Below are 288,358 nucleotides of genomic sequence, written 5' to 3'. Positions count from 1 at the left end.
CCTCCAAAGCCCTTTCGGGCTGAGAACGCTCCCTTTTTAATTTTGAGAGATACGCCACCTTTTACAGAGCTTGTATCTCCTGTGCAACCCTATGAAGGGTTGCATGGATTTTTTTATGCTGCAGGGAGGTTTTGGCAGGGCTGAAACCTACTTTGGAGGCAGCAAAGCTGTGTGGCCTCCTATGACTGGTGCAGGCATTCCTCTCAGGAATGCACTGTTAATGTATAGGAATTAGATCAAGGAAACCCAGAAATCGTGGACTTTAACATGGAAGGGACCTTACATGCCAGATATGTGGAAGTAGTTGAGAACACAGCTCTTATCCAGATATGGGATCAGGGTATGGCTACTCAGGGCCTAAGTAGGCATACCTCATCCTCAAGTCTGCCATGAGGTCGCAGTGCCATTTTTGAGCCTAGTTACTTTTATAATTGCCACATGGTTCCAATCCTGCTGGGGACCATGGTGCAGGGGATGAGGATCTCCTGTCTCCTCCCTGTAGACTCTAATCTGGAGAACTGGGTTTGATTTCCCACTCCTCCACATGAAGCCTACCGGGTATCCTTGGGCAGGTCACAGTTCTCTCAGAACTTTCTCAGCCCATGCAGAGGCAGGCAAAGGAGAAGAAGAGGAGTAGGAGTTGGTTTTTATATGCCAACTTTCTCTACCACTTAAGGGAGAATCAAACTGGCTTACAATCACATCCCCCCTCCCCACAACAGACACCTTGTGAGGTAGGTGGGGGTGGAAGAGAACTGTGACTAGCTCAAGGTCCCCCAGCAGGCTTCAGGTGGTGGAGTGGGGAAACCAAGCCGGTTCACCAGATTAGAGTCTGCCACTCATGTGGAGGAGTAGAGAAACAAACCCGGTTCTCCAGATTAGAATCCACCACTCTTAATCACTACACCACGCTGTCTCAAACCACCTCTGAATGTCTCTTGCATTGAAAATCCTATGGGGTTGCCTTAAGTGAGCTGCGACTTGATGGCAAAATCATGCGCACACATCTAAACATTAATAGAAGATGCAGAGTGGAGAAGCAGGTCTGTCAAGGCCATGCATTTAAAGTAATTAGTAGTTTAATCTTCCGCTTGCCCTACCCTACAGGGCTGTTGTGAAAATCCAGCGGAGCCACCCCATCTCCTTGGAGGAAAAAAAAGGGATCTTCTGCAGCAACCTGTCAAACAAATAGTTTAGCTCTGCGTCAGGCCTTCCGACTGTTCTTACACTCTGTTCCAAAAGCAACATAGCTGCCGTGGTCACTGAACAGTACATACAACCCTAAACAAACTAGAACCAACGTAAGAAAGCTCTCCTTTTTTTTTAGTAGAAAATGGCAGTCTTGATTGTTTGGAGCCAGTTTCCCTGTCCAAAGAGTGACCCTGACCCAAATCCAGCCCTGGATCCAGGCGTCCTTTTTTGGGGGGGAGTTTTTGCACCTGGACTGTTTGGTTTCCAACCTGACCTCCTCGCCTGCCACAAAGCCCGCCTCCCCTTCGACTGCCAAAAGAGAAAGGGGCTTAAGTGGGCCCATATGGCTCCCAACAATTGGCAGCGAAGCCCCCCCCCCCCCCCGCCAGCTTGGTATGGCAACACCCGTTGTATTTCAATGTGCCGCGGAATTGCTTTGCTATTCACAGAAGAGCAAAGTCCTGCCAGGAGCAGCTTAATCTATGAATTTATCTAATTATGTCCTGAAAGCATTGGAGGACTGCAGTGTAATTTCAGATGTTGGGGGAGGCCGAGCCAAAATCAATTTCACCCAAACTGGGGCAGGCGGTGACGGGCATCCAGCAGGAATCAAGATTCGCCCGCCTCTCGGTGTACCGAATATGTCATTGACAAATCATCGAATAGGCCTCCGTGGTTGGCTCTTTCAGAACGACGGCGAAAATGGCAGAAATATTACATCAAAGCAGGACGGCTCGCAAACTTGAACAGGGCTTTTTTTTTTTTATCGTCACTGCTTTCTGTCCCTGATTTTGTAATATGGTTTATTTTGAAGCTGTGATCGATGGCCAAAAAAAGGCCCTTCGCAATAATGGCCGTGAAGCTCGAAAATCAAATGATATCCCTGTAAAATCCATGGAACGGTCCAGAAAATAACTTGGCAGTATTGGCTTTCTACAGCTCAGTTTGTTCAGTAGTTGTTTCATTATGTATTTTTATTGGCTATCTTTCCCTCCTTTTATCCCCTGTTGATAAAGGGTACTTAGCTATTTATGAGCCTCTCGGAGGGTGAGGTGTGCTATTTCCTGCTTGGAATTGTAAGCGAAGGGGTTGATAATGGTGGTAGCTGGTGTAATTGTGATATCTCTGGCACAATCTTGCATGAGGGAAGGAGGCGTGCTTGCTCGACTGGTTCTCTCCAGGAAAACAGAGCGGGCTGTTTGCACAAAAGGGCATGGGCAAGGGGGCATATTTTTCCTGAGTGGGTGGAAATGGCCATTTCAGTAATAGGGTTGCTAGGTCCCTCTTTGCCACCGGGGGGAGGTTTTTGGGGCACAGCCTGAGGAGGGGAGGGCTTGGGGAGGGGAGGGACTTCAATGCCATAGAGTCTAATTGCCAAAACGGCCATTTTCTCCAGGTGAATTATTCTCAGAATCATAGAGTTGGAAGGGACCACCAGGGTCATCTAGTCCAACCCCCTGTACAACTACCTCCCCCACACACCCCAGTGACCCCAGAAGATGGCCAAGATGCCCTCCCTCTCATGATCTGCCTAAGGTCATAGAGTCAGCATTGTTGACAGATGGCCATCTAGGCTCTGCTTAAAAACCTCCAGGGAAGGAGAGCTCACCACCTGTTCCACTGAGGAACCACTCTAACTGTTAGAAAAGTCTTCCTAATGTCTAGACGGAAACTCTTTTGATTTAATTTCAACCCGTTGGTTCTGGTCCAACCGTCTGGGGCAACAGAAAACAATTCGGCACCATCCTCTATATGACAGCCCTTCAAGTACTTGAAGATGGTGGTTATCATATCCCCTCTCAGTCTTCTCCTCTTCAGGCTAAACATACCCAGCTCCTTCAATCTTTCCTCATAGGACTTGGTCTCCAGATTGGAGAAAATGGTTGCTTTGGCAATTGGACTCTATGTCATTGGTCCCTCCCCTTTCCAAACCCCACCTTCCTCAGGCTCCACCCAAAAAAACTCCCGCTGGTGGCAAAGAGGGACCTGGCAACCCTAGTTGGCCTTCCTTGGGGAGGGAGTTCCAAAACTGGGTATGGGGCAGTAGAAGATAGAAACTTGGCTCTTTTTAGGTTTAATCTCCAGGCCAGACGGTTTATGGAGAAAGGCAATGCTAGCTGATCTTAAAATGTCCAGAGGTTCATACGGATTAGTTACTTGTCTGTGGGAGAGAGAAGGAAAGAACCACAGCCTGATTTTCATTTCATTGTACCCCACCGAAACATTTCATTGTACCATGGATACCCCTTTCTATTGAACTCCGAATGCTAGGTGGTAACCAAGCAGGATTCTATCCAAATATTTTCACTCGGTTCAACAGCATTGGATCATGGATATGGTTTGGGGACCAGCAGACAAACCAAACCCTCACATCAAGAAAATGAAGTTAGTGCAAAAAGGATATATCTGGGTCCAAACAAATTAAAAATGTAATTGCGCTCTCAAAATTAGGTGGGGAAAAAGACTCTAATCATGTCAAGCTGGATTGGCTGCTAATTAGCATCCCTTCAAAAGTAAGATTAAAATGCGCCCATGAATAAAGATGTACCATATATAATTAAAACATTCAAAGCATGTAAAGGATATGTATACTCTCATGTGACACAGCCAAAAAAAAAAAAAAAAAACCCCAAACAAACCCTATTCAGATTCTTAGGCAATAAGTCAAGTAACAAGGTGTTTGAAATAAGCCCCAGAGCCCAAAGTCAACTTCTGATCTAAAATGGTAGCATAACGGTCCATTTGATAATGATGTAAAGAGAAATGATTTTTAAAAGCTGTAATATCGTGTGTTTCCTGTTTAGCGATTTTAATTTGGTACTCGCTTTTGACTGAATTTTGTTGCTTGCATTTCAGGGTTTCTTATTTTCACTGGGGGGGGGGGCTCAGTCTACATTTCCCTTTCAATTAGGGTTGCCAGTCATTGCCAGTCATTGGCTGGCAACCGGCCGGAGAAGGAGGGGGCAGGGACAGGGAGAATGACATCATGCCTATGGTTTCCATAGAGTTTTTTGAAGGGGTGTGCTACAGCATCCCCATTGCTTCTGGGTTGTCCTCCCCTTTAGCTGGCCTGTTTCCCCTGCCAGCCCGCTGTGGGTGGTGGGCAGGCCTATTAAGTGGCAGGCAATTGCTCGCCATTAACAGGCCCCTGGCAACCTTAAACAGGAGTTGCACTAGGGTAGGTAGTTAATATGGTTGCTAGGTGCCCCCTGGCTACTGGCGGGGGATGGAGAAGAAGGGTTGCTAGATCCAGGCTAGGAAACTCCTGGTGATTTGGGGATGGAGCCTGGGGAGGACAAGGACCTCAGTGGAGTACAATGCCATAGAGAGATTCCAAACAGGTAAAAGGAAGTATTTTTTCACACAACGCATAGTTAAATTGTGGAACTCCCTGCCCCAAAATGTGGTGAAGTTGGCCCCAAATGTGGCCAACTTGGAAGGCTTTAAGAGGGGAGTGGACATGTTCATGGAGGAAAGGGGTATTCATGGCTACTAGTTAAAATGGATACTAGTCATGATGCATACCTGTTCTCTCCAGGATCAAAGTAGCATGCTGAATATATTAGGTGCTTTGGAACATAGGCAGGATGGTGCTGCTGCGGTCGTCTTGTTTGTGGGCTTCCTAGAGGCATCTGGTTGGCCACTGTGTGAACAGACTGCTGGACTTGGTGGGCCTTGGTCTGATCTAGCAGGGCTATCCTTACGTTCTTATGTCCACCCTCCAAAGTATCCATTTTCTCCAGGGGAACTGATCTCTGTAGTCTAATGATGAGGTGTAATTCCAGAGGTTTCCCAGGTCCCACCTGGAGGCTGGCATCCCTAGGGTGGTACCAAAGGAAGCTGTTGTGGGAATAGCTTGGCAGAGAAAATAGGCTTGAAGCAACCCCCTGTTTACAGGCACTAGCTGCCCCTGGTATAGTATATTAAGGGAGGAAAGGAATTTAAAAATATGCATGTCCTGGACTATGTATAGTTTTAATGCATCAGCTTTCGGCTGGAGATCAGTTGTAATCGTAGGAGATCTCCAGCTAGTTCCTGGAGGTTGGCAACCCTATTAGCAACACTGAGCATGTCACTTGTCCACACTTCAGCAGCCTCAGTGTTGTGCAACACAGCCCCAAAAATCACTTCTCTTCATGCAGTGGATGCAGCATCTGAATTTGTAGACTCCTGTAATGTTTTATTCAACATTCAAAAAAGAAAAAAAGAAAAAAGAACTTCATCAATACTACACATGTACATATTGAGTTGCACACAAAGCACCCCCAACAAACCAACCCTAGACAAGAACATTTCTAATTTTGGGATTTTCTTTTTCTTTTTTTGTTTAGCTTCATAGCAATATCTTTGGGTGCATCTATGACTTCCCATTGCCATGGCTACCGAAACTCATTTATTGTTATTATGTAACTGAGCAGATGTGCTCGTTTTTTAATATGAAAACCGGCACTCTTTCATCTCTTTCTGTTTCATAGTTACTGAACTAATAATGTGTCTCTTGGAGAAAAAAAACAACCTCAAAATTGATTCTGTTCTGTGCCTGTTCATGAAAGTATTATTGATTAGAATTTGACTAAAGCATTCATAATAAAAGGCTACATTAAATCTTCCTTGTTCCAGCGCAGGAAAAATAGGAAGATGAATGTTACTGTGTGCTGATTTATATACATAGATATATATATATATGTATGTATGTATGTGCTTGCAAACCTATACTTAATTTGCATTTATTCACATGCAAGCAAGAGTTCAGCTTATGTAAAATTGAAATTATGCCATTGCTTCATGAGCAGGGAGCATTTCTCATGATGCATCTTTGCAGAGAGGATGGAAATATATAGAATAAGTGATCATAAAAATGAATCAATTGCAGAGTTTATACCTATCATGCTAAGTATATTAAAATGCATTTAGAGGTATCTGTCAGAGAACTGCTAGACAGGCACAGTTATGAGTTCTTGAATGTGAAAGCTGGTTTGATCCCTCTCTGTCTCTGTATATATCTTTTGCCTGGCACCCGTTTCCTTTTGCAGCATTGCATCTTGGTCTAGGGGGAATACAGCTCCACACTCTCAAGTTACCTGTTTGCTTGATTGCAGGAGAAGTTGGATTTGTTTTCTCCCTTGCAACTGACGAGCAAGATGATGGAGAGAAAATCTGCCTGCAGTAACATTTGTTGTTCATGGAAACAATGGGCTAATGGTCGTCTATAATATTAAAATCAGGTGTCTTCTATTTCAATGGTTGTCTATAATGGGGAAGGCACTGGCAAACCACCCCGTAAACAAAGTCTGCCTTGGAAACGTCGGGATGTGACATCACCCCATGGGTTAGGAATGACCCAGTGCTTGCACAGGGGACCTTTACCTTTACCTATAATATTAAAATCAGGGGTCTTCTATTTCAATGGACTTCAACCACTCTATACCCAGGATCCCATAAGCATATAAGTCACTGAACCGCAAGCATGTGACAGGAAGTCATGTGATATCATATGGCAGGAAGAGGGGAGTCAGAATTATGACCTCAGTGGTATCAAGGCAAGGAGCATGGGTGGCAGAACAAGACAGCTGTGGACGGGACGTGCAAGCCAAATACCGGGAGGTATGCCATACCCAAGAATAAGTCAATGGTCAAAACTATGAAGGGGTTCTCCATCACTGATTGACCTCAGAAGAAGAGTTGGTTTTTATATGCCGACTTTCTCTACCACTTAAGGAAGAATCAAACCAGCTAACAATCACCTTCCCCTCCCCTCCCCACAACAGACACCCTGTGAGGTCGGTGGGGCTGAGAGAGTGTGACTAGCCCAAGGTCACCCAGTTGGCTTCATGTGTAGGCGTGGGGAAACAAACCCAGTTCACCAGATTAGCCTCTGCTGCTCATGTGGAGGAGTGGGGAATCAAATCCGTTCTCCAGATCAGACTCCACTGCTCCAAATAGGGTTGCCAACCTCCAGGTACTAGCTGGCGATCTCCTGCTATTACAACTGATCTCTCGCCGATAGAGATCAGTTAACCTGGAGAAAATGGCCACTTTGGCCATTGGACTCTGTGGCATTGAAGTCCCTCCCCTCCCTAAACCCCGCCCTCCTCAGGCTCCACCCCAAAAACCTCCCGCTGGTGGCGAAGAGGGACCTGGCAACCCTAGCTCCAAATCACAGCTCTTAACCGCTGCACCACGCTGGCTGTCCCAGCAGGTTCTTCCAAAATGGCAGCTTTGTAGGGGTTTGCCACCTAGAAGAGGAACTCTTTCCCCCTTTCCCCCTTCCCCCTTGAAGCTAAGCTGGGCAGCTGTTAGCTACTCAATGGACACCATCCCAAAATGGGGAAGGGACCCGGAAATTGTGATCTTTTTGTGATCTTTTTGTGTCCTTTCCCCCAGACTGCTCAGAAACAGGCAAGATAAAAGATTTGCGCTGTTGATGAAACTCACACCCAGCTATGTTCTGTGTTCTACCAGAATTTGCAAGAAGTTGAAGGAATCCAGAGACTAGACGTGTAATTGAGTCTATATTTACACTTAAATAAGTTGATTGCTTTGCAATTGCCTGAGAAAAAGGTCACCTCGAAATACACAAACATGCAAATATATTCAGTCATTAATAACACACAATTATATATAGATTACAAAATATGTACTTACTATGGCAACAAGCTGGTTATCTGCACAATGGGCAAAATTACCATCAGCACCATTGCCAGTCTCTTCTTTCACTTGAATTTAATATAGAAGGAAGGTGTGGAATAAAATTTCCAAAAGTTAAGCAAAGAAAGTTTCTTGCATCATATCATCATTTTGCACAATACATGATGGCTATTAAGAACCATTTGGCTTTGTTGTGTAAAGTCCCATTTTTTAGCATGAAGGAGAGTTGGTGGTTTGGTGGCAGAGAATATGTTTTTGCATGGAGAAGAACACTCCCAGCGTGGTGTAGTGGTTAAGAGCAGTGGTTTGGAATGGTGGACTCTGATCTGGAGAACTGGGTTTGATTCCCTCACTCCTCCACATGAGCGGCGGATGGAGGCTAATCTGGTGAACTGGATTTGTTTCCCCGCTCCTACACATGAAGCCAGCTGGGGGACCTTGGGCTAGTCACATTCTCTCAGCTCCACCCACCTCACAGGGTGTCTGTTGTGGGGAGGGGAAGGGAAGGTGATTGTATGCTGGTTTGAGTCTCCCTTAATTGGTAGAGAGAGTTGGCATATAAAAACTAACTCTTCTTCTTCTTCTTTGAATCTTCAGGTAAAAGATCTCAGGTGACAGGTGCTGAGGAAGTCCTTTACCTGAGGCTCTGAAGAGCATCTGACAATCAGCATAGACAATACTGAGCTGGATGGATCAATGGACTTACTCAGTATAAGGCAACTGGATATGCTCATCTGACAGGGTGGACCCAAGATTTTTTGGCACCCCAAGTGAACAATGAATTTTGTGCCCCCCCTCCCATTCAATGATAAGAACCGTGAGATATCTAGAACAAATGTTTTACTTACTGGGCATTCAAGATGAACAATGTAAAAATAAAGACAGATGAGCTCTTCATAAGCCCTCCATGTACCTGCATGGCAGCTATAGAAGACCAGAGTCGTGCCATGCAGCAGGAATTTCAGCATCATCCAGTCCGGGCACTATTTCCCCTTCAGTGGCAGGGGTTGTGGGTCATTGGTAGATCATCTGCTTTTCATGCAGAAGGTAGCAGGGTCAACCTTCAGCATCTCCATTGAAAAGGATCGGGGAGGGGCTGTGGCTCAGTGGTAGAGCATCTGCTTGGCATGCAGAAGGTCCCAGGTTCAATCCCCGGCATCTCCAGTTAAAGGGACTAGGCAGGTAGGTGATGTGAAAGACCCCTGCCTGAGACCCTGGAGAGCTACTGCCAGCCTGAATAGACAATACTGACTTTGATGGACCAAGGGTCTGATTCAGTATAAGGCAGCTTCATGTGTTCATGTGTTCATGTGAGTAGGTGATGATGCCGGAGAGCTGCTGCTGGTCAGTGTAGGCAAGGCTGACCTTGCTAGACTGACGGTCTTGTTAGGTAGAAGACAGCTTCGTATGTTCATGTGGGTCAGACAAGAGGGGATGAGGCTCAGTGACAGAGCATCTGCTTTCCACATGCAAGGTTTCAGCTTCAATCCCCAGCATCTTAGATCTGAGACCACTGCCAGTCAGAGTAGACAATACAGAACTGGATAGACCAATGGTCTGATTGAGTGGAAGACAGCATTGTATGTTCATGTAGGTCAAAGAGGAGGGGGGAGCCAAGGCCCAGTTACAGAGCATCTGCTTTCCATGCACAAGGTCCCAGGTTCAATCCCCAGTATCTTAGATCTGCCACTGCCAGTCAGAGTAGACATTACAGAACTGGGTAGCCCAATGGTCTGATTGGGTAGAAGACAGCATAGTATGTTCATGTGGGTCAAAGGGGAGGGAGGAGCTGAGGTCCAGTTACACAGTATCTGCTTTCCACGCACAAGGTCCCAGGTTCAATCCCCAACATCAAGTTGTGGGTTGAAAGACCTACACCGGAGACTACTGCCAGATACAGTAGACAACACAGACTTTGATAGACTAGGGGTATGGTTCAGTAGAAAGCTCCTTCCTTCCTTCCTTCCTTCCTTCCTTCCTTCCTTCCTTCCTTCCTTCCTTCCTTCCTTCCTTCCTTCCTTCCTTCCTTCCTTCCTTCCTTCCTTCCTTCCTTCCTTCCTTCCTGTAACATGTCTCTATTGTGTTGCTTTAACCCTATCTATGTCTGCTGATAGGATAGACTCTCTAACAAGGTATATAAGTGAACCATATCCTTCTTTAGCCTCAGCAAGTGTCCTCAGTGAGAAAGCAAAAAAAAAAAAAAGTCGATCATCTTCTAGGAAGTATTAATAAAAGCAACCTGCTGTGGAAGCCATATTGGAGATGCTTGCACTGCCATACAAATAAGATGCTCTCAGCACCTATCACTTTGCTACAATTAGAGGCGAGCATAATCACTTTTAATTAGCCCTAGGCATAATCTTCATAATCTTTCCTCTCCAATTTGCGTCGAACGTTCGCTCTTCCCCACTTGTTCTTGCGAGGACTCAACGCGATTCCCTTTCTCTCTTGCCGCTTCATTTCTCCATCTCCCATTTGTCATGATAAGCGGTGGAGAATGTGTTCCTTTTTGAAACCCAAATTATTATTCATATATTAATTGTGCGCTAATCCCTCCTCTCCCGCTAATCTTACAACACAAGCCTGCGTATTTTTTGGCTCCAGGTTTTGTTACACACTAGACAGAGCTGTTACAAAACTCCTCGGTAACAGTAACGGTGCCGTCAAAAATGACGGGCTGTCAAGAACAACTTCTAATGATATTGTAGAGTTTGTGTTTTCCAAAGATGCTTAATGAGTGTAACGTTCTAAGATGGCAGCGGCACACTTTTAATGAATCCCAGTGTAATAAATCTATCATAGCTCTCTTGGCAAAGGTTGGATTCCCTGAACTTCAAAAGCCAAAGTAGCTCCACTTAACTTGGTGTGACTCTCGTGGTAAGTACTTTGAGGATTATAACTCTTGAGACATTAAACTCATAATAGAGGCACTTAAGCTTTTTAAACAAAACAACAACAACAATGAAGAAAATCTGAAGAAGTGAGCTGTGGCTCACGAAAGCTCATACCCTACCAGAAAATATTTTTGTTAGTCTTTAAGGTGCTACTGGACTCTTGCCCTTTTCTACTACTGAAAAAAACCTGTGTTATTGATGCTTTCCCTCATGACATGTATATTTTCAAGATGGCCAACGCCGGTGTCAAAACACTTGGCTTTGTGCTGAAGAGCTATACAAGAGCCATCCTTCCTCGCGAGGGTAGCCTCCAAGTGAGGTTGCATACTGCAATATCTTTGCAGAAGATCTCAACTTGTGTCTTCAGAAATGGTAGCCTGCCTTTACCATGTCAATGTCTGAAATCAGCGTTCTGGCCAAGAAAATCCCAAAGATCTGCAATAATGAAATGGCTATGAGGACCCCGGCCACGATGTATATGTTCCTGGGCAGCCAGGCTTCCAGAGCAGGGCTGCAGCCCTTGGTGAAGACTCCTTCATCCCAAACAGATCTGTCATAGCCATACTGCGTGTTCACAACTTTTTTCACAGGGTCGGGAATGCAGCAGGAAAAAGGAACCCCGCACCACTCCCGGCTTTTGCTGCTGTTGCTGCTGCAGTTGAAGTAGATGTTCAGGTCCCATTCGTTTGGATCCTGGGCGCTTCAGCATTGGTTCATTTTCGGCAAAGAATTGATGAGGTTCTGCAAGTGGATGCCATCTTGGTATGACTTAATATTGTTCTTGAAGAAGGTCTCGACCTGGTCCCTCACCCAATTCTGGAACAAGAAAGCCAACACGGCCACAACTAACTCCAGGTTAAAAAGCATCACAACGGTGCCGCAGAAGAATCTCAGAAGACAGATATTCTCCCATAAGGCTCCTATGCATCCAGCAGATGCAAGGATGAAAATCACCCCTCCAACCAATGACCTGAGGACAATGGGATCGAGGCTCTTGAGACGAGTCATTTCGATATGTCAGATAATATACCCTTTTCGCTCCAGGCCCAGAGACCAACTCCAAGAAAGGCAACTCCAGCTAACCAAAAGATTATATTGTAACCGAAGAGCAGATACTTGTACCAACAGCTGACTTCAGCAGAAGAATACCGGTAATAGTGCATCTTTTATAGAGCGGTCATCGTGCAGAACAACTTGCTGGTAAAAGTTTGCACAATTTGGGGAGGTGGGAGAAAGTCCATCAGCTTGGCTTTTCCTGCCCCCCCCAGGAGTCAATCTGCCCCCTCCCCCGGGAGTCAGTCGCAGCTTTCTGACTTCCAAGGCTCTTCCACCTACCCAGGACAGGAAATCTACTGATGTGCAAAGCAGCCACACCTACTTTTCTCCAACCCACCATATCATTGTTTTATAGCAATCTGGGTTTGTGTAGAGAATCCCATTGTAAATTATTACTATAGTGCAGTAGTTCCCAAACGTTTTGGGCCACCTCCCCCTTGGTTCCACGAACTCAACCCCAGCACCCCTACCCTATTCTATAAAAAGCATTATTCAAAATAGGGGTTTGCATAGCTCACTAAAGAATCATAGAGTTAGAAGGGACCACCAAGGTCATCTAGTCCAACCCCCTGCACAATGCAGGAAATTTACAACTACCCTCCCCCCACCCCCCAGTGACCCCAACTACATGCCCAGAGATGACCAAGACGCGTTCCCTCTCATCATCTGCTTAAGGTCATAGAATCAGCTTTGCTGACAGATGGCCATCTAACCTCTTCTTAAAAACCTCCAGGGAAGGAGAGCTTACCACCTCCCGAGGAAGCCTGTTCCACTGAAGAACCTCTCTGTTAGAAAATTCTTCCTAATGTCTAGATGGAAACCCTTTTGATTTAATTTCAACCCGTTGGTTCTGGTCCGACCGTCTGGGGCAACAGAAAACAATCGGCACCTCCTCTATGTGACAGCCCTTCAAGTACTTGAAGATGGTTATCATATCCCCTCTCAGTCGTCTCCTCTTCAGGCTAAACATACCCAGCTTCTTCAACCTTTCCTCCACAATAAAATTTCAAAACAGTAGCAATTAATTGCACATCTATTCAAAATCAAATTTATTCAACAAAACTGATGATCCAGTGGTACCAGCTCTTCAAAAAAAAATCCTGATAGTTTCCACCAAATTTGCCAGCATAGTGCCATAGCTTGATCGATTGTAAATTAGTGAACAACACAGTTGAAGGGGCCCACCACTAGTGCCCCCCTGCTGCCCTCTTGCCTCTTAGTGCCCCCCTAGGTAATCCCACCACCCCCCGGGGGTGGTACTTCCCACTTTGGGAACCACTGCTATGTTGCAATATCCCTTGACTAAGGAGAGTTGTGAAACAGATAGAACTTGGGGAGGGTGAGGTTTGGGACCTGAGCAGCGTATAATGCGATAGATTCTACTCTTCAGAGAAGCCATTTTCTCCAGGGGAACTGATTTCTGTCATCTGGAGATAAGGTTGCCAAGACCCCCTTGACCACCGGCAGGGGGTGGGGTTGCCAGATCCAGGTTGGGAAACCCCTGTAGATTTGGGGATGGAGCCTGAGGATAACAGGGACCCGAGTGGGATACAATGCCATAGAGTCCACCCTCCAAAGCATTCATTTTCTCCAGGGAACTGATGTCTATAGTCTGGAGAGGAGGTTTAATTCTGGGAGATTCCCAGACACCAACTAGGGATTTGCAGCCCTTTTTGTTCCAGACTCACTAAAGCGTTAGAGTGATATGTCTTAAATCAAGTAAACACAGCTCTGCTGACTTTGAAGTAGGGTTGCCAACCTCCAGGTACTATCTGGAGATCTCCTGCTATTACAACTGATCTCCAGTCGATAGAGATCAGTTCCCCTGGAAAAAAAGGGCCGCTTTGGCAATTGAACTCTATGGCATTGAAGTCCCTCCCCTCCCCAAACCCCGCCCTCCCCAGGCTCCGCCCCCACACCTCCCGCCGGTGGCAAAGAGGGACCTGGCAACCCTAATTTATTCATAGGCATGTTTTATTTAAATACATATTTTGTCTGTTTTCTTTTTAAAATACCCATCTAATTACCCCAAATAAATCAAATATCATACACAGTAATACATCAAAATTAACTGAAGGTTATTAGACTAATTGAAGTCAATGAGACCATTCCAGAGTAAATGATTTTGAGGTCTGAAGCCTACAGCAGTAAAGGGAACAAAGGAAAGATTTAATAGTCTTTTTCACTGCCTGACTTATGGATCTTTTACATTTTAATTTACATTAAACACATTATTAAACAAAGCATTAATCCTGCGATTAATTCTGATTAATAATATGAAATGTCTCATAGTGAATGAACAGGGAGGGGGGAGTGACAGCTATTGTTTCTGCCTTTCATTTGTTCTGACATTTCACATTTACCTCCCGTCACTGAATCACCTATATGTGTTTTTTTAAAAGACATATTGTTTCTGTCTACAAAGATTCCCAAGCTTAAAATCCTGTTCAGAAGTTTTTGAGTCCTTTTCCAGCCCTGATCTGGATGGCCCAGGCTAGCCCGGACATGTCAGTTCTCAAAAGCTAAGCAAGATTAGCCCTGGTTAATATTTGGATGGGTAACCACCCGGGTCATTACGCAGAGCCAGACAATGGCAAACCACCTCTGCTCATCGGGTTGCCAGCCTCCAGGTACTAGCTGGAGATCTCCTGCTGTTACAACTGATCTCCAGCCGATAGAGATCAGTTCCCCTGGAGAAAATGGCCACGTTAGCAATAGGACTCTATGGCATTGAAGTCCCGCCCCTCCCCAAACCCTGCCCTCCTCAGGCTCTGCCTAAGGTTGCCAACTGCCAGGTAGTAGCTGGAGATCTCCTGCTAATTCAACTGATCTCCAGCCGATAGAGATCAGATCACCTGGAGAAAAATGGCCGCTTTGGCAATTGAACTCTATGGCATTGAAGTCCCCCCATCCCCAAACCCTACCCTCCTCAGGCTCCGCCCCAAAAATCTCCCGCCGGTGGCGAAGAGGGACCTGGCAACCCTATCTCTGCCCCAAAAACCTCCTGCCGGTGGCGAAGAGGGATCTGGCAACCCTATCTGTTCATCTGTTGAAAACCCTATGGGGTCATCGAAGGGAGATTTGGATTTTTCAGGGAAATTAGGTCTGTCAGAAATTTGATGGCCCACAGAGGCTTGTGGTAAAAGTTTGAAACAGCAGGAATTTATTTATAACAGGAAGGCAGGATGAGGGCTTAGGCAGGTAAACTTGGATTTCCGAAAGGTATTCGGATATTCCAAAAACAAACAGAGAATAGGCATTTCACAATTATATATATATACACAAGAGGCTCCTCTAGATGGTATGGCTAAATTCATTTCAGGATGCTAGATCTTTGTTTTCACAGAGAGGCTTGTTTTTGTTTTGTCAGTTTCTTGTTTAGTGGTAGAGCATCTGCTTGGCATGCAGAAGGTTTCAGGTTCAATCCCTGGCGTCTCCAGTTAAAGGGACTAGACAAGTAGGTGATGTGAAAGACCTCTGCCTGAGACCCTGGAGAGCCGCTGCCAGTCAGAATAGACAATACTTTGATGGACCAAGGGTCTGATTCAGGATAAGGCAGCTTCATGTGTGTTCATGTGGATTGGCATAGGGTTGCCAACTCTGGGTTGGGAAATTCCTTGATACTTGGGGGTGGAGCCTGGGGAAGGGAGGGAGCTCAAGCAGAGTATAATGCCATAGAGTGCACTTCATAAAGCTTACTGAGCGACTTCAGGCCAGTCACGCTATCTCAACCTAACCTAATGCTCTATCTTGACCTAACCTACCTTTCAGGGTTGTTCTGAGGAAATAATGGGAGGGGGAGAACCATATATGGCCCCCTAAAAAAACTGATTGGAGGAATGGTGGGATAAAAATGTGGTAGGTAGGTACAGCAACAACAACCGCACCTTTATTGGCATATGTTCGCAATAAGTACGAAGCCTACAGAGTGCAAAACTATGTCTAAACAAAGTCAACATTTAAATTCTCGGAGCCTCATAGCTAGTTGTATAAATTTTCCTACCCTGTCTATTGTGTCCGTGAATGTTCCTAAGTGAAAGCAGCTGATCAAAACGAATAACCGCGGCTTAAGCAGGAACGCGGCTGGAAATAAACGGTCCCTAAGCCGAATATTGCTCAAGGTGTGATAATGCCACGCTGAAGGATCCAACGAAAAAAGGGACGGACTCCACAAAATGAAGAAGAGACCAGGAACATGTGTTCTAGATAACGCAACACGTTTCGTCAAAGGCTTTGTCAGCCTAAAGGAACAAAAAGAAATGTGCTACATGGGCTGCTAAGTACAATGATTTAAGAAACAATTTTACATATACAGTTACTATAAGAATGCCGTATGGGTATAGATAAAATGATGAACTTTTTAACACTTTTAACAATCTTTAACAATTTTTAACAATGAATGCTACTAATAAATTACATTCAATATGAATTTAATTATTGTAAATAATAAATTAATAAATTAAGAGCAGGTTAAGGAGTTTGGCTCGAATGTCTGCATAAAAAGGGCAATACGGAAAAACACGCTGTAATGATTCTACACATCTCTGTCTGCAAGGACAGAGTCTTTTTATGTATCTGGTTTTTTTTTTAAACCTCCCTAATAGCACAGCTGAGGGTAGAACATTAAACCTTGCAAGCACATTGAATATAATGGGATTTACTTCCAAGTAGACCTGATTAGGGTTGCTCCCATAGCCTAGCTTTCCATCGCACGTATTAAAACCTCCTGAGTCCCACAGCTACTTTGGGGGTCTATTTATCCCTCTCTATCTCTGTCTAAGAACAGTTGGTACTTATCTTTCAGTTACAACAAAAACTGACCAATAAATAGCTAAACTTCCCTTCATGAATAAAACCATGAATAAAATCAGACTCCACTGCGAGTTTAGAGAATCTGTGCATTAAAGATTAATTTTCATATTATGAAAAAAAATGTACACTATATCTACATCGTCGCTGGAAAATGAATTAGATCAACTTCACTTGCGGCTTAGAGGCATTCTGTTTGAAATACTGGGAATCTAATTCAAGAACGCTGCACTCTGGTATTGTAATCATTTATATTCACCTCAATAAGCTCTTCTTTTCACATGGCATTAAATTGTTGAGCCATTTGTGGATTCAAACAATATCATGAGGACTAGACAGTCCTGATACCTTAATTGCTATTATAACCTTAAATATCAAGCTGCAATTTTTGCAACTGTTCTATTGACATTTTTGGAAAGAAGACGCATTTGGAGAATTTGGGATGGGCTGTGGTTTTAAAATTTTAAAATGAGGCTAACTCTCCCCCCCACCCCGCGAATATCTGCTGTGGATTAAAACCCAAACAGAAAGAACTGCCAGGGTGAAAACAAAAGAATTTATCTCCACTGATGTAGCTTGACATATGAACAAGAGACTGAAGTGTTACCATGGCAATAAATGTGTTGGACTTATGCATGCATTTTCTGCTATAGGATTTTGATTAATGGCATCGACTAAGTAGCCAAAGGAAGAAGGGGAAAAGGACAGAGAATAGAGATGGCCTGGAATGAATGGACTTGCTCCACTTGGTATTATGGTATTACAACAAACACTCCAAGAGGGGCAATCTCTATTTCCTGGTACCTGCCCCTCAAACATCACAGGCTCTATTTGGTCTCTGTTTTTGACTTTGGGATTCGCCTTGTTAGCATTAGGGCGAGTTGTTAGTATTGTCTAGCTCCTTCCCCAGGGCGTCTAGAAGCTAATGGTGCAATCTTAAACAGAATTATACCCTTCAAAAATCCATTGCAGTCAATAGGATTAGAAGGGTGTGACTCTGCATCAGATTGCACAGACAATCTCAGGGTGGGTAGAAGACGAAGACGACGAAGAAGAAGAGTTAATTTTTATATGCCAACTTTCTCTACCACTTAAGGAAGAATCAAACCAGTTTACAATCACCTTCCCTTCCCCTCCCCACAACAGACACCTTAAGAGGTAGGAGGGACTGAGAGAGCTCTAAGAGAGCTGTGACTAGCTCAAGGTTACCCAGCTGGCTTAGTGTGTAGGATTTGGGAAACCTACCCAGTTCACCAGATTAGAGTTTGCCACTCATGTATCCTTTTTATTGCCATCTGGCTAGCGCACCCCCAGATTGCATTGCACAAGATTGTTCAGCTTCCAGAAGGTACAACCAATGCACGTGTCTCTGTCCTTTGAAGGCACCATGCCTATCCAGGGTTCCCAACAATGCCTAGGCAAATGCTGGGAGATTTATGGGGGGAGGTGACTGGGTAGGGTGGAGCTGGAGGAGGCTGTGATGTCACTTCCAAGTGACAGTGTAAGAATTTTCCCTAATCTCTATGGTGAATACCATAGAGACTAGAGGGGATTCCTAGACCATCACCCAGAGGCCATTTTTCCCTGTCAGGTCCAGGCAATTGGCAATTCTATGCATACCACAAGGGGAGATGTAGCATGACTTGGACTCTGTGTTAGAGACAAGACATATCCATCTACCAGCATAGTGTAGTGGTTAAGAATGGTGGTTAGAGTGGTGGACTCTAATCTGGAGAACCTGTGCCTGTTGTGGGGAGGGGAAGGTGATTGTAAGCCGGTTTGAGTCTCCCTTAAGTGATAGAGAAAGTTGGCATATAAAAACCAACTCTTCTTCTTCTTCATTTTTTTCTGAGTGGAAGACAAAAAAAATAGGGAATACCGTATTTAGGAAAGGCAGAAACTGAGCTCATTTGTTATTGTTTAGGATTAAAATTTAAAATACATTTCAGTATGTTGGGTCCATTTGAAAACAACCAGTGACATTACAAATACATTATTGTCTGTAAGGAAACTTCCTTTGTTCTGGTCTTTCCAAACAAAATGGTATGCCTTTCTCTTTTTCTTTCCATTTTTTTTGTTACACACACAAAAAAAACCCCTTCGTTTCATCTTATATTGGAAAAATACAATGTGACATCTGGAGAATAAATTGTTCAGTCAGCCAGAAATACGCCTTGTAAAAATTGCTTAGGTTTCTGTAACAAGATTATTTACTGCAACTGTTCACCTAAAATGCAGCGCACTTTTGAAATGGACCTTTTATGAAACACATCAAGCTCTGTGAAAATGTATTCAGTGCATTAATCTACAACACTGCACACTTTACAACACTTTTGGAATGGATTTTGAAACTCAACGCCATCTAATGAGACTCAGAGATTGTACACATGCATACACAGAGTGGTCACGTTTTATGTTAAATCCCAAGAATATTTAGCATAATGCAATGGGATTGGAGGGGGGGGAAATAAAGAAACAAAAAGGTACCGATCCCCTGTTGAGCACTGCACACTGACTTTGGTGGGCTACAATTTTCTTCCTGCACATGGAAAAGAAATTGTGGGCCCCATGTGGGTAAAGTGCTGTCAAGTCGCACACAACTTATGGCAAGCCGGTAGGGTTTTCAAAGCAAGAGACTAAGAGGTGGTTTTCCATTGCCTTCCTCTGCTTAGCGACCCTGGTCTTACTTGGTGGTCTCCCATCCAAGTACTAACCAGGGCCGTGCCCTAAAGTAGCACTTGTCAAACTTGTCAAAGAGAAGATGAAGACCCATCTGCAAAGTCCTACTAAATTGGTGGGAAGTTGTGAGGTGGAGAGAAAGGGAGGGAATCACATTTTGGAACACTTCCATGCATTAGTTTCAGAGGGCAAGCCATGTTGCTCTGCAGTACAACAGCTAGATTTAAGTCCAGTAGAACCTTAGATACCAACAAGATTTTCGGGGTATATGCTTTCAAGGGTCAAAGCTCCCTTTGTCAGATACCTAATGAAGGGAGCTTTGACTCTTGAAAACTTATACCCTGAAAATCTTGTTGGCCTCTAAGGTCCTACTGGACTCAAATCTAGCTGCTTGCTGCTTTGAAAATTCTCTGCAACATAGAACTGAGGGTTGGATCTTCATGCTATATGTTCTTGAAGAATGCAGATATGCCAATTGCCAAGTAATCCACAGCTGCTTGGCTTCTCAGAATTTCTAAACAGACCTCTCGCTCCATAACATAATATTCCATCTGTTGTCACGTTTTGGAGTAAATTCAGGGAAGTTTGGTCCAGGGTAAACATTTCTCATACAACATGCTTAGAACATGAGAAACATAAGAAAAGCCATGCTGCATCAGATCAGGACCCATCAACTCCAGCAGTCTGTTCCCGCAGTGGCCAACCAGGTGCCTCTAGGAAGCCCACAAACAAGATGACTGCAGCAGCACCATCCTGCCTGTGTTCCACAGCACCTAATGTAATAGGCATGTTCCCCTGGTCCTGGAGAGAATAGGGATGCATCATGAGTAGTATTCATTTTGACTAGTAGCCATGGATAGTGGCTATCCTCTGTGAACATGTCCACTCCCCTCTTAAAGCCTTCCAAGTTGGCAGCCATCAGTATATCCTGGGGGACGGAGTTCCACAATTTAATTTGGGAAGGGGCCATGGCTCAGTGGTAGAGCATCTGCTTGGCATGCAGAAGGTCCCAGGTTCAATCCCCGGCATCTCCAGTTAAAGGGACTAGGCAAGGAGGTGATGTGAAAGACCTCAGCCTGAGACCCTGGAGAGCTGCTGCTGATTTGAGTAGACAATACTGACTTTGATGGACCAAGGGTCTGATTCAGTATAAGGCAGCTTCATGTGTACAACTATGCGTTTGCCAGCTTATTCGTTCTTTGACTCCTATGAAGTCAGTTCTCTGGAGACTAAACTTCTGAAAGTACTTGGTAATCAGCTGCCGCCTTGCAAGAGAGTCAGCATCTTACATCACCTGTTAAAATCCAGGTTCCAAGTCCACTATCTAAACTGTGTGTCTTGTAACATTTGTTTATTCTGAGTTGTTAATGGCCTCCAGGAATTCTGCACTGTCACTGTGAAATGCCCTTGAAATGAAGGAACTCCTGTCAGAGAGGAAGAAACTAAAGAATACAACAGAGATCATGCATTGGAGATACATGATTCAGAATGACAAACTCTTATCCTGGAAGTGTCTTAGCTATGACAGAGATGCACTACTTGACATAGGTGGACACCAAGTTCAGCAACCTGAAAAGGTGTTTGCAGACCGGGAGGGTTTTGATGACCTTTCTATTAAACCAACGGAGAAGTGTGTTGTCTTGAATGATCATAACAAGAGTAACAGTTGAAATAAATTGTCTCTGTGATGTTCACAATGATGGAAAAGAAAGAACTGGGGAATAAGTGCAAAATTTGCTTAAAAGACAGTACTTTTCCTGGCATGGAGATGTAAAGGGAAATGCACAAGTCTCAGATAGGGGCTGTGGTTCAGTGGCAGAGCATCTGCTTGGCATGCCGAAGGTCCCAGGTTCAATCCCCGTCATCTCCAGTTTGTAGGTGGTGAAAAACACTTCTATCTGACAACCTGGAGAGCTGCTGCCAGTCTGAGTGGACAATGCTGACTTTGATGGACCAGTGGTCAGATTCAGTATAAGACAGATTCATGTGTGTATGTATAAGTAAAAGTTTCTAAACTTCTGTGTACTGGCCAGCAAAAAGACGAAGACTTAGCTGTATGAGCACATACAGCGTGGCGTAGTGGTTAAGAGTGGTGGACTCTAGCCTGGAGAGCCGGGTTTGATTCCCCACTCCTCCACATGAGTGGCAGACTCTGATCTGGTGAACCGGGTTGGTTTCCCCACTCCTACACATGAAGCCTGCTGGGTGACTTTGGCTAGTCACAGTTCTCTCTGAACTCTCTCAGCCCCATCTACCTCACAAGGTGCCTGTTGTAGGGAGAGGATTGGAAGGAGATTGTAAGGCAGTTTGATTCTCCTTAAAAGATGGAGAAAGTCAGCAAATAAAAACCAACTCTTCTTCTTCATCATCTTCCTTCTCCAGCACCTCCATATAAATGGCATCCAGTAGTTGATGGACCAGTGGTTAGACTTGATATTAGACAGCTTCATATGTTCAATCTGGGACAATCAATAAAGTTGTCTTCTGTTCCAATAACCAGCAGAATGACTGAACCACAAGAGCCTTTTAAGTTATGCTCCTGACCTGCTGCTTCTGCTCCAACCACACTTGATGGCATCTATCACAGGCAGTCTTTAAGCAGAGGCTGGACAATAACTTGTCAGGGATGCTCTAGGCTGATACTACACTGAGCAGGGCGTTGGACTAGACAGCCTGTATGACCCCTTCCAACTCTATGATTCTGATTCATCCCTATTCACAGAGGCACACACCCCCCTTGATTCATAGAGGCACATCCCTCCTTGATTCATCCCTATCCACAGAGGCACATCCCCGCTTCCAGCATGATGTAGTGGTTAAGAGCAGTGGTTTGGAGCTGTGGAGTCAGATGTGGAGAACTGGGTTCGATTCCCCACTCCTCCACATGAACAGCGCTGGGTAATCTGGTGAACTTGATTTGTTTCCTCGCTCCTACACATGAAGCCAGCGGGGTGACCTTGGGCTAGTCATACTCTCTCAGCCCCACCTACTTCACAGAGGGAGGGGAAGGTAAGGTGATTGAAAGCCAGTTTGATTCTCCCTTAAGTGGTAGAGAAAGTCGGCATATAAAAACCAACTCCTCCTCCTCCTCCTCTCCTCTTGAATCTGATGCTATCCCATGCTGGAGAAAAATGCACCAACTGAGAGCTAGCAGAGCTACCCAAATACAACAGCACGATTGTGTTTACTTTTGATGTGTGTGTGTGTATGTGTTTAAGTTGACTCCTGTGGTTGCCAGTTTATTTTAAGATTCAGCACTTAATAGAGCTAAACCAGCTGGTCAATTTTAACAAGAGAGGGACCTACTAGATACTACTGTATTCTAAAATGGTACTAATAAACTTTAATAGATTCCCTCTAACAATTGGGTACAAATTAGACACGGTGCTAGTGCAGAGGTAATAACTCCTGGCACTGAGTGATAGCGGGATCAGCCTCTGCGCTGGGTTTCAAAAGCACTTTCATCAAAGTACTGAGATACAGGCAGATATTACTATTGATTACCACTTACTCTTCCCTGAGTATTAAAGAAAGCAGCAAACGGCTCCAGCATGAAGCGGAGAACGAAAAGAAAAAAGGAACACAGCAATTTTCTTCCTCGGTTCTTTAACCGGGAAAAAGAGTCTTCTCTCTGGGTTTCTGTCGCAACTCACACAAAAGGAAAAAGGACTCAGCAAGCAATTGGCAGAGGTATCAGGGAAGACTACAACCATGTCTCTTCTTGGTGTAGCTGCTAGAATGTCAGATTAAGAAGGAGACGATCTAGAGTCGAACCCTCCACTCTGAAGTGAACTGGATGTCCTTAGGACAGTCACTGGCTTGGATCCAACCCACTGTTCTGCTGGTGAGAAGAGGGCCCCTTGACCACCAAATTGGGATGCCAACCTCCAGGTACTAGCTGCAGATCTCCTGCCAATTCAACTGATCTCCAGCCGATAGAGATCAGTTCACCTGAAGAAAACAACCGCTTGGACTCTATGGCATCGAAGTCCCTCCCCAAACCCCACCCAACTCAGGCTCCACCCCAAAAACCTCCCTCTGGTGATGAAGAGAGACCTGGCAACCCTACCACCAACAAGGCTTTGCTGGGGACCTGCTCAGGCCAAAGCCATGCGGGTGGGGCTACAGTAAGGAGGGGAAGTGTGGGAGATTCAATGAAAAGCTGGCTGGCTCCAAACCACCATGGTACAGAATGGAACACTATGGAAACTCCAGCTGGTACAGAATGTTGCAGCGAGGGTCCTCACGGGGACCCCGCTGAGGGCCCATATTCAGCCAGTGCTCTGACAATTGCACTGGCTCCAGGTGGAGCACCGGATCAGGTTCAAGGTGCTAGTTTTAACTTTTAAAGCCTTACACGGTCTTGGACCATCGGATCTGGGGGGCCGTCTCTCCTGGAACGCCCCACCCCCCGAGAGCTTTACGCTCCGCTAACAACAATTTACTGGTGGTCTCCAGCTAGGGTTGCCAACCTCCAGGTACTACCTGGCAATCTCCTGCTATTACAACTGATCTCCAGGCGACAGAGATCAGTTCACCTGGAGAAAACGGCCGCTTTGGCAATTGGACTCTATGGCACTGACGTCCCTCCCCTCCCCAAACCGCGCCTTCCTCAGGCTCTGCCCCAAAAACCTCCCGCTGGTGGCAAAGAGGGACCTGGCAACCCTACCCCCAGCCCAAAGAGTGTCCAGCTGTCCTCAACTAGGGCAATTTTGCTCTACAGAAAACGAAGAAAGGGTACGAGTGAGGGAGCTGGGAAGGACTGGGGGCAGGAGTAACAGCAGAGGCAACATCTCCCACTACGTGAAGGCCCCGAAACTCATGATCTCTGGGTTGCAACCTGGCACCGCTGCCTGATCTCTGAGCGGGGAGATGAGTTGAAATTTGTTGGCTCAGCTCCGATGTCACACTCAGCTTTATTACCATCTAGTGATTATGCTCTTAAAACGTAGGAAGCCCCTGGCTCCAATATCACTGTGAAATCACCAGGTAGCCAAAAGGTCAAACGCGATGATCTGTGATTAGGGTCTCTGGCTGTTTTGTTTAAACTAATTAACGGACCCACGTTGCTGCTTTGAAGAGTGAGGAAGGGGGTGGGGAGGGCACTGTTGAACAGTTCCCTCCAACAACTTTCCTCCCACTTAAATACCTCCTTCCCTGCCAAAAATCCCAATTACCTCCATGGGGGGCAGAAGGGAAACACAGCATCCGCTATATCACTGACAGTGCTGATAATCGGTGTAAAAAAACAACACCACCCAGCAACAGTGGGAAATCCTAATCATGGATCTTCTATGACATGTCCACGTTTCCCACCCACCCCTTTCACAAATAACTGTGTCTCGCCCTTGATTCATGAACACACGAAGCTGCCTTACAGTGAATGAGACCCGTGGTCCATCAAGGTCGATATCGTCTACTCAGACTGGCAACAGCTCTCCTGGGTCTCTGGTCTGTCTGTCACATCATCTACTACCTGGACTTTTTAGGTGGAGATGCTGAGAATTGACCCTGGATCTTCTGCATGCCAAATTCCATTTAGGCTTTCTTTCACACAAACAACTCATTCTCAGGCATCACTTTCCCATGCAGGCCCAAACTTGAAGCCTGAAATCTTCACCTGGAGTTTAAATCAATGCTGCAGTTTGTCAATATCTATATTGAAAACCATAAATGTATTGAAAACTACAACATTGCTCTACCATTGAGCCATGGCCCCTCTTCATGTATAACTTAAGGTTACCATTACCTACCTTACAGGGTAAACTGCAGAGGATTATTGAGACAATGTAGTACTTCAGGGACTTTAGAAAAGGCTGGAAGGACAATATTCTCTTGGAGAATGTGTTGTGTGTTATGACATTTCTGCAGGTTCCAGAAGTTGGGATAGAAGCACAGCACAGCTGGATTCATAGGTCATACTCTTATTTCATATTCAGCACCAGCTCCTTTACCCCCGCTCCCAAAACATAGGTGTACTTGATCTTTGGAAGCACAAATTAACATAGCCCATTTGAAATGGGATTGCCAACGACGCTCTGTCGCACATAAAGAAGGACGCACGCCGAACTGCCAACCACAAATGATTAGCATCAGTTATCAAATATTTATCATGTCAGGGACTTGGCGTCTGGTCCGATGGTGCAGCAAGCAAAGCGTTATCTGCCAATTTTGTAAAAAATAAAAAAAATGTGTGGCATCCTCATATGGGATAATGTTCCATGCCCCAATGGTAGCTGCCAGAGGAAACGGCGAGAATGTGCAAGATTCGCACCAGACGTGAAGATCCAATCCTCCATAATCCCTTTCCCTTAAACCGATGTTGAACAATGTCTGATTCAAGCACACGCACCAGAATATCCAGCATCTGCTGTCAGCTGTCACAGCTCCTTAATTATAGGTATAGGGAGTATAGACGGAATTACCATTAAAAAAAAATTGGACGTTCTTCACTGGGAAGCATGCCTCCAGACAAGATTCTCACCAAGCCCCTTTGCCAACCTTATGCTAGTTTTGGAGGCAGTTGATTATTTTTTTTTCTAAAGTCTAATCTGCTGTCTTCTTTTCTTAACCGTTTTGATTTGAGTGGGAAATCTAGGGTCATTTTTATGCTGTTTTTATTATTTGGTCTCTTGCAAACCGCTTTGAAAGCCTTATGATGGTGAAAGCGGGCTAGGAATTGAGATTTTAAAAGAAAAACGTGTAAAGCGCACACCCACGTGGTCAGTCCTCTCAGATCATTATTTATTGGTTTCCAGTCCATCAGCCATCTGTCAGGATGGCATCAGGCCTGCACTAGAGATGGCATGCCAGTGTGTGTGTGTGGTTGTGTACATGTGAGTGTGTGTAAGGGGGAATGGTGGCAGTCACTGGATACGCTTACAGATACCCCTTCCACTACAAGTCATGTTTTCTGTGTGGAAGGGAAGAACATAACTTTCCCAGTCAACTGAACCACCATCTAATAAGGCTTGCAGAAAGATAGTGGAAATGAAGGAAAGAAGGAGTACCACATTTAACCACCATACCAAATGCTGAACCTTTAGTGCACCAGGCTGTGCCAGTGAGGTAGATGGGGTAAGGGCCATGGTTTAAAGGAGAAACCATGGCTCAGTGTAAGAGCCTTTGCTTTGCATGCAGAAGATCCCAAGTTCAATCCCCATCATTTCCATGTAAAAGAACCAGGTAGCAGGTAATGTGAAATACCACTACCTGAAACCCCGGAGAGCCGCTGCCAGTCCAAGTAGGCAATACTGACCTTGATGGACACATGAAACTGCCGTATATTGAATCAGACCCTTGGTCCATCAAAGTCAGTATTGTCTACTCAGACCGGCAGCGGCTCTCCAGGGTCTCAGGCAAAGGTCTTTCACATCACCTACTTGCCTGGTCCCTGTAACTGGAGATGACGGGGATTGAACCAGAGACCTTCTGCATGCCAAGCAGATGCTCTACCACTGAGCCACAGTGGCCTAATGTCAGTATAAAGTACCTCCTGTGTTCATGTGATGTAGTGGTTGAAGAGTCCAGCTAGGATCTCAAGACGCCTGGATTCAAATCCTTAGCCTGATGTGAAGCTCACTGGGCGATCTTGGGCCAATCATACATTTACCGGGTTGACCTACATCCCAGAGTGGCTGTGAGAATTGTTGAAGAATGAAAAACTATACATGTTGGCCAAAGCTGCTTGAAGAAAGGAAAGGGTAAAATTGTGCTAGATGAACACAGGAAGCTGTCTTATACTGAGCCCGACCATTGGTCTATCAAAGTCAACATTGTCTGCTCTGACTTGCAGTCACTCTTCAGGGTCTCATGACCTCCTATCTGATCCTCTAACTGGAGATGTCAGGGGTGGAACCTGGGACCTCGAACATGCAATGTGAATGCTCTACCCATGTCCACCTTAATTAGTTTATATTGTCTACTCAGACTGGCAGCAGTTAGCCAGAACCTCAGGCTGAGGTCTTTTACATCACCTGCTGCCTTATCTTCTCAACTGGAGATGCTGGGGATTGAACCTGGGACTGTCTTCATGCCAAGGAGACGCTCTACCACTGAGCTGCAGCCAACATATCTGACAAATGACTATTCAGCCTCTGTCTAAATTCCTCCAGCAAAAGAGAGATGCCTTCACCACCTCCTGGGGAAATATGTTCCACTGTCAAACTCATTCAAATATTCTTCCTAGTAGCCAAACAAAACTTGCTTTCCTGTAATTTGAACCCATTATTCCTAGCCTGAAGCTCAGAAGCAGCAGAAAATGAGTCTCTACCAACTTTTGAGTGACAGCCCTGGCAATATCTGAAGACTGCTATTATATCTGCCCTTAATGATCTGAGCATGCCAAGTACTTTCAACCTTCCCTCATAGGACTTAATTTCCTCCTCATTGCCTTCCCGTTCCAATTGGTCAATGGATTTCTTAAAGTGTGGTGCCCAAAATGGAACTGATTATCTCTAACCAGCACAGAAATATATTGCTTCTCATGATGTAGAAACTACACTTCTGAAACAACACTGAGAAACAACATATCCCCAAACTGGATTAGCCTTTTCAGCAGCTGCATCACACAGCTGACTCACAGTAGTGTGTCTGTGGTCTACCACAATCCCTAGAGCCTTTTTGTATATAGTGATGCCCAATCAGGTATCTCTCATCTTATGTTTATGCAGGTGATTTTGTTCTCTACCCAAATGCAAAGCCTTAACATTGATCACTGGCATTGTGTAGTTAAGAGTGGTGGACTCTAATCTGGAGAACCGGGTTTGATTCCTCACTCCTACACATGAAGCCAGTTCTCTTCGAGCTCTCTCAGCCTCACCTACTTCACAAGGTGTCTATTGTGGGGAGAAGAAGGGAAGGTTATTGTAAGCTGTTATGAAAGCCAACTCTTCTTCTTCTTCTCCTTCTCCCCTATTCATTTGATTCAGTCACAGCTCAGTTTTCTACACAATCTTGTTGAATTTTATATCCCTCCTCTAAGATAATTTTTTTTGCCACCAAGTCAGAGCTGAAAAACCCTGTTGGTTTTTCAAGGAAAGACATTCAGACTTGGTTTGCCATTGCCTACCACTGTGTGATAACTCTGGACTTCCGTGGTGGTCTCCCATCCAAGTAAAACCAGGGCTGACCCTGCTTAGCATCCAATATCTGAGACCAGGCTATGCTGGGCTATCCAGCTCAGGACAAGGGGTTAATTACTCTTCCAAATTTTGTGTCCTCTACAAACTCAACATCAAGACAGGCCATAAGCCCACTGAAAACATCATTGTCTGGCTAAAAGCAGCTGCTGTCTGCAATCCATCAACAGATATCTTTCAACAGGAGATCAACCTGGTTCCTTTTGCATTCAAACCATGTGCTCTACTGTTGTGTCATGGCTTCTCACTGTAAGAATTACAATAGCTGTGGATCCAATCACAAAAAGGGAAGAGGCATTTAGGGGGTTAATTCAGTTCTGAAGTTCTCCAAAAGACAGAATGTGTGTCACGTAGCAACTAATTGGTCCTAGAAGTTTCTCTTCTAGTTTCTTTTTTTATTTACTCACCTTGCCATGTCAGCCACAGACCGGGAGAGAGCTCTGCAGTGTTCCTTCTTCAAATGTGACCTACAAAGTTCTCTGTGTTTAAAAACTAAGTGAAGTCTTTTACTTTTTAACAAAAGTCTGGATGGGTTGCCACATCTCCCGCTACTGCGGGAGACCTCCTGCCTAGGGTTTTCAGCTCCAGGTTGGGAAACTGGCTTACAAACTCCTTTCCTTCCTCTCCCCACAACACCTCCGCCATCACCTAGCAAATGTGGCCAAGTTATTGTGATGTTTGGTTTCTTTTATGATTGGTAGACTCTATGACCTAATAAGGAAGAAGAGCTGGTTTTTATATGCCGACTTTCTCTACCACTTAAGGGAGACTCAAATCAGCTTACAATCACCTTCCCTTCCCCTCCCCACAACAGATACCCTGTGAGGTAGGTGGGGCTGAGAGAGCTCTAACCCAGCTGTAACTTAACCAAGGTCACCCAGCCGGCTTCGTGTGTAGGAGTGGGGAAACAAATCCAGTTCACCAGATTAGCCTCTGCTGCTCATGTGGAGGAGTGGGGAATCAAACCTGGTTCTCCAAATCAGACTCCACCACTCCAAACCACTGCTCTTAACCATTACACCATGCTGGCTCTCCCAGATTAAAAATCTATGTATCAAGTCAGCCTGTTATTGTGCGGCAAGAACATTTGCCCACTGAACCTAGAGGCTACCGTCCTTGCATCTTTTTGTTTATGTAATGCAAAATGTTTGTATGAGTACTGCTGGATACAAGGAAACTTAGTAAACATAGATGTGCCGCAGCCGCATTGAAGCCCAAAATTATGTCCATTAACATCTAACCTACCCAAATTAATAATAATAATACAATGAGGTGCCATCAAGTCACGACTACTGACTGCTGAACAGAGATGAATAGAGGTAATTTGCTATTGCCTGCCTCCGCCTAGCAACCCCGGACATCCTTGGCGCTCTTCCCATCCAAATGCTGACCATGGCTGAGGCAGTTTAGCTTCCAAGTTCTGACAAGCTTGGAGCTAGTCTGGGGTATCCAAGATGCTACCTGAATTAGATGCCAAGCTGTGAAACCTAACTTTACAGATGGAACTGGTAGCTGCTTCATTGGGGGCAAGTCCAGGAGTTGCTGACCGTCCTCCAACATAGATTTTAAGCATTGATGTTAGGCTGGTAAATATATTGTTCACCCACGTGGTGGTTCATCTGATGCATTGGGAGTCATGAGCACTGGCTATTTCTTTAACACATGAATACATGAAGCTGCCTTATTCTGAATCAGACCCTTGGTCCATCAAAGTCAGTATTGTCTACTCAGACTGGCAGCGGCTCTCCAGGGTCTCAGGCAGAGGTGTTTTACATCACCTACTTGCCTAGTCCCTTTAACTGGAGATGCTGGGGATCTGGGACCTTCTGCATGCCAAGCAGATGTTCTACTACTGAGCCACAGCCCCTCCCCAAATACTCACTGTCCTACATGCTTTTCTAGAAGACCACTTGGATGGCTTATAACTTTGTCACCTATTTCAATATCTCGAGGTCTGGGTTTTACTGTGCATAACTGTGGATTCTTTAATGTCTTTATTTGGCAACATGTCTCTTCAGCTGCTGCAAATGTGGTAGTCTGAAGTGAATGTCTACCACCACTGTCTGGATCACAGCAACAGTTGGGCGCATTCCATTATTTTGTTGCCTTTATTCCTTTTCATGTGAAGAAGATTTTTTTCTTCTGAGTTAGAACCAATTCCATTTCATACAAACTCTGTTTTGGGCACAGCATTAATGCTCTGTAAACAAAGAATTATCTTATCAGACCCATACAAAAGACGTGTGTTGTGTTACTGTAAATTGTCACGACACTTTCTCCTTAAGTCATCTCGCATTAGCAGGTATTCATTTTCTTCCAGGCTCCTTGAGTCATGCTTGCAGATTATTCAAGGGGTAGAGTTTTGAGGGGGAAATGTGATGTTTCGAATCATCAAGACCACTGTTGCCTGCCTGTGCTGAAAACAAAGCATTCCACCTCACCTGACTCTTCTCTAAGTGTTAACACAATATTGGGTGGAGAGGCGGAGAGCTTCAAAGTAGGCTTTATATCTGTCCTTTTGGTCTCATCGTGGCTTTTGAGAACCTCAAGCAAGAACAGCACTGATTCAATCGACGCCATCAAAACTGCGTTCCATTTTCTCCCTTTCAGCAAATATTTGTAACAGAAGGAGGAGGAGGAGGAGAAGAGTAGTTTTTCATACCCTGATTTTCTCTACCTGGTCCTCGGTCTAAGAATTTAGGTCTCCACTCCTAAGGGAAGGTTGACAGTCAATCTCATTGAATTCAGTGGTGCTTACTTCCAAGTAAACCTGTTTAGGATTGCTCAGCAGGTTCTATGGATAGGAACAAGACAGTTGGAATCTCAGCTTCTGAAGGGTGGCCTAACTAAAAATATGTCGCCAAGCATGAAGGAGAAACACGCAACTCGATTTTTGAGGTTTGCTTTGCGAATGCTGCAGTTGAACAGTTGCCCTACTGGAACAGAACCCATGGAAAACAGCAGTGTCTGCCTTTGCTACATGCGCTTCAAAGTCAAATCGATGGGGCTTCCTTCCAAAGAAATGTCTTTAGGATATCTGAACATAAGTGTGATTCATTCAGTCATGCAAATTTTATAACTCGTAAACGCTTGCAGTGACCATCCCTGCTTCTTCTCCAAATATATCCTAGGCGACTGTGGCATATAACGGAGTCGTTTTCGTATCATTAAACGTTCGACAAGATGTGCCGTGCAGCAAGTGGTACCCATCTCGGGATTCTGAGAGCGGCCAGATTCCGGAGAGCCCCACGCCAGTGCCATACGGTGTGATGCGAGCCACCGGAGGCAAAGAATAGCTGCCGATTTGAATCACAAGCAGGCCAAAGAAAAGAAAAAGCCGCCTGAGGTGGCACGGCGAGCCAAGGTTTCAGATGTCTTTTTCGGCCTTCCCATAGCACAATCCAACCCTATGTTGGTGCTTCAGTGTCTGGACAGTCTTCAAGGGATGCTGCCATAAGGTTGCCAACCTCCAGGTGCTAGCTGGAGGTGCTAGCTGGAGATCGCCTGCTCTTACAACTGATCGCCAGCTGATAGAGATCAGTTCCCCTGGAGAAAATGGCCACTTTGGTCATTGGACTCTATGGCATTGAAGTCCCTCCCCTCCCCAAACCCAGCCCACCTCAGGCGCCACCCCAAAAACCTCCTGCTGGTGGCAAACAGGGACCTGGCAACCCTATGCTGCCAGTTCAGCATGTCACCCTGATCTATTTGGTACATCATGCACCCCTAATTGGATATTACAATATTGTTGCACTATAGGAATCATTTGCAGCCGGACTTTCCTGTGGGGGCAAGCCAGTCCAGCTGGGAGAACCAGTGTGGTGGAGTGGTTAGGAGCGGTGGTTTGGAGCGGTGGACTCTGATCTGGAGAACCCGGTTCGATTCCCCCCCTCCTCCACATGAGCAGCAGAGGCTAATCTGGTGAACTGGAGTTGTTTCCCCACTCCTACATATGAAGTCAGCTGGGTGACCTTGGGCTAATCACAGTTCTATTAAGAGCTCTCTCAGCCCCACCTACCTCACAGGGTGTCTGTTGTGGGGCGGGGAAGGGAAGGTGATTGTAAGCCAGTTTGATTCTGCCTTAAGTGGTAGAGAAAGTCAGCATATATATAAAAAACAACCAACAACAACAGTCACTACAGTGGAACAATTGCCCTGGGTCATGGATCGGGCTTGCCTATGGCTGACGTCAAGTTCCAGTCATGAGCTCCAGTCATGGATTCTCAACATAGCACCAAGTTTGGCTCTTCCCAAAGGAGTCCATGTTCTCTTAGCAGCCCGGCCTAACAGTGCATTTTGGAGGAGGAAGTTTAGGTGGGAGGGGGCATGTTATAGCCTGATCTCATCAGCCTGATCTCATCAGAGAGCCAGCGTGGTATAACGGTTAAGAGCGGTGGTTTGGAGTGGTGGACACTGATCTGGAGAACCGGGTTTGATTCCCCACTCCTCCACACGAGCGGCGGAGGCTAATCTGGTGAACTGGATTTGTTTTCCCACTCCTACACACGAAGCCAGCTGGGTGATTTTGGGCTAGTCACACTCTCTCAGCCCCACCTACCTCACAGGGTGTCTGTCATGGGGAGAGGAAGGGAAGGTGATTGTAAGCTGGTTTGATTCTTCCTTAAGTGGTAGAGAAAGTCGGCATATAAAAACCAACTGTTCCTTTTCCTCTTCTTCATCTCGGAAGCTAAGCAGGGTTAGTACTTGGATGTGAGAACACAAAGGAAGGCTCTGCAGAGGACGACAATGACAAACCACCTCTGCTTGTCAGTTGTCCCTTGCCTTGACAACCCCTTGCTGGCTTACTATAAGTCAGTTCCGACTTGAGGGCACTTATATACATAGTTTTGATGGAACACATTTTTTGGAGACTCACATGAACACATGAAGCTGCCTTTTCCTAAATCAGATCCTTGGTCCATCAAGGTCAGTATTGTCTATTTGGACTTGCAGTGGCTCTCCAGGGTCTCAGGCAGCGGTCTTTCACATCACCTACTTGCCTAGCCCCTTTAACTGGAGATGCCGGAGATTGAACCTGGGAACTTCTGCAGGCCAAGCAGATGCTCTACCACTGAGCCATGGCCCCTCCCCAAGCAAAGTAGACTCAGCAAGATGGAAACTAAATTCAGCTAAACTCCCAGGTCGGCCATGTTCACCTGTTGTTAAAGAAGGGAGGGAATTCTTTGTCTGTTTTTAGTATTTCAGTCCTGCGAACACTAAAGTATGCAGGCTTTCAAGGAGGCTATGAGCAGGAGAGTGAAACAACACAACAGTTTATCAATAAAACACTTGACTCAGTAACAACGCAATAAACAGCATCCTAAATTAAACATTACTTCCCCCCATCCTTTTCGGAAGGCAATGTTTTCACCAGAATGCACTTCCATATTGTAAAATCAATGATTATAATGTGTTAGGAAAATGATGGTCTACGTATGATTTGTTGGATCTATTAATTACCGCTTTCACCACACGAGGGTGCGTTTAGAAGACAGCCTTGTCACTAACAAATTGCCACTGGGAAATGATGAAGTTGTCTTGGGATGTTGATTCTAAATGAACAGTAGCGGTGCGAATTGGCTATCAGGTTTTACGTAATTGGCTTGCCTGGTCAGAGCAAACGTCTACGTAGCCTGACATTAGGCTTCCAACACAGAGTGGGATCCAAACCACGATTATATCCAAAGGTACCTTTCTGCTGGAAGCCCAGGCAAGCCCGATCTCATCAGATCTCAGAAGCTAAGCAGGGCCAGCCCTCATTAGTACTTGGATGGTAGACCATCAAGGTAATCCAAGGTTGCTACGCAGAGGCAGGCAATGGCAAGCCACCTCGGTTGGTCCTTTGCCTGGAAAACCCTACAACATCACCATTAGTTGGATGCAACTTGAGGACAAAAGAAGGAGAAGGAGAAGGAGAAGAAGAAGAGTTGGTTTTTATATGCCGACTTTCTCTACCACTTCAGGCAGAATCAAACCGGCTTACAATCACCTTCCCTCCCCCCCCCCACAACAGACACCCTGTGAGGTAGGTGGGGCTGAGAGAGCTCTAAGAGAACTGTGAGTAGCCCAAGGTCACCCAGCTGGCTTCATGTATAGGAGTGGGGAAACAAATCCAGTTCACCAGATTAGCCTCTGCCGCTTATGTGGAGGAGTGGGGAATTAAAAACAACCCTCCTTCTTCTCATAAAAAAGGAAGGAGAAGAAGTCTTGGCTTTTATACCCCAGTTTTCTCTACCTTTCAGGAGTCTCAAAGCGGCTTACAATCACCTTCCCTTCCTCTCCCCACAACAGACACCTTGTGAAGTAGGTGGGGCTGAGAGAGTGTGACTAGTCCAAGGTCACCCAGCAGGCTTCATGTGGAGGAGTTAGGAAACCAACCCGGTTCACCAGATTAGAATCTGCTGCTCATGTGGAGGAGTGGGGAATCCAACCTGGCTCTCCAGATTAGAGTCCCAAAAGGTCCAGGAGAGTCTCAACCCATCAGAGTAGATGATACAGGGATGGCTGGACCATCATGCCAGCTCTATATAATCAGCATGATATGACCTTCTCTGACCAATTGACATCCTTGCTTGTTGGTTGAAGTTCCCTTCTCTGGCTAGAGGCTGTTACCAGGATACTTCCTTGCCTGCGATCTCCTTAGTTCTATATCGGCGTTATGAATAGATGGAGGTTTTTGCCCTGTCCTTTTTATTGTCTGCTGTTTTAGCTTCTCGGGAAGCAATGCTTTCAGTTCTGAAAAAGCTAGGTCAAAACTGCGTCAGGATGTAAAAATAAATGGATGGAGTGGGAATTTGCCTGCAATTAGATTGATAGAAAGCCCAAAATCTGTTGTTTCATTATAAGCAGATGTCATGTTGAAAAGGGTTCTTTTCCCTCTCCTGTATGTTGTCTTTGCTGGTTGTGTCTTCTGATCTAATGCCAAAGAAGAAATCTGCTTGTTATTTTGGATTTGGGAATTTTCTTTAAATAAACATATTAGTTAAGTATGTAAATCTGCTTATCGTTGCTTAAGGAGTGCTGCCAGGGTGTGAAGCATCTGGGACTCATGATCAACTGATGAACTAATTTACAAATTTAGTATGTTGAGCCCTGGCTCTTGTCGAGTTATTGTGTTTGCTTAATTCAGCTGTTATCTGCATAGCAATTTGTTACGAGTTTTGCTTAAAAAAAAAAAATTTCCAAGCTGTGCAAAATCCATGGCCCTCTGTTCTTCTCAGGCCAATAACGTAGCCTCCCGATTCCCTGGAAGGATTGATTTTGAACATTAATTGTTAGTGCTTCAGGTAAAGACTGGCAGAGTCCTGGTTAATTTCTCTGACCTAAACACCGCGTAATTCTAAGGAGGGATTATTTGACCCTTTGCAGATAAAACACATAAAAACGGTTGTTAATTGGGGCTTTTTTGACACCATGTTCCCTCGTTTTTATGAACCTTCCCCTGCCAAGATTAGGAATGATTCTCTGTTTGCTTCACCTTTAAAACTGTTGTGAGTCATTTGCATAATGCTTTCTATTTGGGCTACTCCAAGCCATGGAAGTACATATCACTCTCCAATCACTTGGGTCTGAGCTGGAAGGATCGCCTTCCCTGCCTGTCCCCACAACAGACACCCTGTGAGGTAGGTGGTGCTGAGAAAGCTCTGACAGAGCTGTGACTAGCCCAAGGTCACCCAGCAGGCTTCATGTGGAGGAGTGGGGAAACAAACCTGGTTCACCAGAGTAGAGGCCATTGCTCATGTGGAGGAGTGGGGAAACAAACCCGGTTCACCAGAGTAGAGTCTGCCACTCATGTGGAGGAGTGGGAAATCAAACCCGGTTCTCTAGATTTGAGTCCACTACTCTTAACCACTACACCATGCTGGTCCCAAGCCATATATAATATCCTCAGCCATCCTCAGACGTTACACACCTTGTGAACACCCCCTTAGTCCAATTCCCCTTGTCCTACCTGAGTCTCATTCATTACTCATGCTACCACAATGGCTATGCTCTCCAACTTCTTTTGACCGGAACTGGAGCTGCAGGGAGTTGCCTCACCCTTTGGCTATTTCCTGTCAGCCACTGAGCCTCCCAGATATGGCTTCCCCTTGCATTCCCTCCCTAAGATAACCCTCAGCCCACTCTGTCGATGCTCGCGTGAGACGGAGGCAGCGCAGACGTTACTGTGCAATTCATCTGACCTTGTCCCTTCCAATTTGTGTTGCTGCGGCTACAAAAGACATAAAGGGAAGTGAACGAAAGGATGACGAAGACAAAAGCAGAAGCATCTGGGAATGCCAAGTGTCACCGGCAATCAACGTGTCACTTAGGGCAATTATCCCTAGATGAGCGATGGCAAGGTCAGGTGATGTAATGATGAGGCTTCAAACTGGTGATGGCTCTTTGTGGTAGATGGTCATAGAGATGTCTGCGTGGAATGCCTCATATCCCTGAAAATTTGTCAGATCCCCAGGGTATCAGCCGTTTCTGGAAAGTCATATCCTGTGGCTGTGATCTCGGAACTATCCATTCATTCATTTATTGATCGTCAGCGTAGTGTAGTGGTTAAGAGTGGAGGACTCTAATCTCCTCCACTCCTCCACATGAGCAATGGACTCTAATCTGGTGAACCAGGTTTCCCCACTCCTCCACATCAAGGCTGCTGGGTGACCTTGGGCTAGTCACGGTTCTCTCTGTGGCTCGGTGGTAGAGTACCTACTTGGCATGCAAAAGGTCCCAGGTTCAATCCCCAGGATCTCCAGTTAAAGGGGCTAGGCAAGTAGTTGATGTGAAAGACCTCTGCCTGAGACCCTTGAGAGCCACTGCCAGTCTGAGTAGACAATACTGACTTTGATGGACCAAGGGTCTGATTCAGTATAAGGCAGGCAGCTTCATGTGTTCATGTGAACTCTCTCAGCCACACCTACCTCACAAGGTGTCTGTTGTGGGGAGAGGAATGGAAGGTGATTGTAAGCCGGTTTGAGACTCCTTAAAGGTAGAGAAAACTGGGGTATAAAAACCAGCTCTTCTTCTTCTTCTGCTTCTGCTTCTTCTTCTGCTTCTTCTGCTTCTTTTTGCTTCTTCTTCTGCTTCTGCTTCTTCTTCTTCTGCTTCTTCTTCTTCTGCTTCTTCTTCTTTCCAATCTCCCCCCCCCACTGGGTAGTTCAGCATTGGAATCGGCTGCCTAGGGAGGTGGTGAGCTCCCCCATCACTGTCAGTCTTCAAGCAGCAGCCAGACCAATACTTGGCAGGGATGCTTGAGACTGATCCTGCATTGAGCAGGGGGTTGGACTAGATGGCCTGTATGGCCCCTTCCAACTCTATCATTCTCCGATTCCAGGGGCAGGACGCAAACCACAGTAAATTAATAAATAAAAACTGCAGAAAGTGGAAGTCACCATAGAGACAGTACAGTTAAGTGAGCCGGGGAATTCAAGTGGTCCAGGGAACAACTAGACGATGACAACCATTGTAATTTCTACAGCTGGAGCATCTAAAATGCCCTGGGAACGGAGAGAGCTTAGATTCCTTATAGCCAAATGAGACCTTTCTAAGCGGACTTAACGTCTAACAGAAGGCCGTCTCCTATAACAGACTGAATATTCTGAAATTATTATAATCTGCCGCTTGACATCCGGTCGCTTGTCATGTTTCCTGATTGGCAGGCTGACACGGGGTCGCCGCCCCCTTCTCGTTTCTACAGTATGATCTCATCGACGGGCTTTTTGTTGCAATGATGGGGTGTTAGCCCCACACAAATAGCCAGTTACTATAATAGCGGTAACTGAGCAGCAAGTGTGAAGAATGAGAGGGAACTCAAGAGACACACAAAGAGGAGATTGACTGCGAGGAAGGGTCGGAATAAGATTTCCCGCTAATGCTGTTCACAATAACAGATTGTCAGATCAGAAATGAACTTAACTTGGGGAGGGGGAGAGAAGTTTACTGTCATGTGTGAAAGGGAACGCCGCGTCAGACTTCCTTTCAACTGCGTGAAGCCGCTGAATTGCACTTCCAGAGAAAGAGTTTGGGGAGGTCTGTCAGGAAACCGATTAATAACTCTTTAAAAGGCTAAAGCATCCCTTTGGTAACTGAGTTTCATTCCGTTATTTTCAAATAACGTTTCCCCCTAATCTGCAACATCATCTTTAATATCTAAGTGGCGCCTAAGCAGAGTTTTATGCACGTACAAACTCATGTTGACATACTGTGTTTTACAAGATAAAATGAATGAAGGTATCATATCACTGATGCTGATCTGTTCTTTTGGTTTTAAGTGAAAGGGAGAGGGATCTGACATTTGTTTTATAGCTATGAGTCCAATACCCATGATTATTATTGTAGTTATCTAAACAGAAGATGGGTTTTACTATATATATATTTTTTTAAAATGGCGAAGCTTCTGAAATTCTCCACATCTAAATTTCTCCCTGGATTTTAGACAGTGTATACTAAACTGAAGAACCCCGTGGCGCAGTGTGGTAAGCTGCAGTCCTGCGGTCCAAGCTCTGCTCACGAACTGAGTTCGATCCCGACAGAAGTCGGTTTCAGGTAGCCGGCTCAAGGTTGACTCAGCCATCCATCCTTCCGAGGTCGGTAAAATGAGTACCCAGCTTGCTGGGGGTAAAGGGAAGATGACTGGGGAAGGCACTGATAAACCACCCCATAAACAAAGTCTGCCTAGTAAACATCGGCATGTGACGTCACCCCATGGGTCATGAATGACCCGATGCTTGCACAGGGGACCTTCACCTTTTTAAAATACTAAACTGAGTTTTTGTGTGTGTTTGTGTAAAGTGCTGTCAAGTCGCAGCTGAGTTATGGCGACCCAGTAGGGTTTTCAGAGCAAGAGGCTAATGGAGGTGGTGGGCCATTGCCTTCCTCTGCATAATGACTCTGATATTTGTTGGTGGTCTCCCATCCAAATGCTAACCAGTGCTGACCCTGCTTAGCTTTTGGGCTACGGTATCCAGTTAAATGTGGATAAGTCCTCTTTGCCACTGGTAGGAGGTTTTTGGGGTGAAGCCTGAGGAGGGCGGGGTTTTGGGAGGGACTTCAATGCCATAGAGTCCAATGGCCAAAGCGGCCATTTTCTCCAGGTGAACTGATCTCTGTCGGCTGGAGATCAGTTGTAATAGCAGGATATCTCCAGCTAGTACCTGGAGGTTGGCAACCCTATATGGCGGGCAATTGCCCACCAATTAAGGGGGCTGCCCACTGCCCCTCAGCTGGCCGGCGGGGGGATGCAGGACAGATGAAAGGGGGGATTAACATCACTTCTGGGTAGGGTTGCCATCTTCGGGTTGGGAAATACCTGGAGATTTTGGGGGCGGAGCCTGAGGAGTGCAGTATTTGGGGAGGGACTTCAATGCCACAGAGTCCAATTGCCAAAGCGGCCATTTTCTCCAGGTCAACTGATCTCTGTTGGCTGGAGATCAGTTGTAATAGCGGGAGATCTCTAGCTAGTACCTGGAGGCTGGCAACCCTACTTCTGGTTTCCCCCCCGAAGTGATGGGGACGCTCCAGCACATTCCTCCGAGGGTTTGGAGGAATGTGCTAGAGCTTCTCTGTCACTTCTGGGTTTACCCAGGAAGTGATGTTAATGCACCAATCACAGCCCCCACCCCGTCCCACCACCACAAAGCTCCTGCCAGTGGTGAACAGGGACCTGGCAACCCTAGCCTTATACCATTTACATCCCTAGCCTAACATTAGGGTGACATTGAATCCCTCAGTACTATATAAAATACACATAAATGCATTTTTGAAAAAATCACCGGCAAACATATTTTTGAAATTCACCCTACTTTGCCCTTCATATATTAAAATCTGAGTGTTTCTTTTCCTTCCCCCCCACCAAGCACAGAGAAATCAAGCCATTCTAGGGAACTTTGCTCAGTGAATCTTAAACAGCCTTCTTGGGAAAGATGGTGTTTTATTGTCAGACCCCTTCAGTTTAGAAAGATTAGAAAGTGATAGCTATGTCAAGTCCTCTTAAAAATAATATGCTTTCATCCTATGTCTTAATGTAACACTATCTTACACAGCAGATGTTCGGGGAGTGCTTTTCCCCCTTATGCAGCGATGAAGGCATACCAATGTTCCGAGAGCGATTTACCTTTTAGAACTGACAAGTGTCAGGGAGAGAAAAGGGGGCGCGAGAACAGGTTTTCTAATCTACATCACAGGGACACGTTGGAAATGAGTTGAAAATGAACTCTGTAAAGGGAGAAGGTACAAAAAAAAAATCGAGGCCTTAAATCAAATATATATAAATAGCAACGGTGGAAGTTACACAACGATCTTTAGCGCGGTAAGACCTCATGAGCTGCAGGGGGGAAGAAACACCCCGCCATTTCTTATGGGATGCGGTGATAAAGAAATTACATACTTATTTGAGAGGAACATAAATAAAGATTAATAGGTTAATGAGTTATTTTCCTTTCATTACTACACCATTGTACTTTATTATAATTGCATTGCACTCGTTTAATTAAATTTGAACCGGGGCCAACACAAGATAATTTGTTTTCCCTGTACTAAACAATGAGTATGCAGATTGGAAGTAGTGAAGCAGTAATCAGCCCTGTGTTTTGCAACACTTTTCTACTCAGAGTAGACATTATAATTGATAATTTGATTGTTGCGGCACTCCGCACAATATATTTTAAAGCAACATTAACATAATGGAAATTATGTTGTGTGCCTAATCTGAGCTGTTCGTTGTGCCAGCGGGTGAGAGAATCCCCTGTTGAGGAGGGGAACTCAAGTCCTACCTGCCTCCATTTGGTGATTCTTTGTACTTAGGCTAGGGTTGCCAACCCCCAGGTACAAGCTGGAGATCTCCTGCTATCACAACTCATCTCCAGCCGATAGAGATCAGTTCCCCTGGAGAAAATGGCCGCTTTGGCCATTGGAGTCTATGGCATTGAACTCCTTCTCTTCCCCAACCCCCACCCTCCTCATGCTCTGCCCCTAAAACCTCCAGCCGATGGCGAAGAGGGATCTGGCAACCCTAAATTAGGCAGTTCATGAGAGGGAGGGCATCTTGGCCATCTTCTGGGCACTGGGTGTGTGTGGGGGAGGTAGTTGTGAATTTCCTGCATTGTGCAAGGGGTTGGACTAGATGACCCTGGTGGTCCTTTCCAATGCTATGATTCTATGATTCTATGTTTGGTCTATTTGTTTATGTCTTTAAAGTCTTTTAAGCGAAGGGATTTTTTTTAGGCCACTCACGTTAGGGCGATGAGTAGCTAACAAGAAAGTGGCTAACAAGAAAGAAGAATCATTTGTCAGACTCCCAGATCAAATTTTACCTCTTCTACGTAGGGCTGCCAGGTGCCCCCTGGTCACTTGTGGTGGTAGGGTTGCCAGATCCAGCTTAGGAAACTCCTGGAGATTTGGGGATGGATAGGGTTGCCAACCTGCAGGTACTAGCTGGAGATCTCCTGCTATTACAACTGATCTCCAGCTGATAGAGATCAGTTCACCTGGAGAAAATGGCCATTGGACTCTGTGGCATTGAAGTCCCTCCCCTCCACAAACCCCTCCCTTTTAAGGCTCCACCCAAAAATCCTCCTGCCGGTAGCAAAGTGGGACCTGGCAACCCTAGGGGTGGACAGGGATAGGCTAAAAAGCCGTAGAGTCCGCCCTCCAAAGTAACCATTTTCTCCTGGGAAGTGATCTCTGTAGTCTGGAGATGAGGTGTAATTCCAGGGGATCCCCAGGTCCTACCTGGAGGCTGGCATCCCTAGGTGGCATTAAGGCAGGTCACTCACACACACCCCATATGCAATATGAGATAAGAATTCTGGCCTACCTTACAAGCCTGTTGTAAGGATTACACGATAATGGGTTGGATCCAACCAGTTTTTTTGCTGGTCGATTCTGATCAATAAAAGGGCTATACAGGGAACCATGAGACCTGGATTGCCACAGTCCACATGGAATAAAGGCTGTAGTAAGGAGGGGCACTAGGAGAGACTGAGTGGAAAAGATGACTGGATCCAACCCAATGGATATAAAGTGTTTTTAATCTTGGGAGTATTAAACTGTTCTTAAAAAATTGCACTGTGAACCTTGCTGCAAATATCCTCTTGGAACCTCAGGGCAACTCCAGTAAAGGGGCTTGGTTGGACCCAGTGATCTCCCACAGAGGACAAACGGAAACCGTCACTGTGTTAGATTAGGGTTGGCAACCTCCAGGTACTAGCTGGAGATCTCCAGGTATTACAACTGATCTCCAGCTGACAGAGATCAGTTCACCTGGAGAAAATGGCCGCTTTGGCAATTGGTCCCTATGGCATTGAAGTCCCTCCCCTCCCCAAACCCCACCCTCCTCAGGCTCTGCCCCAAAACCCTCCCACCGGTGGTGAAGAGTGACTTGGCAACCCTAGGTTAGATCCTGTTTGACTAGTGGTTTGCTTTAGAATGCTAATAACAGGACAGGGAGCTCAGTTTAAGTTAGCAAAACCAAGCTAAATTTGAAAGATTCATCGCCTTCTCCGCTTCTAAGGTTACCAGCTCTGGATTGGGAAATACCTGGAGATTTTGGGGGTGGAACCTGAGGAGGGCAGGGTTTGGGGAGGGGAGGGATTTCGGTGGGGTAGAATGCCATAGAGTCCGCCTTCCAAAGCAGCCATTTTCTCCAGGGGAACTGATATCTGCCATCTGGAGTTCAGTTGTAATAGGGAGAGATCTCCAGCCACCACCTGGAGTTTGGCAACCCTATCCGCTTCCCACGTGACCCCTAGCCAAATCGCAGCAGCTCGTATGCGCAATTCACCTTCTACAGACTGGTGGTCTGGTGTATATATATTTTTAAAAGCACACAAGTGTCTTCCAGAAAGTGCCTTGTGTTTTCGGCTGGCCCCAGATTCATGTTCGAGAGCAGCTCTCCAGATCAATCCCATAAGAGTCGCAGAGAGTTAGAGTCATGTAAAGCGAGAGAGTTTCTGAGCTGAGCAAACATTCAACTGGTGTTTGTCCTCTGGCAGGGAACAAGTGGCTCCGCTTGCGCAGGTGTCTGACTCATCCCATTATTTACCTACTCACATTTACCGAGTGAAGTGTTTTTGCTCTGGCTGAAAATGAAGATTGATAGTCCATTGCAACAGTTGCATTGGTAGGGTTGCCAACCTCCAGGTACTAGCTGGAGATCTCCTGCGATTAAACCGATCTCCAGCCGATAGAGATCAGTTCGTCTGGAGAAAATGGCTGCTTTGGCAATTGGACTCTATGGCATTGAAGTCATAGAGTCCGCCCCCAAAATCTCCAGGTATTTCCCAATCCGGAGCTGGCCACCCAATTGGCACATAGGGTTGCCAACCTCCAGGTACTAGCTGGCGATCTCTTGCTATTACAAACGATCTCCAGCCAATAGAGATCAGTTCACCTGGAGAAATTGGCCACTTTGCCAATTGGACTCTATGGCATTGAAGTCCCTCCCCTCCTCAAAACCCACCCTCCTCAGGCCCCACCCTAAAAACCTCCCGCCGGTGGCAAAGAGAGACCTGACAACCCTAGATTGGGGGTCTCTGCAGTAGAGGCCCTACCAAAAATCCTGGGCCCAGGCAGCTGCCCCACCTGAGGGTATGCTGACGGCAACCATGGTGGTGGTCCTTCATGTTGTTGTGAGTGAAGGAAGCTGTGTTGTGTGCCCCAAATGAAGCAAAGGCCACCTGGTAGACAGGCCAATGCATAGGGTTGCCAGGTCCCTCTTTGCCATCGGCGGGAGGCTTTTGGGGCGGGGCCTGAGGAGGGTGGGGTTTGGGGAGGGGACGGTCTTCAATGCCATAGAGTCCAATTGCCAAAGTGGCCATTTTCTCCAGGTGAACTGATCTCTGTCGGCTGGAGGTCAGTAGAAGACAAAGAAGAAAAGTTGGTTTTTATATGCCGACTTTCTCTACCACTTAAGGGAGACTCAGACCAGCTTACAATCACCTTCCCTTCCCCTCCCCACAATAGACACCCTGTGAGGTGGGTGAGGCTGACTGGCCCAAAGTCACCCAGCTGGCTTCATGTGTAGGAGTGGGGAAACCAATCTAGTTCACCAGATTAGCCTCCACTGCTCATATGGAGGAGTGCGGGAATCAAACCTTGTTCTCCAGATCAGAGTCCACCTCTTCAAACCAGTAATAGCAGGAGATCTCCAGCTAGTACCTGGACGTTGGCAACCCTACCCCAACAACACACTGCAAGAAAAAGATGTGCAGGGGTCGTAAAATGGTGGCACTCCTGACAGGTATGACGGTGGTGTTGCAGAAGGTCCCAGGTTCAATCCCCGGCATCTCCAGTTAAAGGGATTAGGCAAGTAGGTGATGTGAAAGACCTCTGCCTGAGACCCTGGAGAGCTGCTGCCGGTCTGAGTAGACAATACTGACTTTGATGGACCAAGAGTTTGATTCAATAGAAGGCAGCTTCATGTGTTCATGTGTTCCCACCTGCACACGCCACCCAGCCCCATTGGAAGAAAGTAGGGTTGCCAGGTCCCTCTTCGCCACTGGCGGGAGGTTTTTGGGGTGGAGCCTGAGGGGGGTGGGGTTTGGAGAGGGGAGGGACTTCAATGCCATAGAGTCCAAAGCCCAAAGCGGCCATTTTCTTCAGGTGAACTGATCTCTATCAGCTGGAGATCAGTTGTAATAGTAGGAGATCTCCAGCTATTTCCTGGAGGTTGGCAACCCTAGAGGAAGGACATACAGTCAGTGCAATGACTCGTAATTGGGCTGGGGAAAGAAGGACACACAGGCAGGTGGAGATGTGGGTAGGCTGAAAGGAAAATCATGGGGGTCCTGGTGGTGGTCAGAGGAGAAGACGGGGTTAGGGTTGTCAACCTCTAGGTGGCACCTGGAGGTCTCCTGCTACTACTACTGATCTTCAGGTGACCAAGATCAGTTCCTCTGGAGAAAATGGTTGCTTTGGAGGGTGGGTTCTACGGTATTATACCTTGCTGAAGTCCCTCTTCTCCCCACACCCCACCCTCTCCAGGCTATACTCCCCAAATCTCCAGGTATTTCCCAATCCAGAGCTGCAACCCTAGAGGGGACCCCCATGCTCTCTCTGCCCAGGGGCCTCCTATACCTGAAACTGGTCCTCCTGACCACCACATTTGGATCTCAGCACATAAAGGGCTTGTATCTCCAAAATCTGAACTAAGAGATTAGCGAAGTCCACGGATACTGAGAAGGTGATGGTAGAAGGACAAAATTCCAAGGGCCCATGTCAATTTAGGGCTAAACTTCCCTGAACCCAACTCAGATTCCGTGCAGCCACACAGTGGTTCCTGCCTTCCCTCCCCCCCCCCAAAGCCATTTTCCCATGTAAAAACTCCTGCCTTTCCCCACAAGCCATTTTCTCATGTAAAAACAGTGCCGGAGGAGAGTTATTTGCCTGTTTTGCTGCTCTACCTGGAATATTCTGTGCATGCAGAGCAGCAATATAGTTGGTTAAATATATATATAAGTTGAATCAGCATCTCTCTCTTTTTAAAGCCTTTGGCTAGGCCAAAAATCATTAAAAGTAAGCAATGTAAGTATATCATTCCACAATTTATAAAAGAAGGGGGGAACAAAATAGTGTGATCAACCCAACTGATACAGCTGCAAATAGTCCAACCATATGTCCTTACATCTGGAAAACAGTATACGTTCTTTTATAGCTAAGTCCAACAAACCCTTCTTTCCAAAATTCTATATGTGATGTGGAATTGGACGTCCACCACTGCAGTATTAGTCTTCTGGCTTTTACTGTTGGCCAACAAGATCCATTAGGGGAAGGGGCTATGGCTCAGTGGTAGAGCCTCTGCTCGGCATGCAGAAGGTCCCAGGTTCAATCCCCGGCATCTCCAGTTAAAGGGGCTAGGCAAGTAGGTGATGTGAAAGACCTCTGCCTGAGACCCTGGAGAGCTGCTCCCGGTCAGAGTAGACAATACTGACTTTGATGGACCAAAGGTCTGATTCAGTATCAGGCAGCTTCATGTGTTCATGTATTCATGTGCCGAAGAACATGTTGTTTCTCCCATCCTGGATATAGGATCAGACCTGTCTATTAGCTACAGTGTTCGGTTGGATGTTGGGGAACCCAGGCCCATGGACTGGGATCCTTGATCAAGGATACCAGTAGCCCAGTAATTAAGTGTACTGGGTAGGCTTTGGTAAGATGCTGATTCAAATGCAGTAAGGAAAGAAGGAACCTACTGCAGATGATGTGGCTCTGCCCAGTAAAAGCCAAAAGACTGGTGCTGGGACCTTCTGCATGCCAAGCAGGTGTTCTAGCACTGAGCCATAGCCCCTCCCCTCACACACACACTGGAATTAGGGTTGCCAACTGCCACGAGAGAGAAGGAGTGCACGAACAGTACACATAGTCTGTGTATGGGACACACAAATCGGGCTTGAAGGTCATATACCAGCTACATATAACACAATTTGTCTTTAATTGTTACTGGAGTTAAAAAAATATACAATGAGCTGATGAAGCCAGTCGAAACAGGTCACGAATAGTCTCACGTCCTCCTTTGGATTTCACTTGCCTTCGGGCCTCTCCTGGACTTTGTACACCCTCAGCAACTTAGTGCCAGACGGCATCTACGAGGTCCTCTCGGTCCTTAATTGGGTGTTCGTGCAACCTAACTATGAGGCTTACGCCCTAGTCCTTTGGTTGCATTGTTGCAGAATTGCAATTCCTATGTTTCAGGCTGTCATGCACTCAATGTTTTGTATGTTTGTGTGTTGCGAGTTAGTTTATGATGTTAGTAAGTCTCAATAATTGGCATGATGTAAATGCCTAACATTGTCATTAAATTTTGTTTGATATTCTATAGTTTTGTTATTGTACACGATAGATTGAATACTGTATGAGCCTCCGTTCTGCCTATTGATTTAAGTTCACTTATTTCTGGCACAGGTTACCTTTGCTTGTATAACCTCCAGGTAATAGCTGGAGATCTCCTGCTATTACAACTGATCTCCAGCCTATAGATGCCAGATCACCTGGAAAAAATGGCCGCTTTGGTCATTGGACGTTATGGCATTGAAGTCCCTCCCCTCCCCAAACCACGCCCTCCTCAGGCTCTGCCCCCAAAACCTCCTACTGGTGGCAAAGAGGGACCTGGCAACCCTAACTGGAATGTATCCAGTTGTAGGCGACAGGAACTTGGTTTCAATGGAGGAGGGGTTGGAGGAAGTCTCCTTAGGCTGGAAAAGTGCTTCCAACTTTGCTCAGTAGAGTGATAGGATAAGTGCAACTTTGTTCTAAGAATGAAATGAAATGAAATCCAGGTTCTTTTTTTCTTTCTCTTACCCCGGTGATGAATGTCAACTGGACAAACAGGTAGGGCGTTTTCTGGTGGGCTGCAGAGTTAGCCTGGTTTAAACCTCTTACTTTAATAGCTTTTTATCATTCTGTGTGCGTTCCAGTACGGTGGCTGTGCTTAACCCTTTTGGAAAGCACAACAGAAAACACAGACTGACAATAACCTCTATTTAAGAATAGACAGGAGGCATATTTGAAACACTGTAGACCTGTAATCTTGACTTTGGCACTGGAAAAGCTACTGTAAACATTAATCAGGGAGAAAATAGTGCAACCAGCAGGAATGCCCTGCTTAGCAGAAAGAAAGAAAAAACCCTGGGTAAAATGAAATAGGTCCTTCCGAGGTATACAACCAATGTGGCTTCAAAAAGAAATGGGTAGGATTGGGGGAGAGTTGATGATACGGAATAAAAAAGAATTAATGTTGGTCTGAATGGTGTAAAACCAAACTGTTCTGGGCACAGAATGGCAACATAGAGGCATAACACAATATTGTTCTGTCAATGCACGCAGGGGCATTGTGAGGGTTTTCTTCCTTGATTATGGAGGAGATCCAGAACAAACAGAAAAGGTGCACCGGGTGTGTATGCATTCATGCAGCGAGAAGTGGTCGGGTCAAGAAGATCTTGGTTATTTACAAAAGGTTACAGAAATGGAATTGGTACCGTTCTGAAAAGAGGAAATGAGGAGGGTGAATTTCAGGGTTACAGAGAACACCAAAGGGAATTGGGAATATAAATGCTGCAAGGCTAGCTGAAGTTACTCTGCAATAAAGAACAAAGGATCGTGACCCATGGAGACCTGGACAATATAAGGAAGAAAAGAAATATATACGGAACAAGTCAGGGAAAGTAGTGAGAAGTACGGTTTGTAAATAAGGGATCCAGTTTAATGGGGTGTGGGAAAAGGAACTTTTGACCATATTAATGATAAGTGCCACTTGGGTATAAGAGTAAAAGGAAATGAAATCCTTGCCTATTTCCTAAAAAATCGCGGTGGCACTGGAAAATATTTATGTATACTAAATACTGGTTCTTTAAAAATGTATTTCCCTGCTCAAAAAGTTCATGAGGAAATACAGTTCAGTCCAAGAAATTGATGATGAAGACATAGAAGAAATCAGGGCACAGGAGAGAGAGGTCAAAGGGAAGGGTGGCCAGTAATGAGTTCAAGAAGATGAGTTGGTTTTTATACCCTGCTTTTCTCTGCCTTTAAGGAGTATTAAAGCGGCTTGCAATCGCCTTCCCTTCCCCTCCCTGCAATAGGCACCTTGTGAGATAGATGGGGCTGAGAGAGTTCGGAGATAACTGTGACTGGCCCAAGGTCACCCAGCAGGCTTCATGTGGACGAGTGGAGAATCAACCCCAGGTCTCCAGATTGAGTCCGCCACTCTTAACCACTACACCACGCTGGCTCTCTCTCAAGTAGTATGTGCCATCAGTACTCAAACACATGATCATATCATTAGCCAAATCCCATCTTTAGAGGAAAACGTGGTATTCAATGACACAAATTAAAGTGGCTATGGGTTGTATCATCCCACTCAGCACATCTAAGTGTGGACCTTTCCTTTGGCCCAAGGAGTCTGACTAGGGTTGCCAACCTCCAGGTACTAGCTGGAGATCTCCTGCTATTACAACTGATCTCTAGCCGAGAGAGATCAGTTCCCCTGGAGAAAATGGCCACTTTGGCCATTGGACTCTATGGCAGGGAAGTCCCTCCCTTCCCCAAACCCCACCCTCCTCAGGCTCCGCCCCAAAACCTCCTGCCGATAGCTCTGAGATCAGTTCACCTGCAGAAAATGGCCGCTTTGGCAATTGGACTCTATGGCATTGAAGTCCCTCCCCTCCCCAAACTCCGCCCTCCTCAGGCTTCACCCCAAAAACCTCCTGCTGGTGGCGAAGAGGGACCTGGCAGCTCTAGAGAGGGGGGGACCTGGCAACCCTTCAAACCTAGTACTTAAAACACCAAAACATAACAGACCAGGAAGATAGTGGGACCAGAATGCCCACCATAGGCAAAGACGGGTCCATCAGACTGTCCTTGTACTATGTGTAGAAAAAACAAACAACTCTATGTCTGCCTGCAAAGAATCTATTTAGTTACTTTAATCACTCCTAAAAGAGCTCTTCCATCAGCGGTAGGGTTGCCAGGTCTCTCTTTGCCACCGGCAGGAGGTTTTTAGTATGGAGCCTGAGGAGGGTGGGGTTTGGGGAGGGACTTCAATGCCATAGAGCCCAATGGCCAAAGCGGCCCTTTTCTCCAGGGGAACTGATCTTTATCAGCTGGAGATCAGTTGTAATAGCAGGAGATCTCCAGCTATTACCAGGAGGATTGCTTTCCATTACATACATGGCTACACTTTTGAATCTTACCCCTTGTGGGAAGCAACATGTATCCAGCACTTTGAAATATTATCAAGATGTGCAATATAAGAGGAACTTTATTGAAGGACTGATGAAGAATTCATATTCAAAGAATTTGAAATGGCCGTATCCTCCATGAATTTTTTCCTCATTGAATAATGATATTCTCCTACTTACCTGCATTGAGAAGAGCGCAGAAGAATGATGTTTGTACTCTCCGAGACACGTCGTATATGAACTGTTCCATTTCTTCTTTCACCTTTGAGGTGGTTGCTTGTATGTTTGTTTTACTGTTGTATTTGTGTGTTGTATACATTTCATAGGTGACTTAGAATATTGATGTATAAGGTTAGACACAGTAGCATATATTTTTGCACTTCAAATTTGATTTCGCTCCTGTACTGATTTCCTAATTACCAGGAGGTTGGCAGCCCTAATCGCCGTAGGGCCGAATTTATTTTTGGAGCTTCTTCCAGGCTTGACTATGGTTTCTCTTAGTGTGTATGCTGTAATAAAGTTAATAAACAGAATTAAAGGCCCAAACAGGGCATCTGATTCCTCCGTTTTCTAGGCCTCCAAATCGTCTCTGTTGCAGTTCGCTTGACTTTGAGCAGGCCTTTTTTCATGTAAGCAGGCCTTTTTTCATGTAAATTCTCTAATCTGACTCGGAAAGCATTAAATATTTTGCATATACTCCTTAAACGTCCATCATAAATAGGCAGAGCTACTCGACAATGGTTGGCGACATGAGCATTGTGGGGCTGCTACAAAAGAACAAGGGATTTATTTATTTTTTGCTTTCTTTCGGGTCGCAAGGTCAAGCCTTGGTGGATTAATTTTGCAGAGTCCCTTTGTTATAAATAACAAACAAGGTCATTTATTTTCATTTCCTTGTTTCTAATTGCATGCGTCTCCTTTGGAGTATGAACTCACTAAAACAGGTGGCTGAAATGCTAAAAAGGGGGAAGGGGGGACTTGAAATCAGTCCAGAAAGCTGGATATACACTTGCCAAGAAGCAGAGAGATTTTGCCCCGCCGTCCATGGATCCACGCAAATAGACAACAGAGAGAAAGAGTGAGAATTGTTCATTATTGAATGCTGCACTGAAGTTTAGCGTTGCACATTTTGAAGAAAGGACAGGGGCGCAATCCATCTCTTCAGTGTTTGTGGTATTATTGTACTGCCAAGATTGTGTTACTGGGAAATAATGTGATTTATCTTGGCTGCAATGCGTTAGGATTTTTAAAAAATAAAGTTGGAATTCTTAGGCAGGGACTAGGTGGCTGCTCCCCAAACCAGCAGCCGTGTTCCTCTCTCTGCTTTCTGCAATTTAAAATAGGTTTCCTTGCCATCCCAGCGAATCAATAGGGTTGCCAACCTCCAGGTAACCAGCTGGAGATCTCTTGCTATCACAACTGATCTCCAGCTGATAGAGATCAGTTCACCGGGAGAAAATGTCCACTTTGACCATTGGACTCTATGGTGTCGAAGTTCCTCCCCTTTGCAAACCCCGCCCTCCTCAGGCTCCGCCCCCAAAACCTCCCGCTGGTAGCGAAGAGGGGCCTGGCAACCCTACGAATCGAGGATTGTGTGACAAGCGATGACGTCGTGACATTAGGCAGCCAATGAGAAGTGCATACACAGTGATGTCACAAAGCTGACTCCGAATAAGAGCAATGCTTCCTAGATCCACGTTATCCTCATTCTTCAAGGGCAATTCTTAAAACGTTTATTCCAGAAATGTTTCTACAGCACATTAGCTTTTAAACAAAAATAAGAGAATGTTAAAACACGAAGGAACAGAGTATTATTCCTGAATTAATATTCCATTCAGTTGATTATCATATACTCCCATCTCCTGTCTGGGAATGAAATTTGCATGACTCTGGCTGTTGCCAAATATATTTTAGCGGCTCTTAAAATCTGAACCATCATCATTAATCAAGATTTAGGATAACCAAGAACCAAGCCTTTTGATTTTTCAGTGCATGTTAATTTTATGTTATTTTCTCCGTTTAAGTTCAGGAATAACAATCTGTTCCTTGATATCTAAACTTTTTATTGCATTTATTAATTATTTTTTGTCTAAATCCAATGCGCTATGTAGACTTTTTCTGGAATAAAAGTTACCTGAGAATACTTTTTTTTTTTTTTTTTAAGGAAAGTTACCAAGGGCAAACATCTTTGGGCTTCTTTGGAGTTTTTTTTTGGGGGGGAGGGGGATTGCAAATCATTCGATGAAAGCTTTCACAAAAGTATCCCTGTTCTTCTCAGCCGCAGCAAATGCAACCTTCCCTGCTTGCACAGTATGATTATAGGCATGTGCATCGCATACCATCCCCTTTATTGGATATACAGGGCAACAAACACATGCCTTGGTGAGCACTGAACATATTTTGCTTCATCAAAGGTTCAAGTTCAGAGGACTATAATTTAGGTGGAGAGGAATCCTAAGCAGCGTGGGCAGATTCACAGATCCTACCATGCAAAAGCTGTCCCTGGCCTTCTCCTAGGGTTGCCAGGTCCCAATTCACCACCGGCAGGAGGTTTTTGGGGCAGAGCCTGAGGAGGGTGGGGTTTAGGGAGGGACTTCAATGCCATACAGTCCAATTGCCAAAGTGGCCATTTTCTCCAGGTGAACTGATTGCTATCGGTTGGAGATCAGTTGTAATAGCAGATCTCCAGCTATTACTTACCTTCTCCCCTTGTATAAGGTTCCTAACCTCCCAGGTGGAGTTCTTCCAGAATTACAATCAACTAATATAAGACTCCATAGAATGGTCCCCCTTGAGAAAATGGCAGCTTCAGAGGGTATTCTCTAGAGCATCTCATCACTGCTGAGCTCCCTCCCCTCCCACAACTATGCCCTTCCTGGGGTCCACCCCTAAAACTCCAGGAATTTCTCAAGCCAGATTTGGCAATTCTACCTCCATCCAACACTGGTACAGGTAGGGTTGCCAGGTCCCTTTTCGCCACTGGTGGGAGGTTTTTGGGATGGAGCCTGAGGAGGCCGGGGTTTGGGAAGGAGGAGGGTCTTCAATGCTATAGAGTCCAATGGCCAAAGCAGCCATTTTCTCCAGGTGAACTGATCTCTTTTTTTTTAATATAAATTTTATTGGATTTTATACTAAAAAATTTTCATTGCATTATACAACATCTATGACAATATAAAATTTCAATTCTAACCTAAAGTTGTTATATTTCCATAACATATAATAAAGAAAAAAAAGAAGAAAAAAAAGAAATGGAAAATTTTGACTTCCCCTTCACCTCTATCTTCCTCTTAATAAAAAGTTCATCTCGTCGTAGTTAATCTAATCTTAATAAACTATCAATATCCTGTATAAAAAAAACCATAATCTGTTAGTAAATATAATTATGCTTATTCATTATAAAAAAAACCAAAAATAATCCTCTGGATCAGATTAGAAAATATTCTTCCATTCTTCCCAATTTTAACTCATATTCACAATAATGCATCCACGCCTCCCATTCCCCCAGAAACCGAACGTCATTTTCTTCATTTAGAATAGCTGTGAGTTTTGCCATTTCTGCCACTTCAAACATTTTAACAATCCAGTCTTTTTTCTCAAGAATTTCTAGCCCTTTATTCCCAAAATGATGTCTTAATCTTAATTCCACTACATCATTAATAGCCATGCCACCCGTCCACACTATCAAAGCCTTTGGATCCAGCAATCATGTTTAAATCAATCCTTTAACCATGGTCTAATACTTCCTTCTGTAACTGAAATAGGCCAGTCAGGTATGGGAACAGGATTTCTTTATTCTCTCTCATTTCCTCAGACAGGATACGTATCCAAAAATAACTCTTTCTGGGCTTCATCTCCATCGTGGCTTCAATCTGTATTCCTTGACCTGCTCTCTTCTTCCTTATATCCACACGTCGTTCCATGACTTTTTTAGATGAAAAGTCTATTTCTTGTATGTCTGATCTCTTTATCGCCGGCTGGTTGATTTCTTGAACTTCTGTCTTCTTCTTTGTATCCTTGTATTCTTCCATGACTTTTTGGGCAGAAGAGTCCATTGCTTGTATGTCTGTATTTGTGGTCATCGTTTGAATTTTCAAGACTTTTATGTCTTCTATAACCAGATCCAACTTCTGATTGCCTATCTGTGATGATTGGTCAAGAGTCGTCATCATTGAAATCAGTTGAGCCATCTGTGTTGAAATCTGTTTTAATTGTTTAATTGTCGCCTCAGAATGTTTAGCAAGCATGTCCTGTATTTTTTTTTCCATGTTTGAATTCTGTAAAATTCCCTTTGATTTCATAGGAGCAGGGCTATGTATTAAGCCAAAAGAAGCTGGTAAAATACATGTGCACAGACAGGGCCTTTAAAGTTCTAATTAAAAGATAATAATTCAAACATCAGCCTTATAATTTTTTCGGGTTGAAAAGAGTCGAAATTGGCTCTAGAATTGCGTTTTAAAGTTTTGAAATACCAGTGAGTTTTTTTCGGTCGCTCTAGGTCGGGCTGATCAGGAAGTATACAGGAAGTTGCTAGTGCCGTGGACCTTCTACCGCCTCTTCTCGATGGTCGTTCCTTCAGGAATGATTTCCAAGTAACTCGAGTGCGACGCGTAATCGGTCCTACAACTACTTCCTGTTATTTTAGTTCCGATGATAGATAAGTTGTTATAGAGGGTCTTCCGTTCCAGGCGCTCCCTTACTGCAAACGTGGCAGGATATTCTTCGCCGGAAAATCAGGAAGAAAAATCACCCTCCCCTTCCCTTGGACCCATTGGTGATAGTTCTTGTCAATCAAAAGGTATCCTTCCGACTCTTTATTATGGTTTAGGCTGATCGGATTGATAAGGCTCCTGTCGCTAATCCCGATGGCTAACTCAGATCAAACTTTTTCAGTTCAGATTAAGGAGGAATGGGGGTCCCAGAAATATTCTTATCAGCCCCCCGTCTGTTCAAGTTTCCAGTAAGTAGACGAAGAGTTCTTTTGTACTCACTTGGGTGTCAAGAGGTGAGGTTCTTTTCTTTATGTAGTCCTTATGTTGGTATTAAGGTGGTGGAGGGTAGAGCTTGATGCCTAAGTTGCGTTTTGGCGATGTCCTTCCCTAGTGCCCTCGCAGGACCGGCGTCCAGGACTCCGAGGGGCTTAAAAAGCCCCCTCAGAGTACCTAGGAGGTCAAACCGCGTTTGCGGGCTGCAGGGAATTCCTGCTTTCCAACCCACTTGCAAGGGTCGGATTGGGGTATCTATGTACCCCAGAAATAACGCAAACTTGGATTTCTCCCAGGACAGCCTGGGGAAATGGAGTGCTCTCCCCAGCAGCACCACCGGAAGTCACTCCAGGTGAACTGATCTCAATCGACTGGAGATCAGTTGTAATAGCAGATCTCCACCTAGTACCTGGAGGTTGGCAACACTAGAAACAGGGTTCCATCCCTACAGTTGGTCCTCCAATGTTCTGTGCATATGTGTGAAATAGGGTTGCCAGCTCCAGGTGGGGAAATACCTGGAGATTTGAGGGGGGGGGGGAAGCTTGAGGAGAGCAGGATTTGGAGTATAATGCCATTTGGAAAGTCCACTTTCCAAGGCAACCATTTTCTCCACGTGAACAGATCTCTGTCGTCTGGAGATCAGTTGTAATCCCAGGAGATCTCCAGCCACCACCTGCAGGTTACAACAAATGCAATACACCTGTACCAGAATTAAAGTGACTTGAAGAAATTGGCAGCACGAGGGCTCAGATACAATAAGCAAAAATGGTACTCTAACCAATTAAGTATAAAGAAAAGAGAAGAACATTCAATGATAAATATCATGCTGTATTTCTAAAGCATTAACTTCATGCCTGATAAATATCATGCTGTATTTCTAAAGCATTAACTTCATGCCAAATAAGGACTGATAGATATAATGTAGAGAGTCCATACAACAGATGATGTACAATAACACAGGAAAACTCAAACTCAAAAGTAAAGTAAAGCACAACGCAAAAATGAATGAAGGCACACTGCCTTAAACATACAGCAGCACCCCACAGGTTTCAGAAGGAAATCGAGTGGGTATGGGAGGTCTAAGAAAGCTCAAAGGCTGGCTAGTCACACATCCACGTTTCACGTAGGCTTCTTCAGCTCAATATGGTTTAATGAGAACCAGCAACATCTAAAGACGAATTGTGTCCGAAATAGCCGATATCAGATCGTCATGCTGTAAAAAACAACATACTTAAAAATACATCTATACAACACAAAATAAGTGTTCCTATATAATTCCTGTGTGTGTGTGTGTGTGTGTGTGTGTGTGTGTGTGTGTGTGTATTAAGTGCCGTCAAGTCGCTTCCGACTCATGGCGACCCTATGAATGAAAGTCCTCCAAAATGTCCTATCTTTGACAGCCTTGCTCAGATCTTGCAAATTGAGTGCTGTGGCTTCCTTTATAGAGTCAATCCATCTCTTGTTGGGTCTTCCTCTTTTCCTGCTGCCCTCAACTTTTCCTAGCATATCATTCCTAGTGGATAAGAAATGTAATAAGATCTCACCCGGGGAAATGTGTCCTAAGTGTAAGCTATCTATCGCGCATTGTTTCCTCCGAGAGCGGGGTAGTGTTCGGCTCTATTCTATCTCAAATAGAAAAATCAGCCAATCAGAATCAAGGGGGTGGAACTCAATCAGTTGTAATCCCAGGAGATCTTCAGCCACCACCTGACGGTTGGCAACCCTAGTGTGAAAGCTCTCCTTTATTTTCTCTTATTCCAGTTGCCATACCCACTCTGCCAGCCAGACCTCCAATGATCCTCAAAAAAAGTTCATTGCACCCCTACCCTCCTTCTTTTTCCTGTATCCCTAAATTTTTATAATAATAATGATAATAATAATAAGTGAAGTGCAGAGCTCCCCACTGGCGAGACCATATGTTCAGCTCCTCCTCTTCCTGTCATGTGACTCCGATGTCACACAACTTCCTATCATACTCTTGCAGGTTGGTGGGTCCCTTGCTGCCACTTGGTCATTGTCAGTGGGTCCCTGGTCCGGAAAGGTTGAAGAACACTGATTTAAAGGGAACTTTGGAATAATATGGAACCTTGTACCTCCGGTCCAAAGTGATAGCCCCCGTTCTTCCACTTCTACACTCTACTGCCTCATCACCACATGATTCCGCTGCATGACCATTCTGGATGAGAACGAGATCACGGCTATTCTTCTTTTTGCGCAAGACAAACGGTAGAGCTGAGTGGCTGCAAGTGGAAACGTCTTTTTCCCCAGGGTTGTACGCATGCATTTCAAGAGTATATTCGATATCAGTCCTCAGTGGATTTTCTGTTCCTGCGTTCCGTTCCTCTGACAGAAAACTCTTGTTGTTATCTGCAAAGAAAATTAGCGTAGTTGAAGCCTTCGAAAGATCAAATATTTGTCTGGTCTATGAGAAAATGCCCTTATTGACCTCCATCTTTCTACAGCTTTTCACAGAAAATGTGAACTTTTAATTAAAACTCCATGAGAAGTTAACTATGTTTGGAAGAGTGGACTCACACATAACTACAGATTCTTCTTTCTTTCTCCTTCCTCCTCCTCTTTCTTCCTCTTCTCCTTGCTCTTTCTTCCTCTTCTTCCTTCTTCTTCTATGCACTCATGGCTCCACAAAAACCAGCTGCACCAGCTATGGATTAATCAACCCTTTTCTCAAGGAAAAAAATTAAGGCTGAGAAATCACCAGACCACATGATGTATAATTTCTGATCGTCTTTCATTGGATTGCACAATCAAACACATACAGAGAACTTGGAGAATGCACAAGGGTCCTTTTCACTCCTTAAATCATTTTAGAAGGTAGCCATGTTGGTCTGCTGTAAAACAGTCACATTCGAATCTGGTAGCACCTTGTGTGCGTGTGTGCATTAAGTGCTGTGTGTGTGTGTGTTTGTGTGTGTGTTAAGTGCCGATTCATAGCGACCCTATGAATCAATGTCCTCCAAATGCCCTACCTTTGACAGCCTTGCTCAGATCTTGCAAATTGAGGGCTGTGGCTTCCTTTATCGAGTCAATCCATTTCTTGCTGGGTCTTCCTCTTTTCCTGCTGCACTCAACTTTTGCTATCATGATTGTCTTCTCCAGTGACTCTTGTCTTCTCATAATGTGACCAAAATACGATAGCCTCAGTTTAGTCATTTTAGCTTCTAAGGTAGCACCTTAGAGACCAATAAGATTTCTGGGATGTGAGCTTTCGAAGTATCTGATGAAGGGAACTTTAACCCTTGAAAGCTCATACCCTGAAAATCTTAAAGGTTTCTAAGATGCTACTGGACTTGAATCTAGATAAATAGACCTCAGATTTGGTTGCACCATCTCCAATATTGCAAAAGAAGAAGAAGAGTTGGTTTTTATATACCGACTTTCTCTACCACTTAAGGGAGACTCAAATGGGCTTACAATCACCTTCCCCTCCCCACAACAGACACCCTGGGAGGTAGGTGGGGCTGAGAGAGCTCCAACAGAGCTGTAACTTGCCCAAGGTCAGCCAGCTGGCTTCATGTGTAGGAGTGGGGAAACAAATCCAGTTCACCAGATTAGCCTCCGCCACTCATGTGGAGGAGTGGGGGAATCAAACCCAGTTCTCCAGATCAGAGTCCACCGCTCTTAACCACTACACCACGCTGGCTCTCAAGTTGGGTCAGATGGACTTCTGCTCTGACATTCTTAAGGAGATTCACCAATCATCACTGTGTCGTGGTGAGAGAAGAGACCTACTTAGTCCTCAACTGTTTTTACTTTAAACACATGTTCACACAATCAGTTTCACCACTCATATTCAATCTGGGCTCGGGAGAAAAAAGAACCCTGCATTGGCCGTTGTATGAATCTACTCACAGTTTGCTTGTCTAAGCGGGAAATGAGTGTATTCCTTCCTAATATGTTCTCAAAAAACACTGATAATTCAAATGAAACATTGTTGGGGTTGTTTTTCCTGATCATGGAACGAAATCTCTTCTTACAGTGCCAACGATTGATTCTAGAGGTTTATATACCACTGCCTAAAGGGTGCTTTACACTAAAAAAAAAAAAAAAACAAAAAAAAAAATTCTACAAAAGGTTACCTATTATAAAAGAAATCCTTGGCTGAAGTGATCCACTCACTGTACAAAACCAGGCTGTTTTAATTACACTCTTTGCAAAGAGCGGGCTACTTACAGAACATGAAAAACACAGTAAATGTAAATGTTCTGGAGGATCTGTCTAGTTATAAATAAGATTCTAGAAGCTTTGATTAATTTCAAGATGCAAAAGGCTGCACATTTTATGAACCTCTAAAGTATAAATACAGGAAATATGTTGCCTGTGCCAAATACTCTCCACTTTTACTGCTTTGGACCCCAAACAAGTGCTTTGTATGGGGTGGAAATGTATAAGAAAAATACTTAAGATGGTGGAGTGATCCACTTCCATAAACACAAAAATCATTTATTTGCCACTGTTTCCCCACAACACCCTGAACCCTTTCCCTCCTCCTTGGATATAGCAAGTATTATGATGTTACAATACTGAGTAAGAACATAAGAAAGTCCATGCTGGATCAGACCAAGGCCCATCAAGTCCAGCAGTCTGTTCAAATAGTGGCCAACCAGGTGCCTCTAGGAAGCCCACAAGCAAGACAACTGCAGCATCAGCATCCTGCCTGTGTTCCACAGCATCTAATATAATAGGCATGCTCCTCTGATCCTGGAGAGAATAGGTATGCATCATGACTAGTATCCATTTTTCCTAGTAGCCATGAATAGCTTTATTCTCCATGAACATGTCTACTCCCCTCTTCAAGCCTTCCAAGTTGGCAACCATCACCACATCCTGGGGCAGGGAGTTCCACAATTTAACTATGCGTTGTGTAAAGAAATACTTCCTTTTACCTGTTTTGAATCTCTCACCCTCCAGCTTCAAGTGAGAGTGGTTAGGAGCAGTGGACTCTGAGCTGGAGAACTGGGTGGACTCTGATCTGGAGAACCAGGCTTGATTCCCCACTCCTCCACATGAGCGGCGGAGGCTAATCTGGTGAACTGGATTTGTTTCCCCACTCCTCCACATGAATCCAGCTGGGTGACCTTGGGCTAGTCACACTCTCTCAGCCCCACCCACCACACAGGGTGTCTGTTGTGGGGAGGGGAAGGGAAGGTGATTGTAAGCCGGTTTGATTCTGCCTTAAGTGGTAGAGAAAGTCTGCATATAAAAACCAACTCTTCTTCTTCTAACAATTCATACATGTGGTCTGGTTTGGCCTTTCCGCATTGGTCATTGCATGGGATTATTTTTTGTCTCCCATAGCATGAAACTCTTGCGCATAGTATCAAGCACTACTCAAACCCATGTCTGAATCACTGTATTCACATCATTCTCTGCTTGTTTTTCTCAATCTGGACAACCTACATGCAAGATTCATGTTCTTTTCCACACCAAACGGTTTAGTTCCCCCCCTCCTTTTGAGCAGGAAATTCATAATGTATGAAGAGACCCTATGTAACATACACAATGCAATCCTAAACAAAGTCACACACTTGTAAATCCAATGGATTTAGAAGAGCGTAACTCTGTTTAGGATTGCACAGGCAATATCATCTGGACATTCAATATGTGTTAAATCTGGGCTTTTTATGTGCATCATTTGTTTATGGCCCTTTGGTTACTCCCAACAGAATCTGTAGACTGACTCTGATTCACAAATGCAAGCTCATCATTTAAGATGAAGATATGCATGTCTGAATAAGCACCACACTTTCCTATCTAATCTCACTTGGGCCATAGTGCCATTCAGCAGTGTCCACGTTCCATGTTTACCTGCAAGTTGTTCACTGGTCAAGTAGCCCTGTTCACATGTCAGAGTGAACACATGTCCATCTTGCATGTATGTCTGTACATCTGTTTGTATGAAAAAACCAAGGCATATTCATGAAACCGGGGACCAGTGCCATGTGGCATTTCAATCACACAAGCATTGAACGCAATGTGAGAATTACTCAGTACGTGAACAAAGAAAAAAAAATCAAGCGTATGCTGAACATGGATTGTTTGTGCGTTCACTGTAACTTGTGAACAGGGCTCAGTTCATGGGAAACCAAGTGACCATTCTGTACGCACGAGATAACCAATTGCATTGGAGGGAAGAGACCATGCAAAATGTGTCAGTGGCATCTCATGCTCACATGCGCAACAAGTGACCAAAACGCAACCATGTGCGGGTCAGTCCTTTCTCTCCCTCTCTGCATCCACAGGGCTCGTTCACAGAAGCATTCATAAAATCAGAGTTGGAAGGGACCAACAGGGTCATCTAGTCCAACCCCCAAGCATGCACGTTACTCAATTAAACTTCTGGGCATTTGCTCAGTTCCTGATAATGACGACAAAATCCCATCATCAGCTGTGCGAGCCAATGTAACATGTCAAGCGGGCTGCTAAAACCCCACTTTCATGTCAGTTAGTGCTGCTTTTGGGGTGGAATCAGCTGATTCACACTTGAACAGTCACCCTACATGATCAGTACACCCTCTTTGACTGGCGGCTGAACATGTGGACTAGACTCAACTACTAAGGTTGCCAACCTCCAGGCACTTGCTGGAGACCTCCTGCTATTACATCTGATCTCCAGCCGATAGAGATCAGTTCACCTGGAGAAAATGGCCGCTTTTGGCCGTTGGGCTCCATGGTATCAAAGTCCCTCCCCTCCCCAAACCCCACCCTCCTCAGGCTTCGCCCCCATAATGCCTGGAATCCATCCCCAAAGCTCCAGGAAATTTCCCATCCCAGAACTGGCAACCCTAGGGGATGCTACCTATCCCATTTTCCCCCCATCCCATTTTTCCTTCCAAGGAACCGAGGTTTACAGACACGATTCTCCCCTCCATTTTTTCCCCTTCACAAACACCCTGTCAAGTAGATCAGGTGAGTCCAAGATCCCAGTCCAAGATCCCAAGGGGGCGGCATGGACACCTGAACTCAGTTCTAGTCTGTTCCTGTAAGTACTACAAGAGTGTACAGTGTGGACAGTGTAGTGGTCGAATGTTGGACTTGGATATGGGAGACCCAGGTTCGAATCCGCACTCTGGGTGACCTCGGGCAAGTTGCTCGTCTTTTAATGCATAGCTGTTTCATTCGTCGTCATCCAACGATTTTGGGTCTTTGTTTGGTTTGTGCGTGCTGTTTCCGACGGTCAGAGGTTGCCTCATTCTCCCCCCTTGCGTTTCCCCCGCGTTTTACACATGTTTTGAGGGGCCTGTTTTATCTCGAATTTGAAAACACGGTCAAAATGCGAGGAAACGCAGGAGGAGAGAAAGGTGACCTCTGACAGTCGGAAATGGAACGCATAATCCAAACAAAGACCCGAAGCCATCGGAAGGGTGACGGCGAGTGAAACAGCCATGCATTAAAAGACCGCTGTTTCTCAGCCTGACCTACATCACAGGATGATTGTTAAGAAAAAAAACGGACCCAGGGAGAAGAACCTTATGTAGGGTTGCCAGGTCCCTCTTCACCACTGGTAGGAGATTTTGGGGGCGGAGCCTGAGGAGGGTGGGGTTTGTGGAGGGGAGGGACTTCAACGCCGGAGAGTCCAATCGCCAAGGTGGCCATTTCCTCCAGGCGAACTGATCTCTATTGGCTGGAGATCAGGGAGAGAGATCAGCAGGAGATCTCCAGCTAGTACCTGGAGGCTGGCAACCCTAGCCTTATGCTCTTGGGGTCCTCACTGAGGACAAAAGCAGGGTGCGAATGAAGCATCTTATCTATCTATACACATAGATTGATCTATATCTATATCTATATCTATGTGTAAGTGTATAGATACACACACACACACACACACACACACACACACACACACACACACACACACATATATATAAATATAAAACAGAGGTATCATGAAAGCTCATATCCTGCCAGAAAATATTTTTGTTAAGTCTTTAAGGTGCTACTGGACTCTTACTCTTTTCTACTAATCTATTTTTATACACACACACACATATATTATGTGTATATATTATATAGTATACATTGTGTGTGTGTGTGTGTGTGTGTGTATATATATATATATATATAAAATAGTGTGTGTATGTGTATATACATGTATGGACTCTTTCTCTTTTCTACTTTTCTACTAATATATATATAATATATATATTTCTACTTTTCTACACACACACACACACACACACATATAATTTTATACACACACGTATATTATATAGTATACATATATATTATATATATAGTGTGTGTGTATACACGTATACATATACACATACATACATGCATACATACACAAACACACACATATAAATTATTTTTGAATTTATATGCCGCTCCATCCCAACCAAAGCAGGGCTGATTTAAACAAACAAACAAACAATCAATCAAACAAACAAACAAACAAACAAACACCACAGGGTCTCCCACTGTAGACTGCTCCACCTGTCGCTTCGTACACGCGTCCAGCCCGAACGTCTGAACGGGCACCGACGCCGCCCGAACGTCCGAACAGGCACGGGTCCCCGGCCAGCCCCGCCCGCAGTTCCGGAGCGGTCCGCTGGGGCGGCGGCGGCGAGGGCGCGGGTTGCGCCCCCAGCCGCGGCGGACCCCTCCCGGACCCCCTCTCCCCCAGCCCGCCCCCCCCAGCCGTCCAGCCCGCCCGCGGCCCCCCACCCAGCCGCTCCCGTCGGAGGAGCCCGTCTGGCGCGGGGAGGGGCGCGGCCGCCCAGCGCGCGCTCCCGCCGCCGCCCCCCCTCTCCCGGGGCGGGTTGTGGGGGGTGGGGAGCGCGGCTCGCGCGTGGCTCCTTTGTGCGGCTGCAGGCAGGAGAGCCCGGCGAAGGCGGCGGGTCCCCCCCCTCGCCCCTCTCCCCTCGCCACGCCGGACGCGCCTCCCTCTCCATCCCCCCCCCCTGCGGGCCCGGCCCCCTTCACCTGCGCCTCTCCCCCTCCCTCCGCTCACCTGCCGCTCGGCCCTCCCCCCCCGGCCCTCGCATCCCCCTCCCTCCCCCCCCCTCTCCGGGCAGCCGGGCTCCGCTCCCTCGCTCCACTTCGCGCCGCCCGGCCACTTGCTCGACTCGGGGACGGCGCAGCTCCGTCGGGAGGGGGGGAGGGACGGGCAGGCCCCTCTCCGGACTTCAGGCTGACCCCCCCTCCCCGTTTGGGACCCCCCCTGCCTCCCCCGGCGCTCTTCCTTCGCTCCCCCACCCCCCCAAGGCACCCTTCGCCATGGATGTACGGTTTTATCCCGCTGCCTCGGGGAGCGCTTTGCCCGGAGATCCGTCCAGTGTGGACTTTGCCCAGTGTTTGGGTTACTACGGCTACAATAAGGTGATTCTCTCTCCTCTCCCCCCCCCCCAATGCGTGCAATTTTGGGTTTTTTTTGGGGGGTCGGGTTTGGGTTTTGGGGGTGTGCTTGAAGAGGGGGGGGGGAGAAAGGGGGCATGGAATTACTGCGACTCCAAACTTTGTTGCTCGGTGGGACTGCATTAGGGTGGGGGGGGGGGAAACTTTCACAAGCCTGCAGTCTCCCCTTTTCCTCTCCCCCCTCCCCGATGCCTTTTCCCCCTGCCAGGTACAAACCATCTCCGATTCCATCCCCTCTCCTCTCTTGGGGGGTGGGGGTGGTCATCTTTTAATTAGGTCCTTCTGAAAGCGCCGCACCGTTCGCACATGGAGCTTTATTGGAAAAGGAAAAAACACAAACAAGCACCCCACGCCGACGCAGAAAATGCGTTTGGATGCAGAAGGTCCCGGGTTTCGTTGGTCATCGGCAAATTGCTGAGAAAGGAGAAATGGGCTGTTTTGTATCTGGGCAAAATAGGCTTGTGCGGGTTTCTTTCTCTCTCTTTTTAAACAAGCAGTTTTCTTACTTTCTTTCTGCCTTGGAACAATGGACAGTTTTGCTGAGCCCGGGAGAAGTATATTGGGAGTCAGCAGCTGCTCACTCTCTCTGTGTGTGTCTCTGTCTCTCTCTCTCTCTGGCTTTTTGTTTGGTTGAACCGATCTCAAAACTGCCTCTTTTGCTTTCGGGCGTTAGGATTACGATGAACTTCGTGCTTGCCGGAGATTGCCCATCTTGGCTGACCCTCCCTTCCTTTTTTTTCACTTTCCGCCAGTTAACGCTGAGACGTTAGTTAATGCCCTGCTTCCAGCTGAGCTGGCTTCCATGGAAGTTTTATGGACCTCCATGCTGTTTGCACCCTGCTAGATGTGTTCAAGGATGGCAGCTCTGCGGGCCGTTCCAAACCGGCGCGGCTTAAGTGGGGTGCGCGCGAGTCTTAACATCCTAAAAGTCGCGAGCCTTTTCTCGTTTGACTCGCCTGTCTGTCGGAGAAGTTTCGGGGGGCTGCTTAGCTAGCTACATCTTTCTTGTGGGGGCGGTTGTAGGTGACAAGAGTCGATGTGGCGGCCAAAAGGGGACGGGCATTCCCTGCGGCGCAATGCATTTGCGAGAATATGTTTCAACCAGAGCTGGTCTGTTTTTCCGCCAACAGCCGGGGAGAGAACAGGGAAATGCAAACGGCGCGGTGACACCGTGACTCATGCTATTCAGAAAGGGACTTCTCTGTTTGCACTGGGCTGTGTCAATAGCAGACAAAGTTAATAGCAAGGGAGCCTTCATATGTGCATATAAAGATCCCTTTCAGAGCGAGTCTCCCCCCTACCCCCCCAGACCATGTTGTGTTTGCCCAGCCTCTGGGGCCTCTTGTGAGATACTGCCTGAGATTCTGAGAAATAGAAAAGATGCTACACAAACTGTTCACTGTTTGGGGGGAGATTTGTTTTTTTACAAATGCCAGTCTCTTGATAAAAGTTGGAAGGGGTGTAACCCTCTTCTGAAGAAGGCATGTGTGTGTCAGGGGGTGGGGAGGACATTTCCAAAACAGTTATCTGAGCACGGGGCCAGAACTTTGTTGCTGGAGAATCGCCGTGCACAAAGATGTCGCGGAGACAAACTTTATTGGAAGGTGGCTGCCGTTTCAAATATTCCTAGGGTTGTTGAAAGCCGATCGGATATTTGTCTTGTCCTGTCCAGCCAAAAATGTGCAGATCTCTTTTCAGCGGGTAATACTGAACCAATCCTGGAGTGGGTACGCATGCGCAGGCTCTTGGGAAATACTACCCAGGGATAAGCATGCCGTTGTGTTGATAGCACTTCAAAAACAACAACGGAGGGATTGTAACACAAATTTAGGGTCCGGAGAATCACCCTTGAGTTTGAAGTCTTTTAATAAGCTCTGCACACTCTTGCTAACCTTTGTATGCTCCTCCGGGAGCACAGCCCAATGTAAAAAAAGAACATTTAAAAGTTGCTGGCAATTTAAGCATTGGCTTTCTGCAGTTTGCGTGAACGTATAGAACTTTGGTATTGTGCAGTGCGTGCTGCATGCCTTTTGGTGTGGGCGCTTACAAGCGCAGAACATTTCCGTCTTCCTTTGGTTTGCTGTTGTGCTGCTTCGGTGGAGTCCCAAATAGATCCCAGATTAGAAGTTTGCGAAGGCAGGTCCATTGTAGCGCGTTCTGAATGCGTTTCTGATCCGTCTTTGTGGTGTCGAGGAAGAAAAATGAGGGCTTGGATATGCCAGCTCCCGATGCTCTGATTGTGTTTGAATGCTGTTTCGTACCTGTGGCAGGAATTGGGTGCTTTGGGTTTTGATCCAAAGCGTGGTTGGAAATGAGAACCGATGACATCGGTAAAATGCACTCGAAAATGAGTTTTCCGGTTCTGGATGTTAAGGCTGAGGTCTTGGTGTGCATTGCAGGATAATGATGTATATTGTTAGATGCCACTAGTCACAAGAACCTGTGTGTCTGTCCATTGCCATAAGATTGTTGGACACACTTAGTACTTGAACAATTTGGGTTGGATCATTGTTTCGGGCAACAGCACGGCACTCACAGAACAGGCCGATAACCTGGAAACTGGTGTCCTCTTAGAGAAAATCTGTTTCCGTATAAGGTTGGATGAAAAGGCTAACCCCCAAATACCTAATCCGTGCCTTTCTGCTGTTGATGGTATGCTAAAATCCTCTAGCACTTTCGTGGAATGAACGGGATTTCTTTAGAGCATATGGGTTGAGCAGCGATAATCAACCGTTGAACCGTCGAGTCATTGTTTGTAAAGTTTCTGTGCAACATTGTGCGGCTGTAACTTGCAAATTCAGCATTCTTCTAGGAGGGCAAGCTGTCCACGGCTTGTGGGATTGCGCCAAGGAGTTCACAGGCCGGTAAGACTCGCATCTGAACCAGCTGGTGTCCAAGAAGATGTACTTGTCCCAATCAAGCAGTTCTGGGGTTATTGCTTCGTTCTTACCTGGACAAGGATCCCGCAAGACAGAAAAACAACAACACACACACAAAAAAAACAAAAAACATGCCATCCAATGTCTGAGCAGGTGCTCTCTTGCAAAGGTGTCTTAGGATGCATGTACCGCCAAGCAGATGATGATGGGGGAGTGGAGTGGCAAAATTGGCCCCGTGCTCCCAAGAGCCAGTTCTCCTCCCCGCCACCCACAGGTCATCCGCGTGGTCAGCTGTACCGTTCAAGGATAGGAGGGAAGAGTGTAAGCACAGGACCGGCATCTGTACTCTGCTGAGTCACAGAATTGTGGACCATGTCGCTGTACTCTTTGGCACCAAGCAGACCTTTGTTGCCGCACCCGCCTGGACTGATATGGAAAAAGACTGTGTGTGTGATATTATAAGCTAAATTATTACATGCCGGAGCATGTCGCTTCCATAAATAGATCTGTTTTGGAGAGGGGGGAAAGATAACCCCAGTGATGTTTCACAAGACAAACGCAGCTGCTGGATCCAAATTCCGGGCAAACACTACAGTTGAGTAAATAGGTGGGCGAGATAAAAGGAGGGACAGATGGCCGACGGGTTCCCGTGCGCGTCTTGCAGCAGAAAGCTCGGCTGTCTTTCTCCACCGTGGGGCCTCTTCACCTGCAAGTTTGCTTGAACCAGGACGAACCATTTAATTCCCCCCCCCCACTGTGCCTGTCTGTGTGGTTTTGCTACCACTGGATCAGATTCGAGATGGGGAGCAACAGTTGTCGTTTCTGTAGGGCATCGCCACTCGGGTGTCGGTGGTGGGCTTTCTGCGTTGGGATCTGGCCTGTACTCCTAGGCCATCTCTGGTGTGTCCTTCGGCATTCCCACTGTGTTAACAATGGGCTTACCAACCTCCAGGCGGAGCCTGGAGCTCTCCCGGAATTACGACTGGTTTCCAGACGACAGGGGTCAGTTCCCTTGGAGAAAACGGCAGCTTCAGATGGCAAACTCCATGGTAAATCATAAATTGTGGGTGAAAGCCTTCTCCAGATTCACCCCTCCGCAGGCACGACCCCCAAATCTCCAGGAATTTCCCAGGCCGGAGATGGCAATCCTGCTGCCTATTGATAATATAAAGACCCAGGGCTGCAGATTGTCACCTTTTCTGTTTTCTTTCCCTGTTTTTAACTTCTGTGTTTCATAGCTGATTTTTTTAAAAAATCTCTGCAGATGTTTTTTTTTGCGGGGTAGCGTTTCCCCCCAATTTTGTCTTTAATGGTAACAGGGACATGAGCCAGGTGTTTTTATGTACTAGAATTTTAAGCAATTATATTCCAGGTAGGGCCTGGAGATCTCCCGGAATGACAACTGTTTTCCAGACTACAGAGATCAGTTCCTCTGGAGAAAAGGGCTGCTTTGGAGGGTGGACTCTGTGGCATTGTACCCTGCTGAGGTCCCTCCCCTACCATACCCCGCCTTCCCCAGTTCCCGATCCCAAATTTCCATGAATTTCCCAATCCAGAGTTGCCAATTGTGGTGAACAACCAGGGCTGAGTTGGGTGGGTTTGGGTGGGAGCAGGCTGCCTCTAGTGGTCAGGAGGAGAAGCAACGAAGGAAGTGTTGTGGGTTATAATCTTGCAGTTTGCATCTTGGCTTGGGCAGAATCAGATGCTGCCGCAGCACGTTTCTCTCCACTGAGCAGAAACCGATTTTTAACGAGGGCATACATTCCCCCGAATAGCAGCAAAATGTACGCACAGTGATTTCGGTCTTCTGGATAATACAGAAGAGTAGCAGTGTGGTGTAGTGGTTAAGAGAGAGCTAGCGTAGTGGTTAAGAGTGGTGGTTTGGAGCGGTGGACTCTAATCTGGAGAACCGGGTTCGATTCCCCCACTCCTCCACGAGTGGCGGACGCTAATCTGGAGAACCGGGTTTGATTTCACACTCCTCCACATGAGCGGCAGACTCTAATCTGGAGAACCGGATTTGTTTCCTCACTCCTCCACATGAGCAGGGGACTCTAATCTGGAGAACTGGGTTTGTTTCCTCACTCCTACACATGAAGCCAGCTGGGCGACCTTGGGCTAGTCACAGCTCTCTTAGAGCTCTCTCTGCATCACCTACCTCACAGGGTGTCTATTGTGGGGAGGAGAAGGGAAGGTGATTGTAAGCCAGTTTGATTTTTCCTTAAGTAGTAGAGAAAGTCAGCATATGCAAACCAACTCCTCCTCCTCCTCCTCCTCCTCCTCCTCTTTCTTCTTCTTCTTCTTCTTCTTCTTCTTCTTCTTCTTCTTCTTCCTCTTCTTCTTCCTCCTCCTCCTCCTCCTCCTCCTCCTCCTCCTCCTCCTCCAATATTGGTATGCCATTTTTCAGTGTGAACAGTTTTCATAATCTGGTGCAGATTTACCAAAGTGTGTTTTGGCCATACTGTATCAGGTTCGGCCTTTCGGTTTGTTTGTACAGCCACACCTACACCTGAGTGCGAAGTTCTCTACCCTGGTGAGCTCACACTCCACATTTTAAGCAGGTGAGGATAAATGGGAGGAGCTTATACACTCATTTCAATTCCCGGTGAGCATGCATTCAAGAACGTGCCTTCAGTTCAGTTACACTTCAGTTTATGTAAATAGTAAGTAAGTTTATGTAAATAGTAAGTAAATATTTTTATTTGTAGATAGGCAAAGGCCATTACACTTAGGTTTATGTTTCACGAGGAATTGTATCTGTAAAGTCGCGGCAGTAAGATAGGATCGAGTTGGTAGCTTTTAAGCTTTCCATGAAGATTGTTTCAGGTGGGTAGCCGTGTTAGTCTGTAATAGCAGAACAAAATTCTTGTCCAGCAGCACCTTAGATCACTGGTTCCCAACCGGGGGTCCATGGACCCCCAGGGGTCCACGAGAACTAAATTAAGGTCCGCGAAACAAAGTTATAAACCCATAATAAATTAATATTTTCAATTAAAAGTTCTCTATTATAGAATATATATATTCAAATATAATTCTAAGTTTAATGTTTAACTAACAGTTATGATTAAAGTTTATTTTCAAATTCCCAGAATTTTATTTTGAACCTTGGGGTCCCTGCACCGAACAAAAAAGTCCTAGTGGTCCCTGGTCAAAAAAAGGTTGGGAAAGGTTAGATACTAACAATTTTCAGGGTGCAAGCTTTCAAGAGTCAGAGCTTACCTCTTCAGTTATGAGTGAGAATGAAGGTCTATCCCAGGGGTCCCCAACATGGTGCCTCTGGGTGCCATGACACCTGTGGACACCTTTTCTGGGGCTGTCCAAGAAAGAAAGTGGGTGGGGCCAGGTGGGGCTTTTGCCGCTGGAGATTTGATTGGCTATGTGGCTTTAAAAAACATTGCTATGGCAACATCGCAACACAAGAATCCTCATTGTGTGACTGGATGTAATCTGCGACAGCCATTTTTTTTACCTGGCTCCGCCTCCTGCAGCAGCCATTTTATAGCAGCCATTTTGTGCCTGCTCCCGCCATGCTATGTCAGAATTCCAGTGGTGCCCACAGGCTCAAAAGGGTTGGGAAACCCAGGTGTATCAGTCCTTATACCCAGGATTGGGGAGAGGCTGTGGCTTAGCAGAAGAGCATCTGTTTTGCATGTAGAAGGTCCCACGTTCGATCCCCGGCATCTCCAGTTCAATGGACCAGGCAGTGGGTCACGTGCAAGACCTCTGCCTGAAAACCTGGAGAGCTGCTGCCAGTCTCAGTTGACAATACTGACATTGTGGAAACATTTATGTGGACTTCTTTATAACATTGTGCATACCTTATTTCATTATCACTGTATATACCTTTCACTTGTTGTTTCACTTTCACTTGTTACAACTGAACTCCAGCCGATAGAGATCAATTTACCTGGAGAAAATGGCCGCTTTGGCAATTGGACTCTATGGCAACCCTAGTAGCCATGTTGGTCTGCAGTAGAAGTGCTAGATTCAAGCCCAGTAGCACCTTAGAGACCAACAAGATTTTGGGGGTATGAACTTTCGAGGGTCAAAGTTCCCTTTCGTCAGATCGTGAGACAGTTTATAAGTGTTTTTCACAGTGACTACTGAGACACAAGCTGTTCTGCCCGCTGCTACTCATTGAGAGCCCAGTGTGGTGTAGTGGCTATGAGCGGTGGACTCTAATCTGGAGGACCGGGTTCGATTCCCCGCTCCTCCACGTGAACGGCAGACTCTAATCTGGAGAACCGATGGACTCTAATCTGGAGAACCGAGGTTGATTCCCCACTCCTCCACGAGTGGCGGACGCTAATCTGGAGAACCGGGTTGATTTCACACTCCTCCACATGAGTGCCAGGCTCTAATCTGGACAACTGGGTTCGATTCCTCACTCCTCCACATGAGCAGGGGACTCTAATCTGGAGAACCAGGTTTGATTTCACACTTCTCCACATGAGCGGCAGACTCTAATCTGGACAACCGGGTTTGATTCCCCACTCCTCCACATGCAGCCTGCTGGGTGACCTTGGGCTAGTCACAGTTCGCTCCAAACTCTCTCAGCCCCACCTACCTCACAAGGTGCCTGTTGCAGGCAGAGGAAGGGAAGGAGATTGTAAGCCAGTTTGATTCTCCATAAAAGGCACAGAAAGTTGGCATATAAAATCCAATGCTGCTGCTGCTTCTTCATCTGTTCCTGTGCTGTTTACAGTGCAGGGTGGAACGGCATGCCTTCTTTGCTGTGCTCAGGGTTCTCAGGGCTTCGCTGTGAGGTCTAACGGGCCTGGCCATCCCCGATACACACCCCGCTGCTGGAATAACCAAGGAGGTCGCCCCGCGTTCCTCTGCAGCCGAATATGCACAGCATCAGCCTCTATTCTTGGGCGAGCTAATTTACCCCCAGGGAAAATGTCACAAATACTTACGATGCAAACAAGCCACCGGGGACCATGGCAGACTGCTGTGCATTTGGTAACTAGGTGTTGGTTACTAGGGATTGCTAATGTCTCGGAGCAGAGAAAGCATCTGCTGCTGGCGGTTGACTTTGCTAAATCAATGCGAAGCGGTGTGAACACACACACACACACGCAGAAGGGCCAGTGTTGCATGCTTGGTGCAGTATGGGCTTTTAAAGTTTACCGTGTGTGTGTGCGTGTGTGTGTGTGTGTGTGTGTGTGTGTGTGTGAAGTGCCGTCAAGTCGCTTCCAACTCATGGCAACCCTATGAATCAATGTCCTCCAAAACGTCCTATCTTTAATAGTCTTCCTCAGGTCTTGCAAACAGAGGGCCGTGGCTTCCTTTATATAGGGTTGCCAGGTCCCTCTTCACCACTGGCGGGAGATTTTGGGGGTGGAGCCTGAGGAGGGCCGGGACTTCAACGCCATAGACTCCAATTGGCAAAGTGGCCATTTTCTCCAGCTGAACTGATCTCTATTGCTGCTATTACAACTGAGAGCAGTTGTAATAGCAGGAGATTACCAGCTGTTGCCTGGAGGTTGGCCACCCTACTTTTATAGAGTCAATCCCTCTCTTGTTGGGTCTTTCTCTTTTCCTGCTGCCTTCAACTTTTCCTAGCATAATTGTCTTTTCCAAAGACTCTTGTCTTCAAAGTTTAGCATACGGGGATTAGATTAGGGAGGGGCCGTGGCTCAGTGGCAGAGCATCTGCTTAGTACGCAGAAGGTCTCAGGTTCAATCCTCGGCATCATCAGTTAAAAGCACCAGGTAGTAGGTGATGTGAAAGACCTCAGCCTGAGACCCTGGAGAGTCGCTGCCAGTCTGAGTAGGCAATACTGACCTTGCTAGACCGGTGGTCCCAATCAGTATGAGGCAGCTTTATATGTTCATGTGTAGAGATAGAATCAAGCACCATCAGTGGGCAAATGGCAGTTCTGAACTGATAGGGGACTGCAAGGGCATATTGTGACTGTATTACATAACAAGGAGCCCCATGGCACAGAGTGGTAAGCTGCAGTACTGCAGTCCAGGCTCTGCTCACGACCTGAGTTCGATCCCGCCGGAAGTCGGTTTCAGGTAGCCGGCTCAAGGTTGACTCAGCCTTCCATCCTTCCGAGGTCGGTCGAATGAGTACCCAGCTTGCTGGGGGTAAAGTGTAGATAACTGGGGAAGGCACTTGCAAACCACCCCGTAAACAAAGTCTGCCTAGTAAACGTCGAGATGTGGCGTCATCCCATGGGTCCAGAATGACCCGGTGCTTGCACAGGGGACCTTTACCTTTTTTTTATTACATAACAACGATCTAGCTGTAGTCGCAACTGTCAGGTTGCGCATCCACACATCCTCAAATGAGTCTTTGCAGTGCGATTATGTCGTCCAGGCTTTGATAGTGAAACCGCAAATTTTTGGACCAAGCACCCAAACGAGTTTACACACAACAACGATGTCAACAAAATCATCCATGTTGACAAAACCGCTCCATGCTAATTTCACACCGCTTGTTTTGACAGAGGGCTAATTTGATGAAGCCAACATAGAAGCAGAAGCGTGGGAGATATTATGATGTTGCTCTTCTGGCAACACGTGGCTTCTCTTTATAGCCTTTTGGTCCTGAAAAAAAGTTATCTTGAAGTTAACTGGTTTTTTTTTTTTAATTGCATAGGATTTGAATTGAAATTAAAAAGAACATAACATAAGAAAGGCCGTGCTGGATCAGACCAAGGCCCATCAAGTCCAGCAGTCTGTTCACACAGTGGCCAACCAGGTGTCTCTAGGAAGCCCACAAGCAAGACGACTGCAGCAGCATTGTCCTGCCTGTGTTCCACCGCACCCAAAATAATAGGCGTGCTCCTCTGATACTAGAGAGTATAGATATGCAGCATGACTAGTATCCATTCTAACTAATAGCCATGAATACCCCTCTCCACCATGAATATGTCCACTCCCCTCTTAAAGCCCTCCAAGCTGGCAGCCATCACCACATCCTGGGGCAGGGAGTTCCACAATTTAACTATGCGTTGTATGAAAAAATACTTCCTTTTATTTTTTTTTGAATCTCTCACCCTCCAGCTTTAGCAGATGACCCCGTGTTCTAGTATTATGGGAGAGGGAGAAAAACATCTCCCTGTCCACTCTCTCCAAACCATGCATAATTTTATAGACCTCTTTCATGTCTCCTCTTAGCCGCCTTCTTTCCAAGTTAAACAGCCCTAAGCGTCTTAACCGCTCCCCATAGGACAGTTGCTCTAGTCCCCTAATCATTTTGGTTGCTCTTTTCTGCACCTTCTCAAGCTCAAGTCACCAAGCGTTGGTTACTTACAGGAAGTTCTGCCCATAGAGTTCCTGGTAACAAGGGTGAGAACGGTGGCTCTAGCAATCTTTGGGGGGGGGGGGGGAAGGAATCACACTTTTTCTCAGATTTATTTTCTTTATGAACTTTCTCAGTGTTTTTGTCATACCGAAATGGTAGTGTTCTGGCTTTCTGAAACCAATACAAGCTGAATTTTTTTTATTTTGGCTTCCCAACAAACAGTGCAATCCTAAACAGAGTTATGCCTTTTAAGCTCATTGAAGATGGGAGACCGCCAGGGAAGGCTGGTTTTTGGCCCTATGGGGCAGATAGTTGCGCTCCGTTGTTTTAAATAGTTAAATTGTTTTAAATTGGAATTCAACATTTTAATTAGAATTAGACTGTTCTGCATATTGTGTAAACGTTGTTTTACCTGATGTGAACCTTCCTGAGCCCGGCCTTGGCTGGGGATAGAATAGGGATGCCAACCTCCAGGTAATAGCTGGAGATCTCCTGCTATTACAACTGATCTCCAGCTGATCGAGATCAGTTCCCATGGAGAAAATGGCCGCTTTGGCAATTGGACTCTATGGCATTGAAGTCCCACCCCCTCCCCAAACCCCATCCTCCTCAGGCTTTGCCCCAAAAATCTCCAGGTATTTCCCAACACAGAGCTGTGGACCCTACTGGTGGGGGTTACACTGCCTGACAAGGTCTTGAGTGGCTGCTATCTCCCTATTATGAGAACGCCATCTTGTTATTTTATTCCTGGTTTAGATTTGTGTTAGGATATTGTGGTTTTAGCTGATGTTCTATGGTGTTAAATGTTGTTACGCGCTCTGAGCCTGGCTTGGCCGGGAATGACGGAGGGTTATACATTTAATAAATAAACAAATAAATAACAAACCAGAGCTAGAAAGGAGATTTGTGGCACCCTTACCATATCACATTGTGTGTGTGTGTGTGTAATGTGCCGTCAAGTCGCAGTCGACTTATGGCGACCCCTTTTTGGGGTTTTCATGGCAAGAGACTAACAGAGGTGGTTTGCCAGTGCCTTCCTCTGCACAGCAACCCTGGACTTCCTTGGTGGTCTCCCATCCAAATACTAACCAGGGCTGACCTTGCTTAGCTTCTGAGATCTGTTGAGATCAGGCTAGCCTGGGCCATCCAGGTCAGGGCTACTATATCACTACTCTATCCAAATATGCTGTAGGAAAAATCTTGCAGATGGCAGAGGGAAATTTGGCTCCCACCTGTTGGTTGTGAGCGGCTCTACTGTCCAACGTGGCTTCCAAGCCCCCAGTCATAATGCTGAGAATTGAGAGCCAGTGTGGTGCAGTGGTTAGACTGGGTCTGGGGAGACCTGGGTTCCAATTCCCATCTGCCCTGAAACAGATTATCTCTCTGCCTTACCTACCTCATAGGGCTGCTGTGATGATAAAATGGAAGGGAGAATTATGTGTGCATGCTGTCCCAAAGAAGGGTGGGATGAAAATGGGAGCCAGAGTGGTGTAGTGCTTAAGAGTGGTGATTTGGAGTGGTGGACTCTGATCTAGAGAACCGGGTTTGATTCCCCACTCCTCCACATGAGCTGTGGAGGCTAATCTGGTGAACTGGATTTGTTTCCCCACTGCTCCACATGAAGCCAGAAGGGTGAGGTTGGGCTAGTCACAGCTCTCTTAGAGCTCTCTCAGCCCCACCAACCTCACAGGGTATCTCTTGTGGGTAGGGGAGGGATAGGTGATTGTAAGCTGGTTTGATTCTTCCTTAAGTGGTAGAGAAAGTCAGCACATAAAAACCAACTCTTCTTCTTCTTCTTCTTCCTCTTCCTCTAAAAGATAGGTGATAAATGGAGTTGCTTAGATGGATGGTAGGGGTGTGGAATCATTCTAAATATTAGGCCAAATTTTGGGCAAGGGGTGAAGCGGGTCGTGCTGTTCAGATGACAGGCTCTTAGAATGTATCACTTACTGAGAAGTGAACTTATCTTATTCAGCCAGTCATCGAGTAAGCAGGACTCAACAACTTTACTTACTTTTAAAAAGCAAGTCTTTTTATTGATATACTTCTAGTAAAATATATGTAAATGCAGATTATCAAGTCTTTAACACTTCTATAAAAACTCTTTGTCAAAGTACAATGTATGTATTTACAATGTATGAAGTAAAGCAAGCAAGTCTTATATAATATTCAGTTTCAAAATCCAACTTCTAAAATATAACAGTCAAATTATTCTGATTCAGTTCAAAGTATCTAATTAATAAAGTCTAGAGTAATGTATTTAATCCATACATACCAGTCAGCCTTTTCTTGAGAGCCTTTTGAAGGTTCTGATTCTCTGGGCTTACTGTGGCTGTATTTATACTGTTTCAGACTCATTAAGAGTGTTGATTTTGCCATCAGGAGGGATATCTTCCTCCCCACTTCCAGATAACATGAGCAGTGCAATAATGTACAGTTGCAACTGTTCAGGTTATTAACTTCTCTCCATGACCAAATATGGGCTTCCTTTCCTTTCAGTCTATTTTGCTTAAAGTATAAACAATCATTTCTGAGCTCCATGATCACTCCATATACTCAATTTTCATACCAATCTCATCTTCAGTACAATACACATTAAATGAGACTATTTAGAAATCTACAATACAATGTATAACTATATAAATCATAAAACACAATTATTGCTCACATTGTAACATGTAACCATCTGGTCAGTAGGAAACATAGCCTTCAGCAAGGTTATAGAAAGCAAGAAGCTTACTGCACTTATAGCCTTGAGGTCTTTGAGTAGACCTTCTCAAGGTTTGAGAATAGCAGGACTTTTCTGCTCTTGAGATATGAGCAGCTGACAGCTGGCAGCTGAATCAGGAAGGGTAATTTCAGATACACCTTTCTGGCAGATAGTGAAGAATGACTCTGTTCTTCTCCCTTCAAGGACAAGACCAGGGTAAGTTAGTTAGCTCTTGAAAGAATTCAGACCTTGAGAGAATTTAGTCAGCCTGTTCTAAGGACATTTGCATTTTGCAAGCTGTTGCCAGGCTTTTCATTACACAAACCTCTGCAGTTTGTGGTTCAGTTTGTATGTTGTGTTCAAGCTCTACATGGAATTAATTCTGCACATGTACACAAAATACCATAATTATGTCAGAGACAGTGACAGGGGGAATTCATTATGGAGATCTTGTTTCTAGGATCACCCTTGTGCCAAAAGTAAAATTCACTTGGGCCTTGACTGGAAATAGATTCTAATATCTCTGACCAATTTAGGCTTAGATTTAATTTTCTAAATGATATAGAAGGCTGGAACCACAGAACATTTCTGTCTCGTTGGCCTCTAATTTTAAAGACCTCTTTGGAAGGGGGAATATTACCACATCAGAAATGTTGCAAAAATAAAGTATGCTCCTTTGAAAGATGCCAGCTGCTGGGCATTCTGCTTCTATCTTGAGTCCTTTTATGGTTCGGCTGACGGAGAAGTAATTTGGGGCACTGCCTGTTAGTTCAGTAGCTTTTTAAAATAAACCTTTCTCTTCTCCCCTAGTGCCTTTGCTGAAAATATTCAGCAAGCTGCCAGCAGCCAAAGTCTGCTGAAGACACTCTCCTTTCTTATGCTGCTACTAAGAAAAGGGAAAAGAAGAAACTATCCCAAACACAGTTTGTTGCTTGAATGGCACACAGGGTTATGTTCTTATGAAAGACCTCTGCCTGAGACCTTGCAGAGCCAGTGCCAGTCTAAGTAGACAATACTGATCTTGGTGGACCAACAGCCTGATTCAGTATAAGGCAGATTCATGTGTTTGTGGGTTTTACAGTGGCTTTTGGTAAGAATGATTTTGGTTAGGCTGTTCAAAAAAAAATAAAAAAAGCAAGCTAGTAGTTGACACATTGCCTGTAAATGGAAGCCCTGATTGATTAAGTGGACAGGAACAGAGCTCAGTGGTAGAACATTTCCTTGGCATTCAAAAGGGCCCAAGTATTCCCAATGAAAGGATCTTGGGTAGCAGGCATGACCAGTCAGAACTATTAGATGGTCCAGTGACCTGCCTTGGTTTAAGGCAGCTCCATATGTTTCTGATTTTAAGACTCCATTTTTTTTACCATCAAGTCACAACTGACTTATAGTTACCCCAGAGGGTGTTCAAGGCAAGAGACATACTGACATGCTCTTCATAGCAACCCTGGAGTTCCTTGTTGGTCTCCGATCCAAGTGGAAGAAGAAGAAGAAGAGTTGGTTTTTATACCCTGCTTTTCTGTACCTTTAAGGAGTCTCAAAGCAGCTTACAATCACCTTCCCTTCCCCACAACAGACATCTTGTGAAGTAGGTGGGGCTGAGAGAGTTCAGAGAATGTGACTCGTCCAAGGTCACCCAGCAGGCTTCATGTGTAGGAGTGGGGAAACTGACCTGGCTCACCAGATTAGAGTGGGGAAACCAAACCTGATTCACCAGATTGGAGTCTGCTGCTCATCTGGAGGAGTAGGGAATCAAACTCAGTTCTCCAGATTAGAGTCCACCGCTCGTAACCACTACACCACGCTGGCTCTCTCTACTAACCAGGGCAGACTCTGCTTAGCATCCAAAATCTGACAAGATCAGGCTAGCCTGGGCTACTGCCCTAAGCCTTATCACCTTGGTTTGATTTTTTTGGAGACTTTAATAAACTCTCTCACTCTGTGAGTGAGTGCATGTGGGAGCCAGCATGGTGTTGTGGTTGAGAGCGGTGGTTTGGAGCGGTGGTCGCTGATCTGGAGAACCGGGTTTGATTCCCCACTCCTCCACATGAGCGGCGGCACTAATCTGGCGAACCGGGTTGGTTTCCCCACTCCTCCACATGAAGCCAGCTGGGTGACCTTGGGCTAGTCACAGCTCTCTCAGCCCCACCTACCTCACAGGGTGACTGTTGTGGGGAGGGGATGGGAAGGCGATTGTAAGCCGGTTTGATTCTTCCTGACGCGGTAGAAAAAGTCAGCATATAAAAACCAACTCTTCTACTTCTTCTGTATGGAGGTTCATATCCTTTCAATACCTCCAGGCATGTGCTTCTGCCTAAGGCGTGTACAATATGCTTGTCTGCTGTCTTTTTGCCCAGGGGGCACCTCCTCTTGATTTCATGCCAGTGTGGGAGTCGCTGTTGATCTCATGCATTTGATAATTGTGATTGACTGCCCACCAGAACTAACCAGAGGGCTGGTTTATGTATTACTGCTGCCACATGCGTCCCTCTTCAGATTGTTTTCTATGGCAGCTGCTAAGCCATTTGTTGGCACTCAGAATGATTAGCCCAGCTAAAATCTTCCTTTTTGGTTGCACATTCTTGTTATGGGGAAAGTCGGGCCCAGTACATTGGATGCATGCAAATGGCTTCGTAATCTGTGACATGGGCTTTCCTGCGGAAGAAAAAAAAAAAAAAAACAGCCTCCTAGTGAGCAGGCCCAACTGTGAAACTGGGCTGAAGACTAGGGTTGCCAACCTCCAGGTGCTGCTTGGAGGTCTGGAATGACCCCTGATATCCAGTCTGCAGAGATCAGTTTCCCTGGAGAAAATGGCTCCTTTGAGGAAGAAGACCGTTGGTTTTTATACCCCGCTTATGTCTACTTGGAGGAATCTCAAAGTGGCTTACAATCGCTTCCCTTCCCCTGCCCACAACAGACTCCTTGTGAGGTAGGTGGGGGCTGAGAATAGGGTTGCCACTGAACTCAATAGGGTTGAGTGGGGATTGGGGAGGGGAGGGACTTCAATGTCATAGAGTCCAATGTCCAAAGCGGCCATTTTCTCCAGGTGAACTGATCTCTATTGGCTGGAGATCAGTTGTAATAGCAGGAGATCTCCTGCCACCACCTGGAGGTTGGCAACCCTAGGGCTGAGAATAGGGATGCCAGGTCCCACCTCGCAACCAGCGGGAGATTTAGGGAGGCAAGGTTGGGGGTGGTGACCAGCTTCATCTACGCGACGATGTCACTCACCATTGAAGCTGAAGTGCCGGGGTGAGGCTTTTCCTGCCCCCTCCTGTTCCTCAGTCTCCAGGCAGCCAGTTTCGTGCCCCCCCCGCCGCTCAGCTGTTTGGCGGAGGTGCGGGCTTTCTCTTTCGTTCTGCCGCATCTCCGCGGCATCCCTGGGCGCCCAGCGGTGCCAGCCTCCTCTGCCTTTCCTCCTGGGGAAAGCTGCTTGGGAAGCAGGGACGTTGGGCAGAGTGGCAGAGAAGGCTTGTACAGTACTGCGGGGGCGCCCAGGGAAGCCGCAGAGATGAGGCAGAGTTAAAGAGAAAGCCCCTGCCAAACAGCTGAGCGGCGGTGTGGGGGGTGGGGGTGGAGAAGCATCTCTGCTGCTCTGCCCGACCTCCCTAGTTTCCCAGGCATGCTTACCATCTTGGCCTGCAGATTGCCAGCTCTTCCTTCTACCTGCAGACCTGCAACTCCACCCCCTGGTGGAGTTTTACAGCTTCCAGGTGTAGCCTGGAGATCTCCTGGAATTACAACAGATCCCTAAACGACAGAGCTCAGTTCCCTTGGAGAAAATGGCAGCCTCAGTGGGCAAACTCTATGGTAAATCATAGATTCTAGGTGAAAACCTTCTCCAGAGTAGGGTTGCCAACCTCCAGGTACTAAGCAAAAATAATCAACACTAGGCTCGGTCCTACACATATATTCTAAGTGAGAAGTAAATGCAAAAAGTAGTGCAAGCAATATCTACAAGTGAGCGATAGTCAAACAAGAGAACATAGAATTACTCAGAAAGCACTAGTGGCCATTACACAGACAAGAACCAACTTCTAGACTACTATGTTGCATTAAGAAAATAACAAGGCTGAAGAAGCCATCTTTGATGAAAGCGTCTATTACCTGGAAGACGTTTCCTTTTGATATTAAGTGTCAGCTTGGTCCTCGTTTGAATTACCCGCAGCACATGGCCAGTGGATTATAGAGTCTGATTCCATATACGGACCTCATCAAAAATCTACAGGAATCCTCTTCACCATTTGGACCAGCTCTTACAAAGACCGATATTATAACTGGAAAGTCTTTAGACTCAGAGAGAAACATTAGACATAGATTTTTTGTATATATGTCCCTTGACCTTGTTCATTGATATTTGTTGTACTATGTTCACTTGTTTGACTATCGCTCTCTTGTAGATATTGCTTGCACTACTTTTTGTATTTACTTCTCACTTAGAATATATGTGTAGAACCGAGCCTAGTGTTGATTATTTTTGCTTAGCCAACTTGTATCGCACTGTGAACTGTTTTGCTATAACCTCCAGGTGCCAGCTGGAGATCTCCTGCTATTACAACTGATCTCCAGCCGATAGAGATCAGTTCCCCTGGAGAAAATGGCCGCTTGGGCAATTGGATTCTATGGCATTGAAGTCCCTCCCCTCCCCAAACCCCACCCTCCTCAGGCTCCATCCCAAAAACCTCCCACAAGGTGGCAAAGAGGGACCTGACAACCCTACTCCCGAGTCACCCTTCCACTGGCACCACCCCCAAATCTCCAGGAATTTCCAAGGCCAGAGTTGGCAATCCTACTGTCTATTGATGATATAAAGACCTGGGACTGCAGATTGTAACCTTTTCTGTTTTCTTTGCCTGTTTTTAAACGTCTGTGTTTCATAGCTGATTTTTTTTTTTTTAATCTCTGTGGATGTTTTTTTGGTGGGGTGGTGTTTTTCTCCAGTTTTGTCTTTTGTGGCAACAGGGGCACGAGCCAGATGTTTTGACGTGCTAGAATTTTAAGCAATTATATCCCTCCTAGACTTTCTATGCCTGTGACCTTTGTAAGGCGCTTTGAATCGTTTCTAGCAGGAGAGGGGAAACAGAGTTGTACAAATATGCCAAATAAATAATAAAAGATTAATCGGCGCAATAGCTTGGAATTTTCTGTGTGAATGACACCAAATATCCTTATCTGTGGTAATGTGATACTCGAATGGGGCCTCGGTGTGTGTGTGTTGCTTTGTTCTGGGCGTCCCAATTGTCAGCCTTCTTAAAATAAATTTTTTTTAAAAAAACCCACAGTGAAATGAACAGGGCAGGGGAAGCCAAAGCAAGCAACTGGCTCGTTTTCACCCAGCCTCATGCTGCATAATGGGGTGATGCTAATTAAATTGTGTCGCATACAATGCTTCCCCCCCCCCCCTTGATCAAGTTAAGCAACTTCTTCTGTATTGAATAAACGCACAGAGAAGCTGTTTTAAGAAAGCAATTAATGTCGCAGAAACCGATACATCCTGATTTCCCTGCAATTTTCTTTAAACAAAAAAACAAAACCATCAACAGAGATATAAAACAAAGGTTCGACAAGTGAATGCGGCATTGGTTCAGTATCAGTTGGCAAGCCTGTGGCTGAGCTCCAGTGGGCTAGTGTCCCGCTAGGGGCGACAGGAAATCAATTTTGGTCCTGCCTCCCCGGATAGGGTGTGGACAATAACCCACAGCTCCAAGATGCCCTTCGCCTCAGAAGAGAAGGAGCCCTCACAGTAAGTAGTCAAGGCTCCGTTCTTTTTTTCAAAATTAACAGTAGCCCGTTCTCCCACCCCCAGATGACTCTTCATGCCGTAAGATACTAGCGTGGTATAGTGGGTAAGAGAGGTGCGCTTTAATCTGGTGAACTGGGTTTGTTTCCCCACTCCTCCACATGAGCTACGGACTCTGATCTGGAGAACCGGGTTCAATTCCCCACTCCTCCACATGAGCGGCATATTCTGATCTGGCGAACAGGGTTTGATTCCCCCACACCTCCACATGAAGCCTGCTGGGTGACCTTGGGCCAGTCACCGTTCTCGAATACGGTAACTCTCAGGCAATGGCAAACCACTTCCGAATTTCTCTTGCCTTGAAAAGCCTACGGGATCATCGTAAGTCAGCTGTGACTTGGCAGCACTTCCCACCACCTTTAGGAGGGTGTTGTACCCAGAGGACAATTTGATGGACATCTTCTGCCTACCAAGTTGGGTATCACTACCCCCCTTGGAGGAGAATCCTTTCTTGGCCTATCAGTGTGGTGTAGTGGTGTAATGGTCAGCATTGGGCTATGACTTGGGGGTAGGGTTGCCAGGTCCCTCTTCACAACCGGCAGGGGGTGGAGCCTGAGGAGGGCGGGGTTTGAAGAGGGGAGGGACTTCAATGCCATCGAGTCCGATTGCCAAAGCGGCCATTTCTCCAGGTGAACTGATCTCTATCGGCTGGAGATCAGCTGTAATAGCAGGAGATCTTCTGCCACTACCTGGAGGTTATATTTAAAGCAAACACCTCGTGCTTAAGTAGGAAGTTAAACAAACAAAGTGAAGCACTGAAAGAACCCGCTTCTGTTACTTGGGTACTGTTGGCAATGTGTTATGTGCTATTTGTATCTTTTGATGTTAGGGCCCACGGCTTACCCAGTTAACAGATCGGTTCATTCAACATGGCAGTTGCAGACAGGGGTTGCCTATTTGCAAACATGGATTGGGCTACAGATTGAAGAAGAAGAGTTGGTTTTTATGTGCCGACTTTCTCTACCACTTAAGGGAGAATAAAACCGGCTTACAATCCCCTTCCCTTCCCATCCCCACAACAGACACCCTGTGAGGTAGGTGAGGCTGAGAGAGCTGTGACTAGCTCAAGGTCACCCAGCTGGCTTCGTGTGGAGAAGCTGGGAAACAAATCCAGTTCACCAGATTAGCCTCCCCAGCTCATGTGGAGGAGTGGGGAATCAAACCTGGTTCTCCATATCAGACTCCACTTCTCCAAACCACCGCTCTTAACCACTACAGCACACTGAGAAAAATATTGCTTGGGGCACAGGAATCAACCACATTTTTCATTATCTTTTCAGCATCAATGATACATTTATTTATTTTGTTTATTTTAAAAAATATATTGCCTTTCCACTTAGTCAGGGTCTGCAAGGCAGCAAATATAAAAATATATATAAAATTATAAAAGAATTCAATTAAAAACACTGAAACAGACAATACTAGAAGGAGGGCCAGTAACCGTTATTGGGGGTAGGCCAAACAAAATGAAGAAGTTGTCACCTGCTGGCAAAAGACAGCGATAGCGGAAGACAGATGAATTTCCTTGGGGAAGGAGTACCAAAGTTTTGGTGCCATGACCAAGAAGGCCCTTTTTTGGGTCACTACACATCTGGCTTCAGGTTTACAATCTCCTTCCCTTCCTCTCCCCACAACAGACACCTTGTGAGGTACACATGAAGCTGCCTTATACTGAATCAGACCCTTAGTCCATCAGAGTCAGTATTGTCTACTCAGACTGGCAGTGGCACTCCAGGGTCTCAGGCAGAGGTCTTTCATATGGCCTACTTGCCTAGTCCCTTAACTGGAGATGCTGGGGATTGAACCTGGGACCTTCTGCATGCGAAGCAGATGCTCTACCACTGGGCCATGGCCCCTCCCCAAGACAGGCTGAGAGCTCTAAGAAAACTGTGAGTAGCGCAAGGTCACCCAGCTGGCTTCATGTGTTGGAGTGGGGAAACCAACCCGGTTCACCAGATTAGAGTCCACCGCTCATGTGGAGTAGTGGGGAATCGAACCCAGTTCTCCAGATTAGAGTCCACCTCTCTTAACCACTATACCACGCTGGTTCTCCATATACTTGTAACTCTCCATATATTTGTAACTTATCCCCCTAGTTGCTGTTTATTATATGGTTATCTTTGCAGCCATTTTTCAAAATTCACAGCTCAGGCCTGAAGCAGTCTGCTAATATAGTCCCACTTAAAGGAACATGGGATTTGCCCAAAGAAGTGATTTGAGGTTCCAGCTGCCAGGATATATATATAGCTTCTAATTACATGCAATAATGCAAATAAAAACAAAAATTAGTCACTCTTAGATTGCAACAAGAAATTATAACCACAAAGGAACTGGATGGGGGAAGAAACACGCCAGCTATGAAACTAAGATCTTAGTCGTGTTGTACAGTTGCAATCAGTCTTCAGGCATTGCTTCCGAAGAGAAGAAAGAGGGTTGTGTTGCCCCAGTACTTAAGGCCTTATTAGAATTAACACTTTGGTATGAAAACCATTCCAGTCAAATATCAATAAAACACCATTTAGCAAACGGAACCCTGCAGGTTATCTTCATCTGGCAGGCAAATTCTCTAAAGTCGTTCCAGAGGAAGGCATATTTCAGCAACATGATGACTGTAAAAGAGAGCAATTTACAAAACAACAGCACATTGACATGAAATATTTGCAGTTCTCAAAATAAGCAGCATCAGAAGTCTGCAGAGCAGGTATTTTAAATGTAGCAGTATTCTGGGAGGGAGTTCCAAGCAGAAGAAGCAGCACAGAGCCAGCGTGGTGTAGTTGCTAGGATCTGGGAAGACACACATGAACACACATGAAGCTGCCTTATACTGAATCAGCCCTTGGTCCATCAGAGTCGGTCAGTATTGTCTACTGTGACCGGCAGCGGCTCTCCAGGGTCTCAGGCAAAGGTCTTTCACATCACCTACTTGCCTAGTCCCTTTAACTGGAGATGCTGGGGATTTAACCTGGGATCTTCTGCATGCCAAGCAGATGCTCTACCACTGAGCCATGGCCCTGCCACATCTGGAATTCATAGGTTCTCATGATAGTTCACCTATCATTGCATGTAGTATTTGCTCCCCAGGGTCATTGGGTTAAGGCATACATCTCAAGATACTTCTTTGTGTCAGAATTGTAGACAAGTGCGAACGTTGAGACTTGTCCATATTTGTTTTGAAATCAGTGCTGATTTGTTATTTTCTTGGAACTGGTATATTTAACTTTTTGTGTGTGTGCCATCAAGTCACAGCTGACTCACGATGACTCCGTAGGGTTTTCAAGGCAAGCAATGTTTAGAGGTGGTTTGTCCCTGCCTGCCTCTGCATCATGACCCAGGTATTCCTTGGAGGTTGCCCATCTAAATATTAACCAGGGCAACCCTGCTTAGCATCTGAGATCTGATGAGATCTGGCTAGCCTGGGGCTATCCAGGTCAGGAATGCATAAATATTCTAGTTTCTGGTAACTTCAGAGGACTGCTTTGAATAGCCCTTTCCCCCCTCTTGCTGTCAAGTCACAACCGATTTACAGTGACCCCATAGGATTTTCAAGGCAAGAGGCATTCAGAGGTGGTTTGCCATTGCCTGCCTCTGCACAGCAACTCTTGACCTTGGTGGTCTCCCATCTCAATACTAACTGGGGCCGACCCTGCTTAGCTTCCAAGATTGATGAGATCGGGCTAGCCTGGGCTATTCAGGCCAAGGCACAGATAAATCTGTGTGCAGGGAAATGCATATTTACTCAAATTTATGGAATAAATTTTTAATTGGCCAGATTGCCAGAACATTGTTATTTATTGTCAACTACATGCATAAGTGTATTCTTTTGCTTCTGATATGCTGGCTGGTCCTAGAGCGGCGGACTCTAATCTGGAGAACCGGGTTCAATCCCCCACACCTCCACATGAGTGGCAGACTCTAATCTGGAGGACCGGGTTGGTTTCCCCACTCCTCCACATGAAGCCTGCTGGGTGACCTTGGGCCAGTCACAATTCTCTCTGAACTCTCTCAGACCCACCTACCTCACAAAGTGTCTGTTGTGGGGAGAGGAAGGGAAGGTGATTGTAAGCCGGTTTAAGACCCCTTAAAGGATGAGAAAAGCAGGGTATAAAAAACAACTCTTTTTCTTTCCTCCATTTTATTCTCACAACAACCCTGTGAAGTAGGTTAGGTTAAGAGTGCATGATTGGCCTAAGAGCAACCGGCAAGCTTCCATGGCTGAGTGGAGATTTGAACCTGGGTCTCCCAGATCCTAGTCTGACACTGTGATCACTACACTACACAGGCAGTGACCAATAGGTTGTGAGCAGTTGCAGAGTTACTAAGAAGAGGTTTTCCAGCCCTGGCTCTGTAACCATTATTCAACACTGCCCTAGAGCTGCCATCTTCCAGGTGGGGCCTGGAAATGTCCCCGAATTACAACCCCACACAACAGTCAAGTCAAATTTTATTTCGATACAATATCAGCTCTAGGTAAAAATCAAAGTTAGGTTAAAATAATAAAATAATAGAAGTTGATGATTCTGGAAGGATGGTTTGAAGAAGAGGAGGAAAGATCTTCTACTAGGAAACGTTTTCAGTCAGCCGTTTACGAATCCCACTAGACCGGAGGCAGAATTTGGCTACTTGAATGGTTATCTCCCGAGAGGAGTCTGCTAAGAGAAGGGAAACTTTAGCTTCTTCCGTTCTTCCAGGAAAGGATGACAATATGGGGAGAATGCCCTCACAACAGAGATCACTTCCCTTGGAGGAAACGGCTGCTTTGCAGGGTGGACTCTAGGCGTTATACCCTGCTGAGGTCCCTCACTTCACCGATCCCCATCCTCCCCAGGCTCCACCCCCAAAATCACCAGGCATCCTACTGCATACGGGAATTATTTACTGTTAAGATGTACCTTCTGTAAGGGAAACGTGATCGGTCACTGCCGTGACAGTTTACCTGTTTTGGGGACAGAGCACCAGATGGTTACTTTTTCATTTGACTCTGACTTCTGGCAATCTCCTTTCTGTAGACTTTAGCATTGAAGAAGCCTCTCCAAGAATAATAGGTTGGCTGCCCTGCTCCTGGAAGATATTTACACAACAAATATCTTGAGCTTGTTTGTATAGTCACAGATAATTGCTACTCTACGGGTTTTCCCTCTTCATTGTTCCGCAGTCTCAGTGTGTCATTCTGAAACACTGAACGCCGCGCAGCCGTGTTTTCTAACTGCTGTGCCAACAGAAGACTTTGAATGGGATTCTGGTCAACTGAGTGCATTTTAATGCCTGCCATATTTTAGAGGCATTGATGTACATAGAGCAAACTTGTATAGGTTGCTACCCATATGCAGTCCAGCCGGGATGTGTCGAGGTCTATCAACCAAGTGTCTCGTTCCCTAGTCTCAGAATCTGTTGAGTTAGATCATTTCTATCCTGCCTTTCTGTGTTCAAGCAGGCCCACTCAAGGGTCAAGAGTAGGGTTGCTAGGTCCCTCTTAGCCGCTGGCGGGAGGTTTTGGGGGCAGAGCCTGAGGAAGGAGGGGTTTGGGGAGGGGAGGGACTTCAATGCTGTAGAACCCAATTGCCAAAGCGGCCATTTTCTCCAGGTGAACTGATCTCTATCGGCTGGAGATCAGTTGTAATAGCAGGGATCTCCAGCTAGTACCTGGAGGTTGGCAACCCTAGTCAAGAGTGGCCTGAGCCACTGTCTAGTTTTTTTGAGGCTCCTGGTATATTTTTTTAAAAAATAAATGCCTAGTTGCATGATGAACGCCTTCTTCTTTCAATCCTGACAGTGTCTCTCTGCAACAGTGTCTATCTTTCTCCCTCTTTCATAATACCAAAACGCAGGGTCATCTGCTGAAGCTGGAGGGTGAGAGATTCAAAACAGATAAAAATAAGTATTTCTTCACACAAAGCATAGTTAAACTGTGGAACTCCCTGCCCCAGGATGTGGTGATAGCTGCCAACTTGGATGGCTTTAAGAGGGGAGTGGACATGTTCATGGAGGATAGGGCCAAGGCTACTAGTCAAAATCAATACTAGCCATGATGCATACCCTTTCTTTCTAGTATCAGAGGATTATTATATTAGGTGCTGTGGAACACAGGCAGAATGCTGATGCAGTCATCTTGTTTGAGGGCTTCCTAGAGGCACCTGGTTGACCACTGTGTGAACAGACTGCTGGACTTGATGGGCCTTGGTCTGATCCAGCATGCCTTTCTTATGTTCTTAAGGCTTTAAGAGGGGAGTGAATATGTTCATGGAGGATAGGGCTATCCATGGGTACTTGACAAAATTAATACTAGTCATGATGCATACCCATTATCTCTAGTATCAGAAGAGCATGCCTATTATATTAGGTGCTGTGGAACACAGGCAGGATGCTCATGCAGTTGTCTTGTTTGAAGGCTTCCTAGAGGCACCTGGTTGACCAGTGTGTGAACAGACTGCTGGACTTGATGGTCCTTAGTCTGATCCAGCATGGTCTTTCTTATGTTCTTAAGGCTTTAAGAGGGGAGTGGACACGTTCATCAAGGATACTAGTTAAAATGAATACTAGTAATGATGCATACCCATTCTCTAGGATCAGAGGAGCATGCCTATTATATTAGGTGCTGTGAAACACAGGCAGGATGCTGCTGCAGCAGTTGTCTTGTTTGAGGGCTTCCTAGAGGCACCTATTTGGCCCTTGTATGAACAGTCTGTTGGACTTGATGGGCTTTGGTACAAAGAAAGGCTATAAGACTGGAAGGTGTGTCATCACACATAAACACAGATGAAGCAGCCTTCTACCAAATCAGACCATTGGTCTATCAAGGTGAGTATTGTCTACTCTGACTGGCAGCAGCTCTCCAGGGTCTCGGGTGGAGGTCTTGCACATCTCCTTCTACCTAGTCCTTTCAACTGGAGGTGCTGGGAAGTGAACCTGGGACCTTCTGCTTGCAAAGCGGATGCTCTTCCGCTGAACCACAGCCACTCAAGGTATACTTTTACTGATTAAAAAGAGGGAAGGCAAGTGACTGGCACTTTGTTCCCTAAAGCCTCCTTTTTTATCCCTGTTCTCATTAAGAATAATGCAGAAAACTATTCACCTACCACAGGGATAGGCTGTTGCTCATTTTGCTAATCCGATAGTGGTTTTAAATTTCTGCCATCAGGAATCCCTGAATGCACATCCGTATGTGTTCTAAGGACCATGTTCCATTCACAGCTTATTGGACCTCTTAATTCCTCCTTGGGGATGGAATGCAGTCCCTTAGAACAGACCCAAACTCTCTTGTGACTGTTGGTTACCAAGGAAGATCACTAGCTGTGGATAAGCAATTTTAAGGGACTCTGTATTGCTATTATTGATCCTTTTGATGATCTCCTGATTAGCTTCCAGGGAAATTAAGGGTTCCATTGAATGCAGTTTGAAAGTCACCAGCTTATTAAACAGGTGCTGACGTAGCCAGTTGTGAGCCATTTTGATAGAATTCCTTAGTGGTATCAGCAGTGCTGGATTTACGCATAAGCTAAACAAGCTGTAGCTTAGGGCCCCACTCTCTTGGGGCCCCCCAAAAAATTTAAAGGAAAAAAACCTGGATGTACATTTCCAAAATCAACAATTTGATAACATACATATTTTGTTATGTGCAAATGGCTTTAGATACCTATTAGGCCCATAAATTACCATAAAGCATATATTCAACATAAAAAACAGCGACAATTTGTTGTTGACAAAGGACAGCTGGACATATAAATGGCCCCATTACCTTCAATAGCTTAGGGCCTCATCAAACCTAAATCCGGCCCTGGTATCAGTAGGGTTGCCAGGTCCCTCCCCAAACCCTGACCTCCTCAGGCTCCGCCCCAAAAACCTACCAGTGGCGAAGATAGGGTTGCCAACCTCCAGGTAATAGCAGAAGATCTCCTGCTATTACAACTGATCTCCAGCCGATAGAGATCAGTTTGCCTGGAGAAAATGGCCACTTTGGCCATTGGACTCTATGGGATTGAAGTCCCTCCCCTCCCCCAAACCCCGCCCTCCTCAGGCTCCACCCCCAAAATCTCCCGCCGATGGCAAAGAGGGACCTGGCAACCCTAGGCGAAGAGGCAACCCTACCATTCTGACAGGAAGTCCTCTGCGTGACCTTGGGGCAGTCACTCTTAACAGAATTTGTTGCTGGATAATATGAACATAATATGAACATGCCCTATACTGAATCAAACCCTTGGTCCATCAAAGTCAGTATTGTCTACTCTGACCGGCAGTGGCTCTCCAGGGTCTCAGGCAGAGGTCTTTCACATCACCTACTCGCCTAGTCCCTTTAACTAAAAAAATAAAATTGGGAAGGGAGGTCCTGAGCTGCTTGGAGGCAGGGTGAGATAAAGTGTAATGTGTTGTTATATTTACATAGCACCGTCAACGTTCTTGGCTTATAAGATTTAGAAGCTCAGTCCCGTGGTTGTTTACTTAAGGTGTTGGGTTGTCACCAAGGGCAGCATCTGTATTCCATTTTAGCTTGGATGTTTGCTTTGGACTAGGGAGAACCCAGCCCGTGTATAACAGCTCTGCCCTATGACTCGCTAAACCCATGCTCGTTGATAAAATGTAGAGATATATCAATAGCTGCAGCATCACAGTGGTAGGAAATGCAACATTAAGGCAACAATAACAAGAAGGCAACAATAACAACCTTAGGGCAACAATAACTCTTGCAAAAGCTGTCGTTCAGTCCGAAAGAAGAAGTGGTAGAGCCTCTGCTTGGCATGCAGAAGGTCCCAGGTTCAATCCCTGGCATCTCCAGTTAAAGGGACTAGGCAAGTAGGTGATGTGAAAGACCTCTGCCTGAGACCCCGGAAAGCCACTGCCCGTCTGAGCAGACAATATTGACTTTGATGGACCAAGGGTCTGGTTCAGTTTAAGGCAGCTTTATGTGTTCAAGACATTTTAGTGGTGTCACACTTTTTTTTTTTTGCACAACTGCCTTACAATGCACTGTCAGTGTGTTTACCCAGAAGTAAGTCCCACTGAATTAAATGGGAGTTGCTTCCATTGTAAGTATGCTTAAGCTTGCAAGCTCCTTTGTATGGAAGTTAAGGGAGCTTTGGAGTTGTTTCTAGTGGGATTTTTTGCTTAAGGGAAGAATGCAGTTTTGTTCTGGCTCAGCAGGGTTATGTAACAGACATGTTTAGTTTAGCTTTCTTGTAGGGTTCCTTATCTGGTTAGGTAGGCTTGAGTCAAAGGCAGCGGATGCCGTGGCTCTTTCCCAGATTTGATCTGAAGACTGGCAACTCTTGGTTGCCCTGTTCTTCTTGTGAAATTCTCATATAATGAGCATAGGTGGATAGGAAAATTCTGCCTTGCGTAGCAGAACCAGTCGATTCTTTGTGGTTACTGTCCATTTTTTCTAAGTTAACACATGACATACAGATGATTGTACTTAATATTTACATTTTCTGCCTTTCTCAAACTACACCTCTTCTGGCGTAGCTCATGGAAGATGTTTCATCTCACTGTCCAGAATTGTTACACTGATATTATTTCACAAGAAGATTTTTAGTGACACCCTGTTAAACCTTTTATATCAATATTCTCCCTCTCCCCTCCTCTCTCTCCTTACCATAAAATCAGATTGTAGAACAATTTAAAAATTTCCAATTCTATTTTAGGCTAAGCTTATGTAGATTTCTTTGTGGGCTTTTTTGGTTTATGTTTCCTCATCAAATGCAAGAGTGTTTGATATGAAATGGGCAAAAAACCCTCTCATAAGTCACATTTTCCCCATCCCACAGTCCACTTTTTAAAGAATCCCTTCAATCATTGAGAGGGCCTTAAGTGACAAAGAAGCAAATCTCAAAAGACTAGATTGTGAGACTAGTTTCTGATTGAAAGACAAATAATTCCCAATGTTGTAACTGTTTGAGATTTCACAAATGGACTGTGGAATTAATCCAGACAGCTATTAAAGATCTATAGTGTGTATTTTTGTATTTACTGGGATACACTTCTATTATGTCTCCAGCATACTTAATAAATGAACCTCAGGTAGAGTTGCCTGCTCTGGGTTGGGAAATACCTGGAGATTATGGGAGTGGAGCCTAAGGAGGACCGGGCTTGGGACTTCAATGCCGTATAATACCATCGAGTCCACCTTCCAAAGCAAGCGTTTTCTCCAGGTGAGCCAATCTCTGTCGCCTGGAGATCAGTTGTAATAGTGGGAGATCGCCAGACACCACCTGGAGGTTGGCAACCCTAACCCCAGCACCCAAGAGTACAAATAATCCTCCTTCACAGGGATGCTTGTCTTTCTCTTTGTTTTTACTGAGTAACCAGTAGGAATACTTTTGGAGTGCATTTGAAATATTTAATCTTAACCACTTTTGGACTTGCTTCTGCTCTGGTTTTGGCATTCTATGATTTGGACAACTTTCCCCATTTCCCCCATGTTTACTCCTAGTTTTTCCACTATTTGGTAATGTCTTTGCTGTTATCATTCTGAGTTTTCTGCGTTGCCACTTTGGGGATTCAAAGACAGCTATTGAGTGTGTGTTTTGCTACCATGCTGGGAAGAAAATTATATTAGATACTATGTTTCTCCTTGCATTGAGGATCTTAGAAAAAAAAGGTCCTCTGCCCAGTCATTTCTGCCTAGGAGGACAGAAGTAATGACACCCTACCTAAGAACGGTCTTTCCCCAGGAACTATCCGTGAATCTCTCCTGAAGTTCCCTGCAGTAATTTGACCCAAATGTCTGCTACTTAGGCCTTTGGTGAGTCTTACCCATTACTTTCTACTCAGCCTGGGAGCAGCTCTCTATGAACTCAGGTAGAGAGCAGGTGTTTTTAACCAACACCCCCTTCCTGAGATCGTTTAGCTGGAGATGCTGGGACTTGAACTTTGTGCACACAAAGCAGACAGTCTACTACTAAGGGCACAGCACTTCCCTGTTTATATGTAAAACAAGTACATTAGTAGGGTTGCCTCAGGAGCCCCATGGCGCAGAGTGGTAAGCTGCAGTACTGCAGTCCAAGCTCTGCTCACGACCTGAGTTCGATCCCGACGGAAGTCAGTTTCGGGTATCTCAAGGTTGACTCAGCCTTCCATCCTTCCCAGGTCGGTAAAATGAGTACCCAGCTTACTGGGGGTAAAGGGAAGATGACTGGGGAAGGCAAACCACCCCATAAACAAAGTCTGCCTAGAAAACGTTGGGATGTGACGTCACCCCATAGGTCAGGAATGATCCGGTGCTTGCACAGGGGACCTTTACCTTAGTTGGGTTGCCAGGTCCCTCTTCGCAACTGGCGGGAGGTTTTTGGGGCAGAGATGGGGCCAACCACTGAATGGCTTTTTCACAAGGCGGAGCAAACCGCAAAATGTCAGGGAGTGAGGTTACGCATAAATCTAACAGAACTCTTCTGCAAAAGCTCTGATTAACAAGATCGCCTTTTAAAATGAACACATTGTTTTAAAACATTTTCTTGAGTACACACAGCTTTCCTCCAGTCACACAGTGAAGATCCTTGTCCTGTGGTGGCAGCTGCTGCTAAAGCAATTAAAAAAAAAAATCTGCCCAGCCCCGTAGAAGCCCTGCTAGTAGGGTTGCCAGGTCCCTCTTTGCCACCGGTGGGAGGTTTTTGGGGTGGAGCCTGAGGAGGGAGGGGTTTGAGGAGGGGAGGGACTTCAATGCCATAGAGTCCAATTGCCAAAGCAGCCATTTTCTCCAGGTGAACTGATTATCGGCTGGAGATCAGTTGTAATAGCAGGAGATCTTCAGCTAGTACCTGGAGGTTGGCAACCCTACCTGCTAGGCAGAAGGCCTGCTGGCCACCCCCACTTCTACGATCACTTGGATGGTGTCAGGAAAAGTCTTCTTGGGGGCATTGGTACCCACAGGCACCACGTTGGGGACCCTCATTTTAAGAAAACCATAATTATAATCTGAAAGTGCTTTTTCTAAAACTAAGAACAAATATTGCACGATCGTCATTCCCAAGGAACGTCTTTGTGGAAAAGCACAATTATTTTTTAGTATTAAAAACCTGCATTAGAAAAGCATTGAAGGTTTTAACTCGGTTTCCTTGTTTCCCCAAATATGTCTAGCAACAGTAATATTATTTCAGTGCGGTACTTTGTGTTTATTAAGGTAACACTCTGCTATGATATTGCACTTATATTTTCTCACTTCATGAAATTTTCAATAGGAGGGAAAGAGTTCTTAGATCGCTATTTTGTAAACCATGGTGCCATTTATATCCAGGCCTGTATTTTAATATAGCATCAATATTTAACTACATCATGAAATGAAGTGTGACTTTTATAGTGAAAATGTCAGTCTTTGCAGTTCATTAAATTCATTTAAAGCATAGCTGTCTAAATTCTTTTTCTACCTTCCTGGAGAAACAGAGAACTCTTAATGGAGACATACATTTAAAATCCAGCTTGTATTTTTAGTTCATCCTCCAATTTAACGTTCAAGATTTGCAAATCTTTACAAATGTAAACTAAAGTGTCCCCCCCCCCCGCCCAATACCCTTAAGCTTAATAGGTGTCACTTAGCATAACATATGCAACTGTTTATCACAGTTGGATGTGACCTATAGGATGGGGACAAAGGATATTAAGATGTCACATGCTTTTATGAATCTGTGGAATTCTCCGTGTAGTATTAAAAATGCATTATTTGAAACTCTGGCACTGGGAGAAATAAACCATATCTGAGTTGAAATTTAATAACTCACAGATTCCAGCAGGGTTTTTGAGTGGCAAACTTTTGTTTCATAAAATCCACTGTCCTTTGGTAAAGAGGAATTACATGCTTGGCTCTAGTGATGGGTGAATGGAAAGGAAAGTGTACTTAGCGCAGGTCTGCTTGCGCAAGTAGTGGCGCTTGGGTGCAATTTTAAGGAAAGAAAAATGTGCATTATACCCTGCTGAAGTCCTTCCCCAAACCCTGCCCTCCCCAGGTTCTGCCCCCTTTCATTGACCCCCCCCCCCGAATTATGCAACAAAATCAAATTTTACAAGAACTGCATGAAGAAGGGTTGGCCACAATTCACTGGAGATTAGGGTTGCCAGATCCCTCTTTGCCACTGGCGGGAGGATTTTGGGGTGGAGCCAGAGGTGGGCGGGGTTTGGGGAGGGAGGGACTTCAATGCCATAGAGTCCAATGGCCAAAGCCGCCATTTTCTCCTGCTGATCTGATCTCTATCGGCTGGAGATCAGTTGTAATAGCAGGAGATCTCCAGCTATTACCCGGAGGTTGGCAACCCTACTGGAGATGCCTCAGGCATCCCTGCCCCAGGATGTGGTGATGGCTGCCAACTTGGAATGCTTGAAAAGGAGGAGTGGACATGTTCATGGAGGAGAGGGCTATTCATGGCTACTAGTCAAAATGGATACTAGTCATGATGCATCCCTATTATCTCCAGGATCAGAGGAGCATGCCTATTAGGTGCTTTGGAACACAGGCAAGATGGCGCTGCTGCAGTCGTCTTGTTTGTGGGCTTCCTAGAGGCACCTGGTTGGCCACTGTGTGAACAGACTGCTGGACTTGATGGACCTTGGTCTGATCCAGCAGGGCTTTTCTTGTGTTCTTATGCCTCCTATCCCATCAACATTACCAAGAGAACAGCTGTTTGCTTTCTTTTGCCCAACAAAGTGTTTGAGAAATGGAGCTATCAGTGTTGTGATCAGAAGCCACTTAAACTCAAGTTATCTGGTACACTATTGATGTCTCCGTGGTCAGCTTTGCTTGGCTGAGATCCTAGGTTTTGTGGTGGAAAGTGCCGTCATGTTGCAGCCGACTTATGGCGACCATGTAGGGTTTTCAAGGCAAGAGAGGTTCAGAGGTAGTTTGCCATTGCGTAGCAACCCTGGACTGCCTTGGTGGTCTCTCATCTAAAAACTAACCAGGGCCAATCCTGCTTAGCTTCTGAGATCTGATGAGATCAGGCTAGCCTGGGCCATCCAAGTCAGGGCGTCCTAGGTTTAGTCCTTGGTGGTCGTTTATGCACGGGTACTTTCACTCACGTTCACCCCTGGTCTGAATCGGTTGTTCCTTGGAGTTCTGCATGAGTTTTCCATCCATTAGAGATGACCTCATGCCCAGCCCTTGCAATGTCAGGGTCTTCCCATTCTTCTATTAACCCAACTCTTCCGTCTTCCCTTAGCAAAACCCAGGTGAAATCCCCATGCATAAGTCAAAGTGTGGGACACAGAAACTTGCTTTCTCTCAAAGCCAATTACAAAGCAGCATGTCCAGAGGTGGGGATTGAAATACTTCCAGCTTCCTGTTTCCTCAGAGATCTTTCTAAGCAAAAGAAAAGCTTTTTAAAACCGCTTGGATTTCTTCCGCCCCTTTCCTTTCAGATTTCTCTGTTTTTGCCGTTGTCCTTAAAATGCTGTTTTATATAGCATTTGGGTTTGGGGTGGATGTTCTCTCACAATAAACACTACAAGTAAGCCCATTACAAAGCAGCATCTAAAGGGACGGGGACTTGATTTGAGCTGGGAGACTACTGATGCATAGGTTCCCAACAGGAAAGTATGGGTCCACCGCACAATGAACCTCAGGTAAAACTCCCATGCATAAATGACCTTTATCTCCAGTAACAATGATTCCAGAGCTGGGAAAGACCCATGTTTTAATCCCTCACAGAGCGACTTTAGTGTAGGCAACAAAAGCTGTGTGGTACAGTGGTTCGAGCACTTGTCTAGGAAACCTGTGTTCAAATCCCCACTCTGCCATGAAGCTCACTGGGTGACCTTGGGTCGATCATTTTCTCTCTGCCTCCCTCACAGGGTGGTGGTCGTGAAGATAAAATGGGGGAAGCATTAGGGTTGCCAGCTCCAGGTTGGGAAATACCTGGAGAATTTGGGGTTGGAACCTGGGAAGGGCGGGGCTTGGGAAGGGGAGGGACTTCAGTGGGGTATAATGCCATGGAATCCACCTTCCAAAGAGGCCATTTTCTCCAGGGGAGAAATGTTGCTTGGAGATCAGTTGTAATAGTGGGAGATCTCCAGCCACCACCTGGAGGATGGCAATCCTAGGAAGCATGTGGTTTTTTGTGATCTCCTCGAAGGTAGGGCACGATCGCAATACAATCAGAAGGAGAGAGTGCTCCCCTATGCCTTTCTGATGAGAAAGACATAGCCTGAAGAGGAGAAGACTGAGAGGGGCTATGATAACCATCTTCAAGTACTTGAAGGGCTGTCATAGAGAGGATGGTGCCGAGTTGTTTTCTGTTGCCCCAGAAAGTCGGACCAGAACCAACGGGTTGAAATTAAATCCAAAGAGTTTCCGTCTAGACATTAGGAAGAATTTTCTAACAGTTAGAGCAGTTCCTCAGTGGAATAGGCTTCCTCGGGAGGTGGTAAGAGCTCCTTCCCTGGAGGTTTTTAAGCAAAGGCTAGATGGCCATCTGTCAGCAATGCTGATTCTATGATCTTGGGCAGTTCATGGGAGGGAGGGCATCTTGGCCATCTTCTGGGCATGGAGTAGGGGTCACTGGCTGTGTGTGGGGGAGGTAGTTGTGAATGTCCTGCATTGTGCAGGGGGTTGGACTAGGAAGACCCTGGTGGTCCCTTCCAACTCTATGATTCTATTGTATGACAAGACTCACCAGAAAAGACAATAATGGTAAGAAAAGTTGAAGGCAATAGGAAAAGTGGAAGACCCAACATGAGATGGATTAACTCAACAAAGGAAGCCACAGCCTTCACTTTGCAAGACCTGAGCAAGGTAGTTAAGGAAAGGCAGTTTTGGAGGTCATTAATTCATGAAGTTGCCATAAATCAGAAATGACTTGAGGATACATAATCACACAAACATACCACAAAGCATCATTGTACATTATTTTCTGGCAACTGTCCTCTACGTTCTTCTGGTAGAAGACTTAGGTAATACTATATACCATTTTGAAAGTTCAAGGTGCTACAAGTTACTATAATATACCAGTCCTCTAAGGCTGGCCAGTATTATTTCCCCAATATTACAGATGGGGAGCTGAGGCTGAGAGTGATTAGCCTTCAGCCCCCTAATGAGTTCATGGTACAGGCAAGACTTGAACCTGCAACTTCCCAAATTACAGCTCAAGGCAAGCAAATTCGTTGTGTCTTGCCAAACACACATTGTGATAACTGGAAAAGCGTTTTAATGAATTAGAATTATTACTGCTTGCTCGCCATTTGAACTACAGGGTTCACACCTTAAAGCATTGGTACGGTGAAAAATATTTTATTAAGTACTAATTTCAGTGGTGATTTAAGATGTAGATCGCTTTCAAGGCGTTAATCTTTTCTTCCCCTTCTTTTTAATTCATGGTTGCTGGTTTGGGTTTTACACAATCCGTCTCTGAATAGGGCACTCAATAACTATGCAAAATATCTATTTTCCCCTTGGGTATTTGTGCTTTGATATATTCTGATCCTTATTAAATTTAAAAAGGATCAAATTTATACAGTTTGGGCAGAGATTTATTAGAACACGTCGAATGGACAGCCCGTGGGAGTGTGGTGCTCTTCAATAACGTGGGCCTTTTACCCAAAGAATAGTAATTATTGAGCATCAAGTAAATATACAAGAGTTGAAGTATAAAGGGAAACACGATGCTATTGTCTCAAAGTAAATAACAATAGATGCAACCATAGTAGCTATTCCTGTATCATGTTCTGAATTTCATCCTGATTCTTTGGGTGGGGGAGGGAGGAACCCCTCATCCACTGGAACGGTTCAGACATAGTGGCATATTGTGCTTGGATGCTGTGTGAATGAGCCCCGATGGATCTTCTAGCTCACTTATGCAAACCTGGCTTCCTATTCTACATTTAGTGAGAGAACCAGTTATTTCCATATTTCCATGAAGTTGCCTTATACTGAATCAGACCATCAAGGTCCATCAAGTCAGTATTGTCTACTCAGACCAGCAGCGGCTCTCCAGGGTCTCAGGCAGAGGCCTTTTGCATCACCTACTTGCCTAGTCCCTTTAACGGGACATGCCGGGGATTGAACCTGGGACCTTCTGCATGCCAAACAGAGGCTCTGCCGCTGAGCCACATAATGTTATTGCATATTATAGTTTACTGTGGTTGTGTTTGAACTGGCAAATCAGGTTCCCAGCAATGCCTAGGAAAAAATGGGAGATTTTGTGAGTGATTCTTGGGGAGTATGGAGTTTGGGGGAGGTGTGATGTCACATCCAGGTGATTCTCTAGGAATTTCCCCTAATCTCTGTGGTAAATACTATAGAGACTAGGGGAAATTCCTAGAATGTCACTATGGAGACCATTTTCTCCCCATTGCTCATCAATTTCTTGAGGGCGAAAGATTGGGACTGGGGGCAGGGAACTCCAGACTGGCCCCAGGCAATTGGGAAGCCTGGCAAACTATGGTTTGGCCTTTCCTTGTATTTTTAAATTCCTTTTTAACATCACTATGCTACTTTTATCACTAAAAGGAACTGAAGGCAGGTTATAATACACATGTACAACATATCAGTAATTAAAAAAAGCCAACACCCACCTTCCAAAGACCCATTATTGCTTTCCAGAAAGCATGAATGATCCCTCAATATAATACATGCCCATTTGTGATGTTGTCAGCAAAAATCCTGTGTATGTGTGTGTGTGTGTGTGGGGGGGGGAGTTGCTAGCCAAGAATATGCCCAAGTCACCTGGTCTTTGGGGGCCATTTAGAAGGGACAGAGCCACAAGTGAGAGGTCCACACCCAAACTAAGGATGATCTTAGTGAACCCATGTACCAGCTTTGCTCCCCCCCTGGGTTGGCTCAGTGGCAGTGCCAGTCGGCTTGTGGGTGGTCTCCCTAGGGTTGCCAACCTGCAGGTGGCGGCTGGAGATCTCCTGCTATTACAACGGATCTCCAGCCGATAGAGATCAGTTCACCTGGAGAAAATGGCTGCTTTGGCGATTGGACTTTATGGCCTTGAAGTCCCTCCCCTCCCCAAACCCCACCCTCCTCAGGCTCCTCCCCAAATACCAGTGGCGAAGAGGGACCCGGCATCCCTAGGTCTCCCGAGTCAGCATGGCAACCCGCTCGAGGGTGACTGTCTCAGCCCACCCTTACCTGCCAGCGGGTTCGGCAATGCCCCGTGAATCAGAACCCCCCCTTGCAGCCGTCTCCTTACATCACCCTGAGGTGGCCCCAATAGAGGGCAGCGGGGTGTGGGTGAGTGCAGGGATTCCGGGGGCCCATCCCAGACTTTCCCCCGGGCCTTAGGATCACTAAGCCCGCCCCCGTGTCTTTCTACAGAGATCTGTTTCATTAGATGCGGGCTGCTGTGGGTGCGGTGCTCCCCATGCCTGGGCGAACGTTTCTCTTCCCAAGACTCCGCTCAAGTGGCAAAGAAGTTAGGGAAAACTAATTTGCCTCAATCTTTTAGTGATGTTATCATCTGGATAGTGTTTGCTCAGATCGAGCCAAAGACGTCTCGGATTACAAATCGCATTTCGTACCAGGCCTCGCTTGTGTCTGAATAAATCCTGGGCGCTTGGGAAGTTGTCGTTCAGAAGAGGAGATGCGTATCGAGAAAGTTTAAAACAATATCTTTTGCCTTTGGAGAAAAAAAAAATCCCCGAAAATTACAGCACAATCTTGCTGGGTGTAATAACTTTTCCACCGGAAGCAGTGGACCAAGAATAAAGTACAGATATCTGTGCTGGGGTATCATGGGAGTATCTTTTTTTGTGTGTGTGTGTGTAGCTACTGTACCTCCTACAGCCTTTTTTGACAGACTCTTTTGAGTTCGAAATACTTGTATAGCCCTTCTGTTTGACTATGTGCCTCACGCTTTCCTTATGTACCTCTGGCGTCTGCACTTGTGGAAAATGGATTACCTTCAGACATACTCCTCAGGGTGGTGAGAAATGTATTTGTATCTGGCCATAGGCCTTGGCAAAACATCATCCACAAAGTAATACAACATTTAAAAAAGACATGTACATGAAAATAAAATCTAATAGGGTTAACATGGATATGAAGCACTAAAAACAACATCATCTGTGGGATTCTGCTCTAGAGCTAACTATCTTAGCTCTTATTTTCCTTGCTGCCAGAGCAAACAATGATGTTCTATGAGAAATATACTCATTGGAGGCAGACAGCAAGAATATGATTTTCTCCTTTTCTGAGTGGAGGTTTGTACCCACGAGTAGCCCATCCAGAAACTTAGTCCTGGGCTGTGCATAGAGTGGCCAATGGAGTAAATAAAGGGGTAAATCCTCCTGCACACGGGTATTGCAGATACACAAGTGTTGATCCTTGGGGATTTGTTTGTACCGCCCAACTGAAACAGCCGTTGGCATGGTTTCAAAGCGTAGAGCAGAAAACGCTGCTCTAAGGTTATAATTTGAAATCTTAGCTAGATACTGGGTTCTAAGGTGGTCACTTTTAAGTAATTTGAACCATGGTGCAGACTGTACATACTCCTCAGAAATACTTTTATTTGTTAAAGCTTTAAGAATGCTGTGGGAATCTCAGCTGAGACGGGGGGAGAGGAGCAGGCTATTCGCGCAACCTCTCGGAAGCAAATATTAGTGAAGTGTTATGTAAATGCTAAGAATTACTCTAATGCAGTGGTTCTCAATCTTTTTTGCTCCATTCCCACCTTTCACCATTGTTCAGAATATAATTCTCTCCTTCCCAAGATAGTCTAACTCAAAAAAACAAACTACAATTTTACAGATTGTATATAATCTACAGGACAACACACTTTGCTAAATAGTGGTCCCAATTCCGCCCCCCCCTGGAACCCTAAAATTCCCCCCAGGGGGCAATTCCCCCCTTGTTGAAAACCCCTGCTCTACTGGATACTAAATGGGGCGGTTCGTGCCGGTCACATGCAGGCTAGACCCATAGAAGGAAGGGGATTTTACATACGTGGTGGATTCCCCAAGTATGCAGAAAAATATGGCTTTGTAAATTAACCCACATAGGGTTCTCATGGTCTTCATGGGGAGGGGCTGCGGCTCAGTGGCAGAGCATTTCTTGGCATGCAGAAGGTCCCAGGTTCAATCCCTGGCATCTCCAGTGAAAGGGACTTGGCAAGTAGGTGACCTGAAAGACCTTTGCCTAAGTCCCTGGAGAGCCGCTGCCAATCTGAGTAGACAATACTGACTTTGATGGACCAAGGGTCTGATTCAGTATATGGCAGCTTCATGTGTTCATATGTTCACGTAAGGAAGAATCAAACCGGCTTACAATCACCTTCCCTTCCCCTCCCCATAACAGACTCCCTGAGAGGTAGGTGGGGCTGAGACAGCTGTAACTGGCCCAAGGTCACCCAGCTGGCTTCATGCGTAGGAGTGGGGAAACCAACCCGGTTCACCAGATTAGAGTCCGCCGCTCATGTGGAGGAGTGGGGGATCAAACCTGGTTCTCCAGATTAGAGTCGCCGCGCTTAACCACTACGCCATGCCGGCTCTCTGTCTTACACGAATGGTGTCCAAGCTTCTGTTAGCTTGTGAAGATGATTCTATACAATGCATCGGATGTAAACGCGAGCTAGAAAAGAGACGAGCGGTTCGATATTAGTCTTGTGAATGGGTTTGAGGAATAAGCCACATGAGTTACTTATAAAACAGGACTTTTCAGCGGCTAGCCATGTCGGTCTGCAGTAGAACCGCTAGAACCTCAGAGATCGACAAGATTTTTGGCGGTATAAGCTTTCAAGAGTCAAAGCTCCCTTCGTCAGATAAAACAGAAGCGGTCTTTGTTCGTTGCTGTTGCCTTGACTTCCGCAAGCGTAATATGTAATTGCATATGCTTGCTGTCTGGGGCCTATAATCATCACATGGCTGTTGTAAATGAGCTCGGGGAGTCATTTAAATGACTATATCAGTGACAAGATTCTAAAGTGTTTACTGAACTGAACTGAAGTGTGCTTAGTATTCGTATTTTAACTCAGAAAGTGGCATAGGCTGTGCCAGATTTCTCATGGAAACAGTAAGCCAGGGTTTGGGCTTTGCCACTTCAGGGAGCAGGGGGTTCTCATGCATGGACACAAAAATATCCATGCCCACAGAGAGCTGGCACTGCTGGGAAAAAACCTTTAAACACACGAAGCTGCTTTATACCGGACCAGACCGTTGGTCCTTCATGGTCAGTATTGTCGGGGAGGGGCTGTGGCTCCATGGTAGAGCATCTGCTTGGCATGCAGAAGGTCCCAGGTTCAATCCCCGGCATCTCCAGTTAAAGGGACTAGGCAAGTATGTGATGTGAAAGACCTCTGCCTGAGACCCTGGAGAGCCGCTGCTGGTCTGAGTAGACAATACTGACTTTGATGGACCAAGGGTCTGGTTCAATATAAGGCAGCTTCATGTGTTCATGTATGTGTACTCAGACTGGCAGGGGCTCTCCAGGATTTTCAGTAGAGGTCTTTCACTTCACCTACTTCCTCGTACTTTTATCTGGAAATGCCGGGGATTGAACCTGAGGTTTTCTGCATGCCAAGCAGATGCTCTACCACCAAGCCACGGCCCCTCCCCTGCTTCGGGTTACTTCAGCATGGCAGCTGCTTCTCCTGGTGATGGGATTCTGGACTTGCCGCATCAGCCATTTTCTTTCCATTGAGCGGCCTGTTGATGATATCTCATGGTATTGCTGTCATCAGGAATATTTGCCAGTGCTTTGGAAACAAAACACATGGTGGGGGGCCAGTTTGCATGGCAGGATCCAGCCTGTTGAAACAACTTGCCAAGTAGAACAGCCGCAAAACAGTGGGTTGAATTCAGCCAGCTTTTCCACTCAGTATCACCGAATCCCCCTCTTTACTACAGCCCTCGTCCCACATGACTTTTGTCCAGGCAAGTCTCACAATCCTCTGTGTAGTCTTTTTGAGGATCCAAGGAGATCCCCTCCACCAGCATGGTGTAGTGGTTAAAGACGGTGGTTTGGAGCGGTGGAGTCTGATTTGGAGAACCAGCTCCTCCACATGAGTAGTGGTAGCTAATCTCATGAACTGGATTTGTTTCCCCACTCCTACACACGAAGCCAGCTGGGTGATCTTGGGCTAGTCACACTCTCTAAGCCCCACCTACCTCACAGGGTGTCTGTTGTGGGGAGGGGAAGGGAAGGTGATTGTAAGCCGGCTTGAGTCTCCCTTAAGTGGTAGAGAAAGTCGGTATATAAAAACCAACTCTTCTTCTTCTTCTTCTTCTTCTTCTTCTTCTTCTTCTTCTTCTTCTTCTTCTTCTTCTTCTTCTTCTTCTTCTTCTTCTTCTTCTTCTTCTTCTTCTTCTCTTTTTCACCAGTGGCTGGATCTAACTCCGTGACCTTTTCCTTTGTTGTAAAGATATTTTTCCTTTATAGCCAGATTGCTGGTTTGTCATACTCTTCATTAAGAGTGTTCTCTTAAATGCCTTCTATTTTCTTCTCTCACAGCTCATTCACAGTGGGCGGGGACGGCGTGGCCGTGGTGGTGCCGCGGCACCTCCAAAGAGGTTGGGCCACCGCAGCAGGGGGAAAAAGGTGTTTTTTTAAAAAAAAAGACAAATTTAAAAAGTGGGGGAACCCCATTGAAAACAGTGATGCTGCACCAACAAAAAGCTAGCGCAGCACTGCTGTTGCAGGGCGTCCCCTGGCTGAAAGGGGTTAGGAAGCTGCCTACTGGCAGCTGAGCCCCCCTGAATGCCCCAGGAATGCCTCTGGGGATGCCGGCGTGAGGACTTGCACCAGTAGGACGCTGGCAGGAGGCCAAGCTGGCATCCAAAGGCCGCTTTGCTGCAGCAGTCCCGGGGAGGGGGGCACTACGCCAGCATCCTTGCCAGTTTGCACGGCGCAAGTGGCACGAACGCCAGTGTTCGGGTCATGGCACCTCCAAAGCCCATTCGGCCCCCAAGCTCAAGAATGAACTGTCAGGGTCTTAAGGACAGAATTACTGAGTGATAAACATGTTAATTATCATAGTAACCTTACTTTTAAAAAAGTCTGGCTTTCTAACTGGGCTTTTGAATAATTTCTACTGCTCTTTGGCATTTCTGCTAGCTGCTAAGGTGTAAAATGCATGCGAAACATTTTACCTTTTTAGCGTCAAAAGCCTTTTGCCAAAGGCTTTTTGCTACATGCTCGGTTTTCTCAGCAAACAGAACTAACCAAAGAGCTTATAAGAGATCATTTATTATATTGTTACCTGCTGGCTCTTTGTTTGGTTTGAAGTTGGTGTGATCATTTTGTTATGTTTCATTTTCTTGCAAGATTTTCACTTAGTACACATGAAAGTGCCTTATACATAGGGTTTCCAGGTCCCCCCTCTTGATTGGCGGGAGGTTTTAGGGGGCGGGTTTGAGTGAAAAAGCAGCGGCAGCAATGCGGCGATTTCGGAAGTAAAACCGGAAGTGACGTCGTCATATGCACACGATCGCCCCTCTGGAGCGGCTGGGTGGATTGGTGGGCCCTGCTTATACAAGGCCCTGGCTGGTGGAACCCTCTTTCTGAGGAGACCTGGGCTCTGCAGGACCTTGTCCAGTTCTGCAGGGCCTGCCGGCATGGTGTAGTGGTTAAGAGCGGTGGTTTGGAGTGGTGGAGTCTAATCTGGAGACCGGGTTCGATTCCCCACTCCTCCACATGAACGGTGGTGGCTAATCTGGTGAACTGGATTGGTTTCCCCGCTCCTACTCATGAAGCCAGCTGGGTGACCTTGGGCTAGTCACAGCTCTCTTAGAGTTCTCTCAGCCCCACCTACCTCACAGGGTGTCCGTTGTGGGGAGGGGGAGGCAAGGCGATTGTAAGCTGGTTTGAGTCTCCCTTAAGTGGTAGAGAAAGTCAGCATTTAAAAACCAACTCTTCATCATCATCATCATCATCATCTTTTTCACCTTCTAAAATTCTGGGACTTATTCTATTTTACACTCTATTGCACTATGGGAAAGACGAGATTGTGTGTTAGCCTCGTCATTATGTATATAATTCAAAGACGAGATTGTGTGTTAGCCTCGCCATTATGTATATAATTCAAATTCAAATGTGTGAATTTGAAACTCAAGTCTAAATTTTTGCAGGCGCGGCCTGGCTATTTTCTGTGGGGCAAAACGCCCCATTTAAAAATTTGAAAACACGGCAAAAGGCTTTTTAAAGCCTTTCGGCGGTCGGGAAATGGGCTTGGAGGCACCACAGCGGCGCTTCAGCCACACCGTCCCTGGCCGCCGAAAGGTTAGGAATGGGATGCCCATGTCCCCTGGCAAACTGGGGCATTCCCATGTTCTGATCCAGGGTCTTTTCCAGTGTTTCTATACTAGAACCCTTTTAACTGGCAATGTCAGGGGATTGACCCTCCTCCCCAAAAAATTGAAGGAAGTTTCCTAATTGTAGCTTCCCATTGTAGCTTCCTAATTCAAATCAGCCCTGAATTTTCTGTGTTTCTTAAGGCAAGCTGCCTTTGCTATGGATCTGCCTTTGCTATAGATCTGGAATATAGGGTTAATAAAAAAGGGGTGGCATGCTTCACCGAACCGTATACTTGGTATGAGGTGAATTAAGGCCAAAAAGCAGTTTAAGGGCTTTCGAAAAGAAATGACCTGCGTGGTAATTCCAAATCCCGGATTTCATAGATTACACATTCCTTGTATAAAAAAGTGACTGTACTTCTCTTGAATTGCCGATTGCTCTTTTAGAGCTTGTTGGTTAATTAATGCAGCTTAGATAGTAAAACTTTTTTTTAATTTGAAGATAACATATGAGCGACAAGGTATTAATTGCACCAAAGATAACATGCTAATTAAAAGGTTTTGACACAGTTGTCTAAGGTTAACAGTGCCTTGAAATTCTTGAAATGAAACCCTAATTATATTATTCTCTCTGAATGCTATTTCTCCAACTACCCACCCCAAGCAAATTTGAAGCTGTGCGTCTTCTTGAAGTTTCCTATATTTTTTTCTCCAGGAAAGAAATATTTTTGTGCCGGTTGCTTCTTTTGTAGCAAAGCTGTGCAAATAAGGAATAAGTGGAAATACAAACCAGTGAAACTGGTGGTATTATTCAGTCCCATCTGCCATTCCCATACAAAATGTATCCATTATTACAGGAGAGCAGGTAGAACACAAGCCTATTACTGTATTATAATTCATAAAGCACCAACCGCATGCATGGTAATTTAAAGAGTAACCTAAGGAGCAGGGTGCCTTGAATAACTTGCAAGGTTTATTTATTTAGACAATGTATATGCCATCTCTCCAGAGCAGGGTTCCCAGCTCTGGGTTTGGAAATTCCTGGAGATTTTGAGGGTGGAGCCTGGGAAGGGTGGGTTTGTGAAGGGGAGAGATCTCAGCAGGGTGTAATGCCATAGAGTCTACCCTCCAAAGCAGTCATTTTCTGTCACCTGGAGATCAGTTGTAATTCCAGGAGACCACCAGGCCCTAAATAAAGGTTGGCCACCCTACTTCAGAGACCTGCTTAAGTATGGCAAACAATAAAATAAAACCATGAAAACAATAACTTACAAATCACTGATATTAAAATGAGCCATAAAAATCACCATGAGGCTAAAGAGAGAGAGAGAGAGAGGGAGAGGGAGAGGGAAAGCATAAAGCCTGTTTGCACAGTGGCCAACCAGTTGCTGTTCGCCAAGTGGCCAACCAGGAAGCCCACAAGAAAATTGCAGCAGCATTATCCTGCCAGTGTTCCACAGCACCCAATATATTAGGTGTGCTCCTCTGATCCAGGAGAGAATAGGTATGCATCATGACTAGTACCCATTTTGACTAGTAGCCATGGATAGCCCTCTCCTCCATGAACATGTCCACTCCCCTCTTAAAGCCTTCCATGTTGGCAGCCATCACCACATCCTGGAGCAGGGAGTTCCACAATTTAACAATTCAATTTCAACTTCACTGGCTAATGTGTGTGTTGCTCTTTCTTACTTAAACAGCCCTCATCTGAACAACTGAGTTTTTGAATTATTTGAATTTCAAGAATTCACTGTTGTCCCCCCCACCAGTATTGAGGCTCAGTGGCCACTAATGCTACTTGAAAGTCTTGTTTTACCCATGGTCTGTGACTCCATAATTACATGTACCCAATTGACTTCCCAACTGTACTAACGTCAGTTTCAGATTCATAGTTTAAAAGGGAAGTAATTGATTTCCTTTAGTTTATTATGACTTCTTCGGGATGCCATCGATTCCTGTCCCTCCTTACTGATACCTGCAGTTTCTCCCATTGCCCCCTGAAGCCAAAGCAGCGGTTTCCATATCCGATTAGAGGGTTACAGAGGTTAACTCTGTGTCTGGTTCTATGAGACGATACTAGCACCCGCTCATAATTGGCTATTGCGCTATAATGTATTCACGTAGTCATTTGCCACTGGATTTTCCTGTGTGGGCAAAGACCATCCACTTGCACATCATTACTGTCATGCTGCGATAGTCCAGTGTTCAGCAATGTGTGGATGCAGTGAGTGTGTGATCTCTGGCCCTCTTTCCTGAGGGCCCTTGCATGTATCATCCCTGGTGCCCCAAGGCTATGCCAAGCAGGCTTAAAGCAAACCTAGGCAGATCATGAGAGGGAGGGCAGGAAGGGTGGCATTGGTTTTGGCTCTCGTGGCCCTTTCTTACATGCCCAGGGTAATGCTGATTGCCACTTTGGGGTCAGGAATCAGTTTTCCTCCAGGCCAGATTGGCCAGGGATCCTGGAGGGGTTTCCCCCTATTTTTTGGGCATGGAGTAGGGGTCACTGGGGGGGGGGGAGGATTTCCTGCATTGCGCAGGGGGCTGGACTAGTTGACCCTGGTGGTCCTTTCCAATTCTATGATTTTATGATAGGAAGAAAGTAGATTCCTTTGAAATGTGGTGTTGGAGGAGGGTGTTACAGATACTGTGGACTAACAAAAAAAAATCAGTGGGTTATAGATCAAGTGAACCCTGAACTGATCTTAGAAACTAAAATGACTAAACTAAGGCTGTCGTACTTTGGTCACATTATGAGAAGAGTCACTGGAAAAGACAATCATGCTAGGAAAAGTTGAAGGCAGCAGGAAAAGAAGAAGACCCAACAAGAAATGGATTGACTTTATAAAGGAAGCCACAGCCTTCAATTTGCAAGATCTGAGCTAGGCTGTTAAGGATAGGACGTTTCGAAGGACACAATAAAACCTCGTTTTATTGCGCCTCGGTTTAACGCGCCTTGCAGATATTGCATTTTTTACAATCAGAAGCCATCAACAACGAGGCAAAATCCTCTATCAGCAAAAAGATTACAACTTGCTGAAGGCTCAAATGATGACTAGCATTTTTTTTTTTTAGCAATGAAGTACTTTTTATAGTGTAAACATAACTTTTATATGCACTGCGAAACCAAAAAATTCACGCGACTCGCTTTATTGCAGTGGTCTGGAACCGAATCCGCAATATCTCCAAGGTATGCATTTTCTGCCGATAGTTGGTAACAATCAGGCTGTTACATTTTTCACCGTATAATGCAGAGTACAGGTCACTGTAGGTAACCCTATTCTGATCATGTCTTTTTCCAACATAAACCCATTAACCTGTGGTGATAACCTCACCTCAGAGTTCTGAGATAAATGATTCTGCATTATCATTGAAAGTGTCTTCATGGCTAAACTGCCTTTGGAAGAACGCTGTAAATGAAGTAAACAATGTTGGAGAAGGCGGAAGAATTTGCTGCTGTGTCTTTGGCTGTACATACTACATACGTTCTCCTTATTTCCTCATAAATGAAGCAGTTAATCAAGAGAAGTTTCTTGAATTAGGGATGCCAGCCTCCAGGTGGGACTGGGGATCTTTCGGAATTACAGTTCATCTCCAGACTACAGAGATCAGTTCTTCTGGAGAAAATGGCTGCTTTGGAGGGTGGATTGTGTGCCATTGTACCACGCTGAGGTCCCTGTCCTCCCCAGGCTCCATCTCCAAATCTCCAGGAGTTTCCCAACCTGAATTTGGCAACCCTACCCCCTACCCCCATCTCTCGCTGGTGGCCAGGGGGGACCTGCCAACCCTATCTTGAATGGCCACCCATGTGATGTTAAGTTTGAACAGAAAGGGTTACGGGCAGAGGTAGACTGCCTGATTATCTTGTGTGTGTGTGTGTGTTATGTGAAGTTGCTTCTGACTTATGGCAACTCTTATGAATTGATGACCTCCAAAAAGTCCAATCATTGACAGTTTTGCTCAGGTCTTTAGAGGGGAGTGGACATGTTCATGGAGGATAGGGCTATCCATGGTTACTGGTCAAAATGAATATTAGTCATGATGCTTACCTATTCTTTCCAGGATCAGAGGAGCATGCATATTAACTTAGGTTCTGTAGAACACAGGCAGGATGCTGCTGCAGTTGTCTTGTTTGTGGGCTTCCTAGAGGCACCTGGTTGGCCACTGTGTGAACAGACTGCTGGACTTGATGGGCCTTGGTCTGATCCAGCAGGGTTTTTCTTATGTTCTTAAGGCTTTAAGAGGGGAGTGAACATGTTCATGGAGGATAGGGCTATCCATGGCTACTTGACAAAATTAATACTAGTCATGATGCATACCCATTATCTCTAGTATCAGAAGAGCATGCCTATTATATTAGGTGCTGTGGAACACAGGCAGGATGCTCATGCAGTTGTCTTGTTTGTGGGCTTCCTAGAGGCACCTGGTTGGCCACTGTGTGAACAGACTGCTGGACTTGATGGGCCTTGGTCTGATCCAGCAGGGTTTTTCTTATGTTCTTAAGGCTTTAAGAGGGGAGTGAACATGTTCATGGAGGATAGGGCTATCCATGGCTACTTGACAAAATTAATACTAGTCATGATGCATACCCATTATCTCTAGTATCAGAAGAGCATGCCTATTATATTAGGTGCTGTGGAACACAGGCAGGATGCTCATGCAGTTGTCTTGTTTGTGGGCTTCCTAGAGGCACCTGGTTGGCCACTGTGTGAACAGACTGCTGGACTTGATGGGCCTTGGCCTGATCCAGCAGGGTTTTTCTTATGTTCTTATGTCTTGCCAGCTGATGGCCTTGGCTTCCCTTATTGAATCAGACCATCTCATTTTGGGTCTTCTTTTCCTACTACCTTCAACATTTCCCTTGTGTTATTGTCTTTTTTCAATGAGCCTTGTCTTCTCAAAGTACAATAGTCTCAGCTTCATTATTTTAGCTTCTAGGGAAAATCCAAGCTCAATTAGATGTAGAACCCACTTATTTGTTATTTGGGTGGTATTCTGACAATTGTGGAACTCTCTTCCACTTGCAGTCCATCAAAAACGGAGGTTGGGTACTTTGCAGAAGAGATCTTCAGCTCTTTGGGCTGGCATTCAACTGGCATAAAGAAATTTAATTCAATGAAACCGAACCATCAAATTAAGGAACGAAGTGTAACCTTTTCTCCTCAGGAACAATTTTCTCTGTGTAGAATAGTCATGTTGGTTATGTCATTGTGTGTGAATTGTGTCTCATGATTTTTGTTTCAAATGCACCAGAGAACTGTTATGGAACCATGTAATTCACCCAACCCATGTTACCAGAAATTATTGAAGCAGCATAGAATCTGGCAGCATGGAACTGGTTAATTGTTTAGCTTTTGTAATTGGGCCTTGAGGTTCAAAAGAAATGGATAGTGGCAAGCTTTGGGCATTTTTACAAGTGTTTATTCTTGTGATGTTGTGACAGGCAAGCCAAACAAACAGTGGCAGCCATCTTTAGCGCACCAAACTATAAGATGATTCAGATTTATTGTTTTCTTCTCCATAAGTGACTTGGGAATTACCGTACTTCCACAGATATTAATCCAAGGGAATTTTCCCCCAAACACTGGATTCGGAAAAAAAATTGATCGAATGTTCTAAGAGAAGAAAACTCTCAAGCGTGATAACGTGATTCATGCCAGCTTCTGTTCTTGGGGTCTTTCCTGAATAATCCAACTTCGGACGCAACCGACCTCCAGGTAATAGCAGAAGATCTCCTGCTATTACAACTGATCTCCAGCCGATAGAGATCAGTTCCCCTGGAGAAAATGGCCGCTTTAGCAATTGGACTTTATGGCATCCCTCCCCTCCTCAAACCCCACCCTCCTCAGGCTCCACCCCAAACACCTCCCACCGATGGCAAAGAGGGACCTGGCAACCCTATTTCCAAGAGAATCACTCCTAAAAGGAATTCACTTGGGAAACAAGGTGACCAACTCTGGAAATTATTTTTTAAGGGTACCTGGTCAGGGCCTGGAGGTCGTACAGTTGTTTGAGAGAGGTAGGTAATGCAAAAGCTTGGAAAAAGCAGAAGCCATCAATCTTGTATTAAAGAGAGGACACGTGTGGGTGTTTGGGCTTCAAAACAGGTTCCTCTCGATACAGTAAGCATCTCCCAGAAACCACACAAATCATGTAGCGCTGGAGTATCGAAAGTGGCAAGGGCTTTGACTACACCATGAGTAATTATCCTTCTTTTGAGCAGCTGTCTGCCTCCAGACTACTCAGAGTCAGTTTCTGAAACATCAATATCTTCTGATGCTGAACTTTCCCATTTAAAAACAAAAAAAAATCTCAATGGAATTCAGAGAAATGAAGATTTGCTTGGATTGAGCTCCTCCGTTCTTTCATTCATCAGCTTGTTTCTTAATTTGGTGGGTACCATTCCAAACGTAGATTGGCGTTTGACAGGCGCTGCGGAGGACTGAAACGCCGGCTGCAGAAAAGGATTCGAGGGCGTCATAAATAGGAATTGTAATGATCTAATGCTGCAAATTGTCTTATTAGGACGCTTCTGAGGGAGTCAAGGGGAGCTGAAGCAACATTTTAAAAACCTTGCCATAGAATGGATTTCTTTCCTTCTTCTAAAAGATTATATATTCCATAAGAGGGCTTCCCCAAACAATCCCCCCCCACAATTTCCAGATTTGATCATCAGAAATAAAAATTAGAATAAAGGTCCATTAGTTAGGGTTGCCAGGTCCCTCTTCGCCACCGGTAGGAGATTTTTGGGTGGAGCCTGAAGAGGGTGGGGTTTGGGGAGGGGAGGGACTTTAATGCCATAGAGTTCAGTTGCCAAAGCGGCCATTTTTCTCCAGGTGATCTGGTCTCTGGAGATCAGTTGAATTAGCAGGAGATCTCCTGCTACTACCTGGCAGTTGGCAACCCTATCCATTAGGGAGGCCATTTTTCACCAGCCTTGCCTTGCCTTGATCTTTACATTACTTCCCCAGAATTCAAAATAAAGCATATTGTGACTCAGATATACACAGATCATCTTTAAGTGGAAAACACATAGATAAGCCCTAACACAATGTCGGGGGAGCGTGGATTCACATATTGGTAACATGTAATCACTGCGAATAATGGTTTAAAGAACTGACTTCTGAAAGAGAGACTTATCTGGAAATTTAATCAATATGTTATTAGGATTGTACATTTTGAAAGATAAACGAGGTAGTTGGGGAGTGCACTCCAGGTAGATAAGATCATATTTTGTTTAAAAAATATATGTTTGGGGGGTTTCCTTTGCTTGATGTCTGTTTGTGGCTTCCCGGGTTTGTTTGCTTGTTTTCTTTCTTTCTTTCTTTCTTTCTTTCTTTCTTTCTTTCTTTCTTTCTTTCTTTCTTTCTTTCTTTCTTTCTTTCTTTCTTTCTTTCTGTCATGATTAGAGATGGTTCTCCTCTTGGAGGCCCCTGTGAATTCCCTTAGCAATTCCTTCTCCCCTCCTCCTACTCAAACATAATGGCTGTTTTATATGGAATTGGTATTCATTTTAGTTAATACAGAATAATCAAATCACCCACCATTATGACTGGGGCATTGAAAAGGAAAATAATGGGGACGTAACATAAATCTCTTAATGTAATGAAACTCACATTGTATTTGATTAAGAATGCTAAAACCGCTGGTTCCAGCTCTCTAGGAACAGTGACTGAATAAGGAAAATAGAAGGTATTTCCATTGAGCCCTCTATGTACTAATTTGAATGCATAGTTGCCCTTTTCTGAGCCAGAAAAAAAGGATGAATGGATCTACACTCTCTATTGGCCTGAGCAGTGGTTTAAAAAAGGGCAGCTGGGTTGCCAACCTACAGGTGGGACCTGGAGAACTGGAATTACCACTCATCTCCAGACTACGGAGATCAGTTCCCCTGGAGAAAATGGCAGCTTTGGAGGGCAGGGTCTATGGCATCATAATCTCCTGAGGTCCCTCCCTTTCCCAAACCAGGCCTTTCCCAGGCTCCACCCCCAAATCTTCAGGAATTTTCCAACCCAGAGTTGGCAACCCTTGGGGCATTAGGCAAGTAGCAAATTTATGGGTTGGATTGACAACCTCCAGGTACTAAATGGAGATCTCCTGTTATTACAACTGATCTCCAGTTCACCTGGAGAAAATGGCTGCTTTGGCAATTGGACTCTATGGCATTGGAGTCCCTCCCCAAACCCCACCCTCCTTCCAAGTTGGCAGCCATCACCACATCCTGGGGCAGGGATGCCTGAGGCATCTCCAGTAGGGTTGCCAACCTCTGGGTAACAGCTGGAGATCTCCTGCTATTACAACTGATCTCCAGCCGACAGAGATCAGATCAGCTGGAGAAACTGGCGGCTTTGGCCATTGGACTCTATGGCATTGAAGTCCCTCCCTCCCCAAACCCCGCCCTCCTCAGGCTCCACCCCAAAAACCTCCCACCGATGGCAAAGAGGGTCCTGGCAACCCTATTTTTGGGGTAGCATTAAAAGGTAAAGATTCATCAGTTATTTAGTTTATTATATTTTCCCTCTTATGGCTGTTTTGGTTTTGCTGCCAGAAGCAACAGTTGTCTGATCCTAATGGTCGGCATGCTGGTGTAACTTGCTTTATTTACTGATGCCTCGCTTTGCCCCCCAGTGAGGACCCAAAGCGGCTTGCACCAATCTCCTCCCTTTTATCTGCACAACAACCCTGTAAAGTAGTTTCAGAGGGCAGCCATGTTGGTCTGCAGCACGACAGCTAGATTCGGACCCAGTTATCGCTTTTTGAGACCACCTGGACTTTCGGGCTATGAACTTTCGAGAGCCAAAGCTTCCTTCATCAGACACCTGTGAGGTAGATTCAAGTCGAGGGTGTGCGGCTGGCCCATGGTCACCCAACAAGCTTCCAGGGCAGAGCTTGTCTGCCAGGTCCTAATCCAATGCGCTAACCACTGTACCACACTTCCTAATTTCAGAGCAGCAGCCATGTTATTCCGCTACAGTAGAAATAGCAGAGTGTTGCAGCATCTTAAAGGTGAATGGATTTATTATGGCGTGAGATTTCCTGACCCAGAGGTCTTGAAAGCTGCCTGCCCCAATTTATTAATCTTTGAAATGCCATATAATTTACTGTGTGTGTGAGAGAGTTTTTATATATAAGACAATATCTGTGAATGTTTGTGATGTCAGTCATTTCTCCGCAGAAGACAAAACCATCCTCTGTGTGTTTGTTTGTTTTCAAATTTTTTAAATTAAAGTAAGAAATAAAACACATACATGCCCATACATACAAAATATATCTTCCAAAGGGAACATATATTTAGAGCCATTCATGATGCTTCAAATATCAGATTAATATCCTTACTGCCCATTGTCATTATTGCCTATATACTATTCATTGTTATTTTATCAATATTTAAATTCAATTTAAAATCAATCCAACTTCTGCTTACACACATCTGCTTTATACTACCCCTCTTATTATTGCATTCGCTATAAGCTACTGATATTAACATTCTAATTATCTTTCACCCTATAACCATAGTGCGGTTACACGTAGTCGGTATACGGTTTCCATTTTCTCCGCAACTACTCCTCAGGTTTTCTGTCCACCAAAGACGTCGATTTTTGCCATCGCCATGTACTCTGCCATTTTCTCTCTCCACATTCAGTCTCAGCTGTTTGTGTGTTTAAGTCGGTTTTTTCACAAGAAACCAAGAACTTGAGAGTGTAACTGTTAAGTATGTACACACCTTCTCTCCCCACTCCCTTTCCCTCCCCCTTCACAAAAACGTCTTGAGTCTGACGGGGATGTTCAGAAGCGAGCCTAATGAAGATGAATGAAGAAAATTGCTCGTATAAGAATCGCACGTTGGGCACGCGGCCCAGGTTGCCAAAAGTACGTGATGGAACCTCACGGCTCCATTTATCAGTGTCATATTTGGGGGGGTAAAAGTGAACGGCATTGTTCGCATTCCTCCTCGATGGATAGGTCAACTTTAATATATATGGTTCTTGTAGAACATTTGTTTGATGTATTTCCATTAGCGAGGCAATAATGGAAAAGCAGTGGAGAGAAACACAGAACACCTTCCCCCCCTCCCTGATTTTTTTTTTTTGAAAAGTTGAAATACGGCATCTGCTAATGCCCAATATTGCTAGGCTTACCGTTGATTTTTTTTTCTTGCAATGTTTCATGACATGATCTTATATATATTACATTCCTGCATGAAAGAAGTATAAAATATACGACTCCGTGTGTGTAAATTTTTATCCCTGAATACTTTCCTTGAGTCTCGTTCATATTTCATGTTTCTGTGCTGAAAGAGTTGACAGGGAGAGAACTGTTTAAATATTTCAGGGGGGAAAGCAAGTCAAAAACTTTAAGATCAGGAGGAGAAAAGGGCAGGGGAAAAATCCCAGCTAGCTCATTTAAAATGCACACGCAATTTGGGATTTGTCCATTGAAGCATACAGAATTTTTCTTTCTTCTCCTTTTCCCAGATCCCAATTATGCAAATTAAGCATTTTCATCTTATTTGGTGGAAAGAAACCAAAGTAATCATGAGTTATTTGATTTTCCCTCCCAGGGTTTTGTTTTTTTTCTAAGGCATTCCATTCTTATCTTTCCAAAATGGCAGCTTTTGGCTTACTTGGTATAACACCAACGCTGTGAGTACCAAGTAAATTATTCGTTAGCCAATTTTATTTGCAGACATTTATGCAGGCAAATTCAGCAATGAACTGAACGTTTTCATGCATTATATGATCCAGCTAAGACAACTTCACTCGGTGTGTGTGTGTCCCCCCCAACCCCCCAAAAAAACATACCCAAACCAGGTGTTTTTAAGTGCAATGCAAACATTCTAGCCATATGTTTCTATAATTTAAATTAATTTGGTACAGTCGTACTGTTAATCTTTGGTGACTTGTTGATTGGCATTTTGCAGACATGTTTCTGGAGGGCACCCAATACTATTTTCTGCAGGCTTTCTGGCAGTAGCAGAGAGCAACCTTTCCACAAATTGGAGTCTTGTACAGCGACTGGGAAGCGAGCCAAAATTTAAATTAGACAATAACCTCTGCACCGTATATAGCTTGTATTCCTCAACAGTAGGGAGAGTGATTTGTTTAATACAGTCAGCCCTGTAGTGAATAATAGACTGATAGATGAGTCATTCTTTGGCAGTTTTTTTTTTTTTAATGTATAGGTTGAACAACTGGTTGGTAATGTAGTTACTTACAGTTGTCCAAACTAACTATTAGCAGAACGAGAAAAGGTCTGCAAAAACTCTCCATTGGCTTGGGGTATTAAATGTTTTGTAGAAACGATTGTTCTGTTTCCCCTTTCATCTTCTTTGCATGTGGGAGAATTTTAAAAAAATATAAACATGACTCTTGATTTTGCATGTAGGCGTGGAGAGAGGCGACGGTAAACATGTTATATCATAGTTGCTGGGTTTCTCATACTTTTGCATCTGCAGATATTGACTTTGGCACGTTCCGTTTCGGTGTAATTAAATGTAGTATCCTCTGTATTTGTGGCTTCGTAATTAGAGCTCGGGTCTTCCTTTTGGTTGCCTCGCCTCAGCCTGGCGCATTGTTTCCTTTGCATGTTAAAAATGTGTCACTGACAATTGATATCCATGGAAGCAAGGGGATCGTTTCTGTTCAAACAACAAAGGTCTTTTTTCTTGAAAGGAGAGGGGGAGGGCGGGGGAACCTCTTCATACCAGTCCGGTTCATGTTTATTTAAAAGCTTAAAATCGTTAGACCAAATCTTACTTTTTGTCCCACAGAAAATTGATTTTGCTCACAGAAATGTCGGGGTCTGAAAGGGAATATTTAGAAATATGCAAATCTCGCGGAGATAGAAATCGCCTTCAGCAGCTGCACAAAAGCAGGGAATGGGGTTTTTCTCCCTCCCCCTAACCCCAAGAGCTCATTTAACTGTGGTGTGAACATTGCTGAACAAAATTGTCACCTGCCTCTATTAAAACAGTGTTTGGGGGGAGGGGGGGAGATGTGTGTCATGAGTGATGGTGGAAACCCTTTCTGAGTCAAACGGCTTATAATGCTTTTCCCCTTTTCTGCCGGCTCCCGCATTTATAAAATAAAACGTGCACTGTGTAAATATTGAACAATACAAAGACGTCTTTCATAACAGTTTGTGGTGCGCCCCACTCTTTGGAGCCTGGCCAAACAGTAGTTAGGAGGAACGAGATGCCAATCAAAAATTATTATTATTGCAAGTGGATAAGCTGTTATAAGGCACTATCTTATCGGGAGGTGTCAACTTGATAGAAGCCAGATGCTTTTCTTTAAAACTTAAACTCTTACGTATATAATTCTGCTTGTTACACACTAATCCTCCCTCTGACAGGATCTCTTGAAGTACTCCATATTAAGATCTGTCTGGTAGCGTTTTTTAAAAATAATAATAAATTCTAGCTAGCAGTGATGTTGAATGTGTGACGCTTTGTCACAGGGCTTCTGTTGGGAAGCCATAAGAAATCACAGTCCCTCTCAGGAAAACTCTTTATTGTCATCCTGCCTGCTGGGCTCACTGGGAGAACCAGCGAGGGGTAGTGGTTAAGACGGGTGGTTAGGAGCGGCGGACTCTAATATGGTGAATGGGGTTGGTTTCCCCACTCCTCCACATGAAGCCAGCTGGGTGACCTTGGGCTAGTCACAGCTCTCTTTGAGCTCTCTCAGCCTCACCGACCTCACAGGGTGTCTGTTGTAGGGAGGGGAATGGAAGGTGATTGTAAGCCGGTTAGATTCTTCCCTAAGTGGTAGAAAAAGTCTGCATATAAAAACCAACTCTTCTTCTTCTTCTTCTTCTTCTTCCTTCTTCTTCTTCTTCTTCTTCTTCTTCTTCTTCTTCTTCTTCTTCTTCTTCTTCTTCTTCGTCATCATCATGTCCAGCTCACTGTACTCTTTCATCCAGCTGTATTCCACATATGTTGACCTAGTTTCATATACAGAACCCCTACATCTAGGGTTGCCAGGTTCCCGTTGATGGCGGGCAAACCCCCGGCAATTGACCCCTCTGCCAGCCGACCACCTGAGGGTCGGCGGGAAAACATGTATGCATGCATCACTTCCGGTTTAGAACTGGAAGTTCCGCCTCGCGAGGGGCCTTATACCTCTTAGTTTGAGTGGTAAAGGGCCGCTTTAACCACTCAAACTAAGAGGTACAAGGCCCCTTCGAGGTGGCACTTCCAGTTCTAAACCAGAAGTGATGCGCGTGTGTTGGTGTGTATGTGCGTGCATGCACGCGTGCCTACACGCAAAAGCCTCCTGCTGGAGGAGAAGAGGGACCTGGCAACCCTACCAACATCTGCACAAGCTTGATATAATCCTTATAGACAAGTTGTGATACATTTTGGAAATAAAAAGTTTTCTCTTGGCCCTTGATAGTGATGAAATCATTCCAATTTCTAAAGAAATGGCCCACTTTCTTTGAATGCAGGGCAGGTAGAGTCAACAACCTCCAGGTTGACCTGTTTATATAAACAGGCTTCCTGTTTAGTGTGTATATACATGAAACTGCCTTATACTGAATACCTCCTGAAATTAAAACTGATCTCCAGAGTTCCCCTGAATGAAACAGCACACACTCCATGGCATTACAACTCCACGGAGCTCCTTCCCTCCCCTAAACTCCACCTTCTCCAGGCACCTGGGGTGGGGAATCTCTGGCCCCCACACCCAATTTCCTGTCCCTGAATAATTGAGGAGCAGGATTAAAAATGTCCTCCACATAATGATGCTCTAGGAATTTCCTGGAGCAGAGGAAGGGAGCTTAGAGCATCACCCAGAATGAGCATCGCGTCCTCCCCAAACTCCACCCTACCCCACCCATCTTGCCCCCGTAATCTTCTGGTATTTGCCGAGGCAATGCTGGGAACCCTAGTCTGGACATAGGTAAAGTCTTCTGGCAGAGTAGTTCTGCCCCAACCCATGTTTACCCAAGAGATTGGATGTTGCTTTTGTACTGTGTAAACATGGCGTGAGGACGAACCATTTGGGTGGAACCCTGTACACTAACTAGGTCTACTGCAAGAGTACCATGCATAGGGTTGCCAACCTCCAGGTACTGGCTGGAGATCTGCTATTACAACTGGTCTCCAGCCAATAGAGATCTGTTCACCTGGAGAAAATGGCCCCTGTGGCAACTGGACTCTATGGCATTGAAGTCCCTCCCCATCCCAAACCCCACCCTCCTCAGGCTCCCCCCCCAAAAAAATCTCCAGGTATTTCCCAACCCGGAGTTGGCAACCCTAACCATGCAAGCAGTGACAGTAATCATACACAGGAGGTTATGCTTTAACTCTTGAAGGACTTCTGTGGGTAGTAGAGTAATAATGTTGTAAATACTGGTGCTAAAGAGGAATTAGAAGGTTTTCTACTTTCCTGTTACTTCAGTTGTGTTGACAATTTTGGTATCTGGCTAAATTTCACATCCCCTCTCTATACTATGAGAGTCTCCTGCTCGTGGTTGTTATCTTCCAGTGTGGATTTATTTTTTTGCTTATGCAAAATTAGACTTCAAACAATACTGTGCTTATTTGCCAGATGCCAGCTTCTCTTGCAGTTTTGGAATTTTCCAAGCACCCAAACATTGCTTGTAAAATAGCGGGACTGAGGACTCGACAGAAAGAAGTCTGTTACGGAATCTGAATCACTGTTTTTGTTGCTACAGGCTGGGCTCAGAAGGAAAGTGCTCACAGAGGGACACTAAGGAGAAAAAGAACAGCATGGAGAAATAGCTCTTAATGTTATTGATATGACTCTGATTTCCAGGGTTCATGACTGCAGAGGGCCCACCTTCCCCCAAGCCAGACATTAGTAGGGAGGAGATATGTGAGGGATAAAATAAGAGACAGTTAGTAGTTAATAAATACTGAAAGTCGTCTTCTCAAACAAACATAAAAGTTGGAATGCAGGAATGCTTAAACTGTCCTGCTAGTGTGCTATTGTATCTTGGGCTTCCCGTTCAGTGAGTAAATACATGAAACTGCCTTATACTGAATCAGACCCTTGGTCCATCGAGATCCGTACTGTCGCTCAGACTGGCAGTAGCTCTCTAGTATATCAGGCAGAGGTCCTTCACATGACCTACTACCTATTTCTTTTAACTGGAGATGCTGGGGATTGAACTGGGATCTTCTGCATGCCAAGCAGATGCTCTACCGCTGAGCCACAGCCCTTTCCCATTTATTAGTGCTTGTGACCAATAAATGGCCCACATCTTGCAACCCAACACTTGTGGTATATTGATGCTGATTAGGGTTGCCAGCCTCCAGGTACTAGCTGGAGATCTCCTGCTATTACAACTGATCTCCAGCTGAGAGAGATCACTTCACTGGAGAAAATGGCCACTTTGGCAATTGGACTCTATGGCACTGAAGTTCCTTCCCTCCACAAACCCAGCCCTCCTCAGGCTCCGCCCCCCCCCCCAAACCTCCCGCTGGTGGTGAAGAGGGATCTGGCAATCCCAATGCTGATGCTTACGTGCCCTACTTCGGTAAAATAAGGACATGAGCTTTAAAGAGACTTGAGAAGGGCATTTTGACAGCTACCAAGTAGCCAATGGATTGAAGTACATCTCTGATTCTTTTCACTAGGAAGGAATGGAGTAAAAAAGTTGCATGTGAGAACACTCCATGTTCCTCCTTCCTCGAGCCTTGTGTGTTCCTTTAAACTAAAATTGCAAACTGCATTTTGAAGCTGGTTAGCAAACCGGATTTCGGGGGGGGGGGGAGTATATCAATTCAGATGATCTGCATATGTTTGGCCTGGAGAAGAACAAGTGGAGATAGGATGCAATTGCACACTTCATATACCCGAATAGCAATGACTTGTTCTCTGCTGCTCCAGAAAGAGAAACTTGGTCTAGTAGGCTTAAGTTACAGGAAGGCAGTTTTTTTTTTTTTTGGTTCTTGTAGGTTATCCGGGCTGTGTGACCGTGGTCTTGGTATTTTCTTTCCTGACGTTTCACCAGCAGCTGTGGCAGGTATCTTCAGAGGAGTAACACTGAAGGACAATGTCTCTCAGTGTTACTGTCCTTCAGTGTTACTCCTCTGAAGATGCCTGCCACAGCTGCTGACGAAACGTCAGGAAAGAAAATACCAAGACCACAGTCATACAGTCCGGATAACCTATAAGAACCAATGAACTTTGACCGTGAAAGCCTTCGACAAGATTTTTTTATTTGTTTGTTTCTTTTTTTACAAGCATACCTCAGAGATATTGTGGGCAATAAAACAAATATTGCAATAAAGCTAGTCACACATTTTTTTTAGTTTCCTATTTCTTCAGATACCCTGGTCCCAAGGCTTGGAGGGCTTTCAAGGTCAAAACCAACACCTTGAACTGGGCTTGGGATTGGATTGGTAGCCAGTAATTGCTGGAGTATCAGGGCCAAAGGCTCCTGATTTTCTTCACACAACGCATAGTTAAATTGTGGAACTCCCTGCCCCAGGATGTGATGATGGCTGCCAACTTGGAAGGCTTGAAGAGGGAAGTGGACATGTTCATGGAGGAGAGGTCTATTCATGGCTACTAGTAAAAATGGTTACTAGTCATGATGCATACCTATTCTCTCAAGGATCAGAGGAGCATGCCGAATATATTAGGTGCTGTGGAATACAGGCAGGACAATGCTGCTGCAGTCGTCTTGTTTGTGGGCTTCCTAGAGGCACCTGGTTGGCCACTGTGTGAACAGACTGCTGGACTTGATGGGCCTTGGTCTGATCCAGCAGGGCCTTTCTTATGTTCTTATGATAGCTGCCCGGACCAGCAGTCTAGCCACAGCATTCTGCACTAGCTGCAGCTTCCAAACACCCTTCAAGGGTAGCCCAAAGTAAAGTTCATTGCAGTGGTCCAGTATAGATGTAACTAACGCATGGATCACTGTGGCTAGATCTGACTGATCCAGGAACAGATGTCGCTGACAGAAATTTTTTAAGGGTTAAGAGTGGTTCAGCAATTTAATGAGCTTTCTCTTGCTGGAGATCATCGATCAGAGGCTGGACAACTATCAGTATGAGATGATCTTTTAGCATTCGTTTTCCTGCACTGAGCATGGGAGGTAGGATTGTCTCCTGGGATTAAAACTGATCTCCAGGCGACAGAGATCAGTTCACCTGAAGAAAATAACTGCTTTGGAAGGTGGAAACTGTGGCATTATACCCCATTGAAGCCCCTCCTAAAACCTTAGCCTCCTCAGGCTCCACTCCCGAAATCTCCAGGTATTTCCCAACTTGAAGCTAGCTACCCGAAGAGCCAGCATGGTGTAGTGGTTAAGAGCGGTGAACTCTAATCTGAAGAACCGAGTTTGTTCCCCCACTCCTCCACGTAAGCGGCAGACTGATCTCGTAAATTGGGTTGGTTCCCCCACTCCTCCACTGGGTGAACTTGGGACAGTCACTGCTCTCTCCGAACTCTCTCAGCCCCTCCTACCTCACAAGGTGTCTGTTGTAGGGAAGGTAAGGTGATTGTAAGTGGTTTTGAGGCTCCTTAAAGGTCGAGAAAAGCAGGATATAAAAACCAACTCTTCTAACTGGCAGGTCACTATATGGCCTCTAAAGACCCTTCCAACTCTATTGCTCCAGCAAATTGTGGTTTGCGTTGAAGAAGAATGAGTTAATTGAATTGGCCTTTGTGGAGCCAGAGTGAAAAAGGCCTCAGGCTCAGTTATATAACTCCAAACGGAGGTTTTAGCATTACCTATGAACAGACCCAGAGACCGTTCTGATTTCTGTATAAGTAGAGCAAGGGAACTTGGGAATATCCTCCTGTGACTTCAATTAACACATGAAAAGAAAATCCATAAGCTTTTGTCACCTACCACAGCAGGTACTGGTTTTTCCAAGAGGAAGCTAGCAAGGGTTTGCATAGAAGGAAGCAATCACCATAACTTAACCAAGGCGAGGTTACAGAACCAACACTTCTAACATTATAAAATTTTGAGAGACCTTGTATTGGTTTTATTGCCCATCTACAGGAAGGGAATGTTCCGAACCATCTGCAAAATCATATAGGCCATTTGGGTCATTGTGTACATTTTAATAAATCTTAAAATGCTTGTCAGAGTATCCCAGTGGCTTTGTAAGGGCTCCAGTAAATGTTTTGCTACTTTAGAAAGTAGATTGCTTATGATGCTTGTTAGCTAAACTCCAGAGAGAACATTTGAAGCAGCTTAGGCCCTGACCTGGATGGCCCAGGCTAGCCTGATCTCGTCAGATCTCCGAAGCTAAGCAGGGTCAGCCCTGGTTAGTATTTGGATGGGAGACCACCAAGGAATACCAGGGTTGCTGTGCAGAGGAAGGCACTGGCAAACCTCCTCTGTTAGTCTCTTGCCATGAAAACCCCAAAAGGGGTCTCCATAAGTCGACTGCGACTTGACGGCACTTTACACACACACACAGGGTAAGGTTGCAATGAAGCATAAACATACATTTAACATCCACAAAATCACTGCTGCTACTACTACTACTACTACTAATAATAATAGTAGTAGTGGTAATAGTAGTACAATAGATACCAGTAACAGCAGACAAAATTCAGTGGTAAAAATTATTCTGTGAACAAGAAGTCAAAATAAGCAAAACAGCAACAAGCCACACCAGTAAAACTACACAGTTACCAAAAATCCCAGCAACTGATTATCTGGTACCTGAAACTTAAAAGATTTGATGCAAGGTGAACTATTCTGGGGAATGTTGTGGTACTACCACAGACAAAGACCCCGTCTCTGATTATTTTCCATCTAAATTCAGAAGGTGAGGGTACACCAGGGTTGTCAACCTCCAGATGGTGGCTGGAGATCTTCTGGGATTACAACTGATTTCCATACAAGATCAGTTCGCCTGGAGAAAATGGCCATTTTGGAAGGTGAACTCTATGGCATTATACCCTATCGAAGTCCCTCCCCTCCCCAAACTTCGCCCTACTCAGGCTCCACCCCCAAAATTTCCAGATGTTTCCCAAGCTGGAGTTGGCAACTCAAGGGTGCACACAACAGGTCACAAACAAGTTCATAGAAATGACACGGGAGGCTAAAGAATGAATTTTGGTGTCAAGTAATTTTCAGTTGTATATAGAGGTATCATGGAAGGAAGTGTTCTTATACCATTGTGTTGGTAGAAGGAAGTCTCCATCAAAATTGCTGGCGACTCACACTGGAAAGCCATTATCTAGGGTTGCCAGATCCCTCTTTGCCACCTGTGGGAGGTTTTTGGGCGGAGCCTGAGAAGGGTGTGGTTTGGGGAGGGAAGGGGCTTCAATGCCATAGTGTCCAATCGCCAAAGCAGCCATTTTCTCCAGATGAACAGTTCACTACCTGCAGGTTGGCAACCCTACCGTTATCCCATAGAGAAAACTTTATCAGCTCTTTGTTAAGGAATGCTGGGTCTCCTCTAAGCTTGCCAACTCTACTTGGGAAAATTCGTAGTGATTTGGAGGCAGTGCCTGGGAGGGAAGGAGGATCTCAGGGGAGGGGAGGGATTTCAGGGATTTTGAGTGGGTTTGAATGGCAGGCATCTTTTAAGAAGAAGAAAAAGAGTTGCTTTTTATATGCCGACTTTCTCTACCACTTAAGGGAGACTCAAACCGGCTTACAATCACCTTCCCTTCCCCTCCCCACAACAGACACTCTGTGAGGTAAACGGGGCTGAGAGAGCTCTAACAGAGCTGTAACATGCCCAAGGTCACCCAGCTGGCTTCGAGTGTAGGAGCGGGGAGACAAATCCAGTTCACCAGATTAGCCTGTGCCGCTCATGTGGAGGAGTGGGGAATCAAACCTGGTTCTCCAGATCGAAGCCCACTGCTCCAAACCACTGCTCTTAACCACTACACCATGCTGAGGATGGAAGAAAGATTTGAAGCTTGCTATTTTATTTTTGGTTTTATCTGGGCATGTTTATAGTATTATTGTAAACCTCCTTGTACCATGAGGAAAGGTGGGATATAAATGTTTTGATTTTTAAAAATGGCTGTGATGCCATAGAGTCCATCTTCCAGAGCTACCAGGGGACGTAATCTGTGTAGTCTGGAGTAGGGCTGTTAAAAAAAAAATCAGTAAAATTCGGATTCGGCAAAATTTGGCCCGTTTTTATTTGGGAAATGCCGAAGTCCAAACTCCCCCTATTCAGATTTGTGGAATTCCAGTTGAAATTCGGCGTTCCCGAATAAATTTGGCCGAATAAAGCCATTTAAAGCATATTTGCGGCTTTCCGCAGCTCCGGGAGGGCATTTTTGGAGGTAGAGTTCCCAAACTTTCAGTGTAGCTTGAGGGTGCCCTCCTTGCAAGAACTCCCATGTTTGGTGCAGATTGGGCCAGGGGGTCCCGAGTTATGGGGTCTGGAAGGGGTCCCCCATCCGCCCATTGGAATGAAGAGGAGCTGGCAATCCTTAATGTGCATCTAGAGAGCGGCAAATCCAAGGCAAAACCTCCCAATGTTTCTCGTTGGCTATTTATACATGGGAGGTTTTGCCTTGGATTTGCCGCTCTCTAGATGCACATTTCCCCCATCTGAATTCTCAAAACTCTGCAGGGGGGCTTATTGTTGATATTTGGAAATTTGGATGGGGGAAATGTGCATCTAGAGAGCGGCAAATCCAAGGCAAAACCTCCCATTGTTTCTGGGGCAGCCAGAGAGAGACTCACCGACCCACACTGACATCCAGGCGAAGGTGGCAACCAGTGAAAACATCAACAATCACACTCGCAAAGAGGAGATCAACCCCCCCCAGGACAGGTCATCCCCCCCTTTGACTCCCCCCCACACACACACAGTAGAAGCCAGTCCGTGGCTTCTAAGAGCTGATGTAACTACGCCGAAAGTGCATCCAACAATGCTCAAAGCGTAAGTAAACAGCGTAACTAGCATGGGTAGCGTATCTTTTCATTTCAACACTTCCAAAGTGCATCTTATAAGGCTACTAGCGTAAGTGCGACCTGTGCAAATTGCGTAACTTCAGTATTGATAGATTTCATGCTGCTAGATTCAAATCTTCCACAGCAACAATCACACTCGCAAAGAGGAGATCAAGCCCCCCCACCAGGACAGGTCACCCCCCTTTGGCTCCCCCTACACACAGTAGAAGCCAATCCGTGGCTTCTAAGAGCCGATGTAACCTGAAGACACACACCTGAAGACCTCCCCTTAAATCAGGCAGAGACTCACGCACAGCCGCACTCAACACCAGGTGAGGGTGGCAATGGGCAAAAAAAGGCAGAACTCACACTCCCGCAGAGGCGAGCGGGGGCCCCCGGCAGGACAGGAAACCCCCCTCAAACCAGTACAACTCGGCTCAACCCCAAACAAACAAACCAGGGAGGAGGAGCAGGTGCCGAGCGGAGGGAGACTCACGCACCGCCGCACTCAACTCCAGGCGAGGGTGGCCACGGGCAGAAAAAGCAGAATGCACACTCCCACAGAGGCGAGCGGGCACCCCCTGGCAGAACAGGCAACAGCCCCCCTTTGGCTTCCCCTCCCCAACCACAGAATCTGTCCCCCCCCACAGAATCTGCTTTCCCCCCACACAGAAGAAGTGGTATAGAGAAAATTCCCAAAAATCAAGCTGTGTGGATGTCTTCCAGCAGAAGCAGGGACGAGAAGTAAATCCAATCCAATCCTATTCCAGTAAGCAGGATCTCTCAGGAACAGCACCACCAAAATGGAAGGAAATGAATACAGACTCGGGATGGGACAGGACGGGAGTTTTTATACTCTTCTCCTGGCTAATTCAAAAGGGAGAATCCCTGCTCTGATTGGCCAGAAGAAGACCCAGCTTGGCCACCATTGGCCGCGGGAAAATGCCGATTCGAGGATGCTGAATTTGCCTGAATTTATTCGGCGTCCACCCGAACTCACCGATTTCGGCTCGTCGTTTTCCTGCCTTTTTTGACTTTGGTTCCATCTGAACTGGGAACTGCTGAATCGGGGGAAATTCGGCTGTTTTTCAGTTCGGATTGAACCGAATTGATAAGCCCTAGTCTGGAGATCAGTTGTAATTCTGGGAGAACTCCAGCCCAGAACTCCAATGTGGTTTAGTGGTTAAGAAAAGTGGACTCTAATCTGGATAACCGGGTTTGATTCCCCACTGCTTCACATGACCAGCAGACTCTAATAAACTGGGTTGGTTTCTTCACTCCTACACATGAAGCCTGCTGGATGACCTTGGGCTAGTCACAGTTCTCTCTGAACTCTCTCAGCCCCACCTACCTCACAAGGTGTCTGTTGTGGGGAGGGGAAGAATAATTGAATCATAGAGTTGGAAGGGACCACCAGGGTCATTTAGTCCATCCCACTGCACAATGCAGGAAATTCACAACTACCTCCCCCCACACTCCAGTGAAGAGGTGATTGTAAGCTGGTCTGAGACTCCTTAAAGGTAGAGAAAATCAGGGGGTAAAAACCCTCTTCTTCATCTGGAAGCTGGCAATGGTAGACTCTCCTCTTTTCTAGGTTGCAGGAGATCCTGTTGAATAGCAGGGAAAACTCTCTTGTACTGCGTGCAAATAATGAGCCATTCTTACATGTGAAGGCTCTGCTTCTTACTAAAGGCCCATTTTGCCAAAGGTCTATCCCCATTCTACCTGTCTGTGTAGGGAATACCCTGGCCAGGCAGCTGCAGAGAATATGTGATCATTTTGAAATGTTCATTGTATAGCTGGCAGCTAAGCTTGCAAAGTCTTCTGCAGATACTATCCTCTTCAAGATGAGTGGAATGGTATGGATATATCGGAGAACTAAGGCACTTGTAAGTACATTCATCTGTTATGTTTAGCCTAAAAATGTCTTGACTAATCTTTCATTATGATTATTATAAAATACCTACACAAGCTTCAGCCTTTCTACATTAATTTTTCCTTACATTTATAACTCAGAATAATTTGATACTGTGTAATTGAGCCAAATAATGTTCCCGATTGAAATTCACAATTTTCGCTTAAGTGAGTGAAATTTGATATGAGAGTCTAAGAAAAGCTACTTATAGACCAATTGCAGTATAATCATATTGCTTGAAATTCATGGGAGAAAATATTACAGTAATCTCAGATATAGTGGAATAAAAACTGTTCCTTGCAATTGCAAGAATATGGTGTAATATAGGCTGAGAAAAATTCAGCTCTTTGGCTGTCGAGCTATATCTAATAAGATGTGTGTGCATTTTATATATCTGTGTAATATGAGATCTGATTAATATCCTTACTGGAAAGAAGGTTTTGAAGATGGTGGGCAAGAGTATAAATAAGGAAACTGTTCTTGATCTTGGTAACAGTAGCCTTTGCAGCAGTGTGTGTATGTCTGACGGAGAAATGAAGAAATTCAAATTATAATCCTCACCAGGAGTTGGTTTCAGGTAGCCTGCTCAAGGTTGACTCAGCCTTCCATCCTTCCGAGGTCGGTAAAATGAGTAACCACCTCGTAAAACAAAGTCTGCCTAGTAAACGTCAGGATATGATGTCACCCCATGGGTCAGGAATGACCTGGTGCTTGCACAGGGGACCTTTACCTTTTTTTTTTATACCAAGAAGCCATACGCCTCTCCTTTAAGTCTTCTGTCATAAGCAGAAAATTCACTGGAGCTGTCAGGCCTTCAGTTTGCATCAGAATTTTGAGAAGGGGGAAGCAACTGATCCTGCACCATACTTAGGTTTGCCAACCTCCAGGTACTAGCTGGAGATCTCCTGCTATTACAACTGATCTCCAGCCAACAGAGATCAGTTCACCTGGAGAAAACGGCCGCTTTGGCAATTAGACTCTGTGGCATTGAAGTCCCTTCCCTCCCCAAACCCCGCCCTCAGGCTCTGCCCCAAAAACCTCTCGCCGGTGGCAAAGAGGGACCTGGCAGCCCTAACCATATTGCTTCTGCAGTTGGTGTAGACCAGCTCTGTGCTAAGCTACTGGCAACAACCCAGTCTGAGAAATGAACAGATCTTGGTGACATCATCTTTAAAAATATGTGTGTGTACTTGTTAAGGATTTGATGCCCTGACCTGAACTGCTGGTAAATCTTGTCGACACACAGTTCAGTTCTGAATAGAGTTGTGTATGTGTGTGTAAATACCAAATAGCATCCCTGGTATTCCTTGGTGGTCTCCCATCCAAATATTAACCAGGGCTGACCCTGCTTAGCTTCTTAGATCTGATGAGATCAGGCTAGCCTGGGCCATCCAGGTCAGGGCCTGAATAGAGTTACACCTTTCTAAATCCGTTGAAGTCGATGGGTTTAGAAGAATGTCTTGTTTAGAGTTGCTCTGTAAAACTTGTTATGTGTACATAAACAAGGTGAATGTAATTTTTGGTAGTGGTATCCTTTTGAAACCGGATGATTTTGAAACTGCCTTGATTTGACAATCACTGTTCAATCTGAGGTTGTGTTGTAGTTACCAGCGCTGAAATATAACTTGATTTGCCCAAATTTTGTGGATTTGGCAGAGAAGTTGCAAAAGGCCTTAAAATTATTGTTGAAGCTAATCCTGCTGTGTGTTATATCATATATGAATCCTACCCACCTTCCAGAAGTACTCAAGATGTTGGTATCCATTCATTTCTCCCATCTTACCCTTGTAACAATCATGCCAGATATTAAATATTACTGAGGAAATGTGCAAACAATAGTGGAAAAACTGGACCTTCTCATGTTGGGTGGTGGTGGTGGAGTGAAAGTCGATCATTTCAAAGCTCAGTCTTGTTGGTGGAAACTAAGAAAAGATGTGAACCCCAATCCAGTTAATGTTAGTTATGACAAAGGCCAATTAGAACACATGAACACATGAAGCTGCCTTATACTGAATCATCACAGTCCGTATTGTCCTTGGTCCATCAAAGTCAGTATTGTTTACTCAGGCCGGCAGCGGCTCTCCAGGGTCTCAGGCAGAGATCTTTCACATCACCTATTTGCCTAGCCCCTTTAACTGGAGTTGCTGGGGATTGAACTTGGGACCTTCTGCATGCCAAACACATGCTCTACCACTGAGCCACAGCCCCTCATGGAACATGTCAGCCATAACTAGAGTTGCCAGGTCCCCCCGGGTGGGGACTTACCTGCAGTGAGGTTACCTACGCCAACACTGCCAGTAACCCAACATCATTTCTGGTGCACACCGGAAGTGATGTCATTGTGTTGCTGGTGATGTGGGATGCTCTGGTATTTGGGCAAAAACTCTACAGTGGAAGCTGTTTTTACCATAGAGCTTTTGCCCAAACACCAGAGTGTCCCGCATCACTTCTGGTACATCTCGGAAGTGATGTTGACTCATTGCAGGTGGCAGTAAATCCTCCCACTGGCCAGTTGATGGCAGTGGGGTGGGGCCTGGGGGCGAGGGATCTCCTGCCCCAGTGGGGGCCAGGTAGCTGTGGTTATAACTAACGTCAGTGGATTGTAGGTCTATTTAGCTTGCCGGAGCCTTTTAGTCTAGCAAATATACTTTTGTAGGATAGTTTACATCAGATATAGAACTGGCAAGCTGAATCCCTTAGCTCATAAATTGGAAACTGAGTTTAATCTGGAAAAACTGAGGTATTAAAATCGCATTGCCCTAAATCCTTGAATTCTAAGGGGTGTGTGGATTCGCAGTTGGCTCCAGTCACTAACAATGGACTCTTGTGCAGAGCTATTCCAGTTGAAACCCATTGAAATAATGGGCTTAAACTCAAGTAACTCCGCGTAGTAAATCTCTCTATTTCTGCTATTTCAATAGCGCCTATAAGAAATATATGGCTCCTATTTCACCCACTGCTGTGTCCCACCTCTTGGGCATCACACTGAGAGAGATGATCCCAGTTTCCTTCTTTCAAAGGGAGGCCTCTGCATTTGGAAACGACTCTCTAGTCAATGATTTATGATCCAGAGGTCTAAAGCAGCTATTCCAAACCCTGGAGCTCTTCTCATAGATCCTTACTTGGCAGTGTGTGTGTGTGTGTGTGTGTGTGTGTGTGTGATTAGTGAACATCATCTGCAGTATATAGTTGGAATGACAGTAGCCGTTGGCAAATGGATCTATTGCAAAGAAAAGCATGAATAGAATTATCTTGCAATTTTTTTTTTTGCATGGCCGCTGCATATTCGAGGATGTTCGGTTGACCCGCGGACTCTACCCCTCTCATCGCTGATGTTTGCTTTCTTGTTTTGGCGTCAGGGAACACTCTAGCGTATGTTGTGGTTCTTTCAGAGTAATCTTGTTGAAGTCACAACAGTCCAGGCGTCTCATTCTTAATTACAGACCGTTTATTGTCCGGGCTGTCCCAGTTTCCCCACGACTCCCCACCAGCAAGCTAGACTTAGCCCTCTCCGTTAATTTAATTTGGCGTTTCATTCAGCCAGAGATGCTGGGAGCATGATGGATTTCAAAACCAAACAAAAAAACACACACCCCACACAACCACTTGATTCATGCCCTTATCAGGCATTGTATTTGCTGGAGAATTGTCATTATCGGTCAGGCTGCATAATCGGACTTCCCCAAGTATAGTTGAGATGTTCTCTGGTGGAATTATTAAAATACGGTAGTAAAAAGCCTGTAAAGCAATTTAACGGTGGTCTTTAATTATACCTTTTGGGATTGTGGCATCTCCTTTACCCATAAGGATTGTGCAGCCACTCGTGAATTAGACAGAACAAAAATTGAGTCCGATCCCAGCTTTTCACCAGCATGACATGGCAGCTTTTCTAAGGAGCCATTTTACAACACACAAAGGGCAAGGAAAATTTTGCGCACATACAAGCTTTAAAGCTTCCCTAAAAGTGTATTGTAGCTTCCAATTCGAGAATAGGCTTTATTTATTTGTTTGTTTGTTTTTGGATTTGTGTTCTGCCCTCTCTCCAGGCTGAAGGCAGGCTCAGAGTGGCTAAGAACAATTAAACATTATAAAACAACAACAAAAACCACAGAAGATTGAGTCCTAATTTAAACCCCATAGTTGCCGGGGGGAGCCTGAAGTTCTCCCCAAATTTCAACTGATCCCCAGACTACAGAGGTCAGTTCCCCTGGAGAAAATTGCTGCTTTGAAGGGTGGGCTCTATGGCGTCAAACCTCACTGATGCGCCCCTCTTCCTAGGCTTACCAGGTCCTGTAGCTCCATCGGCGGGAGCTTTTCAGTAGCTTTGCTGCAGCGCGCATGCCTGGCGTGATGCACATGCACATCCCACGCAACGCTCCTATGTCACTTCCGGGTTTACTCAAAAGTGACGCGGATGCTCTGTCAATCTCTGCCGAAACTCTATGGTTTCCATAGAGTTTCTGCGGAGGTTGCTAGAGCGTCTACATTGCTTCCGGATAAACCGTATGTGTGTGCGCGTGTGCATGCGTTGCCCGCCAGCCCTCAGCTGGTCGGCGCACAGCCTGGTGGATTGGCAGGATTTTATCCGCCACCACCGGGCCCTTGGCAACCCTACCTCTTCCCAAACCCCACCTTCATCAGGGTCCACCTCCAGATCTCCAGGAATTTGCCAACCTGGAGTTGGCCTCCCAATCATCAAAAGAATGAAACAGATGACATTACAGTTGAATCCTAAAAATGTTTTCCTGGGAGTAAGCCACACTGAACAGACCTGAGCAGGATCCTGAGATCTGTTTAGGATGGCAGTTTTAGCCAGTGGAGTAACGGGAAGTGTATATGCTAACGTTTCCAGTGATATCTGCCCAAATTGACATGGTTTGTTTTGATTTGACTTTTTGGTATTGCTGTATTGTTTATTGATAAGACTGCTTGTGCGGGTTCTGAAAAGGTGGCATGCACATTTTCTAAATAAAATAGAGGAGTCCGGCTTCACAATGAAACAACATATAGAAGGTATAATGGGGGGGGGGTGAGACTCAAGGAATAAGATCAATAGTGTGTCTATGTGATATAATTTAGAAGAAGAAGAAGAAGAGTTGGTTTTTATATGCTGACTTTCTCTACCACTTAAGGGAGACTCAAACTGGCTTACAATCACCGTCTCCTCCCTACAACAGACACCCTGCGAGGTAGGTGGGGCTGAGAGAGTGCGACTAGCCCAAGGTCACCCAGCTGGCTTCGTGTGTTGGAGTGGGGAAACAAATCCAGTTCACCAGATTAGCCTCCCCCGCTTATGTGGAGGAGTGGGGAATCAAACCCGGCTCTCCAGATCAGACTCCTCCGCTCCAAACCACCACTCTTAACCACTACATCCCGCTTACAAGAACGTAAATAAATAACTGTGTCAGTAAGCTCTCTGTGAGTTTTTCCTTAAAAATAGAAAACTTGCCAAATGTAACCATCTATTGGTCTGGAGATACTTATTTATATATATCCCGCCTTTCCTCATTACTCGAAGAGGCTTGCAAGTCATCATCGACAGATGTCAATTTAATGACACACAATAACTAGCACAATGGCACCTCCAGAGCATTAACTTTAGAAACAGGGACCTTTTTTGTAGTCACTGGCTGTTACCGCACTAGGTATTCCCAGCGATGTATTAAGAGTTTGAAACTGTTGTAAAAAATACTGTTTGCACTTTGTTTGGCCCCTTTAGCTGTGAAGATGTTTTCCAACCATTTTTTAGCCGTGGCATCCAAAATCCCTTTTAAAGCGATGTTTTTTATAACATTTCCAAACTCTTGATACATCGCTGGGAATATCTAGTGCGGTAACAGCCACTCTCATGAGTTGTGCCGCCAACTGTAGCATTACCTTGAAATACCTATTCAGATATAAGTAATTGTGGCTGGTGCTGGCCCTTTTCCCATTCTTTGCCCAAGATATTGTACCCCTCACTCATAATTTTGACACCTAGAGTTGTTGGGACCAGATGGGGTTAATAAAATATACCCTCCTTTCATCCTGTTGTCCTTTTCAAATGAGGCGATATTCTTTTACATAATACCTGCACCGGTTCTTTTAGTCTTCTTTTGCAGTGGTATAAATGTGCAGGAGCTGAACTGCAATCTCACAAATAGAAGAAAATATACAGCGCATAGTGAGAATCCATTTGTCCGGCACAGAGCTCCACATGCGCTTTAATGCACATGGAGAATTGGCTCTCTCCTTCTTTAGAGCAGCTCTACATTTGATGACACTGCCTTATTCTGAGGCCAGACTGTCCGTCTAGCTATCACACTATTGTCTTCTCTGACTTCTCTGGTGGTAGCTCTCCAGGGCTTCAGATAGAGAAAGGTGTCAGGTGCTACCAGGAGAAACAATACAGATGTTCCTACACCACAATTGGAGGCATGTGTAGATCTTTTCTGCTCTGCTGAAATGAGTGGGGAAGCCCAAAACTTCATGCTATGTGCTTCCCTTGTGTAAGATGATTGAAGTATACATATAGGCTGGTCTACTACTATAGGAGAGTAGAGCAGTAGAATCTTATGGTGGTAGGTTGGAATACTTTAAATAATTTGAAGGCCTAGGCAGAACAAAAATGGTGTTAAAGTATTTAGCACATTTGTTTGGCGTAGATAAAAAGTAAAGGAATAATAAAGGAATAAATAATAAACAATAAACAATAAACAGCCCTCAACTTGCAATATCTGAGCAAGACTGTTAAAGATCAGACACTTTGGAGGACATTGATTCATAGGATCACCATGAGTTGGAAGTGACTTGACGGCACTTAACACACACACAGATAAAAAGTAGTCATTTGGCTTCACCAGCGTGATATAGTGGTTAAGAGCGGTGGTTTGGAGCTGTGGACTCTGATCTGGAAATCTGGGTTTCCCACTCCTCCACAGCGCCGGACGCTAATCTGGTGAACTGGATTAGTTTCCCTACTCCTACGCATGAAGCCAGTTGGGTGACCTTGGGTTAGTCACAGCTCTCTCAGTCCCACCTACCTCACAGGGAGTCTGTTGTGGGGAGGGGAAGGGAAGGTGATTGTAAGTCAGTTTGATTCTTCCTTAAACAGTAGAGAAAGTGGGCATATAAAAATCAACCTTCTTCTTTGGGATCATGACAACTGTTGTTCACTGTGGTGCTGACATCACCTTCCTTCCAAAGCTGACCATGATGCTTAAATAACATGCTGCCTCTTCCATGGGTATAATGCCATAGAATCCAGTGTGGTATAGGGGTTAAGAGCTGTGGTTTGGAGCGGTGGAGTCTGATCTGGAGAACTGGGTTTGATTCCCCACTCCTCCACATGAGCGGCGAAGGCTAATCTGGTGAATTGGGTTGGTTTCCCCACTCCTACACATGAAGCCAGCTGGGTGACCTCGGGCTAGTCACAGCTGTGTTAGAACTCTCTCAGCCCCACCTACCTCACAGGGTGTCTGTTGTGGGGAAGGGAAGGTGATTGTAAGCTGATTTGAGTCTCCCTTAAGTGGTAGAGAAAGTCGGCATATAAAAACCAACTCTTCTTCTTCTCCTTCTCCTCCTCTAAAGCACCAATCTTCTCCAGGGGAACTGTATCCATAGTCTGGAGAGCCAATGTAATTCTGGGAGACTGTCAGGCATCACCGGAAAGTTGGCAACTGTAGGTGCGGTGCAAGGCTTTTTGAACTGTCCCAAATTAAATATTTTGCTCGATTCAAGTGTGTGTGTGTGTGTGTGTGTGTGGGGTGGAACCCTTTGTTCTACTTAGAACGATTTATCACAGTTCCCAGCTGATCAGCAAGAATTCACCAGATTAAAAGCCATTAATAATAATCCTGATATAGATACTAAAGAGCTGCGAGAGAAGTACTTTGTAATGCTTGCTCCTTCCTTCAGGTGAGAGCTGTTTAAATTACTTGGACCACTGGAGCCACCTGCTAGACTTCAGATGCCGAAAGGCCCGCGTTTCAGCAGGCAACCACGCATTTCAGTGTTAACATTGTTACTGATTTTTTCCCTCATTTCTCTAGGGCCCGTACTAATTAATGGATACAATTCGCAGCTGATTAGCTGCAGATTTTGCAGTAATTACATTCACAGACTAACCACTCCGAGAACAATTTCTAAGGCCAGTTCTTATTTCAGTCAAAGGCAGGCGTGGGCTGGGAAGTTAAAATGGGCCTGGAGGAAGCTGGGTTGAAGGGCCCCTGTGGTGAGCGCCAGCATGGTGTGTTGGTTAAGAGCGGTGGACTCCAGTCTGGAGAACCGGGTTTGATTCTCCACTCCTCCACATGAGCTGCAGAGGCTAATCTGGTGAACCAGGTTGGTTTCCCTGCTCCTGCACATGAAGGCAGCTGGGACCTTGGGCTAGTCACAGTTCTCATAGAGCTCTCTTAGAGAGCCAGTGCGGTGTAGTGGTTAAGAGTGGTGGTTTGGAGCGGCGGACACTGATCTGGAGAACCGGGTTTGATTCCCCGCTCTCCACATGAGTGGCGGACGCTTATCTGGTGAACCAGGTTGGTTGCCCTGCTCCTCCACATGAAGCCAGCTGGGTGACCTTGGGCTAGTCACACTCTCTCAGCCTTACCTACCCCACAGTGTGTCTGTTGTGGGGAGGAGAAGGGAAGGAGATTGTAAGCCGGTTTGATTCTCCTTAAAAAGTAGAGAAAATTGGCATATAAAAATCAACTTCTCCTCCTCCTTATCATAAAATCAAGAATTGGAAGGGACCACCAGGGTCATCTAGTCCAACCCCTGCACAATGCAGGAAATTCACAACTACCTCCCCCACACACCCCCAGTGACCCCTACTCCATGCCCAGAAGATGGCCAAGATGCCTTCCCTCTCATGATCTGCCTAAGGTCATAGAATCAGCATTGCTGACAGATGGCCATCTAGCCTCTGCTTAAAAACCTCCAGGGAAGGAGAGCTTACCACCTCCCAAGGAAGCCTGTTCCACTGAGAAACTGCTCTTACTGTTAGAAAATTCTTCCTAATGTCTAGACGGAAACTCTTTTGATTTAATTTCAACCCATTGGTGGTTCTGGTCCAACCTTCTGGGGCAACAGAAAACAACTCGGCACCCTCCTCTATATGACAGCCCTTCAAGTACTTGAAGATGGTTATCATATCACCTCTCAGTTGTCTCCTCTCCAGACTAAACGTATCCAGCTCCTTCAACCTTTCCTCATAGGACTTGGTCTCCACACCCCTCACCATCTTTGTTGCCCTCCTCTGGACACATTCCAGCTTGTCTCAGCAGAAGAGAGTTACAGGATCTGACAGTAGAAAGGAGTCATAGGACTCAACTCTTTGTGTGTAAGTGAGGGTGCATAAGAAAAATCCTGCTGGATCAAACTAGTCCAGCATCTGGTTTCACACAGTGGCCAACAAATTTCTCTGGAGGTCCAACGAGGCATCGAGGCAGTGGCCTTTCCCTGATGTTTCCTCCTGGCACTGGTATTCAGAGAGGTGTGTTTCTGAATATGGAGGCTGACTTTAGTCATCATGGCTAGTAGCCACTGATAGACCAGTGCAGAACTAGAAGGTCATGGCAGGCCATCACAAGGGTTAGCCACTTGCTCTTGTTTAACAGCTGAGTTTCGTAGGAAAAATAATGTCTGTTGCTAGCACCGCCTTTTCTGCATTTCCATCAGTGTAGCCACAAAAGTTTTAGAAGGCCATGCAGATAGTTGCTTGATTTATGGTATCTTTTCTCCCTTTTTTTAAGTGAGGGTATTGTGTGTGTGTGTGTGTGTGTGTGTGTGTGTGTGTGTGTGTGTTTTTGCTAGTGTATTCAGTGCCGGATTTACATATAAGCTAAACAAGCTATAGCTTAGGGCCCCACTCTCTTGGGCCCCCCAAATTTTTTTAAAGGAAATAATAATTATTTCACTATTAATATACTTCTTAATTGTATTTCAGTTCAACAATTACTTTGATAAAATACATATTTTGTTATGTGTAAATGGCTTTAGATACCTATTAGGTCCATAAATTACCATATAGCATATATTCAACACAAAAAACAGCGACAATTTGTTGTTGACAAAGGACAGCTGGACATATAAAGGGCCCCACTACCTTCAATAGCTTAGGGCCTCATCAAACTTAAATCCAGCCCTGAGTGTATGAGAGAACACTAGCAAAACCATTTAAGAACCATTAGTGTTCCTCCTGTAAATGCGACTTTGTTCTCAGTTCAGTGGCACGGGAAGAGTCTATCGTGTCACTGTTGCAGACCTTGAATATGAGTAAGAGGTAATGAGTAAGAGGTTGGTGTGTTAAAAGTCACCGTGAAATCTTGGTTTGGGGGAGGGAGCAAATGACTGCAGATGATGCAGTTCCATGGGAAATTCCAATATTACTGGTAGTAGTTGCAGCACCGATCATTATTAAGATTTTATTTATAGTTATTATTAATATATTCATACCCCACCTTGCCTGTAGCTCAAGGCTACTTATTGTACATTAGATGATGATTAGAGATACTGTTGAAATGTTGTCGGTATAGTTTAACTCTTTGGCATTATGAAGAAGAAGAAGAGTTGGTTTTTACATGCTGACTTTCTCTACCACTTAAGGGAGACTCAAACTGGCTTACAATCACCTTCCCTTCCCCTCCCCACAATGGACACCCTGCGAGGTAGATGGGGCTGAGGGAGCTCTAAGAGAACTGTGACTAGTCCAAGGTCTCCCAGCTGGCTTTGTGTGGAGGAGTGGGGAAACAAATCCAATTCACCAGATTAGCCTCCGCCTCTCATGTGGAGGAGAGGGGAATCAAACACAGTTCTCCAGATCAGAGTACACCGCTGCAAACCGCTGCTCTTAACCACTACACCATGATGGCTCCTTATAGCCTTATTATAGCCAGCATGGTGTAGTAAGTGGTTAAGAGCTGTGAGCTGTATCAACAGAAACATAGTGTCCATATCACGTGAAATGATGGTACCGCTTTGCAACTTAGCCATCTTCTGGGCATGGAGTAGTGGTCACTGGGGGTGTGTGTGGGGGAGGTTTTTGCGAATTTCCTGCATTGTGCAGGGGGCTGGACTAGATAACCCTGGTGGTCCCTTCCAACTCTATGCTTCTATGATTCTGTGACAATTGGTAGACCTTGTTCATAATCTCCAGGCAGGGCCACATAAGCATAGGTCTTGTAGTGGCTATGTGTCATACTGTATACATTGGGACTCTGCCAGCGGCTGTCTGTATCTGCAGGACTAAGCAGTGGGAAGGTATATATGCTTACTCCTGTGTGTAATGGTTGGTAGCACAAGTAAAGCATCTGCAGTTTTCCTGGTACTACTAAGAATCTTGTGATCATCCCCCAGTTCACAACTTAGAAGAGTCTAGGAAAGAGTGTTTGCTTGTAGACCCTTTTGACAGGTCCCCCCCCCCCGTTTTAAAAAGCTGAATTATTGCAAAATTTCAAAAGCTAAATTATTCACTGTAAAGTATATGTAAAAACCAAGAAAAACGAAAGAAAGCTGCTTTATCCTGAGTCAGACGATTGATCAATCAAGGTCAGTCTGTTCTACTCCAACTGGTGGTGACTTTCCAGATTTTCAAGGGGAGGCCTTTCACATCAACTATGACTTGACCCTTTTATATGTTGGGGACTGAACCTGGGACCTTGTGCATAAAAAACAGATGCCTTACCTGAGACTCGGCTCCCTCCCATTTGAACCACATGAAGCTGCCTTCTACTGGTATATCAAGAACAGTGACTCAGTGGTAGAGCCTCTGCTTGGCATGCAGAGGGTCCCAGGTTCAATCCCCTGCATCTCCAGTTAAAGGGACTAGGCAAGCAGATGATGTGAAAGACCTCAGCCTGAGACCCTGGAGAGCTGCTGCCAGTCTGAGTAGACAATACTGGCTTTGCTGGACCAAGGGTCTGATTCAGTATAAGGCAGCTTCATGTGTTCATGTGACTCAGCAGGACTTGGTTTGAGGTTGAGGTCTACCTGATCCTTCTAACAGGAGACACTGGGAAATGGACCTTGCATGAGGAACCAGAGCTTGTTCTGTTTTACTGAAAGCCTTCTGGCTGCTCATTGCCCCTGGCAGAGCTATGCACCAGCAATTCTAATCCTGGAAATCAGCATTTACTAAATGCCAATATCTTTTTGGCTCAAATATGGAGATGCACCTGTACTCTAAGTTGCAGTTCCATTTCATGAGGGATTGACAAGCTTTGACAGTTTTTTTAGAAGAGCTAGATGAATTCAAAGGAGGTGGTTCTATCAATGTCTGGTATCATCTGGGACCATTGAGGACTTTGATATATACAAAAGACTCTTATTGTATAAGTTGGATTCTTGAGCTTGTATGGTGAAATTGACCAAGTATGGTTGTACTATGATGTATGATGCTTGAATACATATGGTTGTATACCTGATGAGGAGTTTATAGAAGGTTTTCATTACTGGTTATATTTTGGGCCATTGTAGCTGCACTTGGTTATACTAGGTTTGAAAGCAGCTCGAGATTGTTTGGGTTGTTGCTCTGATCCAGCATGGCAGTTCTGATGTTCTTCCTGTACAAAATCCACTAAATTCTTGGCATTCTTCATGTTAAAAACAAAAGTCTCAGCATCTCTGGAAAGGGATCCAGTGTCCTGTCCAGGGTACTCATTGGCGATGATATTTATTGGTCCACAAAGTTTGTGGGCTGGTGTGGGAACATCTGTAGCCTCTGTTTTACTTCTCCATCACCCACATCCAAGTGTTTATTAAAATTCTGTTGGCACTCTGGTCTGCCTGAAATGTAAGCGCTGCCAAGAGCCTGGCAGTATAATATTATGAACTATGTTGCTATACTAGTATTAGAGACAGTTCTTGTAACTTGGGGGTTTATTTGTCCTTCCACTACTGAGGCCGTTCTGTCGGTGTTCAAAACCTTCTGTTCATTCGTAACGGGCTGTTTATACACTAAAACGTTGGTTCCTATTTTTTTCTTCTTTCAGTTTGGCAACAACAACAGCTATATGAACATGGCAGAAGCAAATAATGCCTTTCTAACCGCAAATGAGGTAGGTGTTATATGTGGGGTGTGTGGGGGTGGGCACGATTCCCCCCCTTCTCCGCTCAAATTCTGCTGTTTGCATTAAGAATATTTTTTTTACAGACTTTCAACAGATGATGCTTGAAGTGCTGAATTTTTTTTTTTGTATGTGTTTTATGGAGCACAAAATAAAGACTTTAATGAGAGAGAAAATAACCTGACAGCTCTCCATTATCAGTCAATTTAGCTGTCTGTAAGACTGTTACTTACACAGCGTGTCAATAGAAATAAATCTGTTATATATACACACAGACACACACACGCACACACACAAATAATGTATGTATGGGAGAACAAAAAACAAATAAAATAACCAGAAGGAAACAAACTGAAGGCACAGTAGGTGTACATCTTTAAAGCAAACAGTGCAGCAGCCATTAGGAGCTAATGCGCTAATTATGGTCATGGATACAAACATTTTATTTTTAATTTGGGTTCTTAACACTATTAGGAAAACAAAGGCACAGATGATGGTATCATTCGTTTTCTGGGGGAAAACAAGGAAAGAGACTTTTCAGCAGAGAGGGCTCAGTAGCCGGCTTAAGAAGAAGCACTGGATCTGAATTGATGGGGCCTGACCAGGTCATCGGGGTGATGAATTTGGCCTCCAGCTTCAAAGGATGGGGGTGTGTGGGTGGGGTTACAGGAAGGAGGGTGTGCCAACTGGCTAAGAATAGCCTCCCCCCCCCAACATCAGCCAGTTAAAGAACGATAGTGTATGATAGTGACATCCCCGTCCTAGATGAAGCTGCCTTTTTGCCAAAGAAACTGTTTGGTTTCCATTGTTAGGTTGGTGTGCGCATGCCTTAACTGTGGGGTTGCTTGTTTTTTTTTCTAGTTCTACGATTTGAGAGAGGACAGTAGGTTAGGTATGCGGCGAGTAGCACGCAGCATCTGAGTGAACATGACAGACAATTTCTAAGATTAATAAAAACGTGGAGAGCGCTGACTTTTTTGCATCGGATTTCCAGAGGACTAGCTGCATCGGTCTGTTGTAGCGAAACAAAACAGAAGTCCAGTGGCACTTGGAGGACTCACCACATTTATTCCGGCATGGATTAATAAATGAAGGCTATTAGTCTTTAAGGTGCACTGGACTTCTGTCTTACATTTCACATCAAAGTTATCACTCCTCTCTTCCCTTTCATAAGGAATGGTCCATGTCGGTGGTAGTAAAACTGTTGGATAAAAATTAATTGGGGGGGGGGAATGGCAGTTCCATTAAAGTGTGGCTAGGTTGTATGTTGTGTTCTTATAAATTGATTTTTTTTGTCTTGAACAATGGCTGCCGTCTCTTTCTCTCTCTCTTTCCCCCTCTCTCCCTCCAACAAGACTGCTTAGATAAGGGAAGATTGCTTTGGCACTTGCTTCAGTGTTAGTTGTGATAATGAACACAAGCCCCCATCTGTAATGACAACATGATGTTTCATTCTGTAGAATTTCATTCCTCCATTTGAATCAAACATTGATGAAAGCTCTACTTGCCAGCAGCTGTTCAAAGACAATTTAATTCCAGCTGTGATAATTCACCGTGTCAGACATTGGCTGTTATATGTTGATACAACAGCTCTCCAGATTTGCATTTTTATCAAAAGGAACAAATGTTTGGAACATTTCAGTGCAGATGGCATTTAACCACACGCGCGTGCACACACACACACACACACACACAGAGGGGTTTTTGTTGTTGTTACTGAGGACTCTTTTCGCCTCCCTCCTGCCACTAAAGAAAATGGAGAGAGAAATATATGAAAAGTTACTAGCTCTTAAAATTGTAGTTGATCAGATAAACCCCTGGACAAGTTAAAACTCTTGTGGGCATGACAGTATCTTTCTTCACCGTCAAATTAGATATCATTTAGACTCCTCTTACCATTTGAATAGTCCAGTGATTTGGAATAAGGCTCTGCTAGGAGGCACTCCCGTCCCACTTAGATGACGTCCATTTTATCCACATCTGTGCATTACTTTAATCAATCATGGCATGAGACACAGTTTGATGTGTGTGGATTTTTTTAAAAAAGAACACCCATTGGAATACATTATGTCCCCCCCCCGCCCCGCACTCTCCACCACATGCTCGTGAAAAAGATACTAGAAACCTGATCGATATCATTTCTGTAGAAGCTGTAGAAATATCATGCTGTTCAGTTGCCTATATCTGGGGTCCTGGTGGGTTTATTCTTTTTTTATATATATCCACTTCGCAATACTGCTTCCTCATCAAAGTCATGCATAAAACTGCTGCTGTTGTTTCCATTTTGCAGATAGGATAGAGCAAGATTTGGGGCATTCATATTTGGACTGCAGCACATGTCTAACTTTGCCATTACTATTTATTTAACGTATTTATTTAACACCCTGACCGGCCGCCTTTCTTCCTTTCAGAGCCCAAGGTAGCTTACGACATAGGTAAAACACATAAAATAAAATATATTTAAAAAGTAAAAACCAAACTTTAAAATCAGAATTGAGGACTGATAGTAAATTTAACCAAATGTGGTTCTAAATGTGGTCCTAAAAGGAAAGAGTTGAGTAATGGAACCCTCTTGTAAGGTGGTAACCTTACACGGGGATTCAATTACACGACTCTTTCCTTTGAAATGGACAAGGGATATTTTGGATTAAGGGCATTTCCAATCTAAAATCTATTTTTCTCTTTCAAATAAATACATTAAAGCTCTGGGTAGTGGTAATTGTGGCATTAACATCGCAAGACCCACTAAGATAAAGAACTAGCGTGTCGTTTTTTGTTTTGTTATAAGTTGTTTCTGGGTCGAGATGGAAAGTGACCCAGTTATTTCTTTCCCCCAGTTTCCTGAAGCACCTTAAATATTTATTGAAATAATATTTCAAGTGTTAATTACTGCGGTAATGAAAACAGCCAAATGCCACGTATCAGGAATGAGTGTTTATCCATATTGTTAATGTGATATGTTAGATTTCATTAAGCAGTAATGGGGTAGCAAATGAGTCGCAAATTACCATTGCATCTGTTACAGGGCCGCATTAGTGCCAGGCTGAACTGGAAATGTAGCTATAGGGTTATGTTCATTAGCCATCCACTTTCCAGGGCCAATCCATCCTTCGGTGTCGGTGAACTTGTAACTTCCCCCAGAAAGAAAATTCCCCCCTTTTTTTGTAACCTCCAATAAATGTGTTCCTACCGTACACCATCAGCTTTCAGAAACAGAACTGAGAGCTCCTTCCTGAGCCTGGGGGCCGAATGGGCTTAGGAGGCGACCAGCCCCCTATGACGGCGTCCGTGCCACTTGTGCCGTGCAAAGTAGCACGGATGCGGCGTAGTGGCACTTGTGGTTGCGCCCTAGGGCTGGCATGGCAGCGCATCCCATGGACGCTGGCTCGGCCTCCCTCCAGCGTCCTGCTTGCACAAGTGCTCATGCCGGCGACCTGAGAGGCGCTCCCGAGGCATCCCGAGGGGAATGGCTGCTGGTAGGCTGTCTCCTAACCCCTTCCAGCCTGGGAACGGCCCCCTCCGAAAAAGCGTTGATGCGCCAGTTTTTATTGGCGCAGCCTCGCTGTTCTTTATGAAGAAAAATGCCTCATTTTTAATTTTTATTTTAAAATAAAAAAGCCTTTTTTTAAAAGTCTTTTGGCGGTCGGGGAACCTCTTTGGAGATGCTGCAGCTAGGGCTGCCGATTCGGTTCGTCCCGAACCGAAAAACCACTGAATTTCCCCCGATTCAGTGGTTTCCGGTTTGGATGAAACCGAACTCAAAAAAAGGCGGGAAAAGGACTCGCCGAATTCGGCGAGTTTGGGCAAAAGCTGAATAAATTCGGCAGGTTCGGCGTTCCCCGGGACTCCTGGGAAGGGGGGCTGTGGGTCTTTAAAGTGCTCTGCGCTGCCTGGGCAGGCAGCGCGGAGCACTTCCCCCCCCCAGCTCAGCTGTTGGGCGGGAGCATCAGGATGGGAAGGGGGGGAAACTGCTCTGCGCTGCCTGCCCAGGCAGCGCAGAGCACTTCCCCCCCAGCTCAGCTGTTGGGCGGGACCCCGCCCCCCGCCCAACAGCTGAGCATCGGACCAGGAAGGGGGGGGAAGTGCTCCGCGCTGCATGGGCAGGCAGCGCAGAGCAGTTTAAAGACCCACCACCACCCTTCCCGGGAAGGGGGGCGGTGGGTCTTTGCTCTGCGCTGCCTGCCCAGGCAGCATGGAGCACTTCCCCCCCAGCCCAACAGCTGAGAGTCAGGACCGGGAAGGGGGCGGAGGTTAAACTGCTCTGCGCTGCCTGGGCAGGCAGCGCGGAACAGTTTAAACCCCCACCGCCCCCCTTCCCGGGACTCCCGCCTTTATTCGGCTGAATTGATTTGGGAATTCAGCCGAATTCCCCGGATCCGAATCGGGGGAGTTCGGACTTCGGCATTTTGCCGAATCCGAATTCTCCTGAATTTTTTTTCAACAGCCCTAGCTGCAGCAGCTCCTCGGCTGCGCCATCCCTGGCGCTAGCTGCCCTTTCCTGTGTCTTGTGTGTGGCGTGTTGAGAGAAACTGGAATATCTGAAGACTCCTTCGCTGTTAGTCCTGTGGACTGTTACGGTCCTCCTCATCTTCGGTGTGTGCCCAACAGTGTCACTTGACAGGTTTTATTAGTAAGGAAAGGAACCTTCCCCCTCCCCGGTCCCGTTCTTCTGTTTCTCGGTTTCCATTTTCTCTCATGCGATTATTAATTTATATAATCATTAACAGTTTGAAGGATGACAATTTCCAGCCTTTAATGAGATCTTCTGCCGAACGTATCATTTTTAAATTGGCTGGCGTTAAGTTATTCTTTCAGACAATAAGGCATCAAGGAAGACTCTCCCCACCCCGTCCCCCAAAATCTTGCACCCCTCCCATCCACCACTGTGGTAAAATTTAAAGTAATGCAAGCCAGGATTTAAACTAACTAACTAACTAACTAATTAACTAACTAACTAACTAATTTATTAAAGCATTTATCTCACAGCTTTCCCCATAGCTCAAGACAGCTATCCCGGAGTGGCCCCAAACAAGATACCAGCTATTGTCCAAAGCACCATTATAAGCCCTGTACTCATATCCCCCCCAAGTAACTATTTGCCCCCGTCCAACTTTGTCTCCAACACCCTGAAATTTCTGAGGCAGCCTCTATGACTACACAGTTGTGTGGCTTTTGTGATGAGGAGGTATGTAGGGTGGCCTCCTTCTAAGTGGTGGCTGGAGATCTTCCGGAATTACAGCTGGTCTCCAGCAGAAGGAGATCAGTTCCCCAAGAGAAAATGGCTGCTTTGGAAGCTGGTCTCTCTGGCATTAAACCCTGCTGAAGTCCTTCCCCTCCCAAATCCCACCCTCCCCAAACTCCACTCCCAAAATCTCCAGGAATTTCCCAACCTCGAGCTGGCAACTCTGTTCTGCATAGATATGGAGCTTCCAAGGACTTTTTCCACGAATGGAAGGAATACATTTTTTGAGTGGAAAGGCACCTTTAGGATATAGATGAACACATGCAGCTGCCTTATACTGAATCAGATCTTTAGGGCATGAAGGTCAGTAGTGTCTACTCTTCTGTTCTTGAGATAGGTTCAAAAAGTTCCTTCCAGATTTAAGCCACTGTGTTGGATGGATCCACTGGCGAGAATAGAGAAGCACTGTGGAACATTGATCCCTACCGTCTTAGCACTAACATCTTCCCAAGGGAACAAACACAGATGCATAGAGATCCTCCAGTGCAGCCTGGAAAGCACATTCCCTTCTGTGAACCTCAACTGACTGACAGGCAATAGGGAAGGTCGGGCATTGCCAAGGCAGTATGAATTAATCTGTTCTGGTAGCACAAGGAGAATGCCTGTCATTTGTTGGTATACATGTTCAGAGGCTGTGCTATGAATGAGGCAGTCCTCAGTTCAGGTTTTCCCTTTGCCATGACTTCTTTAGGTGACTTCAGGCTTCTCCTTAGCCTCAGTCTCCAACTATAACATGGGAATGGTTAGTCTGCCCTGCCTTAGTATTGCCCTGGCCTGGAGGGTCCAGGCAAGCCTGATCTCATCAGATCTCAGAAGCTAAGCAGGGTCAGCCCTGGTTAGTATTTGGACAGGAGACCACCAAGGAAGTCCTGGGTCTCTACACAGAGGCAGGAAATGGCAAACCACATCTGTTAGTCTCTTGCCTTGAAAACCCTACAGGGTCACCGTAAGTCGGCTGCAACTTATATATACACATCCCTTAGTATTATTGTTTTGGGAGAAAATCAAGCACATTAGTGAAATGTATACATAAGATATCTTATGTATACATAAGATACTGTATCAGGATATCAAATGCCCAGTGGGGGAGGGAAGAGGGCTAACCAGAGATCCTTATGACTTAGTTCAGAGGTAACAGCTCTGTTATGTGAACAGAGGGAGGGGCTATGACTCAGTGGTAGAGCATCTGCTTGGCATGCAGAAGGTCCCAGGTTCAATCCCCGGCATCTCCAGTTAAAGGGACTAGGTAAGTAGGTGAGGAGAAAGACCTCTACCTGAGACTCTGGAGAGCCGCTGCAAGTCTGAGAAGACAATACTGACTTTGATGGACCAAGGATCTGATTCGGTATAAGGCAGCTTCATGTGAGTTAATTGGTGTTCAATCCACCCTTTTCCTCTCCTCATGCCAAGCCAGCTGATTGAAGAGCACATGAAGCTGCCTTCTACTGAATCTGACCCCTCGGTCCCTCAAAGTCAGTACTGTCTATTCAGACTGGAAGCCATCGCCCAGGTTCTCAGACAGAGGTCTTATACATCACCTACTGCCTTGCTGGTGATACGTGGGATTGAACTGGGACCTGCTGCAACTTGGAAGGCTTTAAGAGGGGAGTGGACATGTTCACAGAGGATAGGACTACTAGTCAAAGTGGAGACTAGTCATGATGCATACCTGTTCTCACCCAGACCAGAGGAGCATGCCTATTATATTAGGTGCTGTGGAACACAGGCAGGACAATGTTGCTGCCGTCGTCTTGCTTGTGGGCTTCCTAGGGGTACCTGGTTGGCCACTGGGTGAACAGACTGCTGGTCTTGATGGGCCTTGGTCTGATCCAATGTGGCTTTTCTTATGTTCTTATACTTGCCAAGCCGATGCTCTACCACTGAGCCTCATCCCCTCTCCTAATAATTTCCACTTTCATAGTAAACCATACTTTGCCATGGCCACTGAACCTATGAGTGATGGTATGCGCTTGTTTTTTGCAGACCAGGACTCCAAATTTTGAATCCACTGTTTGAAATCCTGGTTGCAGGAATGGCACAAATCATAGTTCAGTGATTCAGGCACAGCAGCAAACTGTGGTCTTTGGGGAAATCCTCCCTTGCTGACGCTGTCTAAATATTATATTTTGTTTAGACAATTTGTGTGCCGCGTTTCCACAGAACTTGCTCGAGGTGGTTTGCAAAAGAAAACATACCCAAAAAAACCGACATGAAAATTGCCACAATGAACCATTAAAAACCAAGCAAAAGCATAAAGAACAGCTTAAAACGTAGGAGAAAGGGAAGCATTTGAGGCTAAAGAGTCTCTCAGGGTGATTCCAGATTTTTCTGCTATGTGGCCATTGCATATGAACACATGAAGCTGCCTTATACTGAACCAGACCCTTGGTCCATCAAAGTCAGTATTGCCTACTCAGACCGGCAGCAGCTCTCCAGGGTCTCAGGCAGGGGTCTTTCACATCACCTACTTGCCTAGTCCCTTTAACTGGAGATGCTGGGGATTGAACCTGGGACCCTCTGCATGCCAAGCAGATGCTCTACCACTGGGCCACGGCCCTTCCCAAAAACTGTACACATGAACACATGAAGCTTCCTTAAACTGAATCAGACCCTTGATCCATCAAAGTCAGTATTGTCTACTCAGACAGGCAGCAGCTCTTCAGGGTCACAGGCAGGGGTCTTTCAAATCACCTACTTGCCTAGTCCCTTTAACTGGAGATGCCGGGGATTGAACCTGGAACCCTCAGCATGCCAAGCAGATGCTCTACCACTGAGCCACGGCCCTTCCCAAGAACTGTACACATGAACACATGAAGCTACCTTATACTGAATCAGACCCTTGATCCATCAAAGTCAGTATTGTCTACTCAGACAGGCAGCAGCTCTCCAGGGTCTCAGGCAGGGGTCTTTCACATCACCTACTTGCCTAGTCCCTTTAACTGGAGATGCCGGGGATTGAACCTGGGACCTTCTACATGCCAAGCGGATGCTCTAGCACTGAGGCACAGCCCTTCCCAATAACTACACATGAACACATGACGCTACCTGATACTGAATCAGATCCTTGGTCCATCAAAGTCAGTATTGTCTACTCAGACTTGCAGCAGCTCTCCAGGGTCTCAGGTAGAGGTCTTTCTCCTCACCTACTTACCTAGTCCCTTTAACTGGAGATGCCGGGGATTGAACCTGGGACCTTCTGCATACCAAGCAGATGCTTTACCACCGAGCCACAGCCCCTCCATGAACCAAGCTTCCTCTGTAGGCACACAAGTATGCCAAAGAAAGGTTCTTGCTCATGGGCACACAAAACTTCCTTACTTGCTTCATGTGTTCTCTGCCTTTCTTCCCCATGGGCATCCAAATTGGCTTACGACATTCTCCATTTAATCCTCACAACAACCCTGTGAGGTAGGTCAGGTTGGGAGTGTGTGTCTGGCTCAAGGTCACTCAGCCAACTTCCACAACAGAGTTGTGGTTCCAGCTCGGGCCTTTCAGAACCTGCCGTAACACTCTAACCACTACACCAGCTTGAATAACTTCGAGCTTGCATGTAAAGAAACCCTACATATATATGGAAATAAGGATCTCTTGGGTCAAAGACTTTTAATAGGCTTTATTTCTTAACAAATCGACTGTTCACAAGCATACTCCTTGTTGCCCTGCATAATTGCCTTGTTGCCTTCCATAATAAACCATTGCCCTATACATACCTGGGTCCTTAAAAACCACCTTCATATCAAAAGTCCTTTATGCTCCCTAGGAGAAGTAGGAGAGGACTTAGAAACTGGATTCTAATATTTCACATTTATAGGTTGTAAAAGAGTTTTCAAGTATTCACTGCCAGATTAATGTTGTGTGTGTACGACTGAAATTGTCAGCGCTTTAGTAAGGCATCCGAATAATGTGTAGACTCTTTGTGCTGTTTTTACTCACATATCAATAAACTGGCAATTTGTTATACAGCCAAAAAAAAGCCCCAAACCCCAATGTAGCTGATGTTCACTCTAACAACAAAGACAGATGTTGCTAATTAAGAGTGCATTAAAAAACAGTTAATACTGATACACCATTAAAGCCATATGATAATGAGACTTAAATCTTTAATCTGAAGGATCCATAATGTTGGGCATATGTGGATCTTGCTACATTTGTGATGTACAAAAAAGAAAATTGTTTGTGAGCAAAATTGTACAGAATATAAAGAGACCCTTTTATTATGCACACTAGAATGTTTAGTAGTGCTTCAGTGCAATGGAGTTGCTTTTATTTATTTATCTCTCTCTCTCTTTTTCTTTAGCAAACATTCCATACCCCGAGTCTTGGAGATGAAGAGTTTGAGATTCCACCCATAACACCACCCCCTGAGTTGGATTCCACCAATCTAGGAATGGCAGACATACTTCTACCTTTCCAAGGCCTGAGTGATCAGTTGGCCATGCAGGGGAATGAATTCACTCCCCAGTTTCCACCACAGAGCCTGGATCTTCCTTCCATTACGATATCTCGAAATCTTATAGAACAAGATGGCGTCATCCAAAGCAATGGGTTACACATGGTAGGAGTTCTTCTTTCTGTTTTTACAACTCCCCAGCAGTGTCTTATTACAATGGAGTCGTTTATTCATTTATTTATTTATTTATTTATTTGTTATTATTGTTGTTGTTGTTGTTATGTAGATTTATATCCTGCCCTATCCTAGCCACGGCATTTGTAGTCTGCCTTTCTCACTGATAGAATCGGGTTTGATTTCTCACTGGAGAACTGGGTTTGATTCCCCACTCCTGCACATGAGCGGCGGACGCTAATCCGGGGAACCGGGTGTGTTTCCCCACTCCTATACATGAAGCCAGCTGGGTGACCTTGGACTAGTCACAGCTGTCTTAAAGCTCTCTCAGCCCCACCTACCTCGCAAGGTTGTGGGGAGGGGAAGGGAAGGTGATTGTAAGCCGGTTTGATTCTTCCTTAAGTGGTAGAGAAAGTCATCATATAAAAACCAGCTCTTCTTCTTCCTCCTCCTCCTCCTCCTCTTGCTCAAACCAGATTACAAGGTGTACGTCGATAACAATCAGTACAAAAAGACATCTAATAAGCACAGTGTAGATTAATACAATCAACATGGGTACACTTCGAATGAATAATGTACTGAGATTAGAATTACTGAAATCCGAATGAGCATAGGATGTTAGGTATGAAACAGAGTGTGGGTATAATGGAAGGAAATGGTGGTAGATCAGTAGGAAAAACAACAGCAAGGTAATATGTGCAGCAAACTGATAATATGTCCTATATATACGTATGCAAGTGCTATCAGGTCACAACCAATTTATGACGAACCCAGCAAGGTGATTTCAAGGCAAGTAAGAATCGGAGGTAGTTTGCCATTGCCTTCTTCTGCAGAGTTTTCCTTGGTGGTCTCCCATCCCTATACTGACCCTGCTTTGCTTTCAAGATCTGACAGGGTCAGGCTGTACCGTGTTGCCTTCCCTCCCCAGTACATCTTATACACAGTGGTATAATTCACAGTCCCTTTCCCAGTATAAAACACCTTCCTGACTATTTTAAACAGAGTTATGCCATTCTAAGCCCATTAAAGTCAGGATTTCAACGATAGTATTGTTAACCAGTACAAGCCTGGGCCTGCTTTGAAGCTATATTTATGCTAATTCTCCTCCAGCAAATATAGGAAAATAACAATTAAGTGATGTAATTCACCAGAAACCACAAGCTTATATGTTGTCCTAAGATCTTGCAACATCGAGCCATTTTGATATAATGAGCCTGTCTCACTACAGTGGCATCCAGCTGATGCTCTGAATTTTCAATACGACGAGGTCACTTCACATCTCCATGTTTTGAACGGGCACCTTAATATAGATATTGTTTCATTGTGCCTCAGAAGAACATAAGAAAGGTCATGCTGGATCAGACTATGGTCCATCAAGTTCAGCAGTCTGTTCACACAGTGGCCAACCAGGTGCCTCTAGGAAGCCCACAAACAAGACACTTGCAGCAGCGTTGTCCTGCCTGTGTTCCACAGCACCTAATGCAATAGGCATGCTCCTCTGATCCTGGAGAGATTAGGTATGCATCATGACTTGTTTTCATTTTTACCAGTAGCCATGAATATCCCTCTCCTCCATTTACATATCCACCCCCCTCTTAAAGCTTTCCAAGTCTCCTTATGCTGGAAAACATTAAATGTTGGGGAGAAGGGGAAACATTGCAACTTTAGATTTGGGAGAGGCAGGGAGAAGGAAGGATCTCGAGACTTTGGTCACCAAAACCTAGCTGGTTCACTGGACCAACAGTTTGTGATGTATATAGGAGTCAGTAATACTGTGACTTCTCATATTGCCCAATTACTTTGATATTCCTTTCAACTTTATTGGGGTCTGTAACAACTCCAGAGAACACCAGTTCCATTTTTGTTGTTAAAAGAGTTTTCTGAATCTAAACAGGTGAAGTATCCATATAATTGCTGTGGGCAATTCAACCAAAACATAAGGCATGCAAGTACAGTTTTGGAGCACAGCAAATGAGTTGTACTTATGGGATGTTTTTTTATTATTTGTTTGTTTATTATTTCAACTTCTAGCCTACCCTCCCTGGCCAAAGCTAGGCTCAGGGTGGGTAACAGCCATAAAATTAACATAATCTGATTCAAGTATCCATAAAACCATTTAAAACAGTAAAATGCAAAAGTCAACCATACAGTAGTCAACCATTTGGCTAATTAAATCAAAGATGGTGCTCAAATCCCATGTGATATTTGCTGAGGCAACAGGCAGCAGGACCCCCTCAGGTCCATACACGAGCAAGGTCAGCAACAGAAGGTGGAGTAGGGAGGCCAGCATAGATGACACCTGTGGCTGTCCTCAGTTATAGGCCTGGTGGAATAGCTCTGTTACCTGGAAGAGCATTTCACCAGGTCGGAGCCAAAGCCGAGAAGAACCTGGCTCTCATTGAGGACAGCTGCACACTCTTAGGGCCAGGGACCACCAAGCTAACCCTGCTTCAAGACTACCTGGTAAAAGTAAAAAAACATGATGGAGAATTAAATTAAGAATGGAGAGGTTTTCTTGAGGTGCCAGGAAAGGATGGCTTGGGACCCCAGTAACTGAAGGATTGTCTCCTCCCATGCTATTCAGCCTGCCAGTGGAGACCTGCCTGCCAAGCTCTGCTCTCTGTGTCCCCACCTTCAGAGATGAGACATGTGGCAACTAGAGACAGGACATTTTTTTGTGATGACACCTTGCCTTTGGAACACCCTCCCATGGGAGGGTCACCCGGTGCCTATTTTATGGTCTTTGAGGCACCACATGAAAACATCTTTCTACCTAGGCTTCTAACTAGGGATTTTATCTTTCCACCTTAAAAAAAAAACTGGTGTGCTTCTGGTCTGAGCATTGTTTTATGAATAGTTTTATGCTGTCTTATCTCCATGGGCTTGTTTGAATGGCTTGCTGTTTTTAAACTGCTAAAGTTGGGAAGAGTATAATATTTTGTTAGCCTTCAACCAGCCAATGGCTTTCAAGCCACGTGATTCAGATGTTCTATGTGCAACCTCTCTTGGTGATTTCACCTAGAATACCTGTGAGCTGCTTCAAGGGAGCTTCATTAAGGCAATTTCACAAAACTTTGCCTTTTCTGCACCTCAGGAATAATGCTCACAGTTGCATGGTGGGAAATGAATGTAGCTCCCTGCTCTTTGAATTCCTTCAACACATGTTTGGAATTGCCATCCTCAAGGCAGAATCTTATGAACATGTTTTTCCACCATAACGTTAATTGTGTGAAATCATCTTTGTTTTCATAGCATGTGTCTTATTCACAGCCTAATAAGATAAAAGGTAAAGGTAGTCCCCTGTGCAAGCACTGGGTCAATATTGACCCATGGGGTGACGTCACATTCTGACCTTTACTAGGCAGACTTTGTTTACTGGGTGGTTTGCCATTGCCTTCCTCAGTTGTCTACACTTTACCCCCAGCAAGCTGGGTACTCATTTTACGGACCTCAGAAGGATGGAAGGCTGAGTCAACCTTGAGCTGACTACCTGAAACCAACCTCCATTGGAATCGAACTCAGGTCGTGAGCAGAGCTTTTGACTGCAGTACTGCCGCTTACCACTCTGCGCCACGGGGCTCCTACATCATTAAAATGTAATAAGATAACATTACTGGGGAGGGGAGTTCCTAGGCTTCCCCCCCTCCAAAGTGTAAGAGTTTTTCTCTCTCTCGTTTTCACTTGTTCTTTAGGTATGGTAGCTGGCAACCGGTGGGAGTCTGTGGGCTGGGGACATAGGGGGCACCATCTTGCAACGACATGACATCACTTCCGGGAAACACCCAGAAGTGATGTTGCACCTCTCTAAGAACTGTCGGAAACGCTACAATAAAACCATAGAATGTCCTGCGATCCCTAGAGCAGGCTGTCAGCACCTCAGGTTTTTCCCCAGAAGTGACATCACACCATTGCTCGATGGCTTTAAAAAAATTCATTATATTTCTCCCACTGGAACTGGCAGCTGTAGCTTTAAGCAAACTGTAAATGCAAAAGAAATGGCAACCCCAAATATTTTGTCCCAGGGTGGGGGAGATGCTGGAGGGATAGCTTAGTTTAGTTTAGTTTATTGTTGTTATGGTCGTAGACCAGCACAGCGATTTGAAAAGCTGTCCCAAATTCTCCCTCTGGTTTCTAATGCCTCCCTTGGATTGTCCCATTCTGAATGCCTAATTTTAGTCCCAAAAATGGGGATCAGGAAATATCTGACATTATTTATTAAAAATGTACACTTTATTAAACTGATAAATATTTATTAATAACAGAAGCCAACTTTACATTGTATATTTCGTGAATTATTGTACCTTAAAGCCATAAAAAAATTATTGCAGCAATAAAAGGAAATGTAAAAGAGGCATTTTAACGATGAAATTTCATTTCATGGTCAATTGGGCTTACTATATCTGAAAGAACTAAATAAGGGCCGTGAAATAATTATGATATTGGTCTACACTCGTAGAACAATGTCTTTATGAAGTAGCATTCAGCTTGTCAGCATTTATTATATCTGTGTTGTCAACTTACTAATCAATATTGATGGACAGCTGCTAGATATTTAAAGAGGCTAGGAATACTTTCCTCAAAGGAAACCGTTATAGAAAAGATAACTTCAAAAAAAAATAGCATGCTTATAATCCTTTGGAATTATCTGACTTTTGGAAACGCCACTGTGCTAGATAGCCTCACTGCAAATGACGGCAATTTTAATTGGTTCTGTAGGTTGAGTCTGTCGAAATGTCCAGTCGAATTTCACCTTGAAGAAATGTCATGAAATTTTCAAACCCAAATACAGAAAAGAAATGAAATGTAGCAGGGCAGAGCTATGATTAATACAGTAGTGTGTCTTTGGCTTTGTTCTGAGCTGTACCTGACATGTTCACCTATAAACTTGAATGCAAAATCGCCAGAGGCCATGGGTAAAAATAGGCTGTGCCAAGGTTCCCCTACGATTCCCTCGAGGTGCATAGCCGGCCGGCAACATAATAGTACTTTCACAGGCCTCTCTTAGATTTGCTGAAGGAAGACTACCAGAATAATAAATAAGACTTTGCATTCCATTTCTGACTTTGGAGAGCTACATTTTTCAGTCCATTCTGAGTACAAGCGGAGTAAATGTGGTCGAGCCGTTATTAAAAATGACTCAGCTGATGGATTAACGGTCCTCCTTTCGAGTTCCAAAAATAAGGGAGCCCATGATGGATGGGACGGATTCTGTACCGCCAGCCTCTGTGTTGCTTTTGTTTAAAGACAGAGTGACAATTTGTCACATTGTTAATTAGCCTCATTATTATCGATGGGGAGACCAAACAGATTTATCTTAGTTTTAAATACATGGTATTACAATGAGGCTTCCCCTTTTCACTGCAAGAGAAAATGACAACGGTAAGAGAGAGGTTTTTTAAAAAAGAGTGCAGTCTGATTAGCATTTGCATTTTAATAATATGCTAATTTTGGTTGTTGTTGTTGTTTTTTTAAAAATTAACATTTGTGCCTGTATTACTGGAAGAAAAAATAGAATGGGTTTGAGTTTGAATTCGGAAAGCACCTGGGATTTAAGATGCAGGGTGTGTGTGTGTGTAAACAGGCGCACACACGCAAATAGATGGAAATCAATTGCCACATGCCATCCAAAGTCATTACAGACTAAAGCGCAGTTGACTGTTTAGACGATCACCTGAGAAATTATTTTAATCTACAAAAGATGGCAATTCTATAGAGCTGCGACTTGGTGCTCTATGGGGTTCCATCTTTTATTCTTTTTCTCCTTTTTTTCTCCCCCACTCCCCTCTTTAAACATCTCTCTATAATCTGCCCGGCCTGCTGAGTGCGGCTGACATCAGTAGTACATCAATTTCAGAAAGTGGATTATTTTTACTAGACAGCTATTGTGACATATTGGGTCAGTCATAAATGAAAGATATTCATGCAAGCATGCAATAGTTGTAATGAAGTCTCACTCTGACCTTCTGTATGATTGATTCTGTAATTTAGTTTTCTCAGGCACTGCCTGAAATGAAATGAAATCATGTTGAACAAGTTTTGAATACCCACAGTGCACCAGGAGAAGAAAAATCTGCAGCCCCAGAGGCTCGAGAAAGGAGCAGCCGAACGATTTATCTCCATGCTATTATAGCCTTTGCCAGCATTCAACATTTTCTCTCTCTCTCTCTCTCTCTTTTTTCCCTTATTTGGCTTAAGTACTTAATTCTGCAGGTAGCTGTAAATGGGAAAATAAAATGCTGTTCAGATTTAAAATGACAGGACAGGAGTATGTGCGAGGGACTGATAAAATATCTTGAATAGAACTGACCTTTCATGTAGCAGAAAGTTACTGGGGAATTCATCCTAATAATTACCATATAGATTATTTTTATTTCTTTCCTGCAATGAAACATTTCAGAGAGCACTGGGGCTGATTGAATGAAAATTGAACTTGTTAACATTCTTTTCAGCTTAGCCTGTTGTACATAACAGAAGGTTAGCTTTGATGAATTTCGAAATTCCCTTTCTGATATCTCCGAAACAGACAGTAAAATAATTGCCTCTTTTCAGTCTGCATTTACTTTTTTCCATTTTTCTTTTATTATTAAAAAAAATTACCTCCGGGTCTTTACAAAAATACACTTTTTTGGGGAGGGGATTTTTTCCCCCTCCTATATTCACACAAGCTCCATTTTGGAGTAACATTTTTTTTTAGACGTTGCAATGCTGTTTCAGTGTTCAAAACTGTAGATGAGATTTGATCATTGGGGAGGGGAGGGGATTAGAGCCAGAGACCTTCTAAGCCTGGGGAAGGGGCTTTCGTTAGACTAGAAGAATTTTTGATGCTACTTTTCTAAAAAAATTGAGGGGCTGTATTCCATGCAGTATCACAAAACTAATCTTAAAATCCCCCCCGTTTCAAAAGCCTGGGAGGAAAGGGCGATTGTTCGTTAAAAACAGTTCATGGAACAATTTTAATAGATCTTTAGACTCTGGTTGGAGCTGAGGGTGTTAATGTAAGTCAACTTCTAAAATTGTTATTTACTGTTTTTTTTTTTAATGGGATCCCCCAAAGCATTTATCAAATGCAAACAATTTTATTTTTTAGAAAACTGGGGTGGGGGGAAATAAACACTCTTTTAATTTACAAATTAAAGCGAATGAGATAAACTGACCCACGAAAAGGCACACAGGTGGGAGAGAGAAAAGATGGCAGAACAGACTTGTTGAACTTAAAAGTGAACTTAAAAACAAAAGAAGAGTCAACAAGGTCCAAACAAACAAACAAAAATCCCTCTCTTGGACATTATTTACTTCGGTTCTTGTAGGTTATCCGGGCTGCGTAACCGTGGTCTACACGGTTACACAGCCTGGATAACCTACAAGAACCAATGAACTCTGACCGTGAAAGCCTTCGACAATATTATTTACTTCCTTTGTACTAATAAGGTGGGGTGGAGATGAGGCAACTGTTGAGCTTATGTTTTTCTGAGTTGTCTGTTTTCCTCTCCTGGCTTTCTGTCATAGGGCATTCAGTTATCTGTCACGGTTCAAACTGGCATTACCTATGTAATATCAATGGATTTTAAATAATTGTGTTTTAACAACAATCTCCTTTATTGGCATACAAGTGAAACATGGGGTGTCTGCATAGTAACATAGAATTATTGCAGTTGGACATTTGAAGAATTGTGTTGTTTCACCAAAATATGGTCAGATGAAGCACATCTGGCAAATATTGACAACTAGGGGTTCAATGTTGAAGTTTCCCGCGTCCAAACTCTTATTTTAACACTCTGATAAAGTGATGAATGGGAAACGGCCAACAGGCTATTATAAAACTGAATTTGAATTTGGCCAAGTTTCCTTTTAGGGACCGCGCACCTATAATTCATGCCTTTAATTTTCCTTTGCGAAAGCAGCATGATTAATTTTTGATATGCGCTTTACAATCTTGATATGTGGAAAGGTGGGGGAGAGAGACCAGCTTTGTGATCACAACAACGGGATGGTGTTGGTTAATGTATTGCAAATAAAACAGTTATTTCATGGTTCATTAATGTGTTTAGTGTCTGGAACCCTTTATTAAAAGAAGCCTTTGTAGTTATGAAAATGTTGATGGCGATCATTAAAAGGGGGGAAAAGAAAGTCTAATTATTGAATACAGTCATTTGTTTGCTTATAAGCGCCGTAGTTTCTCACCTCAGGAACTGCTTATCAACTCAATTTATATCCATCAAACCCTGGTCAATTACATTTAAACAGGATGCAAGCAAGACTATTATTTAGCGGTCCATTTAAGGAATAGCTCTGTCTGCTTTCCTCCTAATTTCCCACAATCCTCCTTGATTCAGCAGACCAGATTTTCATCCAATTTTGGCGTTTTGGTTGGATCTTCACTTGGGAGGAGGGAGGTTAGGGTTGCCAGCTCTGGGTTGGGAAATACCTGGAGGTTTTGAGGGTGGAGCCTGAAAGGGTGAGGGTTTGGGGGGGGACCTCAGGAGGGTATAATACCATAGAGTCCACCTTCCAAAGTTCTCATTTTCTCCAGGGGAATTGATCTTTATCACCTGGAGATCAATTGTAATAGTGGGAGGTCTCCAGGTACAACCTGGAGGTTGACAACCCTAAGAGAGGTGTTTGGCTATAAAGTTAAGGGCTCCACCCTTCAGAAGTCCAAACTAATTTTTATTCATTTCCAGTCTTTCCCATCCTTCAGTCTTTTCAGGTTGGGTGTGTGTTCTATCTGTCCTCCTACCATCTTGCTCTTCCCACCCCCAATACCCCAGCCATCTTATAAGAATATACAAAGAAGCCAGAGGTCCAACGGTAGCTCAGCATCCACGGTAGCCAATTAGATGCTCTGGGAAACTCAGAAGGAGGAGCCCAGAGGCTGAAAGATAATCCTGTCACTGTTGCTCTGGCCACTGTGATTCAGAGGTATACTGCCTCTGAGCGTGGAGGTTCAGTTAAGGTAAAACAAAAAGGTTGAGAACAAACCATAAAAAAAGAGGAAGTACATATACAAAACTTGGGCAAATACCATTTTAATAAATCTAAAAAAATGTTTCAGCACTCTACGAAACTGCAGTACAGATATCTGTACATCACAAATCTGCAAACCAGCGCTTTAAATAAAGAAATAAAGTGGTGGTGCTCGCATGGTTCAAAGAGAGCCACATTCACAGTTGACATCATCCAAAAGAGCCACAGTTATTTCCATCCCTGGCATGAGGCCTGCCCCTCAGGGTGGATTACATCTTACCCGTTCCTCTGGCGATGGCCGTTTCTAGGTGGAAGCCACCTGCCAAACACAAGCCCCATCAGGCAAGGGCCTTGCCCACTTTCCTGAAACATGGGACAGGTGCCACATTGGGAAATAGTGCTCAGAACAACCTCAGGTAGCTTCCAAGCCACTGAGTGAGTGTCAGTGCTCTAAAGTCTTCTGAGATAGTTGAACTAATCAATAAGCCTCAGAATTATATCTTTGTACTTGACCTGGATGGCCCAGGCTAGCTTGATCTCATCTGATCTTGGAAGCTAAGCAGGGTCAGCCCTGCTTAGTACTTGGATGGGGACCACTGAAAAAGTCCAGGGTCACTGTTCAGAGGCAGGCAATGGCAAACCACCTCTGTTCATCACTTGCCCTAACCTGTATGGCCCAGGCTAGCCCGATCTTGTCAGATCTCGAAAGCTAAGCAGGGTCGGTCCTGGATAGTACTTGGATGGGAGATCACCGAGGAAGTCTATGGGTGGTACACAGAGGCAGGCAATGGCAAACCATTTCTGTTCCTCTCTTGCCCTAACCTGTATGGCCCAGGCTAGCCCAATCTTGTCAGATCTCGAAAACTAAGCAGGGTCAGTCCTGGATAGTACTTGGATGGGAGACCTCCAAGAAAATCCAGGGTCACTATGCAGAGGCAGGCAATGGCAAACCACCTCTGCTTGTCTCTTCCTTTGAAAACCCTATGGGGTCGCCATAAGTCAGCTGTGATCTGGTGGAAATTCCCACCACCCTCCTGCACCGCACGGCCCTGTTTCTGAAGATGTAGCTTGTTATCCAGTCTCCGCTTGTCAGCTGCTGTATTTTGAGTGAACTGTTGGTTGGACTTTCATGTAATATTTTCCGAAGCAGGGAGGTCGTAAAGAAAACAATGGCTATGAGTTGGAAAGCCAGTGAGCAGTTCCGTTGTTTGAGGGCTTTTGAGATTACTCTTATCTTGCCACCTATGTTTTATGCAGCAGTTTCAATCTTCAGTACTGCAGAGGAGGTTTATTCGTTTATTTATTTTTTTAAAACCATTGACCTTGAATATACAGAGAAAGAGAGAGAGCCATTCCCAAAATATCATGCTGACATTTGGAGAGGTGGGATCTTTGTAGGCAATTTTATTCAGGGCCAAGGATTGGTTTGCCCTACTCATAGGTGCAGCGGAAAGGGTCGGGGGAAAGCAATCGCTGATGTGCTCGGCAGCCGCAGACCCATGCGAGAGTCAAACACACTGAGAACGTGGGGGACATGCTGAGAAGTGCGTGTTGAGTTCAGACAAGGTTTTCCTTTTTAGCTTTCAATCTACATGTGTTTTTATGCTTTGGTTTCTCGGTGATAGATCAGTTGAACTGAGTAGCACTCTACAATTAGATTTTGTCAGGTATCGGGTTTGGGAGGTTGGACTAGACATTGCTCTGGAATCTGGAAATAGGTTCATTCAAAACCAACACAAAATACACACTGGTTCAGAAATATCTTGAGGCCCACAGCAGATAAATTGAGGCTGCCTTGGGTATAGGGTGGCCAGGTCCCCCCTCTCGAGCAGTGGGAGGTTTTAGGGGCAGGGCTGGGGTGGCTGTGTGCACATGATGACATCACTTCTGGGTTTGCCACTGGAAGTGCAGCATCACCGCAGTTGATTTAGCATTCAAACCCCCATTTGGGGGGTTTGAGTGCTAAAGCAGCCACTGCAATGCAGAGCTTCTGGAACAGTTGGGTGGATTGGCGGGCAATTGCCTGCCAAAACCACCCATCTGGCAACCCTACTCTGGTACTTAAGGGTTTTTGTTGTTGTTGAAGCCTTAAATGTTTTAGTGGAAACCTGGCAGGTTGTCACACAATTGCCCAGAAAACGTTTCAATCACTTAAGGGCAGCAGAGACCATGTCCTAATAATTTTGGAACCGTACTTTCAGGAGATTCTCAGAGTTTAATGGAACAAAAATGTTCAGTTCAATGTTGGAGCGGTGGACTCTGAGCTGGAGAACCGGGTTCGATTCCCCCCTCCTTCACATGAGTTGCGGAGGCTAATCTGGTGAACTGGATTTGTTTCCTCACTCCTCCACATGAAGCCAGCTGGGTGACCTTGGACAAGTCACAGCTCTCTTAGAGCTCTCTCAGCCCCACCTACCTCACAGGGTGTCTGTTGTGGGGAGGGGAAGGGAAGGGAAGGTGATTGTGAGCCGGTTTGAGTCTCCCTTAAGTGGTAGAGAAAGTCGGCATATAAAAACCAACTCTTCTTCATCATCATCATAGCTGGCCCCAAATTTTGCATGGTTGAGCTTGGAGAATCTTTCAGATGGCCAGAGGCCAGGTCAGATCTTGGGTTGCCAGCCCAGGGTTGGGAAATTATTGGAGATTTGGGGGTGGATCCTGGGGAGTTCGGGATTTTATTAGGGGCGGGGGCTCAATGGGGAAGGGTTCATCCTCCAAAGCTGCCATTTTCTCTAGGAGAACTGATGTCTGTACTTTGGAGATCACTTGTAATTCCTGGAGAACTGCAGGCCCCACCTGGAGGTTGGCCTAGTCAGATCTCCAGGAACCTAGACTATATGACTGTCCTACTTTACTACCTTTTAGCTCAGGGATGGGGAACCTTTTTTCTGCCAAGGGCCATTTGGATATTTAGAGTCCACCCTCCAAAGCATCCATTTTCTCCAGAGGAACCTGATCTTGGACATCTGGAAATCAACTGCAATAGCATGAAGCCTGTTAGGTGACCTTGGGCTAGTCACTGTTCTTTCCAAACTCTCTCAGCCCCAACTACCTCACAAGGTGTCTGTTGTGGGGAGAGGAAGGGAAGGAGAACATAAGTTGGTTTGAGTCTCCTTGAAAAGGTAGAGAAAATTGGGGTGTAAAAACCAACTCTTCTCCTCCTCCTCCTTCTCCAAAGCACAAGCAGTAGCCAATAAGACAGATCAGTGAGGGAAATCTCAATAGTGATGCATAATTCCACTCTCACTGGCTTATTGTGAGGATAAAAGATGTAAGCTAACCTTGGTTCCTTGGAAGAAGAATAAAGATCACTGTTCTGAAAGTTTCCTATAAGTAAGGCCCCAAAGAAGATAACAGCAATATGTTGCTGTGGGTTCCAAGCCTGACTGCAAAGCACATTGCCATGACAGACTCTATTTCTGATATTCCTAGGGTTGCCAGATTCCCCTGGCCACCAGCAGGGGGTGGGGGGGGGGTAGGGTTGCAAGATCCAGGTTGGCAAACTCCTGGAGATCTGGGGTGGAGCCTGGGGAGGGCAGAGACCTCAGTGGGGTACAATGCCACAGAGTCCACCCTCCAAAACATCCACTTTCTTCCTGGGGAACTGATCTCTGCAGTCTGGAAATAGGGTTGCCAGGTCCCTCTTCGCCACCGGGGGGAGGTTTTTGGGGTGAAGCCAGAGGAGGGTGGGGTTTGGGGAGGGAGGGATTTCAATGCCATAGAGTCCAATAGCCAAAGCGGCCATTTTCTCCAGGGGAAGTGTTCTCTATCGGCTGCAGATCAGTTGTAATAGTGGGAGATCTCCAGCTAGTACCTGGAAGTTGGCAACCCTATTCTGGAAATAAGCTGTAATTCTGAGGGAAGAAATGGTTAAGAATTCGTAGGCTTCAAATTGGATTTTGAGTTTGTGTCAGTCCAGAGAACGTAGCTTCAATAAACCTCAGATTGAACCAAAATGACAAGGTTTAAGAGTAACCCATTTGTTAACCTGTGTCTTTCCATTCTGCTTTATTGGGATAAGGGCTATGGAAAGCCATACAAAGCAGACTTTTCAAAGCAAGCAACCGTCCAGAAACAACTCTCTCTGTATGTCTTGCACACACATACACACATGCACACAAAATCTAATTACGTTCCTCTTCATCGGTCTCCTAATTCTTCTAGCGTCCAAAAATTCTTCTGGAGGCCGTAAATCCCGGTCTGCAAAGCAGAGGAGCTCTGATTTAATATGCCGAAAGTGATATGCTTTAAAAAGACTTTGAATGACTTCCAGATGTCCCTGCCAATATTAAGAGTTCCCTTATAGTGAACAGTAGGAAAATTTTCAGGAAAAGTGCCCTGAAGGAGATGGGCAACTTTAACCAATAAATTTGTTTCCGACAATTCCGTAACACAACTTCTATTTGCATTGTTTGCTAAGAAAATTAGTCAAAAAATTGCTGTGAGAAGTTGTAAGCCCAGGGGCTGGATGTTTGAACCCTCGTCTTTTCATTGCATTTTGTGCTATGTCTCATTGTCAGTTTTTTTCCCTCTTCATCTGAAAAACCAACCAACCAGATATGCATATAATCTGTTATAAAAACTATATTTGACATCAGAATTGAATGCCTCAGTATGTTATAAAATCCTAGATCTCAAAAACTGAGCAAAAATCACTATTGTGTTGTTTTTTTAAAATATGGCACTCTTTTGCAAATGAGAATTGTCTTTTGTTTGTGGTTTCTGGTCCACAAGAAGAAGAAGAGCATGAAGAAGAAGAAGAAGAAGAGTTGGTTTTTATATGCCGACTTTCTCTCCCACTTAAGGAAGAATCAAACCGCCTTACAATCACCTTCCCTTACCCTCCCCACAACAGACACCTTGAGTGGTAGGTGGGGCTGAGAGATCTCTAAGAGCTGTGAGCAGCCAAGGTCATCCAGCTGGCTTCAAGAAGAAGAGTTGGTTTTTATATGCCGACTTTCTCTCCCACTTAAGGAAGAATCAAACCGCCTTACAATCACCTTCCCTTACCCTCCCCACAACAGACACCTTGAGTGGTAGGTGGGGCTGAGAGATCTCTAAGAGCTGTGAGCAGCCAAGGTCATCCAGCTGGCTTCCAGCTGGCTTCCCCATCCAGGGGTGGGGAAACAAATCCAGTTAGCCGCCGCTGCTCATGTGGAGGAGAGGGGAAACCAACCTGGTTCTCCAGATGAGAGTCCACTGCTGCAAACCACTGCTCTTAACCACCACACTATGCTGGCTCCCACAACTTAGTAGGACTCGGGTGGAGGGAACTGAATACGACCTATCAGAATAGCCAGTAAATATTTCTTAATGAAGTTGGCTAGGGTTAAGGATTGATTGGCCGCCCTCCACCCAGGATATCAATCAAACTACCGTATATATACTCGATATAAGCCGAGTTTTTTAGCCATTATTTTTGGCTTAAAAACTCACCTTGACTTATACTCGGGTCAATACGGTAATTCGCCTGCCGGGCCCTCTCCCAGAGCGCTCCCGCTGGCCACCTGATGGGCGGGCTGTCCCGCCTTCTCCCCCCACCCCACCCGATCGCACCTTCTGCACAGCGGCGGTGGCGGCTTCTTTCCCCCCACCCCACCCGATCGTGCCTTCTGCGCGGCGGCTGCAGCTTCTTCCCACTCCACCCCACCCGATCGTGCCTTCGGCGTGGCGGTGGCGATTTCTTCACCCCCACCCCACCCACCTTTTGCTGGGCGGTGGCGGTTTCTTCCCCCCCACCCCCCACCTCACCCAGGCCGGTCCTCCCGCTTGCCAGCTGACCCTGCGGGGCCTCCTGCGCGCAGGGAGGGGGCTGCCACCGCCGCCACCGCCTGCCTGTGCGCCTGGAGCCCGGCCAGGTAAGCCTGCAGGAGGGGGGTGTATTTCCCCCTTGGCTTATACATGGGTGCCTAATTTTTCCCCATTTTGGGGGTGAAATTAGGCACCTCGGCTTATACTCGGGTCGGCTTATACCCGAGTATATACGGTACTTGGTCTACTGGGGGGGGGGCAAAAAAAGAAGATGCTGATACAAAATCATTCTATTTGTAAATATATGTGTAGGTGTTCATAAAATGTTTTACTAGACCACTGGAGAAGGCCTGGGGTCTGAAACGTGTTTGGCACATGGTTTTACATTATCAATTCTGTATTTGCTGCCGTAAGGGCTTGTTTTTAACATACGCACAAGTGCTTTGTTATACATATATTTCATTGTTTAATTGGATTTTATTTCACCCAACCTTTTGGGTACCCAACGTTGTGTTTTAGGTTGGGTCATTCCCCCCTCTGTTTTGTCAAGTCCAGAATATCATTCCTATTTTAGAAACTACATAACCTGTAGCAACCTCTTCGTTCAAACTGCTTTCAGGAGTCTGCAATGTTTGCTGCTCCCCTAACCCTGGTACCTTAACCGGTTCTTTCCTCCGTTTCTTTCCTTTGCTCTTCAGGATCACAGTCACACAGATGGGCCTCAGTACCGCCAGGACCACTCCTTGATTATGAGATCGATTGTCCATATGACAGACGCTGCTCGTTCAGGAATTATGCCTCCTAACCAGCTGACCACCATTAACCAGTCCCAGCTCAGTGCACAACTGGGGTTGAATTTAGGCGGTGCCAACTTGCCACACACTTCTCCGTCCCCTCCTGCTAGCAAGTCGGCAACACCTTCTCCGTCTAGTTCAATAAATGAAGAAGATGCAGACGACTCGAACAGGGTGAGTTAAAGGGACTAGGCAAGCAGGTGATGCAAAAGACCTCTGCCTGAGACCCTGGAGAGCCGCTGCCGGTCTGAGTAGACAATACTGACTTTGATGGACCGAGGGTCTGATTCAGTATAAGGCAGGTTCATGTGTTCATAGAAACTTGGGAACATTTTAGACCAGGGACATGGCACAGTGTGAAGGCTTAACCCCTCCCCCCAGCTGTAGTTTTAATTTGAATTGGGCTCCTATAACCTAATAATACTACTAATAATTACCTGATAATTCAGGTTTGACTTTATAAAGGAAGCCACGGCCCTCAGTTTGCAAGATCTGAGCAAGGCTGTTAAGGATAGGATGTTTTGGAGGACATTGATCCATAGGGTCGCCATGGGTCGGAAGCGACTTGATGGCACTTAACCCACACAATAATTTAGGTTTTTAAGAATGCTTGGGGCACCAGACATGAAACTCCCCACATCTTGTCTGGTCTGACGCTCCCTGAAAGGGCATCTTTGGATCCAGCCCACGACTGTATGCCCCGTTGTCCTTAAGGATCAGTTTTGCTCATCTGTCAGCTAATCTGCCCAATTGCCTTCTGGATCTTTGTGCTGATATTGACAAACTTTGTGAAGTAAGGGAGTAAAGTCTAAGTAAATTGTAAAGATTTCAATAAGATGCTATATTTGAAGTACTTTGAATACTTAGAAAGGGCTACGGAGATGCTAAGTATTGCTACTTGGCTTTGCTTTAGTATTGCCACAGTCAGTTTGTTTTTTAATATGTCGGTATTCAATGGCTATGAAGGAATGTCTTTTATTTAGTTGTATGATATTTACTTATCATAAAGATGTGCTGCTGCTATTCTGTGACTTTTTAAAAGGAAGGCATTGCTAGTATAAGGTTTTTTATGGCAACTTTGATAGATGCAGTAATTCCCTTTTGCCGTATCTGCTTCCAGCCCCTCTGACATTTCAGCATTCCTTGCTGATGTGTGTACATGTGTGTATACACACACACACACCTGTGCGTTTAGTTGGATGTAAAAAGCAACCTTTACCTCCTCGTGAAAGTCTCTCAGATACATTTTCATCGGGGATTAAATGGTCATGAAGAGAAAAGATGTCTGCTTAAGAACATAAAAACAGAAAAAAGGCCATGCTGGATCAGAACCAGACACATCAAGTCCAGCAGTCTGTTCACACAGTGGCAAACCAGGTGCCTCTAGGAAGCCCACAAGCAAGACTGCAGCAGCACCATCCTGCCTGTGTTCCACAGCACCCAAGATAATAGGCATGCTCCTCTGATCCTGGTTTCTGCTTGAGAAACGTCTTTCTGAACAATGATAATTTTTATGTTTATGGATGTAAACAAATAAAGGGGGTTTAGCGGCCGGATTTATACCTAGCACAGTTGGCATTTTTCCCCCTTCCCATTGTTAGCATTGAGCCTAAGGGTTAGAGAAGATCACAGGGAGTCTAAGTAACATGACTGGTTGTACAGGTCAACAAATCCCAAGAAAGAACACAGCAGTTTTGTCTGAGGCCCCAACTTAATACCGTGGATCCATCAAATGCCCTTTCACCAGATTAGGTGAATAGAAGGCATCTACAGAGGGAAGCATGGTAGTGACCGAATAACATCTCTATTAATTGCTCTGTTACAAGGAAAAGGAACTAAGCCATAGTAAGAAGCCTTAATGAAAGGTTGGGAGGATGAGGAGTCCTTTCTGCTTCCTTTTACTGTGGTGTATCTTATTTCTGTAAAAAAAACCAACGGTATAGACTAGTGATTCTGCTGTGGAAATGGTGAGAACCTTAAAGGTTCTGCTATCTGTGGGGTATGGAAAAGTGCAGAATGAGAACCAAAGGGAGGAAAAAGGTCCAACAGGCTGGTCCAGTAATGAGATTTGGTAGCCACAGGCTGAGATGAAAGGGTGATTGAACAGGTTTATGGAGGATACGCCTATTGTTGGCTGCTAGCCCTGATATCTGAATGGGACCTCCGGGTTCTGAGGCAGAATGCCTCAGATGGTCCCATGCTGGTGAGCAGTCAGCAAAGGAGATCCATGATAAGGGGACACTCACACCGGCGGCAGGGTCACGCCGCCACCACTCCACTTTCAGCCCAATCCTCAGGAACGGGCTGTAACTTAATCAGATGTGGTCCCAAATAAAACCTCCTTTAACTGCCTCATAAAGACTGAAAGTGAGGGGGGCAGGCGTACCTCCCAGGGCCTTGTATTTTGATACGAGTTAAATGTTTTGGAGCAATAAAATACCTTTTTGTGTATAACTTTCTTTAGAGGAGTTGTCTTGCATCAGGGCAATGTTCCTTTCAGGTAAATATGGTATGATTTTGTGGTTATGGATTTTTTTTTTTGCATAATTAATTTTGTTGAGCACAGGTCTTAATTTTTCATTTTTCTGATTTAGGTTATCTTGGCATGTGTGTGTTTGTGTTCGCAGATGACAAAGAGTCTTGGTTAACACTGAGCTAATGTTCATAACTTAACTATTTCATGCTGGAAATGAGCACTAGTTTTATTTGTTCACTCTTCATTAGACTACTGGGGAGAAGAGAGCTGCCCCAGATTCTGGCAAGAAGCCCAAGACTCCAAAGAAGAAGAAAAAGAAAGACCCCAACGAACCTCAGAAACCGGTGTCAGCATATGCCTTGTTCTTTAGGGACACACAAGCAGCAATTAAAGGGCAGAACCCCAACGCTACCTTTGGAGAGGTTTCAAAAATCGTCGCCTCAATGTGGGACAGCTTAGGAGAAGAGCAGAAGCAGGTAATCGAGGGACCTTTGGGAAGATGGGCGGGGATGGAGGCAATGAAGTCATGGATGGAAGGATGCCGGAAATTGCGGTCCATCTAATTAAACACCAGTGGCACGATCCTTTCGACTTCATTAATTAGGAACTCAACATAGATTTGGGAGCGCAGCTAGGCCGTCTGTCTTCTTCCTGAGAACCAACCTCTGGATCAGCCCCTGGTTGTCTTCAAATTGCAGTCATTATATGATAATTTACATAAAGAAAACAAAAAACTGACAGCAAAACACACTTTTAAGCAGGCCCTTAATCAGCAGCCATATTAGAAACAGAAAATACTTTACCTGTTTTTTTAGACATTAAGTTTACAGTTTGATGGCGAAATAAAAAAATCCTTGGTGCACACCCCTAGTTGACAATACTGACTTTGATAGACCAATGGTTTGATTCAGTATAAGGCAGTTTCATGTGTATGTGTGACCTACAGCTGAACACCGCTCACCACCAATGCATCATGGCTTAGCAGGAACACAAATCAGCCTCTTGGCATTGTGCTTCTTTCTGATGGAGGAGAATCGATTGCCTGGCCGTTCATAATGCACAGAAATTGGGCAACATTCAGTGTGATGGATCACATAAGAAGAGCCCTGCTGGATCAGACCAGCGGCCCATCTAACCCAGCATCTTTATGCAGGCCACTTTCAGCCCGGTGTTACTTTTGTAGGCTCATTTATGGTGCACTAATTTATACCTTTGGCTTTCCAAAGGTTTGCCTTGTGCTGTAGCATGAACATTTCTACAGTAGGAATTTTGATATACAAGGACAAGGCACAGAGATTCAGTCCTCACAGGGTAGTGTAGCATCAGTTGAGGGCTGCTTATAACCTTCCTATTGGGTTGTTGGATCCACATTTGAACCAACAGTCCCATCCATAGCAGCTACGCTCTTCTACATCCATTGGAATTAGTAGGGAGTAATTCTGCTTAGGACTGCATTGGAAGTTGTCTATAGCAATGCCTGTACATTTCAAATGCACGCTAGACTCATCTTATATTGTATTCGTTATTAAGGGGGCTGTAAAGTCAGGTTCAGAACACAGTTAGTGACTAAGGATGCCTGGTTTCCCATATGGAAGCAACAAGTTGTGTGGACTTGGGTAAATTAATATTTGGGCGTATTTGGAAGTAACTTCTTCTAGATGGTAACTCCTTCTAGATGGTGGTGAACCTGTATCTGGGTTGTACCATTTCAGACTGCAAGTGGGATGGGGAGGGGTGGGGAGCTTGCATGATAGAATGCTACCCTATGAATAAGATCCCTATGTACCGAAAACAGTATGAAGCTGATCTAGCTCAGCAGTGTCTGCTCTGACTGGCAGCAGCTCTCCAGGGTCTCAGAAAAGGATCTTTCCTAGCACCTACCACGTGAAGTGCCAGGGATGAAGAACAAGAAGAAGAGTTGGTTTTTATATGCCGACTTTCTCTACCACTTAAGGAAGAATCAAACCGGTTTACAATCGCCTTGCCTTCCCTTCCCCTCCGCACAACAGACACCCTGTGAGGTAGGTGGGGCTGAGAGAGTGTGACTAGCCCAAGGTCACCCAGCTGGCTTCATGTGCAGGAGTGGGGAAACAAATCCAGTTCACCAGATTAGCCTCTGCTCTCATGTGGAGGAGCTGGGAAATCAAACCCGGTTCTCCAGGTCAGAGTCCACTGCTAAAAACCACTAATCCTAACCACTACACCATGGTGGCTTTCTCTGTGCATGTCCCACAGTTACTCTGCCTTTGAACAGGAGGTGATCTGGGCTAGAACCATATTCTGCAACGTCTACTTCTCTGATTGGATGGATGGGGGTGGATGTGGAAAACCTTTCAGTCATGTGAAGCTCCACTCGCAGTCTGATTGGCTATGACTCAGTAGGGGCATCTCCAAGATCTTGCGGGCTTTGTGGCAAGATCAGTGAATCTCACCTTGGCTGAAGAGTAGACTAAGAATTCTCTTCTGGTGCCACTGACTTGCTTAGGTGCTCAGAGCAGAGTGGAAACGATCACACTGTTTAGCTGGTAGGCCCATTAACTATAATAATAATAACATTTAATTTCTATCCCACCCTTTCCCAACAACATCAGGCTCAGGACAGCAAACACCAATAAAATAAACACACACACACACACACATATATATATAATCATAACATACTTATATCAGTGGCCCTGACCTGGATGGCCCAGGCTAGCCTGATCTGGTCAGATCTCAGAAGCTAAGCAGGGTCAGCCCTGGTTAGTATTTGGATAGGAGACCACCAAGGAATACCAGGGTTGCTATGCAGAGGAAGCCACTGGCAAACCACCTCTGTTAATCTCTTGCCATGAAAATCCAAAAAAAGGGGTCGCCATAAGTCGGCTGCGACTTGACGGCACTTTACACACACACACGCACACACACACACACACACACACACACACACACCAGTTAAAACATAATTCACCTGAGCCACTTAAATATGGCCCCTTAACAATAAAATTACCCTTTATATTACAGCATAAGAGGAGGAATACTCCTTCCATGAGTGAACATTTTTTGTACTCATGCCAGCCCCAGGAAGCACATTTCTCTAGAAGGGTTCAGCAGGGGAGGCCAATTAATGTAAATACTGTTGCTGCCCTCAACCATAGGCCTGGCGGAACATCTCCGCCTTACCTGACCTGCGGAACTAAACCAAGTCCCCCAGGGCTAGGGTTGCCAGGTCCCTCTTTGCCACTGGTGGGAGATTTTTGGGGCGGAGCCTGAGGAGGGCAGGGTTTGGGGAGGGGGGGGACTTCAAGGCCATAAAGTCCAATTGCCAAAGCGGCCGTTTTCTCCAGGTGAACTGATCTCTATCGGCTGGAGATCCATTGTAACACCAGGAGATCTCCAGCTAGTACCTGGAAGTTGGCAACCCTACGCAGGGCCTGGGCCTCATTCAGATGTTTGACCCTACCACTTGGGACCCTACAGCCCATATGCAGACTCTCTCAGTGAGAACTAAGCCTGAAATAGGTTTCAGTGTGAGCCTTTGGGAAATCTCATGACGCTGGCTATTTTCTTTGTGGAATCCAAGTTGCCGACGTCCCTTTTGACTTTCTGCTTTTTACGAGCCCTTAACATCCCTCTTCAGGCAAGAGCTATTTTATGGTGTGAAGTTTATACACTGAAGGTGGTGTTAATTGTAGTATCTTTAACAGGTATATAAAAGGAAAACTGAAGCTGCCAAGAAAGAATACCTTAAGGCTCTTGCAGCCTACCGAGCAAGTCTTGTTTCCAAGGTAAGCCCAACACTGATTTCAATCAAATGCACAAATGCCATTGTTTCAATTGATATCGTCACCTTATTAAAAATAAATAAGCAAAGGATCTTGGATTCAAGAAATACCAGGGTTGTGATATGGAGGCAAACCACCTTTGAACTTCTCTTGCCTTGAAAACCACTCTTTTGATTTAATTTCAACCCGTTGGTTCTGGTCCGACCTTCTGGGGCAACAGAAAACAACTCGGCACCATCCTCTCTATGACAGCCCTGCCAGCCTGAGCTCCGTAAAGGAATAGTGGATTTAGATTTGAGAACGATTGCCCTCTGTATTGCCAGAGACTATTTAAGGGTCTTTGTGCCTTGAGTAGGTGGCAAAAAAGAGAAGACGTCCTGGCCAGGGAGCTCATATTTAAATGAATTTATTTATTTATAAAGTTTATTTAGCCTTTCTGCCTTGCGGAACTCAAGGTGGCTTACAATGTAAATAAAAAAGCAATTATAAAAAATACATAAAGACGATATAACATCAGCCCCTTATGAGGTCACTACTGGCCAGAGAGGCCACCACTAGAAAAACCCCACCTCTTTGTGCCACCTGTCTCTGCAGGTGGGGGATACTGAGAGTAGAGTGAGAAGATCTTAATTGGTAGCTAGACAGAATAGAGGAAGCAGTCCTTCACGTGGGTTTGTGTGTTTGATAAACATATAGACCACACATGTGTATGTATGCATGTAAAGTAATAACAGGTGGCTCATAAAAAGAATATTTGAAATAGTTATACATCACTTTTCTGCTGTGTGCTCAAAGCAAAATAAAACCTGAAGAGGAAGCTCTTCAGTGTCTTTCTCTTCAAAATACATAAAGACCATATAACATCTGCCCCTGATGTAGTCACCACGGGCCAGTGGGGGAAACCAAGAGATGAGTGAGAAGATCTTAATTGTTAGCTAGACAGAACAGAGAAAGCAGTCCTTCACATGTGTTTGTGTGTTAGGTGAACACATAAACACACACACATGTATGTAAAGTATGTAAAGCAAGTAAAGTAATAGCAGGTGCCTTATAAAAAGGATATTTAAAATATTTATCCATCACTTTTCTGCTGATTGTTCAAAGCAAAATAAAACCTGAAAAGAAAGCCTTTCAATGTCTGTCTCTTCAATGCAGGCTGCCGCTGAGTCGGCTGAAGCCCAGACCATCCGCTCCGTCCAACAGACGCTGGCCTCCACCAACCTGTCCTCGTCTCTCCTGATGAACAGTCCCCTTTCCCAGCATGCACCAGTGGCGACGTCCCCCCAGACTCTGCAGCAGTCACTCCCCCGGGCGATTGCCCCCAAGCCTTTGGCCATGCGGCTCCCCATGAACCAGATCGTCACGTCCGTCACCATCGCCCCCAACCTGCCGACAAACATTTCCGCCCCCTTGATCAGCTCCATGGGGACCGGCATGGTCGGCACGTCGGCCACAGCCCCCTCCCAGGCAAGCCCCTCCCTGCAAAGCCAGCAGCACCAGCTGCAGCAGCTCCAGCAGATGCAGCAGCAGCAGATGCAGCAGCAGCAAATGCACCAGCAGCAGATGCACCAGCAGATCCAGCAGCAGATGCAGCAGCAGCATTTCCAGCACCACATGCAGCAGCACTTGCAGCAGCAGCAGCAGCAGCACCTCCAGCAGCACATGCAGCAGCAGCTCCAGCAAATGCAGCTCCAGCAGATGCAGCAGCAGCAGCTGCAGCACATGCAGCACCAGTCACAGCCTTCCCCGCAGCAGCAGCAGCAGCATTCCCCTGTGGCCTCGCAAATCACTTCACCGATCCCGGCCATCGGCAGCCCTCCGCCAGCTGCCCAACTGCACCAGACCCAAATACAAACCCAGACACAAACCCAGCTCTTAGCACAGGCCAGCATTTTCTGAAGCCGCGCATTTCTTGAGCAGAGCTGCTCTGCGTTTCCGCATTCGGCCCGGGGGGGTCATGTACGGGAGAAAGTTGTACATCGTTGATGGTTGTTATGCACCGACGCATAACAGATCGAGTGAGCCTCCTAAACTGTCTATTAGATAGGCAATAAAGAACTACAATGTAGCTGTGTATAATCTTTTAGGTGACTATAAATATATATTTTTTCTTTGTGGTCTTTTTTTTTTAAAGAAAAAGCTGTGCTCTCTTCTTTTTCTCTCTCCATGCGATGCCTTTTTTTAATTTATTTCAAGCTTTACCTACAAGATGTGAATCAGATGGTCGTGATTCTGCCGGGGCATTAAGAGTTTGGGAGGGGGGAATGCTGGCCTTTTCACCATTTCGAATTAATCGCTCTCCTTTCTTGCTGAATTAGTTAATGCACTTCAAGTTGGCTTATTCTTTTCCTTTTTAAATTGAGCTCACCAAGCCCTTTAAAAGCACAGTTGTAACTACCTGTAAAATGTCGATTGGATTCCATACAATCACGCTCATAGAACATGAGTAATCGATGATGTTTTTCTCGGTCATAAAGAAAACACTAATGTAAAAAAAAACTTTTTTTTGCCAAAGCTCCTTTCTTTTCTTTTTAAAATGTCTTCTGAAGAAAAGAAAAAAAAAACCTGCAGCGACTGAAAGTTTTTAAATGTCAAAGCCTATCTTATCATCTTTGCTATAATTTCTCCAAATACTGCAGTACACTTTGTAATAAAATATATTCTTACCTTGTTCTGCTCATTCCACTTCTAAAAAAATGTGAATATTCTATTGTGTTTGGGTGACAACTTTCAGATTTAATACACTGTATTTTTTAAAAAGAAAATGCACTTAAATAAAAAAAACTGTTATTACAAAAAAAATGGAGAGAAGGGAAAAAATGTGAGTTTTTTTAAATGCTGTAATACCCGTAGACTATTTAAAAGGATTGACACATCTGCATAATCAATGTAAATATTTTCTTTTAAAAAGTTGTAAGTTTTTTTTCATATCATGTGTTGTAAAGTTTTCATAAATGAGGCTTTAATGTAAACACTGGTAACATGAATGATTTTAATTGCTACATTGCTTAATTGTGTTTTTATGCTGTTTTATACTTTTTTATGAGTTCGGAAAGCAGCGATTAAGTTTGTATTTTGCTTATCTAAAACAAATGCTTTTATCTTGCTATAGAATAAACACATTTCAGTAAAAAAAAAAAAAGTACCCCAAATATACCCCCAAGTCCTTTGAAAGACTGCTCAGCTCATCCTATAGGCTTATGGTTGAATCCAATGTTTACGGCTAGGACATCACATCGAAGTTCATATATCATTAGTGACGTGGTGGAAAGTAGAAGAAGAAGAAGAGTTGGTTTTTATATGCCAACTTTCTCTACCACTTAAGGGAGACTCAAACAGCCTTTCAATCACCTTCCCTTCCCCTCCCCACAACAGACACTCTGTGAGGTAGGTGGGGCTGAGTTGCAAGGAAAAGTCAGCATTAGGTTGGTTCAGCAACAAAACCCTGCCAGTGAACTGAATGGAGACTTGCTTGGCTGCAGCATTGGGGGTGGCAGGGGATGGCACAGATAGTCACATCTGAAATGTCAGCTCAGTGTCATGAAAATGGTTATATGAGAGAGGCAGAACTGACCACAACCCATTATTTTCATTGTCTGAGATTTAAATAATGAAGGCTGGTCTAGGCAGAAAACATGTTTTATGCATCTTAAGAAAGAAAAAGAAAGAAAGAAAGAAAGAAAGGCCATTTATGCAGGGCTGTTTCCCTTGCGGTCACCCAACATCTGTACCGGTGTTTCATTTTGATTATGCATGCCTTTCCTGATCGTCAGAGGTTGCCTTGCTCTCCTCACACAGTTCCACGTGTTTTGCCTGTGTTTTTGGATGCTGTTTTAGCAAAAACCCAGAAAGCACCATCACACCAACCAATAGCGCTGCGACCTCTGGATTAGACCTACCGGTCTTCTATATGGTGGGGTGGAGCTTCAAACAGGCAGTAGTTTGGTGTCTCCTTAATAGCCAAGGCATTTTAACAAAGATGTATGCGTAAATGCATTTCCTAAAAGCTCAAAATGCTTTCCAAGCTTAAATGTCTATACATGAGAAATAATTATGTCATGCCATGCTAAGATAGCCAGTATAAAACTGGAGGGTGAGAGATTCAGAACAGACAAAAGGAAGTATTTCTTCACACAAGGCATAGTTAAATTGTGGAACTCCCTGCCCCAGGATGTGGTGATGGCTGCCAACTTGGAAGGCTTGAAGAGGGGAGTAGACATATTCATGGAGGAGAGGGCTATTCATGGCAACTAATCAACATGGATACAAGTTATGATGCATACCTATTCTCTCCAGGATCAGAGGAGCATGCCTATTATATTAGGTGCTGTGGAACACAGGCAGGATGCTGCTGCAGTCATCTTGTTTGTGGGCTTCCTAGAGGAGCTTGGTTGGCCACTGTGTGAGCAGACTACTGGACTTGATGGACCTTGGTCTGATCCAGCGTGGCCTTTCTTATGTTCTTATGTTCACATCCCACCAAAACTCTGCCTTACACATTTTTCTGCATTGTAGAAGGGAACGGACATCATTTGACAGCGGGTTCCAAAGGGATGGAGCTGCCATGGAAAGCTCTGAGCCCGGCTTGCCAGGAATGAGGGTGGGATATAAATCCAATAAACAAACAAACAAACAAATAAAACATTCTTGCCTGGGCTGAAGCTGCTTCTCTTTGAGAGAGTGTAAAAACAGGGCCTGGTGTAAATACTGTAATCTGTGAAGGGTCATATGAGCAGAGGCAGTCCAAGGAAGAGGAGAGGTTGTGGCTCAGTGGTAGAGCATCTGCTTGGCATGCAGAAGGTCCCAGGTTCAATCCCCTGCATCTCCCATTTAACGCACCAAGTAGTAGGTGATGTGAAAGACCTCTGCCTGAGACCCCAGAGAGCTGCTGCCAGTCTGAGTAGACAGGACTGACCTGGATGGACCAAGGTTCTGATTGAGTATAAGGCAGCTTCATGTGTTCATGTGTGTGTTCAAGGAAGCAGGGTCTCCCAGGTCTAAAGCCAACATCCTATCCACTACTCGTTCTGATATTCCTATCCTCGAGCTACCCTGTTTGCTTATTTTAGCAATGTGGCATCATAGCTCAGATGTCAGCCTAGGGTCTGGGACAAACTGAGTCTAAATCTCCACTCAGATACAAAGTTCACTGGATTAAGCAGAAGAAGAGTTGGGTTTTATACCTCACTTTACTGTAAGCGGTCTTGAAGCAGCTTACAATCGCCTTCCCACCGCATCACAGGCACCTTGTGAGGTAGGTGGGGCTGTAAGAGTTCTGAGAGAACGGTGACTAGCCCAAGGTCACCCAGCAGGCTTCATGTGGAGGAGTGGGGAATCAAACCCGGTTCTCCAGATTAGAGTCCATGCTGCAAACCACTACATCACGCTGGCTCTCATTGGAGATGGAAATGGGGAGGGTGGAGTTTGAGGAGGGGAGGGTGTGCAGAAGTATCGTGGAATAAGAAAAAGAAGAAGAGTTGGTTTTTAGATGCCAACTTTCTCTACCACTTAAAGAAGAATCAAACCGGCTTACAATTCCCTTCCCATCCCCACAACGGACACCTTGTGAGGTAGGTGAGGCTGAGAGAGCTTAGAGAGAACTGTGACTAGCCCAAGGTCATCCAGCAGGCTTCATGTGAAGGAGTGGGGAATCAAGCCTGGTTCTCCAGATTAGATTCCACAGCTCACATGGAGGAGTGGGGAATCAAACCCAGTTCTCCAGATTAGAGTCTACCCCTCTTAATCACTACACACTGCTGGATGATCCTTAACCAGCCACTCTCTCTCAGTCTTGTCTATCTCACAGGATTACTGTGAGGATTAAACACCAGGTAGAATAACCATGTATGTTGCCCCTGAAGGAAGGGCAGGATACAAATGGAGAAAATACCCACCAACACTGCAGTTCCAGTAAATATTCCCAAACTAGGCTGCAGGGTCTGTCTGTCTGGCACCAACTCATGAGGCTGGCATTATACATTCTTGTTGGAACAGATCACAAGGATGTTGTTGTGTTCATGCGGTTTCTCTCACTCATCCCTCCCCCCTTCCTCTGCCCTAGAAGAGCAGTTTGACCAGTATCCCCAGTTGTCTTGCATGATTAATTACAGCATCTGTCCTGTCAGAAGCTATAATGAAGAGGTCTTGATAAAAATTGCAAATTACCACTGGCAACAATCTTAAACTGCTTATGATAAAACGAAAATTAAAAACAGCAAGCGAGACGCCTGAGCAGAATCCTAATCTGAACGGAGAACAAAGCCGAACAGAGGTGGTGTCCATGGCTACTGTTCATGAGACGCGCACTGGAATAAAGTGAAATATAATTCCATACAGTTACAGTGAGGGAGCAGCAATTGGCCAAGAGATGCTGATACGCATCTCCCTATCCAGCTTGAAACAATGCTTGCTGAACGAGGCCCAGAATTACAGAGGGTTTTTTTTTGGGGGGGGGGTGCATTTTATACAGTGAATACCCGCCCGCCCATGCCACAGCATATAATCTTCTTGGACTTTTAAAAAAATGAATGTGTACAAACAAAAGTGCCTAATTACTATAGATGCTTCCAAAATCCTTCTCTTCTGAATCTCTCCACTGATTTTGGAGTTTCTAAATGCCTGTCTTGTTTCCAAAGATGAACTGTTGCTTTTGGAATTCTCCATTTGTTTGATATTCTACAAGGCAATCCTGTGTAGGGTTCCTCTGGCCTAAGGCGACTAACTGCAGAAGGTTTCCCTAAGCATTTCAGAACTCAAGGACAGAACACTGTGTGTTCTTGAGTTGCAAGACCTTTGATTCCTTTATTATGTTTGTATCTTTCCCCCTGTCTCTATGTTACAGATGTACACTGGTAAAACACCTCAAAAAACAGTCTTTGTCCATCTGGTTTCATTGAGGTTTTGGGGTGCATTTTTTTCCCATTGTACATGAGTGCACATTAAAAAACATTGCCCCATACTTACAGTTACATTGAGGTTAGGGTTGTGCATATCGATATACCCAAACCAAAAATAAACCCAAAATTAGCCATTTCGGCAATATTCGGGTTTTGGGTCAACCGAATACCAAAATCTAGGAATCTGCCTGAAGCCGAATAGGCAATTCCCAAAAAAGCCAAAGGAAATAAAGCAAAGAAATTTGCTCTATGAATCACCTGTCCAGTAAGTTGTGTCTCCCAAATATTTCAATGGGAGATGATAGATAGATAGATAGATAGATAGATAGATAGATAGATAGATAGATAGATAGATAGATAGATAGATAGATAGAGAGAGAGAGAGAGAGATAGAGAGATAGAGAGATAGAGAGAGACAGAGATACAGAGATACAGAGATACAGAGATACAGAGATAGATATGTGTCAGTTTCATCTTATCGATTGTGGCAATAGGAGGCCTTGCTATCCTTTTTGAAATCTCTTAACAAATGTCTTCAAGAAAGAATTGCCAAAATGCATGTGACAGTAATTGTATATTCGATCCGTAATTGCTGCTCTGAAAAAACATGATGCATCTTTGGGAAAATGTCACAAGCAATAAGGGTTAATACCAGAGGAAGTCTGTTTTCCATGGTTCGCACTGAGAAGCAGGTGCAATTCCACTCATTAAAGGATTTCAGAAATCCAGGGATTTGTAACATTTGAAGAAGCACCAAAGATCCATTGATAGGTCAGGAAACAAATATTCTTAATTAAGGTAGCTGATTTATTTAAAAGTAAATATCAGAGTAGACCTGTACATCCATCCACCCTTCCGTCAATCCAGGAATATCTTCTTTCGAGATATATATCATACACACAAACACACATAAACGACTATATGTTAGGTTGAATGCCCACATCATTTGCTAGCACCATATTATAGTGATAATTCACAACTGAATTTCCCTGTGTGGATGAGGCAGTCTTGAAGATGAATGTTTGTTTTAGTGTAATATCCAATGATACAAAGATACTGCCATAGCTGGCTAAATATTTTTGAAAATCAGAAATGCCCCCAACACACTAGGGTTGCAATTCAGCACAAGGTTTGAACAAACCCCACTCATTTCAGTAGCCTGGTGCATTTAGAAGGGTCACAGCATAACCTCTAGTGGCATTCATGCACAAATGGCACCAGAATAGTATACAGGAGTAAGTGATTCCCCCTCCCTCTGCTCCCATCCTGCACTTCTAAATAATGTTTTTCCTCTTGTCATTAATATGTACGTCTCTCCTCCTCCTTTTCCCAAGGTTTCTGCCACTTCATCACCCCCGTTAACTACATTCTCCTTTCACATTAACCTAGGCTGACATATGAAGAAAGAACATACGGAGTTTTAATTTTTAGCTGAAATAGGGTCATTAGTTTCCAACTTTGAACAAAAGCTTTAAATACCTTTATGGGGCAGAGAAGCCATGATATATTACCACCTGACTGTTGTGGCTTGAAGGGTTTTCTCCCTCCCTCTTTTTTTGTGGGGGGAAGACAGATGGATTAAATATTTCAAGTTTAACCAGGGGGACTTCAGTACAATGGAAGGTTTAGACATTTGAGTGCCCCCACCTCCCTATTTCTCACTTCATGGAGTATTTTGTAGCCCTGGACTTTCGTTCTAACCTTTCCCTCCCTGCTTTGTTTGTCTTTTGTTTCGCAACAGCTGTTATTATCGTTTTTTTGGTCAGCTGTGATTGCTGGAGGCACAAGAGGACCAGATGGTGTTTTGCGATGCATGAATGGCAAGAGAGAGGAGCTGGGATTGAATAGGCCAAGTTTGAATGGTGTCTCTGCACCACCTGCCCCCTTCAGCAGCGACAGCGCACATCAGAGAGGCATGATCTGTCTCCGACCAACTCGAATCAGATGGGAACGGAGGGAGCCTTGTTGGATTCCCTCCATATTTATTGATCTTCCATGCACTAACAACATAATGCAGTGCACAGTCAATTTGAATTAATTGGATATGACACAGCGTGTACATGTAATCTATCACTGTACTCATCTGGTATGCTACGGGGATTTTTCTTCCCCCATCACAAGAACATGCAAATCTGTAACAGTGCACATTAATGCGCTAAGGAGGCAGGCATAAAATAAGAGAGGGCTTTGTTGAGGGGGAGGCGGGTTATAAAATACCATTTTAGGTGTTCTCTCCTATCGACACTTGTGTATGTGCAGACACAGCAAAAGGGGAAAATGAATTTGGGAGAAGGATACCCTCATGCCAATTCTAATTGCTCCAATTGGCTGGCACATAATGCCAGTCTTCCCACCTCCTGATTAAATGTTGTTAGATCTAGGCATTTAAAACGCACACAACCACACCCAAGATATTGCATACAGACACCACTGGATATTGCTTGAATGTTACACTAAAGCACTGGTTCCCAACCAGGGGTCCGTGGACCCCCAGGGGTCCGCGAGAACTAAATTAAGGTCCACAAAACAAAGTTATAAACCCATAATACATTAATATTTTCAATTAAAAGTTCTCTATTATAAAAACATATATTCAAATTTTATTCTATGTTTAATGTTTAACTAACAGTTATGATTAAAGTTTATTTTCAAATTCTCTGAATTTTTATTTTGAACCTTGGGGTCCCTGCACCGAACAAAAAAGTCCTAGTGGTCCCTGGTCAAAAAAAGGTTGGGAACCAGTGCACTAAAGCAACCATTTGCAGTTGGGTTTTCCTGGGTGTAAAAGACAATCCAGTCACCAGGGATGGCTGTTGTGCTATGATGGTGCAAAGCCTAACAATCTATGGATGCAGCCAAAATTATTTGTCCTAATCTAGCTCTGGGTGTACTTTGGGGGGGGGGGGCGGAGCACAGATAACTATTGCATCACAATGGAGACGAGAATTTGACGACACATCTCATTGAAAGCAATGCAGTATTGATTTGTGTGGATGTATATTTTGATGCACATTCAAACATGCATCCAAGTGATACCTATACAGAACAGTGCAATCCGAAACAGCCACACCCTTCAAAGCCCATGGACTTCAACACACTCAGAAGGGTGTGGCGCTCCTTAGGATAGTACTGGAAGCTTGCTTTTACATGTGGATGTCCTTAGCTGAATCAGGGTAATTGTGTTTAGCAAGCTGATACTCAGCACACAAATTCATAAGTCAGGATTCAGAGAGCGCATTCCTGAGGTAGGAGGCCAAATCACCTTAGGAGGCAATGTGACTCCAACGCTAGCGTACGTGCCACTTGCGCAGTGCAAACAGGCACGGACGCTGGCGTAGTACCACTTGCACCGGCCTGTACAGCTGCGGCAGCATGGCCCTTGGATGCCGGCTTGGCCTCCCACTGGCATTCTGGCGTTCAGAGGGCACATGACATAGCAAAGGGATAGCCATGTTATTCACTTGTAGCAAAATAAAACAGAAGTCCAGAGACAAGCACCTGTTTGCTGCATGGGAAAAATGGACACGGGAAATAAGCATAGTTGGGGTGCTGCAATGATACCTCCAGCACAACCCCAGAAGTGACATCATTATGTAAGGACAATGCTGTAGGACTCCCTCAAAACTCTATGGCAAAGCCACAGAGTTTGGGAGGAATCTTAGAGAATGCCATCAATGTGGTGACATCACTTCTGAGGTCATGCTGGGAGTGTGATGTCAGAATGATGACTATTTGCGTGTCCTCACCCTCTAAACCCCCCTCCGGTCGCCAGTTAAGAGGTGCCTGAAAAACTCTCAGCATTTATTTCAATAGGAGCTTTCATTAGGGTTGCCAACCTCCAGGTACTGGCTGGAGATCTCTTGCTATTACAACTGATCTCCAGCCGATAGAGATCAGTTCATCTGGGGAAAATGGCCGCTTTGGCAAGTGGACTCTATGGCATTGAAGTCCCTCCCTTCCCCAAACCCCATCCTCCTCAAGCTCTGCCCCAAAAACCTCCCGCCAATGGCGAAGAGGGACCTGGCAACCCTAGCTTTAATGAGTCTCAGCTCACTTCTCCAGATATGTGAAGAAGAGATCATACTGGGAATTCTTCTTTTGGGAAAAGAAGTAAGAACATAAGAACATAAGAGAAGCCCTGCTGGATCGGACCCAGGCCCATCAAGTCCAGCAGTCTGTTCACACAGTGGCCAACCAGGGGACTCTAGGAAGCCACAAACAAGACGAGTGCAGCAGCACCAAGTAGTACCTGGAGGCTGGCAAGCCAAGTTAAAGGCATGCAAAACAGTTTTTTGAGCACAGAAGCATGTGTTTGGGCAAACTCTGGGCCTCCCCCAATGAGGCCTTAATTCTCACGATTGGTTTCCTTTGAAACCAGGCTGCTCCTCGTCTCGGCATTATCTCGCACAATGGCCTTGCCCAGAGTGAGCGAAAGCACCTACTCTGTCCAATTCCTCCCTTGAGTTCAAACTCTCTTGAGGAGAACAAACACAAGCAGCAGAGCTGTCAAAAAGAGGTTTTAGTGCTTGACCCCAAAAAGCATTACAGCGCCAAGTCTCTCTCTCTCTTTCTCTCTCTCTCTCCTGCCTTACCTTTTTTATATTACTTTCCATTTTAACTGTTTATACTAAAGCAAGGCGTTTCCCCCCCTTTCCCGCAGAGGGAATGGCATGTCTCTGGAATTCCTGAGTAGGAGCCAGTGACCAAAGCACCTCTGTGAGAGAAAACAGTGGGCCCGTTCCCTTTGCTACCGTCTTATGTATTTACTTATTGTTATACACATTTTAATAGGGTTGCCAGATCCCTCTTCACCACTGGCGGGCGGTTTGGGGGCGGAGCCTGAGGAGGGCGGGGTTTGGGGGACGGACTTCAATGCCATGGAGTCCTATGGCCAAAGCGGCCATTTTCTCCAGTTGACCTGATCTCTATTGGCTGGAGATCAGTTGTAACAGCAGGAGATCTCCAGTTACTACCTGGAGGTTGGCAACCCTACATTTTAAAGGTGCTGGACCAAATGCCTAGGTGCAAATGAAGTTCCGTGCATGGGCTGAGGAGAATTTGAGGAACCGCTGAAAAAACGGGGTGTCTTGCAAGGCTTAATGTACAGAACTCAGCTCGCAGTCAGCCGTGCAATAAAACGGGAACGGAGTAAATGATTCACTTAATTGCAGCTCCTAGCTGGTACATTTCTGAAAGGGGCTGAAGGGTTGGGGAGGGGATTATCAGTTTTCCATTTTGGAATGTCTGTCATCATACAGTAGCAGAATATCTTATGTTTTCCACAGATGGTGTTTATATAGCATACATGAGCAGAGGGCTAGAGATAGTAATTAAAAAGTCTTTTTTATAATTACTTGCAATTCCCATTGTATAATTGGAGGGCTTCAGCTGTTATATTAAACATTTGATGGAATTAGAACGCAGTTATATTTCAAGCTCGCTTATTAACAGTGAGGGGGAGGCAGTAAACAGCCACTTCTGCCAAGTTTATTGTGTTTACTCTCAAATTTTGATGTCATGCAAACTGCCAGGAATGGGTGCTTGTTCTTGGTGTTAACATTTCCGTTAATTAAAATTGAATGGTGTGGCCTCTGAGAAGTTGGCCATCCCTGTTACAATCTTTTGGGAGTGCTTGAGAAGGAAAAATGCTCCTTTTGGTGAGGGTTGGACTTAGGGTTGCCAACCTCCAGGTACCAGCTGGAGATCTCCTGCTATTACAACTGATCTCCAGCTGATAGAGATCAGTTCCCCAAGAGAAAATGGCCGCTTCGGCCATTGGACTCTATGGCATTGAAGTCCCTCCCCTCCCCAAACCCATCCTCCTCAGGCTCCGCCCCAAAAAACCTCCCGGCGGTGGTGAAGAGAGACCTGGCAACCCTAGTTGAACTAGCCCTTTTACCAATTCAGACTAATCTGTGGAACTCGTTTCACATGGCAAAAATATTTGTATAAATGTTTTTCTTGTGTGATTTAAAAAACAACAATTATGATTGAAGTATCCACATAATTCTGCTTCTCCCACAAGGTACTCTTGCCAGGATGTGATGCATGAAAGGATTTGAATCCCTGTGGGGTTCTTTAAATGGTATATTCTTTACTTGCCAGGGTTTGTGATGAAATGTGGAAAGACTGTTTCCTTCAGTTCTTTGTTTTTAAGGTGGTAGAGACCTCTTTGAATCAGAAAGAAGAAGAAAAAAGAACACGTGAATCCAAGAAAGGGTTAGAACTTAAAAGAAATACTTAAAGAGGATGTGGGAACAGATGGTGGTCAAGAACAGAAAAGGAAGGAAGGGAACAAGAAAGAAGAGGAGAAAGAAGAGGGAGAAAAAAACATCTTAACAAACAATCACATCAGAGAGATGCACAGGGAACTGATCCATGTGAGAAATTAACCATAGTATGAGATGAAAGAGTAATGGAGGGAATTTTAGGCTCATGGCATTGCAGCAGAGAAGACCCTACCTAAAGTCACTTCATTGTAGGGCTGCCAGCTCGGTGTTGGGAAATCCCTGGAGATTTTGTGGGTGGAGCCTGAGGAGGTCAGGGTTTGGGGAGGGGAAGGACTTCAATGGGGTACAATGCCATAGCGTTCACCTTCCAAAGCAGCCATTTTCTCCAGGTGAACTGATCTCTGTTGCCTGGAGATCAGTTGGAGGTCTCCAGACACCACCTGGAGGTTGGTAACCCTACTTTCCAAAGGCATGGGTGGGGCAGAGAAAGGCATCGGATGATGATTCGCCAGAGGGAGGTATTACACCTACCAACTGATCAAGAATCAGGTTGCCAGTGTGACATAGATATCTTTATTCCAAGCATTTTCCACGGGGACAGCTATGCCCATGCTTTTGTAGTAGTTGGTTCCCCACAGGCGGGCAAGGACATCATTTTCTATGAACCCTCCAGAAAAAGAATGCCTGATCATGAAGAAGAAGAGTTGGTTTTTATATGCCAATGTTCTCTACCACTCAAGGGAGACTCATACCGGCTAACAATCACCTTCCCTTCCCCTCCCCACAACAGACACCCTGTGAGGTAGGTGGGGCTGAGAGAGCTGTGACTAGCCAAAGGTCATCTAGCTGGATTCATGTGGAGAAGTGGGGAAACCAACCCGGTTCACCAGATTAGTCTTCCGCTCAAGTGGAGGACTGGGGAATCAAACCCAGTTCTCCAGATCAGAGTCCACTGCTCCAAACCACCGCTCTTAACCACTGCACCATGCTGTCTTGACATGAGACAGTTATATTCCATGTGAAGCAATGAGAACCCCGTCTTCCCACTCTGCTAATGCTATACTTCTTGGATTAATCAATCAATCAATTGGAATAATATGATGCCAGCAAATTGAGATGCCTTGAAGTCTCACTGATTTCGGTGAGAAAAAGAAGAAGAGTTTGTTTTTAGATGCCTACTTTCTCTACCACTTAAGGCAGAATCAAACCGGCTTACAATCACCTTCCCTTCCCCTCCCCACAACAGACACCCTGTGAGGTGGGTGAGGCTGAGAGAACATGTCTTGCCCAAGGTCACCCATCTGGCTTCGTGTGTAGGAGTGGGGAAACCAATCCAGTTCACCAGATTAGCCTCCGCTGCTCATGTGGAGGAGTGGGGAATCAAACCTGGTTCTCCAGATCAGACTCCACCACTCCAAACCCCCGCTCTTAACCACTATACCATGCTGGCTCTCCTACACCCTGCTGGCTCTCCTACACACAAGCTTCAGTCCCTTCCACTGAAATCCAGGGACATTTAAAAGTGTTTAACTTTGTCTGGATTGTGCCCGTAGTATTTGCGACGCTCAAATGGGTCTAATTAACATGCCGTAACTTACTTTTTAATGTCCAAATTAAATGCATAGTTAAGAATATTTAAAAAGCTTCATTTAAAGTGTCGCTGATTGATTCTCTGAGAAGACTCTCGAACAGCCAAATACGATTACAATTTCAAGATTGTAATGAGCACAGACTCCAGTAACATCTTTTCCTCCGTTTTCATTACATTTTCTAAAAGAATGGGATTCTATCTCTTCGATGTGTTTCCCCCTCCTCTCCCAGCAATTAAGTAGAGTAAATGCAAGTTTGGTTATACAAATGTTGGAAGTAAGAAATGAGAACTGATGTACTTTGACAAAGCCTAATAACAGGAGTTTATTGTGTTGCACACAGGAAGAAAGATCCATGATTTCTAGGAGTTATTCATAAGGAGCTATCTTGCGCTGAATGAGACCAATAGTCCTCCCAACTCAGTATTGTCTATTCTCATTGGTACTGGCTGTCCTCATTTTTGAGAACTGGTATGGGGTACTGTACATACCAAGCTGCTTTATGGGATGGTGGAAAGTTCTGTCAAGTTGCAGCCTACATGTAGCAACGTCCTTAGGGTTTTCAAGACAAGAGACTAACCGAAGTTGTTTGCCATTGCCTGCCTCCCCCATCCCCCAAAAGTGTGGTGTAGTGGTTAAGAGCAGTGGTTTGGAGCAGTGGAGTCTGATCTGGAGAACTTGGTTTGATTTGTTACTCCTCCACATGAAGCCAGCTGGGTGACCTTGGGCAAGTTACAGTTCTGTTAGAGCGCTTTCAGCCTCACCTACCTCACAGGGTGTCTGTTGTGGGGAGGGGAAGGGAAAGTGATTGTAAGCCAGTTTGAGTCTGCCTTAAGTGGTAGAGAAAGTCGGCATATAAAAACCAACTCTTCTTCTTCTTCTTCTTCTTCACCCTGGACTTCCTTGGTAGTCTCCAATCCACAAACTAACCAGGTCTGACCCTACTTAGGTTCTGAGATCTGACAAGATGTGGTTAGCCTGGATAGGTCTGCCAACTGCCAAGTTCCCCTGTGGCCACTGGTGGGGGATGGGGGATGTAGGGTTGCCAGATCCAGGATGGGAAGCTCTTGGAGATTTGGGGATGGAGCTTGGGGAGACCAGGAATTTCACTGGGGTATAATGCCATACAGTCCACCTTCCAAAGTAACAGTTTCTCCATGGGAACTTGTGCTATTACATTGAAGTCCCTCCCCTCTCTAAATGCTGCCCTCCTCAGGCTCCACCCACAAAATCTCCAGGGATTTCCCAACCTAGAGCTGGCAACCCTACGTACTGGGCTGATATACACAGTTAGTTGGCTGCATCTAAGAAGGGGAAGAGGTAAAAAGTTGTACAAGAGGAACCACCCTCCTGATTGCTATTCATTTGGTGTTTATTATAATGAAGTGAAGCAGGATCAATTCACTTGATATTCCTCTAGATTCACTAAGTGCTCCCATACAATTTTTCGCTGCAACTATGCATTAATTAAAATTAACCTCATTATTTTAAAGTACTGTGAAACCCACTTAAATAGGGCAAAATGGGCATGAAATTTAGCATTTTATAAAAAATTAAAACTGGTTAGATGCATGTCAAAGGCCAAACTGATCATGCCTAATTTGGGGTTTTCATTTTATTAAAAACCTTCCAAGTGTTTGTTTTGATTTTGGAGTCATAAACCGGCTTTTTTGGGGTGGGGGGAAGAGGAAATATTTAATTAAAGCTCTTTTATTATTAAGAATGTTCACCTTTGTTCTGCCGTCTTTGTAGCCATTTCTTACCATATCGGTGCCAACTCTAGCACCATTTTCCCTGGATTATGGCTTTCCCCCATCGTTCATAGAATAATACCAGCCAGTCAGGGATCCCATTGTGACCTTCATGACATCATAACATGGTATAGCCAATCAGTTTGACTATGTGATGATACCAACAGCAAATGAAACTGACAGAAGCAACACAATGGTTTCTGAATGGGTCTCATGACTGATCACAGTCAACTGAGATGTGATGACATCACAGAAGTCAAATGAAGGCTACCCCAGGCAAATATTTCAGCCCCTTTCACAGCAGCCCCCCCCTCCCAATGTTCAAATGCAATCTCTCCCTATGCATGTTAGCTCAGGAGTAAGCCTCCTTTGTTCAACTGGACTTGCTTCCAGTTTAGACTACGTGCCAGCGTGGTGTAGTGGTTAAGAGCGGTGGTTTGGAGCTGTGGACTCTGACCTGGAGAAGCGGGTTTGATTCCACCACTTCTCCACATGAACGGTGGAGGCTAATCTGGTGAACTGGATTTGTTTCCCCGCTTATCCACACGAAGCCAGCTGGGTGACCTGGGGCAAGTTACAGCTCTGTTAGAGCTCTCTCAGCCCCACCTACCTCACAGGGTGTCTGTTGTGGGGAGGGGAAGGTAAGGTGATTGTAAGCTGGTTTGAGTCTCCCTTAAGTGGTAGAGAAAGATGACATATAAAAATAACAACTCTTCTTCTACTACTTAGGAATTGTGGCCTTTATTACTTTGTTGGCATCTGTGATGTGTTCATTACACATTGAAATGTCCCAAGAAGCCCAGAGAAAGAGTCCAAATGAAAACAACAACATAATAAATAAATGGACAGCTGTTTAGCTTTAGATCTGCAGCTACTGCCTCATCTAATAGTAGGGCTCGCCCTGACATGCTGTATCACAACCAAGTTGCAATGATGTCATTGAAATAATTCTGTAGTTTTGCTGAGAACTTCAACTGTGTATCATGTTTTCATGACATTTTGGTCTGCTGTGCCAGGGATGATTCTATTGAACACACACACACATGTGAACACATGAAGCTTCTTTATAGTTAATCAGGCCATTGGTCCATCAAGGTCAGTATTGTCTACTCCAACTGGCAGCAGCTCTCCAGAGTCTCAAGTGGAGGGCTTTCGCATCACCTCCTACCCAATCCTTTTAACAAGAGATGCCAAGGATTGAATCTGGGGCATTGGGCATGCAAAGCAGATGCTCTGACACTGAGCCTTGGACTCTTACTGGATTCCCAGGGAAATGTGCTGCCCTTGAAAATCCAAAAGGGTTGAGACCGAACTGTCCACCTGTATCAACTGACCCCCAAATTGGAGGTCCACTGCTGGCATTTTGGTTTCTGAAAATGTGGGGTGGGCTACTGCTTGAATGAGACTTTCGGCAGTCTTTGCCCCCAAATTATGGAATTCGCTGCCTGTGGGGACCTCCTCCCTTCTTGCCTTCCCATGTCCTCTGAAGTTCAAAGACGTTTGGCACAGTGATAGATTGCACTGATTTCTATTGATGTTATTTCTTTTGACTTGATGATTGCTTGCAGTCTAGTGTGTATAGGAGAACATGATTTTATTCATTTTTTATCACTGCTCGCCCGAAGTCTATTTTGTGTTCTGGCTTTGTTGCTTATGTGTTGACGTGTGTTGCATTTTAAATGTGTTTTTTTCCCCCTTGAGATAGCTGCCTTGTTTCGTTGCTGTCGAATAGGACTTTGGGGTAGAAGTCCAGGGTCCAGCTCAAAGGCTCATCTGGAGCATACATTAGCATCTTAAGGGGGGCACCACTGCCATTTTAGGTGTCTTCACGCAGCATGCAGGAAAGCAATGTGGGAATCATCGAAATAGAAACAGGAAATATTTAACGCTACCCATTTCCTGTGAAAAACTGCAGTGTTAATTAGGTGATTGAAAAAGGGCTGATCCAGGGGAGGAGAGACATTATCTGTCCAGAGCTGGTAGTGCTCAAGCCACAGAAGGAAATGTTTGAGTGGGTGATGTGCCACATCATGGAATGTCATTCCACATCAAGATACTTTGAGCTAAAGTATGTCGAGCTAGTTTAAGGTTCTGCGTGGCATAATCCAAAGTGATGTGCTACAATCTGGAGCTTCAAGAGGCAAAGTTCTGATTCTTCTCTTATCTGGTGTTATCTGAAGTGGATATGATTCATAAGTCTTGGCACCTGGAAAGTCGTAAGCTACCTACAGCTTTCTCAAGAGCTGTGGCTGTTGCACAGACCTACTTCCAAAGCATCAACAGGATAATCTGATAGGCCAGCCTAGTCCCCTCCATTTTGGAACCAGATATGTTTCTAAACTTCTCCATCTTCCTGTGTTTTGGAGTTCTGGGCCTTGCTACTGGAGCAAATATGCTAAAAACTCTCTCTTCACCATGTTTTTTCCATTCCAAATTTGATACAGAACATGACACATCTTGTTGCAGGTTTCAGTTCGTATCGTCATTTCTTCTAATTTGCACAAGCACATTCATAAAACACTGGAAAAAGCAGTCTTGATGTGATCACACTTATGAAGAGTCTTTTTGTGTGGTGTTTTACCAATGCTTATGCACATTGACAAAACACTGACCAAAAAAATCTTTATGCGAACATTGTACAATCACATCAAGACTGCTTTCCCTTCTGCGTTTTATTAGTATACATATGTGCATTGGTAACATAGAGAGGGAGAAGATCTAAATCAACACACACCTCTTTATATGTCCTTTATGCCTGCCTACCCTGACACTTCTGGGAACTGGCACCTGAAGCCTAAAATTAATGTATCATGCCATGAATTTTATACGACAGAATCCATGCTATACATAAGCAGGTAGCAAAACCACTAACATTGGAAAAAGATTTGCTTTTCTGGGTGATTGGAGGTTTGGTGCCCTGACCTTGATAGCCCAGACTACCAGATATGGTCAGATCTCGGAAGCTAAGCGGGGTCATCCCTGGTTAGTATTTGAATGGGAGACCACTGAGGAATTCCAGGGTCACTAAGCAGAGGCAGCCAATAGCAAACCACCTCTGAATATCTCTTGCCTTGAAAAACCTACAGGGTCGCTGTATATTGGCTGTGACTTGGTGGCACTTTACTCACACATATAGCGTCAAAGGTTAGGCAAGCCACACTGGTAGCAAGCATGTGGGTGAGCCCCCCAAGAACAGGAGCACATAGAGAAGAATGTAGGCCTAATGTCTTAGGTGACCCAGTGTTGACACTGAGTTCAAAAGCTGGTCTTTGCCGAAAACCAGATGCCGAACAACAAGTCAGCATTTGGGGTAATTCGATTATGTTAAAAGGCTTCATTCATGACTAAGGGCAATTAAGCACAAATTGTGCAGTATGTGACACAGGCTTGGTTCAGACTGGGGGGAACAGTATTTCTTCTGTTCACAGTATAGGACACAAATACGGCTTTCGTGGAAATATCACTTAGATGTTTCTCCCCATGATAATTCTGCAGACTTTAATGGAGTTCTGCTGGCAAGGAATATGTTTTCTGAGGGTCACAGCAGGCATGATGTGGGAAATCTGTGACTGGATCTCATTATGTGAATTCAAACAACAACAACAAAGCAGTTGTGACAGGAAATTTAGTGCCAGAAAAGAGAAAAGCATATGGAAATAAAGAACGGCAGGTTGAATTTGCAGATGAAAAAGTGAAATAAAATGGGGAATTTTCAAGTCAGAATAGCAAGGCTGCGAAATTTGGCAACATCTGTTATCATTGTAGGCATGAGTCACAAGAATTGTTCTCCCAAAGGAGGGAACGTGATCAGGTAAATAGAATGGGCGGTGCATAGCCTCTTCTATGGAATTTGTTCCTACCTGCCTTTATTTGGTGGTGATGGAAAGGGCTGTCAAGTCACAGCAGACTTATGGCGACCCCGTAGGGTTTTCATGGCAAGAGACGCTCAGAGGTGGTTCTCCATTGCCTGTTTCTGTGTAGCAACCCTGGACTTCCTTGGTGGTCTCCCATCCAAGTACTAACCAGGCCAACCCTGCCAAGCTTCTACAATCTGACAAGATTGGGCTAGCCTGGGCCATCCAGGTTTATTTAATGATGGTGAAATCCTGGGCAAACGTCCTACTCAATACAACTGAGTAGGATTCTAAGAAGACTTGCATTCTGTAAGGTTTGCTTCTTATGTCATACAATTTTGGAAATACTGCTTATGTACCCAGCATGAATTCACATTCCCTTCCTCTTCTGCTGAAGAGCTCCCACCAACAAAATGAAACAGGGGCTTTTCACCCCTTCTTTTTGTTATCAGAAAAAAAAAAGAAATCAATTCCATTAAGGTGAATAGATCTTTTGGCAATCTCGAAGTTTATGATGAGGGCACTTGAGGCACAATGTAAGCAAATGCAGCTGCATTTTAAAAAGTGATTAAAACACGACGGACAAAACGATGTAGATAAAAAATGAGATACAAAGACTTTGAAACATGAAAACAAGCAATCTTGTTCGATATTAAAGGGCCTGTCTATTTTTCATGTTTACTCCGATGTTCTGTTTCTGTGTTCATAATTTCCTGCTCCATCATCCATCATTGTCAATTTTGAAAAAGTACCATACTTAGGGTCATTTATCCAGGCCCAGCGGAGTCTAAAATTATGCGGCTTCAGTCAAATATATATGAATAAAGACTGTCATTCCTGATTAATGACATGTGACTGGAGTATGTTACAGAATCTTCTTCCCATCCCAGCTTTATACACACACACAAACACACAAACAAACACAGGCTATAATATAAGGACTGTTTTGTATTGGTTCTTGTAGGTTATCCTGGTTGTGTGACCATGGTCTTGGTATTTTCTTTCCTGATGTTTCGCCCACAGCTGTGGCAGGCATCTTCAGAGGAGTAACACTGAAGGACAGTGTCTCTTAGTGTCAAGTGTGTAGGAAGAGCAATAAATAGTCAAAAGGGGTTGGGTTTGAGCTGAGTCATTGTCTTGCAAAGTATTGAAGGTAATGTGCTAATCATTGTCCTGTAAGTATCAAGATAATGTGCTAATGAGGGTGTGGTATGTTAATGTGAAGCCATTGTATCCTGAAGTGATCTGTTATCCAAAGCTAATCCACATGGCTATTGTGGACTGAAGTCTTTGTTAGTCTGGAGGTTTTCAGGACAGGAAGCCAAGCCTGAAAACCTCCAGACTAACAAAGATTATGGTCCACAATAGCCATGTGGATTAGCTTTGGATAACAGATCACTTCAGGATACAATGGCTTCACATTAACATACCACACCCTCATTAGCACATTATCTTGATACTTACAGGACAATGATTAGCACATTACCTTCAATACTTTGCAAGACAATGACTCAGCTCAAACCCAACCCCTTTTGACTATTTATTGCTCTTCCTACACACTTGACACTAAGAGACACTGTCCTTCAGTGTTACTCCTCTGAAGATGCCTGCCACAGCTGTGGGCGAAACATCAGGAAAGAAAATACCAAGACCACGGTCACACAACCCAGATAACCTTCAAGAACCAATGAACTCTGACCGTGAAAGCCTTCAACAATATACTGTTTTGTATTATTTTAACTTTGTGTTTTTTTCCTTTCAAGAAGTTAGCCAAGTATTGATACTGCTGGAGTCCTTATGGTACCAATGGTAATACAGAGAATGATATTACCAGCCTACTGAAAGTACTTGCATGTATTTCAGTAAAGAGTTAAAATCCCTTTGCAGAGGATGTTTAACTGGGTTGGGATCCTGCTATCTGCCCCATTGCCAAAACTTTCTTATCCTGGTATGAAAAAAATAGAATCCATTTTATAAATGTAATCTCACTGGATGTGTAGATATGTATATATATATTTTCCCATTTGGTCATACATTGCTATTTTTATGATTCACTTGTTCTCCTATTTTCTGGCTGGTATCAAGAAAAAAATGAGAGCCAGTGTGGTGTAGTGGTTACAAGCGGCGGACTCTAATCTGAAGAACTGGGTTCGATACCTCACTCCTCCATGTGAAGCCTGCAGGGTGACCTTGGGCCAGTCACAGTTCTCTCAGAACTCTCTCAGCCCATGTGGAGGCAGGCAATGGCAAACCACCTCTGAACGTCTCTTGTCTTGAAAACCCCTACAGGGTCGCCATAAGTCATTTGTGACTTGACGGCAAAACCACTAACATTGGAAAAAGTGGCACAGAAAGTGTGGCCTCTCTAGCTCGGTACTGGGTACTCTGGCTGGAAATTGCACTCAAGGCTCACAGGCAGCGGAAGGTCTTTCCTAGCACCTGCTACTGTCATTGATCCTGGTATTACTTTGGCTGTGGCTAAATTTCTGGGAGCATTGGCTTCTATGCAAGGATGGAAATAGAGGGTAGTAGTTGTAAGACTGGTTCCGTCCAGGCTCTGTCCAGGACCGCTGGGTCATTGGATTGTTAAATAAATAAAGTATCATGACTGCATCCTTTTCTGGCCGCTTTCTCATGCCTCCTGGGTACATCTTAGATGTGCAAAACATGACCTGTCTTGATACAGCCATCAAGAATTTATTCCTTGTTCATTACCAGCTACTGTTATCCTTGAGATGCAACTCTCCAATGTTGACCTTACACCTTTATATGTACGGGCAGTCTGTCATTCTGCGGTGCAAAACTATTGTGTCTGGAAATTTTCATGTGTTGGCATGTGATTGGTCAGTTGACCGTATTAATAAACTTGACTTGACAATGGTCAAATAATTTGTATTAGATCTTGTGGATCCATTCCGCTCTTGTCAAGGGAAGGTTCTTTCCACAGAAGCAAAGTGCCATCAGACTCAGGAGAGATTTGCAGAATCTAGGCCAGGGGTGTCGAACACATTTGTTACAAGGGCTGGATATGACATCAATGTCACTTGGTGGGGGCCGAGCCATGCCTCGCCAGCCCAGATCGAGAGTGGAGGGGGTGGCTGCCTCGACTGGTTTACAGGTGGATAAGAGCTCCCAAAGGGCTGGATCCAGCTTGTGGGCCTTATGTTCAAAACCCCTGATCTAGGCCATTGGTAGGGTTGCCAACCTCCAAGTAGTAGCTGGAGATCTCCTGCTATTACAACTGATCTCCAGCCGATAGAGATCAGTTCATGTGGAGAAAATGGCCACTTTGGCAATTGGACTCTATGGCATTGAAGTCCCTCCCCTCCCCAAACTCCACCCTCCTCAGACTCTGCTCCGAAAACCTCCCACCAGTGGCAAAGAGGGACCTGGCAACCCTAGCCATTGTTGTGCATCCAGTGTATTTGTGGGTTGCTGGTAAGTAAGTATGTGTGTGAGTGAAATAGAAATGGGGCGGTTTCAGATTGGCATGCGTGTTAACCTTTACACCAGCACTGGTTACATTGGTTCGTACAAGATGAACTGCATTATGAAGTAAACAGATTGGCTTTAAGGAAAAGGTCAAGACATATGTTCAGCTAAAATCTCATTTCAGGCGATTGCCCTGCAACCTATTGCTCTCCTCCGTACAAGAGGAGGGAATGGTTGGAAGCCTGCATTTAATTATCTCTGTGATATGAGGCTTGCCCATCCCGGGAGAATATGCGTGAGAACAAGAGGAGGTGTATGAAAGAATATTGCATTTGGCTAAGGGTAATCTTTGCCATATGCTGGAGCTCCACTCTGCTTCGTAGGAATGGCCTTTCAGGAGCAGCCAAACTCTCTTACACAGAACAATGTCATTTTTACAACTGAAATGACATTTTAAAGGAAAAAAAACAACAATGACAGAACAAAGGCACCCATCGGTGCTTGCTCACTGAGTGGTTGTATTTAGTGTCGATCCACAGTGCCTGACATCAGACAAATTACATCACAGTAAGGAAGGCTTAACGATCAGCATTAATTTTTTGCCGATGATGTCTCGATTGCGAGCAAAGGAGCGCTAAGAAAGGAAGTGGCCACCATTCATGCGTCAGAGGCTGGAGCAGGAAATCACTGGGGGAAAATAGATCGCCTTAAATGAAAGAATCATTAAGAAGGGCTTAGTCATGTTTAAACAGATGCGCCTGATGTACGTCAACCTGAGGACAGGAGCGAGTCAGTCCACTTGAATCTGACGAAGGGAAATTTGACCCTTGAAAGCTTATACCCTCCAAAATCTTGCTGGCCCCTAAGGTGCTACTGGGCTCATATCTAACTGTTCCACTGCAGACCAAGATGGCTTCCCTCTGAAACAAAGTCCACTTGAACGATCTCTCAAGGTTATCATTACAATTAATTATTATTTACAAAATCTAAACCCCCACCTGTTGCCCTGATCAGGGGCTCCCAGGTGGCTGACAGATCAAAAACATACGTAATAAAAAAACATCTTAAAAACTGTTAAAACCAAACAAAAACATATCATTTAAACACGTAAAACCAAGCTAAAATATATATACAGTACAATAAAATGCGTATACATAAAAAAAGACTAAAACATAAGACAGGAAGGAGGGATCACTTAGGGAACACCAGAAAAACACACACAAAAGAAGTCTTCACCCACTGGTGGTATAGGGTGGCCAACCTCTAGCTGGAGTTCTCCTGCTATTACAACTGATCTCCAGCCGATCAGTTCACCTGGAGAAAATGGCCCCTTTGGCAACTGGACTCTATGGCATTGAAGTCCCTCCACTCCCCAAACCCGAACCTCCTCAGGATCCACCCCAAAAACCTCCCACAGGAGATCTCCAGCTTGTTCCTGGAGACTGGCAACCCTACCATCCAGGAAGAACAAGTGGTCTGGGGCAAACAAATCCTAACATGTATTCTAAGTTCTTGGAATTACTGAGTTAACAAGGAGAATTTATAGGCAGGAAGTAACCAAAGTCCAGTTTAAAAAGAAGGTTACAGGACTTACCTGTAGCCGAGATTGCGGCATCCGGGCCGGACGCAAGCGGAGGGGCATTGGAAGTTCAGCTTCCCACCCTCTCCGGTCAGGTGCAGGCCTGCTGATTGGGCTGCACGTGGCTGAGAAGAGTGAGGGTGTGGGGAAGGCCCCCCTCAACCCGATTGGCCAGGAGACTGTCTCCAGCCGGTCGGGGGGAAGATCTGTGGCAGAGCGGGAAGGGGGGGAATTGGGAGGGCTCACTCACCCCCCCCAAGACATAAAAAGGGAGCCGGAGAGGGGCAACAACAGCTTCGCCTAAACATCATGGTAGGTGAAGGGAAGGCGGGCTCCGCGGATCCGAAGGTAAAGGCGGGAGCACGGAGAAAAACAGCTGATCGGCGGCAGGAGACGGAAGCACCGGAGAAACGGCTGAACGTCCCGTGAACTAAGGGGCAGCGTGAGCGTTCCCTGGGGGCCTCTGCTGAGCCGACTGCGGTGCTTACGGTCAGGGGCAGCTGAATGGGGTGCACTGCAGCAGGTTGGAGAGCTCTTGTTGGGGGGAGAGAGAGGCAGCGCGGACATGCCGTCTGGGAAGAAGGCAGTCACGAAGGGGCAGGGCTCTGCTCCTCGCACCAGGGGCCAAATGGGAGCCGCTCGCTGGTCCTGGGAGCATCTTGCCGCCCACCACCGTGAAAGTGCAGGTGGCGTTGCCAGGCCTGTGACCCGGGCTTCCTCAGGGCAAGGGGCGGCGGTGACCCCACAAGAGGTGGCTGGCAGGGAGGATCCAGGAGAGGGGACGAGTGGGGTTCCCGAACGGGGAACAGATACCCTGCGGGGGCTTTCTTCGGTGGTGCGTCAACTCGCACAGCAAGTGGAGGAGTTGGGCTCGGGCAGGACAGGGGTTGAACAAGTGTCAGATCCTGACAGATCACGAGCTCAACCAGTCTTCCTCGAAAGAAACGTCGCACAACTCAGAAGGCGGGAGCATCTAGGAAAAAGGGACACTCAGGGCGTGCAGTGCGGCGCCATAAGGACACCAGCTCTGATGGTGAGCGAACTTCTGGTAATGATTCTGGGGAAATAGGGGACAAATATTGGCGGGCGGCGGCGCACATTCCGGGGCTGCCTTCTTGGGCTTTGCATAGGCGGGCTAAGTTGCTAAAAGGGCAGAAACAGGACCCAACTGCAGTTTGGGAAGAGGGAAGGGCCCCCCAAAAGGGGTGTTGCCTCCCCACTTTGGGGATGAAGAAACCCCCCCTGGTATACATTTGCCAAGGAGCCTGTGTGAAGATATTTTGGATGGCTTTTATATTGATTTATTTACACTGGTTAAGCCAGAGGTTGAGGAGGGGAGGCAATCCCATTCAGCGTCAAAAGAGAAGAAAAAGGATAAGGAAAAGAGCTCACCCTTAGACAGGTCTTTGACAAGTGGTTGGTGGATTATGCCATTTTTGTGCAAGTAGTGGCTTCTGCGTACCCAGACAGGGGTTGGCATCTGATCAACCATATGGCTAATGTGCTGTGTGCACGGGCCTTGGCTGGAGACGCAGAAGCCATTGAATATGATGAGGCATTCAGAAAACGTGCCTCACAGAACGAAAGGACAAGGTGGGATTTGATCAATGATAAACTTTGGTTGGTACACATTGGTCCTAATGTACGAAGTAAGGCGGAGGCAGCACGAGGGAACAGGTGGGGCTCTACCCGCAAGGAACCTGGGTGCAGGGTCTGCTGGGATTTCAACCTTGGGAGGTGTCAGAGGGCAAAATGCCGCTTTGATCACAACTGCGAGCTGTGCTTTGGGGGACACCCCAGGGTTAATTGCGTGCAGGGGGCGGTAGCGGGCAGTCCTTTCACGGGGGCCGGCTGGCTCCCGCAGCGGCCAGGAAGGACGGTAACAAGCAGTAAGGGCGACCTTCTATCCCTGGCTTGCACACCCATTAAACTCCAGGCACTAGCCACTCTGCTAGCACAATATCCTGAAAAGGGGGCAGCCAGGTACATTTGGGAAGGGTTTGAAAGAGGATTTTGGATCCCATTTTTTGCTCCACGCACGCCTAGAAAGGCGGGCAACTTGAAGTCCACCCTGGAATTACCTGAGGTGGTCGCTAGTAAGATCGCCAAAGAATGCAGGGCAGGCCGGATGACTGGCCCATTTCAGACTCCTCCTCTGCTCAATTTGAGGGTCTCGCCTTTGCGGGTGGTGCCAAAAAAGGCGAAGGGCGAGTTTCGACTTATCCACCACCTCTCATACCCCCGAGGGGACTCTGTGAACGATGGCATCCCTCCGGAGCTATGCTCGGTGAAATACCAATCTTTTGACAAGGCAGTGTCTATGGTACAGGCTTGAGGGTCTGGCGCCCTGCTGGCAAAATGTGTCATACAATCTGCCTTTCGCTTATTGCCAGTTTTCCCAGCAGATTTCTGTCTGCTAGGTTTAAAGTTTCAAGGGTCTTGGTATGTCAACAAGGCAGCTGTGTCAGGATGGGGCAGACATTTGGGTCTTGAGCATGCTGTCTGCTTATTCTGGAGGGGAAAGGGAGGCATGTGTTGGGCAACATTGCTCCCTACGTTACTGTTGGAGGTCTAGCGGCATGGCGAACTGGATGTGCTGGTTGTCCATCTGGGCGAGAACGATCTGACACAACGAAAAGGGAAGAACTTATCCAAGACGGCCTCTGCGGACTTTCGAAGACTAGCTGAACTATTCCCCAGAATGTTAATTTTTTGGTCAGAAATGTTGGAACGGAGAGTTTGGAGGGGAGCGTTTCGTCCCTCGAAAGTTGACTTGGCCAGGAAGAAGGCCTCTGTGGCCATAGGTCGGACGGTTATCACTTTGGGAGGGAACGTTTTTTCCTCACTGGGACATTTCCTTCAAACAGGCAGCCCTCTTCAGGAGGGACGGGGTACATCTGTCGGAGTGGGGAAATGATTTATGGTTATTCAGTGTTTGGTGGAGTTTGGCTGAGTGGTTGCAGCTATGAGGCATTGGCGGGGCTGGTGGTGTGTGGGGGGTTATGTTCCCCCCCAATCTACCTTCTCTTTGGCGGAAGGAGGCATTTGTGCCGAATCTCTTTGGATAAGGCGGCCTGCGAGCCCCCTTATATCGAAATTTGGGTCCCAATAAGGGACTAGGAAGTGGCAGGCCATGAGGATCAGGCGGGGTGAGGAGCGTATTAGGCCACTTCTTAAGCAGCAGGGGCAACACCAAGCGGCACACGCCCAGGTGGGCCCAAAACACTGCTGTTCCAAGCGCTCCAAGTGGGACCACTGGGAGCGGGTAACTTCAGCCAGCAGCGGGTGGCTGACGTTAAGATTCGGCCCATATGCAAATACGCCAATGTCTCATAAGCTGTTTGTTACAATATTTGAAATGTTAAGAGTTGTGGCCAAAATTTATACCACACTAAGAAAATCATTTAATCAAAATTGTGAAAATATAAAGTTATGTTGTACTTACCTTTGAGTGGTCTCAGTTGTGTCCGTAGCCTTTGGAACCTATCCCTGGATCTGCAATAGGGCAGTGGTGCCCTTCTTTCTCCAGATCTTCCCCCCAGGACTCTGAAATCCTTTGTCTCAAGATGTCTGTTCAATCTGTTGGCCAATTAATGCTGCATTCAATTGTTCATGCATTTCCCCACAGCCTTTTACACCGAAAGCAATGATAGTGAATGCTTTACTATCGTTTAACATGTCTCAGTCCCAAGAAAGCCGACAGCAGTTTTGCTTTAAAATGCACAAACGGATAGCTAATGAGGTCTTCGATACCTCTTAGCTGGCATCTAGGAGATGGTTTGGTCGGTGGGAAATGAGCCAGCTGAAGTCAAGCGCCTAGGGTTGCCAACCTCCAGGTTTATTACAACTGATCTCCAGCCAATAGAGATCAGTTCCCCTGGAATAAATGGCCGCCTTGGCATTTGGACTCTATGGCATTGAAGTCCCTCCCCTGTCCTCCTCAGGCTCCACCCCAAAAACCTCCCACCAGTGGCGAAGAGGGACCTGGCAACCCCACAAGCGCCCCTGAACGGTGTGTCTGGGACCGTTCTAGAAATTTCTGTATGGATCCAAATGGTGAATAGTTGACGTTATTAAATGGGTCACAGCCCTCTTTTCCTTAGATCTCCAGAATTTAATATTATTGGCAGGACTGTGTCCTTATTTGGTGATGAAATGGCAACCCCCTTAAGGTTTTCAAGTGAAGAGGTGGTTTGCGTAGCAATCCTGGACTTCCGCGGTGGTCTCCCATCCAAATACTAACCAGGGCTGACCCTGCTTAGCTTCTGAGATCTGACAAGATCAGGCTAGCCTGGGCCTTCAAGGTCAGGGTATGTACTTATTTAGTCAACATGAAAGCACATTTCTAGTTGTGTCGACTGGCCTTTTGCACATGCAAAAGTTGGCTGCATGTATCACACTTTGGGGCTCTAATGCAACCCAAAAGCTGCAGCAGAGGCCAAGTACGAAGCTCAGTCTACACTGAAAGTGCCAATTCATAAAGCCCACTAGGGTTGACATCCTCCAGGTGGTAGCAGGAGATTTCCCAGAATTACAACTGATCTCTAGTTGTAATCCCCCTGGAGATCAATTCCCCTGGAGAAAATGGCTACCTTGGAGGATGAACTCTATGGCATTATACCCTATTAGGGTCCCTCCCCAAACTCCTCCCACCCCAATCTTCACCCCAAATCTCCAGAAATTTCCCAACCCAGAATTGGCAGTCCTAAAGCCCACAGGTGGTTAGCTATATGCCAGCGAGATTTGGGCTTCACCACCTGACTCCAATGGTTCTTCCCTAATTCTTCCATCATGGTCAGTTTCTGATGCCTACAACTGTATTCTTTCTGTCATCCATAATATTATTTCTGTTGCCTCAGAAGGTCGGAACAGAACCAACGGGTTGAAATTAAATCAAAAGAGTTTCCACCTAGATGTTAGGAACCCATGAACCCATGAAGCTGCCTTAAACTGAATCAGACCCTTGATTCAAAGTCAAGCAATGCTGATTCTATGACCTTAGGCGGATTATGAGAGGGAGGGCATCTTGGCCATCTTCTGGGCATGGAGTAGGGGTCTCTGGAGGTGTGTGTTGAGGGGGGGGGAGGTAGCTGTAACTTTTCTGTATTGTGCAGGGGTTTGGACTAGATGGCCCTGGTGGTACCTTCCAACTCTATGATTCCAAGACCACCATAAGCCAGTGTAGATACCCAGGAAACCAACCAGTGGTCATAACTGAGGTGTCCATTGTCTTGTGGTAGCCAAAGAGCTCCAAAACCAGGAATGGCTGAAGATTTCTGGGTGAGCTTCGCTGGATTTTTCTGTCTTTCAGTGCATGGTTGTGGGGAAAATGGGAATTCGAATCTCAGTTAGTATGAGTCGGGGACCAACATTTGCCTGTTTTCTTCTGCGCTGGTGTTCCTCCATTTACCTGCATGCCAGAACATTCCTGCTAAAAGTGTACCCTTTCAGAACTCATAAGATCCATCCCCACAGTTACTGCGAAATTAATTGTAATTACAAAGACTGATGGGTTCGCTACTTGTTATTCTTACTTTTTTTGAAATTCTGAAATGAATGTTTTTTCCCTTCACTGTAACTGATCATTTTAATTTCCCCAGCCTTGTCTGTAATAAAAATTGACGTTAAAGGATGCCTGAGGCAGTGTAATGAGAAAATGAAATTAGTTTTTCAGTTGGCTGATCAAAAGCATTTTATGCGTGATAATAAACAGTTTATTTTACTCTTTTTGCTTATGACATAATAAATGACAAAATGTTTTCCTGAAATACATATCGTCCATTTCTGCTGAAGACCTAAACAAATGAGGTGCAGAATTTATTTTTTGGAAGGATGTGAGCTTCTTCCGTTTTAAAAGGGGGCTTTGGGGTTGGAAAAGTTCTGCATTTCTTCATAAGTTTATATTTTCTTTTCATGCTTCAGTGCCATTTCTTTCTTTTTTTTTTAAATCCACTTTTACCATTTCTTGCTGGCTATGTGATCCCAGCTAATCAGGGACCCTGTACCCAGCCTGGTGACAGCAAATGATCTCCAGATCAATCAGAATTGGCTGTGTGCTAGTGTCACTGAGGGCAAACAATGCTTTCTCACTGAGGCAACTGGTCCAACAACCCCTGTTTTTGCTGTTTTAATCCAGCGTGGTGTAATGGTTAAGAGCCGTGGACTCTAATCTGCAGAACCGGGTTTGATTCCCCACTCCTCCACATGAACGACAGATGCTAATCTGGAGAACCAGGTTGGTTTCCCCATTTCTACACATGAAGCCTGATGGATGACCTTGGGCCAGTCACAGTTCTCTCAGAACTCTCAGCCCCACCCACCTCACAAGTAGGGTTGCCAACCTCCAGGTACTAGCTGGAGACCTCCTGCTATTACAACTGATCTCCAGCCGAGAGAGATCAGTTCACCTGGAGAAAATGGATGCTTTGGCAATTGGACTCTATGGCATTGATGTCCGTCTCCTCCCCAAACCCTGCCCTCCTCAGGCTCCGCCCCAAAAACCTCCTGCCGGTGGCAAAGAGGGACCTGGCAATCCTACAAGGGTCCCTGAACTGTGTGACTGGGACCACTCTAGAAATTCCTGTATGGATCGAAATGGTGAATAGTTGATGTTATTAAATGGGTCACAGCCCTCTTTTCCTTAGATCTCCTGAATTTAATATTATTAGCAGGACTGTGTCCTTATTTGGTGATGGAAAGTGTCGCCACTTATGGCAACCTCCTTAAGTTTTTCAAGGGAAGAGACTAACAGAGGTGGTTTGCCTAGCAATCCTGGACTTCCTTGGTGGTCTCCCATCCAAATACTAACCAGGGCTGACCCTGCTTAGCTTCTGAGATCTGACAAGATCAGGCTAGCCTGGGCTATCCAGGTCAGGGTACGTACTTATTTAGTCAACATAAAGCACATGAAGTCCGTCTCTTCCCCAAACCCCGCCCTCCTCAGGCTCTACCCCCAAAATTTCCACGTTTTTCCTAAGCCAGAGCAGGCAACCCGACCCTTCCCACATTTGTGACCTGAGTTTTTATTCATCCTCCCCACATGGCAAAGAACTCAGGATGGTACCAAAGGTGGGCTTGAGATGATTGCCTAAAACAGTGGAATTGTGCTTTCAGTGTCGGCAATCGAACCTGCCAGATTACTGGTGCTCACTTCCTTTTAATAGTTAGCCAATGCAGGGAATAGGACTGGTTATATAATCTATCTCCTTCAATTTACTTCATTAAACAATAGACTAATTAGATCCCATCGTTCTAAAAATACTTCCCAAGAGTGTCTAATTCTGCATGTAATGAACTCCGTCTCTATAATGTCTTGAAGCTTCTTTAACTACATCATTACTTGAATTGTATTCAGGCTTTTTAAAAAAAAGCAAATCTTATTTTCTTTTAAATGGATGTAAAACTATTTTACAAACGCCCGCACAGAGAGTGACACAAACAAGACCAGACCTTGTGCATCTCTCTGCAGCAGAATTATTTGCCCTTTGAGGAGGCTGACTGTCGCTGCTCTGCATGAGTACACAGCATGGTATTTCCCCTCTTCAGCTTTCACGGGGTTGGGGGAGACACAAATAATTCTGCTCCACCTAACTTATTCCCATTGCATCTCTACATGGATTTCTAGTGTCTCACCATCCATGTAGATGTGAGGATGCATGAATAAGCCCTTTTGGTTTATTTTGGCTTTTCAGTGTCAATATTGAGAGTCTTTTCATTTCAACCCCTTTGCGTCAACCTGGCTTACACAGAGACTTGGATTTCCCCGCTTTTTATAATTGCTAAGAACCACACTGTTTAGAAATTACTGGCAGCAAACTGAGGCCTAGGTTGCCAACCTCCATGTAGTAGCTGGAGATCTCCTGCTATTACAACTGATCTCCAGCCGACAGAGATCAGTTCACCTGGAGAAAATTGCTGCGTTGGCAATTGGACTCTATGGCATTGAAGTCCCTCCCCTCCCCAAACCCCGCCCTCCTCAGGCTCCACCCCAAAAACCTCCTGCCAATGGCAAAGAGGGACCTGGCAACCATATCTCCCATCCAAGTAGTGGCCCTATTTAGATCGGGCTATGCCATGCTGCCTTCCCAGATACTATGCTTGAGCAATCACAGAAATATGAAAGTACTTAGGGGGTGTTTTGCTTTGCAAAACATCTATCCAAAGCTGTGACTTTTCATCCACGCAACTTCATGTTCCTGACTCCATATACTAAAAAAACCCAGTCCAATACCTTTTAGACTTAATAAGAATTCAAGCCTTGTAAGGGAAACTCTTTGTGCAAAATCTGATGCAGTGGGGTGGGGTCAAAGGTCATTGTGAGCTCATGATCTCTGCACCACAGGGAGGATAAACTGATTTAAAGCTACCAGAGGAAACAAGGAGCAAAAAAGTGCGGGGAGTGCAATTTTAAAAGCTTATGAAGTATCAGAAGAGACATCCTAGTCTTTTGGATAAATACTAAATATGGCTGGCCAGGAGGCAAAAGGAATGAAAATTACCTGTTAACCAGAGGACAGGGAGAGATCTAGAGATGATCATGGACATTGTACATTTGGTTTAGCTTTAGGAACATTCAGGCTTTTTTTCTTTTTCTAGGAAACATACAACTAAAGTCAGGATTATTTTAAAGGTAGAGCTCAGAAGCTTTATTTGGGACGATCTATGGCGGAAAAGAGGTGGAGACATTTAACTTGTCCTGTTTGATTTGAGCTGGCAGTGTAACATTTGTTAATATTTGTCTTTCTCCGTTAAGTGACGAAAATCATTAAATTTTCAATCATGGGGCTATTAAATATGCAAGATATAAACAGCAGTCAATTAAATGATAGCTAAGGTACTGTAGCAGAGTTGATTAAATTGGTGTGTTATTAAGATTGTATACACAATGGCCAGAGAATAAAATTTGGTGCATGCCTGATGAACCTTAAGTGGGACTTCCTCCCTCATTCATTCACTTTTGAGAGACCTTTTTAGAAATCATATATATAAGGATGCCAAGCTCCAGGTAGTAGCTGGAGATCTCCCGAAATTACAACGGGTCTCCAGATGACAGAGATCAGTTTCCCAGGAGTAAATGGCTGCTTTGCAAGGTGGATTGTATGGTGTTATACCCTGCTGAGGCCCCTTCTCTTCCCAAATCCCACTATCCCCAGATGCCACCCATAAAAGCAGCCATTTCGGTTGCCTGGAGATCAGTTGTAATAGTGAGAACTGATTTCTATTGCCTGGAGATCAGTTGTAATAGTGGGAGATCTCCAGCCACCACCTGGAGGTTGGCAACCCTATGGCGAATCAGGATTTGAACCTGGGTCTCTGTAGCTCTGAATATCTCCATCCACTACATCACGCTGCATTGGCATGTACTATCAGCGCAACATGAAATATAACTGATTAAACATAGTTAATTAAAATGTCTGGGTTTATAAATATCCTAAGGTTACTTAAACATTGTTTCAGTCTAAGCAATATATACACCCAGGTAATGTTTATAATTAAAGCTATAATTTATCTTCATGCACCGCCTGCCTTAACAGTAGCCAGAATATAATGTGACATGCCAGAATATAATAATAGATTTGTTTAGCACTGACATTATAAACAAATGCCGCAGTCTATTTATTCTAAGTTATGATACAGATTCTTTACTCATACATCCAATGGCCTTTAAACCATTTAAAATGAACTACATTAATGTAATCTAATTCTGATGCTGAACATAACATTTCAGTTTGAATTATCCTGAATCCATGATCCATTTTATTACTCACAAAGCACTTCACACATTTATGATAATGGCTAACTTTGCTCTGTTGTTTAAATCCCATTTCAGTTGGGATTTTTTTTTATTCTTATTATTTTACTTAAAAAAGCATACACATTTTAGGTACTAAAATACAAATAAGGAATACGCAGTGCTTGCAAAGCCCTTTAGCTAAGCAAACAATCCAGCTTCTTCATTTTTATGACATTAGCAAATAACAAAGAAAAGATTTGACATTTACAGTTGATGAAATTTTATGTTATAACAGAGACGATGAAAGAGAATGAAAAATCAGATGTGATAGATAAAAACCCTAGCCATGTAATCCAGAAGAGCCTTTACAGAAAACATATCCTCTTCTCTAGCACAGCTATATGTGGTTTCCCCCCTATTGCCTTTATTAAGGGACAGACCATGCAAATATTTTCATAGGGTCTACTAAACAGGTCTACTCAGTAGGGTTGCCAGGGGGAGGTTTCTGGGGCGGAGTCTGAGGAGGTTCAGGTTTGGGGAGGGGAGGGACTTCAATGTCATAGAGTCCAATTGCCAGAGCAGCCATTTTCTCCAGGTGAACTGATCTCTATCGGCTGGAGATCAGTTGTAATAGCAACCCTACTACCCAGGAACTGACCGAAGTCTACTCAATGGGGCTTACTCCAAGGGAAATGTTCTTATGATGGCACTGTTAGTTTTGCAAATATTAGTGTCCTTGGCGAAGGCTTTCATGGTCAGAGTTCATTGGTTCTTGTAGGTTATCCGGGCTGTGTAACCGTGGTCTTGGTATTTTCTTTCCTGACGTTTCGCCCGCAGCTGTGGCAGGCATCTTCAGAGGAGTAACACTCCCACAACAGAGGAATAACACTCCTCTGAAGATGCCTGCCACAGCTGCTGGTGAAACATCAGGAAAGAAAATACCAAGACCACGGTCACACAGCCCAGATAACCTACAAGAACCAATTAGTGTCCTTCTTTCTTATTCCTGTTTCCTCAGGGCTGTCTTCATGTTTGTTTATTTATGTATTTATTTAATTTGACTTATACCCTGCCCCTTCCCGGCAAAGCCGAGCTCAGGGCGGCTTCCAACATAATAAAACACAATATATTAATATGACATTAAAACATACAATTTAAAACCAATTATCCAGTTTAAATTAACAAGATGGTGTTCTAACTCCATGATCTGCTTCATAAAACAATTTTCTTCAAGAAGAGTTGGTTTTTATACCCCCCTTTCCTCTTCCTTTAAGGAGTCTCAAAGCGGCTTACAATTACCTTCCTCTCCCCACAACAGACACTTTCTGAGGTAGGTGAGGCTGAGAGAGCTCTAAGAGAGCTGTGACTAGCCCAAGATCACCCAGCTGGCTTCATGTGTAGGAGTGGGGAAACAAATCCAGTTCACCAGATTAGTGACCGCTGCTCATGTGAAGGAGTGGGGTATCAAACCCAGTTCTCCAGATCAGAATCCACCACTCCAAACCACCGCTCTTAACCACTACACCACACTGGTGAGGATGGTCTAAGATGACACTCAGTAGACCAACACTGACTCAGAGAATCCCAGGTCCTCTAGAGAATGGGGACAAGGAGAGGAAACCAGGAAGAAGGGAAAAGGGACAAAAAAAAAAGAATGGAAAGGAAGAGGGAAGAGGGAAAATAAAGAAGGGGAAGGAAAGGAAGGGAAAAGGAAGGGAAGGCCAGCTGATCTATTTAACTATCTCTGACCTCAACCATATGCCTGGCAGTACATCTCTGTCTTACAGGCCCTGTGGAGCTGAACCAAGACCCACAAGGCACGAGTCTCACTAGAGAGAGAGTTCTACCATCCTGGGACCAGAGCAGAGAAGACCCTGGGTTAGCAACTCTGGCTTGGGAAATTCTCCAGGGGAACTGAACCCTGTCACCTGGAGATCAGCTGTAATCGCGGGAGATCTCCAGCCACCACCTGGAGGTTGGCAAACCTATCCATAGGGTTTTCAAGGCAAGAGATGTTCAGAGATGGTTTGCCATGGCCTGCCTCTGTGGAGGATACTGGGACTTCCTTGGTGGTCTCCCATCCAAGTGCTAACCAGGGCTGACATTGCTTAGCTTCCAAGATCTGATGAGATCGGGATAGCCTGGGCCATCCAGGTCAGGGTGAAACATCACTTATTCATAGGGTTGCCAGGTCCCTCTTAGCCATGGGTGGGAGATTTTGGGGGTGGAGCCTGAGGAGGATGGGTTTGGGGAGGGACTTCAATGGCATAGCGTTCAATGGCCAAAGCGGCCATTTTCTCCAGGTGAACTGATCTCTATTGGCTGGAGATCAGTTGTAATAGCAGGAGATCGCCAGTTAGTACCTGGAGGTTGGCAACCCTACCTATTCAGGAGAAACTTGAATCCAGCTCTTTCCTTGCTGAGCCTGCCGCTGCTTAATCAGAACACTCCACAGTCCCTCCGTTTTTGTTGTCATGGACAAATGAAAGGAAATCACCAATAACATCTCTGTAACCAACTCAAGCTGAAATTATTCAAAGGCAAAGAGAGGGACGCTAGTCAATGCATGTCCTCCGAGCATGTCAGATACGTTTTTAACAGGCTCATGAATTTAAAAGCCATTTCCTAAGAGACTTTGATGCCAAAGAGGTATTAAAATGTATTAGCTTAATTTACAGGTAGTTTTACACAGCATGTTCATTCTAGTTACCTAAATGACATTGCCAATATTCTGGGAGCAGGAAGATTTCCAAGCGTTTGTTTCGATTCTCCTGGTTGGATCATGAATTACTACCCTCTTGGTATACCTGTGCTAAAAACATTAACGCTGCACATGTTTAATTATGGCCTGATGGTGAATTATAACTCCTTGAGATACTTTCTGCCATGATTTGCTGGAATATAAATAACTGTGATTTATTTCTGTTGCACCTATTGCTCTAGCAATGATGGATCATGAGAACAGATCATGACCATTAGGAAACCAGAACAGAGATCGCATTCTCTCTCTCCCCCGCCCCCTGCTTATGATTCCATTGTCACTTCTCCTGGTTGCAAGGCAGAATCCGTCTGTTTTTATTCTGCGTTCTATTAGAAAAGGGACATTAATCCATTTTGCTGTTGTTCTTTTTCTAATACTTGTCTAAAAGATCAGATGTTAATTTCAAATCTAAGAATTTTTTTTTTTACCTGCTCCAATACAGGTAAAACAGATAAAACAGGTTCAGCATAAAGTGGAGATAAAGGAAATATAGGTGGATGTATTTCTCCTGTTCTTTTTGTTCCCCCCAAGTTTAGAGTTTGTTTTCATACCCCGTTTTTCTCTACCTTTAAGGAGTCTCAAAGGAGCTTACAATTGCCTTGCCTTCCCCTCCCCACAACAGACAGCTTGTGAAGTAGGTGGGGCTTAGAGAGTTCAAAGAGAACTAGCCCAAGGTCACCCAGCAGGCTTCATGTGCAGGAGTGGGGAAACCAACCTGGTTCACCAGATTAGAGCCCACCGCTCACGTGGATGAGTGGGGAATTGAACCTGGTTCTCCAGATTAGAGCCCGCTGCTCCTAACCGCTACACCATGGTCTCTGTGTTATGTTTTATTCTTCCTTAATTCTGTTCAAATTAGGAGCTTTTCCAAAATTAATTGTAGTAATTAGAGCATTACCACAGCGTCAGTTCATTTGTAATTTCTCCTCTATACATTCCTAATGTGTGTGTGTGTGTGGGGGGGCATTGATTAAACACCACAAAAAAGCAATTTTGAAACCATCTCATATGTGATTGCGCCAACATTGTTTTTGTGTGGTGTTTGGCATGGTGTACGTGTGTCCTGCAGAATACAGAAATAATTTTGACAAAACAGGTTTTTACAGTGACAGCATTTAAACATGGGACCTTCCCCTTCTCACTTGCTTTGAAGGGTGAACCCTAAGGCATCACATCCCTGCTGAGTTCCCTCCAGGCTCCACCCCCCAAATCTTCAGGATTTTGCCAACCCGGAATTGGCAACTCCTACAGACCTGGTTCTGCTTTTTGCTGGTTGCCAGAGGTCCGCTGAGACCTTTCCCAGACACTTAAGCGGCCAGTCATTCTTGCCTTGAGCTAAAACATCTACTGCAGCCCCACTCTTGAGAGCCAGTTAAGAAACTAAACTGGTCAGAGGCCTCACTCTGATGCATGGGCTTCCTGGAGATTGCTGACCATGTCTATTGCTGTGAGCCTGCCCCTCTAAGAACCTCAGATCATGACTTGAGGTTGGGTTGAAGCTTAGTAAACCCTAGAGTGGCCAACCTCCAGGTACTAGATGGAGATCTCCTGCTATTACAACTGATCTCCAGCCGATAGAGATCAGTTCACCTGGAGAAAATGGTCACTTTGGCCATTGGACTCTATGGCACTGAAGTCCCTCCCCAAACCCTGCCCTCCTCAGGCTCTGCCAGTGGAGTGGAGCCTGAGGAGGGCGGGGTTTGGGAAGGGGAGGGACTTCAATGCCCTAGAGTCCAATGGCCAAAGCGGCCTTTTTTTCCAGGGGAACTGATCTCTACCGACTGCAGATCAGTTGTAATAGCAGGAGATCCCCAGCTAGTTTCTAGAGGTTGGCAACCCTACTGATGATGGATTGGCTACAGCCCAGTGGAAGCTGATTGCCTCTTGAATCTATAAACCAGGCAGATAGAGCTAACCTACCCTTTTAGGAAGGGTTCTGTGGGTTTGGGGTGAGCTTCTACTGATATCCTGAAATGCTTAGAGAGGCAGAAGGGGACCAAGAGAGAGACAGGTAAGTGTGAAGTTGATCTGTTCTGACTTTGTAGCAATAACTACACATTGGATGGTTTATGTTTGAGAACTGCTGGTTTGGATTCAGAGAATATAGACTTGTGTGTGGCTCTTGTTGAAGCAAGCTGTGTTATGTTTTCCAATGCGAGTACTGAGTTGTTTGTGGTGGAGTATGGAAAGCTAAGGCCAGAAATTGTTTTGAACAAAGCCTGGCCCCTTGTGTGATATGGGTAATCTTGCCTTAGCGCTACTCACCTTTTTCTAGGTTTCCAGTTGAGCATGATTTGCAAATATTACGTTTGCTGATTGCTGGGATGGATGAAGTGAGTCCAAAAATTAATTTAGATTAAATTTTAGTTTTAGTTTTTGTTTGCATTTTTGTTGCATTCTGTAAAAGATTTCAGATTAATGCACATATAAAATTGTTTATATTGCATTTTTGATTAAATAATTGAATAACTGCCAGTTGAGAAATTCCCTCCTGCTTGAAACGTATTTTGGAGCTGAACTTTAATGAACCTTAGAATCCAGGGGAAATAAATGAATAATAAATTGGGAGGGGTGATCTATCTTTTTCCTTAAAAACAAAAGGTTTTTTTTTATGTGTCTGTAATATAAAAACGTATGTCTCGCAGCTGAATAAATCACTCCTTGAGCAATAATTTGTTTGTATGCTGGTAATTAGAAGGATAATTAATTTTTGTAAATTATAAATAATGGGATTTGGGAATGCTGTTCCCAGCAGATCCAATGGCAGTATTATTAAACAGCCTTAGAGATGCAAGACACATGTGCCACTCAACTGGTGAAAATGGATTGTGGATTTTTGAGGATGAAGTCTTGTATTAACGAAAGCTGTGACTTTGCTGCCTAAATTAATAATTTATTGGCGAAAGTGTGAGGCTGCGTTAATTATTCCACTCACTCTTTGTGCTCGGCACATATGGAGGCAGAATCTCTGTGTTTATCACTGCTTCAAATAAACAGTAGCATAAGTAGATTATTCCCTGCAGGAAGATTCATCCCATACCCTAATCTCTGAGCAATCATTCACTGATCTAAATGAGCAGTTACTTAAACGGCTAAAATGGGATGGTAATTAGCCAAGGAAAACTAGGCGAAGAGTATTTAATTCCCCCCAAATAAATGTATTTTTTTTCTTGCCTTCTTACATTTTTGCATGTATCATCAGCTCGAAAGATCTCCATTTAGGTAGTGGAATCCTGTTCTAAAGGCATCCTTTTTGGGTCAAGTGGATAATCTGTCTGGTTTGCATCTGCATAAACTGGAATTCCAGTTTGGGCTTGCTATGCAGGTAGGGTTGCCAACTCCCAGGTGGTGGCTGGAGATCTCCTGCTATTACAACTGGTTTCCAGGTGACAGAGATCAGTTCACCTGGAGAAAATGGCTGCTTTGGAAGGTGGACTGTGGAATTCAAATGCTTGCCTACTTCTTGGCGATGCTTTAGTTGTTGCTAATAAAAGGTGTTATGCTGCCATTATGTTCTGCACTTGCTCATGTCATTCTCTGTCTTCCTTTATTCCAGTCCGTATGAAAATGACAACTCCAACTGTGTGTGTGTGTGTGTGTGTGTATGTGTGTGTGTGTGTGTGTGTGTGTGTATATATATATATATATATATATATATATATATATATATATGAAATGCTAACCTTCCAAATCTGTCGCAGAGGAGGCAGAATAAACGGGGAGCTGTGAGGCATCATGGAAAGGGTGGGTAAACGCCTCCATTATGACTACAAGTGTTGAAACTTGTAGGAGGCGTACACACTTATTCCTGACCTTTTCTAAAGGATAGAAGTGCTGAGTCATTCTCGTCAGCGCCTGGAAGATTTGCATTCCTGCTGACTCACTGGTGTTTTAAAGGCCTGTTGCATTCTTTAAACAACCGTGGCATTCTGGCAACTCCCCCCCCCCCTCGCAAAACCACCACAGAAACAAAAGGTTGGGGTTCTTAAAAGAAACTGGGAACTTTATACTGATCAGCAATTCCTGCTGTAGAACATCGGAGATTGCAATTTGTTCAACAGTGTTCCCATTTATGTGTCTATTGCTTCAACAAGAGGTTCCTGAAGAGGTCGCCTTGGAGTTCTTGAACCTGCGGAAAATAGCAATGAAAATAAATTTAGTGGTCCATAGCTATATCTGGGCCTGATGCTGGTTCCGGAGGTAGAGCAGTGCTTCAGTGGACCAGCATGTGTAGGGTTGCCAGATCCTTCTTCTCCTCTGGTGGGAGGCTGTAGCGTGAAAGTGTGTGTGTGCGTGCGCACCGACACATGCACATCACTTCTGGTTTAGAACCGGAAGTGCCGCCTCGCAAGGGGGCTTATACCCCTACGTTTGAGTGGTAAAGCTGCCCTTTACCACTCAAACTAAGAGGTATAAGGCCCCTCGCGAGGTGGAACTTCCATTTCTAAACCAGAAGTGACGCCCGCGGTATGCATGCGCAAGTGCACATTTGCCTGCCGACCCTCAGGTGGTCGGCTGGCAGAGGGGCAAATTGCCAGGGGTTTGCCCTCCACCAGCGGGCACTTGGCAACCCTAAGCATGTGCTTTGTACTCAGCAAGCCCCAGGTTTGATCCCATGCTTAGGGAAATGATCTCTGGTGACTAGCAGGGGAATTTTAGTGATTCTGGGGCCCTGGGCAAAAGTCCAGGATGGGGCCCCAGAACAGGGTTGCCAACCTCCAAGTACTAGCTGGAGATCTCATTCTATTACACCTGATCTCCAGCCAACAGAGATCAGTTCACCTGGAGAAAATGGCAGCTTTGGCAATTGAACTCTATGGCATTGAAGTCCCTCCCCTCCCCAAACCCCGCCCTCCTCAGGCTCCACCCCAAAAATCTCCAGGTATTTCCCAGTCCGGAGCTGGCAACCCTGCCCCAGAATCACTACCAGCACCCCTGTTGGGGCCAAGAAAAGTGTGCTCTGACTCGGTGTGTGTGTGTGGGGAAGGGGGGCGGAACAACCACTGACATTGGAAGCCAGATGCCTATGCTCCAGATGGGGCAGTTACAAGTGGGGGCAGGAGCCTGCTTTTCATTCCCCCTTCTTGGGGGTCAGGGCTGCATGTAGGGTTGCAAACCTCCTGGAGAAAAGGGTTGCTTTGGAGGATGGATTCTATGGCATTGTACTCCGCTGAGGTCTCTCCCCTCCCCAAACACGGCCCGCCCCAGGATCCCCCCCAAAAAAATCTCCAGGTATTTCCCAACCCTAACTGTGTGCAATCAACCCCCCCCCCCCAAATGTGGGGCCCAGGACAGCTGCCCCTGTAGCACATTGACTGAGACCAACACTGGTAATTAGTGTTAGAGAGCAGCTGCCAGTCAGAGTGGAGATCATAGGGCCAGATGGAACGATTGGATGATTCAGGCTAGAACGGCCTCATGTATTGAGATGCTTTTCCCATTGGGCTAGAAAGAAGAGAGAGTATCCGGCTCTAAAATTGTGTGAGTGACAGGCCCCAAATCATCCAGGGATGATAAGGGATTTGAATTCATGTCTTCCCCTTCCTAGTCCCGTGTTTTAACCACTGCATCAAAGTGGTGCTTCATAAGCACGATAATCTAAGGCAGCTTTTTATGAAGACTGATTTCTTTTGAGGTAAACTCTTCCAAGCCTGGAGAAAGCCAGTAGGATGGTGGAACCTTTTCATGAACTTTTTTGTTTTGTTTAATCTTTCAAGGGCTGAGTCCTGCCAAGCAAACAGGAAATAATTGTATTATGGTTGGTTTTATTGACACATTATGGTAGAGGGAACTTCAGTTCTTTCTTTTATGGGCTCCATCTGCTCCCTTCCTGGCATGCATCAAAGATAATATCACCTGGTGCCATAAAAGAAGTTGCTTCTGTATTTGGGATACAGGTTGCAAGACTTAGAGTCCTGAGGAGGAACATTTCATACCTTGGCTTGTAAGATATGCTCCTGCTTGTCCCATTTTTCTGGTTCCAGTTCTTGGGATGCTTGGGGTTTGGAGGTCGAAGACCACTGTTTCTTTCCACCATCACTTTCCAGTTTAAATACCGGCTCATCCTGGTTCCAGTGATCATAGATATCTACCTCTTGGTGGAAAATGCCACCAAGCTGCAGCTGACTTATTGCGACCCCATAGGCTTTTCAAGGCAAGAAACCAACTGAGGTGGTTTGCCATTGCCTGCCTCCATGTAGCAACCCCAGACTTCCTTGGAAGTTTCCCATCCAAGTTCTAACCAAGGCCAACCCTGTTTAGCTTCCGAGATTTGAGGAGATCAGGCTCATCCCAGTCCATCCAGGTCAGGACAGCTACCTCTTACACCGGTCAAAGTGCACTCTATTGCACTCTATTGCATCACAGTGTGGTGTAGTGGTTAGAGCAAGTGTCCCCATGGTGGTGCCTATGGGCACCGTGGCACCCAGTGACACCTTTCCTGGTGCCCGCCAGGTGCTCTTCTTAGAAAATGGAAGGAGCTAGGCGGGGCATTTGCCCAGCAGAGCTTCTGATGGACTGTGCAGATTAAAAGGTGTCCTATTAAAACAGAGCTTCTGCTTGAAGTGTCAAAGGGTTTCTATTAGCGTTATATATAACTTTGGTCCATGACATGTAATGCTTGGCTCCGCCTCCTATGGCCACCATTTTGTGATTGAACACATGAAGCTACCTTATGCTGAATCAGACCCTCGGTCCATCAAAGTCAGTATTGTCTACTCAGATCAGCAGCGGCTCTCCAGGGTCTCTGGCAGGGGTCTTTCACATACTACCTGCCTATTCCCTTTAACTGGAGGTGCCAGGGATTGAACCTGGGACCTGCTGCATGCCAAGCAGATGCTCTACCACTGAGCCACCGCCCTGTGTCAGAATTCCAAAAGTGTCCACCAACTTTAAAATTGGGACCCTTGGGTTAAAGTGTTGGAATAGGAGCTGGGGGTCTCACGTTTCAATCCCTAATGTGTCATGGAAGTTCACCGGGTGACCTTGGGCCAGTCACACACCCTCAGCCTAACCTACCTCACAGGGTTGTTGTAGCAGTGGAGAGTGGTATATGCCACTTTGAGTCCCCACTGGGGAGAAAGGTGGGGGGTCTAAATTAAATAAATAATAATAAGTGATCTCTGACTCAGGAAAACTCATGTTGGAATAAACGTTGTTAGTGTTTAAGGTGCCACTGGACATCTGTTTTGTTTTGCTACAATAGACTAACACAGCTAACTTGCTGGGCAAATGCATTCTGACTGCTGTGCTATGGGGACATTAGACTGAAACATGAAGAGCTATTTCTTTACAAAAACTATGTGGGGCTTGGCTCCTCAGCCTTGCTGTCATTTTGTGCAAATCTGTGGTGAGACTGCACTTGGATTACTGTGTACAGTTCTGTCACCACACCTCAGAAAGGATATTGCCAAGCTTGAGAAGGTGCAGAAAAGAGCAACCAAAATGATCAGGGGACTAGAGCAACTGCCCTATGAGAAGCCGTTAAACACTTAGGGCTGTTTGGCTTGGAAAGTAAGCGGTTAAGGGGTCTATAAAATTATGCATGGTAGAGTGGCCAGGGAGAAGCTTTTCTCCTTCTGGCATAATACTAGAATACGGGGTCATCTGCTGAAGCTGGAGGGTGAGATATTCAAAACAAATAAAAGGAAGTATTTCTTCACACAAGGCATAGTTAAATCGTGGAACTCCGTGCCCCAGGATGTGGTGATGGCTGCCAACTTGGAAGGCTTGAAGAGGGGAGTGGACATGTTCATACAGAATAGGGCTATCCATGGCTACTAGTAAAAATGGGTACTAGTCATGGTGCATACTTAATTCTCTCCAGGATCAGAGGAGCATGCCTGTTAGATTAGGTGTTGTGGAACACAGGCAGGACAATGCTGCTGCAGTTGCCTTGTTTTGGGCTTGGTTACAGGTTATTTGTTCACATAGATACATGAACCCATGAAGCTGCTGTCTACTGAATCAGACCCTTGGTCCATCATAGTCAGTATTGTCTACTCAGACCTGGCAGCGGCTCTCCAGGGTCTCAGGTAGAGGTCTTTCACCTACTTGCCTAGTCCCTTCAGTTAAAGATGCCAGGGATTGAACCTGGGACCTTCTGCATGCCAAGCAGATGCTCTACCACTGAGCCAAAGCCTCTCATTGGATATATAAATTTGAAACCTGATGTGGTAGAGTTATTGTTTCGCACTGCATCCCTTTAATCCAGATTTTGCAACATGTAGTGAAGGTTTTTAGAATATAAGAAGCCATTAAAACATTCCCTATTTACTCTAGCAATTCGTTGGCCAGCACAATACAAAAGGCTGGCATTCTTTGTTCAGCAACTGATGAGGCCTTTTATAGCTTTAAAAAAAATTGACTTGGTTCCAACATTGCTTCTCTTCTGCCCTCCTCCCTCCCGCCCTGTCCTGCTTCCAGGGTTTCATGTTACTTGAATGAGGAGGAGATAGACTGTTCTGCTGTTCTGTATTCAGCTGCTAATCTGACAGCTTTTTCTTCTGCCCTGAGAGAGCTTTCAGTAATTGGGAAGTGATGCTCCCATTTTTTTTCCCTTGTCACTGCCAAGAACAATGCTTCTGTTCAGAGGTATAGAATTGCTCTATGTTTGACCCCTGGCTCTGCATAATAGATTGTGTGCATCACAAATAGTCTATTTGGGTGCCCGGGCGCAGTCAAAGCAGTTGTGTGGATTACAAGCGCACACAAGTCAAGTGGGAAGACCGTCGAAGGCTACAGGACGTCACTGCTGGGCTTGCTAATTTTTAAAATAAAGAGTCAAATAATAGGACATTATCATGGCAGGCAGAGCTGCTCTCGTATACAGTGGTTGTGAGCGCCGTCTGGAAAACCTCTGGCTCAAAGCTCACCCCAGCGGCAGACTCATTAGGTGACCTTAACTGAAAGAGGTGTCAAATTGACTCCAAGAATTGAGGGTGGGGGGAGACAGAGAAAACTGTTTTCAGTCTTCTGTGACTTCACGCACCATGCTTTCCTCAACCTTGCAGTGCAAACCTAAGGAGAGTTACTCCAGTCGAAGATCATTCATTTCAGTGGGCTTGGACTAGAGTAACTCTCGGTAGGATTACACTGTTAGTCAAATTGCCCTGTGGTGTTTCATGCCTCCCCTATTTGCTGAACTGAAGTGTGTGTACATCTATGGCATCTTACCCTTGCTTGCATGGGAAGCTGAAATTAACATGTAGAGTGAAATTGACAAAATTACATTTTCTTAACTTCTGTATATTTTCTTCCTGGTGTCTTTGCTGCTGTATCATTCCTGTACTGCCAAAGGGAAATACTTAATGAAATATCGATCTTTGTTTTCTTTGCAACTGGTAACTGGCTCAAGGTTGTTTTGTTTCTGCAACTGACTTTGGGGTCTGTTTATTCCATCTGTACCGGAATATACTGGATTACTAAAGTACATTTTTTGTTCTTTAGGCGAACATTTTTTTAAAGAAGCTTTTGAGCTAGGAGAAATTGGTCTGGACCTGGGATACCTGAAGCTAGTGTTACAATTGCTGAAGGAAACCCTGTTTCAAGTTTCTTTACTGTGTTAAAGCATGTTATATGGCGACTAGAAGCATGTGTGGACTAGATTTATGGTGACTGCTAGAAGTGTATATGGAGGGGCTGTGGCTCAGTGGTAGAGCATTTTCTCAGCATGCAGGAGGTCCCAGGGTCAGTTCCCGGCATCTTCAGCTAAGGAACCGCCAGAGATGATGCAAAGACCTCTACTGAAACCCCGGAAAGCTGCTACCAGTCTGAGTAGACAATATTGACTTTGATGGATGAATGTTCTTCTGACTCAATATGGCTTTGTGTGTGTACATTTACATTCCAAGGGTCCCTATTTCCCAAGGACAATCTCTGTTTCCTAGTGCTAGTTTCTGGTCAATTGCTGTCCTTTCTTTTCTTATGGTTTTTTTTTTTTTTTTGCATTTTGGATTGATGTATGAAAACTTCTAAAAACCAGTTTAGTGTGAGTTTTCTGGCATGGTTAAGCAAAAAGGGGAGGAGGAAAAAAGGCATCTTTTTGTCTCCTCTTCTCTCCTCCCCTTTTTAACATCCAATGTGACGATGTATCCCAGAGAACCCAAAAAGCTTACATGACGTCTTATGTAACTGATGAAAGGAGCTTTGACTCTCAAAAGCCTATACCCCTAAAATCTTGTTGGGCTCTAAGGTGCTACTGGACTCAAATCTTAACCCATCACAGGTCATTTATGAATGGGTACTTTCCCTCACGTTCGCCCCTGGTCTGTCTCGGTTGTTCCTGGAAGTTATGCATGAGTTTTCCGTCCATTAGAGATGACCTCGCTGCCAGCCCTTGCAATGTTCGGGTGTTCCCATTCCTCTGTTAACCCGATTCTTCCATCTTCCCTGAGCAAAGCCTGGGTGAAATCCCCATGCAGAAGGCAAAGTGCAGGGCATACAAGCTTAGTTTCTCTCTCAGCCAATTACAAAGCAGCATGTCCAGAGGCTAGTAGCCACTGACAGACCTACCCTCTGTGAATCTTGCTTTGCAAATTCAAACCTCACGAGTAGACCACAGAAATTCTTTGTTTATTTTTGTTTAAACAGTAGGCAATAAGAGGTAAGGAACTAGCTTACTCTTGATGTTTAGGATCCAAAGTATCTGATTTGATTTTACTGAGAGCCCAAGAGGAGAGAAACCACTGGTTGTGAATAAGTGGACATGTTCATGGAGGAAAGGGCTATCCATGGCTACTAGTCCAAATGGATACTGGTCATGATGCATACCTATTCTCTCCAGGATCAGAGGAGCATGCCTATTCTATTAGGTGCTGTGAAACACAGGCAGGATAATGCTGCTGCAGTCATCTTGTTTGTGGGCTTCCTAGAGGCACCTGGTTGGTCGCTGTGTGAATAGACTGCTGGACTTGATGGATCTTGGTCTGATCCAGCATGGCTTGGTTTTTATTATGTTTGTATGTTCTTAATATCAATGCAAAGTAAAACTCATGTAAAAAGTATCCACTGTTTGGAAACACTGGTCTGCAAAGAAGAGAATGTAATTCATTACCTACAAAAGGGTCAGTGGAAAAGATCTATCATGTTGCTTGCTGAGAACAGACTGAAGCAACTCTCTTCCCCAGTTTATAGTTTTCACAACATCAACAAAGACCAGTATATTTTCTGCTCATGCCAGTACATGTTAGGATACTACTGAGTTTTGTGGACAGTTTGAAAATCCCCATTCCTGATATGGGTTCTCCTCACTCGGGATGAAACTGCAACCATCTTTTCTTCTCTCCCTGAAGCAAGTTGAAAGAAATATTACTCTTAAAACCGATGCCGGTTTTTGCAGTCTGTCTTGTATCCCTGTTTTTGCCTGTTGGAGCTGTCTGTTCAGAAAACTTTATTAAAAATGACTACTATGGATGTCTTGATTTGCCTTCTTCAGGCTTCAGCTCCCTCATCAGGTTATCTAGAAACTAAATCTCTGAATAGGGAATGGATATGGGAGGGGCACAGTAGTAGAGCATCTGCTTGTCATGAAGAAGGTCCCAGGTTCAGTCCCTGTCATCATTGAAACATAGGGAAGGTGTCTCAAGGGCTATCTAGTCTAACCCCCTGCACAACGCAGGGAATTCACAACTACCTTTCCGCCACTCCCCCAGTGACCCCTGCTCTATGTCCAGAGCATCTCCCAATAACAGGAGCCAGTGGTGGGCGACATAAAAGACTTCCACCTGAGACCCTGGAAAGCCTCTGCTCAGGTGAGTAGACAATACTGACTGTGATGGACCAGTGGCCAGATTCAGTAGAAGGCAGGTTCATAGATCTCATATCTGGTATACATGCTTATAAATGCTTGCACATGTATTTGATAGAGGATCCGAGGAGGGATGGTGGGGGGGATGGCAGCAGGGCCAAAGCGGCCCCGAATAAAGTTGCGAAAATTCTGCATTATTCAGGGTCTGCTTTTTAGCCGAATGCACACCCCTAGTGAAAGATTTCTCACTTAGCAGAAAGGAGCCACATGAACACACATAAAGCTGGCTTATACTGAACCAGACCATCAGTCCATCAAGGTCAGTACTGTCTACTTAGACTAGCAGCGGCTCCCCAGGGTCTCAGGCGGAGGTCTTTCACATCACCTACTGCCTGGTCCTTTTAACTGGCGATGCTGGGGATTGAACCTAGGGCCTTCTACATGCCAACCACATGCTCTGCCACTGAGCTGCAGCCCCTCCCCTAAGAATAATCAGCTCTGAACTGAATCAGGCCATCAGATGCAACAAGAAATCAGTGTCACCTGGTTTCAGTAATCCTGATGCCATGCAAAAATAGTTCAAGGGCGCGAGGTCCACCATTGTGGTGCCACAGTGCTGTTTCTGATAGCCACCCTCCTTAAAGGTAAAGGTAGTCCCCTGTGCAAGCACCGGGTCATTCCTGACCCATGGGGTGACATCACATCCCGACATTTACTAGGCAGACTCTGTTTACTGGGTGGTTTGCCATTGCCTTCCCCAGTCATCTACACTTGACCCCCAGCAAGCCAGGTACTAATTTTTCCAACCTCAGATGGATGGAAGGCTGAGTCAACCTCGAGCCGGCTACCGACTTCCATAGGGATCGAACTCAGGTCGTGAGCAGAGCTTTTGACTGCAGTACTGCAGCTTACCACTCTGTGCCACGGAGCTCATCCAGCTACCCCCCCTTACCCCAAGATATACTCAAGGCTGATGAGGTATGCATCTCCCTCTAAGCTAAGATTGCCATCCTTGAGGTGGGGGCCTGGAGTTCTCCCATAATTCCAAGGGATCTCCAGACTGCAGAGAGCAGTTTCCCTGGAGGAAATGGCAGCTTAGGAGGAATCACATCCCTGCTGGGCTCCCATCCCAAACTCCGCCCTCCCCAAGCTCCTCCCCCAAACCTCCAGGAATTTCCAAAGTAGGAGTTGGCAACTCTACGTCAGCCTTGAATCTGTGAGAACCAATGATGTACAAAGTTGTCTTTCCCTCTTAGTATAAAAGTTCCTCAGACAGCTGCAGAAGAAACATCCTATTCATCTTTTAAAATTTTTATCTTCCCCAGCTCCCATATCAGCAGGCTATGAGCGGTTTGACTACCGTTATCTCATGTGTTCTGCAGTGCAAGATACAGTGGGAGTAATTAAAGAACACAACTCTCCTTTTCATCCCTGCCACCTGTATTCCGTTTCTTTGGGGGAAGAGAGAGAAAAGATTCCCTGGATTCCCCCCCCCCACACACACACACATTGCATCAAGCAAAGATCTATACTTTGGACAGTAATGAATGCATACATTAGGCTTTCCTGATTTTCTGCATTTAATGCAGAATTTCTTCGGGTGCAGGTCTCTTTTTCTCTCGTGCGGGTTGGTATAGCTTGAATGAGATTTACAATATAGATGTGGGAAAATATAAGAAAGACGATCAGAAGTGGCCCCATTTCACAGATTTGCCTAACTACACAAGGGACAGCCTTTGGTTATCAGATGTAGGAACTGATTATTTATTTAAATGGATCATACCAAAGGTCCATTTTGTCCACTACTCAGCAATAGTGTTGCTTCGAAGCTACAGTCGCGTCCGTGGCAGCACGTGTCACAGTTACATCACTTCTGGGTTTTACCCCGGAAGTGCTACATCGCCGCAGCTGCTTTAACACTCAAACCCCCAAAAGTGCTAAAGCGGCCGCGGTGACACGGTGCTTCCAGGAGTAAACCAGGAAGTGACGCAATCATGTCATGTGTGGCGGCCCTAGCCCGCCCCCTAAAACCTCCTTCCAATGGAGAGGGGGAATCTGGCAACCGTACTTGGCAGATACTCAGAGACTCTTCAAACACTCATAAGTATAGTAAGTCAGAAATGGCCATTGAACTCATGGTCAAGAAGGCGTGCCTCCACTCGACTGGGGTTGTAGAGTGGAGAGGGGGAAGGTGAAGGAGGGGAGAGAGAGATGCGCAGGCTACGGCGCTCTTCCTCGGTGGAGGCAGCGAGTTGCCAAGCAGAGAGGGGGGAGGCGAAGGAGGGGGAATGGGGGGGAGAGATGGGTGCGGGGTCCAGCACTCTTCCTATGGAGGCGGTGGCTGGTTTGCTGCCACCACCTCTCTCCCTCTAGTCCCCTTTGCCCTTTTGCCTTCTCCTCCTTGTGGCGGAAGGAAGGGGAGTTGAACCTGTGCACATAAACGCACCTGAGAACACTCACAATTGTAGCAACCTTTAAAAAAAAATCGTGAAAAGGCAGGGATAGGAAAACTCTAGTAAGTTTTGGGGGAAGGTGGGTTGATTCCGTAGGAGGGAGACGACCATGCGTGTAGTCTCCTGCAATTCGCTACATTTGCAGGAGACTCTCATGACAAAACAGCCATGAGTTTTTGGCCTAAGAATCACCAGGAACTCTATGGTTCACCACCGTTTCTGGCAATTCCTACAGCTACTCTTAAGATACTTCTCTCTTTTTTTTAACAAAAAAATGACATAACACTTTACCTTGGCATTTCTGTTCCTTTATTAATAGTAGAACAGAAGTCGGGGAACAGTGACGTCTGAATTTTACAATACCTGTTCCTTTTAATCAGAATGCCTTTTGAAGGTTTCCATGAAAACAGCAATGTCTTTTTATGTCTTTTAAAGAAGATGCTTTTGGTTTTGCTAGATTATCGTTTTTTGGTGTCTCAACAGTGGTTTTGCGCATTGGATGTTTACATCAGGGTTTTGTCCGAGAAATATATAATTTAGATAATCACAAAAATAGTTGTCAGCAGCCATGAGATGCAGAAGAAAAGGTACATTTTCATGTATTCAATGGCTATGCTGTATCTCTTGTAAACAAGGCCAAACTCTTGTAGAAATAGTAATTATTTGCTAGTTTGAAATGTTGATGTGGAAAATAATGTTCTTTTTCTCTCAGGTAGTGTACCAAAACTGTAATTTCCCCAACTCGTCCTCTCAGTTCTATTCACATTTTATGCGCGTGTGAAAATTCCTGAATCTTAAATAATGGTATCTTATCATCTAGTTGTGGCTGCGGAGTTAGAAGAATGCCTCGTATTCATTTTTGGCCGTTGCAAACACATAAACACAGCGGACGGGGCTCCCATGTTATCAAGCAAGAAAAGCACAAAACAAACTTTATGAAACATTTAATTGTTCTGACGAAGGAGCAACGCTCGGGGGTTGACCTTGGAGCTTTAGAAATGTGAATTGATCCGCTGGAAGGAAACAAAAAGCCAGCTTTCGGTGCTGGGTGGAAATTGTTAAAAAACGCACACACCCAAGGCCCTGAATAACATCTGCCTGGTACGATGCCTTAATCAGCTCTGTGAAAAATGAAAGTTTAACGATCGACTATAGTGGCTTCTAAGTGAAGGATAAACAAAGGATGAAAGAGTTTCCTTGCATAGTTTGTAACTGATGGCATGACAAATGTCAAGGACCATCTGCCTCAAACTTATCCAAACTGTCATCAAGTATTCTAATCCAGTCAAACGAGATATAACTAGGACAAACCTATGTAAGTTGCTGAAGGCTTATCAAAAGAGTTGTAAATAAAGGACGGAGGAGGGAAAGGAGGGGGGAACCCCCTATCAACTGTATAACCACAGATTGCTGCCAGATTGCCGAGGGCTTTGAAATGCAATCCCATTTCTCAAGACTGACAAACTGTACTAAATGGTAAAATGGATTTTTATTGCTGTCAGCCATTTTTCGGCCCAGCTGCTACTAGGAAATGGGGGCCAGGATTCTTCCCCCCCACCCTAACGTGAGAATTGAGGGCTTTGTCTCTTTCTCCTGGCAGTTGACAATCCCTCCACGTCGCCTTTGTCAGCTACCATAATGCACAATTACAAATTATATAAACCCCCATAATGAGGCTTAAAGGGGCAATTTGCACAGTGGCAGGGCTGGAGGTGGGGTTCTGAGGGTTGATTCCTTAACTTTCTGCTGGTGACCCAAATTTGACGCAAAATTGATCTGACTTCAATATGTCTTGACGGTGGCAGTGTTCTCATACTGGTTTCTTGAGGAAATGGGATGTTTTATGGATTTAATAGACGCAAAGTGTGTGTGTGTGTGTGGGGAAGCAATAGTTTGGAACAGTTTTGTTGCTGGAATAGAATATTTACAGGGTACAGGCCATACCTCTAGTGATGCCAACCTCCAGGTACTTATACTGTATATAGAGAAAAACAAAATACCACTATACACTTGAATATAATAAATTATATAGTTTCCAAAAAGGTGATTTACAACTTTAAATATCAATTTATAATTTCCAAAACACTTCTGTTAAAACAAAGCAAACTATACAAGGTTTTGCAATTTATCCTTGTTTCGCATATCAGCTTCATCAGATCTTGACTGCTCCATTGATTCAGATCCTGTTACCAAGCAGATTATTCTGTTTGAATTGGCAGACAACAATGTCTGGGCCTCGCCTCTCTTTCGCCAAGGTCTGCTGGCTGACAGTCTCCTTCCTTTCCTCTTCCCACAACACCTTGTGAGGTAGGTGGGGCTGAGATAGAGTTGCCAACTTTAGGTACTAGCTGGAGATCTCCTGATCTCCAGCCGATAGAGATCAGTTCCCCTGGATAAAACGGCCGCTTTGGCAATTGGACTGGCATTGAAGTTTCTCCGCTCTTCTCCCCAAACCCCGCCATCCTCAGGCTCTGTCCCAAAAACCTACTGCCGGTAGCAAAGATGGACCTGGCAACCCTACCTCTGAGGTAGGTTAGAGTGAGGAGAACAATTGGCCTAAGGTCACTCAATGAGCTTTCTGTCTGAGTCGTAATTTGAACCCAGGTCTCTTTTGCCATGGTCTGAGGAGTCAATAAACATCTTGAAAGAGTAGAGAATCTTATTTCAATTCATGAAGATATACCCCAGAGCACCCTGGGATAAATTTGCTCTTTGGTGGACACATCTCACTCACTTCTGTGCTCAGCAGATAGCATGCCAAATCTGGATTATTATGCAGGGCATCTAAATAGTAGTGTGGCATATAGGGTTGCCAGGGTCCCTCTTTGCTACCGGTGGGAGGTTTTTGGGGCAGAGCCTGAGGAGGGCAGGGTTTGGGGAGGGGAAGGACTTCAATGCCATAGAGTCCAATTGTCAAAGCGGCCATTTTCTCCAGGTAATCTGATCTCTATTAGCTGGAGATCAGTTGTAATAGCAGGAGATCTCTTGCCACTACCTGGAGGCAGAGGCGGATCTACTGTGAAACTAATGAAGCTTAAGCTTCAGGGCCCCTAATCCTGGAGGGGCCTCCGAAGCAATTTTTTTTAATGAGTGAATTTTCAACAAAATCAATGTAGTTTTTTAGTGATAGACTCATAAGCCAATGGGTTGAAGTACATAATATTGACGTTAGAATATGCTCTAATACCCATTTCATATGGCCTCAAAATGTCCCTGTAATTGGTCAAATTTCAAAATTTTCTTGGGGGCTAGTAGTGCTCGATTCCCCAGATGTAAAGGCTCACTGAGCTCGCCAGAATCTATTCATAGCCTACATTTTGGCAGCTGGATCCTCAAATCCTTCATTGGTGCTCGGCTTAATAGTTCTATAGCTCAGCCCTTAGACTAGAGCCAATCGGAACCATAAAAAGACATCTGAATTCTCAATTCAGGTTGCACTCGTCTCGCTTATACATTTTAACACAAAAATCATATTTTCACCTCTTTATCTTAAAAAGCCCCCTCTGATGACCTTCTACCTCCCTATTATTATTAGGCTAATCTTATCTCCTTTTTTTGAGAAAGTTACTACCTTTCTGGATCAGGGGAATGTTGTAGACATAGTTTATCTAGATTTCACTAAGGCTTTTGATAAGGTTCCACATAATATTCTTGTTGACAAATTGGGAAAATGTGGCTTAGATCCTATTACTGTTAGGTAGATCTGTAACTGGTTGACAGATCGAACCCAAAGAGTGCTGGTTAATGGTTCCTCATCCAATTGGAAAGACGTGACTAGTGGAGTTTCTCAGGGATCAGTCCTGGGCCTTGTGTTGTTCAGCATCTTTATAAATAATTTGGATGAAGGAATAGAGGGGATGCTTATTAAATTTGCAGATAATACTAAATTGGGAGTGGTAGCAAATACTGTCAAAGACAGAGCCAAGATACAGGATAATCTTGACAGGCTGTAGAATTGGGCTAAAACTTATAAAATGCACTTCAAAAAAGACAAATGTAAATTTCTGCATTTAGGTAGGAAAAATCAAATGCATAATTATAGGATGGGGGACACTTGTTTGAGCAACAGTGTGTGTGAAAAGGATCTTGGGGTCTTAGTAGACCATGAGCCAGCAGTGTGATGTGTTAGCTAAAAAGGCAAATGCGGTCTTGGGCTGCATCAACAGAAGTATAGTATCCAGATTGCGCAAAGTGATGGTATCCCTTTACTCTGCTCTGGTTAGACCTCACCTAGAGTACTGTGTTCAGTTTTGGGCACCGCAATTTAAGAAAGATGTAGAAAAGCTGGCATGTGTCCAGAGGAGGGCAACAAAGATGGTGAGAGGTCTGGAGACCAAGGCCTATGAGGAAAGGTTGAAGGAGCTGGGTATGTTTAGCCTGAAGAGGAGAAGACTGAGAGGGGATATGATAAACATCTTCAAATACCTGAAGGGCTGTCCTATAGAGGATGGTGCCGAGTTGTTTTCTGTTGCTCAAGAAGGTTGGACCAGAAGCAATGGGTTGAAATTAAATTAAAAGAGTTGCCGTCTAGACATTAGGAAGAATTTTCTAACAGTTAGAGCAGTTCCTCAGTGGAACAGGCTTCCTTGGGAGGTGGTAAACTCTCCTTCCCTGGAGGTTTTAAAGAAGAGTTTAGATGGCCATCTGTCAGCAGTGCTGATTCTGTGACCTTAGGCAGATGATGCGAGGGAAGGCATCTTGGCCATCTTCTGGTCACTAGCGGTGGGGGTGGGTAGTTGTGAATTTCCTGCATTGTGCAGGGGGTTGGACTAGATGACCCTGGTGGTCCCTTCAAACTCTATTATTCTATTTATTTATTTATTTGTTAGTTAGTTAAATTTATAGCCCGCCCTCATTCCCGGTCAAAGCTGGGCTCAGGGCAGGGGTCATGATCCTAGGCCTCAAGTGTGGCCTACAGGCCCTAGGGAGGCCTATATTAAAATAGTTACCAGGCCTACATCTCCCAGGTACCCTCTTGGCCTTGTGATTGGTGGAAGAGGATTTGGAGGGAAGGCTAGGGCCGATTGGGGGTAAGGGAGTGGTGCCTGGAGAGAAGTAATACAGGGCCTTGCCTGCAAAGGGAGGGGGTTCACTCCTAGGGAGCAGGGCTGGGGAGAGGCTGCTGCAGACAGAGGAATCCCTCATCCAGGAAGGGGTGAGTTAACCTGAGGCCTAGTGGCAGGAGACAGCTAGGGACAGGTGAGTTAGCCTGAGGCGTAGTGCCAGGAGATGGCTAGGGACAGTAAAGATAGACACGTTAGGGTTTTTATTTGTTTTGATTGCCTGCCTTTACTGGTTTTGTCATTCTATTGTGGCTTGAGTTATCATTATTATTGTGTGTGTGTGTGTGTGTGTTAAATGACGTCTGGTCACCTAGAAAGTACACCCTGTTGGAAGAAGAAGCAGCCAGGGGCAGGGAGGGTGCTCTGGGTCTAAGCCCACACCAAAGTGGTGGCAGCTACTGAAGATCCCATTCCTCTCCCTTACCCGACAGCAGGAAACAACAATCATAATAAAATCATATATATCTAAAATGCATAAGTAATCAATAAAATCCATAAAACCATCCGATACAATTAATACAGTTAACAAGATGGTACTCATATAATTACAGGGCTGTTGGAGGCCTGGCCAAGCAGCCAAATCCTTATATCAGAAGTCCCAAGGGGGAGGGAGGCTAGTAACGATGACAACCTGTGGTTGCCCTCAGTTGTAGGCCTGGTGGAATAGCTCTGTTTTACACGCCCTGCAGAACTTCTGAAGGTCCAGCAGGGCCCTGATGTCACCCAGAAGAGCATTCTATCAGGCTGGGGCCAAGGCCGAAAAAGCACTGGCCCTGGTTGAGGACAACCACACACTTTTAGAGAATGAACCAATACTTTTCTCCGTGGCTTGATGTTGGGTGATGTGACTTTCATTCCTCCCAATTTTCTTTTTCTTCGTTTTTGGTTAAGTTTTTTATTATCTTTGCTAGTGTTTAGTGTTAAAGATGTATAGGTCAAGGTGTGCTTATAAACTTGGCCCATAGTTAGCGCAGATGATATTTTTATGTGTTTATTTCTACTGGGTTCGTTAATCAGCAACTAGTGCTTCAGTTCCCATATTTACCAAGATATTTCTGTTTTCTAGTGTAACTTTTGGATATTTTGCTTATTCAGTTGAATTTCTTGGAAGTGGCAGACCTGGCTTATTTCTCATTTACTGAATTTCTAGTGGTAGAATTCTTTGTAGACAGTTTAATATAAGTATTCATGTGGGTCATGTCAAGGGTAGTGCCTTTACAGTGGTTGACCCTAGTCTTTCTTCCTCATGGCGTCTTCGGTCCTCCCCAGTATCTATTGAGTTTTTATATAACTATTGTTTTGCTTCTACAACATTTTTTATTCACATCAGTGACTGACATGTGAGATAACCAAGTACAGCAATTTTAATCAAAATCTGAGATGTAGTTAATTTTTTTCTAAGTTGTGGTGATCTGCCATAGAACAACCCCATTGAAGAAGTTAACAGCAGTTACCTAGACCTCATTGCTGGTGAGAAGGGGCTCATTCTATGGCCCATTTTCAAGGACTCCACCCCACCACCCTGTTCTTCGCCATTTGGGCCCCAAGGTCCTTCCAAGAACAGCAAGGGCCTTTTGACCTTGTTGGATGTTGCCCTATTGTTGCTGGTTGTGAAGGGGCCCCCATGACACTTCAAGCTTCAGGGCCTCCAAAATGTAGGTCCGCCACTGCCTGGAGGTTGGCAACTGTACTGATGATTGGGGTTGCCAGTTCCCTCTTCGCCACCAGTGGAAGGTTTTTGAGGCTGAGGAAAGGCGGGGTTTGGGGAGGGGAGGGACTTCAGTGCCATAGAGTCCAATTGCCAAAGTGGCCATTTTCTCCAGGTGATCTGATCTCTATCAGCTGGAGATCAGTTGTAATAGCAGGAGACCTCCAGCTAATACCTGGAGGTTGGCAACCCTAGTAGTGTGGCATAATGAAAAGACCCTCCCCACAATCAGCATCATCACAAAAGCATCCTGTGCTTCATCTCATGATCTACAGATTACTTAATCCTTGAAAGGGATTAAGGAAGCAGCAAGCAAAAACATTGGTCTTAAGCAGCTCTCCCGATAACCTCAGAAACTGCTGAATAACAGGAAGCCAGGCACACCACGCAGATGCTGCCAGGGAGATCTATGTGGATTTTAATAAAACACGACACACCAATTGAGATTTGCGAACATACCTACAAAGGTATGCACAGAAGGTCAGGCAGTACTTGAATGAAAACAATTGGTTATTTCTGCACCACTTTGTACTTTTTAAGGGAGCTTAGATATATGGGAATGTGTTGATATGGGAGGAAGGATGCACAGATGCTTGTACTTGAGTTTTACTGGGATAATGAGCATGTGTGGACATGAACGTGCAGGCATTTAATTCCAAATGTATTCCTTGCTTCTCTTTCCCCCCAAATTCTCATTAACGTTCTGTCTGCCTTCTTGCCATCGGTCTCACGCAGGCCCTAGTGCTACCATCACTCTGTGACCAAGACCCATAACTAGGGTTGCCAACCTCCAGGTACTAAATCCAAACAAAACCCTATGCTGTAATGAGAACTGCTCACGAGAAATAACAGCACGTAGCCCAAACTTAACTCTGTGTTTGACAACAAAAACACACTGTGTACAACATATACAATGACTACAAGGAAACCTCACTATAACTATCTAAATACACGATACAACAACCAAACATACAAACACAACAGTACAATACAATGTGCAATGTGAGTCACACCCCTTTTAGAATCCGAGGCAAACAGGACGCTAATGATGACCGTAGTTGCAAAGCACAGTCCTTCGTTACAAATGAAAATGCTCCTCCGTGTTCTCTGTGCCATAAAGGGTATACTTCTGGCTCCTTTTGGTTGCACAGTCCTGAGAATGTAAGCAATAGACGTGCTGATAGCCTATTCGGACTTCTCTTTGCCGGGGCAATGAAATAATATCCACACAATGATAAAGGCAAAGGAACGTGTATCCCAGGTATTTGATCATGTGTCACCATAAGGCTTCTTCAGCCTAAGACCTTCTGTGGACCACCGAGGGTTCCTTCAGTAAGTATGAAGCTTCCAGGTACTAGCTGGAGATCTCCTACTATTTCAACTGATCTCCAGCCGATAGAGATCAGTCCCCCTGGAGAAATTTGCCATTTTGGCAATTGGACTCTATGGCATTGAAGTCCCTCCCCAAACCCCGCCCTCCTCAGCCTACACCCCCAAAATCTCCACATACTTCCCCACCCGGAGCTAGCAACCCTACCCATAACTCAAAGCAGAACTCTGCAGAAAGAACTCTTGAGTCTTTATAGAAACTGTTGAGTCTTTAGAGAATGGTGGGATGTAAATATTTGAATATTAACTAAATAACATAAAAATGGTATACCATCAGTAACCTGCTTAGGACTGCCAACTCTGTTTTGGGAAATTCTTGGAGATTTTGGGGTACAGGTTGGGGAGGGCAGGGTTTGGGGAGGGGAGACACCTTAGCATTGTATAATACTATACAGCCCACCCTCCAAAGCAGCCATTTCTTCCAGGGGAATTTATCTCTGTTGTGTGGAAATCAGTTGCAATTCCTGGAGATCTCCATCCTTGGATCTTGGAAGGCTTTAAGAGGGAAGTGGACATGTTCATGGAGGAGAGAGGTATTCATGACTATTAGTCAAATGAATACTAGTCATGATGCATACCTATTCTCTCCAGGATCAGAGGATTATATTATATTATATTAGGTGCTTTGGAACACAGGCAAGATAATGCTGCTGCAGTCATCTTGTTTGTGGGCTTCCTTAGAAGCACCTGGTTGGCCACTGTGTGAACAGACTGCTGGACTTGATGGACATTTGTCTGATCCAGCATGGCCGTTCTTATGTAGCCCCCATCAGTAGTGTTTCCAAGTCCCTCGTTGCCACTGGTGGGAGGTTTTGGGGACGGAGCCTGAGGAGGGCGGGGTTTGGGGAGGGGAGGGACTTCAATGCCAGAGCGTCCAATTGCCCAAGTGGCCATTTTCTCCAGGGGAACTGATCTCTATTGGCTGGAGGTTGTAATAGCAGGAGATCTCCAGCTAGTACCTAGAGGTTGACCACTGTAGACCCACTTCCAATGACCACTGTAGACCCACTCCCAATTTATCAGCTGCTGCTGATAAAACTTCCTAGACTGGTAGAGACCATATTCCACAGTTTCAGATTTACTAACAAATACTAATTTGGTGGCATCTGGTTTTGGCTTTGCCCCATTTTTTCACAAAAGATATAAACAACAACATGCTTTAAATCATCGCAACAAGGTTGTGTGTTATCAGTTCCAGGTAGCCGATACCTTTTTAATCTTTGATTTTAGCCTCGCCTTTATTTCCTCAGAACGTACTTTGGCTGTAGAGTCGGGAAGAACTTGAAAAGCCAATAAAACCTTCTGCTCCTTTTGTTTTCATTGGCTGGAAATGGGCATTGCAGGGCCTGCCCTGTAGAACACGTGTGTCTGGCCATGCCAATTCTGCATTAATTTCAGCTTCTCTTTGCACAACATTAAAAAGAAAAAAGAATTGAGGGGACTGCTCCTGACTAGCTGGATACAGCAGATGTGGTTGGTCAGTGAGAAGAAAGGGCAGATTTCAACTAGATAAGAAAATTTCACCTGATGATTTCCCTGCCTGGTATTCCCAGTAGATTTCAACTTGATAAGAAAGACTGCATGACAAATTTGTAGAAATATACTCTGTGTTTATATCAGTTTAAGTTACATTATACATCGCTGCTAAAATTAGCAACTATTTGTTATTTGTAAAAAATATACCTATCTAGACATTGTATTAAAAATTGGAATTCATATGCAGTATGATGGGTACCACATTTTGCTGCTTAATCGTAGTGACGCCGGGTCTGCCGGCAGGAGAAGGGGGTAAGGCAGGGTTGCCAGCTCCAGGCTGGAAAACTCCTGGAGATTTGAGAATGGAGCCTGGGGGTGGGGGCAGGGACCTCAGTGGGGTACAATACCACAGAGTCCACCCTCCAAAGCATCCATTTTCTCTAGGGGAACTGATCTCTGTATTCTGGAGAGGAGCTGTAATTCTGGGAGATCCCCAGGCCCCACCTGGAGGCTGGCATCCCTATTTAATCCAGCCTTGTGATCATGGTTCAAGAGACCTGTGCTCTCTCCATGATCAGAGGAGCATGCCTAATATATTAGGTGCTGTGGAACACAGGCAGGATGGTGCTGCTGCAGTCGTCTTGCTTGTGGGCTTCCTAGAGGCACCTGGTTGACCACTGGGCGAACAGACTGCTGGACTTGATGGACCTTGGTCTGATCCAGCAGGGCTTTCCTTATGTTCTTATGTATGTTCTTATGACCCATAGGTCTTTAATGGATGGCTGTTTCACTCGTTGTCACCCCTCTGACAACTTTGTGTCTTTGTGTTGATTACGCATGCCATTTCCCACCATCAGAGCTCGCCTCGCTCTCCCCCTGCGTTTCCCCGTGTTTTGCCTGCGTTTTGAGGGACCTGTTTTATCTCAAATTTGAAAACGCGGGCAAAACATGGGGAAACGCAGGGGGAGAATGAGGTGACCGCTGATGGTCAGAAACAGCATGCATAATCCAAACATCGTCGGAGAGGTGACGGCAAGTGAAACAGCCGTGCATAAAAGATCGTAGTCTATGCCTCCACAATGTGGGGCCAAATTCATTTGGATTTCACTGTCCATGGGAACAGGTGAATTGGAGAGGGGCGATTGAATGCACATAGGATACATATTGGTGTCCCTAACAGGTAACTCATGAGCTACCAGTAGCTTGCCAGGTACTTCACAGTAGCACGTGCATCCCCTAGTAAACTCAGGAAAAAATCACAAAAAAGATCTGTTTTAACCTTTAAAAAATGTTTATTTCATAATATTTTTCTCAGTTCTGCTTAGCCGGTAGCTTCATTTCTGATATTCTCTCTAGTCTATGCTGTTTCTAGGACAGAACACAACTCTGTTACATGCAGAAGGCAGGAAAGTAGTTTGGGGAATTTTTCATTACTCAGGAATAGTTCTTATGAATGAAAGGTTAGACCCTGATATATATGCATTCCTCCCCACTACTTCTTGTCCAGTATTTAGAGAATTAAGAACATAAAGGAATACATATTTTTATAACAATATAATTTTATTATTCTTGGCACAGTATTTTAATGTCAAAATTCATCACCTCTGCAGTAGTAGATATAAATGTGCGAGGAGATTATGTGTGTGTGTTTATTGCTATCTTCTAATGTTTTTAAGGATAAAATTACCTTTATGATCAGCAGAAACAATTTCTTTTACACATTCAATCCAGAAGAATAATACAGTTGAGTTCACACTTAATTTAGAAATAAATCAAGCTTTATTTAATAGGTTTTTATGTCTTGGAGGTTTGGGCATTTGTAATATGCAGGATTAAAATCTAGGTAATGTGGAACTTAATAGAATTTGAAATATGAACAGTGGAGGTTTGGAAAATTTAAGTTTCTGAAATCAGGAAAGGCTTTTTTGTGTTGTTATTGTTCCAAACTCTAGGATATTTTTTACTTATTTTGTGCAGTCTCTGGAACATTCATCATCTCAGCTTATCAGTTAGGGTTTTTTAGTTCTTTCTGCTGAAATGGAAAAGTCTGAATGAGATGCCCTTGGCACAGAACTATCGACTACCCTAAAGAATATCTGCTGGCAAAGGTGAGGAATGCAGTTGTGTTTGTGTGTGTGTGAGAAGTAGTTAGAGTCTGAAGCTCCTGTCATCTGGAGTGAACAGAGAATATAGAGAATAAAGGAATAGAGAATAAAACTGCTGCTATCATACTGCCCTTGTACAAATCTATGGTGAGACCAGGCTTGGAATACTGTGTACAGTTTTGGTCACCGCACCTCAAAAAGGATATTGCAGAGCTTGAGAAGGTGCAGAAAAGAGCAACCAAAATGATCAGGGGACTACGGCAACTGCCCTGTGAGGAGTGGTTAAAACGCTTAGGTCTGCTTAGCTTGGAAAGAAGGCGGTTAAGGGGAGACATGATAGAAGTCTATAAAATTATGCATGGTTTGGAGAGGGTGGGCAGGGAGAAGCTTTGCTCCTTCTCTCATAATACTAGAACTCTGTAGTCTGGCGATGAGCTGTAATTCCTGGCCCCCGGGCCCCACCTGGAGGCTGGCATCCCTAGTGGTGTGTGCGGTGACGGGCCTATCAGGGCATCTATGGGGCGTAGTGATAATAGATGCAGAAGTGTCAGAAGTGAGGATTCCAGGGCCCCATCTGCCTTCAACGTATGGCTGGCAGCTCCAGGAATTGAAAATTCCTGGAGATTTTAGGGGTGAAGCCTGCAGAGGGAAGGGTTTGGGGAGAGGCAGGACCTCAGGGAAAAGAAGGAGATGTTTTTTATATGCCGACTTTCTCTACCACTTAAGGAAGAATCAAACTGGCTTACAATCACCCTCCCTTCCCGGCTTACAGCTGGCTTCATGTGTAGGAGTGGGGAAATCAACCCAGTTCACCAGATTGGTGTCTTCCGCTCATTTGGAGGAGTGGGGAATCAAACCCGGGTCTCCGGATTAGAGTCCACCACTCCAAACCGCTGCTCTTAACCACTACACCACCCTTCAAAGGTGCCATTTTCTCCAGGGGGAGTGACCTCTGTTGTCCAGTTGTAATTCTGAGAGATCTCCGGGCCCCACCTGGAGGTTGGCAACCCTCCCTCAGCAGGTATGTGTGGTGGTGGGGAGGGCCATGGGGCTTACATGGTGTATTTTGCCACTTTTGAGGGAAAGGCTGTTAATTTCGTAGCCTAAGGTATTAAATATCTGGGGCAAAGCCGCCAACCCATGCCAAAGAAGATGAAAATGGCATTTCTAAAAGATACCAGCTGAACTCCTGTAGAAATGACAAGCTCTATTTGTCTGCTAAAACATTTTTCCCTTTCTTGTGAATAAGAAGGGCTGCCTTGTAGATTTATCCTGATGAATTTTAACTTGCCCAGGGAGAGGAAAATGTGTTCTTCAATGTCTTTGTAAGTAGCTGTGTTTTTTCCCTTCACAGCTGATTGCCTATAATGCTGGGAGGGTGGCGGGGGGGGGGGGGGAGAGAGAAAGAATACCTTTCAAAGCGAGGAGTAAGAGAGCATTATCTTTTGTTGTTGTTTTTCTGTACAGGGAGAAGATAAAAGGTGAATCGGGAGGTAAAGAAACAAGCAAATGTGTATCATAATAACTGTACGTTTGCCATGCAAATAGGTTGGGAGCACAATGTAAATCAGCGTTGCTTTTACTCTTCTCTGCTGAGAGCCAGAAGGGTTTTACTGCCAAGCCAACAGAAGCAAAATTAAGTTGGGCAACTTTGATCTAATAAATCAATGTAACCCTTTGCACTCTGAAAAGGCATCTGCATGTCAAAATCTACCAGCCAAGTGTATATATTGGAAGCATGCAGGACCTATGATTCTCCCTGGTGCACATATTTGCCACATTGTCTGAAAGGGGCATCACATGGATTTTACACATGCATACAAGCTCTGTATGGGCTAAGTGAAACCCAGATTTTTCATAGCTCTGGCTTGCATGTAGCAAAGCTGAAAATCTGTGTGTTTCCCCTTTCAGAAAACATGGTCACTGTACATATTGAGAAGATCTACCTGTGGACTGTAATGTCTGAAAAAAGCTTGGTGCACAAGCAAATCCTAAAAGGAATTTCATCGTTAATTAGTCAGCTCTGGAGCAATTTAAGCAAAGGCCATTTCTGCATGGGTATATAGAAAGCTGCCTCTACTGAATTAGACCATTGGTCTACCAGCTGAGCTACGGTTGCCAGGTCCCTCTTTGCCACTGATGGGAAGTGTTGGGGCGGAGCCTGGGGAGGGCGGGGTTTGGGGAGGGGAGGGACTTCAATGCCACAGAGTCCAATTGCCAAAGCTGCCATTTTCTCCAGGTGAACTGATCTCTATTGGCTGGAGATCAGTTGTAATAGCAGGAGATCTCCTTAGGAGAGCCCACCTACTAAGATGCATGAAGAGTTGCATCCAATTGGAAGTAAGAGTTACACCCAGGACTTCAAAACTCAGAAGAAAGGTGGACAAGGAAGGGGAACTATTAGGGAGGGGCTGAGGCTCAGTGGTATAGCATCTGCTTGGCATGCAGAAGGTTCCAGGTTCAATCCCTGGCGCCTCCGGTTAAAGGGACTAGGCAAGTAGGTCATGTGAAAGACCTCTGTCTGAGACCCTGGAGAGCCGCTGCCGGCCTGAGTAGACAATACTGACTTTGATGGACCAAGGGTCTGATTCAGTAGAAGGCAGCTTCATGTGTTCATGTATGTGTTCATGTGAGATCTCCAGCTAGTACCTGGAGGTCAGCAACCCTAACCAGGGCCTATCCTGCTTTGCTTCCCAGATGTGATGAGATTGGGCTTGTCTGGGCCATCCAGCTCAGGGGTCTTCTCTGGTTATCAGCTACCATATTTCTTCAGTAGTTTCCTACCCCAACTTCATGCACAGAGCCAATAATCCCCGCCTTTCCTCCCCCCCCCCCCCAATGGCATGTAGGCCGTTAACACATGGCTCGGCGCTCCTTGTTTTGTCCCTTTTAGTTCTCACGGATTTTGATCCCACATTCTGGGTGCATGGTGCACAGGAGCGCTGGTAGGAGCTGCTGCCACTCTGGGCTCCTTTATTCCACCATCCTCTGGGTTGAGGCGAGGGAAAGCCAGCGGCAGGTGGAGGCGCGGGAGAGAGAGAGAAGGCGCGGGGTCTGGGAGGGAGTGCCGCCGCAGCTGCTGCTGCCACTGGGGCTGGGCAGTCTCCTGGCGGGGAGTTGACCTGGGTGCTAGATGCACCGGCAAACTCTTGGAACTGATGCAAAACTTTCTTTCAAATCGTCCCAACGCAGCAACTGGAAAACCAGGAAACGTTGAGAAAGGAGGAGGGTGGATCACGCACGCGGGAGACGAGCATGCGTGTCGACTTCAGAGATTCGCAGCATTTGTGGGAGAATCGCCAGACAAAACAGCCATCACTGTTTTTAGCAACATGCTTAACAAAGTCTTCTTGCTTGTAAGGAAGATGGTGCTCGAAAGCCTTCACACCAAAGCTTTTACAACCCCTTTAAATCAGCAACAGTACCAGTGTCGAAAAGCACTGATGGTATGAAACCGGGTGCATTATCTGGCCATGGATGTTTCAATGTGTGTTTAATCTGTGCGCCTCGGCACGGCTTTGGAGTCGGCTGACCTTCATTATTAATTCATTTGGTATATGTTTTAATTGAGATAAATGAATGTGGGCTTTGCAAATAGAGTCGTAGATCCCTACACAGGGGTCTGGGTCCTCTCCATGTACAATGTGATGCTGTTTCAAAAGCACCCACAGCCGGGGCTTTATTTTTAAACAATTTCCACCACCCCCACCCCCGTTTATCTTGTGATTTTGGTTTGTTTCGGCATCTTTTCTCTGTAAATAGTTGAAGAGTAAGCACATTTTCGAGAGCTGTAGGGAGTCTCAGATGCCAGTTGCATTTTAACGATATGGTGTATTATCATTCCGACTGTAGCCAATTCTCTTTTAAATCATGGTAGTTTCTGCTTTAGCCTCCAGCTATAGAATTCTTTTCAAGCCGAGAGTGAACTTGGCCGCTTGCCAGGCGAAAAAAATAAAGGTGTTTTGGTCCACCAAAGTATTTGGAGTGGCTCTTAGTGATACAGTTTTAGTAAGGACATCTGCACAGCATTTTCCCCCTCTTTCTCTCCCCCTCCCTTTAGTGAATTTTCATGTGAAAAGGCAGCTTAATCATTGGCAGTATTGTTCAGCATCAATGCGGTTATTTAACTGCACCCCTGGGCGCTTACAAAATAAACAACAGAGTCTCCTATAGAGTTTTTAAAAGTGGCAGGTGCGAAGTCTGCCTTCTATTCACTTGTTCCTTTGCAATGACATTTTTGTGCTAATCGAGAGATAAACAAGAGACAGGTGACACACTCTTTCAGTGAGCTTAAGCATCCACGTTAGATTTCCTGGGAGGGGGAAAAAACCCCCAGCAACTTTGCTCTAGATCAGATGTTTTGCAACCCAGTAGCAGCGTGAGTTTTATAGTGTTTATCTTGAGCCCTGTGTTTAAGGAAGTCCTGGGGAAGGCCCTGCACTCATTTGCAAAAGAGGATCAAGGGTCAGCACTCAGTGACAGAGCACATGCTGTGCAGGCAGAAAGGCTCAGTTAAATTCCTGCTTTCTCCTGTTAGAAATATCCCCACTATAGGGTTGTTACCCCCCAAATCTCCAGGAATTTCCCAGCCTGGAGCTGGCAACCCAAATCCTGGCAATAGCTCTCCTGCCGTGGCCTGGCAAGTGGTAGGGGATGGAAGAAGTGGGGTCTGACCAAGGGGCGTGTGATCGTTGTCCCCATATGATGACACAACGTCTGGTGCAATGCTGAAGCGACCACATCGTGCTGAGGGCGATGGTGTAGGACAGAGGTGTCGAACTCCCCAGCCCAGATTGAGAGTTGGGGGTAGGGTTGCCAGGTCCCTCTTCACCACTGGTGGGAGGTTTTGGGGGCAGAGCGTGAGGAGGGCAGGGTTTAGGGAGGGAAGGGACTTTGACACCATGGAGTCCAATTGCCAAAGCTGCCATTTTCTCCAGGTGAACTGATCTCTATTGGCTGGAGATCAGTTGTAATAGCAGAAGATCTCCAGCTACTACCTGGAGGTTGGCAACCCTAGTAGGGGGTGGGGTGGCTGCCTTGGCTGGCTCATGGGCTGGATAAGAGCTCTCGAGCTGGAGCTGGCCATGGGCCGTAAATTTGAAGAAGAAGAGTTGGTTTTTATACCCTGATTTTCTCTACCTTTAAGGAGTCTCAGGCTGGTTGACAATCTCCTTCCCTTCCTGTCCTCACAACAGACACCTTGTGAGGTAGGTGGGGCTGAGAGAGCTCAGAGAGAACTGTGACTAGCCCAAGGTCACCCAGCAGGCTTCATGTGTAGGAGTGGCGAAACGAACCCGGTTCACCCGATGAGAGTCTGCTGCTCATGTGGAGGAGTGGGGAATGAAACCCAGTTCTCCAGATGAGAGTCCACCACTCACAATCACCACACCATGCTGTCTCCCCTGCTCTACTTGTTGGACAATTGGCTGAGTGCTAGAGCATCACCCCCAGCATGACACTGTCGCTTGCAAGTTGCACCATAAGCTGTGTCATAGTGAGAAAAAGAATCGGTTTTTATATGCCGACTTTCTCTACCACTTAAGGAAGAATCAAACCGGTTTACGATCACCTTCTCTCCCTCTCCCCACAACAGACACCTTTTGAGGTAGGTGAGGCTGAGAGATCTCAGAGAGAACGGTGACTAGCCCAAGGTCACCCAGCAGGTTTCATGCGTATGAGTGGGGAAACCAACCCAATTCTCCAGATTAGAGTCCGCCACTCATGTAGAGAAGTGGGGAATCAAACCCGGTTCTCCAGATCAGAGTCCACCGCTCCAAACCACCGCTCTTAACCACTACACCAAGCTGGCTCTCTGAGGGGACGACGATCCCCCCCCCCCGTTTGGATAGCCAGTTCCACCTACCAACCAGGTAAGCATCGGCGCACAACGGCCAGAATTACCTGGAGGTCTCCCGTTAGAAATGGGAAAATGGCAACCTTAGCCATGATGACTTCTGCCCCACCCATTGCCCAGAGGCAAGGCAGTGAAAAATGGATGGTGGTTGGGGGGGCCCTCTTACCACCGCTGCTGCTGCTGCTGGTACATGAGCACTGGTGTGCCCCAGCAACAGTGAAGGACAGAGATCGAAGGGAGCTTGGTGAAGTCCGTGGGGTATAATAGCGTAGAGCCCACTCTCCGAAGCAGCCGTTTTCTCCAGGGGAACGGATCTCTCTCATCTAGATCTCTCTCATCAATTAACAGCATCAGTACATGTCTCCGTCTCACTGAGCTAATATCAAATAACTGGAGTTAACTCAAAGCCTAATTTTGCTTAAGGAATTTTGCATCAAGTGTTTAATTTGTTTCTTTTACTGCTTCTTGTGATTTGTGAGGTTTTTTTTGTCAGTGTGCGTTAGATAAGGCTGTCCTAATTATAGCTATAAGCCAGTGATGAAGGTTTTGTGCAGAAACGTGTTCGGCATTGTGTTTTATTTTACTTGGCTTTGTGTGTCATCTTCCTGTGTATCCACATTTGTTTCCTGTTTTGGATTTGTTTACATATTACATTATTGGAGTCATGTTTTGTTCACACAATTGAATCGGTTCATTTATATATTGCATCATACTGCTTTTTCCTGGTTTTTGTTGTTTGTTTCTCATCCTTTTTGGTTTAGCTGTATAAGATGGGCCACTATTGTTATATCCATGTTGCTGGTTGGGAGAGGGAGGCAGAGAAGGCCACCAAACTGAGTTCATGCAGAAGCAAGATTTGAACTGTGAACCTACCCAGACCACATCTCATTCTCTTAACTATTAGGCTACCACAGCCCCCAATTATTTGGCAGTCCAAGGCCACACCTTCCCCAAAAGCTCATCCTATGATTTGGTGGTGGTGGAGGTAGGGTTGCCAGCTCCAGGTTGGGAAATACCTGGAGATTTTTGGGGCGGAGCCTGAGGAAAGCAGGGTTTGGGGAGGGACTTCAATGCCATAGAGTCCAATTGCGAAAGCATCCATTTTCTCCAGGTGAACTGATCTCTATCAGCTGGAAATCAATTGTAATAGCAGGAGATCTCCAGCTAGTACCTGGAGGTTGGCAACCCAAGGTGGTGGTTTTTATACCCTGATTTTCTTGGCCTTTAAGAAGCCTCAAAGCGGCTTACAGTTGCCTTCCCTTCCTCTCCCCTAGGATTGCCGTTCCCTCTTTGCCACCGGCGGGAGATTTTGGGGGCAGAGCCTGAGGAGGGCGGGGTTTGGGGAGGGACTTCAATGCCATAGAGTCCAATTGTGAAAACAGCCATTTTCTTCAGGTGAACTGATCTCTATCGGCTGGAGATCAGTTGTAATAGCGGGAGATCTCCAGCCACCAACTGGAGGTTGGCAACGCTACTCCCCCCAACAGAGACCTTGTGAGGTAGGTGGGGCTGAGAGAGTTCGGAGAGAACTGTGACTGGCCCAAGGTCACCCAGCAGGCTGCATGTGGACGAGTGGGGAAACCAACCCGGTTCACCAGATTAGTCTCCGCCACTCATGTAGAGGAGTGGGGAATCCCACCCGGTTCTCCAGATTAGAGTCCGCCGCACTTAACCACTACGCCACGCTGGTTCTCAGTTTAACTTTTGTGGCTTTCCCCTCAAACAGTCCTGGGAATTGCAGTCTGGTGTGCGTGCTGAGATTTCTTCGATAAGAAATCCCTTCTCCCGTCACTGCAGAAGAGACCCAAGAGGAAAAGGAATAGATTGAGCTAACAAATCGTGGTATGGATATGTCCCTAGTTTACAACTTGCTGGGATTGGATTCGGTACATTTTTTCAAAGTTATAATTTAGCACCAGCCAGTTCAAAGATCGGGCCCATTGGCCTTCCGCTCACTTTTAACGTGTCTCATTGTTTTTCAGGCTTTTTTTTTTTTTTTTGCCTTTTCTGCAAAAGTAATTAACACGATTTCTATCTTTCCGTCTGCAACTGTATTAGTTCTTCTTTTTTTACTTTGTTCCATTTCATGCTCCCCTCCCTTCGCTATCTATTTGATGTCATCTGCAATCTTGTCCATCCTGCTGAGCATCCCATAATAGAAGTAGTTTGTATAAATAATTAAAAGCTGGGGTTCACATGGTGATGTCGGTAACAATGGTTTTGTTTTTGCCAACTTGATGGAAAAGATTTGATTTACATCTGCTCTGGGTATTTTATTCCCTATCTTATTAAAGCTTACAACTCTGGATATTCCACTGGTTTCTCTCTCTCTCTCTCTCTCTTAAATAGGGGAATGCTGCCAAACATTTTTCAGATGACGAGAAATTATCTCCAATTAAGAGATAGTATCAGTGGAATAGAACATTGTCACAGAGTAATGGTCTCCTGCTGCTTTGTTAAATGCCAAGGTACACCTGAGGCGTTTATCAGAAATTAATGTCACAGCAAAGTCGAAAGGTTTATCACGAAAGCTAGCAATGTTTCGGCTGCAAAAAGATTCTGTTACAAATAGAGACTCTCCCCTCCCCACCCTACCATGAGTGCCGTCTAGGGTTGCCCGGTCCCTCTTTGCCACCGGAGGGAGGTTTTTGGGGTGGCGCCTGAGGAGGGGGTGGGGTTTGGGGAGGGGAGTGGCTTCAATGCCCTAGAGTCCAATGGCCAAAGCAGCCATTTTCTCCAGGAGAACTGATCTCTATCGGCTGGAGATCAGTTGTAATAGTAGGAGATCTCCAGGAGATCTCCAGCTAGTACCTGGAGGTTACTGAAAAAAGACACCTCTGTACCTATACCTGTTAGCTTTGGAAATCAGCACAGAATGAATTGAGTATAACAATACTCAGTATTAATATTCTATTAAATGTTACAACAATATACAAACATACATTCTGACAAAAAATGTCAACAACCTAAATAACAAAACTATCCTAATACTAATATATACAATACAGTGATTTCTAGTGTACAGCTCCAAAGTAGCGTAATGTCCTCTTAAATACAGGTCTTCAAGCTTCACCATGGTCCAAAGATTGGTACCACCAGGAAGATTCTCAGTGCTGGAAATATGTATTTATGTATACTAAGGATTGGAAGTGGGACTGAAGAAGAATTCGAAACGGCCGTATCCCCTTCTATTTCCAGCACTGAGAATCTTCCCAGTGGTACCAATCTTTGGACCATGATGAAGCTTGAAGACCTGTATTTAAAACAAGAGGACATTAAGCTACTTTGGAGCTGTACACTAGAATTCACTCTATTGTATATATTAGTATTAGGATAGTTTTGTTATTTAGGTTGTTGACATTTTTTGTCAGAGTGTTTGTTTGTATATTGTAGCATTGAATAGAATATTAATATTGAGTATTGTTATATTCAATTGGTTCTGTGCTGAGTACCTGGAGGTTGGCAACTCCATCTCTATCTCTGGGTTGGGTATTTCCCAACCTGGAGCTGGCAACCCTAGCATGGCCTGTCGGGTGCACTGCCTTGTTTCCAAAGTTCTTCTCCGCTTTTGACTGCTGCAGTTCTCTCCCGAGCGTCGCAAGGTGTCTTCTGCCTTCTTAAGCCCCAAATTAAGCATATCGAAAACCCTAATAACTGCCCAGCCGTGTGTTTAATTGCTCTAGAAATGAGCATGTGGGTTTGTAATTGTCCTCATGTCGCCTTACCGAGTAAGGTTGTAAATGGGGTGCATTTATCCCACGGCCTTTCCACCGGACAAAACCTACCTCAGCAAAAAGAACTGCTCTGGCCATCATGTGTTGCTTTTGTTTTTGCCCAGCAGCCATCTTAAACCGGGTCCTTCTTCTTTTCCCTTTTACTTTTGAGAGTCTTTTTTTTCCGGATCCCGTTAGTGTATTTAAAAATCGCTTCACTCCACTCACCAGTCTTAGATCTTAAATTCTTAATTGTGGGTTGCAGGAATATAGTTCTTGAAGTTCTCCCACTCAAAGCAGAGAGGAGAGAAAGAGAAAAAAGGAGGGGGGAAGGTAAGAGTGAAAGGCAGCCGGCTCGGAAAGACCCGACACAGCAACAACTTCTTCGGACCCGCCTCAAGGCGAGAACCAGATCCCACAGACCCCAATTTAATGGGGGGGGGGGGGATGCAACAAAACAATGGTTTTGGCCCACCGGGACTTCTAGAGACCCTAGAAATCCCTGCTTGTTGGTGTGGTTGTGAGCAGCTAGCTGGAGCCAAACTTCGATGGCCATCTTCACCCGGAAGTCATGTGTTGCTTTCATTGTGGGCAGGTGACCTGTTTAAAAGGCTGCATTAAGATGAAGTCTGAAGACGGTGAGGATGGAAGCCGCTGCAGTTTAATCAGACTTTGGTTTTGTGGAAAAAATAAATAAATCTCAATTGTACAGAAGATAGTGAAAGAGCAGCAACAACCCCTTTTGCAAATGCAGGCAGAACGTGCATGTCTCACCCAGGCTGCTAGGGTTGCCAGCTCCAGGTTGGGAAATACCTGGAGATTTTTGGGGCAGAGCCTAAGGAGAGTAGGATTTGGGGAGGGGAGGGGCTTAAATGCCATAGAATACAATTGCCAAAGTGGCAATTGTACCTCTGGTACCTGGAGGTTGGCAACCCTACATGCTACAGACACTCCATTTGTTACCAATCCATTACCAGGTTCAGTTCAAGGTTCTGGTTATCAACTACGGTTGCCAGGTCCCTCCTGGCCCCCAGTGGGGGAACGGGGGTAGGATTGCCAGATCCAAATTGGGAAAGTCCTGGAGATTTGGGGATGGATCCTGGGGAGGAGATAGGGTTGCCAGATCCCTCTTTGCCATCGGTGGGAGGTTTTGGGGGGCGAAGCCTGAGAAGGGCAGGGTTTGGGGAGAAGAGGGACTTCAATGCCATAGAGTCCAATTGCCAAAGCGGCCATTTTCTTCAGGTGAACTGATCTATTTCTGCTGGAGATCAGTTGTAATAGGAGATCTCCAGTTAGTACCTGGAGGTTGGCAACCCTAGGAGGACAGGGGCCTCATTGGAGTGCAATGTCCCAGAGTCTAGCCTCCAAATCATCCATTTTCTCCAGGGAGATAGATCACGATGGGTAGCCATGTTAGTCTGTCAATAGCAGTTAGTCTTTAAGGTGCTACTGGACTCTTGCTCTTTTCTCACAGACGAACCCACACGAAGCTGCCTTATACTGAATCAGACCCTTGGTCCATCAAAGTCAGTATTGTCTACCCAGACAGTCAGCGACTCTCCAGGGTCTCAGGAAGGGGTCTTTCACATTACCTACCTGCCTAGTCCCTTTTACTGGATACCCCAGGGTTTGAACCTGGGACCTTCTGCATTCCAAGCTGATGCTCTACCACTGAGCCACGGTCACTCCTAGGGGGAACTGATCTCTGGAGATGCAAAGCCCTTAATGATCTTGGCCTCCCATACCTGCTACACTGCCTCTCCTGCTATGCCCTCTCTTGACAGCTCTGCTTATCTGAGCAAAGCTTTCTGAAGGTGTCTCCCTGCAAACGGGTAATATCAGCAGCTGCCTGTTCACATGTGTTCTTCATGGTGGCTCTCAAGGGTTCCCACCTTTGGGCTGGGAAGTTCCTGGAGATTTTGGGGTTGGGTCCTGGAGAGGGGTGGAGTTAGCCTCTGAAGCAGCCATTTTCTCCAGGGAACCTCCAAGGAAGTCCAGGGCTGTGACGCAGAGGCAGGCAATGGCAAACCACCTCCGAATGTCTCTTGTCTTGAAAGCCCTACAGGGTCATCATAAGTCCGATGTGACTTGACAGCACACATAAGAAAAGTTTTGAAAAGACAAGCTTGTCAGAAGGCACTTTGAAAGAATTAGAATGATTATATTTAAAATTGGGAATATGCACCATAACCTGGGGTAGGAAAACGATTGAACTAGAACCCATTTCAACATACAATCTGAAAATCAAAAAATCCTTCTGAACAAGATGGTTAATGTTTCTTTCCAGCCAAGTTTTTAAGTGAAACATTTTAGTGTTTTCAGCTATGCAGCAAAAATGTGAAAGATTGCTTTGGGATAAATATTGTGAAATGAACTTGTTCCGTAAATACATTTTTTAAAAATCTAAAGATTCATGAGGTCTAGGTGAGCGTTCAAAGCCCCCGCCCCAAAAAAAAAAGTCCCCAAGGTTTGCTCTTATACACAGAACCATGGCAGTATTAGAAGTCTCCAGCAGCAGCTGGAAAATGTAAGAAGTCTGTGGTGAATCATGAGATTTAGAGACTTGGTTTTGAAATATTCTTCCTCTTCCTCTTTGCTGTTTTGTTTTTAATTGAGGCTGAAATTATTAGCCATTTTAATTTTTTATTTTATTCTATTTACACACCGTCCTCTTCTGACACAAGTCAGGCTCAAGACAGCTTCCAACAAACAATCACATAATAGCATGCAACCATATACTTATAATAAAATCACCTCTATTAAAAGAAAACTCTGTTTGCAAGTTCAGTCCAAAATGCATTGGCACAACCTTGTGTTTTGATAGATCAGAGCAGCAAAGGACATTGGAAAACCTGAAAAGTTAAAAAACAGAAGGGGAATGGACATCTATGACCGTCTGCATGCATGTACACTTACTAGGCGAACATCCCACCGAACACTCAGATGCTCATCGAACCTTTCCGAGTGTTCGAACATAATTCTCGCAAAAGTGCAAACTGGTTTCTGGTCTGGTCAAGCACGGGACGGATGTTTCCTACCTCTTACATTTAATGTTGCGTGATTACTTTTTTGGTTTGAGTTACTGTTGCTTGAGATGCCTCCTTGAAATTAGATTGGAGGGGATGTTAGAATCCTTCCGGTCTGTAATGAGTGCACATAAATTCGTAAATTATTTTCTCGTGTTGCATGGTTGTTCCTGCTTGTTTCCATTGCTGAAAGCTAGTAAGAGTATAATAGGATTTACTGTGTGCCATTCGCAAATGGTTACATGTAAGGAGGACCCAGTAGGTAGTAAAAATGAGCTGTGAAATCATTTTTGCTGTTGAGCTCCAATTATAAAGATGTATCAAAGAGAGGAGACTTTCAACCCATTGCACAACTGAATATCCCCATGGGTGAAATAGCAGCCAGGCAAAAGAACCGCTGCTTGTGCTAATTTTTAGTGGCATCAATGTTACATGGAAGAGAGCCAAAGAGATTGGGGGAGGACCAATCAAAGAATATTTTTAGCTAGACTATCTCCACTCACATTCAACCATGAAGGGTGAAAGGTCACGTCCAAGGGAGGAATCAAGTGGTTACTCTTCTTCTGGGTTGTATTACTGCAGGATGTTGGAGAGGGGCCATGGCTTAGTGGTAGTATATCTGCTTGTCATCAGAAGGTCCCAGGTTCAGTCCCTGACATCTCTAGTTAAAAGATCTGGCAGTAGGTGATGGGAAAGACCTCTGCCAGAGACCCTGGAGAGCAGCTGCCAGTCTAAGTAGACAATTCTGACCTTGATGGAACAAGAGTCTGATTCAGTATAAGGCAGCTTCATGTGTACATGTGTGGGGGATGGTTCAAATATTTCTTTTTCCCCCCATAGGGAAGCATTCAGACATGCAGCTCTGTAATCCTCAGCCTGAAATGGGTACAGTGGAAGAGATGATTATGCATGTGGTGAAGAAATTGGATAGAGATAGTTTTTCTCCCTTTCCCATAATACTCGATCTCAGGGTTACCTTGTGAAACTAGCAACATGTTCAAGATAGACAAAAGAAAGTAATACTTTATACAATTAGTAGTTGGAACTCGCTGCCACAAGATGTGGTGATGGCCACTGGCTTAGATGAATTTTAAAGGGTAGGACAAATTTATGGAGTACAAGCAAGGGGACCTGTGAGGATTAGTAGGGTGAAGAGGAAGAAGAGCCCATATGCTGGGGAAGAGATGAAGGCGGTTAAAGGACAAAGTGAACAATCATGTAAAGTGCACTGTTTTCCCTCTCCTTCTCTACACTCTTCCTCTGGTTATGAGAGACACTATGAGAAGAAGAGAAACAGAAAAGGCAGCCCAAGACAGTTGTGGTGTTCAGAGAACCATCTTTGGAGGCACAGAAAATGAAAGCTGAAAATGAAAGTTAAAGTTGGCTGCAAGCCTAGTGCTGCCCATGTCTTAAAGGTGCAGTACATCACATCCCTTTACCTTAAAAAGTACAATGTAGCCAAGAACATCCCTCTTCCCCATTCCCAACATGACACAGAGAAAAAACTCCTCTTGCTGCTGGCCAGAAGGGGGGGAAATGGCTGAACTTGATGGTTGATATTTATGTGTTTTGTTTTAAAAATACATGTTGGCTTGTTGAATCTTGATAGAAATAACTTTTGACTTTTTTTTTTGTTTTGTTTGACAGCTACATTCTCTCTGAAGCTGGTTCATTGCCACAAGGGGAAACAATTGGCCTAAGGAACATTTTCAGAAGGAGCAGTGTGCGGAATTTGAAGTGCTGATAAAATCCCATCCACAGTGCACAGAACGCTGGCTTTAAATTAAAGATGTTTCCAAACATCAGCTCTTCCAAATTCTTTCTGCATGTTGGAACTCCAGTAACCTCTTGAAACTTGATTCATGAGGAGTTCCCCAATGTCTGATTTTTGTTATAACATTCAGATTATGTACAGAGCACAGTGCATGCAGTGTGCAGAGTTCTTTGCTGCAGCATTGGTCCTTCTGTTCATTTGTGTCTACGTGTCACCAAGTGTGGACATCCTGACTGATAAAACACAGCAAAAAGAAAAGAAAAGACGTAACCTTGAGACAATTGTAAGATTGAGATTGCTTTTCTTAACCATGTTTTATTCATTCTCACATGCATATCTTTAATGTGGATGGCTGGTGGGGGGGGGGGAGAGAAATAGAAATGGAAATCTGTGGCCAAGTGCACAACTTCCCATTATGGAACTAATTTTAGAAATGTTGGTTAAACTGGGATTAAGGTAGAGTGTAATGCAACACAAAGGGGAATTCTGGAACAATAAACAGGACAATTTCCCCACATTTCGTTCAAGAGCAAGCAAGAGAGCTCTCTGTGAAACAGCTAGATTTGGGTTCAGCAGCAGCTTAGATACCAACAAGATTTTTCTGGGTATGAGTTTTTTGAGAGTCAGAGCTCCTTTTGTCTGATACCCGCAAATGTTGTTGGTCTCTACGACGCTCGTTTTTGTTGCCATCAAGTCACAGCTGAATTACGGTGACCCCTTAGGGTTTTCAAGGCAAAAGACGTTCAGAGGTGGTTTGCCATTGCCTGCCTCCATGTCATGGCCATGTTATTCCTTGGAGATCTCCCATCCAAATACTTGCCAGGGCTGACCTTGCTTAACATCTGAGATGTGAAGAGATCAGGCTAGCCTGGGGTGCTGCTGGACTCAAATCTAGTTGGCTGTACATCAAACCAACATGGCTACCCTCTGAAATTTTCTTCTGGGGGGAAAACAATGCATGTGGTACATGTAGGGTTGCCAACTTCCAGGTACTAGCTGGAGATTTCCTGCTATTACAACTGATCTCCAGCCGACAGAGATCAGTTCACCTGAAGAAAATGGCTGCTTTGGCAATTGGACTCTATGGCATTGAAGTCCCTCCCCAAACCCCGCCCTCCTCAGACTCTGCCCCCAAAACCTCCCACCATTGGCAAAGAGGGACCTGGCAACCCTACGTGCATGGGTTTGACAATGGCTCCTAACACAGCCAAGCATGCTGAGCCGATTAACAGGCAATGGCGGTCGCTGAAGGAAAAAAGATCCAGTTTTGAATATCAGCTCTATCCCAAGATATTTCCTGCTCCTCTGTCCTTCCTCCACCCCGCCTCTGAAAGGGGGAATGAATGAGCGCATGCTTCTGAATGTGTAGCTACACAAAGGAAGCACTGAATAAAAAGATGCCCTGATCGGTTGGGAAATAGTTCAGGTATTTTAAGACTCCGTATGTTTAGTGTCTCTCGTTCTCTTTGGAGTGGTGCAGTTTTATAGCTGGCAATGTCTTCGTATTTATTTTTTTAAACTGTGAACATTGGATGTGAACTTATTTGAACAAGTGCTAAAATAAACACAGGATACTATTTTCCACATTTCATAAAGCCTATTCACTAAGTGTATTTCTATGAACATTTTGTTTCCCTTTGAAAAAGCGGATCGTTATACAAGTTGTTAAATAAATAAAAAACCTCTGGGGTGATAGCTTCTTTATATGGTCTTAAAAGGTACACAGAGAAAGGCATAACAGATTTGTGTGTCTATAGCTCTAGGAAGATGACCAAAGTGTTGGGATAATCAAGAAATGGTGGCATCAGTGTGGCGCACCAGAGATCCAGTAGCGTACTGAGAGGGTTGCCAACCTCCAACCTCTTTCAGCTAGAAGAAGGGGTGGGGAGAGCAAATTATTTCCAGTGATAAAAGTGGGGAAGAAAATGTTATTAAACTTGATTGTGGGATCTGAGAAGGTTTTTTTGTTTCCTGGTGTAATGCTAAGTGCATCCCTCTTCACATTCAGGATAACGTAAATCATTGGTAATGTCTTTTAATTAAGATTTCAACATTTGTGCGTATTGCTTATTATAGCATTACATAAATTATACATTTTCATAATGCGCTCATTTGGTTTTTTTTTTTTTTTGCACTGTTAACATATTAAAGACTTTATAACAAAAGAATGGATTTACTTTTTTGGGGTGATATTCTCCCCTGGAGAACCAGCGCAAAGCTGTTCCGTCAGTAAAACATAGCGGGCTGCCATCCAGCGGCGCTGATGAATGGGGAGTCTTTGCGCTTTCTCTTCTGCACCTGAAGAGAACTTCCCGCAGCCACGTACATTCATCACTAGATGTCTACAACATCAAGGGATAATTTGCACATGCCAAGCATTCACAAATTATTGGTTTATTGAACAAATCTTTTGCCGCCTCTCCTGGGAGTTTGCCCAAGGTGGCGTGCAAAAGAAAACATAATAAGGACCAAATATTACAAGTTAATTTAAATCCAGCATTACAAATCCAGTTGCAGCATAAAAAGCATAATCTCAGAGCCTCTTAAAATAACAGTTTCAGACTCAAAGATTCGCCTGTCTCCCTTGATCATTATCTTCCGCCAAAGGGCAAAGACTTACCTGTTTCATTGTCAGTTACCTCACTTACCCTCCTTCCTGTTTCTATGTCAGTCGTTTATTCTTTTTAATTGGTTTTACGATATTTTAAAAAGCTGTGTGAATGGTTTTGATTGTTCACAGCCTTGGGGACCCTAAGTTGGGTGAAAAGGGGGCATAACAATGTTCTAAATAAATAAGAATAAATAAATGAAAGCACACTAAAGTTGCGTAGGGAGAGCCAGCGTGTTGTTAAGAGTGGTGGACTCTTATTTGGAGAACCGGGTTTGATTCCCCACTCCTCCACATGAAGCTTGATGGGTAACCTTGGGCCAGTCACAGTTTTCTCTCAGCCCATGCAGAAATAGGCAACAGCAAACCACCTCTGAAGGTCTCTTGCCTTGATAACCCTATGTGGTCATCATAAGTCAGTTTGAAATTAAATCAAAAGAGTTTCTGTCTAGACATTAGGAAGAAGTTCCTGACAGTTAGACAGTGGAACAGGCTTCCTCGGGAGGTGGTAAGCTCTCCTTCCCTGGAGGTTTTGAAGCAGAGGCTAGATGGCCATTTGTCAGTAATGCTGATTCTATGACCTTAGGCAGATCATGAGAGGGAGGGCATCTTGGCCATCTTCTGGGGATGGAGTAGGGGTCACTGGGGGTGTGGGGGGAAGGTAGTTGTGAATTTCCTGCATTGTGCATGGGGTTGGACCAGATGACCCTGGTAGTCCCTTCCAACTCTATGATTCTGTGATCTGTAGAATCCAAAAACTCTTTTCAGGCCTTTGTTGGGAGGGTGTGGAAATAGTGTGCATGTAAATACCAGTTGGAATAAACCTATTTGGCAGGAACATTGGCAGATTGTTCTGGTTGGACAACCTTTCTGTCACATATTGTTGGGTGACTCTGTCCTCTCAATGCCTCACCTGCCTCCCATTGCCTTGAAAACTACAATTAGGCAAGTAAGGCATCAGAATCGTTGTTACACTGGAAGATTTCCAGTTATTCATGGATGTTTGGATTCCTTAAGAATTATTTCTAAGTCTTTCACATCGCCTGGCCCTTTTAACTGGAGAAGCTGGGGATTGAACCTGGGCGAAGCAGAGGCTCTTCCACTGAACCACAGCCTTCTTTCCTCAGGCAGGGGCACCCAAGCTCATATTTTAGGTCAGATCTTAATTTAATAAAGTTCCATTCCTTGGAGCTATCTGTAGGATGGAGAAAAGGGGCTCTTGCTTCCCCTCTGCTTTGGTATCATATATTGCTCCCAACTGAATGTGTGAACTGGGGATCAGGCATCCCTCTTTTGAGAGATAATCACAATTCCCAGCTGCTGCTGCTGCTGTGGATCAAAATCCTCTATCTAAGAGCTGCATTTGGTTAAAAATTATCTCCTTCTTCTGAGGAAGGGGGTGTCTTCTACTTTTGAACCCCATCCAGGGCTTAGGTTTCCTATTTAGTTCACAAGCAGACTTTCCATAAAACTCTCTCTTCTTTTTTTAATTGAACAGAAATGCAGAATCCATTAAGGATGTCTCATTTACAGTTGGATGCATTACAGGATATTTCTCTGGGGTTCCAAAGTTATCATGCTCAATAATTTGATAAGCATATGAAATTTAATAAAGTCTAATTAACTCGTGTAACATAAAATGTTCTGTGAGTCCTGTTTGTATATCTCATGCTGATAAACAGGAAACATGGTGTCCTAATGCTTCGGCATTTAGCTACACAAGTGCTAAATGTTGCTTTTAATTAAACAATAAAGAATGTAACATCCTTTATTATATTGTTATAAATTTTGATGAGGTGCGACAATTTGATTCCTTTAAAAATTAATTGCCTAGGAGTGTGTTTAAGTAATATTGATTATTCTTGCCGCCTCATGTTGATCAGCGATAGTTAACTCGGCGTTTAAAATATCTTTTTTCCATTATACATTTGTGATGCAAGAATAAAAGCGAAGTACAAAACAAATAGGCACTTGAATTCTAATAGCAATATGCAATAAATGTCAGGCGACTGGAAATTATAGTTGCAATTTCATCGGAGTACACTTTGTTCTTCTATTATGCCTGCATGAATTTTGCTACCGGCAAAATCTATTACAGATAGCAGTTAAGAACCTTTCTAATCTACACAGATAGGCACAAAGGAAGGGGGGGGGGAAGCCAGAAGACTAAATATTAGAAAATGTAATATTGCCGGGGTAAAACTGACACTCGTCAAAAATAATGTGACCGCATTTGCGCGACTGCAAATGATAATTTCTTTAAGATCATTGCAGAGTCGATGTTTTGGGGGATGTTTGCCCTTGCTGAAGGGCAAATGACTGATAACACGGTGTGTATCATTATATGTGTTTGTGTATTCTGTTGAGAGAGATATTTATCTTGATGCAACGGCCTGGTGATTTTCCTTGTTTAATGATTTCTACTTGAAATAGTAATTACGAAGTTGGAATGTTCAAGAGGAACTGGTGTTTTTCCACTCCCAGATCCTTGGATTGGAAAATGCTAGTCTTCCTTGCTCCAAATTACTCTTGTTGACCTAATAGCAAAAGAAAACCTCACATTTAAACAGTGTTCGGGGACTAGGGTTGCCAACTCTGGGTTGGAAAATTCCTGAAGATTTGAGGGTGGGTTGCCTGAGGTTTGGGGAGGGTTGCCTCAGTGGGGTCTAATGCCATACAGTCCACCTTATAAAGCAGCCATTTTCTGCAGGGGAACTGATCTATGTCATCTGTAGATCAGTTGAAATTTCAGGAGATCTCCTAGTCCCACCAGGGGGTTGGCAACCCTAGATGCTTCTCTCATCCAAGACATTAGTGATAGAAAGTACATTTGTGCATGGGAGTTTGTTTTGTTTCTATCATTTTTTTATTACTAATTTCAAAAGGGACTGTTTTGTCATTGGGTTGTTTCATGTGGTTTTGTTTGGTTACTGTTTTGTTTGTTATTGTTGGCTTTCATAATTCTATTTCATTATTTGAACAAATGAACACATGAAGCTGCCTTATACTGAACCAGACCTTTGGTCCATCAAAGTCAGTGTCTACTCAGACCAGCAGCGGCACTCCAGGGTCTCAGGCAGAGATCTTTCACATCACCTACCTGCCTAGTCCCTTTAACTGGAGATGCCGGGGAGTGAACCTGGGACCTTTTGCATGCAGAGCAGATGCTCTACCACTGAGCCACAGCCCCTCCCCATAGGTTTCAGAGGAACCCCCCCCCCCCATTCTCGGGTATGTACCTTCATGGTCTTCCATCCAAATTGGACAAAACAGAGAGATTATAGGACTCCCTAGGCCACCTACATTGCCATATTTCAGACTCAGAAAAAATCCCCCCCTTGAGGCCACAAAATGTACAAATGTCTAACATTAGTTTCAGAGGTTAGCTGTGTTGGTCTGCATTAGAACAGTTAGATTTGACTTCAGTAGCGCCTGAGAGACCAAAAAGATTTTCAGGGTATAAGCTTTTGAGAGTCAAAACTCCCTTGAGTCTCGAACGCTTATGCCCTCCTGAATATCCTGTTGGTCTCTAATGTGTTTAACTTTAACACCTGTGTCACTCTTTGCCTTAGCAACCAAGGAAATTCAGGTTGAAGCTGTTTTTAATCAGTGCATTGAATGCATTTAATGATTCATGTTTTTTTTGGTCAGACTATTTCAATGTTGTTATTTATGAATAGGTTTTATACGACAGATTGTAATGGCCTTCAGCCGCAAACAATCAACTTTATCATATCATACCTATGGGAAAACTGTTAGGAAGGATTCCAAACAGTAATACTGACAACATTGCAGCCATTGAGCTTCAGTAGCATGAGGAAGAGGCAGACTGACAAGGCCAAGGGCATTTGATGGCACAAGGTGGGTAAAGTAGATTTGCTTGGACGAGGGATGAACAGCATGCTGTTTGAACAGCAGCAGGCAAGCAAAGGAGTGCAGACTGTGAGGGAAAATTTGGCAAAGCAGAGCAGGCATTTGGAAACAGGAAGGCAAAATCCCACCCTATATCCTTCAGGTGTAGATGACCTCATACACAGATAGAATCCTAGTGGCTACAGCTTGCAGTCAATCAAGAAAGCCCAGAGCCTGTCTCCCCTGCTCCCCATCAAGAAAGGGCTCTCTCGATGCCCTTATTAGGAAATGTTGTCTGTAGGGATGCCAGCGTCCAGGTGGGACATGGAGATCCCCTGGAATTACAGCTCCTCCTCAGACTACAGGGATCAGTTCCCCTGGAGAAAGTGGATGCTTTGGAGGATGGACTCTATGGCATTGTACCCCGAGGTCCCTGTCCTCCCCAGGCTCCATCCCCAAATCTCCAGGACTTTTTCAACCTAGTTCTGGCAACCATACCCCTCCATCCCCCACCAGTGGCCGGGTGGGACCTGACAACCCTAGTTGTCTGCCTTATAAAAGTGAAACCAGTAAAGACAAGAGACTGCAATAATGGAAGAAACCAGAACAAAACGAAAGAAAATCAAGGGGTCTTTTTAATTATAGGCTGTTTAGTGGGGAAATGTGTTTTGTTTTCATATTAGTTATGATAATTATAAAACATGTTTTTGTAGTTATTGTAATTAACAATGAAAGAAACAGACAAGTCTGCTAGCAAGTCACAATGGGCGAAAACGCATGGTCGCTTTAGCCTCCTTTATTCCCTGTTTCAGCCAGGATTCAGCCAGGATCGAACGCATGCGTTCCGCTGAAAGTGCGTTCGATCCTGGCTGAATCCTGGCTGAAACAGGAAATAAAGGAGACTAAAGCGACCAGGCGTTTTCGCCCAATTTTTCCTGACCAACTGCTTCATTGTCCTCTATACTCAACTCTCCTTTCTTTTGTAGGTATTGGCATGGATTGAGTTAATTTGCCCAGATGAAATAATTTTGTATCCATGGCTCAAAAACCTTCTTTAATTGATTCTCCCTAGTATCTAGCATCCAGAGGTATACAAGCCCTATACACGGGTTTCCTTAACGGTTGCATGTTGCTAGACCTATCAGTGTCCAACAATCATGGGGCATATTTTAAAAGGCGTGCTCCAAGATACTTCTCGATAGCACATGGTCAATACACAACAAAAATTTTGAATTCTAAAGCCAGTGCACCTGCAGAGTTTTAATCAGCCTGGGAAATATGCCATCGTCATTGGAATACGCTAGCCAGGAACAATCTGAAGACTTCAAGCTGGGAAAAAGTCCACAGCAAATTCTGCCTTGAATTTGTGATGCTAGCCAGAACCCAAGCTGATTGTTTATTGGAAAGAATTATATAGGCCTGCTTTCCCATTATAAATGTCTTTAAAAGCAGCTTAGAATCAAAAGTTAAAATCAAAACCACCAATAACAGAAAAAAGAAGCTCTGAAATCGTACAAACAGACCAGAAAGTAGAACAGAACAGAGACAATAAAACTTGTTTGGGGAGGGGAGGGACTTCACTGCCATAGAGTCCAATTGCCAAAGTGGCCATTTTCTCCAGGTGAATTGATCTCTATTGACTGGAGATCAGTTATAATAGCAGGAGATCTCCAGCTAGTACCTGGAGGTTGGCAACCCTAATTATACCCCCTGTGGCCCCTCCCCTCCCCAGACACAGCCCTCCCCAGGCTCCACTCCTAAATCTCCACGAATTTCCCAACCAAGAGTTGGCAACCCTAGTAGCACCAGAGGTTAATGTGAAACAAGATTAGGACAAGAGATTATGTTTTTCAGATAAACAGATTTATGTAGTTATTATATGAGGGAAAGTTCAGTTTTGGTAGTTTGCCTGTCCCCTACGCTGAGCAATCTTTCTTTGCCCCTGAAGTCATTGGGAATACAATGAAACACTTTAACAGTGGCGGCAATAAAGTCGACAGTTTTATTTAGAAAAAGACCACCATAAACCGTATGGGCCATTTGAAGCTTACAACTGAAAGTAGTCCCAGGATCCTGATAAAAACTTTCCTTCCAAAACCTTATGGTGTGACCCTATTTAAAAAGAAACAGGTTCTGTGCCTTCATATGTGTCCATAAGTGCCAAAGTCGTGTTTTTCTAGTCATGATGACTTCATTGTTATAGTGCTAATTGTGTGAGTTCATCAGGAGCATGGCTTAGAGAAGGACCTGTGGTTGACATTTTGGTCCTTTTGGCTTCTGATCATTGTGGTCTGTCCTTGATAGGTCTGGAAGAGTTGGAGACCACTGTTTGAAATGACTGACATCCGACATACTGCATTGCCTGCTTTTTGTTACTATATAGTCAGCAGCACCTATCCAAGAACTGATGGAAGAACCGTTGGAAGATTTAGCTAGCTAGGGGGACACACACCATCGATACAGAGATGGTGATAGGAAGTCTACATTCAAACTGGTATTCCCTCATTTTTTTTAAATATGTGCCTTTTAAAAATTGGGGAGGTGGTAGCAGGTGAGGATGGTGACTGTAAAAAAATATTGTGTGAGCAAATGATGTAGTTGTACACATTGAACTGATCCAGCATGGTATAGTAGTTAAGAGCAGTGGTTTGGAGCGGCAGACTCTGAGCTGGAGAACCGGGTTTGATCCCCCACTCCTCCACATGAGCGGTGGACACTAATCTGGCAAACTGGGTTGGTTTCCCCACTCCTACACACGAAGCCTGCTGGGTGACCTTGGGCTAATCACAGCTCTGTCAGAGCTCTCTCAGCCCCACCTACCTCACAGGTGTCTGTTGTGGGGAAGGGAAGGATTGTAAGCCAGTTTGATTCTCCCTTAAGTGGTAGAGAAAGTCGGCAAATAAAAACTAACTCTTCTTCTCCTTCTCCTTCTCCTTCTCCTTCTCCTTCTCCTTCTCCTTCTCCTTCTCCTTCTCCTCCTCCTCCTCCTCCTCCGCATGCTTTTGGAAAGATCGCCAAACAATCACCCACCTTAAGATGTGGACAACAGAGCTTGTGTAATCGTAGTAGCTTCTTTCCTTCTATCTCTGAGAGGCTGATATATAAATAAGGGTGTGTGCGTATGCATATGTGTGTGTCCCAGTCAATAATGCATGCTGTTTTATTCAAAGCCCATTTAACACTGACTTGTCGGAAAAGATTAAAAATGAGAATATCCCCCCCCCCCAATCAATCTTTTTCTGCAGGCATGTTGGGCTCCGTTGCCACTTAACGAGCATTAAACTAACTGCATTATCATAGCTAACGATTCAGCGGGACCAATCACAGAGGCCCGGTAATGCCTTCAGCGGCTTCTTCTGACTCGCCAACTAAAGAGAGCTTTTTTAGTTGACGAAAATGTGATTCGTTAATGGCAGGCCTGGCGAATACTTGACAGCTCAGCCAAAACATCTGGGGATGAAATGCAGTTTGACAAAGAGCTAAAGCCCCTTGTGTTGAGAAAATGCATTTCCCCCTCCCGACTGATCCGTTCTGTCAACAAAATACTTTTCATCATAAACATCAAAGCCATTCCATCTGCAAATTTCATTTTTCGTGCGGAATCCCTTCATCTATTCTGTTGACAAAAAAACTCTGTCAGCTGCCTCAAACCATTGTATTAACAAATTTCGTTTTGTCAATCACAATTTAGTCTTCTGGTGAAAAGCATTCTGCAGTGCTGTGACCCCACTCTATGGAAATGATACAGAAGTCAAGGTCTTGATTTCAGTGGGAAGAACTGGGGGTGGGGGGTTAAAATGGGGGGGGCAGGTTGTAGCACAATGGCTAATTTGGTGCATCTAGCCAGTAATGGTTATACGTTTGTGTTTTGAATAAATCTATTTTAATTTGATTCCCCCTCTCCCTGGCTCAGTGATGCGAGACTCAATGGAGAAAGACTTTGCATTGGTAATAAAGCCATATTTGTGTGTGTGTGTGTGTGTGAGTGCACATGCATTATGTACCTGGTAGATAAATAAATAATTCTGCAGCCCTCTGCCTATTTATTGGTGCAATTCTCTATTGCAGCAGGCAAAAGCAGATCTCCAAATGGCCCCAGTCTGATGGCTCCCAGCCGTTGATCTACTGATAGACCTTGTCGTTTCCTTGCAGATAACCATCTTCAAGAGCTTGAAGGGCTGTCATATAGAGGAGGGTGCCGAGTTGTTTTCTGTTGCCCCAGAAGGTCGGACCAGAACCAACGGGTGGAAATTAGATCAAAAGAGTTTACGTCAAGACATTAGGAATAATTTCCTAACAGTTAGAGTGGTTTCTCAGTGGAACAGGCTTCCTCGGGAGGTGGTGAGCTCTCCTTCCCTGGAGGTTTTTAAGCAGAGGCTAGATGGCCATCTGTCAGCAATGCTGATTCTATGACCTTAGGCAGTTCATGAGAGGGAGAGCATCTTGGTAATCTTCTGGGCATGGAGTAGGGGTCACTGGAAGTGTGTGGAGGAGGTAGTTGTGAATTTCCTGCATTGTGCAGGGGGTTGGACTAGATGACTCTGGTGGTCCCATCTCTATGACTCTATGATTCACAAACCTCCCATCTCTCATCTAATACAACGTGTCAATCACCAGCAAACACAGGGGCTTCATAATGAGCAAGGCCCTAACTGTCCCATTCTGTACTTTACCGTCCCAAAATTCAAATTCGGAGCAAAACAACCTTGTGTATTTATGCCCACATATGTCCATATTTTTCAGACCATGTATTTTCTCTCTCAAGTTTCTGAATTTCCCTTGCTTTTGCTTGGCAGGATCCTTTTGCCCCCTTTAGCTGTTGCTAGGACAACAGAATCAGGATGGGTCCTCCGGTACATTAGGCCTGAGCTGGTACAGGCAGTCTCCATTAGCCTTCCGAATCTCTTGCTAAAATAATCAATAGCCAACGTATTGAATATGTTGGATTTTTAAATTACATTTACAGTAGGAAACCATTTTCTTTGCAGTGTATGCTGGCGATCAGTGTGGTTTGCTATTGATTTTTGTTTCAGCAATATGCTTTCCTGAGAAAAACCTAGCTGGGCCATTTAAGTTGGTGCTCCTGCAGAAAACCAGCATTTTATGTAACAGAACAGTAAAGTTTAAACAGAAGTGACTGATAATAAGTGTGGCATAAAACAAACAAAAAAATCAGAAATCTCAGCAATGGTGATGAAAGCCAATTTGGCCCCCTTAAAAAGAGATGTACAATCAGGTTGCCCTGACCTGGAGGGCCCAGGCTAGCCTAATTCTCATCAGTGTTAAGAACGTAAGAAAGGCCATGCTGGATCAGACCAAGGTCCATCAAGTCCAGCAGTCTGTTCACGCAGTGGCCAACCAGGTGCCTCTAGGAAGCCCACAAACAAGACTTTGACTGCAGCAGTATTATCCTGCCTGTGTTCCAAAGCACCTAATATAATAGGCATGCTCCTTTGATCCTGGAGAGAATAGGTATGCATCATGACTAGTATTCATTTTTACTAGTAGTTAAGAATAGCCCTCTCCTCCATGAACATGTCCACTTCAAACCTTCCAAGTTGGCAGCCATCACCACATCCTGGGGCAGGGAGTTCCACAATTTAACTGTGTGTTGTGTGAAGAAATACTTCCTTTTATCTGTTTTGAATCTCTCACCCTCCAGCTTCAGCCGATGACCCCGCGTTCTAGTATTTTGAGAGAGGGAGAAAAGCTTCTCCCTGTCCACTCTCTCCATACCATGCATAATTTTATAGACCTATATCAAGTCTCCCCTTAACCACCTTCTTTCCAAGCTAAACTGCCCTACGTATTTTAACTGCTCCTCACAGGGCAGTTGCTCTAGTCCCCTGATCTAGCCCCCAGCAAAATAAGCAGGATTGGCCCTGTTTAGTACTTGGATGGGAGACCACCAAGGAAATCCAGGATTGCTATGCAGAGGAAGGTGATGGCAAACCACTTCTGAACATCTCTTGCCTTGAAAACCCCATGGGGGTTCCCATAAGTCAGCTGAACTTTCTACCATCAATGGCACTTTCTACCACCAATCAATTTGAGAAGGATGTTGTGTTCTGACAGGTGTTTGATGGGGAACAGGAAATGACAGAAGTCTCCCCCTTCTGATTTGATCAGAGACCATTTGGAGCAGGTTTTGTTGCGCCCAAAACAGTAGGACAAATTTACGAAGAGGGACTGCCGAATTAAGCTCCTGCATTTAGAAACCTCCGAGGAGTTTCAGGAGAAGACTATCCAAAGAAGAAGAGTTGGTTTTTATACGCCGACTTTCTCTACCACTTAAGGAAGAATCAAACCGGCTTACAATCACCTTCCCCTCCCCATAACAGACAGCCTGTGAGGTAGGTGGGGCTGAGAGAGCTCTAAGAGCTGTGACTAGCCCAAGGTCACCCAGCTGGCTTCATGTTTAGGAGTAGGGAAACAAATCCAGTTCAGTGGGGAATCCAGTGGAAAACAAATCCAGTTCACCAGATTAGCCTCCGCCGCTCATGTGGAGGAGTGGGGAATTGAACCCGGTCTCCAGATTAGACTCCACCTTTCCAAGCCACTGCTCTTAGCCACTACACCACGCTGGCTCTAGCAATGTTCCCCAACATCAAGGGACCAGCAATGTTCCCCAACATCAGGGGAAATATGTGGAATTGTCTTATATGGACACAGGCCACTGGTTCATGTTCCTCTGCATTATCTTCTGTGACTGACAATGGCCTTTCAGAGTGTCAGCTACAGAAGGGCATTTCTCAATATCTGTCATCGGAGACCCTTAAACTGGAGATGCCAGAGACTGAACCTGAGACTTTCGATATGCGAGTTACTACTGAGCTGGTCCCCCCCCCCCCCCGATCTGAATCTTCCTTATGCCAAGTCAAGCCATTCGGTCTGTATTGATCTGTATTGTGGAGGTTGGCAATTACTAGTCACAAATGTGATTGTAGGACCAAGACGTTCTTTAAGAAAACATTTTTGAATCGGTGGTCGATTGAGCACGCCAAATCTGGCATGAAATTGAATCTAATGCAGGCTCATCATGAATTGCAAAATAAGGCAGAACCACTAAAGTCCTATCAATTACCTTCTGGCCTTACAGGATGGCCATCTTGAAAGCCAAAAGTAACAAATCTGTCTGTGACTGAGTGGTCATGCATGCCCCAGTGAGCAAACTTTAAAGAGAGGACCAGAAAGCCAGCAGCGATCAGATATAGTCCATTTGAAAATCATTCCATTTCTCTTCATGGTCTGAAGATTTCTTATCTTAGGGGTTTTTGCTCCCCAGTCAATAGCAGAGTTCTTGATAAAGTAAGGGCCTTGGCTTCATAATCCTAAGGTTCGGCAAGTAATATATTTAACTGTCAAATGCGACTTGCTTGTGAGGAACGCCTGATATCGCAAATGAGATGACCAAAGGAGATGCAGGAAGATTTATCTTCAAGAGGAGCTTCTGAAACGGAAGGCTTTCCAGGATTTTGAAGAGTCCATAATCGAGGGGTCACTTTAAAAGCAAGTTAAAAGTCTTGGATCATACCTTTTTTTGATGTTTCTCTCGTACGTTTCAATGAAAATCTTCAAGGTCTGCCAACAGCACACTCCCTTTTTGCAGTGTCAACCATGTAACAAATTCAAACAGAATGGAATTTAGAGATATTCATGTTTGCTGGCCCATGCAGGTAGAAGTCCCTTCCCCATAAAACATCTGACAGCTGATTATTTATTTGTTATATGGATATTCTCCCTTTCCCCCTTAAAAAGCACAAGGAAGTCTATGTGCAGTTCTCTCGTCCAAGCACTCACCAGATCTTGACTTTAGCAAAGTTCCCGTGGCTTGTGTTCCTGTTTCTTAGATTAGCTTTAGGACCTGGTTGCTGTTTCTGGCATAGTCAAGCGCACAACCCATTGGCAATGTTTGAAATGAGAATGCCATACTGCACAGATGACCATTTAATATTTTTTTTTGTTTTCTGCCATGAATCCCTGAAGGAAGGAGGCACAAATGAGTACCCCTCTAAGAAGAAGAAGAAAAGAAGAAGAGAAGAAGAAGAAGAAGAAGAAGAGTTGGTTGTGGCCAAAACAGTAGGCCAAATTTGCTAAGAACGACTGCTGAAGTGAAGCGCCTGCATTTGAAAACCTCCAAGGAGTTTCAAGAGAAGGCTATCTGAAGAAGAGTTGGTTTTTATATGCCGACTTTCTCTCCCACTTAAAGAAGAATCAAACCGGCTTACAAATGGAAGTGAGCCACTTTCAGATTTGTCCAGCCATCGGCCTTGGATTTTTCATGTGTCAGCATCCTTGACTTGAAAGGCTAGGGCAACCTCACATACGGTTATTGTGTTTTTATTCCCGCTAAAGAGATCAGCAAAGTATGTTTGCTTTTGTTAGATCAGCAAAATATGGCCTTTTATGCAGGGACATTTCTCCGTGGTCACCCCCACTGACCTGGTTTGGGGCTTCCTTTTGACTATGCATGCCTTTCATGCCCGTCAGAGGTCACCCTGCACATTTTGCCCATGTTTTCTGCCTTAGAAGTTAATTTGCACAATCAGAAACATTACACAGTATACCTGGACTATTCAGAATGCAGATAAGAGGAAGGTAATCCTATGTTCTTTTTTTAGAGAAAGAAAGAAACCCTCTCTGCAAATGAAAATGTATCTGTTAGCCTTCTCTCCCTAAAAGGCTACCTTTCTGTTGGCAAGGAGTAGTTGTTGTGTGGAAATATTCCATTGCACTGTATAGTTTTTGAAGGTGGTAAAGCTTTTCCTTGATTTTTCTGAATGTATGCACGCTGGATCTAGGACATGTTGGTTTCAGTGCAATTCATTTCCAAACTATGCATTTAGTTTAACTGTGCTACATATTTTCCTTGGGAATGTCCGTCTCCCCAGAGAGAGAGAAGCAGCAAATATCAGAAGCATGGACACAAAACGGACGGCTATTGGACAAGATCACAGCTTGAAAGCTTCCCATTACATTTGAGCGCACAGATATTTCCCCGTGATAATACGCAGAGCCGGCTACATTATCATTTGCTTCATGACATATATTTTGCTTTCTAACAACATGCTTTGTGCAAGCACAACAATTGGCCTGCCAAGCCTATAAGGGATAAGGTGGTAGAAAGTCATTCCTTATAAGATTTGGTCCTAAATTATATGGCTGAAAGGAAGGAGGAGAAAGCGCCGGCGACTTCTCTTGCCGAGTGTCTCATCGGGTACAGCATCTTTAGTCTTAATAAAGACAATGTTCAATTTCTTTAAGCTGCCCTGATAGAAATGCTATGCTCTGTTGCACAGTCAGTCCTTATGGGCCTGGCCCATTAAGAGGGCCTGTCTACTGCTGAGTAGCTGGTGATACAATCTTCATTTCCCCCTCTGCTTTCCTGAGACCGTGAATCATTTCATTTGATACTTTCATCCATCGTGGGACTCTTTTTTCTATGAGAGCGGAGGAAAAGTTCAGTGGAAACCTTAGATCCTGGTCTCATTCACAATTCCCTGTATAATCACATTTCTCACTGCTCTAAAGATGGGGTCTGGGCTTTAATCCTGAGCCTGCTGCTTAGAGCGATCTGCTTTGGTTACTTAGAAAACACAAATGCCGGCAGTTGGCAAGATGAATGCATCATTTAGTGCTAATTTCCAAGAAATGTCCAAGAAATTCTGCATGCTGTGGATTTGGCCAGTTGCTGGTGGACTCCAGCAACCAATACTTCCATCTTGCCTTCCAGGGCGGGGGGAGCCAGGCGCGCCCGGCGGCGGCGGCCGCACGGCCTTCTAGAGGCCGCAGTCTGCTTCCCCTGGCCCTTCCAGGGCGGGAAGAGCCAGGCGCGCCCGGCGGCGGCAGCCGCGCAGCCTTGCAGCGGCTGCAGGAGGCCCTCACAGGGCGCTCCTGGCCGGGAGAAGCTGCATGGGCCAGGCAACGGTGGCGGCGGCGATGGCGGCGGCAGTAAGTTGCCCCCTCCCTCCTCCCTGCTCCCCCCTCCCCTACCCTACCGTATTGACCCGTGTATAAGCCGAGGCCGGCTTTTTCAGCCCTTTTTTTGGGCTGAAAAACTCGGCTTATACGCGAGTATATACGGTACTTGGTTTACTTGTTTCTTTTTTGACAGTTTCTTGTTTCTTTCTGATGGTCACCTGGAAACAAATGAATTCATGCAGGACCAAAACCATGGAGCCAAAACCAAGCATGGAGCCAGCGTGGTGTAGTGGTTAAGAGCGGTGGTTTGGAGTGGTGGAGTCTGGAGAACTGGGTTTGCTTCCCCACTCCTCTACATGAGCAGTGGAGGCTAATCTGGTGAGCTGGATTTGTTTCCCCACTCCTACACACGAAGCCAACTGGGTGGCCTTGGGCAAGTCACAGCTCTCTCAGTTTCACCTACCTCACAGGGCGTCTGTGGTGGGGAGGGGAAGAGAAGGTGATTGTAAGCCGGTTTGAGTCTCCCTTAAGTGTCAGAGAAAGTTGGCATATAAAAACCAACTCCTCCTCCTCCTCCTCCTCCTCCTCCTCCTCCTTCTTCTTCTTCTTCTTCTTTCCCTGTTATATCTTGCCCCTTCTCCAAGGATCTCGAGACAGTGTCCACAGTTCTATCCATCCCATCGCATCCTCAAAGCAACCTTGTTAGGGTTGCTGATTAGGGCTGTAGATTTGGCCAAGAGACAGTGACCAGCCCCTGGTTCATTGCTAAGCAGGAATTTGAACTCAGATCTTCTAGCCCATCACTCTAGCTGTGTCTCTCATACAGCAACAGGAAACATCTGCTTCCTTCACCATCCCTTGGATGTGATGCATGAGCAGGAACTTAAAGTTTCAGTTGGGGGGAAAAAATCAGCTGCAACTGTCAACCTGTTATCAAACAATGTACTCGTGGGTGAACTGGCTCACGTCCCCCAAAGTGCTGCATGTCTACTTTCCATGAGAAGTTACATAAGCCCTCTAATATCCACCCAGCTCATAAAAGCTTAGATTTATTAAATATAGAAACAAAACACGCTCCCCTCCTGCTGCAGGTCTCTATGCATCATGCTGCACGATAATTAAGCTTAAAATTCTGTCAATCATCCAGCTTATATTTTCCAACATTGAATATGGAAGAAAATAAAACCAAACACAGTTGGTCCAGAAACCTGGAGAAAACGGTGGCTCTGGAAGGTGGAATCTATGGCATTATACCCCGTGGAAATCCCTCCTCTCCCCAAACCTCGCCCTCCTCAGGCTCCACCCCTAATGTATCCAGGTATTTCCCAATCTTGACCTGGCAACCCTACCTGGTGCCTGCCAAGAGTTTTTAGATAGTGGGCAGGGCCAGGTAGGGCTTTTGTCCTGCAGGTAGGGTTGCCAACCTCCAGGTAGTTCAACCAAAATTCACACAGAAACCATATATTTAAGCAATCTCAATTATATTCCAATAATATCCCAACAGGGAACCTCTGAATTTTGACTGACCATACTAGTCTGGTTAGGCAGAAGGACCAGTTTTCTACCCATGGGGAGTTTAGAATTGTAACTTGTAAAACAAAAGAGTATACACCAACTGAAGATATTAAGGTAGAGGAACTGATGAATAACGAAACGGTCGTCTTCCTCGCCTGTCTGACATCTGATGAACGATCGTATTGCTAAAAAGGAAAGAAAGAAATAATATTAGAATGAGATATTTATATACTTATTTGTGAACTCATATCTGGTGATATTGTAATAGGTAACTTTTTTGGATGCTTTGTGTACCCAATGCTTTGTTGGGGATAGATTTATTGGAATATAATTGAGATTGCTTAAATATGTGGTTTCTGTGTGAATTTTGGTTGAACCACTGAATACACAGAAGTGTCTATCTTCTACCAACCTCCAGGTAGTAGCAGGAGATCTGCTATTACAACTGATCTCCAGCCAATGGAGATCAGTTCACCTGGAGAAAATGGCCACTTGGGCAATTGGACTCTATGGCATTGAAGTCGCTCCCCAACCCAAACCCCGCCTTCCTCACGTTCCGCCCCAAAAACCTCCTGCTGGTGGCGAAGTGGGACCTGGCAACCCTACCCGCAAGTATTCTGACTGGCCGGTGGAGATTTGATTGGCAGTGCACCTTTTTAAAAGCACTGCTTTGGCAGCAAGTTCCACTACACCACAATGATCTTCACTATGTGACGGAAGGTAAGCTGTAGCAGCCATTTTGTGACTGGCTTCCCTTCCTGCTGTAGCCATTTTGTGGCTGCGCCAACTACATTGTGTCTGGATTCTGCAGGTGCCTGCAGAGTCAAATACTGGGACCCCTGTTGCAGAATGCAATTTAAAAAAAAAGCAATAAGAATATTCTGGGCAAAAAAAAAATTCTATGCAGACACAGAGCTTGTTTACCATTATGACTGTATTTGAGGGGCAGGGGAACTGAGTTTCCTTCTAAGCATGCTCCAATGATACTTGTAATTGTTGACCCAATTCTCAGTTGAACTGTGGAGCTTGCCCATCGCTGCCACCACCTAGCAAGCTACAATAAGAAGGTTTTCTAGCATTGGTTAATTCAACAACATAGCATGACTTCGGGTTGCCAGCCTGCAGGTACTAGCTGGAGATCTACTGGTATTACAACTGATCTCCAGCTGATAGAGATCAGATCACCTGGAGAAAATGGCTGCTTTGGCAATTGGACTCTATGGCATTGAAGTCCCTCCTCTCCCCAAGCCCCGCCCTCCTCAGGCTCCGCCCCAAAAAACTCCCGCTGGTGGCGAAGAGGGACCTGGCAACCCTAGCATGACTCCTAACTATATATCATTTTCCCTTTTATGAAAACTTTGGCCTGCATTTCTTTCCTCTCACATTTATAACTGCAACTGTAAGATAAAGGGAGGGGGATTCCATCTTGTTTCTAAACTTGCAATTTTCCCGAAAGAAGCCATTTCAATTCTGCAGTTTTCGTAAAGATGAGGGCCGACAGCCCATAATAATTGGTTGCGGCTTCACACGTTGCTGTCTCGGTGATCAATATTGTAATCGTCTATTTGGAAACTACGCAATGGCCGTGCAATTAAACCAAGAGGACAACTTCTCTTCTTGCTCGGTGTCCAGAAAGAGATCCATGTTAGAATTTATTGTAGATGAATTGTTCACAACAATATAACCTGTGGTTCAGATCGAATAGACTCCATTGACCATATAGTATTAGATTGTCCTGTATTTTCGGACTTAAGGTCAGACTTAATTCTCCCATTACTTGGAGCTGGCTTTGATTCCCCAGAGGAGAAAATTTCATGGTTATTAAAGATGCAAAAAACCGAGTTAGTGTACAGGTGGCCAAATGTTTGGTGGCGGTTATACAGCAGCATATTTAAAGAATCACCTGCCTGGTTGGTTTTACCTCATTGTGAGCTCCTGTTCATGACAATGTCAAAGGAACGGTAATTGGATTGGATTGGACGACAGCCTAAAGAAATGAAATGGGCAGTAACATGAGGGAAATACCAATCACCTCAGATTTCTTTTTCTAGCTGGGGAATAAAGTGCTCAAAGTGGCAACAACAGTTCTTGTTTTTGGAAATCCACTAAGTCTTCTATCTATATTATTAGTGATATGCTTTATTTTAAGAGCGCTTCGGGAGAAGGTTTGGAGGAGAATTAGCCTTTCCTCACATGGAGGAAACCTTGCGTAAAAAGCTCACATCTTTTGATCCTTTCCTACACTATGTATTATCCTGGCCTCTTCTTCATTCCAGGTTTTGGTCAACCATGTTTAAGTCCATCTTGCTTTGTGAAAAGGGAGACAAACTGAAGGAATCCTACACATTTCCGTACATACCTTCCATGTACCAATTGACAGTAATTGACATCATTATGAGAACAGTAAAAATAATAGATTCCATCTGGTTCAAAGCAGGCAGGTTGAGCTCTGGAAGTAGAAATTTCACATAAATATGGGTCAAGTAAAAGGGTTACCCTGTGTTGAACAAACAACATCTTTATAATTAAAGTTAATGTGGTGTGTGGTCAGGCAAATGTAAATGGAGGGCATTAGTTATTTTTGCTCTTGTCGCTCTTCTTTTTTTATGCTTGTATCGGTAGTTTCAGTGTCTCCAGTAGCATCAGAGAACAAATGTGGTGGTATAGTTATGGTGTAGATCTAGCTTCAAATCTCAACTGGCAATCAAGTCAATTTCTTTTTTGGTTCTTCACCTACTTCACACAATTATTTTAAAGTAGGATTGCCAACTCCGGTTTGGGAAATACCTGGAGATTTTCGGGGTGAAGCCCGAGGAGGGCGGGCTTTGGGGAGGGGAGGGACTTCAATGCCATAGAGTCCAATTGCCAAAGTGGCCATTTTCTCCTGGGGAACTAATCTCTATCAGCACCACATTGGGGAACCCTGCTCTAACCACTACACCATGCTGCCTTCTTTTTTTTGTTATTTGCACAGGGTTTTATGTACTAGAGATAAATACCAGCACTCAGGCTCTATATATACACAAAGATGTTTATAGGAGAAATAATTCTATAGAAACTAAAAATAGTAGAAAAAACAAGTGCAACAATTAAGCAAAATGAAATATAAGACCATATAAGTGAACAACAACAACTATGTACAAAAGAAGTCTACAAATCAGTGTCATCAAAAGTCCATTGGACATCCCTTAAACTTCTCCTGCAAAACGAACCTAACAGGTGCTGAAAAAAGGATAATCAGGCGACTCCTAAATTCTTCATAGAAAGTCTCTCATAAGCGTGGACCCAGGACTCAACGCGTAGATTCAAAGCCAAACGGGAGCTGGCAACTGTAAGCAGAGGCATAAAAGCCTCGCAACGGTTGTTCTTTGTAGATAGTTCTGATGGACCAATTCTGGGTCATTTTTAAACTACAGGATGGCCACAGACAACAAAATTCTTGCAGTCTCTGCAGATTGTGAATAATGAAGGCATTGTATGGCTGCAGCTGGAATAGTCATGTGTTTGTTCCAAAGTTAACTATCTAAATTACTTCTAAGCAACTTGGTGCCTACTGTAATTTATAGGTAACCAAGAAGCATCAACATCTCTAATTGAGCCTGCGTCTGTAATCCCAAATACATCATAGTCAGTAATTGTCAGTGCTCTATTGTTGAATTGATTACACAGTGTTGTAGCAAGCAGTTTACCAGATAGACATTAGATTGAAAGAAAGAACCTATTTTCATCTCCTGCCATATGTTGGTAATCATATAAAGCTATATATATGTGTGTGTGAAGCTACAGGATTAAGTATTTTTTTAGTAGTTTTTCTGGAGAGAAAAGCTTATTTTGGGATTGGTTGTCCACCTCTAAGACACTGGCAACCATTCCCCCACGTGTTTAACACCAGGGATCCCCAGTGTGGTACCTGTGTACACTGTAGTTAGGATTGCCAACCTCCAGGTACTAGCTGGATATCTCCTGCTATTACAACTGATCTCCAGCCGATAGAGATTCGTTGCCCTGGAGAAAATGGCTGCTTTGGCAATCGGACTCTATGGCATTGAAGTCTGTCCCCTCCCCAAACCCCACCTTCCTCAAGCTCTGCCCCAAATACCTCCCATGTTTTTTAATGTTCACCATCTTGTGGACCCTGATTGAGTAGAAAGGCGGCGTGAAAACGTTTTCAGTAATAATAATAAATAATGATGTGCATTAAGAGTTGTTCCATTAAACTAACTCTTTTCTGAAAATGCTGGCCGTAGATTCAAGCTGCATCTTTGCATGAGTGGAATTTTCATTGATTTCCCACTTCCCTCTGCAGCCCCAAACCATTCCTGAGAATCCAGCAGCCCTTGAGAATGGCTTTTGGGGGTGGCAGGAACCTACAACAAAATCTCTGAACTGTAGTTAAAGTACATTTCCAGTCAATCCAATTGCATTCTTTGTAGGCTTTATAATAATTTTTAAAAATCCATATTGGAACACTTTAATACTAAAATATTGTGAAAGAAATCAGATAGCATTGGGGGGGGGAAAGCACTCTTTTTTTGTTGCTTCGAAGTACAAGTTTTTTGCTGTCCAGATAATTTTATGCTATTGCTTCATTACTGAATGTAACATCAGTAATGCCAGTATAGAGTGTTTCCCCCCCTCTGTGCTTATTATTTCTGTTTAACAAAGGCAAACTTTGCATTTTTCCTAACTGTTCTCTATAATGAGTCAGTCAACATAAAGGCTGCTTTGTATTTGGGCTCTGGTCTGGTTCACTTATCAAATTCTTGCTGCGTTCCAGATAATTCCAACAAATGCACCAGTGTACAACATGCAAGAATTAAGCCTAGCTAATGCCTTTGACCCAGATAGCGATAGCAACAACCATTCCAGATGTGAAATAAGCAAAGAATGCTAACTTACTGCAATCGTTGCGAATCTTGTAACATGAGAATGGGTTTTATCTTATGGAGAGTGTTGGATGCTAACATAAAGGGCACTTGGATTCAAATTAAGCTTGCCAACTTCCACATGGGGCCAGAATTACAACTGATCTCCAGATAATAGAAATCAGTTTCCCAGCAGAAAATGGCTGATTTGAAAGGTGGACTCCAGGGCACTATACCTTCCCCAAATCCTGCCCTCCCAGTTTCTACCTTCCAAATCTCCAGGAAATTCCAACTTGGAGTCAGCAACTCTAGTTTACATCCAAGTTCAGGTCATTGGATTTACTGGAGGGGTCTAAGAAAAGTATCTTTTATTCAGCAGTAAAATAGAAATAGCATTTTTAGCAAGATAGAGTCAAGACTTTGTAGAGTCAATGGGGTATCATGGTTACAGTGTTAGACTAGGATCTGGGGAACTTCGGATCAGTCCTCTACTCTGCCATGTTTATTGGGTAACCTTAGACATTGCTACTCACTAGACCAGTGGTTCCCAAAGTGGGCAGTACCACCCCTTGGGGGGCGGTGGGATTACCTAGGGGGGCACTAAGAGGCAAGGGCAGCAGGGGGGTGCTAGAGGTGGGCCCCTTCAACTGTGGTGTTCACTAATTTTCAAGAGTTCAAGCTATGGCACTATGCTGGCAAATTTGGTGGAAACTATCAAAAAATGTTTCCAGACATTAAAGAGCTGGTACCACTGGATTGAGTTCATCAGTTTTGTTGAGCACATTTCAACTAAAAAGTTTTAATTTGATTTTGAATAGATGTGCAAATAATTGTTACTGTTTTGAAATTTTATTGTTACTATCTTCTTTAGAGAGTCATGAAAACCCCTATTTTGAATAATGCTTTTTATAGGATAGGGTAAGGGGCGCTGGGGTTGAGTTTGTGGAACCAAGAAGGCGGTGGCCCGACAAGTTTGGGAACCACTGCACAAGACTGTTGAGAGAATAAAATGAGGGCTATGTATGCCATTGTGAACTCTGTAGAGACTAGGTGGGTTAAAATGTGCTAGGCAATATTTTTCAAGGTCTGACACATTTTAATTCAATAGCTGACAGTATTGGGGGGGAGAGAGAGAGTGGTGACATACTGATGTCATTTCCAGCTGCATAACAGGAAATGATGTCACTGCCTTGCCTGACTCACTGCCATTCACTCGAAATTCTGGTGGAACCATAGAGGATCCAGCAATACAGTGATGCCATTTCCAGTTATTTGGGCAGAAATGATGGAGCAAGGGTGGCCAATGAAGAGTGGGGACAGGAATTCCTCCATCCTCACTATGGAAATGGCAACCTTAGCTGACACTTTTTTGTATTAGTTAAAACCTACTTTTCCAGTATTTGAGTCACGTGTATGTATTCTATACTTAGACATTAGCTTTTTTTTACTGATAGGCTTTAGAAGCTACTGAACAGTACAGGTTACACATGAGCAAGATCCCCTCAAACAGGGGGAATTTAAGTAAACAACATGGTCCGATTCCATAGCTTTTTTGAGACATGCGGACTGTATGGATATCTACTCTAAACTCAGTTCAAATAGGGCTTACTCCAAAGTAAATATGAATAGAAAGTCCCACTGAACACACTGAAACCTGAACGCATGAAGCTGAGTCAGAGTGTTGGTCCTCCAAGGCCAATATAGTCTATAGGGTTGCCAGGTCCTTCTTTGCCACCAGAGGGAGGTTTTTGGGGCAGAGCCTGAGGAGGGCAGGGTTTGGAGAGGGGAGGGACTTCAATGCCATAGAATCCAATTGCCAAAGCGGCCATTTTCTCCAGGTGAACTGATCTCTATCGACTGGAGATCAGTTGTAATAGCAGGAGATCTCCAGCTAGTACCTGGAGGTTAGGAAAACAGTATAGGAGCGAAAAACATTTACAAACAAGGTGCAATTTTTATATAAGCTACTGAGATTCCTATAAACATACATTGTACAAATACAAGTAACCACACTTTAACCAACACATAGTATGTACAAAATTTACAATAAAGGAGCAAAAAATCTTTCAAAGGTCTCAGCAGAGTACCAAGTATGTATAAGTTCAAGTTCAATTTTCAGGTGAATAAGAAGTCACAATCTTCAATAGGATATGGCCGTTTCAAATTCACAATAGTGTAGAATCCTTCTTCAGTCCTTCAGAGAATTGCTTCTAAAGAGTGTATAGTCATACACAATCATTTTCATATCCCTCATAGGGTAAGTATAAATCAGGTTACTATAAGACGTCCAAAAGGTACTTCACCTCACATAGTGTTGTTACTTGTATTTGTACATTGTACGTTTATAGGAATCTCAGTAGCTTATATAAAAATTGCACCTTGTTTGTAAATGTTTTTCGCTCCTATACTGTTTTCCTAACCTTTGGTATTAGTATAGAGGTGCCTGTTTCTCCCCCAGTACCTGGAGGTTGGCAACCCTAATAATCTATAATGACAGCATTTCTTCAGGGTCTCAGGCAGAGGTCTTTCATATCTCCTGCCTGATTCTTGATACCGGGGACTGAACCTGGGACCTTCTGTGTGCAACGCAGATGTGCTACCACTGAACCAATGCCCACTTAGGTTTACCACCAAGTCAAGATGTGTAAGATCAAGCTGTTGGAACACATGCTGAATGCAGGTCCCTCCAGATGAACCTAGGTGTCACTTAAATGAACATTGTTTGCTGCAAGATGACATCTGTCCATTTCTCCAAGTGCGTTAGTTTACAATGTAACATTCCACCTAGCATTATAAAGGCTAGCCCATTATGGCTCGAAGGAATGAAGCCTGGCGTCTTAATTAGAGCTGAAAGAATGGGTTGATGAATTGGTTTGGTTAGAGTATTGATCACAGATTAGAATTGGGGGATGGTTAATTGGATTTCTATCGGAGACGTCATTTGTGAAACAGTATTCAAGTGTACTCTCTACAGCCAGGACATGTGGAATAGGAAAGAAGGGCCCATCTCAGGTCTACCATGGCTCTAATTACAGCTCTGACCCATGATTTTTTTTTTGCACAGCCCTACATGTAACATCTTTAGTAAGTATTTAGCTAGATAGACTCCTTTACTTTATTGTTGCATATGCCTATGACCTTGTCATTTGCATTTTATATCTTTTTGACTATTTTCTTTCAATAAAGCTTTTAACCCTAATATTGGTGAGTTTACTGACCAAATGCAGGACCTCTCGGTCACAATACCAGCAAGACATCAGGGACCCTGTTCCCACAATGGGATTTTGGGAGGGGGCCATGGCTCAGTGGTAGAGCATCTGCTTGGTGTGCAGAAGGTCCCAAGTTCAATCCCCAGCATCTCCAGCTAAAAGAATCAGGCAATAGATGTGAAAGACCTCCACCTGAGATCTTGGAGAGCTGCTGACAGTCAGAGTAGACAAAACTTACCTTGATAGACCCTGACGGACCAAGTATCTGACTCAGTATAAGGCAGCTTCATATGTGGGGCAGTAGCTGTGGCTCAATGGTAGAGTGTCTGCTTGACATGCAGAAAGTCACAGGTTCAATCCCTGGCATCTTCTGCTAAAAAGATTGGGTATTAGAAGATCTGAAAGATCTTCAGCTGAGATTTTTGAGATCCACTGCCAGAGAGTAGGCAATACTGACTCTCCCTCTCTCATAATACTAGAACACAGGGTCATCTGCTGAAGCTGGAGGGTGAGAGATTCAAACTGATAAAAGGAAGTATTTCTTCACACAACGCAGAGTTAAATGGTGGAACTCCCTGCCCCAGGATGTGGTGATGGCTGCCAACTCAGAAGGCTTGAAGAGGGGAGTGGACATGTTCATGGAGGAGAGGGCTATTCATGGCTACTAGTCAAAATGTATTCTAGTCATGATGCATACCTGTTCTCTCCAGGATCAGAGGAGCGTGCTTATTATAGTAGGTGCTTTGGAACACAGGCAGGATAATGCTGCTGCAGTCAAAGTCTTGCTTGTGGGCTTCCTAGAGGCACCTGGTTGGCCACTGTGTGAACAGACTGCTGGACTTGATGGACCTTTGTCTGATCCAGCATGGTCTTTCTTATGTTCTTATGAGTGGACATGTCCATGGACAAGAGGGCTATCCATGGCTACCAGTCAAAATTAATATGAGTCATGATGCATACCTATCCTCTCCAGGATCAGAGGAGCGTGCCTATTATATTAGGTGCCTTGGAACACAGGCAGGACAATGCTGCTGCAGTCATCGTGTTTGTGGGCTTCCTAGAGGCACCTGGTTGGCCAATGGGTGAACAGACTGCTGGACTTGATAGACCTTGCCTGATCCAGCATGGCCTTTCTTATGTTCTTAGGACCTTGATGGACCAAGGGTCTGATTCAGTAGAAGGCAGCTTCATATGTACATTTTGTTTTAAGTGGTCTTCTGTTGCCGTAGTACCACTGGAAAAGATTTCCCCCTCCCTCCCTGGAATTAGGAGTGATTCAATATTGAGTACGGTCTGACTCAGAGTTCGCAATGCCTCATCAAAGATGACGGGGCTGACATCTGAAGTAAAAGCCTGTATAAAATTATGAGCCGAAAATAATAATTCTGCCACTGACACTTGCCCTTTAGATATATAGATATAAATAAAGGCTAAATTAATCACACTGGCTGAGTCATTTTAAAGATTTCAGGGCTTCAAAATGCCATTGCTGCTCTGAAAGTTTTTTTCTTGGGGAAGATGCCCATGATAAGGTGGGTTTTTTTTGGAGGAATTTAATTGGAAAAGTTTAATAAAGAATTAAATGTTCAGAGTTCTTTTTTTGGGTGATAATACAAATGATATATGAGATTCTTTGTCAGGGAAAGCTGAGGTGAACTGCCTGTGATGTTCCTTTTGAATGCTGTATCATCTTGCCGTGCTATTGTTAATTTAAAAAAAATTATGCTTGGATTACCATGGGGAAAATAACGTTACAATAAATAGCTTCTTTGCACATATTACCAGGGCCAACTTGTTTCTGTTTCACAGAATGCAGATAATGGGAATGAAGGAATTCTTAAAGGTCATTGCTTATACTGGAGTTGTATGTCTTACAATGCCTGAATCATGTTTGTAAAAAAAAAAGAAAGAACTGTAGATGCATACCTGGTAGGATTGATATTCTTTCAGCTTCTGACAAAGATACATCTCTCTAGATAATGGAACTTATCCTTTTTTTAATATATATGTGTGTGCGTGCAAGTGTGTTGATTCATATAAATGCAACATAGCGTGCATTCATCTGTGACTCATGAATAACTCTTGAAGAAGCATAAAGAGTCATAGCATTCAGAGCAGTCTTCCAACTAAAATTACAAAAGAGGGAGAAAGCCAGACTGAATGCAACAACTTTAATCTGCTGCAAGGAGGCTGTTTCCTTTAACCCATTATTTGCTAAATCTACTACAGTAAGAGCCCATTCCTAGCCTCTAAAGATCAGCACCATTCATTGGATCTGCTAAAGAATGAACTGGGCTCATGTTCTCCAGTCCTTGGAAGAAGAAGAGTTGGTTTTTTCATACTCTGCTTTTCTCTGCCTTTAAAGAGTCTCAAAGCAGCTTACAATTGCCTTCCCTTCCCCTCCTCACAACAGACACCTTTGTGAGGAAGGTGGGGCTGAGAGAGTTTGATTCCCCACTCCTCCACATGAGCAGCAGACTCTAATCTGTTGAACCAGGTTGGTTTCCTCTATTTCGACACAGGAATCCTGGCGGGTGGCCTTGGACTAGTCACAGTTCCATCCAAACTCTCTCAGCCCCATCCACATCACAAGGTGTCTGTTGTGAGGCGGGGAAAGGAAGGAGATTGGAAGCCGGTTTGAGACTCATAAGAACATAAGAAAGGCCATGCTTGATCAGACCAAGGCCCATCAAGTCCAGCAGTCTGTTCACACAGGGGCCAACCAGGTGCCTCTAGGAAGCCCACGAACAAGACAACTGCAGCAGCACCATCCTGCCTGTGTTCCACAGCACCTAATATAATAGGCATGCTCCTTTGGGTAGAGAAAATCGGGGTATAAAAATCAACTCTCCTCCTCCTTCTTCTTTACAGCTTTCAGTGGAGGGACAGAACTGGAGTGTTCCATAAACCAGCTTAATCTATTAGGGGTTCAGCTGGGTCTGACAATGTAGAAGAAACATCTACCATTCCTAGAGCTCTCCAAGGTCCTACAAAAGTGACCAGATCAATACCCAATTTGTGTGGAACTTTCTGCTTGCTCCTGAATCAGGTTAGCCCATTCAAAGCATGCTTAGTATTCTGCAGGCTTTCAAAGGTACCAAAACAAGACATTTGCATTTGAAACAGATCGTTTATGCAATCTTATGTGGATTTTCTGCTGAAAGGGGAATTTAAAAAAAAACACTGGAAACATGCAAGAGTGTTGGTATGTCTAAAGCTGACTGAGGTGTCTTCATCCTGGCTTGGCTTAGAGGTATCTGATCAAAACTGCACCATTGGAGCAACTGCTCCACACCATGTCTCTCTCATGCAAGGGGATGCTGCGTTTCACAAGTTTGTTTGCCTTGACCTCAAATCCCATGTGCTCATATTTATGAGAAAGTCCATGCACTCCAAGGAATGAGCCTGTACATCTTCTGCTGGGGCAATCTTCCGCAGCATAAATCGCCACATAGAAAAAATTTTTTTGCCATTCATGTTGCCTTTTATGCACATCCACATTTGAGAACATAGAAGCAGGAGTATTGAACTCATTTGTTACGAGGGCCGGATGTGACTTATAGAAGGACTCAGATGTTGAGGTGGGCATTGAATAAAGTAGTCTGTTGAAGTCTACGGCTGAAATGAGCTTGGGTGGGGGCTCACCTGATGGAAAGTGCACCCCAGGTGAGGAAGAAGATGGTGGAGGGTCATAGGGTGAGCCTTATGAGAGTAGAAAGGCAGTGTGGTGTAGTAGTTAAGAGCGGTGGTTTTGAGTGGTGGAGTCTGATCTGGAGAACTGGGTTTGATTCCCCACTCCTCCACATGAGCGGCTAAGGCTAATCTGGTCAACTGGATTTGTTTCCCACTCCTACACATGAAGCCAACTAGGTGACCTTGGGCTAGTCACAGCTCTCTCAGCCCCACCTACCTCACAGGGTGTCTGTTGTGGGGAGGGGAAGGGAAGGTGATTGTAAGCCGGTGTGATTCTCCATTAAGTGGTAGTGAAAGTTGTAATATAAAAACCAACTCTTCTTCTTCAGGATATAAATTTTATAAAATAAAATAAAGGAACGGCTGGAACAAAAAGACTGTGGCTAGAGTTTTCTACCATGCATCGGAGGCATTTCCCAATAAATCCCATGACTCATTTGAGAAACTGGAACAAAGGTGGGTATTATAAGTATATGTTTGGTGTGTATACATGTATAAATATATATATATCTTGATAACATACTCAAGCAATGAAGATTAAAAACTAATTATGAGTACATTTGCCTGTACTAATATTTGTACTTAATTTGATTTATAGGGTACCAAACCATCTGACTGAAATTATAGAGCTGCATGAACAGCCATTATAGTTCTTTTTGGCAGCATTATTAGTTTTTTTTAAGAGGCATATTAAATGAGTTCTAATTTTTTAAGGCAGAAGAAAAGCAAGTAAAGCCAAGATTTATAGAAAACTGCTGGATATGATTATTAACAAGCAATAATGTCAGGTTTTAATGTGTTGCTAGACCATTGTGAATGTATATATGTGTTGTGGCAGATGAAATGCGCTCTAGTCACAATTAATCACAGTCGGTTGGATTGGGCTCAGTGGTAGAGCGTCTTTTGAGCTTGTGGCTCAGTGGTAGAGCATCTTTTTCAGTTCATATGAAAAGATTTCAGGTTATAACCTGTCCATTTTTTGTATCACACTAGAGGATAGGTTCCCTATACTATGCTCAGAGTGCATCTTAAATTACTTTAAAATAATTTAAAAGTAATTTTAATTTCTTTAAAAACATTTTTTTCAATTACTATTTTGTCTGTTTATTCGAATTTATGTAATACTGGTGTAGCTGCATCTATTTAAACTTTGTTTTATTCAATCCCCTGATGAAGTTAACAGTGAAACAAGTTAGGATCTAAAAGGTCAAATAAATTGCTCTCCCTTGCACTCTGTTCTTTTACCCACTGGTGTGGCCTTATTTTCTTCCTTTGGTCCACCTAGCTCAACATTTTCCACTCTAACTGGTAAATGGCTTTTTCTTTGGTCTCTGTGTGAAACAGAATGTTGGATGAGATGGACCACTTGGTCAGCAGGGCCCTTATATTCTCCAAGGTCTCAGGCTAATGTCTTTCATACCTCCTATTACCTGTCCCTTTTAGATGGAGATGCTGGGGATTGAACCTGGGACCTTCTGCATGCAAAGCTGATGTTCTACTACTGAGACCTGGATGGGGTCTGCACCCTCTATAGCTGTGGCGCATAAGAATCATAGAATCATAGAGTTGGAAGGGACCACCAGGGTCATCTAGTCCAACCCCCTGCACAATTCAGGACATTCACAACTACCTCCCCGCTACACCCCCAGTGCCCAGAAGATGGCCAAGATGCCCTCCCTCTCATGAACTGCCTAAGGTCATAGAATCAGCATTGCTGACAGATGACCATCTAGCCTCCCCTTAAAAACCTTCAGGGAAGGAGAGCTTACCGCCTCCTGAGGAATCCTGTTCCACTGAGAAACCACTCTCACTGTTAGAAAATTCTTCCTAATGTCTAGATGGAAACTCTTCTGATTTAAGTTTAACCCGTTGGTTCTGGTCTGACCTTCTGGGGCAACAGAAAACAACTCGGCACCATCTTTTCTATGACAGCCCTTCAAGTACTTGAAGATGGTTATCCTATCCCCTCTCAGTCTTCTCCTCTTCAGGCTAAATATACCCAGCCACTTCAACCTTTTCTCATAGGTCTTGGTCTCCAGACCCCAAGGCCAACTCTTATGGGCAGGCGAAGAATGGGAAACAAAGGACAAAAATGAACAAATGAATAATAAATGAAAAAGAAAACAAATGTAATTAAAAACACAATTTTAAAAACCAAAATGAATGAAAGGCCTAGTCGGGGGATGATATAACCCCCCTGCATTCATTAACTGAAAGATACATATCAAGGGGGACCACCATTTTATATATTCCCCACTCCTGATACATCCTGACAATGCCTACTGCCCATAAGAGCTTCCACTGATGTAAAATCAGAGTCGAGATGTGGTATTACCTTCAGCTTAAGGATCGTATTCTCAATTCCTGATGAAAATCAATACCCAAGCAGTTGAAAACAATTATCCCCCACACAGAAGCTTCTCATGTCCTTTGAAGAGATGGCTGTTAAGAAAGCAAACAAAGGCAGCGTCATGTGCTTGCAGAAAGCCGATGAGCGGGCAGAGATATTAAACAAGCCACTTTCATCTTCCTGGAGTGTTCAAAATCCATCATCCCACATGGCAGAAATTCACATTTCTTTAACAGACTTTCCATATCTTAAAGAAAATATGTATTTAAAATTTTGAATAGATTGCCAGCTTGCAAAGTTTTTAGCTATCTCTCCCCCCACCCAATTTCTGGACAAAATGTTGTAAGTAGGTGTCGATGCCAAAAATAGATAGGCCCCTGTCTCAGTTTGAACTACTTAAAAAGAAGAAGAGTTAGTTTTTATACCCCAATTTTCTCTACTGAAAGGAGTCTCGAACTGGTTTACAATCACCTTCCCTTCCCCTCCCCACAACAGGGACCTTGTGAGGTAGGTATGGACGAGAGAGTTTGGAGAAAACTGTGACTAGCCCAAGGCCACCCAGCAGGCTTCATGTGGAGGAGCGGGGAAACCAACCTGGTTCACCAGATTAGAGCCCACCACTCATGTGGAGGAGTGGGGAATCAAACTCAGTTCTCCAGATTAGAGTCCACCGCTCTTAACCACTACACCATGCTACAGCAGAAAAGGTGATCAGGGTGCTATGCGACCTGATCTGAATGGCCCAGGCTAGCCCAGTTTTGTCAGATCTTGGAAGCTAACCACTGAGCCAAGGTCACCCAGCAAGCTTCCATGGCAGGGTGGGGATCTGAACCTGGGGCTCCCAGATCCTAGTCCAACGCTCTAACCACTGCGCCATGCTGGCTAAATGACCAAGTGATTTAGGAACAGATTTAATACAGTTTATTTACGCAGACTAAAACAACAAAATTGCTCGATTGCTCTACTAAAGCTCAGGAAGTTCTTCCATTCCTTCTGTGGTGGAATGGCCATTTAACATGCAGGGAAAGTTCCTGGAAGGCTGCAGCCCTGGAGAATTGCTGGTGGGCACCAATGAAGCCAAGGAAGCTAAGCCCCAGGGACTGCATGGCTCATACCATTTGTAAAATATTTAAACCAGTCGATAAAGCAGATAAACACATATAACAACTCAACCAGGGAAGAGGGCTAATAATAGTTAGTGGAGAACACCAAACCAAACAAAAAAGAAGTCTTCACCGCTTGTGGAAACTGGCAATATGGAGACAGATGAATCTTCCTGGGAAGGGAGTTCCAAAGTTTCGGTGCCACAACTGAAAAGTCCCTTTCTCAGGTTGCCACCCATCTTGCGTGAGGTGTCAGGGGTACCCGAAGCAGGGCCTCTGAAGATGACCAGAGTGAATGAGTAGGTTCATATAGGAGAAGGTAATCTGTAAGGAGGAGGAAGAAGAAGAGTTGGCTTTTATATGGCGACTTTCTCTGCCTCTTAAGGAAGACTCAAACTAGCTTACAATCTCCTTCCCGTCCCCTCCCCACAACAGACACCCTGTTAGGTAGGTGGGGCTGAGAGAGCTCTAAGAGAGCTGTGACTAGCCCACGGTCACCCAGCTGGCTTCATGTGTAGGAGTGGTGAAACAAATCTAGTTCACCAGATTAGCCTCCGCTACTCATGTGGAGGAGTGGGGAATCAAACCTGGTTCTCTAGATCAGACTCCACCACTCCAAACCACCGCTCTTAACCACTACACCACGCTGGCTCAGATATGCGACCCCAAGCCATATAGGGCTTTGAAGGTCAATACCAACCCATTCATCTGGGCCCAGAAGCAAATTGGGAGCCAGTGTAGATGGAACAAGACTGGAATGGTATGGTCCCTATGAGCCACTCCAGTCAACCTTCTATAGCTTCTGGACAGACTTCAAGGGCAGCCCCATGTAGAATGAATTGTAGTAACAGTTACTGGTGCAAGTTAACTGGTTGCCTTTTTCTGCACTGCTTTCAGTGGATAGCAGTGCAGGAGGGGAAAATGGCTGAACCAAAGCCATAGTTGACATTTCTCACCAAATCGGAGCTCTGTGATTCCTGCAGGCTTTTAAGGGCCACTCACCATGACTTGGTCCTGGACCATTTGAGCTTCCCAGTCTGCCCCTGTTTTCAGACAACCACTCCCAACAAGCTGTCCTCCCATTCTTGTCAATAACAGATAACGTGATTTTTAAGAGCCAGGGTGCCGTAGTGGTTAAGAGCAGCAGTCTTAACTGGGATTGATTCCCCACTCCTCCGCATTCAGGGGAGGGGCCGTGGCTCAGTGGTACAGCATCAGCTTGGCATGCAGGAGGTCCCAGGTTCAATCCCTGGCATCTCCAGTTAAAGGGACTAGGTAAATAGGTGATGTGAAAGACCTCTGCCTGAGACCCTGGAGAGCCGCTGACGGTCGGAGTAGACAATACTCACTTTGATGGACCAAGTGTCTGATTCAGTATAAGGCAGCTTCATGTGAAGCCTGTTGGGTGACCTTGGGCCAGTCACAGTTCTCTCAGAACTCTCTCTGCTCATGCAGATGCAGGCAATGGCAAACCACCTCTGAATGTCTCTTGCCTTGAAAACCCTATGGGTTTACCATAAGACAAGGATGTCGAACTCAATTGTTATGAGGGCTGGATATGACATAGAATCATAGATAAATGTCACTTGGTTGGGCCAGGCCATGCCTTGCTAGCCCAGATCAAGAGTGGGGGGGGGGATGTGGCTGCCTCGGCTGGCTCACGGGATGAATAAGCTCTTAAGGGGCCGCATCCGGCCCCAGGGCCTTATTTTTGACATCCCGGCCATACGTCAGCTGTGACTTGATGGCACTTTACACACACACACACACACATTATTTTTAACACCACCCCAGAAGACCAGCTTAGACTTTTTGAATGCAGAAAAACACACACACACTGGGGACCACGATCATCAGAATCTGCAGATGTCAAACATGTTGTTATTCCGGTCCTGCAAGGCCCTCATACCATCATGCTGCCTGTTTTGAATCTGATCTACATGTCAACAGTATTTCACTTGTGATGGCCCTCTGGCTCGAAAATAAATTGAATTCATTCACTCATTCAAATCCAGTGGGTGCGTTCCCTTTGTTGTTTGACTTTCATCTGAGACCTGCCTTTCATCCCCCCCCCCCGCCTTCGACACCGAAAATACTTGTTGCCGTCGTCGTGTCTTCCTGTGATCTACGGAAACATTTTAATATTTCCCATCCCGCCGGGGGGGGGGGGGGGCTTTGCTCCGCTGGTCACACTTTTCTCCTGAAAGCCATTGGTTTTAATATAAATATTTGCTTAATATTCTGTACATTTAGAGTCTGTTTTATCAGAATCAGTGTGTTACTAGAAGTCATTTTATTTCAATAGTATCTGATTGTGCATAAAGAAACAACCCTTTTTTCATTAAAAATGGGCTTGAATATACATATATATTATAAAACTAATATATGCAACTGATTTGAAAGAAAATTGTGTGGACAAAAACCTACATCTTGGCATTTAATCAGTTTTAATATTCATGAACCTTGGCTTTGGGTTTTAAATACAAAAAAAAAATGTGGGGAGGGGAGGCCATCTGCACAAGTT

The 288,358-nt window shown here is 44.9% G+C and overlaps 1 protein-coding gene and 1 pseudogene across 1 annotated transcript; one reads left to right on the top strand and one right to left on the bottom strand.

The window, feature by feature from the left end:
- Nucleotides 1–11,074: 11,074 nt before the first annotated feature.
- Nucleotides 11,075–11,903, bottom strand: LOC130489019 (tetraspanin-14-like; annotated as a pseudogene).
- A 52,376-nt stretch (nt 11,904–64,279) lies between these two features.
- TOX3 (TOX high mobility group box family member 3) lies at nt 64,280–176,533 on the top strand. Its single transcript, XM_056862723.1, has 7 exons — nt 64,280–64,394; nt 142,957–143,022; nt 152,571–152,828; nt 168,251–168,520; nt 171,071–171,298; nt 174,509–174,589; nt 175,742–176,533. Exons 1-7 carry the CDS (start codon nt 64,293–64,295, stop codon nt 176,483–176,485), a joined length of 1,749 nt encoding a protein of 582 aa, XP_056718701.1. The 5' UTR covers nt 64,280–64,292; the 3' UTR covers nt 176,486–176,533.
- Nucleotides 176,534–288,358: the final 111,825 nt, after the last annotated feature.

Source organism: Euleptes europaea, chromosome 17 (assembly GCF_029931775.1).
Source record: "Euleptes europaea isolate rEulEur1 chromosome 17, rEulEur1.hap1, whole genome shotgun sequence".
Classification (NCBI taxonomy): domain Eukaryota; kingdom Metazoa; phylum Chordata; class Lepidosauria; order Squamata; family Sphaerodactylidae; genus Euleptes; species Euleptes europaea.
The sequence above is the reverse complement of the archived record's forward strand: the minus strand, read 5'-3'. Positions and strand labels throughout refer to the sequence as shown.

Bases quoted from the DNA above. Each gene is read 5' to 3' on its own strand.
- TOX3 (XM_056862723.1), top strand. From the start codon at position 64,293: ATGGATGTACGGTTTTATCCCGCTGCCTCGGGGAGCGCTTTGCCCGGA. The intron at 64,395-142,956 runs GTGATTCTCTCT...TTCTTCTTTCAG, and splicing joins GTTACTACGGCTACAATAAG to TTTGGCAACAACAACAGCTA. The intron at 152,829-168,250 runs GTAGGAGTTCTT...TTTGCTCTTCAG, and splicing joins AAAGCAATGGGTTACACATG to GATCACAGTCACACAGATGG.